The sequence below is a fragment of the Vanacampus margaritifer genome, chromosome 18, assembly GCF_051991255.1.
Source record: "Vanacampus margaritifer isolate UIUO_Vmar chromosome 18, RoL_Vmar_1.0, whole genome shotgun sequence".
Lineage (NCBI taxonomy): Eukaryota > Metazoa > Chordata > Actinopteri > Syngnathiformes > Syngnathidae > Vanacampus > Vanacampus margaritifer.
The window spans coordinates 2,463,247-2,749,570 of record NC_135449.1 but is presented as its reverse complement, the minus strand read 5'-3'; the positions used below and the strand labels follow the sequence as shown (position 1 = coordinate 2,749,570).

The window sequence follows — 286,324 nt, the reverse complement described above, 5'->3', positions numbered from 1 at the left end:
ATAACAATTAGCGATGATTGGTCAATCTTAGGTTAGCTTAGCCATTAGCATGGCTTTTCCCTCTTTTCCTGTTTACCTTCCAGAGAACGACACTTGTCAGAAAAGTGGCTTATTCGCCGCCACGAAAGCGACGGTTAGAACGTGTTTAGCTACACTAGCTAGTCAGCCGAAGCTCTTTTCTCGCTAGCTGCTGCGGCGTAAGTAGCGCCTAGCTTCCCTCAACCGTGACGTCCCGCCCGGTGAAGCTTTTTGCTACCGTCTCGACGGTTGATTCTCAGTTTTGAAGTCGGCCATTTTAGGCAGAACTCCTACACTTTGGAACTCAACCAAAATAAGACTTCTTAAGAGTTCTTTCCATGATACATTTAAACTGCGATGTAAAACTAAGATCATGAAAACGGGTCGCGAGGGCCTGTTGATCTTTTCGCGTCTTTAATAATGATTATTGTTATTATCAATGAGCCGTGCAGCTTTGAGGAGATCCCCTTCCAAGTAGCAAAGGTCGCGACGCGTTCAGGACTTTTTAATGAGATCACGCTAAGGCGCTGACATGACTTCCAATGATGACTGATTAAAAGTGCCTTACAAGAATGTTGATGCGTCACAAAATGGAGGCCTCGCCCTCGGGAAGTTTCTGCGGCGGCAGCCTTCTACCCCACCTGCAGGCGGACTGCGCTTTGTCCTGCGCTTTGCGGCTGGTTATTGAAACGGGACACCGCTTTGATTGGCGGGCCGCCGCACGGGCGACAGCCAGATGGCAACCGGAGCGCCCGTCGACAGCTCCCGTCCCCGAACAGCTCATTCCGACTCGGACCACGTCATCGCTGTTGACGAGCGCATTATCATAAAAGATGGGTAAGCACCCTTTTAAGACAGGTTCTGGTTCTGTTTAGTCGTAGGTTCTGCTTCTGTTTAGTCGTAGGTTTTGGGAATGGTTTTGTGTGTGGCTCTTGTTCTGTTTAGTGGAATGTTTTGGTTCTGTTTAAGGGGTGTTCTGGTTTTTGTTTGGACTGACATGTTCTTGTTCTGTTGAGCTTGTTTTAGTCTGTGTGTGGGAGTTTTTGTTTGATGAGTTCTGGTTCAGCTTGTGATGGGTATTTTTTTTTTAGTTTAGTGTGAGGTTCTTGCCCAGCTTAATACATTCTGGTTGGTTTTAGTTTGAGGTTCTAGAGATTTGAAAGGGGTTCTGGAGGTTTTTGTTTTGCTTAAGCAAGTTTTTGTTGCCCCAAAAAATTGGGTTGTTGTGAGTGTGAGGGTCTTTTCCTGTTTAGTCGGTTCTGGTTGTTTTTAGTGAGAGGTTCTTGTTCTGTTTGGTTGAATTTACTAGGAGGTTCTGTTTTGGGGGATTGCGGTTATTTTTAGCCTTAGGTTCTTCTTTTGCTTAGTAGGCCTATTTGTTTTTGTTGTATTTGTGGGAGTGAGGCGCAGGTCCTTGTCCTGTTCCCGGGAGTTTCTGTTTCCAGTGGAGTTTTGGTTCCGTTTATAAGGGTTCTGGTTGGTTTTAAGGGACAGAAGAAGTGACAGCGTCGGGGTACAGAGGGAGAAAATGCAGAGCTCTTTTGGGGGTTCTTGTTCCATCTGGAGGAGCTCCGGGTAGGTTTGCAGAGGTTTCTGGGTCAGTTTGCTTGTTTACGGGGGACCTGGTTGTTTATAGTTTGAGGTTCTTGTTCTGTTCTCTTCTGGCTCTGGTTTTGTTTCCTGGGGAGGTTCTTGTTCTGTTTAAGAGGGATTGTAGTTTGGTTTCGTTGGATGCTCTGGTTTTATTTAAGGGAGGGTCTTGTCCTGTGTAAGGTCGGTTTCTGGATCTGTTTAAGGGTGTTTCTGTTTACAGGAGGTTCTGGTTCTTCTTTGTAGGCGGTTCAGATTTTGTTTAAGACAGGTGCTGGTCTTGTTTTTTTTGTCAGGTTCTTGGTCTCTTTAGTATATTCTAGTCTCTTTACAAGTGGTTCGGATTTGTTTAGCGGGATGTTATGTTTGATGGAGATCTGGTTCTTTTTAGTGCAGCATTTTTTTAGTTCTGTTTTTGTGGGACGCTCTGGTTGTATTCAGGGGAGGTTTTTGTCCCATTCGTAGGAGCTTGGGTTCACTGGGACTTTTGGTTCTGTTTAAGGGGGTTCTTGGCATGTGTGTGAGTGATCTGGGTGCGCATCCAGTGAGCAGAGCGTGGAGGTCAGCAGTAAGGTTCCCCCCTTGGAGCCTCCTCTCACACACAGTGTCTTTTATGTGACAACAAAGAGGAAGAAGAACCACTGGACCTGCCACTGGAGGTTGAGTGGGGCGCAGAACGGGGACGCGGGGCCGGTCTCGGGCTCCCGTCCTGGATGTCCATGTGTCATGCGAGCAGCCTGCAGGTCTGTTTTCCATCACCGGCGTTGTCGCGTTATTGCGACAGCGTCAGAAATGTGCCGAGCTCAGCGTTGGGATTTTTTGGATGACGAGCTGGTCGCGAGGGGAATGTGACACGACGACGCTTTGATTGACGAGCGCGGGGGCCCGGGCCACGCGGTCTGCGGTCGGACGCCCGACAACACTGGAAGCGTGTTTCCCCGCTCCGGGCCAACGTGGCTGGAAGCCGCCCCGGCGGTTAAGGTCAAGAACGTCGCAGCCAAATGATGTCTCACGCACACACGCACGGCCTACGCTAGCCTACGGTTCTGTTTGCATCTGAGGGGGGCTGGCACAGGGGGAGGGTGTGATGGGGGGGGGGGGGGGTTGTCAATGAGGTCCCCTACTGGGCTGGTTTCTACGGTGACCTGAGAAAGGCCGTAAGTAGGTCCGGCCCTTTCTCAGGCCTAATCAGCGTATTAGCACAAAAGAGGACATGTGTTGACCCCCCCCCTTGGCCAGCCCCCCCCCGACCCACCACTCCCTCCAACAGCATGGCTGGACACAGGCAGCCAATAAAACCCGGATTAGGAGGCTATCAACACACACTGAGCTGTAGCCACAAACTTTGTGAACACGCCTAGGCCCCGCCCCCTCCGCTGCCATCTTTCCGCTTTATCCGTTGCCTTTTTTTTTTAGACCCCTTCGCTTCCTTTCAGGCCCGTAAGCTCCTCGCACAATGGACGCCAAGAAATGACTCATTTTGTCGGCAAACTTAGAATCGGGATCGGAATCGTCTTTATTGGCCAAGAATGTGAAAAACACACAAGGAATTTGTCACCGGTAGTTGGAGTCACGAAGACAAAATATACTTTTAGGACATGCAGCGGACCCTCATTTATCATGAAAGTCTGCCAAATAATGAAACCATATAAGGAACATTTTAAAAATACTAATTATTCTAAACTCTGTGAGTCCTTCATGTTTCCTTGTTGCCTTGATTCGGCAGTACAATTGCTGAGGTTTTTTTCTTTCTGGAAGGTTCTCTACATCTTCCCCCCGCTGCTGATTGGACGCAAGGCCAAAAACCGTTTTTATATGTCGCTCGTAAATCACATGACTTGAATATGAGTCATGTGATATCAGTGATGGCGCTCGCCAACATGGCCGCGATAGCACGTTGACTTCGAAGCTATTCAAAATATGTCATGTCAATAAAAACGGGAGAAAGTGGGTCCTCATTGGTCAGCCTACTTGAACGTAGTCACTGACCTCTTTATTAGGTACACATATCTTGCCTGTAGAGCTAACAAGGATCACATTTGAGATGCTCATTGGGCAGTGACGATGTTGACGTCAGAGGTGGCAAATCCAGGTTCAGAAAGTAAAATCCCTGCCACAGTTTGGCTTTAGCCACAGGTGCTAGCTCGCTAGCTAGCTCCCATGGTGCGTGTTTACCTTTTAGCTAGCTCCCATGGTGATGGTTTACCTTTTAGGGAGCTAGCTAGCTAGCTAGCATCAGGGGCTAAGGCCAAACTGTGACAGGGTTTCTACTTGCTCGAATAAGACACCTGGGTTACCCCTTTTATAACCCGAATGTTTGGTTATATAAACGCTATCGGGGTACCTCCTTTGAACGAAACTTTGGTTTGCGTTCTGCGCATGCAAAAAAAAAGAAAAGGAAATTAAAATATATTATTGAAAATAAGCTTACACAAGCTCACAGGCATATATTCTTTATCTTCTGTGAAGAACGTCTAATATTTCTGCGGCTTATTAAGGAGTTTTTTTTTTTTTTTTAAAGGAAGGTATTATTTTGGAGGCGGGGGGCTTTTTGTCGTGTTTCTGTGCAACACGTCCTGGAAGTGTTTGGGGGGGGGGGGGGGGGGGATCATATCTATGCCTTTTGTCAGGATTCCCTTTTAAGAGCGGGGACAAAGAGTGACAAGAACTCTTGGTCCAAAAGAAACCCTTTTCATGAGAGCGGCAAACACTCCATCCCAATGTGTGTGTGTCCCACAGGGATGGTGGGCCACTCTTGAGCCGGACACTGAGGCATCCTAATTAAAGGCCACTTAAGCCCCACAAAGTGCGGCGGTGCAGGTTGGTGTCATTGAGAGGGGGCGGGGGGGAGGACGGGGGCGGGAATTCATGTCACTCGTAAACAAGGGGGACCCAAGACAGTGGGACAGAAGGGGGCTACATGCCACAGACTTTGTTCACACAAGATGAAGAGTCAACAGCCCCCCCCCTCCCTCCTCATCAGCCATCCCCCCTAATAAGCAGCACCTACACAGGAGCAACGACCACAATGAGATCACCCACTCCCCTCCTCTTGCTCTCAATCACTGCTGGGACAATAAGGGGGAACCCCCTGACGTCCCTCCACCCCCTCCCCAACCACACCGTAACGCAGCACCCCCCCCCCCCCCTTTGCCACCCGAAACAGACACTTCTTTTATTGAAATTCTTTGCTGTTCTAATCCTCCGCTTCCTCCAGGCCCAATAATGGACTCCCTGCATCATCAGCCTTTTCCAGCCCAGGCCGCTGTCACTTCACAAGCCGGCCCGGGTCACAAGTCCACCCCCTCGCCCGCACCCTCGGCCCGCTGATAGGAGGGGCCACACGCTGTTGACCTTTTTATGGCTTGCCAGCAGGGCAGGTAACTTTCTGCATTTCATAACTTTTGGGCTGTTGCCATATACGGCAATATATTTTGGTTCATTTTGTGAAACACAAACAATGTTGTTAATTATGTCAAACATCTTACGTTACATCTAAAATCGTTTTTTTTTTATTATGTTTTTTTTTTTTTTTTTTTACATGAACAGCATTATTTTTGCAATTAAAAAAAAATCATGAGGATTTTTTAGAAACAAACATTAATTTTCTGAATTAAACACGTTTTATGTTTTTAGAAAAATGAAAGGTACAAACAAATAAAAAAAATTCTGGTTCAGACTTTTTGGGGTGAATTTTCTGAAACCTAGAAAAATTGCAAATATTTCTGAAATACACAAAACTACTCGTTGCAAATTTTCTGAAGTGTACAAAATACTTTTTCATTTTCTGGAACAAACATTTTTTGTTTACCTTCCTTCGTGCAAAAAAACAAACATTTTTAAAAAACTAAATACTGAATATTATCTGAATATTTTTTGTTGATTTTCTGAAAAACCAAAATATTTGTAATTATTCTGAAACATATGATTTATTTTATTTTTAGCGGGGAAAATTTTGGGCTAATTTTCAGACAAACACATTGCAAAGTTATTACCCCCCCCTGAAACGTATAAAGAAAAAAAATCTTAAAGTCAACAAACTGTTCATTTTCGAAATCTTAGATTAAAAAATATCAGAAACATACAAAATGTTAATTTTCAGAAAGGTACAAAAAATCTTTTGGGTACATTTTCAGAAGCAAAACTGAACGGTTTATTTTCAGATGATTTTCAGCGGCCGCTGCATCATTAATAATAGCTTGTTGGAAATTTTATTTCATGCCTTTGTGCATTTAAATGTTAAATTTGGTGCACGTGCTGGAGATTGAAATACTGCTTGAAAAACACTCATACAAAATGGAAACTATATTTGTGTGTGTAATTCATTTGCGCTGTTAAAAGTTGACTGCTGAAAGTGTGCCTATGGTGACATCTGCTGGTTAAATAGTAAAACATTAAACTAATCAATTAAAAAAATATATTAGATTGACAACCAGACACACAACAATTTGTGTACAAACATTTCAACCGTTAATTTTCTACATTGTCACATAATGATGATGTAAGCTCTCTGAATGTCCAAAACAAGTGTTGTCCCCTACCTACATATTGCCTGAAGAGGCGCTAGTGAATCATTGTAGTGTTAAAAACTAGAAAATTAAAAATAAATTAAAAAAATAACATAAAACAAACATTGTCCTGACTTGTGAGGAGTTGAATATTTCACCGCCGCACACACACAAACAGAGCTCAGATGTGCGACGTCCAACAACGGCGCTGTGCCGGAGGCTCCAACCTGTTTGCGGGTGTCACATGACATCACATGCCAGTAGAACACAGTCGACCTTTGGCCTCAGGCTTTCGCGGGCCTGAATATTAGTACGAGGGGGGGGCGGAGCTTATCTGGAACATGACACTGTTGATGTTTGATGTTAGAAGCAGACTATCAGCTGTCACTCATCTTTTTTTCTTGTTTTCTTTATTTTTGGCCGCCGGCAAGGTTGTACTAGGCCTCCTTTTGTGTTCTCGGATCAAGTGTGAACCTGAGAGCCAGCCATGAAAAAAAAAAAAAATAATTACAGTGCTACATAGGCAAACAATAGACTGCTCGTCAAACAATCGTAGGGCACATATTAATATACAAAAAATGTATTGATCAACAGCCAATGTTATAGGGGACATATGGACAAATACTGGATCAGTCGCTAGCCAATCACAGGGCACTAGGGGTACACGGAAACCAAAGCCAAGTGGACCTGCTAAATAACTAGTGTACCGTACACAAATTTGCTTTACTGAACATGTGATTCATATTTTTCACAAATGTATTAGTGTTTGTTTGTGTAAGTGCCATTGTACACTTTGCATTGTTGCTTTGTGAAGTTCAGTCCCTTTACCTGCATTAGTTTATTGGCAGATATACCACCTCCAACATGGCGTTCATACTAACGTAATGCCGTGACTGGTCAACCTGCTCAACGAGGCGCTTTCAGTGGATTTCTGCACGCATTGTGATTGGCCCGTATTGACCGCGTGACCCAAGTCAACCAATCATAGTCGAGAGCCATGTGGGTAGGCGGAAGCTTAAAGGGCGAACTCTGACCGCGACGCGGGGGCGAGTAGAGATGACGTCAGGCCTCTAAACACCGCCGTGTTGTCAGCTGCTGGAGAAAGACGACAGAAACGAAGTGTTCGCGTGTGTTCTCGGTTACTTAATTTGCGTTTTTAAAGCCTTCGCTCTGGCCGCCGCGAAGATGCTAGCGGTCGTTCCGTAAGCGAGAGCCTCGCTGACACCGACGCCGGGATAACGGACCGCTCGAACCTGCTCAGGTCTGTGTGAAGCCATTTTTTTGGTGATAAGCCAAAAAGCCGTGTAGCCATTTTAGCTAGCTGGTGACAAGTTAAGAAGCTCTAGTGTTTACGTCTGGTTTTATATCCAGGTCAGGGGTCGCTTGTTTGACTTTAGTATTATTACGTCAGCCTCCTCCAATGCTGCCTTCTGATTGGCTGGTGTGACTAATTACTACTTTGTCTTTAGTAACACGCCCACCGCAGTAGTCATAATCGTCCCAACTACCAAGGGTGGTATATAAATAATCCAGTTGGACACTAGTTTCATCATCCACCCTTTTTTCTGGGAGACTCCAAATCAACTGAGAGAGCTTACAACTCACCCGTGCCCCAAATGAGGACGAGCTGTATCCAAAATGGATGGCTGATGATTAATGTTTCACTACTTGTAGGTGGCCGCCATGAACGTGGGTACGGCACACAGCGAGGTGAACCCCAACACGCGCGTGATGAACAGCCGCGGCATGTGGCTGTCGTACATCCTGGGCATCGGCCTGCTGCACGTCATCCTGCTTAGCATCCCCTTCGCCAGCGTGCCCGTGGTGTGGACCCTCACCAACCTCATCCACAACCTGGTAGGTGCTCATCATCTTTCTCCCCGTAGTCCAAAAGGTCATCCTCGCTGACCTGCACTGCTTGCACTAACAACATGTTTACGAAGTTTTACAAAGGCGGAGTCAGTGTTTTTTTTTCTGACCGCTTTAGAGGGCTGGTCCTCAACTAACCAAAATCTGCATATTTGCCATTATGAATGCATTGGAAAAAATAATTTAATACCCCCAAAAATTCATTTAAAAATTGCTAATAAACTGTAGTATTTCTATGAAAAATGGAGGTTTGCTCCATTTTAAAACAACAAAACAACTGGGGGGGAGTGAATTGACGAATCCACGGGTGCAGAGCTGCGAGTATGTGGAGGTCATCTCAATTATTAAAAGAAAAAAGGCGACTGATGATTTTGTTTGTAGCTAAAAAAATAAAAAACCCAGATGACTAGAGTAAAATAATTTTCATTAGAGCAGAGCATTAACCTCACCATTTGATTCAATTCCAATTAAATTCTGCTCCAATTCTTTGGGATTTTATCGGGTTTTATCTTGATTTAAACGCTTAGACAATGGATTCAGTTAGAAGAAAAAATACACAAATATGAGTAAATTTGGACTAATTTCAAATATTTAACCCTGCCGTGTAAATGTGGCATGTCGCCTCACTTAAAATATATATAGATATTTTTTTTGCAATAAGGCACATGGAAATAAATATGGAATACAAAAGTAAAAAAAAAAAAAACTGTAAACTTAAACAATATACTCAATTATACTTTACAAAAGCAGTGATTTCCCAACACTTTTGATATGTGCTTCCAAGCAGCAAATACTTCACCCAGGACATTTGAATAATGTTGTTGTCATTTGCATTTTATGTATTGAAAATGCGATTTTTGTGAAAAAAAAAAATGCAGTGCATGTACCTGCTCCTGCACACCGTCAAAGGGACGCCCTTCGAGACCCCCGACCAGGGCAAGGCCCGCCTCCTTACGCACTGGGAGCAGATGGACTACGGCGTGCAGTTCACCGCCTCGCGCAAGTTCCTCACCATCACGCCCATCGTCCTGTAAGATATCAAACTTTTCAATTGTTACATTCTGTTTGACGTTATGGCGTATAATCCATCTGTGCGTCTTATACTGCCCCCTTGTGGCCAAAGCAGACAGCAGCATAACGGCCATTCAATTGACGCAATCAAATCTGTTTAATTATGTCACTATGTTTTTATAGTGTACGGCATTATGGAGTGCAATTTTCTGGGAATGCTCTATTGAAAACGGCAAGTTGGCTGTGTGTCGCGCAGGTACATCCTCACCAGCTTTTACACCAAATACGACCGCGTGCACTTCGTGGTCAACACGGTGTCGCTGCTCACCGTGCTCATTCCCAAGCTGCCACAGCTGCACGGCGTCCGCCTCTTCGGGATCAATAAGTACTGACCGGGATGCGGGGGGGGGGGGGGGCATGCCATGCCGGCGTTTTTTTCAGCCGCCAATGGAGGGGAGGGTGGGGGGGGATCAGACCCTGAAATGTACCCGCCCTAGAAGAGACGCCTCCATCGAGGACGAAGGGCGGGAATGTTTTTGACTTTCAGACTGGAAGCGTTCCCGACGGGGTTAGATGCTAGTTAGCATGTTAGCATACGTCTCTCATATGTTTCTCCGATGAGCCGGGAGAAGTTTGGGGGGGGTGGGGGCCCTCTCCGCCCGGTCGTGCCAGTAGAGGGAGCTTCCCAGCATGCATCGGCCGCTTTTGTAGCATTTCATGTCCAGGATTTCATATTTATTATTCTTATTATTGCTGTTGTTTGTTTCGGCGTACCTGCTGTCGCCATTAAAAGGGCTGAAATGGAAGAGTCGTTTGATTTTTTTTTTTTTAAGGGAAGTTGTTAGTTAGTGGTCATGTGATCTTGTGTATAAAAACCAATTATTTTTCAAACTCACAATTGTTAAGTGTCGTGTTTGTCCTCATGAGGTTCACGGACGATTTTGGGCGACAGGTAGAGTACACTCGTCACTGGCTGCTGGACAATCACAGGTAAAATTGGTCTTCTCATGACAATTGCTTACTCTTATGCTAACGTGATAGCAGCTTGTACGCTAATGCTAACATAGCACAATAGTATCCTGATTCCTGAGCAGGGATTTGATTGGAAAACCGGTAGTATTTGTTTAACGATGGGGGAAAAAAGGTCAGGGAAAATTGCAATTGATTTTGTGTAATTTTAAAGAAAAAATATCAGGTCATAAAAATGACATATACCAAAAGGATAGAAATTGTTATCATACAAGAAGAATCAGGGGAAAAATGTCTTGTAGAAGTATTGGCAACAATTGAAAAATTTACGGGGGAGGAAAATGTGAGAATTTGAAGATGAAATAAGTGCAGAATTTTCCAGGACGTCTTCACAACCGTGTGGGGAAGACACGAAGCCAAAATGTCCACCAGAGGGCAGCAAAGATTAATAAGTGACATTTGACCGTGTTTACCTCCAGGCAGACGTCAATATCTAATCTTTTCAGTCATTCATTTTCCTTTCATAACATTTTTTTTCTGTCTGGCATTTCACAAAGATAAGTGTAATAATATACGAACATCCTGCTTTTCACGTTTCATCATTCTTGGGGTAGTAAATTGTGAGGGCCAGTTTTATGTTTTTGTAACCATAGCAACCAGGCTGCAATGTCACTTTCAACATAAATCCTTTTTGTTTTTTTCTTGTGTGTTTGCTGTCAGCAACTTCATTAAAGAATTACATGACATTATTTTATTTTTTTCAAATAGCAAAAACTTTATTGACAATTAATTACTACACCTGTTTGCATTCCGCATTGGTGAAAGAACTTCCCCAAAGGATTCTTTGGATTCTTCGGTCAATAGGAAATCATAAATGCATACATCGTACATGTAAGTATTCACCTCTCGTCTCCATTCTTAATGGCTCGTGTCATTTGAATTATTCATCAGTGATGACGTGATAATGCGTGTGCACGGCTCATACAGAATCACAAGTGCTGAGCATTCCCAGGACACTTGAACACATCAATGACCCGAAATCGCCCCCAAAGAACAAGACCCTCCGTTGCATCCACAAACAATCCAAGCTAAACTTCGCCTCCTGATTTCGAAAGCTCATTCGAGATCATCACTTCAACGTACTTCCTTGACACCGATTACGGGAGTCGCCGTCCAGGTCACCTGACCTCCAATGAAGGTCACACGCCCTCAAATGCTCAACTTTTTGGCATGATTCCGTTCCATCAACAACCCCGACGCTCCTGATTCCTCCCAAACGGATCGATGCAACAAGATGGAGCGTCAGCAGGCCGCTGGCGGGCCTCGGCACTTTGCCCGGGGGGGAGGGCGAGGAGTCACTCCAATGAGCCGCTTATTGATCAGCGTGAGAGGAAGCTCTTTGGGCCGGTTGGCCGTTGATTGCGCGGCGAGGCCGTGCCAGGCAGTGGGATGACTTTTTTTTTTTTTTGTGTGTTATTTATTTGCCGTGATCACTCAAGTGTCCAAAAAAAAAGAAAAGAATGGATCTGCTTTCATTCTCTTCCAAAGCGCTTTCACGTTGCCAGAAAGAAAACTTGGCACGATTGGTAAAGAGAATTGTGTGTGTGAGCGAGGAAGTGTGCATTGACCAGTTTTTATTTTTCTGCAAATAAATGCACTAAATGAGTTATGTTCATTTTACTCAGAGGTGGCAAATCCAGGTCCAGAAAGTAAAAACCCTGCCACAGTTTGGTTTTAGCCGTTGATGCTAGCTAGCTTGCTCCCTAGCAGCCAATGAGCACCATGCTAGCTAGCTAGGGAGCTCGTTAGCTCCCTAGCTAGCTAGCAAGCACCTAGGGCAAAAGCCAAACTGGCAGTTTTTTTTTTTACTTTCTGGACCTGCTATAAGGAACCAAATTTGAAAAGCTGCGACTGTTGATGTTTTCCAGGGGACAAATATATTTAAAATTATAATTGATGACATGATGTGTACCACATAAACATGGACGAAAGGAGAGAGTTGTCTCAGGAGATAAGAAATAAAATTATAGACGATCTCCAAGCAACATGATGTTCCCCATGATTACAGTTGATATTTAGATCCACCCCGGCCGGGACTGTAGCCAAACTCCCTGGACGTGGCCACATGAGTAAAATTGATAGCAAAGTGACTAGGTGAATTTTACGAACCGTGAATATGCACAATATACCAATGATATACTCAGTGCCTCATAATTGGCCACCACATGTGATCCCCTTGCCAACTATTGCACCATGGACCCAACACACGAGCCATAAAAAAAAGTTGCGCTGCGAGAGAAACATGTTGAGGAACATGTTTCTAAAAATAGCTCATCAGATTTTGCATGGAGGCTCAAGAAGAGGCAGGAGACTCTTTGATGGGGTTTGCATTTTTTAACACCGCCGCAGCATGCGGAATGCACGCCAAAGCTTTTAGCATGCGGCTGTATAAATTTGCTTTTATGTCACGGAGGCTGCCTGCATATGCTACGTATGTGGACAAAAGTATTGGGACACACAGCTTCGAATTCTAATTATCATTGCAAGTCACTGTAACATTATGCATTAAAAAAAAGTCCCCCCCCCCCCCCCCCCTGCCAAGCTATCCTAAAAGTAACATTTAATTTTGACTTCCGGTGGTTGATATTTTCAACATGAAATCGTCTTGACACGCCAGCAGGGCCTCGTTCTCATCTCAAATCTTCTAATCTGTCGGCCTTCAACAGAAATGTCAGCTTTTGTGTTTTCTTGCGCTTGGAGAGGAGATTGGGTGAAGTTACTTACGACTGACTGGGGAGGCTTTGATAAATCTTTCTGCCGGCATCCTTCCTGATATCTCTTATAGCAACCAGACAACCTTTTATCACTCTTCACCTTTAAAGGAATATTAAGGAAACCTCAACCGTGATGCTGTTTTTATTGCGATAGCCACGCTAATGTGACTTAGCTTACTCTTCGAGGAGATAAAATGATTCCATGAGCGCACAACTTGGCTGATAAAAACTCAGTTTCATAAATTCCTGTATCTACTTTAGCTACAAATGTGACATACAAACTTACTAGCTTATTATAGAGCTATTGTGGCTAGCATTAGCTTGGGTTTAGCTTACTCACACGGTTTGACCCTAACTTTAGTCGAGCTAACGTGGCTAATGGATTTATTAGCACACAATTAGCTTTCTCGACGATGAATGTAGTGCTAATGTGGTTTAAGTTTGCATTTTAGAGAACGAACATCTGAAATGTCTCCTTATACTAAATAAATGAATCGAACGCCACATAAAAATGCTTGTAGTCGATTGTTCCAGTATTCCTTGGAGGAGAGCTTCTGAAGATGTCCACATACAAAAGGCCTTCGGGAACTCCATTGGGCATCGTTCCGGCTTTTAATTTGGCTCTGCTACAAAAAGAAAAATACCTCCAACCAGAAGGCGTTTTTATGCAAAACATTCCCTGGGTGTTGAATTAAAAATGTCCATCTGCTGAGTAAAACCCACACTCATTTTTTTTTTTACACATTTAATCTCAAACCATAGACAGACATGATTGTTTACGAGGAATGTGCCAAATTACTCAAATTAAAAATGTGTTCACATCTCATCTGTATTCTTGACATTTAAGGGCAATAAAAAAACTTAAATAGTCATTAAATTGTCAAAGAAGATTACTAGCTGTTAAGTAGGCTAATTTATTTTATTATTTTACATTTGAATATAGATGACTTATGTCAGAAACAAAGTTTCTCAGAAGAAATTCGATTTCTCTGTTTCATTATAATTTGCATTTAATGTTATTGTTTGTTATTCATCTGAGCCAGAGTCTATCAAGATGTAAGTACAAAATTGGACACATCACCAGTCACTCACAGAGAATATTCATGTCATTATGAATATATAATTAATTGTGTTTATTCGTGTTGTACCAGATACTACATATCCCAGAATGCGTTGCGCGGCCCGCCTCACTAATGGCAGCTGTGCCTGTGAATGACTGTCGCTGTTATGCGTTCACCTGGATACCGAGAAGTCGAGTCGCTAAAGGTAAATTTCATAACATGAAGAGTGTACTTTTTTTTTCCAGCGCAAAAACACCTAGCCTAAAAACACCTAGCCTATTTGTTGACTATCTAAACATTAGCTCAGGCAAGCTAGTTCAATGTGAAGCGTCACGAGATGCTCATGCTATACAATGTAGCTAATTGTTTCGACAAAATGGCGGTCTTGTACAATATGTGGCAAATGTCAACTTTTGTTGTTGTTGCTGCGGTTTCATTAAGTAGCCCTTAGGTTAAGCATGAAAACTGACATTACACTGCCTAAAGTCTGGAGATATTTTTAAGAAATGACATTTCAACATTATTGAAATACAATTTGGGGGGGAAAAAAATGCCTTCAATATGATTTCCAAAGGTTAGTGCGCTTTGCAGGATTCAAGTGAGCTTGACGCAATATCTCCACATTGCTGTCAATTCTATTGTGCCCAGTAATGTTGACAGGTGGTGAGCATGTCTGCCTCACAGTTCTGAGATTCTCGGTTTGAATCTCAGCTTCCTGCGTGGAGTTTGCTCACATTTGGGGTGGCTTTTTCCAGTTACCTCTGCTTCCTCACATCCACATTCTAAAAAAACAAAGACTTGTTTTGAATAATGTTGTCATTTTCTTTTTCTGTAAGCAACGATTGAAATTAGTTTTGTAAAAAAAATATATATTAAGGCTATATTGCCCAACCCTAGTCTAAATTATTCATTAAGAAGCTTCATTATGACTATTTAGATGGAAATATTATCATGTGTGAATAATGAAAGATATTGCCAGGGAGAAAAATAAAAATAAAAACTACAGTTACTAAAATAAATAAAATAGCTAAATGTTTAAGAGCATCATCTTCCAATCTTAATCACCCCCATTCCCGAAATGAATACATAAAAAATTCCTAACATCATTCCTTTACATTCATGTACTAATTACAAGCTTCTCATGTTGGCTCCTGCAGAACCCTCCGGAATAAAGCGGATGAGCGCCAGCACGGCTTGTCTTTCCAGCCAATCACGTCGGGTATGTGCACCGGCTCGTTACAACATGCCGCCTGCTCGCAAAGTGAATTCCGTTTGAAGGAGCTTTCATGTGGTTGGCGTTGGCGATGAAAGTCGAGGAAGGCGTGTGTCATACATGAATGACGTGCGCGAGGGATGAAGTGAACCGCTCAAGCTCGTTAGTCCACACCTCGCTCACTTCATTTGGCTTCAGCACATCCAAAGCGGCTTGAATTATTATAATATATATATATTTTTTTACAAATATTTGAATTTGTGCGCTACATTTGACACAAAGATGTCGTTTTCTGATCGCATAATCTAATGTATTTTACATGAATCATTTGATGAGATGTGACGATCAAGCTAGCTGGCCTTTGATGTTAGCTGCTAGCAGGCTAATGGCGCACGTGGCGGTGTTTTTCCCCACCTGCCGATGCCGCCCGATGAATAATGAATGAGCCCGGCAGCAGTGTGGCTCAATGAAGGAACACTTAACCCTTGGTGTCATGTAAGCCGGCAGAGGAAGAGATCAATCCTTGTCGGGTTAATGGAGGCCATGTAAACATTGTTGCTGATGGACCCTCCCTCACTCAGTCACTTGTCGGCTTCCTTCGCAGTCCGCACCAGGATGTTCATACAAACGGGGACCAACACCAGACTGGTGGAGAAGACGTCAATGCATTCAGGTACTTTGAAAATGTCCCCATAGATAGATGAGTCATCAGGTTTTTGACAGTTACAGTGAATCCTCGCAAAATCGGGGTACACGTCCTGTTGTCAACATTTGTTACGGCCCTGTCATGTCATTTGTGTTTGAACGCGTCCCTTGTGAAGTCGAGTTGTGATTTTTTTTTTAAATGTATTTTTCCTGACGGAGGACGCTTTGCGTGCGGGACTCGTCTCAACAGCATCCACATTCGTCCTCCAGCGTGTGCGGTTACTGCTAATATTCTAATAAGCGTCGGGATTAGTCAAGTGTCTTTAAAACATCCAGAGGCCGCCTCGTTGTCTGGTCGCCGCGCGGAGTGATGCATCACTGTACTCATTAGTCCCCAGCTATAATTGATGAATAACAAGTCGCTGGCTTCGCCTTAACGAGCGTGCAGATTGTAATTAAGTGCAAATCCTGCCGCCCTCCCACGCTGCGTTTGTCTCAATAACATCTCATGCACGGGAGTCACAAAAAGTACAGCCTGCAGTCGACTCGACTCACTTTACAAGCAGCAGAAAGTGAACAATTTTTTTCTTTATTGCCAACCCCCAGTTGAAGTTGACTGTGAAAACAGTCCTTGTTTGAATACTCAATAATACCGAATACCACATAAATTCTATTAAACGCAATGACCAAAAAAAGTTGTTGACAAACCCTTTCTTTCTGACGCAGATGACGATTCACCGGCGTATCAAACTGCAATATGGTGCCACCTACTGCAGAGGAGGACTTAATCGATGCCAGATTTTTAAGTATCTGTGTCTGGTATCGACAGCCTCCACAACACCCGAAACCCCCATCATCCATCAGGTAGGACATTTTGTTTTATTTACCGCCACTTCCTTGTTGGTCGGTCAAGCCGCTTCTTTGATTGGCTACATTTTGTTTACGACCTAATGATTAGGGATAGACCGATTATCGGCATTTTGATGAATATCAGTATCGGACTTTTTTTCTTTTCTTTTTTTTTTAATCTGACAGCCGATAATAGATCAATTTAAAACTGTGTTGACCTCAAGGAACTATTTATTTAATTTTTCAATCAACTTTCTGAGAGATGCTGCTGACCCTAGGAACTCTCTGCATCTTTTGTTTTTGTTTGAAAGTCAAACAAAGATACATGAAAGTTGAACATTTCAGTTATTTGAATTTTTTGTGAAAAATATTTTACGGTAGAAAACTATAGGGATCTATGACATTTATTTGTTTATGTTTTCATTTAGTTTTTAAGACCTACTTATGACCCTGGGAGCGCCCTGAAGTTTTTGTGAGATGACAATTGGCTAAGATTTAAAAAAAAAAAAAATCAACATTTTGCTAATTTGAAAAGTTGTTCAATAAACATATGTTTCAACAAAGAGTTGGAATTTGTATTTATTTTTAATTTTTCTACACCAATATTATTCCCTTCTACTGAAATTGAATATTGGCTCCAAATATCAGTTATCCTTGACTAGTGATAATCAGCATCGGCCTTGAAAAAAATCGGTCTATCTCTACTCATGATGAATGATGGATTTCGGATAATGACGTGCCTAATGAAGTGGCTGAGTGCTAATCATGGGAACAACCAATTAGGACCATGCAGCTGTGTCCATCCATGTGTGGGGTCTTGAACACGAGCGAGCCTGATGGTGGCCGTCGCTCGTCCTCACCGCGAGCGGACCAAAGATGAGAATAATCATATATGAGAATATTTGCCGGGATTATTTGCTGATGTTTTTATTGCTGGGAGCAACAATGGACCGTGACAGCCGCTAATCCAGACGGCTTCATCGGGCCTGGTTTTCCATCTTTCTCCGAGCTTTATGGTGTTTACGCACGCCGATGCAAAGCGAGAGAAGCGCCTGCCAAACTCCCACAATTCAACGAGCCGTCTGGGCTCTTGTTGTTACGCCAAGAAATCATTTCCTGATATTTTTTCTTTCCCCCTGCCAGAAGATTGCGGCCCGGCTCGCCGTTTCCGTGGCAACGTTGTTTGTGTTGGACACAATGCCCCGGTTCCTATTTGTCTTGATGCCCGCCTCGTTTTTTTCCTCAAGGCGCACATATTTGCACATCTACCTATCCTAGCCATCCGTCATACATGGAAAGGAGCAATATGGGCAAAAATCTAAATCTCAGTTTTTTTTTTTCAGATTTATTATTTGAACCAGTTAATCCGCTATTGCTTGTAAAAAAAAAAAAAAAAAAAAAAAAAAAAAGCAAATGACGATTACATTCCCAATGTTTTTTTAAGGGCATTACCAGCAACGTAAACAGAAATAAACCAGCATTTCTTTACATACAATTCAGAATTCCTCTTGTAAAAATGAAGACATTGATCCTGAACTGATTCATTGTTTGTTGCTATCTTTTTCTATTCTTTACTAATCCTCAGTAGAACATGCTTTGGTTTGACCAAAAACACCCGTTTCTGACCCAAAGGCAGAGGAAACAAGCTTTTTTTTGTGAAAATGAATATGCCAAGCGGGAAAAATTTGTCCTGTTTTTGTTATTTTATGTTTTGTGTTTTGAGTGCTTTTGATTGCAAAATGAATTATTTTTCCGATTCACCCTCTAATATTTATCTTCAATCAATTCCAAATCAATGTAATGCTTCCATCTACAGAGATTTGTTTGTCATTACAGTTGTTTGCAGACCTGAATTTCATAGTCAAGCCGGGTGAGACAAACGAATATATTTGTCAATGGCAGTAAAAGATTGGAATCCAAGTCGCGAATATACATTTCCACGGCGGTGATTTATTTAAAAAAAAAAAAAAGAAAGAAAAAAAGAATCCCGAATTGCTCAATAACTGCTCTACCGCATCAAATCAAACAGCAAATAAACTTCTGTCTCGCTATGAGGTACTTTGTGTGGCCTCACGTCCTTAACTCTTTGACTGCCAGACGTTTTCAGAAAAGGGATGCCGTGGGTGCCAGCCGATTTAAGCATTTTTGACTGATCTTTCACGGTCCATAGAAAATTATGTGTTTGGACTATGGAAACACACATGCTACCAAATGAAAGATTGGACTCTCATCTTTCATCAGAAAAAAAAGTTTGTTTCTACCTTATTCCGTTTTTCAGTAATCAACAATAGAAAATGGTTAGTTTCACCTCTGTTTCGAAACAAACGTCTTTTAACGTCTTTGGCACTCCTCCATAGGATTTTACTAAACGTTATTTAACGTTTTTGGCAGTCAAAGAGTTAATGGGCAAATGTCGGTCATGTACATATGCTAATGAGGAACATCTGGCACCTGCTCTCGACATCCGCGCATTAACAGGTAGCAGCGGTCGCGTACTCCTCTTCAATTTGGACTTCCTTCCTTTCTTGCATGAATACATGCGCGAGCTACTTTTAAGAGTTGCTGACTGAAATTAAATGAAATATTCATGTTGGTCAACACGTGACTTCCAGTCACCGCCCGCTTCTTTGGACCTTTGACCCCTCGCGCCCCTCTAATTTGTCCGCAAAGGTACTTTGACTTATGCTTGTGAATAATGAACGAGCCAGGGAGATCGTGCGGTCGCCTCTCTGCTTCCTCCCCACGCCGCGGGACGTCCACTTAAACTCGCCGACGGGAACGGACACTCGCCGGCAGATTGCAACTGACCTTCGCGCACCGACAAACTCAACTGCAACAACAAATGTGAACCCTTATCCTTATTGGGAAAAGTTTGAAGGCTGTTCTGTTCTTCTAAAAGAGCGTTTTTCATCTCGTGTGTTTCAAATTTGTCATCACGCCGCCTCCTTTGCAAATGACTGCAGGATGGAACTTGGGAGCCGCTGATGGCTTTTTGAGAGGCCGACGTCAATGATAGACCGCATGAGCGCCGACTTTCAAGCATCCAATTCCGGTGGCAGAAAGACTCTCCGGAACGCTTCGCTCGTTATACAAATATACGACGGTGCCTTGAGATTCGTTCCATGACCAAAATTATTCTTTATTAAACATATAGTAATTAAATCAAATGTAACAAATTCAACAATTTGTGCATCGTGATTTATTCATTGCGACTCCTTCTGATATGCGCAAGTTGGCCACCGGGGGCACTATGATACAGTCATGCAGACTGTAAACATAAAATATTACAACTACAGGACTTGAGTCAGTACACTGCAGTGATATTAGTCGTTTTTCCGCAGAGGATAAAGAATATATACCTGTTTGTATTAAATATCTGTTGTTGAAGCTTTTTTGCAAAGCTATGCAGTTGTTTTATTTACACAGAATTTTTTTTTTTGTCAGTGAACGTCAACTTTTATTATTTTAACTCATTTGCTCCCCAAAAATTATAAATACGTTATATTTTAAATGTTTTAAGTGTCCCAAATATGTATTTATACTTTATTATAATTTTTTTTTTTATGCTGGAGCATATACAGAAGGCTTTGATGCAATGCTTGAAGCAATGGTAGGTATTACAAAAACGGCCAGCAGGTGGCAGCAGAGTAAAAGAGATCAACCAGGGCTATGTTGCAACAAGCTCTTTCCCCCACTGTTTTAAACAGATTTGTGAATAATGATGAAACTTGCTGAAAAACGGGAACAGATAGAAATATACTTTTTTTCCCCATGAAAGAAGAGACTAATCTTTTTTTTGGTAGGATCCATGTTTTTATAGCAATAGAACACAATATTCTGTGGGCCTTGCAAAATCAAGTCAAAATCCAGTAAAACAACCAGGGAGCGAAGGGGGTTGCTTCGGTGAAAATGGCTGAAAGTGAATGAGTGATGGGCGGTGTTGTTTGACGCACTTGTTTAAATTAAATCGTATTGTACCTTTCTTGAAATGCTGCAATGAGGCCGCTTACTTTTTTGTGCCGTTTCACATCTAACGAAAAAGGAAATCTGAGCTTTTGCGTCCGATTGCAGCTGCCGCACGTCGTCGCTCCTCGCAGAGCCTCCAAAGCCAAAAGCTCTGTGAATATGAATGCGGCAGCCGCAGTGAGCGCCGGCCCGATGTTGATGGTTCCAATTAGCTCTGAGTTTGTTTGCTTTTACGGCATGCCCAGGCTTCCCTCCACCGCCCCACCCGATGCAAACAAGTGAGAGCTAATCTGACAAATGGCTGATAGTGGAGAGTCCGACTCCTGAATAATGCATCCCTCCGATTTGTGGCTCGCCGGTGCAGCTTCCCAATCTCGCCTTGATTTAAGTTGATTTGGAGCTAACGTGGCTGACATGGCAAAGGTTTACGCAGTCTCTATCGACGGCAGAGATGCGAAACCTGGTGTTTGCCTGGGGGGTCGGGGGGGGGGGGGGATTAGTTGCAGATTGAATTAGCTTTATTTCACTCTGCTGAAATGCTACATTAATTAGATCAGTCAATCCCAACTTTTATTGTGCCAAGGCGCATATTTGAAATTGTCAGAGATGGCAAAAAAAAAAAAAAAAAGGGCGTATACTGAAATACAGATGACATCGTTAACATTTACATGGGAAATCTTGGCCTGCTCACTTGTGTCTTCTGCCATCTAGTGAAAGAATATTTCATTGTTCTGCCTTCGCATGATTCTTTTTCATTATCAAGTCATCAATACCGCCAAAGAACTTTGGTTCTCATTCAGCATCAGTTCTTCGGAACACTTGTTGATCGCCTTTTTATAGAAGCTTCCGGCATGTGCAAATAAATCCTGTAAACATCGCACAGCTGCGGTCCCGCATCTTTAACTGCGTAGCTCCATACACTTGAAAACTCTCAACTCGACCTCATGTCCTGAAATAGGCAACAGGGGCTTGCTTTGCAGCAGCTGGCACATTTAGGGACAATTTGAAGAAACCCCAGTTGATTGGGACTTGGAGCTAATAAAAGGTCCGGGTGATGATTTCAAGCAAGAAGTCCGTCTTTCTTCCAAGATGAACATCAGTGTAGAATTGGTAGATAACACTTGATTGGGACCGGCTCATCTTTGTGTCACGCTCGCGTCCTATTGTGCCCGGGCCTCATCATCCCAGCAGGACATTTGCATTTCGGGCTCATTTCCATCAGATCCATTTCCCCTCATCAAAAGGAGAGACACTTTGACGTCTCAAATCTTATTACAGGCACTGCTCGGTGGCCCCGCAAGACTGATTTGCCCCGCTCGGGAAACGGCAACGGGGGGGGGGGATGATGAGGGCCCGCAAATCTCTGCTGATGGATGCGCAAAGTCTGAAGTCTCCAGTTAACAGCGGCGAGTGGCGGGCTGCAACACATTATCAACACTCAGCAGCGGCGTGAATCACAACGCGGCGGTAGCACGCCGGCCTTCGCATCCATCAGCAATCCGAGCGGGGGAAATTCGAGGCGAATAATGGCGGCCTCCAATTTGGCCCCTCGCCATCTAGCCGCGTGCGGATAAATGGGTAAGAGCCGCCCCGCCATTTGTCTTGAGTGAAGAAGACACTTTCGTGAGAAGCCTCCCGGGTCGGCAGCAAGTCGGCCACATGTCGTTGGGATCACAGCGCAGCGGGGAAAAGGTCGGCACAGCGGGAAGAAACGGCATCGATTTTCATCCAAAATGAAAAGAACCATTTAGTAAACCGACGTTATTTTCTAAAGTGGGCCACATTAATTGAGTTTGGTCGACGTTGTTGTGTGGCGAGCGCAAGTATCCAAATGATTTCTCTGCATAAATTGAGCAAGCTTGGCGAGGAACAATGAAAAAGCAACACGCAAGTGTGCATGCGCTGCGCATGTATGCTTGCTGTGTTTGCATCCACCCACTCAACACGCCGGGAGGCAAGCTGGGCTTCTGGCAGCCCTTGTCAGTTTGATTAGAATAAATTTAATTTTTTTTTTTTTTTTAAACAATTATTTTTTTTATTGCTTCATATGTGTTATGTGTGTCTATTAGAATCCCAATGAAGCTAAACAACATCATTTGTTGATTACAGCATCATTGTATCATTCCTGAAGAGACTGCAATACATTTTAGCAACTAAATCCCCCCCCGACACATACATATGAATCTCACGCACACAAAAGCGCGCTGGAAAAACAGCGACTTCTTGTGCTAATTCGCCGATTAGGGCGGGGCAAGCTGATAAATAATCAAGCTGAAAGCGATATTCAAGGCGTAGGATAATAAAAGTGAAACTACTAAGCCAAACATTGCATCACAACATCACAAAACGTTGTTGTATGATTGATTAAAGCCAATAATTACACTGGGTAACAATTTGAAGAAGAAAAAAAAAATCTGTCGGCCATACTGTAGGTGGCAAATCCAGGTCCAAAAAGTATAAACCCTTCCACAGTTTGGCTTTAGCCCCTGATGCTAGCTGGCTAGCTCCCAAAACAAGCACCATGGTAGCTAGCTTGGGAGCTAGCTAGCTAGCTAGCACCTGAGGCTAAAGCCAAACTGTGGCAAGGTTTTTACTTTCTGGAACTGAATTTGCCACCTCTGCTGTTGACTTTTTTTTTATTTTTTATTTTTTATAATCCTGATTAAAGCTAAAATTGACATGTTGATTCCAAAATTGCAGTTTTTTCCCCTAGTGTTGGCTTTTCTCTTACTCATCATTGGCAAACCATTCTAATTTTGACTTCATTTTATGCTGTTTTTGTTTTTTGTTTTAAAAGCTTGTAGCTATTCCATCTTAGTGTTTTATTATATACATACACATTTATTTATTTATTTATTTAAGGAAAAAGGGATCCTATATGATATAGAGTTGACTTTTGGATTCCGCACCCAAAAATGAGTTACCCCTGTGATAACAGATACTCCAGTAGATGAACATTTTCAGTTTGCTGAACCTAACTTTTACTTTTCGCTTGACTGGCAGAAACGCTGATTAGCTATGAGGAGGTTTCCAGTGTGACATTTATTTTCAAGCAGACTTTATGTTGACAACATCCAATGCGTCCATGCGAAAAAAAAATGGCGAAAGCGCTCGCCTCTGCATGGACCTCCAGTGGAGACCATGAATAATTAGTCAGCAGCCGTCTGTCTCCGGTGCGCCGTAGACGCCACCATTGCATGTGAGCGGCATGTGAAGCAGAAGAGGGTGGGGGTGTGTGTGTGTGTGTGGGGGGGGGGGGGGTGTCTCTTAAAATGGTCAAGCATAAATTGTGTTGAATGGGAAAAAAAAAAGTGAGATTTACAGTGAATTTGCGGCAGACGGGCCACGCCATAAATATGGAAGTTGATTTTTAATTACTACAAGATGGTGGCAAAGCCCTACTTTTGTCTAAAAGAAGTGCCTCAACTCACTTCAGATTGTTGCAAACGTCACAAATTGACACCACAACATATTTTTGTTACTTTAGTATCAGTACAAACATTGTATAAAAAATAAATAATAAATGAATAATGCCAATGCAATTTGCTCTTTCTATCAGCAATAGTAAAAAGCAAAAAAAAATGTAAGAAAAAAATGATTTTCCATTTAACGCCACATGCAACCCTACACTACGAAGCGACTAAACTCAAAACTCCAAAAGCAGAAAAACTGTTAGTTCAAGAAATCAAAGCGGTAGTCCGCTCTCTCGTTCTCTCTCTGGAGAACACAATTGGACAATTTCTTAATAAAGGCCGTCTTGTTGTCTTTTAATATCTCTTCTGTCATGACTCCGCTGAGGACAATGTCAAGAAACCCTCGCACAAGTCGGCTCGTATCGCACCGGACCCTTGGCACACATGCCGAGCTGGCTTTATTAGCTGCAATGTGTTCTATCTCTCCTTAATAACATCAGAGAGAGCGCGAGGGTTCAGAAGGCACACCTGTGCGCTCACTCCATGAAGTGGGGCGGGATCACCAATAATGGGGCGGCTAAAGCTAGCCACACGCCGAGTTGTTCCACATGAAACGTGATTTAATTTTATGATCAGGGAAATTCTCGCAGAAATTTGCGGGGCTGATTATGGAAAAATAAATAACCACGGTTATTTTTGATTGATATTGAAATCACGATTAATGAAGATTAATAATTGATTTAAAAAAGTAGTATTCATTCATATAGCAAAATTACACTAAGTGTAAACGGAAAGATAAATCTGAATTAGTAATAAAGTAAAATAATATATTAACTCACTCGCACCCTTTTTCATTGATTTTGCAAGGCCCACAGAATATTGTTCTATTGCTATAAAAAACATGGATCTTACCAAAAGAAACATTAGTCTTTTCTTTCATCGGGAAAAAAAAGTATATTTCTATCTGTTTCCGTTTTGCAGCAATTAGCATCATTCATCATCATTCACAAAACAGTGGGCAAAAGAGCTTGTTGCAACATGGCCCTGGTTGAGCTCTTATACTCTGCTGCCACCTGCTGGCCGTTTTTGTAATAACTACCTTTGCTTCAAGCATTTCTTTGCAGAGGCTGCATCAAAGCCTTTTCTGTATGCTCTAGCAAAAAAACAAAAAACAACAACAGAAAAACATATAAATACGTCTTTTGGAGCATGGTAATATTTAATATAGAACATATTAATATGTTTTTGGGAACAAAAATGAGTTAATAATTTTAATAGCATTCTCAATGTTTTCCAAAAATGCACTTTGGTATTTCTGTTAGGTCACGAGGTAACGTTAACTGACATGGCTACAAGTATTCAAAAGGCAATTCCAAAAAGACGTTAGTAAAATAATACTGATAGTAAATGCTGAAGAATTGGAGCTAAGCTTGTGTAATCCACTCATGTAAACACCTTGAATGGAATGTTTAAATCACGCTTTCAATGTGTATAACAAATGCCACTCAAAGAGTTGAACAAAGAGAAATTTGTTTAAAACAACCAAACAGCAATGCCTGAAGAATTGCCCCTGCTAGCTTAATGCTAACATAGTTAACAGATGAGCAGTCTCGTTTGGACAAATAATCAAATCTGATGTGTGACTGCCCTATCCTTTAAGTTTACATAGTTGCTAACACAGCATCACTAATAATTGAAGCAACAGCAAATGACACCAGAATAAATGGGTGACATTAAGATGGCAGCTGACTTGATTGCCGGTAATCTACAAAATGGAGTGGCCGAGCATTGGGAGTGCGTGTCACGTATGCATTATTCAAAGCGTCAAGTGTGTAACATGTTCTGTATGAAGTGCTCTAAAACCCAATAGTAACACATACTGTACATCCAACATTAGAGACACCGAGCGCTTAACCTCGTTCATACGGCGCATTTCATTGTGCTTCGCAGAGGAGCAAGCGTGCTTTTAAATTATGCACACGTTCCAGAAACTATCTATTTTTAAAGCCCACAACAGGAAAAAAAAAAAACGATTGCTAACGAGAGCGTATACGTCCTCCACCAAGGCTTTAACGTTTATCACGAGTTGAACATCTGTGATTTTAAACATAACGAGAGAGTGCACGATATGTTAACCTGATGTGTTGATTTTTCCAACAAGTGCCAATTGAGGTTCGAAAATGCTGCCAATCTGGTTGCCATCTATCTGAAACAAAGCAGTGTATATATATATATATATTTTTTTTTTTAGGATTCACGCATTATTTTTAATGGCTTCACATTATCGTATGAATTCTTACCAGAAAGCGAACCCATCATTAAAAAATATGTCCAGGTTATATAATGAAAAAAAAAAAAAATCAACAATTAACTGATAATAACTGTGCAGTGTGCCCATATTCAAGTAGGCCACATTTCAAAGCAATGCAAGTCTTCCGGCAAATTCGAGCGCGCCCACGTCCAATCGTTTTGCCGACAGCTGCGCCCCAAACGACCTGACTGTGGCTCTCAACCCCGGGTCCGTATTTCTCTGCAGCCCAGCGAGATTTACATAGCGCGGTTATTATCCATCTGGCCGTCCCGGCGACTCATCCAACCGTCCTCCAGGCCAGATGTCCTTTTTCTACGCAAGCGGCCCGGCCGGGCCTCGCGGGCACGTTAACGCCGTACGGCAAGATCCAAAATGGATGAACGACACACGAGACGTGTGCTCTGTAAAGCTGCTCGCTAAAGTAAATGTTGTACCCCGAAATCGGCGTTTGATCCCGATCGTTGCGGGAGAAACCGACACAGTCACCGATGACGACACGTGTCCGTCTTTTTCTGGACATTGCGTCCGATTTAGAAGCGAGAGCAGAAGCTCCGCCGGCGAGGTGGCCAATTACCAGTCGGCTCCCCGCCGCGTGTCTGCCGCATTATCGACGCTCACACCGGGGTCACGCTGAGTGCGAGGCCGGAGGCCGGCGGCTGCTTATGCAAGCGTGGATCATCAATGCTCCTCACACCTGATCTCACGGCGCACTGATATGCGGCGCCGCAGTGGTTGGCAATCACTGATCTACTGTAAGTTGCGCCAAGGAATATTTCTGTCTTTCCACAAATAACTCAAATGTCACCCGGACCTCCGCGAAAATCTTTCTGCCTGAAGTAAAATCTGAATTAACTTGATAGCGGTTGGCATGTCTTCCTCACAGTGGGTGTTTTGGGTTCAAATCTCTGCTCTGGCCTTCCTGTATGGAGTTTGCATGTTCTTATTGTGCTTTTGTGGTTTTTCTCCAGGCATTCCATCTTCCGCCCACATTCCAAAAATGTGTGTTTGTGTTCATTCCATTGTTTGTGTTCATATATCTGTTTTTAAAAAATGGTAACAAGATCGCTACGGATGCTAATTGTTAACCTTTTGTATGTTAGCATTCGGGTAGCGGACACTGTTGGGTCAATGCCTTCAATGCCTTCAATGCACATCTTGTAATACTTTGATTTAAATGTTATCTTTGTCCTTGGAATGCTTTTGCAAAAAAAAAAACTTCAGCAAGACCTATTCATAACCTGTATCGATTAGAAAAAAGCGTTTGATAAGTCAAGACAAGGATGTGGAAAGTCTCCAGACTTGTTCAACTTCTATGGTGAATTTATTCTCCGAAGTCTTGAGGACACCCGCGAAGATATTGTCGCCAATGGAACGCAAACGAACAATATCTGATACACAGATGAAGGTGCCCAAGGTGTCTTTGAAACTGCAGAAGCTTCTGGCGAACGCAAGGGATTGAGGCATCAACTGCAAAAAGACGACGTTTATGTTTATTTTGAGTTGTCGCCGGAACCCGAATTTATCCTGACCCCAGGCAACGAAATTACGGAGCAAGTTTCTTCGTTTACTTACCTCGGAACCACAATGACAGCAGGTGGCAGAAGCATTGGCAAGACAGAGATCAGAACGAATTAAATTCCTGGGACACAATATTTGAAAAGGAAAATTTGAAACATTGAGCCTGAGCGGAAGGCGGGCAAAGAAAAATCTTTTTGCAAAATTTACAGCAATTCAGATCAATGCTAGCTTTATGAGACGCTGTGCGAGACTAGAAAAATTAGCGTAAACGCATAAAATGTTAATAGTTTGTCTAAGACTTGACTTTTTTTTTTTACAGTTACCTTCATCTGAGAGTGGCTTGAAGCCTTTTTTTTTTTTTTTTTTTACACGTAACGAAGAATTTCAAGTTTGTGCTCGCAAGTCAAATACTAGTTTAAAACCACTATATATGTTTTTAAAAAAGTGCAGAGAAGTTTTTACTGTTGTGCCAAATTATCAATATTTCTACTGGGGGTAGGCCTATTGCTTATTTGGACTTTTCTACTTCAACACATTTCAGAGGCTGCACTTTTGGAGTTTGAGGCTCCTGTAGAGGGCGCTAGATAGTTTTACCCAGCACACGCACATGCAGGAGGGCGGAGCCATCCAGCGCGTACACGAACCCCTCGGTGTGCCCCTCACTGGCGTCGTAGGCAAGCCAGCGAGCTAAGCGGGGCGACAAGCCGGAAAAGCAGCAAAGTCCAGTAGCCCGCACGGGAGCTGTTTTTTCTTCTTCCCCCCTTTTCCTCCCCAAACCGCGTGGGCTCGAGGACGCGGACCGGACGGCGCCGAGCTGGGGGAGGGCGGGCGCGCACACGCAGCCTACCTACACTTGGACGTGGCCGAGCCGCGCAGGAGCCCAGCAAGCACCCGCGACGACTTGCCTCCCCCCTCCACTTCAGTACAGTGTCCCCCCCCCCCCCCCCCCCCCCCCCCCCGAGGGAGCGGAGGAGCACTCCCTCCCCGGCCGGCGTCCATGCAACGCGCGGTAAGTGGCGGCGTGCGTGTGCGTGAACGAGCGAGCGAGTGAGTGGCTTTGACAGATGAGTGGATCTCATCCCTCCTCCTCCCCCTCAGCCCCTAATGGCGCTTTTCTGCCGCCTCACGCTTAAAGCTTAGGCGCTCGCACGCACGCGCGCGGAGATCGATCCGGATCACTTTAGCGTAATGAAGCGCCGATGCCTCTCGATCGGTGTGATGAAATGTTATACTTTGTTTCGGCATTACGCGCGGGCTGGGGGAGGGGAGAGGGGGGTGGGTGCTCGCAATCGACTCGTATGTCAGTAATCGGGACAGCGCGACGCTTAACGCGCACTCGATACATCTTTATCCGTCACGTAAAACCCGCATTAGCGGCCCATCATCCGGCCACATATTGGGCCGTCTCAACATTCCTCCGCTGGAGGAGCCATCAGGGTGGTCAGCTGTACGGCAGAGCCACACGGAGCACAGCAGGAAAACAGAACGGTGTGGCGCGCACTGCGCATGCGCGAGGACCACACACCCCTTTTAGAGGCTCATCTGCATGCTCTTGAAGTGGAGAAGAAATGTTTACATGTTGCTAACAGACAGGCACGAGGATAAATGTTACAGCATCTGCTGCGAATGTTCATCGACAACTAGCCCACCATTAGCTATGAGCTTCGTATACACGTTCTTCCACTGAATTGATTATTAGCCTAGCATAAATCCTTCCAACTTGTGTTGTTAGCTTGCCGTCTGTCCATTGAGGAACCTTGCGTGACCTGACCTGCTTTCTCTCTCCTTCCGTCCGGGCCTCCTTCAGGGGCCCCGCCTGACCTTCACCGCTCTTTCCCAGCAGCCAGCACCCCAGCAGGGCCTCTTGCTTTTTTTTTCCTCCTCTATGTGCCTTTATCCTGGCTTCCTTTCCTTCTCTTTCTTGCACCCATCCCCCCTCCCCATCCCCGCCAGGTCCCCCTCGCCGGGGCAACAGCGCTCCAACCTTCCGAAACATGGAGCCTTCTATTATATAACCTTGACTTCTCGCTCTGGTCGGCTCTGTAATGATGTCAGAGGTGTCTCGGAGAGGCAACGGGGCATGCTGGGAAAAAGTGGGACATGGCCTTTTGACTCCCTCACCTGCCGGACTCGGCGCCTTAATCCGCCGTCGGTATTCGCCATTAGGACCTTGTCAAGCTCATTGAGACGTTCTCGGCAAAAAAACAAACACATTTGCACTGAAGACATGCATATACGCAACCAAATTTCCACTACATCCCCGTAGCTACTCACATCCATCCAGTGTAGTGGTTCACATAGCTGCCATTGTTGACGCCGTTAAGACTCTGGATATTTTGTGGTATGCAAAGCTTGCATATGTCGACCTATAAATCAGTTTGTTTACAATTACCTTTCCCCTAAGGAAATGGAGCATTTCTATTCTTTTCGCTCCGAACATCCTCACAAGTGGACGTCGGATTGCTGAGTAGTTCACACGGCTGCCTTTGTTGACCTCGTTTAGACCTTCTGGATGTTCTTTAGCTTGTTTACAGCCAGTGTGACCTGACTTGACTGCTGCTCGTCCCATAGGAGCCAGGCAGGCCCTGAGCGCTTTCCTACATTGCCCGTGTGTGTTTGTGTGTTTGTGTGTGTGTGTGTGTTGTGTTTGCCCCCGCCTAATTAGATTATAGCACCCATATGCTTGCTGGTTTGTGGGCGGTTTCATAAGATCCATTCAGTGCGGGAGAATGAAGCCGACAGTGAAATGTCATCTGATCATCACGGGTGTGTGCATCTGGGATAATAAATTGGCCGGGCTGTATCGCCAATGGTGGAAAGTAATAAAGTACTTTTGTTACTTACTGTATGGAGACTTTTCAGCTCTCTGTACTTGACTTTAGTTCAAACTTTTTTTTTTTTTTCACTTTTACTCCCTACATTTCAAATAGATTGTCTATACGTTCCACTCCTTTGTCAAAAATAGAACGGGTGTCAACATGATGTAAAAAAAAAAAAAAAAAGCCAAGTAGAGAGAGATAGTCAACTGCAGTTAAGATTTTGTGGTCTCATAAAATCGCCAAAAAAAGGGACAGCAGCATAAAAGTACAGTGTATATTTTTTTTCAGTTTCTATCATCAGCTTTTTTTTCTTTTTCTTTTTTTACTAGTCGCTTCACAATGTCAACAAAGCTATGGGAACATGTTGTTTTGATAGCTTAAAAGTTCAGCCATTGCCAGCTAGCGCTTATAAAACATGACATAAGTCGTTTTTTTCCCTCCATTCCAAGTATGAGCGCTATATAATTTCATAAAAGAGGGGAAACTATTTTTGTGTGCGGGGGAGATTTTTTCTTGCCATTGTATGTTTTGTACTTAGCATATTTCTGAGTCTGTACTTTTGAAAATGTCACCTGTTTACAGGAGTTGAGTCAGTACGTATTACTTTTTGGACATGAACTTGTCAAACCGCTAAGGGGAAAAATATGTTTTTACACGAGTATCTGTGCTTCTGATACTTTGTAGGCGGGGTCACGGGTGCATGTTTGCTAGCATGTTTTCCTTTGCGTGCGCCCCGTTGACAGCCACAGCCTGATCAAGTTTATTGACCGATTTCATCGTTTCGCCGCATCCTCCCGATGAGCCATGCCAACCGCTCTTCTTTGACAATTCAGCCCACGCAGCTGGTTTCGCTTAGCCACATGAAATAGTATAGCATGTCTATCACGAGCAGACCCACCAAAGACGTCGCAAGAAGCTATGCTCAAAAAAGACATAAGGGATCTTCCATTTTGTTTCTAAGCTTGGCCATTTTCCAGGGGGTCCTTTGGATATGTTTTTTTTTTTTTTTATTCAGCTCCTGAATCTAATTTCACTAAACAACCTAAATTCATAAGAGTGTTTGTCATATGTAGAGCCGTAAAGTGTCAAGAAACCATGCCTGAAAACACGTGGAGTCGGCCATTTTGCTGTGAAGTGGCCATTATAGACTATATTGGTGATTTGTGGGATCCCTTAGATTTTTAGGGGAGAAAATTCAACCCCCAAATCCAGTTTGTAGAACCACTGTGAAAATTGGTAGGCATATCTGTCATGATTAGACCCTCCAAATGGTCCCAAGAATCCATGCCTGGAAAGACACAGGAAGTCTGTCATTTTGTTACGAAGCGGCCATGAAAGACTCATCATGGTCATTTCTGTCGTTCCTTAGATTTTTTTTTTTTTTAAGCTTCAGTTTCCAACCCACCACAAAGTTGTGCCCAAAAAAAGACGTTTTGCTCCAAAATGGCCATTATAGGCTCCTTTTGCTCACTTGTTGGGGGTCCTTTGAATACAGTATTAAAAAATAAATAAATCAACTAGTGTTGTTATGATACCGTTTTTTGGCTACCGATTTCCATACCCAGCTTTGCAGAATCGGCCGATGCCGATACCATATCGATACCATACCGATACCGAAGTCTTTTTTTTTTTTCTCAACATGAAAAAGCTGTCATTCAAGAGCCAATCGGATATCTTAGCTCGGCATGCAGTGGACATGTCACACATCAGTTAATGTCATGCATGAGCGAGACACAAGATGGTGCATCCAAAGTCCTATATTAGACTTCTCCAGAAAAAAAAAAAAGAGTCCTATATTAGCGTCAGAATTATTGGTATCGGCATGTTACTTGTTAGTACTCACAGATATTGATACCACTGTTTCAATGCAGTTTCGGGTCTTCTGCCGATACCAGTATTGGTATCGTTAGCCACATGAAGATTGGTAGGCCTGTCTATCATTAGTAGACCCAACAAAAAGTCTCAAGAAACCATGTCTGGAAGAACACCGAGTCTGCCATTTTGCGTACATCCGAGTAGTACGCTACGTGTATTTCTCGTCATTTGCCACTTTATAAAGTCGCAATAAAGTGGCAAATTTTCAATTTTTTTTTTTCGGAATATTGCCCCCGCCCTCTAAAAAAACAAAAATTAGACATGGCCCTAATACGCCGCCGTAAAACTGTTAGCACCATTTAAAATAAATAAATAAAATAAATTCCACGTCGTTAAGCCATCCACTGTGTTTGTCCTTGATTGTGGTGAAGAATGAGGTCAACTTGCTGCTGTGGTTGCGTTCTGGGGCCGCCGTCTGATAAGCACGGCCTCATGCAGCGCGAGACAAGAGGTTATCAGTCCACGCGTCCTGCCGGCCCGGGAGATGCACCTTCTGTTCTTTTATTGTCGCGTTGAGGCGTTTACCGCCGCTCCAACAAAAACGGCCGCCGAGCTGTAACGTTGGCGAGAGAGGCAAGGCAGGTGCGCTTTCGCCGGCCGGGGCAGGCGGCTGAAGCGACGCTCTCGGCGAGGATCTCGAAGTGGAGTCGAGAGCTGCTCCGGCGGTTCCCAGGATCGTAAATTTGTCACATGTCATAAACACTTGGCGTCGTGGCAAAGCGAGGAATTCCCTTCATGTGGGCAGAGATTCAAGTGGGATCAGCAATTTGAGGCTCTGTGGAGCCCCCCAAACCCCCCCCCCCCACGTGACCCCCAACCACCCGAGGACTGTAATAATGACACTTGAATTAATAGTTATATGTGGGTAACCCATCGACAATAATATGCTGAAATTATATACATGCATTTTGAATCATCGTATTTCCTGTCGGTGATGTCATCGATGACCTTTTCGGTTGCTCTTTTAAGCCCCTCAAAGCTTTTTTCCCTTTCAATGAACATTAAAAGTGCAGACTCTTAGGGAGTGAAGGAGACCACTTCAGCCTTCAATTATCTTCTAAATGCAGCTGAGAGCCGCCACTTTATGGAAAATAACCTGAGTTGGCATCTCCATTGTGTCAAATTATCCACAAATTGTCTTTTTTTAAAAAAAAATTATGCTAAGGAGAATACAACTTTTGTGATAAGCATTAACTGCCATGATTGAGGCGCAAACCCGAGAAGCTTAGGGAGCCAGTGCAGTGCCCCCAAGGACCCCCCACATGAGTAGCCAGCGTCAGGGATGACACATTGTGATTTCCTAGGAATGTTGTGGAATTTTTGAATTGGCACAGACTTAAAGTGTTGCATATTGATATGTATGTTCACTAGTGATGTTCAATACCTTTTTTTTTTTTTCACGCCGATACCAATACGAGTATTCACTCTTGAGTACTCACCAATACTGAATACCAAATAAAATTAACACAATGACAAAAAAATTGTGAAACAAGACATCTGTTAGTCTGATGCTGATGATGGTTCGCCAATGTGTCAAACTGGCCGACTACTGCCGAGGACTTACTCAATGTCAGATATTTTTTTGCCTTTAGTATTGGTGGCTTGTATCGGCAGCCTCCACGAGCACCCAATACTCATTATTTTATTAATAAAAACATAATAACAGTCATAATTTGAGCAAATTTCTTATTTCAGAACTGTGTGTCAAACGGGTAGCGCTTTCCTCTCCGCTTCCAAAAGGTCGGTGACCCCTGTGCTAGGGTGTCCAAAAATCTTTAAAGAAGTCTGAAATTAGGTTTTCTGAAATGACGATTAAAAGTGACACTTAATCCTTAAATCTGCTGTTCGGAGTGTTAGATTAGATCTCTTAATGTTTGAATGAGCTAGGCTGACTTGTGTCGCTGTGACCAGTGGGTGGGCGGCCAAGACAGTTTAAGAGTAGAGACCATTTTGAATAGATTAGACCTTCTTCCGCGTTCCAGTAAATAGTTCAACTGAGGATATGCAGTCTCCTGGTTGTCATTATTAGTATAGCGAGCATTCAAGATAAAAGAACCGGTGAAAGTTCCCATCTGAACTTTACAACTGGTGCCGAAACCCGGGTTTTAGAAATGATCCAATGTTGTCTAATAGTCCAACCCGACCCCGTCTACCGGCTGTTTACTGCACTGCAATATTTACCGTTCGTAAGCCGTCAGCTCATTCATCCTTCAGCTTACAAACAAAGAAACAATAGGAAGTTAACGTTAATTGTTGAAGCGATAATTGCGATAAGTGATAGAATAACACAAAAAAGGTTGGCTGCGCGGCCCCACTTCTTGTCCTTTGAACACTCGCCTCCTTTTATTGCCAAAATAATTTGTTGCCGCCGCAATTACGCGCCGCCATCAAGACAGATAAGCAAGGTAATAATGCAGATTGCTTTTTCCCCCAATCATCCGCTAATAAGAAAAGCAAAGCGCAGTAATTCCACGCGTCGGCGCTTGTGGGGCGTCACGCTCCATTGTCATCTGAAAGGGGAATTTGTTAAGCTGGAGGTGTGAAACAAGCAAATAATCCAAATAAATACAACTCTCCTTGCTGCCACTTTCTCCCCCGAGAGAGGGAGAAAAAAAAGCAGCGATAATTAAATCCCGATTTTGTGCGCAGAGCCGCCACCTCGCAACAATTCCTTTGCTAATTAAGCCTTTCGGAGCCGCAAGTTGCACTTGGGAGAAATGTGGGTCATTTTGACAATAATTAACGCTCAGCGTACCGCCATCTTTCATCTCGACCTGCTCCATTCGCCGTCTGGGTCGGCCTCGCGCCGCCAAACTCCTTAACGCCAGGCTCGCCGCTCACGTGCCACCCGTGTGGAGAGATTTGCTAATCTGGCAGCTGCTCATATTTGTTGTTGTGATAACGCCGCCGAGGTGCTGTGCAAACTGAACGCTTAATTAAACGTGCCTTTTCTATACTGTGCGTGCAGGACTGTTGACTGTGTACAGCATGACTGATGTTTCCTCTCCACACACCGTGAAACTTGAGCACTGTAAAGCTGCACCCTGCCGGCGCCGGACTTTACCCCCGCAAGTTGTGTGTTGTCGTTTTCTTTGCATTATCTCGCTCCATTTTTCACCCCCCCCCCTCTCCATGCCGCCAGTATACTCAATAGCTGCTTTAGCAGCTCTTTTAAGTTGTCCTTTGAGCACCCACACACCCGACATGCTCATTTATTTTGTCGATTCACAAGGTTGAATGCAAGCTTGCGTGAAAATGAGGTGGCAAGTTCATTTCAACTTGTGAAGTACGGCAGTTTTTGCCACGAACACATTAAAGGTGTTTGTAGGGTTGATCAACTATTTAGTGAGTCTATTTATCGGCATTTTTTAAAAAAAATAATTTTTGGTGGGGTGGCTCATGTATTTTAAAGTGTGTTCTTGCTGAGGTTCACAACTTGACTACACAGAGGGAAGCTGGTACAGTAGATCCTCAGATCACAAACTTAATTTGTTCCGGTCTATGTGAACTGAATCAATTTCCCCCATTAACCCTTTGACTGCCAGACGTTTTCAGAAAAGGGATGCCGTGGGTGCCAGACGATTTTAAGCATTTTGACTGATATTTCAAGGTCCATAGAAAATTATGTGTTTGGACTATGAAAACACACATACTGCCAAAACAAGATTGGACTCTCATCTTCCATCAGAAAAAAAAAGTTTGTTTCTACCTTATTCCGTTTTTGAGTAATCAACAATAGAAAATGGTTAGTTTCACCTGTTTTGAAAAAAAACGTCTTTTAACGTCTTTGGCACTCCACCATAGGGTTTTACGAAACGTTATTTAACGTTTTTGGCAGTCAAAGAGTTAAATTGAATGGAAGTCGGATTACAGCGTTGTACCCCTGATGTTTGCTACAGAGAAAATCCGTAACAATATGAATTTGTGATGGATTAATTTAGCTAGTGTGAAACACCAGTTTGTGAATTTAGTTTCGTAACCTGATTTGTTCATGAGCAGGGGCCTTCGTGAACCGAGGTCCAGGTTGATGCTTAAGCAGTTAGCGGATGCTAAAGTTAGCAAATGTTAGCTTTCTGTACGCATCCAGTCGAGATAGTCCGATATGTTTTTTTTTTGGGGGGGGGGCCGATACTGATTATTAGTAGTAAAGGACGCCGATAACCGATATTTGGAGCCGATATTTTGCTAAAAGGAAAAAAAATTGGCACAAAAAAAAAAAATACAAACTCCAGCTCCAAATCTAACAAAAAGTTCAGGAATCTTCCAGGGGCAGTAGCTTGTCTTCAAAAGTTAAATAAAAACTGAAGTAAATAGCTCCCTATTGTTTGCTACAGTAAAAAGTTTTTTAAAATTTTACATATCTGAAGTATTGAAATTGTATCTAGTTTTAATTTCAAACAAAGACAGAAGGTGCAGAGAGTTCCCAAGGTCAGAAGCACCTCTGAAAACTTTAAATAATTAGTTCCCTGATTTTTATTTTTATTTTCCCTTGAACACGTTTGTAAATTGATCCATTATCTATGATGACCTATGATTCTTCAAACGCTTAATATCGTCCCAGCCAATAATCGGTCTATCACGAACATCCAGTTTTCATATCGTATACAGTCTAGTTTTTGATCTACTATCACGCATGCTAATCTTGCCGGCAATTTTTTTTTTAGCCGCTAGCCTACGAAAGGATTTATAGTCCCTCTTTTTTTTTTTTTTCTTCCTGCTGTGTAATGATTGTCAAAACAGAGTGTGTCGTCCCTCGCTAAAAAAAAACCAAATGATGTCACACGGGCGCAAGTCAAAGATTCTTCCAGCCGTCTGTTGTGATCTGGCGTGTCACGGTCCGGAACCAGCCTTGGTGTTTGTTTGTGCTCTATGCTTTCATGCTCCGCGCTCATTTAAAGCAAAGTGACTTCATGTGTCTGTTTGTGAGAGCACATTGTGTGCACTCCACTGCCCCCCCCCCTCCTTTTCCTCACTCATATATACTGTACGTTTATAAATATACACATGCTTGCTTGCGTGTGTGTGTGTTGTAGGCGTGCACATTCTTTATCTGGCAGGGGGGGGTTGGGGGTGATTAGTTGAGTTGACCAGAGGCGACCCCCCTGCTCCCCTTTAACCTTGCCTGCCGCCATCCTCTGCTCTACGCATTAGCGCTTAGCTGACCTGAAAAACCTTTGCGTTAGCTCATCTTACATTTGCCATATGTGTCCCTCGCCTCAGGAAGATGATTCAAGTTTTATCAGGATTTTTTTGGGTTTAGATTCTTTTCTTTTTTTTTTTTATTATATGGCTGCCAATATCGAGCATTTGTCGTTAAGTTAAGCAACTTTTTGTTACCCTTTTCCGAATCATTTCATACTGTATGTGTTATTGTGATTTTTATCCTCCACACTTATTTGCCGTGTCACAACTCCCAGGTAATACTTTCTGAGTTACACCGTTCAAATTTGAACTTGCTTAACTCTTTGACTGCCAGACGTTTTCAGAAAAGGGATGCCGTGGGTGCCAGCCTTAAGCATTTTTGACTGATCTTTCAAGGTCCACAGAAAATTATGTGTTTGGACTATGGAAACACACATACTAGCAAATGAAAGATTGGACTCTCATCTTTCATCAGAAAAAAAAGTTTGTTTCTACCTTATTCCGTTTTTCAGTAATCAACAATAGAAAATGGTTAGTTTCACCTCTGTTTTGAAAAAAAAAACGTCTTTTAACGTCTTTGGCACTCCTCCATAGGATTTTACTAAACGTTATTTAACGTTTTTGGCAGTCAAAGAGTTAAAAAATTCACGCCTCCCGGGGTTTATATCGTCTGATTCCACATTACATACAGTTTTCGCACAATTCAATGTTAATTCATCCCATTCATTTTCAATGGGACGGACATTGAACATTTTCAGCATCAGATGACACTTTTCAAAAACAAATACGCCGTTGAACCTGGGTTCAAACCCCACTTAGACAACATTTTAGTTCATTCGATGGTTCGAATACTAACTGACTATCGGATCAGGAAATGGATTATAATTTCTCTGAAATGATTAAATCCCATTTAAGACATATTGCAGTTAAACTTTTCTTTTTATTCATTTGTCAGTTAACTACAATTGAATTTTTTTTTTTTTATGAAAAATCACATAATTTATCTTTCAATTTACTTCATAACCACATACATTCAAATTTTAGCATTCATCTTTTCAGCATTCCCCGGCAATTTCTGCAGCAATTGCACTTTGCCTAGTTTTGTTTTGTGTTTGAAAATGTAATGCAGTGGAAAGCAATCACTGAGTTAATTGCTATTGAAAATTAAAATATCCAAAGTACTGTATGTGCTTTAATGACGTAAATATTGTAGGCGAGGTTTCCTTGCCTCGCCTTAAACTCTATAGGAGAAAATCATTTAGTCTTCAACAGTTACATAAAGACCATGCTCACTCAATGCGTTCCCATACATGTTTTGAAATCAATTAAAATCCTAAATTGGATTTTGGCATCTAAAATCGGAGATGGTATTTGAAAGTTATATGGCGCAGGTTCATAAATGTAAAAACGTGCGTGCAGAAAATTACATAAAAGCTTATAGCAGGCACTTGTTTGTCGCCAGCATGTTTGCGTCATAAAAACATTCAAATCAGTTTCAGATCATTAGTCGAATATAACTTGACTTTTTACACAGCAGATGCTTCACATGGGATCCATTTAGGCAAATGAACAATAAGATGAAATAAAACCCCAAAACGTTCTGTTCTGGTTCTGTTAGCAAGCTCAGGTTTCGTGTCTGCTAGCCACCCCCCCCCCCTAAATATTTGAGGTGAATTATGTTAAACGTTGCGGTGCTGGAGAATGAAGTCACTCAGCAGAGGAATACGTTTCAAATGTAAGTTAGCATTCACGGCTGCCACAGTCAAATGAAGTCACTCATCAGAGGAATATGTTTCGCATGAAGATGTCAATAGTGAAAAGCGCGTTTTGTGTGTGCCAGCTGGTTGTGTAATCAGCGCCAGCCAGGATGTGATTAATTAATCGGCTCCCATCGTGCATAATGATGAACACGCAGACAACATGCGAGAAACGAACGCCAACATGAGTCACCCCCTTTGGCGTCAAACGGGGTGGAGCTACTCTTAGATAGCAAAATAGTGTTTTAAAAAGCACTTTTTTTTTTAGAAAGCACATTCATATTTTTTTACTTAAATTGTGACAGTACAGTTTTAAAAATGACTTACGCAAACGCGCTAACGTTTGCTTAACGTAGCTGTTAGCTATCGTTAGCCTAAGTAATGTAGGCTAATGATGATTAATCGTGGTCGTTAACAAGCTAGCATATTTTTACTGACGTTTGTTAGCAAACTTCAGGGTCATGTCCAGTTAACAAAAACGATCAAAACCATCCATTTTCTGTACCGCTTGCCCCCCATTTGGGACGCGAGTGAGCTGGTGGTGCGAGGTGGCGAGCAGTGGGGTACACTGACGTACCCTGGAGTCGTCACCAGCTAATGACAGGGCGCACGTTAGCAACCAAGCATTCATCCATTTTGTCATGCGCTCATTGTCACGGTTGCGGTTGAAATGGGGATGACATGTCTGTTTAAGTTATACATTTCCAGTAAGGAGTCAGTGTAGTTTTTGGCATAGCCGCTGCACGTCAGCTGAGCTGGACTCGGTCTCCTGCCACGACCCGGCACAGGATGAGCGGTAAATTGATGATTTTGAATTTTGGGACGGATGTGCTAACCACTTGCTAACTAACTATTAAAATGTAATTCAGTCCTGTGGCCCTTTTTGTATTTTTGCTCCAAGATTAGAATTGAATAATGGAATTTAACAAAACTGCCGGAATGGCGAGTGCAGGTGGTGGTATGCATGGTGAGCAGGGATCAGAAGATAAGAGATTTTTGTGTTGGATTAAAAACAGGAATGACAAAACGATTTTGTGCGTGCTGCCGGTGAGCAGAAAGTGGGTCAGTCACGCGAGAGGTGGCCGTTATGTTTTCTGCGGTGAGCGCGAGGACAATCGCCGATGTAAAAAGGCGAGGCGTGGCGAGAGCCGTTGCGCTTGGCGAGCCCGCGGCGGAAAAGGCCTCAGCTTGGACGTGGCCCAGTTGATCAATCTCTGCGCTGGCTCGCTTACAGCGCCGCCAGAGAGTGAGTGAGTGAGTGAGTGAGTCCACATGCGAGAGCTGAGCTTTTCAACTATGCAAACAAGCAGATTGCTGCGAAAGAGAGCGAGACGGCAACACACGCCGGATTATTGCTGCGCTCAAACCAGATTTTCTTTCCAAGTTTGCAAGCGGGGCCGTAATGCAAATCCCGGCCGCTTTTATCCCGCATGAAAGTGTCGGGCTTCAGCGCACTAATGAACACGCTGGTTCATTAATAGAGATTTAAACGATACGCAGACGCGCCGACACTTGCGCCAAAGTGCTGATTAAAGTGTCAACAAGGCGAGCGCTTTGAAGCCTTCCTGAGGCTTCCACTCTTTTCTGTTTAAAAAAAAAAAAGACGTTCAACCATATTTACTGGAGACTATAGCTATCGATTAAAATTTTTAATCAGATTAATCACATTTTAGAATTTTGATTAATCATGATTAACTCCTTTGCGCACAAAAATGTATAAATATCTTCTATTTTAAATATTACCAGTGGAGTGAAGGGGTTTGCTGCGGAGAAAATGGCTGCGAGTGAATGAGTTAATTAAAAAGGCTTTTTTATTAACATTTTTTGCCCGCCAAATTTGAAGAGCACCTCTTATGTTAATTTTTTCTATATTTAATATTATGAGAATATCTTCAACAAAAAAAAAAAAAATTCACTCACTGCACACACTCATCTGTATCTTTTTCTAATCAGTTAATTACTTTGCAAAATTTAAAATAGAAAAAATTTATTAAAGAATTAGTTAACACTTGACAGCACTACTAGAAACGTAATGCAAAATAGGCCAAGAATCAATCAACGCAAATAATTCATGGCAGATGTTGCATCACCATCCATAACCTGTTTAAGTCACATAATCCTCCTTTTTTTTTTTTTTTTTTCATCCACGTGGTGTGCTGGCATTCGACTTGGCTGCGAACTTCTGTCAATGCAAAGCGGGGAAGTGTTTGTAATTTGAAACCTTTCAAGTCAAGTACTTTAACCACAAATGTTTTTTTTTTTCTCCCCTAGAATTCGCTCAAAGCCCGCTTTGTCGAGATCTTTCGCGGTAGCTGTCACACAAAATCAAAAAAGCGAGTAAGAGATCCTTTCCGCAGTGTAAACCTGGCAACTGAAAGGCGGCGGCGGCGGCAGGCGGCGGCGGCGGGATGCTGCTAGGCGTCTCGCAGGTTTTGACACTTGCGGTTTTGGAGAGCTACCAACCACCGCGTGCACTGAACTGAGGTGGCAGAAATACTCACAACACTCTCTACCAGCTCAGTGGCCTAGTGGTACAGTGTCCGCCCTGAGACTGGGAGGTCGTGGGTTCAATTCCCGGCCGGGTCATACCAAAGACTATAAAAATGGGACCCATTGCCGCTCTGCTTGACACTCAGCAATAAGGGTTGGAATTGGGAGGTTAGATCACCATATGATTCCCGAGCGCGGCTGCTGCTGCTGCTGCTGCTCACCGCTCCCTCAGGGGATGGGTCAAATTTCGAATTTCGCCCCACTTAGGTGGGTGTGACAATCAGTGGATCTTATCTTATCTTATCTTACTTAAATAGAAATACACATACTCGTGTAAAAAAAAAAAAAAGTTACTCTGCTCAGAGTGGAAGCACTGATTCAACCGTTGCTTCAAATCCCTGTAAAAGGAAAAGAAATGTCTTGTAAATTTGACACTTCACGGAGGTGTTGTAAACCACTCTGCCAAATTAAATTAAAATTAATTAAAATTGTCAAGTATAAATAACGAGGCTTCAACATGGTTAAAGATCAAGACGTTCTCTTTGCTCTTGGAACGCTGAGGGTGAAACCACGCCCCGCTCAACTGTAAACTGTCAATCAAATTCCGTACTGCAACCTGGAAAAATGTTATTCTACCCTCTCACGTCTTTCTTTCGCCTGCACGTAACTACTGACACGTTTGAACTGTAAAAAATAAGACACGCTAAAAGGCTGGTCCTGCAAGTTGTCACCCTTTTTCTCTTTGGTTTTCTTCCTACGTGCGAGCCGGCAGGACGTGTTGGGCATCAGAAGCAATGCATCATCTTTTGACTTCATTTCTGCTGTTTGCGCTGTCAAACGTTCGATTGTTTGGAGTCAGCCAAGCACCGCGCGAGCTCGTCCGTCACGCCGCGTTCGACGTTTGTTTACGCGGCGCCGCCTGTGGCGCTCAATGCGTCCTTTGTGTCCTCCACTGCCTGCGTTTGAGGCTGTTAAACGCACAAACGGAGGGTGAAACGGACACTGTTTGGAGGGCACTGATAGCTTTTTATTTTTATTTTTTTTATTTTGATCTAAGCAGACGTTGATGCCACGTTGAGTCCTGTCAGGTTGAGTGGTTGGCGTGTTTTGACGCATGAGTGTCTCAGTACCTCGAACCTTATTTGTCTTTAACTCTTTGACTACCAGACGTTTTCAGAAACGGGTTGTCGCCAGTGCCAGCCGATTTAAGCATTTTGACTTCTCTTTCAAGGTCCAAAGAAAATGTTGTGTTTGGACTATGGAAACACACATACTACCAAATGAAAGATTGAACTCTTATCTTTCATCAGAAAAAAAAAGTTTGTTTCTACCTTATTCCGTTCTTCAGTAATCAACAATAGAAAAGGTTAGTTTCACCGAAATGCTCTGTTTTGAAACAAAAAGCGGAGAAAAAGAGCTTTTTGTGAAACGATGTTATTTCATGCGCTCTAGTGAGTTCTACACTTCTTTTTGTCCATGAATGATGCCACAAACACCTAAATAGTGCTTTACTTCTGTAATACACTTACCACCAACAATGAAAAAGTGTCTTTAGATTGCAAAATACGTTTATTTCCATTCAACAGTGTAACAATTTGACAAAACAATTTTGCAAACTATTTACAAATGTGTGCAACTGTGGTACTATTTACAATTATGTGGATGTTTCAAATACAGTTTTTCTTTTTGTAACACTGCCCTGCGTGCAAGGAGAGGGAGCAGGATTTGCACAACAGATACGTTTCACTTCGATTGTCCGTTTCGCGTGCAGACGTTACACTTTCTTGACGGCCTTTTTTTTCCGGGGAATAGCAAGTAGCAGACTGTACCCACTCCTCCGATGAATATACATTGGACTCGGGGTACTCTTCGTCGTCCGATTGAACGTCCGCCTGAGCGTGCTCGGTTGTGCTCCGCGTTTTCCGGTGTTAGCATCGCTAGCCGGTGAACCTTTGTGACGTCGTCATAGCCGCCGCGTCAGCGCTTCCAACTTCGGCGTCAACCTCGGAGTCACCATCATCATCCTCGATGATGATCATCGTCGTCATCAATTTGCTCTTTAGCGTTGGTCGATGCCTTTCGTCTTTGAAAAAAATTCCCAAGTGTGAGCTGCTTGCAACTGGTCGCCATTGTTCGCTTCCTCAGCCATCTAGCTCCGCCTCACGTCTTCTACTGCCGCGTCAACGCTTCCAACCTCGGAGTCACCATCATCATCATCGATGATGATCATCGTCGTCATCAATGTGCTCTTTAGTGTTGGTCGATGCTTTTCGTCTTTGAAAAAAACTGCTCGAGCGTGAGCTGCTTGCAACCGGTCGCCATGTTCTCTTCCCTTCCCCAGCCATTGTCCCCTCTAGCTCCGCCTCACGTCTTCTACTGATGCCGACCCAATCTTGTCAAAAGGGAGTCATTGCTGCCATCTAAGGGCCAAAAATAGTCATTAGGCTAACTAGATCTGCTTGAAACTTTCACCACAGCTGGCCAAGGCTTTCCTCCACCCGTTTCCCCAAAAAAAAAAAAAAAAAAATTGGAGAACGTCTTTTAACGTCCTTGGCGGCCCTCCGTAGGTTTTTACTAAACGTCATTTAACGTTTTTGGCAGTCAAAGAGTTAAGAATCTCAAAGAATTTTCGTAACTTCCACTAAAATCGGGACTAAACTTGGCTCCTCCCTGACATACAAAAATCTTAGACTTGCAGTTGACATCTATGATTTCAATATACTTCCTTGACACCAATTTTGACATTAGCATTAGCATTTCATAAAGAACCAAAAACCCCAAAGGGGTGAGTTTTGAGTTAACTAAGGATAGGTTCCACAGTAAAAACGGTGAATGGTTAAATTCTTAAATAGAGAACTGCAAATGGGGCAAAGTTCACAGTATGTGTCATCTTTTTATGTTCAAATCTGCCAGGTGTTGTTTTTCTGTAAATGTTTCCATCATATCTGATAGGAATGTAACGATAACGGCAGTATCATGATATCGTGATATAACAAATTCAATATCGTCGTCGTCGTGTCATGATATTAAAAGCAGCATATCTGTTAAAAAAAGTCAGGTTGATTTCCATTTCTACAGTTCTAGCACCCTCTGGTGGCTAGTTTTTTAGTGCGGTTTAATTTTAAACAGGAATGTTTTGGCCCTTCTATGTTTAAAATCCACGCTAATGGTCAGATGAAGGAGAACGTTATATGTTTGTGAACCGAGTCAATATGTGGAGGAACGCAATGCATGTGCGCATTAGCAAATAAGTGCCTCAATATTAAGCGTTATTAGAGATTGCAGGTTGTTTATTTGCATTGCTGTTATGCACAAAAACACAATATTGTCTTTTTTTTCCCAGTATGAGCAATATTATGACCTTTTTTTTTTTTTTTACTTCGCCAATCTCCCTACAATGTCGTGATAATTATCGTATCGTGGCCTTCCTATCGTGATGTTTGCGGTTGCGTATTTTACGTCTCTATTGGTCATGTTAAGTACTGTATTCAATCCTAGATATGTTTCATGTCAATCTTCTAGCAGTCACAATTTTCAACTAGGATATCTCGAAGAAAAGACTGGTGGTCCCGCCAGGCCTATAAAGCACTTACGGGAAACCCTGGACACTTTTATTCCATAATCATAATTTTCAAACGAAAGCATTTTTTTGCCTCAACTGATCATCTTGAAATCACCGGTTGTAAAATTTTTTTTAAAAAAAAATCACATTGAATATGAATATTTGACCACTTCTTTTACAGTTAGAAATCTTCATGCGTAACGAGGATTTTTGTTCTGAGTTGATTTTGCCTGATATCTGATGGAAAATGGAGGAAGTGGGAGGTCTCATGTGACATTCAAGCCTGTCATATGTCATCTAACGGCTTTAATGTGTTCCACTGCTGCAGAGTTCCAGTAAAACAGAGCATCGCTTAATTCAATTGGTCGGCTTAGCTGTAAACTTATTGAATGTGACATTCAGGGAATGTTTATGCGCTTGTAAAGTCTTTGTGGGATCTCGAGTCAGTTTTCTTGAACCCGACATGACTTGTAGGACATTTATGTATGTTATCTTTTGACAGCTGCGGCCCGATGACTGACTGGCGCAGCTTGTTAACGTGTCAGTGCCGGTCGCACAGGTTTTTGACAAATCTGTGTCTGTCTTTGCCGAACAGGTGTGAGGTGTGCACGACTATTAAACCCCCCGTGATTCCCGTGGGCAGCCTAAGCCTCAGGTTAGACACTTCATTTGGCTAAAGGATTAGCCTGCTGAGCCTTTTAGTGCTAAGCTGGTCTCAGGGAAAATGGAGCATCGCTTTGCATAGACAAGAAAACCACGTGCCGTCGCCTAGAACAACCCCCCCTATCATAACCGAGCTTGGCGGCGGATTTCCCGCATCGTAGCGTTCCTGCTGGGATTTGGCTAACCGCTGTCGCTATCAGTATCCGCTGCCTCTAAGCCCCCCCTTTCACTCTCCCGTGCGCCGCAACACCAGGCCAATCAATCGCGCGTCGTCTCTTGTGATGCTATTCGGGTGGGCGGGATAAACCGATATAGTTGGGCTAAAAAGACGAAATCCGAGATACCAGCTGATATATGAAGAAAATTGATGGACACGGAATTTCCTCAAAATAAGTACAAATACTTCTAATACCAAATATATGATTCAAGACGAAGAAGCAGAGCATCACTAAGTTACAACTTCTAAACTCTCATTCAAATTGCTGTCAACAGACATTAGATAGATGAACAAACACATTATTTTTATAAATAAATAAATTGCATTTTGCCTTCTGTGGTTTTGCTTCACTCTAGTCGACACTCCCACTATTGAGTATGCGGACAAGCAAGTTTTTCATGCATGCATACGTTGTGTACATAAAGTATGCGGGACATGCAGATATCCATATTTATTTCATACGGGCAACGCCCGGTGACATTCAAGTGGAGAAGAAAAAAAAAAAGTGCGGGCACTTTTAATTATTATAATTACTGTCTGCGCTTTGTGACGCTGACATTTGAATGAGTGCCACTAATAAGATGCTTTGCTTTATCGGCATCGTGCGGAGAAGCAAAGCATGCTGGGAGTTGACATTTGCTGCTTTTGGGTAGCAGTAACATCAAGTACCCACGTGTGACGGTTCCTAGGGCCGTAACCGCAACATTTGCTTTCGGACCCAGAGGGGGGACTCTGGGTTCGATTTGTGTGGGTTTGGTTTGGCAAGCGGCGGGTTTCATTGATAGGCAGGAAGTGGTTTTTGTGTGTCTTTCTCAGGGGGAAAAAAAGCACTTCCTTTTTGTTGTTGTGATGTGTCAACGGTAAGACACGCAACGTTCTCGTCTGTCACTCGTAGAGGCTTTGATGTTAGACCACAATCGCGTCAAGCAGGAATCCTCTGTTGTGTAATGCTACAAATAGCTTACCCGCTCTTAAATGGGATGAGGATGTGAGCAGCTAGCATGAACGGCGCCTAGCTGCCGAGGGTCTTAAATGATAAGCTAAAAGCTTTGCTATATTGTGAAAATTTGTGGTTTATTGATGCCTTTTTAGGGTGTACTTACTGTAATGCCCTCATATGTAGGAAGCAACTGTAAAAAAAAAAAAGAAAATAAAAAAATTAACATAATAATTGAACGCAAACATCATGTTAACTCTTTGACTGCCAAAAACGTTAAATAACGTTTAGTAAAATCCTATGGAGGAGTGCCAAAGACGTTAAAAGACGTTTGTTCCAAAACAGAGGTGAAACTAACCATTTTCTATTGTGGATTACTGAAAAACGGAATAAGGTAGAAACAAACTTTTTTTTTTCTGATGAAAGATGAGAGTCCAATCTTTCATTTGGTACTATATGTGTTTCCATAGTCCAAACACATAATTTTCTATGGACCTTGAAAGATCAGTCAAAATGCTTAAAATCGGCTGGCACCCACGGCATCCCTTTTCTGAAAACGTCTGGCAGTCAAAGAGTTAAAGTTGACGTTTGAGTTCGTCTTGGGGCTGTGATGACCTAATCCGAGGTGCCTGCCTGCACCCGTGACGTCATGACAATAAAATTAACATGCAAACGGAATAAACGCTGGGCTTTTAGCATTGGCCTCGGGTGGCTCGTATCACTCGTCGCCTCCCTTTCGCGGTGGATGTCGGCATGCAAGGTGAGCCGCCAAGCAGGTGTCACTTCTTCCCGAGCAAATATGTCAAGGTAAAGTCCATTGTCTGCACTACGTGGGGGGAATTCAGACGTTTAACAGGATCATTTGGAAACTGGAATTCATTGACTTTTGGCACAAACGTACTTTTTTGACAGTGAAATGGATCTTGTGCTACTGGGCTGCCGTTAGCTCGTCGGCCAGCCGTTAGCTCGTCGGCCAGCCATTAGGTTTTGCTAAATTACTAACCCAACCAAACATCCATTTGGGGAAAAAAGGCGCACCAGAAAAACAAACCTACTAATCCAGTTACTCTCTCCACCTCAGCCTTGGGCCAATTAAAAGCTCTGATATGAAAAGTGAGATTTATGCCTGTTTGCAGCATTTGTAGTTCTGTCAGGCTCTTTTCTCATAAAGAGTTGTTCAGGTGTGGCAAGGCGATCTCCAAAAAAAAAAAAATTTGCTGCTTGGAAGCTCAATAGGGTACCTCGGGGCATTTCCAACACGTCGGATTGTATAAATGGGTGCTATTCGCAATGTTGAGCTTCGAGATTGCCTTCCAACAGCCTCTTTTCTTGGCATGCGGGAAAAACAACGTGAATAATTTCTCACATCGTTTTTTTTGTTTTTGTTTGCAGCCATGTTGTTAGTGGAAGCAGTGCGCGTCAGCAGGCGACCACGGATGCATATTTCATTGAATTCTTTTGAATTTGGTGTTTCTTTCATTTATATTATTCAGATCATGAAGTTGTTAGTTATTGTGATATCAAAGCAAAACTAATGGCCATCGGTTGGCTACTCAAACTAAGTTGTTTTCGGACACATGGCTTTGTATGTGGCTGGCCTGAGACGCTAACAGCTGTGTCGGGTTCACGTGATTGCATATCCTCTCGGAGCAAACATGCTGGAACATGCTGACAAATGCAGTGCCATTATAATGATGATGATAGTGGTGGTTAGGAGTGATGGAAAAGAGCATCTTATGGATCCCAATTTAGACCGCAATCACATTTTTCTGTGCCTTTTGGCCTTTGCGCAACACTAATATCCACCTTGTTGTCGTGCATCTTTCCTTCTATTCACCGTTGTTCTGGCAGTCGCTTTTTTTAAGGCCAAATTCGTCATGTTTGTGTCTTGTGGAGTAACATGTTCTTCATTAGTTGATGCAGGAGGTCCATTAAAGTGGTCCTGATAGAAACCAGGTGAATGCTCACTCACACTCCATACATCAGCCCCATTCACAAGCCGACTTTTTGTTCAGTGCTTGGACAGATTCCAGATCAGTGAACAGTATTTTGTGCCCCCCTTGTTAAGGAAGTTGGCGTGCCGTGACTCGTTAAAGCCCTTTTCGTCCGTCGTCGTTAGCCAATCCGTCTTTTTATTTTTGGAATAAGTCTGCCGGCAATAAAATTGCATCAGTCTACATGAAAACACTGTTGCTGGCTGTCAGGTGCTTGTCCAAGCAACAAGGGGTGCCATTAGTTGTAACATACAAGTCAGGCCACTGTAGCCAATCAGAAGCCTTACAAAGTCATTTCTGGAAAGTGCAATGGCCCAAAAAATACAGCCCCAAAAAGCCAGTTTCACCGAGCAACATGAAGCTTGGTAGGCATGTCTCATGAGTAGACCCACAAAAAAGTCTCAAGTAGCCATGTCTGAAAAGACACAGGGTCTCTGATGTTTTGGTTCAAAACAGCCATTTTTTCAGTCAGTTTAGTCATTTCCAGGGTCCTTAGAATATTTTTGAGAACTCAGCCCCCAAATCCAGTTTCGCCTAGCAACACAAGACATGGTCGGCATATCTCTCATGAGTAGACCCACAAAAAAAGTCTCAAAAAGCTATGCCTGAAAAGACACAGGGTCTCTGATGTTTTGGTTCGAAGCAGCCATTTTTCAGTCAGTTTAGTCATTTCCAGGGTCCTTAGAATATTTTTGAGAACTCAGCCCCCAAATCCAGTTTCGCCTAGCAACACAAGACATGGTCGGCATATCTCTCATGAGTAGACCCACAAAAAATCTCAAAAGGCTATGCCTGAAAAGACACAGGGTCTCTGATGTTTTGGTTCGAAGCAGCCATTTTTCAGTCAGTTTAGTCATTTCCAGGGTCCTTAGAATATTTTTGAGAACTCAGCCCCCAAATCCAGTTTCGCCTAGCAACACAAGACATGGTCGGCATATCTCTCATGAGTAGACCCACAAAAAAAGTCTCAAAAAGCTATGCCTGAAAAGACACAGGGTCTCTGATGTTTTGGTTCGAAGCAGCCATTTTTCAGTCAGTTTAGTCATTTCCAGGGTCCTTAGAATATTTTTGAGAACTCAGCCCCCAAATCCAGTTTCGCCTAGCAACACAAGACATGGTCGGCATATCTCTCATGAGTAGACCCACAAAAAAAGTCTCAAGAAGCCATGCCTGAAAAGACAGGGAGTTTACCATTTTGGTTTGAAGCAGCGTTTTTTTTTTGATTATTTCCAGTCTCAGTTGCAAACAAGCATTTGAGTTTTGGTCGTAGCGTGTGGACAAGCGCATGGTGGCCAAATTTGATGACTCACCATAAACCGCTCACCTCAAATCAGTCTTGCTTGCATCTTTAATGTCTGAGGCAAGCTAGTGCAACTGAGGTGATGCTGGTGCTGCGGGTGGCCACGCCCACACCCCTCCCCATATACGCTTGTGTGGAGGTTAAAGATTTCTGCACATTCATTTGCATGCTAGGACGTCTTGTGCGGACTTATCTTTTATTGCAGAGTCACTGTAAGCTTCGTCCTCGACCTCTGAACCTCCTGCCAAGGATTTGCATGCTTGTCTTAACGTGATTGATGTTGGGGGGGGGGCGGTGCTCGGAGCTCCGCAAAAAAAAAAAAAAAAAAAACGCTGACTGTGTACGCAGCGTTGCCTGTTTACCGAGCAGCGAAAGCGTGAGGCCTGTTGGGGTATGTGGTCAGGAGAGGCCCGTGTTGTGTGGAGCATACTGTACGCCACTGAGGCTGCTGCCGCTGCTGCAGTGGAGCAGCTATAAATAGCCTGGCGCTGATAACCAGGGAAGGGAAGAAGAAGAGAGAAAAGAAGCTGCTGCTGCAACGGGTTTGAAACGGACCCACCAGGCCGGTTGGCGTTTGAAGACGCTGCCGGGGGCTAACGGCTGCTTTTATCCCGGGCCACAGCGGGCTGAAGCTGCTGCGCTTTCAACAAGCACAACAGGCATGTGAAGAAACGAGATGTTTTCTGTTTCTGCAGCTTCTTGTACAGATCATAGTCGGACTGAGAGTCTTCTGATCCAGCCTGCCAAGGTGTCCGATATACTTTTTTGGTATTCAGTCCGTTATCGGCAGTTTTAAAGGCTTCATTGCCTCTACACATTGCTCAAGGCGTGAGAATCACCTAGAGCGATATAAACCCGCTGCTGCCAGTATAAATCATTTTTGCTCGCTTGATGGCTTACTCTTTTACTACATTATCACTTGACCAAGATGATTGGTTTGACGTTTACAGAGGCACAGGCGGATGCGTATGCTGAATGTTTAGATGAACTTGCTGTTTATGTGTTCACATTATGTTCACGTAGCTCTTAAATTAGATTTATAAAAAAAAAATTAACTTCCTTAAGGCTGTGGACAGCATACATAACGTAATCCTTCACACTTGAATCTAAACTCAACAAACAAAACCTGATGAGATGAGAGGGCAAAAAAAAAAAAAAAAGATGCCCAAAAAAGTCCCGCTGAAAAGATAAGCTTAGCAGAGTTGGTGTCGATATCTCCACATCTAAACGGGTTTGCGCTCCAGCTGGCATGGCGACAAACGCGCTCCAATGGCGGCGCGCCAAAGCCTTGTTGTGCCGCCGGACATCTGTTGTTAGCGCTGCACACGCGGGAAATCTAAACATACCACTTCCGGTTGTTCCTGTTAGACTAAATGACAACCAATTAAATGTCAACGTTTCTTTGTGTGGTATACTTTACTACAGTGGACCTTTAGTGCCCTAACTCAAGTTTTTCCAGTTACAAGCAGTTGCTTGGTCGTTTTTTTTTCTTTGTTGCAAGCCAACATTTTAATAACGAGCATTCTTACCACAACAGCGTGTCTACATACGCCAACACAAAGTGTATGCTAGCGAATTTGAATAAACAGATAAAAAGCACATTCATACACAAGTAACAATGGCCACGACACAACTCGTAGCAGCCAACTCCTTCCATTCGCTGGCTCCCACGTCACTCACCAGGGTCAGGTCCAACCTTTTAAAGCCACACACATTCAGTCACAGATTTTAAAGTGTGGAATGTGATGTAGGCGACCTCAAGTTTAACGATGAAAAATCCATGTTTATCTGATTACTTTCATGAAACAGCGTCCCATTAAAATCAGCCAGCCGATTTAATTGCAGACATGGGGTCTTTTAAAGAAGTCAAAAACTGTGTGTGCGCGTGTAAAATATATATATATATACACACACTCCCACACACACACACACAGATATATATATATATATATATACAGTATATATATATATATATATATAAATTTAAAAAAAAATATATATATATTTTTTTTTGATGTATTTTTTAAATTTAGATATATATATATATATATATATATATATAAATTTAAAAAAAAAACTAAAAATATTTTTTTAGATTTATTTTTTAAATTAATCTGCTGATTAATCGCTTTTTAAAATTTCATTTTGCCAAATATTGGAATCTGCATTGGCCTTTCAAGTTCAGCATGACCCTCGAAATGTTGTTTTGTGAAGCCAGTTTTCTCCTTATGTTTTTATTCAACACAGGGCCATTTATCTTTATTGAAAACATGTCAGACTTTTTGTTTCTGGAGTGGATTAATGAAATTCCGTTTCATGTCAATGGATGTTATTGATTTGCTATTAGTAAGCTGAGTTTTAAGTTTGGTCGCCGAACACATTAAACACCTAACTCAAGGTACCACTGTTGTGTATTACGTGTTGTACCCACACACTTTTCATTTTCTTTTCATCTCCTCCAATTCACCTGCTGGCTGTCAAACGTGGCCTCAATTTGCCCCCCCCCCCCCCCCTTGCACCTCTACTGTAATTCACTAACACCCCATCACACACACACATACATTTGTGCTTGGCTCCATGTGCACACAGCACTCCCAATGTTCCCATTTAGAATTCTACCAATCCCTCCCCCTCTCTCACATACGCGCTCACACACAGTCTTGTTTCACCATAGCAACCCAGTATGCGTGTTCTCACACACACACACACACATGCAGAGTAATTCCATATTTGCCACATTCCCTCTCTTTTCTCTTCTCTACACATCCCACTCGCGGCTCCCCCTCTTACAGCGCTCCTCCAGGAATGTTGGCGGCGGTTCAAGAATCCTAAATCAACTCCAGGCTGCCGTTGGGGGCGGGCGAGGCGGGTCGGACCGGGTCGGGTCCCCCTCGCTGCACGTCTGTCGGCCCCGCACGCCAGCGCAACACACACACACACCCCCCCCACCCGAGCGTTAGTGGCTCCCAGAAGGGACTGACAATCCCAACTCGGACCTCCTTTCCCATTTCTGCTTTCCTAAACGCCACCCCGCCCCCAAACATGACCACTCGCAAACAAAAGGCAGAATCCTCTCTGTCTTCTTTTCATTACCTGATAACTTGTCTAGCTTTCGCACCAGGTGTCCACAGCGACTGTGTGTGCTGCCAAATACAGTAGTGGTACCTTGACTTATGAGTGTAATTGTTACATGACCGTGCTCATAACTGGTTTAGCAAAACATTTTTAGATGGGCGGAATCTGTTACTGAATTATTGCTCTTGAAACTCAAAAAATCGATTCTCATTTAGTATGATTCAGAATCGATTTTGAATGTCCCAAAATCGATTTTATTTAAATTATTTTATACTTGCCCTTGTTTGTGTGTGCCTTTATTGGAAGCGTTGTTCATGTTGTACACGATTTGGCCACTTAGGGGCAGTGTGGTTCCACGTCTTCTGATACACTGTTGTTCAGTTGTAGCCACATTAGCGAGTAGAAGAAAAAAAGTCACGATCAAGTTATTTAAAAAATAAATAAATAAAATAATAATAAAATTCCAGCAAAGGAAGAGCGTATGCCTGTGAGTAATGTTAAGAAGCTTCTCTGTATACATTCCTGAAGCATTTTGTATGAATAGCCGTTGTTTTGAGTGATAAAATTGTCACGAGTAGCGCACTAATTAGCATCAGCAAGTCAGACTGGAGTAGATCATGATGATTCTTTGCACATCTATAAATTGAAGTTGAAGCCATTGTCAATCGAACAATTTTAAATCAAGAATTGATTCTGAATCGAATCGCAGACCCAAAAATCGGAATCGAATCGCGAGGCAGTCAGATTCCCACCCCTACTGAACAGTGCTTATATCAATTATAACAGTGTGGAAAACCACATTAAGACCTAAACTGGATTTCTTCTCAACATGACCACTTTTCTATTAAACACACTCCCAACCGCCAAAGATGGCCCATTCGGACTCGGCGAAAGGATTTAGTGGAGCCAGTTCTCCTGCTGCTTGTCAGCCCGCCAAGGTCTTGCAACGTTGCCGTGAGTCTGTGGCCTGCTAGGGAGCGAGCGAGCGAGCGAGCGAGGGAGGAAGAGGAGAGAGAGAGAGAGAGGAAGGTAGTAGGAGTTGGCCCAAAGACAAACTTGGCGCCAATCAGCTGGGAATATTTGGCTTGTCAGCCTTCATGAGCTTCTGGGTGACTCAGCGCGTCATGAAAGGAGCACATGTTTAGCTTTTGTTGACTACCATGTGCTTGTAATCACTCCCAATCCACTATGCAGGGTTCTACTGTGTATACTAGTCATCTTGACTTTTGAACCCATATGAAAATTCACATCCTCGTGGACTACCCTCAAACTAGGTCACATTTTGCTTTTTACTAGCAAATGTTTTGGTTTTGTTGGCTACGATGTCATCAAGGGGGAGTGCGTGTTTTTTGACTCGCGAGTAGAAAGTTGAGTTTGATTCCAAGTGGAGAGCTGCTGCTGCGAGCGTGAGAAAGCGTTTTGCTGTTTGCATCTCCAGTAATTTCCCGTGGTAATCATGTGACTTGGCCGTTTCTACAAGCTTTAGGTTTGGAACCTTTACGTCTCGTGATTTGTCCGTGGCGGACTGGAGGGATTTTAGATGACAAGAATGTTAATCAATGTGTGAATGTTAAATGTGTCTCCGGCTGAGCGACATTAAATATAATCTCCGATTTTAATTGATTTTTTTTCCCCTTCGCATTAGCTTCTAGAAAAAGCAAATGACACTGACATTGTTCAAAACTATTTTTTCCCCACTTTTGGGATTTAATATATTTCTCCGGGCATTAAACAAGATTCTGTGTGTGAAATACTGTAGCAAAGTGAATAAAGAGTTCTAAACAGGTGCACCAATCTTGTACAGTATATACTAGGGGTGTCAAAATTAGTGCGTTAATTCTGAGTTAATTAAGTTCATTTAACACCATTGTCTTAATGCAGAAACACATTTAATAATAATGCATATATTTGTGGAGACGGGTCAAATTGTATTTTATCATTTAAAAAATTACAAAAAAAAGATGGCTCTTAATATGAAATGAAAAATACACTGAGCTGTCACCAATGTCTTACAAATGCAATTATGCCATCTAGTGGCAGAAAAATGACCAACACAAATCAATGTCTCACTCGTTTTTTTGTTTTTTTTTTAAACTCAATTTTAGCTAGCACAGGGTCTTAGAATATTTTTTAATTTTTTTTTTATTGATAAATATGGACCAGTGAATTTGTCTGCGTGTGTGCATCGTTTAGTCACCCAGCTGTGCAAGGCTTTCCAAAAGTAACATATGATACAGAAAAAATCTCGGATCTGATCTCAGCCTTTGATGAGTACGTGTTGAATCCCGAAGGTCAAACAAGGTTCTGCTGTGTTAGCTGGTAATTGGTGGTAGCTCTGGTCTTGACCGCAAAAGGTGAGAGGCCACGTTTGCGTGTTGTTATAGTTGACGAGGGGCTCGCCGCCTTGACCTCATGCTCGCACACGCCCACCAGGCCGGGGGCCAGAGGTGTCGAACTGCAGGCGGTACAGGAAAGCTCCATCATTAGCGGGAAATAAGAGTAACCTCGGGGCGTCCCACCTGATCGACTTCCACGATTTATAACCCCGCATTGACCTCGGTGCCGGGAGGGATGAGAGGTCATGTGACTCCAGGCATGACAGGACCGCTCCTCCTGCTGCCTTGCGCACTTCTTGCGCAGCTCCACGTTTGGAGCCAGGAGGCAACAACATACCAGGATTGGGTAATTCATGGATTTGATCCAGCTAGTGCACAAAAGCCGTCAGTGTTGCCAAGTTAGCGAATCGGTTGCTATATGTCGGGACTTTTCCCAACGCCGCTGGCGACTATTTATTTAATTCTTGCTACAAAGAAGGCTATAAGCAGAATAATTTTCCCATTGTTCTCCATATGGTGAGATTTGAGCCAAGTGGAAGGCAGTCACGGAGTCAGTCGCGTGGAACGTTGCCAAAGACACTGTGTCCTTTATACGTTGCAAAAGCAGTGATTTGTCCACATGAGAAACTTTTGACTGTTCAGCGTTACATGAGAAAAGAGCATGAGAGAACTGCAAGCTCAGCCGCGTTTTATTCTTCTTTCCATGTAAAAATTGTGCTGACATGTTTTGACATTTACCGTCATGTGAAATCTGTAATTATTGTTAAATGCATGCAATTATTTCTGTTATGGCTGCTTGATTATGGAAAAAATTATAATCACGATTATTTTGCCAATAATTGAAATCACGATTATTTATTTTTTGGTACAAAACAAGAAAATGTTTAAGCATTAAAAAATATTAAGACCAATTTAAAAAAATATATAGAAACACTACAATTTTGTAAGTTCCTTTTGATCCAAACAGAATTTATAATATTGTATATTTATTTATTTATTAATGTTGGCAAAAACGTAACAAACAAACAAATAAAAAATGTTAAGACAAATAAAATGATTTGAAACACTATAATTATGCAAGTTCCTTTGGATGTAAAAAAAAAAAAATAGTTATTTTAAATTGTTTTTAAAAAGGTGCAAATGTATAAATTTAAACAACTCGAAAATTTTTATTATAATCTTTTTTTTTTGCGATTATGCTGATTTTGTAATTGTTGAGTGTAATAATTGATAGTGTAATTGAATTTCAATTAACTGCACAGCCCTAATTTCTGTGCAACTTGATACAGGTTAATGCTTGGGGGGGAATTTTTTTTAGAAGCTAGTTTGGTAATCAGGAGAACTAAAGCAAATCTCAGAGGGAGCAAAAAAACCCAAAGAGCAAAATCTGTTTTGAATTATTATTTGCTTTCCTATTAGCAAATGGGGGCTTTTTAATCAGAAATTTGATTTTAGTGGGGTAAAAATTAGGAGATTTTGTTTTAACTCTTTGACTGCCAGACGTTTTCAGAAACGGGATGTCGCCAGTGCCAGCCGATTTAAGCATTTTGACTGATCTTTCAAGGTCCACAGAAAATTATGTGTTTGGACTATGGAAACACACATACTACCAAATGAAAGATTGGACTCTCATCTTTCATCAGAAAAAAAAAGTTTGTTTCTACCTTATTACGTTTTTCAGTAATCAACAATAGAAAATGGTTAGTGTCACCTCTGTTTTGAAACAAACGTCTTTTAACGTCTTTGGCACTCCTCCATAGGATTTTACTAAACGTTATTTAACGTTTTTGGCAGTCAAAGAGTTAAGGACAAATTACCCTGCCCTCCAACATATGAAACCGTCACGTGTACACGTACAGGCTGTACATGATGTTATCTGATAGAACTGTGTTCGCTACATGAATGACTGCAAAAGGGGCCACTAGACAAATAAGAAGTGTTTCTGTGTTTATAACACGGGCTGTAAAATGGAGAGCCTTATCATAAGGCAAAGTCAACGAAACGCCATTTTTAACGTTTGCTGCTCAAAGTCAGCCGGGGTAGACTCCAGCTCACCCGTGACCCTAATTAGCATGAGGACTATAGATAATGGATGGATGGATCTATATGTACCCTGCGGTTGGCTGGCGACCAGTCCATTGTTTGTCTATATTTGCCCTGACATTGAGCGACATTCTGTGTGAAAAGAGAACGCCGGCTCTTCTTGTTATGCCTCAATGGTGCAAAAGCAGTGCCTAATAAGAAAGGGGCTAGTCTCAATCTAAAGGTATGCGTTATAAATGGTATTAACTCAGCAAATCCTGTAAGAAGTAGAAAATAATTGATCTTTTTAAATGTAGTCAAAGTCGTAATTAATGCACCGGTCGCACACTTATTTGCAGAGCGATAAAGCCGATAAGCTTATCTTTGATATTTGATCTTAACGGACTTCATTATGTCAACACAAGCAAACTAAACAGAGCGGCTTTCGTTTAAAGTGTGCTGGGATGGCGTCGTGTTCCGTGCGGGTCACGTCGCCGCCGCGGCGGAGATACAATATGGACATGAAAAATTCAATTTAAGTTGACTCTTAAAACCAACCTTCAATTTTGTCAATTTTCAGGTTTATTACAAATTATTCCCATGGGAAGTTTCCAACTCTATGCTTGTCACTTTGTCACTGGCAAAGATAGATGAACAAAAAAAAAAAATAGTTGAAGTATATAAGTCATTTCTGGACCAATGAACTACATTTGGGTTCTTTTGACATCGCGTCAGAAAAGTGTTACTGGCATGGTTGGTGTCTGTGTGTTTTTTGGCTCATGGTCTCAGATGCTCTGCATGATAAGCGTCTTATCAAAGGCCTCGATAAGAAGAGCAAATAGTCTTTTTAGCAGCAGTGGTTGTTTTAAAGTGCTCTATAAATAAAGTTTGAGTTGATCATTCCGCATGATCAGTCAAAATGCTCCAAAATGGCTGCCAGTGGCGGGCAACTGTTCTTTGAGAACGGCCGGCAGTGAATGAGTTAAGAAAGTCGAATGTCAGGCAGCCCTCCGCCAAGGTTGAACCATTAACAGAAACCATATATTTTCTTGAGGTATGTTAGCATTTGTCAGATGTAAGATGACACCGCACCAATTTTCGACTGGACTTTCCCATTTGTCAAACCCTGTTTCACTTTATGCGGACCTTTTCCTCCTGCTGCCAAGAAGTGGTGGTCTAATCCCGTTGATCGATTGTCACCTCCTCTAAGAAGGAAATAATAAAGGCAGATTATCAGTGGACGCTAATCAAGTTATCTTAGCAAGATGCTACCTTAGCTAGCTTCTTTGCCGGCCTCTTTACCTCTTGCCCGCATCATTCCTGTTGTCGCAACGTTGATATTTTCATGTACTGCACCAATCTTTGGCGCTTCTTGACAAAGAAACCTGATGCCAAACCTCTGATCCAGTTGGCCAAATAAACACACACTAGCAGACGCATGCTAACCCGGGCTGTCTTGCGCATCAGGTCACAAGTAGCCAACGGCGTTCATGCATGGCGTCACTCGCGGTTTCAAGGTAGAACATGTAACATGAAAGACGTTTCAACTTCTGGTTTGATTCTGAAGACGCCTAATTGGAAACATGTCAAGGCTTCTGGGAAGAAAAAAAAGAGCTTCAGAGGAGGTTCTGTTCTGCCTGAACCAGATGCTAATGTTTACCTCATGTCGGTAATGGCGGCATCATGAGGAGAAAGTCCACGATGTGTATGACGTCAATAATCTCATCGGGATGATTTATGCATGGGGTAGTGGAAACGGTTCAAACCTCATGTGACTTTGGACACCGTCCATCTATCCGTCCATTTTCTATAACGCATGTCCTCACGGGCAGACCTGGAACATACAATACATGCGCACGGAAAATGAACTGTAAGTAATGGTTAAATGAAATGAGATAATTTCCCCCGGCATGCCTTGTTGGTATCCCTGCTCGCCAACCTCTGATTGATGAATCGATTGCTTGTTGGTCCACTTTCCTCCATGTCCACACTCCTCCTACATAAAAGCAGCGTTGCGTTGGCGCCGAGCTAATTGCAGCCTGAGCAACGGCCCCCATTTTCTTTCTGCGTCTTTTTTCGCCTTGTTTGCCGCGGCCTCCTTGCACCCTCCCTTCACGTCTCCTTGAACCAGGCGCCCCATCAACAAGTCCTTTTGTCTCGCGCTGCCTTTCGGTCCTCGTCATCACCTCCCGGGTGTTGTGCGTCTGATGGCGTGCGCCGTGGCACAAAACACGCGCGCCCTTGCGACACTCAGCAGCAGATTGACACAAGGGGACAAGTCAAGGGCGTTTGGACTGAAGCTTGTGAAGAAGCGTCTCTCAGTCCGCGACTGGAGAATGGACAGTCTGTATCGGAATATTTCCAGGCCCGGTACTGAAAATTGGTTCTGAAACCGGTTTTGTTTTGAATGAATGCTACAAAACAACAAATGTAGTGCACATTGCTTCCAGATGTGCAGAGTGTTGTCATGCACGCTATATTGTTTTTGTCCTCTCGGGGGGTGTACGGCGCCGGGCACCCGCATGTTACCATATATGAACATGCCGTCATCGTGTCATGACATCACGTGGACTGAAGTATTGGGTCACATTCTAATGACAGGAAGTAAACAAAATGGAGTTGTTGTCACACGTTGAAGTTACTAACATAATATGGGAAGATTTTTTTACAAGATGTTTGAAGGAATTCTGTGGAAAGTATGCAAAACTTGGCACTTCAAACTTAGCAATATAGTAATGTGTTTTTCCCCCCCGAGTTGCTACTTTTACCCACTGTTTCAGTTTGGACCCCAGCCTAAAAAAAAGTCTTACAGGAAGTAACTGGACCAAGCTGTCTTCACTACCACTACAGTAGTAATAATGCACTGGACAAGGGAATCGCTACCTTTACTGGCTGTTTCAGGTTCTACCACAGCCCGTTGAGGCAGCAAGCTAGTTGGTAGGACAAAAGCTTCAACTGTGATATTTACATAAAATGACTGTCCCATGCGGTTGCCATGACAGCCTTAGAAACGGTCCAATTAGTTGGTCTAGTCTCCACTAGTCCAGACCAATCACTGGTTTTACCCGCGGGTTCAGTTCTTACCGCGGGCTGTTCAGGCAGAAAACTGATTTTAAAGACATACGCTTGCAACTTTTCTCGACCGCTTCGCTCTGAGCTTAAATGGAAGTATTTGAAAAGACATGTGAAAAGATGAAACCCGGTCTTACCTCGCCCCACTTTGAAGATGTCACTTTGCTCCTTCCGGAGGGGCGTGGGGTCTTTACCATATTTAGTCCTCCATTTTCAGAGGCTCATCAGCCCGCGGGCGGCTCTTTTTATCATAATTCCCCATCTTGACAGGCACGCAAAGACACCATCAAAGCCCTCCGCTCGCCGCCAGTGAAGCGGGCGCCGCGGCGGACTCTCGGGGACTGACTTGACCCCTCCCAACCCCCACCCTCCCCCTTTTTTTTTTTCAGGCGGACGTCCTCTCATGTGGCAAGTTGTCCTGCCGCCGCTTTGGGCCTGCAAATCCTCCGCAGGGGAACACTCGCCGGCGAGATCCAAGCGGCGGGAGGTGGGGGGGGGAGCAGGGAGGGCGCGCGCAGCGTGAGGAAAACAAGGGGGCGTCTCGCGTGACTTATCAAAGAACTCTTCAGGCGGAAGCGAGGCCGCGCGGCGCTGTAATCGGAACGCTTTTTCATCAAGAATAACAGCGTGTGATTTTTTTTTTTTAATTTTTAATTTTTCTTAGCATGCAGTAAGCGTCTCGGTGCTTGTTTGGACACAAGGCAGCAGAGCGAGTGCTCTTTTCCACTCCACAAGAACCCACAGCGACAACATAAATCATATTAAAAACGCAGACGGAAGTCAACTTGTGGGGATTTCTTTTCAGCGTCACACTTTTGAAAGGTCAAATTACGCATGGAGTATTTTTTCACCCGTCTGTTTGCGTAATAGTTTTGCGGTTCATAGCAACCGAAACCACTTCATTCATTCATATTTCTTCACACTTTCTGTAGCCTGCGTAACACAACGTCAAAGCCAAGCAGCACCTTTTTTGAGGTTTTCTAGTCACAAAATCACAAAGTCACGTTTGTTTCTGTGTAGCCATTTTGTGGTCTTTTAGTAATGCTCAAGATGGTGTCAAAGCCTGGGTCATGGGGTCATTGTGTTGCTATGTTCTTGTCTTGTGACCCTAATGATGGGGATGTGTTTGCCACTCGTACTGTATTTTGTCTAGTTACTCTTATTTTGTAGTTGCTATGCGGTTTCTCCGTCCCTTATGATGACGAAGTTGACAGTTTCTATACAGTTACTCCTGTAAATAGTCACTCGTATTTTGTCATATAGACCTTTATTCTGTTTTATAGAATTGTGCCTTACCCTAGCTGGAGTTTTTGAAGGACCCTTTTGTCAGCACGTCGACGTTCCTCAGCTGAAGTTTTGAATCTAGCCCAGCTCTCTGTTGTTTTTTGTAAATAAAGACTCAACTCCCAGTTCCACACTTCACGTAACAAGTAGTAGGAAAGTAGTAATCTGTGTCACGGAATTATGGTGAAGTGATGATACTTTTCAACTGTTCTAACTTAAGATCTGTTTTAAAAAAACAATCAACTAGTCTAGTTTATTTTAACCTCTGTGACTATAATGAAGACATAGAGGGAGAAAAAGTCAACCATGGTTGATCTTGATTTGCGAAAGACGGGAACAAGAGATTCCTCATCCATGCTCTTATTTAAGAGAATTCAATATTGCAAGTTTGGAATCCGAAGTTGTGGACTTGCACAAGGAGGGTTTGCAGCCAGTGCATCATGGGTAATGGGCTACACTTGAAAGCAAATAAAATGGCCACAGGCAGAATTCAGTTAGGCGGCGTGAAAGAATTTTAATTTACTTTCAATGTTTTTGATGTGTGCTATCATGCTAAAAAAAAACGAGTTTAATTTAAACCAATTGTGCCGACTTTCTAATTGGACGAACGCGACTCCCTCAGCGGCGCTCGCTCTACCTTTTCGCCGTGCGTCTTTGTTGGGCCACGGGGGTGCTAGCCTCCAGCTAATTAGAGGCCTGCATGTGGAATTTGCCGGCGACAAAGGGGTCTATTCATGCTGGCAGCGCTCAAAAGGTCGCATTGGCGACTGCGGGCAGCGAAAGGAAGGAGCATCTTGACGTTGAACCTCGTCTTCGTCCAGTGACACCCGAGCTGCTTCCCTACCGCGTGCAACTCGCCCGACCGACTGCTGGCCGTCCATCACGCTGCGTGCCGAAGGGGTGCAGGATCCGAGGCGGTTTTCTGTCACAAACTGTCAGCTCAGCTCACAAGCTGAACTTGACCCACTGTGGCATGTCGTCTTCACATAGCAACATCATAACCGACCAGTTTTGTACGCCAAATGGCTTCCGAGGATCCACATGACGAGCAAAGTCTTTACAGTATACTTCCTGTAATTCCCTTGAATGAGAAAAAGATGAATTTTTTTGAACGTCGGGAGAACGGGAAAGGACAACCAAAGCAGGTCCCTGCTGTTGTGCATCTTTTTTTTAATGACTTTTATAGAATACCAAATTCACGAGCTTGCATACTAATGTTTACAGGGAGTTATTTCCACTTGTGTTACTACTGTATGAATGTGTTGCTTTTTTGCCCTTTATTTCAGTTTGTAGTGCAGCCCGTTTAGGCGGCTGATAGGATGTGACCATGCAGCAAATATCAAGCCTGAGCTCTTTCCACTCATACTACTATAAGCGTTCTGCATTAATGAATCACTTCTATGACCCTTTATTTCAGTTTGTAATGCAGCCCGTTTAGGCGGCAAACTATCTGATAGACGCGAGCTTACATGCCAGCCTTTGACGCTTCCACTCCACCGTAGTCATACTGTGTGAGTACTGTAAATCTCTTTTTTGCCTTCTGTTTCACTTTGCACTGCAGCCCGTTTAGGCAGCAAAGCAGCTGATAGGATGCAAGCTTGCACTTTGTTTAGATCAGGCCTCCGCTTTTCCCACCATAGTACTGCAATCACGCTGATGACTTAATCGCTTCTTTTCCCCTGTTTCAGTTTCTACCGCAGCCCTTTTAGGCAGCAGACCAGCTGATATGACGTAAGCTGACGTTTTACTGAAAATAACCAACCCATGCTGTTTCCACCATATTACAGTCGTAATGCTCGGTATGAGTGAATCACACCTTTTGCCTTTCATTTTGTAGCGCAGCCCGTTTAGGCGGCAAAAGCTTGCATGGTGGTGTTTACAGGAAGGTGGCCCACACAGTTGCCAAGTTGGAACAGCTCAATTAGAAGCTATAAAAGTCAAAACAAAGGCTTAACTCGTCTATCAGATGACGACTACTGTAGTGCTAATGTAGCGAATGAGTGAGCCTCATACTCGTTGCGTCACGGGCAGCTTCCTCTTTAGCTTCCTATTATTTGCCTTCCTGTTGCAAAGCACTTTTAGTGTTGTCCTTTCTCTTTGTCCCTCACAGAATCTCGATCTATCTGCTTCCGCAAATGAGCTCATCAACGTCTTTATCCATTTGTCTTCCTTACTTCGCCTCGCATATGATTCACAAGCGTTACATGCTGCATGAGTGAAGATCTAATCGGCTGTTTGTGTATAAAACTGCCTAATGGACTACTTTATCATAATATCGAAATGATTAAATGTGGTTTGGTGTTGTAGAATTTCACTGTTGTTGCTAAGGCCAGTCAGTGAATCAAATTAGAACGTTGCGCCCAAAAACACATTCATTTCTCTGATGGTCAGTTATTCCCTCAGAAGCACCACAATATATTGTATATTAAATTAAAAACATACGGTGGTTGAATCAAATTCATTAAAATGAATGGAAATGCCGTCCATCTGTTCCAGACTTACCTCCACAACAAAAATGCTTGTAGTGTGTATTTTAATGTGAAAAAATAGGTCTCCTAAACAATTAAATATTTTTTGTCACACCATCAATTGAATAGCCCCTGTGCTGCTCCTTGTGATGGACCCACCTTGGCCACCTGGGGGCACTATAAGGCAGACAGACAGTTATGTTACTGTTCATTCAAGGGTTATTATGACTGCCACTCCCAATTTCTAGTCAGTCCTTCCTGGATGCTGCAGCCACTCGTATTGCAGTGGACGTGTCCTGCCCAGAACTGGGATTCATAATATTGATTCTTTAGACATCTCAATTCATCTCTCAGTTCATCAGCGCGGCACTAATATTAGTCCTTCTATGCAGAGGATAAATATTGACTGAGCACTGTTATGGTTGTCTCACATGTTGTTATTGTTGTTGTTGCAGTGTTTGTATCTAATCCATTGCTTGGTATGAAAGCACCACGATGTAGATGCTAAGTATTGTTAGCATTAGGTAGCGGACTGGAAGGCTAAGTAAGCTATGTAGGGTTTTTTTTCCATTTAGACAAGGATATGGCCTGACTAAATAAGCCTTTTTCCATTACTAGTCTTTTGGCCCTGAGATGGTGCCAAAGCAATATTTTTACATTTTCAACCAGTAACATAGAATAGTGTACCCCAAAAATCCACCAATAAGCAGGTCTCGCTATATCACGGATTTTCACGTATTCTGGTGGTTCCCTTTCTGTATCCCATGTAATAAACAGCTTCACTGTATAGCAACACTGTTAATCCGAAATGTAGCGGGGGATTACTGTAGTCCCTTAGCATGCGCGCTAGCTGCGTGAGTCCGTTTTGTGTCACAACGCCACCGTGATGCGAGCCTCTTTGGAACTGGTTGCATCTCCTGTCGTTCCAGCGAATTGGCCAAGGCTAGAGGAAATAAAAGCGGAAATGAAGCGGAGACGGTGATGAGTTGCTTGTTAGTTTTTCTATACACTAAGGAATCCCAAACCCCCACCCCCAATCCTCCACCCCTTTGTAACGCCCACCCGCCCTCACAATGCTGTTTTCATGTCCCGCAGGGTGGAGACGAGGCGGACCGTGCCACGCAGGAGGCCCGAGGAAATAATTAGCCGTGCAGGCAAACACACACAACATGACTGGTAGGTGGGCCGACGCATACGCCTCCCTTTTTACCACGCTTTATGCTTCCTCTTATGTAAATTGCACATGAAACGCCAAGCACTTATCCAATGCGTTGTGTTAAATTGAAGTGAAATAAGGTCTGTCTACGACGTGTATTGTATGACATACGATGCAAAAGAATATTTGCATTTACACATTTCTGACACCCTTGTTTTTTTGTTTAATTGGTCGATATAAGCTCTTAAAAAAAATAATTTTACATGATAAAATAGAATTTAGACATAACTTAAAGAATAAAATAGTTTTTGAGATTTTTTTTGTTATAGTTTAATGGGCGTCGTGATGCTCCTTCTGGTGAGCATGCCTTGGCCACTAGGGGGTGCTATAATGCACACATATGGGTATACTCGGCACTGGACAAAACTCCCCGGTAAGCCGCGGTAATATTAGCTGTTCTTCGCCAACGATAATGAGTTATGCCTGTGAGTAGTGTTCTACTGTCTGGTTCCTTTTTATATATTAGCATTAAGAAAGCACACTTTAAGGCAACTTTATGTGGTTGTTTTAAATACACAAGGTTTCATTCTCTTTAAGTCTCTTAAGTTTGATAGTAAACTTCAACTGGGAATTGAAATGACGGTACAAAGAATTGAAATGACATTTCTTAGTCAGGCGACTACTTCGTGGCTTTTTTTTTTGGGCTGCTTCAAGTATTTTACTATGAGTGTGTGTTGGCAGTTCGAGGTTTGTTTTGCTTAATCACGCTTTGATTGCAGTTAAAAAGGCCATCGCATTCTAGCCATGCAAAAAGTGGACTAGGTCAACAAATCAACAAAACAAAAAGCAGGACGTTTTTGAGCCGTTTGTTGCATCTCACACTTTTGTTCTCGCCAATGTTTTGCCCTCGGAGGCCGACGCAGAACTTCCGAGCTCGCGTTGGAGCGCGGCCCGGGACGGTGCTGCCAGGAGAAGGAAAAAAAAAACAAAAAACTGAAAAGTCCTCCCTGGGCGCTTGATGGCGAGCCAGCTGCCGTTACATAATGTCACTCGTACGCTTGTGGGAATAATGTGTGGACAGAGTGATTCATGAATGTGGATTTTGGTGCTTTCCGCAGAGCAGGGGAGGGAGCCAATAGTTTCTGTTTCATTATGTCGTCTGTTGTTATGAATAGAATCCAGTCAAGATGGCCGGGTCCCCCTGTAAGGTTGAAGCATACACTAACTATTTTTTTTTTCCCGTGGGGATTTTGTTGGAGCAGAGTAAGACCTGTTTTTTTTTTTGTGTGTGTGGAAATTATACGTTAAGTTGATAAAGTGATCAACTTTTTAACTTGTTTAGAGTAACGTGCTCAGTGATGGTATGACAGGTAGACTTAATGACATCGCTTGTCACAAGAGTGCAATCAGGAAATTGGAGGTCTTGGAATTGGAAGCCGTGTGTTTGTCTTCCTTGTTGAGACATCCTGTAGCTTGCGGGCAATTGTATACAAAACACGTTTCAACCGCAGCCAATCACAGCTCAGATCTGTCGGGATCCGTTTTTGAACTTTCCTCCGGTCAAACGTCGCGCCCGGCCAGCTCATCTTGCCGCACATCTGGAGGGCGTAATTGCGCTTTAATCCTGCTCTAAGTCCCCAAGCGGCGCTCCAGTAGCGACTAATGCGAGTCCGAGTCGACCGGACAGATGTTTAGGGACTCGCTGTGCTTGATTCTCGTGGAAAAAAAACGTGTCAACGCGGAGTCCAACGGATGAAAACAAACGCTCGCAAAGCTATTGATGAGCTGACTTCACTCGTCTCAGAAACCTTATTCACACAAAAAAAAGTGTTTTCATGACATTTGCAGCAGATTTGAATAGCGAGTGTTCGCGGTACCATCAAATTTGTTAGATAGTGAATTTATTTGTATTGAAACCCTACTGTAGTATTGACATCTTGCCAATGATGTTCATGGGTCAGTAGGGCTCATCCTATGTATAAGCGTCAAAAAACACACAATTATAACAACACACATTAACTCTTTGACTGCCAGACGTTTTCAGAAAAGGGATGCCATGGATGCCAGCCGATTTAAGCATTTTGACTGATCTTTCAAGGTCCACAGAAAATGTTGTGTTTGGACTATGGAAACACACATACTACCAAATGAAAGATTGAACTCTCATCTTTCATCAGAAGAAAAAGTTTTTTTCTACCTTATTCCGTTTTTCAGTAATCCACAATAGAAAATGGTTAGTTTCACCTCTGTTTTAAAAAAAAAAACGTCTTTTAACGTCTTTGGCAGTCCTCCATAGGATTTTACTAAACGTTATTTAACGTTTTTGGCAGTCAAAGAGTTAAACAGGTTTTTGTTGAAAGAAAAGCAAAGGAAGTTCAATCTTAATATTTTCAAACAGGTCAAATTGAAGGAAAACATAACAGGAAAACAAATCAACAGGCTTCTTCCTTTCGTGATTGTGAAGTGTGTGCGCGCTCGCGCACATGTTCGACCTCAATAGGGTTCTTGACTGTCCGTTATTAGAAATCATGCTGACGTCATTGTGCAGCGCTACCTTGACTTATTAGTTTAATTCGTTTCATGACCAAGATTGTAATTTAATGTACTTGCACATTAAGTTAATTTTCCACATTGAAATTACATTAGTCAGTTACAGCGCCCTTTGACCCCCACCCCTCTAAAAAACACTTCTTCTTCTTTTTTGGTTAATGTGGCAAAACAATGAATCAAATTCAAATCATCATGCTTCCACTCTACTTTTCAACGCTCACTTCTGAGTATAGGATTCAGTTAATGCAGTATGTACAACACCGGATGTACAAGTATAATGTACTTCATAGTTGGTGTGCGCGTGTGTGCGCGCGCAGATGTCAGCAGCGGTGGTACAGCACCAGGTGAGGTTTATGAGGTGTTAAGAGAGCTCGCCTGTAGCCCACTGCGAGGGGGTTTGGGGGGGGGGGCTGTGAGGTCGGCGCTCATGAGCACGCTGCGCCCCTTCAAAGGCGCCTCCACCCCCCGAAACCTTCAAATGTTCGCCTGATGTCTGCATGTACCCCCCCCACCCCCCACCCCCCTTCAAACGCACCTTCTCAAGTGTCCACCCGCTGCGCCAGCGGCATCCATTTTGCTTCCCCGCTTCCCGTCCAAGAGTTGTGTGCGGCCCTTTCGTCTTCCTGCAAAGGACCAATCAGCACCTCGGTAAATGCGGAGCTTGCTTGATTGCATATTTAGGGACTGGTAAATAGCCGATGAGTTATTTTTAAAGATGGTCAGTGGGTGGCGCACTGATTTCAACAAAACGCAACTGAAGTGGAGCATCATGAAAAAAATGACGTTTGCCGCCTCTTAGCTGCACACCAAGTGATTGAACATGTCAGCCGACGTGCTCCACTGACAATAACTGCACTGTTTGCGATTGTCAAGATGTAGACGGCCACAAACAAAAAGGAAACAAGTTCAAATAAAAAGAAGTGTGGATATTTTGAAAGTCTGCTGCTCCATTCAATGACTGCGCCCATTTGTTTCAGCAACAGAGACTCCCCACACTTTTACGGCTTTCTAGCCAGTTGACCCCCATTCGGCACCCGCAGATTCACATATTCTGATATCAGGGATGTGATTTTTCCGCTAATTCGCGGAATTCCGCTTTTTTTATCTCCCCCCCCCCCCCCCCCAAAAAAAAATTCCGAATTATTATTATTTTTTATTTTTATTTTTTTTTAGTAGTTCATTGTGTATGCACATGACTCCGACAGATAACATCTTCTGCTATAACAAAGACATTTGTGGTATGCTCTAATATGAGTTACTTTTCATTTGGTCATGATACAATTATTTGTTCATGAAATTTGAACTCTTCAACATTATTTATGTGTTAACTTAGTAATCACATTAGTTAGATATGATGATATTCTCTGTGATCGTTTTTAAAAGCAAAGGCAGTCCAATGTTTTTGAATGTGACTGATTTTGAGTTGACTAAAACTGCCATTTTATATGGGATAGTTCAATATACATTGAAAATTTATATTTACCCTGGACCTAGCTGGGTGCCAGCGGCCCCCAGACCCCCGGCTAAATTTTCAGATAATTTCACTTTGGTCAAATCACATCCCTGTGATATACATATATTATTTTTAATTTTTTTTTGTCGTTTTTTTTTTTACACCCATTTATTTATTTTTTTTTTAAGAATTTAGTAGGTTAAAAAAAACAACTTTTTTTTCTTTCCCCCAATGCATTGTTGTCAAATGATACATGGAGGTCTACAATTGTTGGTATCTTGATTACAGTAAAAACCTGGCAACCCATTTTATTTGGTGAAAGCTCAAGTGCCCTTTTGATTGGCCGTTGAATCAGTGACGTTGAATCCGTGACGGCATTCACCAGCGAGTCCCAATTTTCCCTTGCAATCAAACCAGCCGCCAGCAGTCTAGCATGTGTGCATTTTGGCCGCATTGAAGCGGCGTTCTACACGAAGTCATCTGTTGGAGCTCAACAAAATATTGAAAAAAAAACCACCTGAAAAGTCCTCACTAATTGCTCTTCTTGTGTCTCATGCCGTTGTGAAACAAGCAGAGCGTTTATGAGGAGTTACAGGACGTTCTGTACTCGTGTGGACTGTGTGGGTCCAGCGCTATGCGGAACACTCGTTGCCTCCAGCACATTTGACAGTGTACCTTAAACATGAGCTTGTTATTGTGCTTGCGCAACTCAGCCGCAGCATACCGAAGATCTGATGCTTTGATTTCATTTCAACGTTTTACGTGATCATGAAAACAAAACAATATAATGATGGCAGTTTTCGATTTTCGAAACGGAGTAGGAAGCTAAAGGTGTACGGTCTTCTTTCTGTTTTATTATTTTGACCGCGAGAAGGCTGAGTGAAGTGTGATCTAACAAGTGTCGAGCTGAGCATTCTTCAATCGTGGAGGTCATCACTTCATCAGCCTCCCAACTTTAATTAAGAGCTGCTATGCGAAACTGGCTAAAAGTGGAACGGAGGGGACAATAGCTGGGACTCATAAAGTCGACTTTATGAGTCGCGTGTGAGGAAAAGAGCAAGTCACAGAAACTTTATAATTCTACACTGCTGCTAAGTTTTTCGCAATAAAGTAAAAGTGGAAAGAAAATACTTGACATGTTGTTGTAGTGTTGTCGCTCATACATGTGCCTTTAAAGGGGAAGTCAACCCAAAATTAAATTTCTTGATATTAAAATGTTCAATGCAGCCCCAACTAGTCTTAAAAAGACATTCTGATGAATACTGCGTTACTGGAATATGAGTTAAGCAGCAAAAGTCGGCCATTTTGCCCACTTACTGCCCGAGTGAAAATGACATCACAGGTAACAACCAATCACAGCTCAGCTTCAGAAAAGAGGTGAGCTGTGATTGGTTGTTGCCTGAGCAACTGTGACGTCATCTTCAGTCGACAGAGAGTGGCAAAATGGCCGCCCCCCTGAGATAGATTTTGCTTCATAACTCCTATTCCACAAATGTAATATTAATCAAAATGTCATGTTTAGGCTAGTGAGGTCACTTATAACATATTTGTTGTCAAGAAATGTTTATGGTTGACTTCCACTTTAAGAGACGAGGCCTCGAGCGGTGACAATGACGAGTCTGCATGTGCTCATCTTGCATTAAATAAACAGCTAAGCAGTGCATCGGCAGCTGTGGCTCTCCTTTCCCACGTGCAAGGGCATTGCATGAAGAGAGTTCACTGTAAAAAGCCATAAAATGACATTGCCGTATTTATTGTGTTCTAGCCGTGACTTTTTTGTTTGATTGTGTGCCATGAGATTGCCGTCATGTCAAATGTGTGCCTTGGCTCAATCAAGCTTAGGAAACAATATGGAAAAGACACACACGATCTTTCCACCTGTTGGGTGTCCCGGGAAAAGAGATTTTCCCCACATTTTTCCCCCCACAAGTTGTGCTTTGTCAGAGAAAGCTGTTGACGGCTGCAGCTGCATTCTGACGTCTTGAAGAGTTTGAAGAACTACTCATGGACAGACAACCGGTATTAGAGCAAAATGAGGGTTTTTATGGTGGTGATGGTACTGATGAATGGAATTTCAATTCATTTTAATTAGGGAAAATTGATAGTTCGATGATGCCGTTCAGATTATACATCCCATTGGCAAATAGTGTGAAAGTGTGTTAAAAATTATACTCAATTTGGATTTATTTTCATTTTTTGCACATCTGACATCTTGACATCAGGGATGTGACTTTTCCGCTAATTCGCGGAATTCCGCTTTTTTTTTTATCTCCCCACCCCCCCCAAAAAAAATTTCCGATTTTTTATTTATTTATTTATTTATATTTTTTTTTATTTTTTTTAGTAGTTCATTGTGTATGCACATGACTCCGACAGATAACATCTTCTGCTATAACAAAGACATTTGTGGTATGCTCTAATATGAGTTACTTTTCATTTGGTCATGATACAATTATTTGTTCATGAAACTCTTCAACATTATTTATGTGTTAACTTAGTAATCACATTAGTTAGATATGATGATATTCTCAGTGATAGTTTTTAAAAGCAAAGGCAGTCCAATGTTTTTGAATGTGACTGATTTTGAGTTGACTAAAACTGCCATTTTATATGGGATAGTTCAATATACATTGAAAATTTATGCTGTTGTTTTGTCTATTTCTTTGTCATGTGAGTGCATTGAAAGTACTTAAAAACACGGAAAACCCGGAAAACCCTGGACCTAGCTGGGTGCCAGCTGCCCCCAGACCCCCGGCTAAATTTTCAGATAATTTCACTTTGGTCAAATCACATCCCTGTGACATCTGTGACTCTTCTGTTATGGAACCAAAACTGACAGAGGGATGTTTGCGTCCCCGTTCAAAAAGACTCCTGCAGAGTTCCAAAACAACATTCACATATCATGTCTATAGATGCCCTGATGCAAAAATATTTATTTTTTTATTTTCCTTCAGCTACGCACTTTGGATGTTTGTTGATGTGTGAGTGACGGCCAATCCGCTGCCGATCCGGCTAAAAGCTTGCTTGCCGCATTTTGAGTAAATATTGACATTCTTGTCACAATTTCTAACGCAAATATCGCAAAGTGCACCTGGCGACTCTAAAGCACTCTTAGATTTCAAGTTTGTGTTTGTAATATGTTTAAGTTGTAGTGTTTGTCAACGCTGGTGAATGACGAACACTGTCATCAACACAGATCTGACTTTTTTTGCTTTAATCATAACTGAACGGGGAAAATGTATGCAATGTGCTTAACTTATACCAACAATTTTTCTGTTTTTTTCCGTTTGGAAAGATTTATTAGCGGTTACACTGCTCCAACCAGATGAAACCACTGAACTCCTAGAGCAGGCATTCGTGCAAAGCCAAAGGCTTCCAGCGGCTTAAAGTGAAAGACTTGGATTCTAAACAACCTGAAGTCAGTACAGTTGAATGCTTGAGTTCGCCCTCAACCGCCCCCACTGAATTGAGCTTTTGTCTTTTGTTGTAGGATGCACGGATTAGCGTTAGCCTCTAACAGACCTGAGCGATTAAACACACTGCATAGCGTAATGTGCTAGCAAACAGAAGCATTAACTAGATCATGGACTTTAACGTGCGGACGGTTCATGTTCATGTATGTTCTTGCTCAGAAGGGCCTTGTTAGCGATGTCATATTGTTCCTAACCCCCCCCCCCCCCCCCCCCCCCCGGTGAGGGTCTGGCCCAAGCGTTATCATTTCAGCTAATAAGCTGCTGCTCCGCTGTCCACAGCTCATTGATCACCGCCGACCATTTGCTCGCCGCATCCACGGCGGGAGATCTCGCTCACCCCCCGACTCTGATGGGCAATCGTTTAAGTCGGGATTGAACGCATCATCCGCGAAATACACAGCATGTCGACCGTCGCAGCTGTTTATCGACGCTCTCGGGTATTTGCAGCTGTCACGCGCAAGGAGGCCTCCGCAATTTTGGCCGGTTAAAGAGAAGAGCGCTTGGACTGCACGGCGGTATTTCCGATTCGGCTTCCTCTGAGCTTCTCTAAGCTCCTTGAGGAGCATTTTGGCGTATGAGCAAAGTAGTCAGGCTCAAGAGCGCCCAACGTGTGCTTAATAACTTTATAATCCATTGTCATTTGGATTGTGCAGTTAACCTTCGTAATATTGCGGTTCATCGTCCCGCTTTTTAGTAAACGTTTTCCATTGTTTTTTAAACCGGCTAGTCCGAGTTAAGAGTTGCACTGTTATTTTCTTCTTCTTTTTTTTAACTAATTTGCTCCCAAAAACGTATTAAAAAATTATATTTTCAATAGTGCCATAGTCCCAAAAACATATTTATAGGTTTTTTTTTTTCATTTTTTATGCTAGAGCATACAGAAGGCTTTGATGCAGCCTCTGACCTGAAGAGGGCGTTTAAAGCAATGGTAGTTATTACAAAAAACAGCCAAGAGGTGGCAGCAGAATATAAGCGATCAACCAGGGCCATGTTGCAAAAAGCTCTTTCCCCTAGTGTTTTATAAACAGGTTTGTGAATAACGATGAAACTTAGCTATATTCTAATGCTAATTACTGCAAAATGGAAACAGACACAAATATACTTTTTTTTCCTGATAAAAGAAGAGACTAATATTTCATTTGGTAGGGTCCATGTTTTTATAACAATAGAACACAATATTGTGTGGGCCAAAATCCAGTAAAACTTGCCGGGTGTGAAGGGGGGTTGTTCCTTTAGTGAAAATGGCTGGGAGGGGATGAGTTACCGTGCCAAATGTTATTTTGAGTGTAAAATAGACCGGGGAGGGGGCGGGGCACACACAAATCTGGATTCTCCACATCTAAAACAACTTGGAAAAAAGCAACAGGAAACATAAAAACAAAGCATCATAAAAAGGGAATATCACATTGCAATGTGTCATGACAACAGTGTTTTTCCCATCAGGATTTGTTCCTTCGCTATGCGAACTTCTTGAAGAAGACTTAGTCATCATTCAAGCACTTCTCAGCGCTGCGTGACGTCCTGGCGAGCGTCTTTGCTGTGGTTTCCTTGCTGAGCTGGCTTAGATCGATTGCTTCACTTTCTTGCGTCACGTTGGAAGAAAGCGATGCGTTTTATTTGTACGCCATCGCTGGAAGCCGTTTGATCTCCCGAGGAGCCGGCGGGATGTTTTTGCGTCGCCGTGTGAGGTCTCGCCGCCGCTCGCCACTATCCGGCATGTTAATTTATTGTCCGATAATTATTTTTATTTCCCTCGTCCCGCAGCGACTTTCCATTGAGGTTAGAGACTCGGCCCGTCGTCGCAATTTCTCCTCGGGTCATTGCATCGCATGCCGTGACGGAGCTAATAATAAACTTCTACACTGCTTTAGCCTGGTCGGGTCTGATCATGACGACGACTTGGAAAAAGCAGGGCAATTAATATATAACAAAATATTGATTTGTTAGTCACTTTGTCGAGACTATAAGCAAAGTAGCCCCGTTCTACTTTTGATATCGCATGGCAGGAGAAGCAAGTGTTAAATTTCTCACCCGTCTCAGCTTTGAGCAATACCTAAACCTCGGAAAATAAATGACAAGGACTTCACCCCCGGCCCAGTCAAGATCGTTTTCCCACAAGAGCGCAATGTCCAACATAGACTGCTCAAAATGGCGCTCGCTTCTCCGTTGGCGTCCACTTCCTGAAGGCGGGCCATCAAGTGGACACACGCGTCTGCGCTTTCTCCCGTCCATCAGCTCGTAAATGTCATCGCGGGGACGGATGAAACGCTGCGAGAGGATTTTTATCCGGCCGGCCCTGCGGGATTCTTAGGGCTTGCACCAGTCTGCTTTCTTTCAGCGGTCCGAGCGCTTTCACAGATTGATGGATAACTAGAGCACAAACGTTCATTAGAAAATATCTGGAGTCAAATGTAATGATGTGGATTATTAGAGCCCACCCACAGCCTGAGCCTGCCGCCCGTATTTGTTTGAAGAGTTAATTACGTACGCACACGTACACAAACAGACCCCGCAGAATCGTTTATGAGGCAAGCTTGCGGGGCTTCCACTTCCTGCATTTTCTCCCCCCACCCATTTCCTCACAATCCGCTACATTTTTTCGTTCTTCCAAACCTCACCATTCCTGGCGCTGAAACAAAATGCATATGTGACATTTGGACCGACGGCCCGGAGACTGACGATAGGGAACAAGCAATTCGTGCAAATGTTTTCCCAGTTGTGTGGCAGCGATACCGCTTTTCCACTTTCCATGATTCAGCAGATGTAAAATTGGCGAAAATTTACTTTGTTGGGCCGACGCACACTTTTCATGACAGAGGCCTGGGCCATATGACCTAAAAATTTCAATTTTCTTTTTTTTTTTTTTTTTTACAAAAATCACATTTTTGATTTTAATAATTTTTTCCTATTGTTTATAGGAAAATGAAATGACTACTTTTGCTGTTTGGCTTTTCCCTTCATAAATTCGCTTTATTTTTTTCCTGATACAATTTAGTTTTTTATTTTTATTTTCTTGTTCTCACCAACGGGTTTTATCTTTCTTCAGCAAGCAAACCAATTTTTGGAACTGACTGAATGTCTGACAATGACTTTTTAATCTCATCCGCTACCTTGATTCAGCAGAAATGACGTGACAATCGCGGCTAAAGTTAGCATGTTTAGCAACCTTTTCCAAAGCAACCCTTTTGTCCCCCTCCTGCCTGAAAAAAAAAAACAAGCAAACACTTTAAATAGACACAAAAAAGCAAAACACCGCTTCGGGCTGTTTCACTAACGTGACTAAATGTAACGTGACGCCCTTTAATGTAGGCTAATGCGCTACGCTAGCAGGCCAGACTCTGCTAGCTCGCTTTTAGCATTTAACCGCTCTCTGACTGCATCTTTTGTTCTTTTTTTTTTTTTTTTAAATATATCTATATATAAGACAAGTGCATGTTTGTGACTTTTTCAACATAAGAGCAGAAAAAAAGATTTGTGTGTGGATTGTAGATTGACTTCAGTTTAAAGGCCTCTCAGTAGACTAAAAGGCTTCTGAGAGTAAATTAAAGCTGATATCATCAATGCCAATCAGTCCTCCTTTTCTCATGCTCTGTAAAAGCATCAACATTCATCACCATCTTTCACCTTCATGTGTCCTCTACAATGTTCATTATCATCATCGCTGCTGTCTGATGTGAATTTCGTGCTTGTTGGCTTCCATTCTTTGCTCTTTTATTGTGAAATATGACTCCCTCCATGTGTCTTTAATCACCCGCTGGCGTACGCTTGTTTGATTAGTTTCTCTCTTCTGGTGTCAGATCATTTGTTCTTCTTTTTGTTTTTCTTCTTCTGCCTGACTCTTGGGGGGGGGGGGGGGGTCAGGGTCTCAATTGCTTTTGTTCAACTTTAAGATTAATGTATGCACTCCGTACTTCACTACAAAAAATGGTCTTAACAAAACAATGAGGAATATCTTACTTTATTTAAGCACAATTATCTACCAATTTTTTTTTTTTTAAAGTTTTAATATTTAAAAATTGTGTGAAGTAGCTAGTAGTAGGGTGAGAAGCTCGGTCATCCGAGAGGGGCTCAGCGTCGAGTCGCTGCTCCTCCACGTTGAGAGGAACCAGTTGAGGTGGCTCGGGCATCTGGTTCGGATGCCTCCTGGACGCCTCCCTGGGGAGGTGTTCCGGGCATGTCCTACCGGCAGGAGGCCCCGGGGACGACCCAGGACACGCCGGAGAGACTATGTCTCTCGGTTGTCCTGGGAACGCCTTGGGGTCCCGTCGGATGAGCTGGCTGAAGTGGCTGGGGAGAGGGAAGTCTGGGCTTCCCTGCTAAAGCTGCTGCCCCTGCGACCCGACCCCGGATAAGCGGAAGAAGACGGACGGACGGACGGTGAAGTAGCTAGCAGGAAACTGTCTGTTTTGGTTTAAAGCGGCCATTTTGGGTGAACTCCAGGACTCAAACTGCAACTGGGGAAATTGCCCCAGTCAGAATTTTTGCAGGTGTTGAGGTTTTATTATGAAGAAGGTGTTCAAACTGCTACGACATTTTACTTTAAGATTTCAACATAATGTGAAATACATCTTGAGGCAGTTGAGGGAGGGAGCGTTAAAAAAAATCTTGTTCCTGTTCCTGTCCTCGCGTCGGGAGCAGAGGAGGTGTGAGAGGAAGGCTTTTTTTTTCCTTTTCCTTTTTCTTTTTCTTTTTTTTTTTTTAGCCATTAAAGCAATTTCCTATTCATTTGGATGGAGGCCACGACCCAGCGGGACCTGGGCTGGCACGGTGGCGCTCCTGGGAAAATTTACACAGCGAGTGGACACTATACATCCCTACCATGCCCCCGCTATACACTACATCATAGCAAGTCAATAAGTGTCCAACATCCAACGAGCCGCCTTCATTGAATTTACGAACGACGCATTACACGGTAGTTTTTCTTATCATCCTGTGCAAACGCTCGTACAACTGCAGCGTGTCTTATTCATTTTCCTTCCCTGTCCGCTGCCCACCAGCAGGGATTCAGACTTTCACGTTTTTTTATGTAAATGTAGCGTACTCCCGAAATGATAAGCATGCGTTGCTATTGATGTGGGATAGAAAGAAAGTGTGTATGAGTGCCTTTTTATTTTGTATTATTTGTACACCAGATGGTGCTGCTTTTTCCCCTTTCAAAGTGCGCTGCAACATTTCACACCTTTTAGCGCTTTCTTCATGGGTTGCCTCGCCGCGGAAATGATAAGCCACTATTCATGTTGGTTGGTGCGTGCGTGTATATGACTGGCTTAGCGGGAAAGTGTGTGTGTGTGTGTGTGACTGGCTTTTTAATTTTCAAAAGTAATACACCATCTGGTGCTACATTTTCCCCATTCGAAGCATGCATCCAAATGCTCACATCTGTGCCTTTTCTACAAAAATATTTAGCACGTGTGGTTGTTTTAATTTTTTGAAAAATGTATACACCAGGTGGCGCTATTTTTCCTCTCATTCAAAGCAGGCAGCAAAATGTCACCTTTTTACTATTTTGGGGACTTTCTACTAAAAATGATAAATATGTATGATATTGATATTCCAGTGTCTGCGTGTGTGTGCGACTTAAAATTGTTTTGTTGTTTTTTGATTAATTAATTGATATACCAGATGGTGCTACGCCCTAGCCCCCCCCCCCATCCCCATTTAAAGCATGCAGCAACATTTGACATCTCTTTCTGTTTCAATGCTTTTTTTCTACACAATAATAAACACGTATCAGTGATGTTTGACAGGGTGTGTGACTGGCTTTCAATTATCACAAATATTTATACAGCATGTGCCACAACTTTTTTCCATTCAAAGCATGCAACGAAATTTCACATCTTTTCGTACGTTTGCGACTTGTTCTACTAAAACGATAAACATGTATGATGTTTGATATTCCAGTATCTGCGTTTGTGTATGCCTTAATTAAAAAAAAAAAAAACATTTAAAGCATGCAGCAACATTTCACATCTTTTACTGTTTGCATTTCTACAAAATAATTATGTGTCAGTGATGTTTGAGAGGGTGTGTATGACTGGCATTTAATAAATACTTATATAGCAGATGGCACTATTTTTAAATCTAGTCAATGCATGTAACAAATGTTTTCATCTTTTGCATTTTTAATGCCTCTTTACGTAAATTATAAGCAGGTGTCAATGAGAGATAAAAAAAAAAAACTAAATCAGAGGCCACTTCCTCCTTACGGCACATTCGCCCTATTGAGCTTTGCCTGTTTATTTCAGTTCCCTCTCGTCAGCCGCAGCGCCACGTGTTTCAACTTCCTGCCGCCGCTGCAATCCCATTGGTCGACGGCGGTACATACCCCCAACACACCCACTCTTGCACTAACCTCCCAAAAAAAATTGCTCGCTGAGGTTGCTGGCACGAGCTGAGAGCTGGCCCGTCTGACTGGGCAATTAGAGGCTTGGATGTCTGTTGTGAGACTGTAAGGCCCCGCCTACGCACGCACACACACATTAGACATCACAGGCGAGTGTTGCCAGGCGCAAACGGCCATGTCAACCCGACTTGAATGATGAAACGAGATCAAACGGTATAAACGTTTCACAATTATAGTGACCAAAATGATCACAGTTGTCAGGATGTTTGTCGTTTGCAATGTGCCACATGCAGTGATTAGTTGACATTGGGGATGAAGTGCTGCCTCCATGGAGGAAAATACAATCCAACAACGCCGCACCGATTCATAGGGGAAAAAATCCATATTTATATTTTTGCTCTTTTTGTAATTCACATAGTTCTCATGGAAAATTTTCATTTTGTATTCCCCAAAAATCTCCAATTTTAATTCCCTTGTAGAATCCATTGAATATAAATATTTGCTTAACGTCCCTAGTGCCCTTTCACATTTGCTCTGGTAACCACAGACGAGACGATGCCCTGCGGGACGCTCGATTAAAGCCTCAGTCCCGCCTTTAGCTTTGACTCATGAGGCGGCTAACGAGATAGCTCGCACACAATGTGATTAGCAGGGGTCGTGCAGGGGACGCGTGCGTGCGTGCGGGACCACTCGGGCCCTTTCTCCAGAGTTGCCTTCGGGGTCCCGCTTGACGCTAATGTCTCCCGTCTTGACGCGGGCCGTCCGCGCCCGCTCACGTTAGCCGTCCGCTCGGTCTCGTCCCTGCGTTGTGCGTGTGACACAGATGAAGGCACGCTGGCCGCCATCCAGGTTACCTATTTGGCGCTCGTAAGAAGCCCGCGTCGCCGGCGGAGCGAGTCACGGAGCTGATGATGCGCTAGTGCATCGATTGGCCAGGCCCGCGTGAGATCGTGCCGCGCGCTTGCCACGGGCACTTTGACGGCACCGCAATGTGCATTCAGTCATGGCCGATATGACTTTGATAGATATGACTATGATTTGGCCCCATACGCCATTTTATATGGCCTGACAAAGTTTGCCACAATTTTCCTTTTAACTTTGGTTCAAAACTAGCAAGTTGAGGGAAGTAATCAAGTATGAATACTTGTTGTACTTTACACTTGATTATTTTATACAGTATTTACAGTATATCTGTTATGATATATTTAGGGGTGTCTCGCGATTAATCGTAATTAATCGCGTGACTTCAATAGTTAGCTCATGATTAATCGCAAATTTTATACCTGTTCTAAATGTACAAAAAAATTTTTTTTTAGTTTTCATACATTTCAAACATTGGCGACAGCTCAGTACATTTTTCTTTTCATGTTAATGCTAATCTTTAGCATGAAGTAACTTCTGCACATTTTTTAAAATTGTAAAATACAACTTGACCTCATTCTCCACAAATATATACATTATAAAATTGATGACTTTTAAATTTTGACGTGGTCGTGTCTGCTGCGCTGTAAGGGGCGGTTATTAAGCGCAGTAAAAAAAAAAAAAATCATTGGTGTTAAAGGAACTTTCAATTAACTCGAAATTAATTTTGACACCCCTAATTATACATATTTTTTTTGTTATTATTTCCTTTGATTCGATACATATATCAATATATTTCAAACTGGAATCATTTGGTTTGACTCTGCACTCACATCTTGTAAAAGAAAAAAATGATTTCCCAATTCAAACCCCTAATGTGTATATGTACATATATATGATACATATGCATTTATGTGCGTGTGTGTCGCTTGAGGACACAACGAGGCAGGGCTTGTCCTAACTTAACTTCTTCAGTCAGACTCCACTAATCCAGGGAATGTTCTAGCCTTTACATGGACTATGTGACCCTCCCCTCTTTACCATACGCACACACACACACACAGTGTACAGCAGGTGTGTGTGCGTGTGTGTGTGTGTGTGTGTGTGTGTGTGTGTGTGTTTGTGCATGTGCGCGTGTCTGTTTATGGACTGGATGACCCAGAATGTCTTGCTCCTGTTCTGTCAACACAGCGCTCACATGCGCTAATGCAGCGCGAGGGCACACACACACACACACACACAAACACACACACACACACACAAACACACACACACACACACACAGTGCTGGTGTTTATCGTGTGGGAGAGGCAGCCCATATAGAATTCCCCCTATATGCCCCCTCTCGCCTGCTATCTTCCTTCTCCGCCGCCAGCGTCTATCTTCCTCGTTTATCTCTGCCGACCGATTGGACGATTGCACTGGCGGCCTGTGATTGGACGAATCCACCGCCGAGTTGATGCCGCGGCTTTACTGCTCAAACTCATCAGGCCTTAAATGATCAACCTACTGAATTGGAAAAAAAAAAGAGAAAGATTTGGTCAATTGTTTTTGATACTTAGAAACAATAATGAATTAGCAGCCCCTAATTTCTCTTATGTGTTTTTTAACGTGGACTTATTTAATGTAATGTGGGAAAGGAGAGCTATTGGGAGCATATACGAGAGTATAAAGTGTGCGATTGGGACATAAAACTAGTCGGGCCTGGATTACATGCTGCGAAGATCTAAAGCTGGAACTTTGTGATTGCAGTCGCTTTGCCATCAGGGTTGCGTTCAACACCTTCGTAAAGCGTAAAATCCTGTTGACCAGCATGCCACCGCCGCACTTGGCGTTAAGTATTGATGTCAGCCCTAATGAATAATGACGCTCCTTTTGAACCCGATGAACACAGTGGTGGGTGTGGCCGTCATATCTGATGTCGCGCGCCCCAAAGTCCGTTTGCGCTCGTCAGTCGCTCGACTGTGTCGGCGGTGTCACGCCGTCTTTGTCTTAGCGCGGGTCGAGTTGCCCGACTTGCTAGGGAGGAGTCATTGTGACAACGGTGTATACCGGACATCAAGGAAGAAAAGCAGGAACGTTTTGCATGGGTAACTTAAATTGAATTTCGTATAACTAGGCCGATCAATATCGTTTAATTGTTCAATAAAGAAAATGGATGCAATTATTTCCGGACTCCGTGACTTGTCATTTACAATAGTGCTGTCACTATCGAATATTTTTAGAATTGATTAATCTAGCGATTATTCTATCGATTAATCAACTCATTTGATTCATTTTAATTTTACAGTAAAGTGTATTACAAAAGCATTTTTCCCCCTGATTACTGTTGGTGGTTATTTCATACTTCGTATTGTAATTTTTTTTTTTTTTAAAGGCGGGATTGATGTTGTACTGTTACTGGTTCGGTATTTGCTTTCCGAACTAAAAAACTGATGTTTGCAAATTTCTTATTTTGATTAAACGCAGAAGATAATCAGTCTTCTTTCATGAAGGACTACAGAAATCAGTAAACAATTACTGTTGATATGCTGAAATCAGAGGATTTGGACAACTTTAAATAAAAAAATGGCTGCAAACGATTACTCGATTATTAAAATAGTCGATTAATTTGATATTCGATGACTTCTCGATTAATTCTAACAGCTCTAATATACATGCATGTTTGGTTATGTACGTCATCAACATTCAGCTGTATCCTAAAATGTTCATCGTGATATAACTACAGTAAAAATTTTCCACATTAATGGAAATTAAAATAAATAAATTAAATGAATTACTTAATTATTGTTACAGTGCAGAGAGTTTGTGTGTGGAATTTTGAGGGGGGAAAATAAATTAAATGTAATAAGGGATTGTGAATCATTTCCGTGTTGACTGCAACTGTTATGCAAACCTTCCGTGGCCGAACCTCTTCACGTTTCTTTCCATCGACAGTGACGTCAGGTCTACGTAAAGTGCTTGATGCTGTATGTATGAATTTGTCATGCTAATGGAGGCTCTTTTTTTTTTTCCAATCCGCTGACTTTTTTATGAGGACTAGCCTCGGCGTGCGACCCTCCGGAGAAGCTTGGAACTTGTGGAAATGGACTGCGAGGCTGATGCAGAAAAGCCAAAGTGAGCACGTGCTTCCCACAAAAGCAACACAGATGGATGCCAAGCGGTGTTCTATATTCGCCGCCGTCGTAGATGTGCGCGTGCATAGTGTAGAGTGCACATGTAATGCGCGGGGGTCAAAGTCGTGGATAAATATTTAGCATTCCTCGGGTCCGGCAGAACCTCACGTGGCCTCAGAGAGCCGGCGGTGCAGCAGCGCCCCCCCCATACCCCCCCCCCCCCACCTTCCTGGGTGCGCGCATCACTACACCGCATGAAGTTCACGCCTGCATACTTCTATCAACGCTTGCGCCGATTATTTATATGACGCCATTTCATACACAAGGCAAATCTGTTTTGGTTTACATGGGAAAGCTTACAGTAGGTTGATTAAAGACAAGATTTAAGAGGGGGGGGGGGATGTCTTCCCACCCCTGTGCAAAGGCCAGCTTTTTGTGCAAAACAAACAAACAAACAAACTAATATGTTATTGTTTTCTAGCAGAAGGTTCAAGGGAAATATGAACCAAATGCTAGTCAGCAGAAGGTGGAGGGAATTAAGAACAGTTCCAACTATCAGTCAAAAGAAGATGCAGAGAAATATAAGCAATTCCAAAAACAAGCCGGTTACCTCAAAACCTTGCCATCCCAGAAGGGAAATTTGTCAAAGTCGCAATTTATATTTCATCTAAGCAAGAAGGGAAAACACAGAAGTTAGTAAAGTTATAAACATAGTCTAAGTGTGCTGCAAGATTTGTTGGAAGCATAAAACCGTGAATCTCCCGTTCAATTAGTCCAGTCAACTGAAAATCAGCACGCGAAGCAACTTCTCTGTCTCTTGTACGGACAAAACGTCTTCGATTCTGGAGATGTTCTTCAGGTTGTGATCAGCGGGAATGTTCAGCATCCATAAACTCAGCTCATGTTAGCGATAAACATTCCATACATTTCCTGAATTACCAGCCGGGTCATTCTTCTTCCCATGTCGCTCCCCTTCCCATCAACTTTTCTGGGTCAGTCGGAATGTTTTGCAAGTATTTGCAGCCATTCGGAAACATCATACAGACGATAATCCTGTCAGCGCCAACATGGCCGCCGTGACGGCTGGCTGACGGTCCAAACTGGCCGCATGGATAACGCCGCGTCATCCGCGGCCGAGCGTGCGGCTGCACGCTCGGCCGGCGTAATCACAGGGTCCGGTGTTGACCTTATGCAAAGTGTCCGGTTGTTGCCACGGTAACAGCACAGTCGATCCTATAAAAAAAAAAAAAGAGGGTGAAGTGGAAAAATGTGATGAATCTTCACAATGAACCTTTACGTTTAACTTCACCCCAAAACTCCACCGTAAACCTTAACTGTGAACCTTAACCTTTGAACCTTTACCGCCAACCTTGACTGTGAACGTTGGCCCCTGACATTAACTCTTTGACTGCCAAAAACGTTAAATAACGTTTAGTAAAATCCTATGGAGGAGTGCCAAAGACGTTAAAAGACGTTTGTTTCAAAACAGAGGTGAAACTAACCGTTTTCTATTGTTGATTACTCAAAAATGGAATAAGGTAGAAACAAACTTTCTTTTCTGATGAAAGATGAGAGTCCAATCTTTCATTTGGTAGTAGGTGCGTTTCCATAGTCCAAACGCATACTTTTCTGTGGACCTTGAAAGATCAGTCAAAATGCTTAAATCGGCTGGCACTGGCGACTTCCCGTTTCTGAAAACGTCTGGCAGTCAAAGAGTTAACCCTGAATCCTAACCTGGATCCTTAACCCTAAACCTCCGAGATGAACCCCCAACCTGGATCTTCCCCCAGAATCTTCACCCTGAATCTTATTCCTAAACCCTTCACCCTCGACCTATGAACCTTTAGCGTGAACCTTGACTCTGAACATTGGCTCCCAGACCTTAACCCTGAATCCTAACTCTAAATCTTCATCCTGGGCCCTCAATCGTCACGTCTTGGCACTGAATCACCCGGAACCACAATCCTCCATTTCCACTTAAGACTCGGACCATGAACCTTCACTCTGAACCATTCAAACCTGGAGCTTCACTTAACAGTTAACCCTGAATCTTCACAATGAACCTTTAAATTTAACTTCACTCCACTGTAAACCTTGACACTGGATTTTTACTGTGAACCTTTGAACCTTGACCCCGGTCATTAACCTTGAATCCTAAACCGGACCCTTAACCCTAAAACGTCATCATGAACCCTCAACATGAATCTTTCAACTTTCAACTCCACCCTCAATACTAACCCTGAACTTTAAACCTAGATATCCTCCCCCAGAACCTTCAGCCTCGACCTTTGAACCTTTAACGTGAACCTTGGCTCCGGACCTTAACCCTGCATCCTTACTCAAGTTACTCTGATTCTTCACCCTTCACCACTTCAAACCTTGACACTGAATCTTCACTCTGAAACTTTTAAACGTGGATCTTCAACCAACAGTTAAATCCGTAACCTGAACCTTCACCTCGGATCTTCACCCTAAACCTTGACCCTAAACCTCCATCTTGAATCTTTACTTCAAACCTCGACACTGAATTCACTCTGAAGCTTTGACCCCTCGTCCCGAACGTTGACCCTGAATCATCACCCTTAACCTTCAACCCTGGACATCCAAAATCCATCAGTCTTCAGCCTGAACCTTCACTCTGCACTTTAACCTTCAACTTGACCTTCATCTTTCCCATCTCTCTCCCCCGAGCGTCAAGTCATCCATACCGCGGTAGATCAGACGCGTTGCGTGATGTTGAATCGCGCCTGTGAGGATTCTGTCACGTGTGCGACCATGCGGAATGTGGAAATGACTTCTTCTTCTTCTTCTTCTTCTTCTTCTCATTTCGTCTCTTCTTCTTCTTCTTCTGCTGTTTCTTATCAGCGCTTTTTCTTAGTCCCCGGTCCAAAGACGGAAAACTTCTTGATGTGTTCTGACACAAGCGGGTCTCAGGGGGCCGACGACCGTGTTGTGCTCTTGGACACGCATGTGTAAGGCACATGTACTGTGTGTGTGTGTGTGTGTGTGTGTGTGTGTGTGTGTGTGTGCATATATATATATATATATGAGAGTGTGTGTGGGTGAGATGAAGACTAATCAGAACCAGGACCACACACGCTCGCAAGGCTCCGGCGGGAGGGGTGGAAGGAACGGTGGAACGGGGCCCCTGGCCGTTGGGTGCCCCAGCCCAAGTCTCTGAAAGAAAATCACCTTCCAGTCCGTTGCCTCCACCTTTCTGAACGCCTACACACACACACACACACACACACACACACACCCCTCCCACGCCACCTTCTCATCTTTCATAGATTTTTCTGGATCCGCTCAGGAAAAAGATTGGGATTATAGCGTGTGTGGCTGAGGGGGAGGGGGAGGGGGGGGGCACAGGGGCCTCACCAGGCTTTACCATACCCCTGGGTGTGTGGGAGTGTCGGGGGGGGGGCAACAAGTGGCCATGCTGGTGTGTGTTTGCGGTTTCTTTACAGTATTTTTTTTTATTGCTCATTACAGAGGTGGCTGAGATGTGGCGATAAATGGAAACACTTGAGGGGGGGGGTACGGCGAGGTGACGTGAGCTGTGTGTGCGTGCGTGCGTTTCCCGTGCGCGTCTGTCTTGACACGTGTAAAGGAACGGTTTTACGTTGACTTGAGTCTTTAAAATAGTGGCAACCTCAAAGCCCAAACGTGGGCTCGTACTTATGTTTGCTTTATTGTTTTGCTACTGAAGGCTGCGTTGGTTACCTTTGACCTAAAAACGTCATTTTTTTTGGGCGGACGTGATGACTCGCAAACAAAATGGCGCAAAAAAACACTTCTTCTTTTTTCTCGTGATGTCAAAGATTCGTCCAATCGTGCCGCACTTTGCGGCGGCTCAAGGTGCAACGTTAGCGCCCCGCGGTTCCATAACACAGGAGCGCGATGACAACACAGCATTGGCCCCGCCCCCCCTTGACGGCATGTTGACAGGTTTCTGCATCTGCTATTTGAAGGCCTGCCAGCTAAAGTTAGCTGCCTCTGGAAAGAACGCAGAGCAGTTTGTGGACAGCGCCTTCGCATTTTAGGGCCCGACAGAGAGAATTTCTGCTGCTTTTCCCATCGTAAGAGGATATATTTGTATTTTTTGGACAGTTTTTTATTTTTATTTGAGCTCCTTGTGTAAACTGTGAACTTACTGGTATGCAGACACGCAACTACAGTACACACTGCTAAGCCTTCAAGGTGCTAACATATTTAAATATAACATTTGTGTTGTGGATGTTAGCTCGTCGGCGAGCTACCTTGAGCTCATCGACTGAAGAAAGTTTGTGGCCGCAAACATGACCAGTCGGGCATCGTTGATTGACTGACGGCCGTCATGTGGGATTAAGCCAATCAACATGTTTAATGTTGTTTAACGTCATGTCAACAACCAAGTGTGGGCGCACTTGATTTTTGTGCTGCTTAAACGAACTGCCATAGAACTGAAAAGTAAACATGAGAGGATCCTGTTTTTCACGTTTAGACTTAACTCATTCCAACCCAAAAATGTATAAATACGTTTTTTTAATACTTTGTCCTGCACTCCCAAAAATGTATTCACACGTTTGGTTTTTTTATGCATGAACCTTCTGACCCGAAGAGGTCGCTTAAAGCAATCGTAGTTGTTACAAAAGACGTCCAGCAGGTGACAGCAGAGTGTAAGAGATCAGCCAGGGCCATGTTGCAAAAAAGCGCTTTTTGACAGTGTTTTCAACAGGTTTGTGAATAATCGTGAAACTTGGCTATTTTCTAATGCAAATTTCTGCAAAAGGGAAACAGATACAAATATACTTTTTTTTCTGATGAAAGAAGACTTTTTTTGGGGGGGGAGGAAAAAAAAGAAAGAAAGAAGAGACTCTAATCTTTCTTTTGGTAGGTTCTATGTTTTTCTAACAATAGAACCGAATATTCGATGGACCTTGCAAAATCAGTCGAAATCCAGTAAAACAACCGGGAGCGAAGGGGGTTGCTTCAGCGAAAATGGCTGTGAGTGAATGAGTTAAGCTTAGAAGCATCCCGCTGTAAAAATAGTTCAACTTGAAATTCGCTTGGTGGCGCCAACCCATTGAGAGTCTGAAAATATTCGCGCCCGCCACTAGTGTCTTCAGTTGACTCCACTGTACAGAAATCCTAATTTATTTATGCCCATTGTTTTTGTTTTCTTGCAGTCTTATGAAATGGATTTGGGTTCAAGCAGTTAATCAAATCCCAAAGAAGAACACAATGGCGTGGAACATCTGTTTGTTATGCATTTGAAAGTAATGAAAGGGCAAGGTTGTCTCACACACACAAGGAAAATGATTTCAACAAGATGGCACAAACAGCTGAGCGAGGACGGAAAAAGGAAGCTGGGCGGCGTACGCGTATGTACGTATGTGCATACGTAACCCCCAGCCGCGGCGGGCGCTCGGGCCTTCAAGGAGCAGGAAGTGAGGCCCGATTGGTTTCCCCCGGCGCGCTCGCCTCCTTGGCAGAACCTTGGCTCGGAACGGCGGCAGAGGGGGGAAAGCATTATACACTTTTCCATACGCTGTTGGGTGTGGAGCCGCAAAGCGGTCATTTAGGGACACGGACCCACCCTCCCGTTTTGTTTGCATTTCCCTAAGAAATATATGCATGGGAATGATGTGGTCCGGGGTTGCACTGTCGCTATAAACTCTACAGACGGTATTTAAAGCAACAGTTTTAACTGTCACGCGAGTGTAAAAACAAGTGACACGCAACAGTGAACCCAATATGTTTCGGGCCCACCCACAATCTGCCATACAGAGAAACTCAAAACTGTTTTAGTCAAAACATATTTAAGCTTTTTAACTCTTTGACTGCCAGACGTTTTCAGAAAAGGGATGCCGTGGGTGCCAGCCGATTTTAAGCATTTGACTCTTTCAAGGTCCACAGAAAATTATGTGTTTGGACTATGGAAACACACATACTACCAAATGAAAGATTGGACTCTCATCTTTCATCAGAAAAAAAAAGTTTGTTTCTACCTTATTCCGTTTTTGAGTAATCAACAATAGAAAATGGCTAGTTTCACCTCTGTTTTGAAACAAACGTCTTTTAACGTCTTTGGCACTCCTCCATAGGATTTTACTAAACGTTATTTAACGTTTTTGGCAGTCAAAGAGTTAAAAACAAACTTTTAAACCTTTTAAATCATGCCTTTTAAACTCGTAAACATTGTATTTGAGCAAGTAGGGCTTCTGCTGTTCAATTATTTTATTTGGAATCGAATATTCTACTGATTCTATTGATAATCAAGTAATTAGATAAAAAGGGATTTTGCGTTATTAAACAACATAACATTAGTGTTGTTCCGATACCGATACTGGTATCGGCAGAGGCCCCAATACTGCATTAAAACAGTGGTATCGGTGAGTACTGAACAAGTAACATGCCGATACCATTAATTCTGACACTAATATAGGACTTTGGATGCAGCATCTTGTGTCTTGCTCATGCAATGACATTCACTGATGTGTGACATGTTCACGGCACGCCGAGCTAAGATATCCTATTGGCCCTTGAATGCTCCTCTGAGCCAATGGCAGGACAGCTTTTTCATGTTGAGAAAAAAAATAAAAAACTTCGGTAACACTACATAACATGGGCTTGCGATGTGCGGGTATTATTTTTGTCCACTTGGATTCGCCATACTCACGTTCTAATGTGGTATCTGTGACTTTTGAGTGTATACGGCTTTAAAAGGCCCGGTGAGTGACGTGGGTGTCAGGGAATGAGAGGGTGGAGTTTGCTGGCTGTTCACGTCTGCATTTTGAGTTTGTGCTTGTTAGATGTTTATTTTGTTAATGTTTTGGACCATTTGTGTGGTGCATTAGCAATATTAGGCTATATTAAATTAGCTAACATAGATACGTCACCTTCTATTGATGGCAATTGGAGACATGCTGTTGAAATGCTCCCAGACTTTGGACATTGTGTCTTTTTATGGACTCTCCACCATCAGAGCAATTTGATTCTTCACTCCGTGGTGCGTGCGACTGCAGTAGCATTAGTCTGTCTGGAAAAATGAACCGAAAGCAAAAATTTGCTTTGACTTTATTTGTAATCCAATAATGAGTGTGTCGTACTTTTAGCCCTAAAAGTGGAACAAAATCACTGCTTTTGCTACATATAAATGGACGGCTTGTCTTTGGCAACATTCAGCACAATTTTGAGACTGATTACCTTCCACTGGGCTCCTTACTTGACATACACAAAATGTGAAAATGAATCCACTCAAGTTGTCTGTCTCTTAGCTGTTATTAAAATTAGTGCTTTTGGAAGGAAGGAGGCGCTTTGAGCTTTGGAAAATAAACCAACTTGAGCTCATCGGTAAAATCAATTATTTTCCCGTCCATACGTTGACACTATCTGAACTTGCGAGGCACACGTGTTTGAATCCGTGCAGGTTTGACGAAACGTCCTGCTGAAAAAGCAGCTTTCGTTTCTTGGAGTGTTTTGATGACGCAGCGCTCTTAAAACTGTCACCGGCGCTCCAACGCGGCTTTTCCTCCTTCTCTCTCTTCTGTGCGCCCGACCCGCTCGCTTTTGTCGACGGCGACCACTCCGGGACGCCGTCCAACTGTGAGCAAAGTTAAAGAGTCGCCTCGGGGCTTTTAAATTTATGAGTCGAGCACTTGCTGCGACTGACACAAGACGACAAACCGCTCAAAAGCAAATAACGTCTGCACCGACGGGACGCCAAGTGACCTCTTTTCTGCGCCCCGTATAGAATGTTCTACCCTGCACGCCCTCCGTGTCCTTGGCTGCCACGGGCCTCACTGTATACACACACGCATTGTACATGCAAACAGAACATGATACACGCTGGACCTGCAGGCACCAGGTAAAAGTTCACGTAGCTTCATGCATACACACTGCATAGGAAAAAAAAAAAAAAAAAAAAAAACTTGGGGCACCTGCAGGAAGTGAAAAGGGAAGAAAATGGACAAAAGTATTGACACGCCTGCAAGACGTTTGGGAAAGTGGGTGACCCTAACGTTGATTCATTGAGTGGTTTGTCCCAATACTTTTGTCCATGTCACTTAACCATCCTCGCCCCAAATCAAACATTTGACACTTGCAGTAGCCCTTGTGACCTATTAAAAAACTCCCATGACTGCCATTAGTCTGCCGAGACATGAAACTTGATCTTTTGGCCTTTTACTGTAGGGGGCGCGAACGTCACCCCCCCCCCCCCCCCCCCCCCCCCGACACACGTGCTCCTGGATACACCCCCCCCTTCCTCCACCATCACACTTCACATTCCCTCATCAACAAACCTGCTTCATTACTTGACCACCATTTTTTTTTTTTTTTTCTTGTCATGGCGGTTATGAGGGAGTGTCAATTATTTGCAGTCAGGCTCAATCTCTGCCCCCTGTGAACAGCAGGGGCCCACTATATATAATGATTTTGATTAACGTATTCAAACCCAAAAACGTATAAATCCATTATTTAATACTTTGTCCTTCACTTGCAAAAAACATATTTATACGTTTTTTTGGGAGGGGGGGGCATACAGAAGGCTTTGATGCATCGTCTGACATGAAGAGGTGGCTTAATGCAATGGTAGTATTACAAAAAAAATGGCCAGCAGGTGGCAGCAAAGTATAAGAGATCAACCATGGCCATGTTGCAACAAGCTCTTTTTGACGGTGTTTTCAACAGGTTTGTGAATAATGAAAGTTTCACTTTATAGCTATATTTTAATGTTAATTGCTGCATGCAAAAACGGAAACAGATACAAATATACTTTTTTCCTGATGAAAGAACAGACTCGTGTGTTTCTTTTGATAGGTTCCATGTTTTTATAGAAATACAACACAATATTCTGTGGGCCTTGCAAAGTCGGTCCAAATCCAGTAAAACGTCCGTGAGCGAAGGGGGTTTCAGTGAAAATGGCCGGGAGCGAATGAGTTAATTATTATATTTCATCACCCAATGAGAATTGATCAGGAATTTAATCTAAGCAGACTCAATAATGGAATAGAAACCGCAAAAAAACGGAAAACAATCAGAAAATGAATCTGCTCATGTTGTCTATTTTTTTTGCGGGAATCAAACTCGCTCATCGTCATTTTGAAAATTATCAGAGGAGCCGGAGAAGTTAGAGAAAATATGGCGGCAACACTGGCTCCCCGCTGTCCGTCCTCAGCAGGGGTCCGCTTTGAACTGCGAAAGCTGCTAAAACCATCAATTAAAAAAAAAAATATAAGTAATCCTGCCAAATTAGCTCCCAAAGAACCGATAAAATGTCCGAATGGTCCAGCCCTAATTTGAAACATGAAGCGAAGATGCCAAGTCGTGAAGTCGGGGGGGCTGCTTCTCACAATTAGCTCGCTCGCTCGTTCGTGCTAACTTTGAAGTATTTTGAGAATGTGTGTCAGCGTGCGCAATTAAAGGTGAAGCCTGCTGCGGGGAGATGCCTCCTTTTTGTGTAGGTCCAATTAAAAAAAAAAAACCTGAAGGGAAGAGAAGCCCCCGCAAGTGTGTGGAGAAATGAATGAAATTCCGTTTGGGTGCATCACAACACACTCACATTGTTTCCTTTCCTCTTTTTATTTATTTTTTTATTTAGGTCAAACGCAAGCATAAGATTAATTTGCGTCATAATGAGCCTGTCACTGCGCTGTAGTCTAATATTGTAAACAGATGTGGTCAACACATTTATCTTCATTAAATATGACGCCATGTGCTCACTCACACAAAGCGCAAATCCATAGCACACTTTCAAATGGAGATGAGCACAAAAACATCTGTATGCCTTAAATCTCCTCTCATTGATTTTTTATTTTTTTTTTTTGCTTTCATTCCAGAGTTTCCCTTTCAACTTTTCCTTTTATGCCCTCACCCACAACGGAGTTTTTAATCTTCATTTCACCTTCGCACGTGCGAGCCTTCGTCTGTTGTTCCTCGTTATCTCGCCGCTTTCTCGCTACCGTCTCGAGGCCAAACTCTCGTCTCCACGACCTTCGACCGGACGAGTATTATTGGTGACTTCCACTGCGGGGGGGGGGGGGGGGGGGGGGGGGGACGTTCAAGAACTCCGCTAGTCGTGGTGGAAAGAAAAAGTTCTTCCGAGAGTTGGGGGGGGGGGGGGGTTCCAGAAAAAATAGGCAGGCTTCTGCCAGCGTCCTGGTCCAGTATGTTTTGGATTCAAGTGAATAAATCAATAAATAATAATTAAAATAATAATAATAATAAACAAATAATAACTCTTTGACTGCCAAAAACGTTCAATAACGTTTAGTAAAATCCTATGGAGGAGTGCCAAAGACGTTAAAAGACGTTTTTTTCAAAACAGAGGTGAAACTAACCATTTTCTATTGTTGATTACTGAAAAACAGAATAAGGTAGAAACAAAATTTATTTTCTGATGAAAGATGAGAGTCCAATCTTTCATTTGGTAGTATGTGTGTTGCCATAGTCCAAACACATAATTTTCTGTGGACCTTGAAAGATCAGTCAAAAATGCTTAAATCGGCTGGCACCCACGGCATGCCTTTTCTGAAAACGTCTGGCAGTCAAAGAGTTAAAAATAAATAAATGGTAAAAAGTATAAAAATAATACAATTTCATAGGAACAAATATTAGAATTTAGGTTGTAAATGTAGGTCAATGCTACCGTGCATTTATAATAAAGGAGAATAAAAAAGTTGTTATCCCATTGAGAATGACACAAGGATGCTACCAGCTACCGTCTTAGCTTTATTTGTGGATATGTCCAAAATACATTCCATTCAAATGTAGATCTGCGCTGAAAAATGAAGGAAATGCTCAGCACGCCCGCTGTGCCCACGCCGCTCGGCTTCTTGTACATTTAGCCATGACGCTAGAAGAACATGAGCTCATCTATTCCGCGTGAATTTCTTTCACTCCAGCAGGAACAAAGACGCCATCTGTCCACCGTCCTCTCGCTCTCTCCCGCGCCGATAAGTGAACGATTGTTGCGGCGCGAACAAACACTAGCGCCCGAGTGTAAACGGCCGTTCATGCCGTGGAGAGAGGCTCTTTAATTTGGCGCCCCGTGAGTGGACAGCCGACATTGCTTGCTCCCCCCTCATTAAGCTCATCTCGTTTGTGGGCTGCCCGTCCGCGTAGATCTCGGAATTGACCCACCCTTGAGCTTTCTTTGTTTTTTTTCCTTCCTCACGTTGTTGTTGTTGTTGTCCAATCCAGTGCTCCCAACGGCTAAGTCACAGGCCTGCCTATATTGCTCAATAATAAAAGTCGCAGTGAGCCTGGGATATTTATTTAGTATAACCTAGAGTAGCAACATATTTAAATAGAGTTTGAAGAATTAAACACTTTGTGCGACTCAACTTCAACTTGGCCACCGAGCAGTCGTAATAGTACAGTTTCATTTGCGATTTGGATGATTAGTCCACTACATGTCAAGTTACATTTTATGGAGGACTAAAACTGCCAAAATTAAAAATAAATAAATGAAAAAAATAAATGAAAGTGAAAATAAAAATAAAAACAGATATAAAAAAAATCATTCAAAAATTAAATACAAAAAAATCTATATAAACAGTCTTTCACATCTACATTGGGGGATTTTTGCCACTCTTCCTTATATATTTATTTAGTATTTTATTTATTTTTAATGTTGGCAGTTTTGGTCCACCAGAGCATAGCGCTGTTATGTCATTTTGTGAGTACTCCAAGCTGAGCAAAGTTGACACCACAAAGTTGACACAATTTGATACCTACTGACGCAATGGTGTTCCACAGGGATCAATCATTGGTCCACTAATGTTTGTTTTGTAGTGCGACACAGCCATGTCGTGCAAATTTGAAACCAAATTTAACAAACCACATTCAAATCATTACAGAAAGCACACATCCACACCTCTTTAAGTAGTCAATAGTCATCATAATTGGTGATTACTATTTTTGTCTTGTAATATGTTGCTTCTTGTTTTTTTTTTTTTTATATTACTCTCCTGTATTGTATGCCTTGTTTTGAATTTCTTGAATTTACATTGATACAAATGCGTCCTGTCGTCTTCCAGGCTGGATCGCCCTTCCCCCTCCTCAACTTTGAGGCCGACCATCAACCCCTCTGCTACCTCCAAGGTCATTCGTCATTGCCCAAAGCCATTCATACCGCACGCTACGAGGGGTCCGGTCCCTCAGGAGACCACCGCCTCCCCCCGTCCCCCCCCCCCCTCCTCAACCCCACCCCCGCCTGACACCGCAGGGTCCGGACCCTGCCATCTTCCGGCGACCGACCCATCCCGAGCGTCGAATGACAAGCGTGCATCCGAGGGCGGGGCTTGCCTCAGTCTCTCGTGATTGGCTGCTGGATGGAATTGAGGTGAATGGAACACATGCCCAAGGAGCAAGAGCCTAACCCACTCGAGGGCGAAGAGAAACGGTAAGTCAACACGTGCTGTACCTGTACTGTACACGCAGATCCGCCACGTCTCGTGCGTCACGTCACATCTGGACCGGCCCATCCAGTCGGGCCGGTACAAACGCAAAGAGACACGGTGTACCGAAATAAATTAGAAAAGTCGTCATAAAATGACGTGAACCTGTTGCACGTGTATTCGGATCTGATCCGGATTTAACTTGAAAAATGAAAATTCTTTTTTAATATTCCTGTTGACACATAAACGTTGTCTAGCGGTATCAGGTCAGGTTGTCGGTCTTAGAGAAGACATGTAGCCGCGGCTGCTATGTTGGCAGCATGATTTATCTTACATGTTAGTGTTACTATCAAATGAAATGTTGTCGGTTTGACGTTTTGTTTTTTGGAACGTAAAATCAAAAAGAGGTCATGAATTTGCTCGTCGAACAAAAATCTTCCTAATTCCGCTTCGGTTAATCCTTGTTTTGTCTTAGATTCTGTCCAATACTTCTTTTTTTTAGCATTTGCTGCTAACAAGATTTGAATATTTTGCGATCATTTCAGCAAAGCTCATGAAGCGCAGCAAAACACCATAATAAAGTGAAGTTATTGGGGTTGCGAGTAGCAAATGTGCCCACGTGTGAGTGACACGTCATTCATGCTTTCTGTCACTGATTGGTTGTTTTTCCTCAGGCTTTGTGTGTTCTTAAAAAACCTGCCATAGAAAGCAGATTTTATTTTTTTTTTTACATTTTCTTAGCGTACTAATAAAAATGACAAGTGTTTTTTTTTTCTTCATATGACCAACTTCACCTTTTAAGATGCCGATCAAATAAATGTTGTGCTCGTCAAGCTCATTGACATTCTGTTGTGAGCTAACCGTGGATTTAATTCGAACCTGGTTAAAATAAAAAAATTCAATAGGAGAGAGCGACTTTGTTTTGCGTCTCATGCGCCTGAACCGACGCTTGCGTCGCGTTGCGTTAGCCGCGCTCGTCCGTCCCCCGGAACCTTTTGAGTTTCGACACCTGGGAGCCGCCAATCAAACAGAGACATGAATCGCATTTGTCTTGACTTTGTCACATTTGATGAAGTGAGATCAGGCCTCCCCGTCTTCCTGGTCCTGTTCAACTTGTGCAGATGTGTGCGCAAGTGTAAACAAGCTTGAGGTTTTCCTTCCCGCGCGGATGTCCTGTCACGGCGCGCTAACAAGCATTGTTGTGCGTCTCCTTGGCTGGGGATTGTGTGACTGATTACATCACGGGCGCTTTGTGCGCCGAGGGGCTTGAATATCCAGTCGGGCCGTGAGTGGCGTTCACTCGAGGCGGGCGCCTGTCAGCTATGAATAGAGGTGGCGTAATACAACGGGAAGGGAATCTGGAGATGCTCCCTTGGTGAAAATCTTTCTCTTCACTGTGATGTGATAGCAATTATGAGGGCAAAGAGGCAATTTTGACCTCAGGGGCCACCGTCCATTTGCCCTATTGACTCACTCAAGGCAATTTGCTTATGATTTTTCAGTATATTGCAAATAAGAATGGAGATATTATGCTAATCCGGTTTCCTCATTTTTGGAATGAAAGCCGGTTTACCCGATGAAAACCCACATAAGCACAGCTCGAACGTGCAAACACCACACAGAGAGGCCGCAGCCAAGATTCGGAGATGAGGCAGATGTGCGAACCACTAAGGCACAGTGCTGCCTTTGTATAAAACAGCACATCCAGTTACAGTAAATTAATTCCCATGACTCACTTTAATGTACGACTTGCATATCCGGACAGAGCTGGCACGCGCCCTTAATAATTAAAAAAAAGTTTATAGCCAATAAGGCGCCATGTTTAATCATGCCAACGTGATCTAGTGATGTAAACAAGTATATTGTATAGAGCAGTGATTCAGAAGAAGAAAAAAAAATATTGTTACAGATTAAAATCCAATTATCCAAATTTAATTAATTGATGAATTAATGGAATTAATTTCTCCTCTACTATTAGGGCTGTGCAATTAATCGAAATTCAATTATTATTATTGAATTAATTATTATTTAATGGTTTATATTATATATTTTCATATTATATTATTTATATAATGAACTAATTATTTATTTTTATTATTGACATAATTATTTCAATTATTACAGATTAAAATCCAATTATCCAAATTTAATTAATTGATGAATTAATGGAATTAATTTCTCCTCTACTATTAGGGCTGTGCAATTAATCGAAATTCAATTATTATTATTGAATTAATTATTATTTAATGGTTTATATTATATATTTTCATATTATATTATTTATATAATGAACTAATTATTTATTTTTATTATTGACATAATTATTTCAATTATTACAGATTAAAATCCAATTATCCAAATTTAATTAATTGATGAATTAATGGAATTAATTTCTCCTCTACTATTAGGGCTGTGCAATTAATCGAAATTCAATTATTATTATTGAATTAATTATTATTTAATGGTTTATATTATACATTTTCATATTATATTATTTATATAATGAACTAATTATTTATTTTTATTATTGACATAATTATTTCAATTATTACACTCAACAATTACAGAATGAGCATAATCAAATATATATATATATAAATATTAATGCTAATTTTAGAGTTTAGTTGTTTAAAGTTATACATTTGTACCTTTTTTTTTAAATTTTAAAATAACTAATTTAATACATTTTGTTTCAGCCAAAAGGAACTTGCATATATATATATTATTTCAAAGAATTGTATTTGTCTTAAAAGTTTGTATTAGTTTGTTACGATTTTCTTGTTTTGTACCAAAAAATAAATGATTGTTCTAATCGTGATTTTAATTATTACCGAAATAATCGTGATTAATATTTTATTCATAATGGAGCAGCCCTATTTACTATCCATGCCAATGATGTATAGTGACAGGGAAAACAATTGAAACAAATGACAGAAGGTACATTTCAAAATTTTCAATGAACCCGATATTCATACAACAGCAGCCACGTCACACTGACTGCGAAAATTGCGATTAAATTGAGGCCAGATCATCATTATCTCGGTATATAAACTTTGTTGGGTGTTGCTGCTAATAGGAAACATGTGCAGTAATTGTTGTACTGTATCAGGCCAGCATTATACTTTGAATGTCAGGCAACCCCGGGAGCATCAGTGATGGTCACATGTTGGGATCGTGATCTTGTTGATTTGCTTTACTTTGGGATGAATGAAAAAAGCATTGTACAACTGCATGATCGCTCCCGGGAATTCTCTAAATAATCAATACTCTGTTTCCCCATCACATGAGGGTTAAATAAATTATTATGATTTGGTATCAGATGTGGCATATTCTCACTTGTTATGGCTGAATGTGCAACATATGCCCTCCTCTAATGAAGTTGCTCCTCAGGCCAGGTGGAAGAGGCCGAGCGCGGGCCAATCGGGAAGCGGCAGGGGGCGGAGCTTAGTGGGAAGCTGCGCACGGGGTGCGTTTGATGAGTGAGTTAAACTTAGACCGGTCCTCACTGCTGCTGCGGGGAAGAGAGCTTCCAGCGCGCCGCTCGGACGTCGGATTGACTTGTTTTGGTTGTGCCGTGTCTTCGCCATGCATATCTTGTCGCCTTGCTGCGTCACCAGGTTAGAACTGCAACACTGCTTTCTTTTCAGCCACATCTGCTGTCACAGCAGCTGATTTGTGAGCGTGCGTGCGTGCGTGCGTGCGTGCGTGCATTCGTGTGTGTCTGTGTGTATTGAAGGAGTGCGCGTTTGCACTTTGAGCACACTTGTGCGAGTTTGGCTCAGGTTCCTGGGAGACGACATGTGAGAGATATAACACATTACAGCGCGCTGTTGCACGTGCAGCGCTTGACTTTTGGCGTGTGCGCGTGTTTGCCGAGCGCGGCCGTGATTCCACTTGCGACGACGCGCATTCCACTGGCAGCGCTTTTGCTAGTGGTGCAGGCCCACTCATGTTGGCCTTGAAGAAGAATTTGCTTTGCCCCCCAAACAAAGTTTTGACTTTCAAAAAGCCGCGCAGACGAAAACAAACAAAGCGGCAAAGAAAAATACAAGCTCAGCACACGGCAAACGAACCCGACTCCTGCCTTCGCCGCCGCCGTCGTCGTGTCACATGACCGCCGGTCGCCCAAGGACACTCCGGGGCTGTGGTTACCTCCCATCATCGCTCGCCGTCTCCTTTTTCCACGCGTTTAAGCACTTGTGGTTTCAGTGGGAGGGCCAAAGGGGGGAAAAACAGGTTTCCGCAGGTGTTTGGCTTTCTGGAAAACTTCAAAAGTCTGCATACAAAGTCACTGACGATGTCATGCTTCACTTGCCGCTTACTTGACAGCGTGAGTGTGAGTGCTTGTCGGTCTCTTCTACAGGGTGGCCAAAATTAGGTACACACTTTTTAGATTAACTTTTTTTTTTTTCAACATACTGGTGGATCATTTGAGTCAAGAACAAACAAAAAGTAGGATTCTAGTATTGGACGGGTACCGAAGGCGGAAAAGGAGATTTGAGCAAAGGGAAGAGAAAAAAAGGGTCTGAAGGGAGGAAGTGTGCAAGACGGAAGGAAGGATGATGTTCAGGAACCAAAGAAGAACAAGTATGCATGAATAAAAAAAAAATAGGTGTGAAGGAAGAAATTATAACTCTTTGACTGCCAAAAACGTTAAATAACGTTTAGTAAAATCCTATGGAGGAGTGCCAAAGACGTTAAAAGACGTTTGTTTCAAAACAGAGGTGAAACTAACCATTTTCTATTGTTGATTACTCAAAAACGGAATAAGGTAGAAACAAACTTTTTTTTCCGATGAAAGATGAGAGTCCAATCGTTCATTTGGTAGTATGTGTGTTTCCATAGTCCAAACACATAATTTTCTGTGGACATTGAAAGATCAGTCAAAAGATCAGTCAAAATGCTTAAATCGGCTGGCACCCACGGTATCCCTTTTCTGAAAACGTCTGGCAGTCAAAGAGTTAAGTAAAGTAAAAAAAAAAAACTGGTTTGAAGGAAGGCAGAAAAGTAGGTTCAACTGAAGGAAGGATGCTTTTTTTTTAAAAAAAAAAGTGGGTTTGAGGAAAGGAAAGAAAGAAGTGGGGGGGAGAGGAAGTCAGAAAAGCATTTGAAGCTAAGCGAAGAGCAGAAAGTTCAGAAAGGTCAGAGGAAGGACAGAAGACGATAAGGAAGGCAGAAAAGCAGGTTCAGGAGGTGGAAAGGAAGCAAGGATGTAAAGAGAGTTTAAAAAGAGAAAAAAGGAGGTGAAAAGTACAAAAAAAAAAAGTAAGTAAAAAGGCAGAAAAGCAAGTTTAAGCACAGCAAAGAAGGCTGTAATGATCGTTGAATGAAATGGATGTCAGAGGAGGGAGGAGGGAAGGAAGTAGGGATGGGCGATACCGGCCACCGATACTGGAGGCAAAAGAATAAAATAAAAAATAATCTGATGTCAAAATAGTCTTCCATGCCAGTAGATGGTGCTACACTGCGGCCGACACATCATGAATCTTTATGTGCATCAGAAAGACAGAAAAATATTTGCTCACAATTATCTGCCCTTACGTTAATTGCAATTTGAATTGCTATCAGTCTGAAAAATATATCAAACACCCCTAGAAGAAAAGAAGACCCTTTAAGGGAAAAAAAAACAGCTCTGAAAATAATTCTTGAAGGCAGAAAGGAGGAAAGAAGGTTTCCCAGAAGAAAATGTGATTGACTGGCGACCAGTCCAGGATGTACCCTGCCTTTGGCTGCCAGTCAGCTGGGATTGGCTCCAGCTCGTCCTGCGACCGATAATGAGGACAAGTGTCCAGAAAGCGGATGGGCGGATGCGCTTTTCCTGGCAAATTTGGTGTGTTTACGAATCCACACGCCTCTCAAAGTGGAAGAAGTTTGCGCCTTTTCATGTGAATGAAAAAGTTAAAGGTAAGGTTTGTTTTTCTCCTGCCGTGGGGCCCGTGCCAGCAATGCTAAGATCATGTTTGGCTAGCGAGCCGTGTTTATATTTCCATCGGCGCTATTTTGGGCTTGATGCTCTCGGAGGCTTTACGTCCTCGTAAAAAGGCGGCGTGTTTTTTCTGCTAAATACGGCGATGGCAAGTTTGGCCAACAGATGGCGTTTACGATAACTTTTCATTAAACTCATTCAACTTTGTTGACCAAAACAAACCAAAAAAAAAGAAAAAAAAACAAGTGACAGCGACATTATTCAAAACAAGCTTTGTTCTTTTTTTTCTTTTTCTTTTTGTCTTCACTTCTCGGATTTGCATAAACTTGCATCATCTTCCACAGAAGTGGAAATGAGAAAAAGCTTTTCCTTTTCAGATCATGTAAAAAATAAGTACAGTGGTACCTTGACTTGGGAGGGCAGGAGCTGCCACTTGGGAGTTTGACAACAAGGCACTCGAGACATAAAAAAAAAACGTCTTGGGTGTCATGTCGCTGTCACTCTGGAAATCAACACTCCAGCTTTTGGCGACAGATAAAATAGTTCTCCTCCTCGCAAAGTCACGGCAGAGCGGCGTCTTTACGGAACGTTGCTGCTTTTGCTGTACGACACTGTGGAGCCCAAGAAGCCTTTTTGCCATCCTGCCACATTGCCCGCGTGGCGAGCGGGAATATATATCGTAGCAGTGAGCTTGGCGACTGGATTCATGAAAAGATGCTAAATGCCTGCTGAAATGTCCTTAAAAGTGAGACATCATTTGATGGCTTTTGGCTCGAATCCAAACCCGTTTACCCTTAAAGCTCATCATGTCATTTCCCCGGCAGGATTGACAGACGTCTTTACGGCATCTTTAGCATAAAAACTGTGAGTTGTGTGTGACTGAACTGAAGGCAAATGACACAAATGATATGCCATGACTACGGGTGTCCAAATTAGCGCGTTATCACGTTAACTTAAAAGTGTCTTTAACGGCACAAATTTTTCAAACGCTCGATTAACGACCACCCCTTATTTGGAAAGCCTCTACTGGAGGGAATTCCAGGCACATCCACGTCAAAATTACCCAAATAGAAACAAAAAGCCCCTTGAACAACTAATGTTTAAGGGGCAGAATGTTGGCGTGGAGGAGCCATTTGGATTGTGTAGCACTTACCGCCGGTTTCCCTGCTTTGAAAGAACGCAGTCGGTTAGCCGTTAGCAGCGAGCTAGGTTGCTCCAGCAAGAGGTGTCCGTCCGTAGCACTCTCAAACCCTGTGAGAGCCAAGAGCCCAATGGACGCCGTCTTGTCAGTTGGAGTGACCCCAGGCCGCTTGATCTTTAGATGTGAGGCGTATTTTATTCAGCAACTCCAGAAAATAGCTCGTTATGTGTCACACGTCGTCTTACTCTGTCGCTTGCAGCGGAGCGGCTCTCTCTGGCTTGCAGTAAAGCGACGTCACTTAACAATCAATGTGCAGCCGAACTTACCAAAATAAAAGCGTTCAATGTCGGGAAAAGGAGTCACTATAACACAATTTAGCAGTAATAAATTAAATAATAATACATATATTTGTGGGGACTGGCGTCAAGTTGCATTTTACAATTTTAAAAATGGGCAGAAGTTCGCAAGTTACTTTGCAAGTTACTTTGCAAGTTACTTTGCAAGTTACTTTGCAAGTTACTTCATGTTAAAAATGAGAAAGCTCTTAATATGAAAAGAAAAATGCACGTCTTAGTAATGCAATTATGCCATCTAGTGGCAGAAAAATTACAAATAAATCAATGTCACACTTACAGTACAGGACCTATTTAAAAAAAAAAAATTATATTAATTAGGAATTGTTTTGAAATTACTGTATCAATGACTAAAAAATGCAACCATATTTCTATTAGATGGAACATTTCTTCACAAAAATATTGTACACTTTATTATAAATTTAGATATAAATTGAGTTATAAAATATGCGATTAATTTGCGATTCATTATTATTGAAGTCCTGCGATTAGCTGCGATTAAAAAAATGTAATCGACTGACACCTGTAGTTATGACACAACGGAAAACATGTTTTTCTATACTGTATCGTCAAAAGTGATTTATATTCCAGTTGTTTGAATAGAGCCAGCACGTGCGCTAAAGGCGAGTTAGCGTCTCAGCTGCAGCTAACGCGACTGGAGGCTGTTTTTCAAGCAGGACATTGAGAGTATGTATACGTTGGGGTTAGGTTATTTTGACAGGAAATTGCAAGCAAATGAGTTAACTGTGTTAACGTATAAAATAATATGATAAAATGGGGCGAAGTTTCCATCATGTGGATAACTTACTGCTTGCATTAATGGACACCATGTATTGGTAGTCACTTTTTGGAAAAATAGTCCATATAGGGTTTAGAAAAGTCGGTATGAATTGCAACACTTAACTGAAATTAGGTCTAATTGCAGCCATGTTATTAGTGGGGGGGGGGGGGGGTGATCATTCAATTAACTAATACAAAATATTCATTGGCCAACCCTAAAATACATCAATAGTGTAATAACGGCATTGGTTGAATAAGCTACGGAAATAAAAACCGGCAAGGCATCTCTCTTGGAGTGAGGTTTTGAAAATGGGAATCTCTTTCCTCTCCACCGAGCCGCCATTGAACGACCTTGATGTGACGGCAAGACGGCGGATTCCAAGAGCAGAGCGACTCGGGGGATTGGGAATCACTTCCATCTCTGACGCTCGCTCATCCTCCTCTGAGGCTTTTGTCACAAACGCCCCCCCACCCAGCCCCCCGCCCCCCCCACCACCACCATCATACACCCACCCACCCTTCTCCATCTGCGCTCGGCTTTCTTCTCTGCTGGAATTTACCTCTCAACTTGACGGGCGTCTTGTGTTCCTGCCTGTACGCTGGCTCTTCCTTGCAAGCGGGTCTGTTTGTTTTGACATGGCATGGAGGTGGTTCCCAAACAAAAGAAAAGAGACAAGAAAGTTTATGTTCCATCACTGGATATAAAAGCAGATTGAGATTGATGGAAAGTTGCTTTAATTCAGACTCTTGTGATTTATTCTTTTGGTATTTAACTCATTCACTCACATTTTCACTGACGCAACCCTCTTCGCTCCCGGCTGTTTTACTGGATTTTGACTGATTTTGCAAGGCCCACAGAATATTGTGTTCTATTGCTATAAAAACATGAAACCGACCAAACGAAAGATTAGAGTCTATTCTTTCATCAGGAGAAAAAGTATATTTGTTTCCGCTTTGCAGCAATTAGCATTAGAATATAGCTAAATGTGATCATTATTCACAAATCTATTTAGAATTGTGAGTAAATGAGCTTTTTTTCAACATGGCACTGGTTGATCTCTTTTGCTCTGCTGTCACTTGCCGGCCGTTTCTGTAATAACTACAATTTCTTCAACCATTTCAAAGCCTTCTGTATGCTCTAGCATTAAAAAAAAAAAAAAAAAACATAAATACGTCTTTGGGACACTTAAACAGAACATATTTATACGTTTTTGGGAGCAGATTAGTTAAATGGCTAATAAAGCAGCTGCTAAGGATGAAATTTGATGGTCAACATGTGGGCCAGATGGGTTTGACAAGACCAAAAACGTTCACAACGTTGTCATTTCTTGACTTTCTCTCTTTCTGTGTCTCTCACTCGCTCAGGTGGCTCAATGGCCCGAAGAGGAAGAGGAAGAACAGCCAATGTTCGATTAAGAGTATGACGGGTGAGTCAGCTGCATGACAAAAGTGTGCGCTCCACTGTCTCTAAATTTCACGAAGAATGATTTGAAAATTCAGCCTGAAAAGCCAGTTTCACTCAGCAATATGAAATCTGGTGGGAATGTCTATTATGAATAGACCCACCAAAAAAAAGTCCCAAGGAACCGTCTCCTACAAAACTGGAAAATGCGTTTAAAGGTCACTTGTGGCCGGTTTCCAAGGTTTGTTCAAAATCAAGCTTCCCAGAAATGAATTTCTTCAGGCTTTTGATTGGTTAAAATGACCTCACAGCAGAAAGTTAGGAACACCATCTTTTGCTTAGACATATACTTTTATAGCTATTTGGACTTTTTTTTTTTTTTTTTTTTTTTTATAAACGTCTTTGTGTGATTTCTGGAACCCAGCGTACCGATTTGCACTTCACCTCACAGGACCTCAAACTTCCATAATCACCGCTATCCACAAAGTTTCCTAAGTGGAGCACTCATAATCATGTTTTTCATATGGAATGATAATGATGTCAAAGTTTCCCTCTTGGAATGTTGTGTAACCAGCACAAACGTACACAGTACAGTATGTCCATACTTTCTCAAGACTCGCTTAATCCTACCTGGCAAATAGCCTCATGAATGACCTTTCTCGTACCAAAAAAAAAAAAAAAGAAAAAAAGTCTTTTGTCCTGTTTAAACCTCATCCGTAGCCATAGAGATCATAATGAAGGTGCCTCAAGGCATGCTGGGAAATGTTCTAACCTTGATTCACCCCTGATAGAAGCTGCTTCATCTCTGTCAAGGATGTAGTTGCTGGAAGTCTGCTAAGCTTCATCCGAGTCTTCCAGTTTTCCGAAAGCACACACTGGCGCCTTAGCTGGACTTTTTTTTTTTTCCTGCTGGGATGATGATTATCTTGAGGTCTTTGTTGTCTTTACTCTCGGTTCTTTCTCGTCCACTTCTCCTCGGCTTTATTTGTGATTATTATTATTTCACTGTTGTCCTTTCTCTCGCTCCCTGAGGGCTTTGACTGTAATTCTCTTTTCTCTGGTTTGTGTCAGCAATTTCCATATCAGTCATATCATGTTCACGTTCATTTGTTTGTCTTTTTTTTTTTTTTTTTTTCTGCCTCAACGCTCTTTTTGTGGCGCTTTATGGATTCTTCCTGTCAGCTTTCATTGTATATGGACGCCTTTCGTTTTTCCCACCGTTCCATGTTAAGTGTAGCAAATTGCATGAAAGTCTCTTGCCATCTGTGCTTTCTTACTCAGGGGGTCTCAAACTTTTTTTTTTTTTTTTTTCTGAGGACCCCCTGGTATTCCAAACGGCAACTAAACATAACTACCATTTTACTGCTAAAATCCCATATAAATGATTTGTTTCAACCAAAATATTTGTTTTTAGTTTGGACCCCACTTGATGAGGTTGACACATTTAAATCATTATTAGATTCAAAGTAGGAGAAAATGTTGTTATTCCCGTGGGACAATTCACAGTTTTTAAGTAGAGAAGCTAAGGTAGTGAAAATGAAAATGATAATGACGTTTGATTTATTTAATAATTTGGCTGACCCCATTTTGTGTCTCCTTGGATAACTTTTGTTTTTAAATGAAAAGCAACAAACAAATTATAAAAAAGTCTGTCAGCCAATGAGCGGCAAACGCAATCTCAAATTTAAATTAAATTTCACACTTTAGCCATTTAGTGTATAATGGTAGTAGTTCAGCTGCCCTCTAGGTACATTACTGCCACCTAGTGGACTGGAGTAAATCATGTTCAGTTTACTACCATGACATTTCACTGTCAATGCATAGAAAGGGGAGATTAAAGTTGTTGACGTTGTGTCTTTGTGTGCCAGGGTACATCCCCAGCTACCTGGAGAAGGATGAGCCATGCGTGGTGTGTGGCGACAAGGCCACAGGCTACCACTACCGTTGCATTACCTGTGAGGGCTGCAAGGTACACGCACGGGCCACAACTTTAGGGCTTTGCAGCAAGGAAAGTTAAAAAAAAAAAAAAAAAAAAAAAAAGACAGGCATTTTCAATCATGGGGGCAGCACTTCATACACTACACTCTATACACTTGTCAGTTTTTGTAGTTTCTCATAGTCCGGCCGCAAAAAAACTAAAGTGAGGAAGTTGTAGCCGGGCGCGAGATCAACACATCCGTTTGTCTGTTGTGCCACTGCAGGGTTTCTTCCGCAGAACCATCCAGAAGAACTTGCACCCCGCCTACTCGTGCAAGTATGAAGGCTGCTGCATCATCGACAAGATCACGCGCAACCAGTGTCAGCTGTGTCGCTTCAAGAAGTGCATCGCTGTGGGCATGGCCATGGACTGTCAGTCTCCATCATCCGTTATCATATACAGTGGTGCCTTGACTTGCCAGTTTTGACAGTTAGGAAAGTAGTAGTTGCATCCAAAGAAAGTGCTTTAAGTTGTTTTGAAGCTTGTAAGTTTAAGGTACCACTGTATTTTGCATGTTTGTGTACCTGCGTTTAAACACAAGAACGTCATGGTGGTCTTGTTCCCGGCAGTGGTGCTGGACGACTCCAAGCGGGTGGCCAAGCGGCGTCTGATTGAGGAAAACCGGGAGCGCCGCAAGAAGGAGGAGATGGTCAAGACGCTCCAGAACCGGCCCGAGCCCAGCGGCTCGGAGTGGGAGCTGATCCACATGGTGACGGAGGCCCACCGGCACACCAACGCTCAGGGCGCCCAGTGGAAGCAGAAGCGCAAATTCCTGGTAGGAAGACGTTTCTTTTTCCTGTCGCATGAATTCGGAGCGGAAGGACATTTTTTTGCAAATGTGCATTTTGGGGATTTTGAGCAGCTAGCTCCTACTAATTAACTTCCACCGCTTCCATTAACGATCGGGACCTTTCTTTGCATCATCTTGAGTAGTTTACCCACCTGCTTTTTCCGGCATCAAAAGGAGCCTGGCCTGCTGGAATCTTCCCCTTTGCTATATTTTGACTGATTTTGCAAGGCTCACAGAATATTGTGTTCTATTGCTATAAAAACATGGAAACTACCAAAAGAAAGACTAGAGAATCTTCGTTCGTCGGGATTTTTAAAAAAATATTTATATATGTTTCCGTTTTCTTCACTGTTCACAAACCTGTTAGAAACACTGGCAAAAAAAGAGCTTGTTGCAACATGGCCCTGGTTGATCTCTTATACTCTGCTGCCACCTGCTGGCCGCTTTTGTAACAACTGCCATTGCTTCAAGCAATCTCTTCAGTTCAGAGGCTGCATCAAAGCCTTCTGCATCCTCTAGCATAAAAAAAACCCATAAACTATAAATATGTCTTTGGGAGCATGTTAAAAATTTAAAATAGAACGTATTTATACGTTCTTGGAAGCAAATTGGTTAACTACTTTCCTTTAATGCTTGTAATTATGTTTATTGCTCAAACCTGTGCTACCTTTAACGTAACCATCCGCTGCCAAGCTAAAGGATCATCTTAATGCTTTAACTTTGTCACCACTAATCATTTCATGGGACGTCAACAGTGAAGAACTAAATGAAATGAATTTCACATTGGGGTGTTCTCACTTTTGTTGCACACAGTTTAAACATGAATGGGGGGGGGGTGTGTTGAGTTATTTTGAGCTGTCATTTCATCAGCGTAGTCACGCGGTGTCCCAATACTTTTGTCCACGTGTCGTAAAAGTGGGACGGGGAGCAGCCGTCTGCCTCAAGCTGTTTGGTTTAAAAAAATGGCAGCCAGCGAACGTTGGGAACGGCTGCTTCCCTGCAACGGGGACCTGCAATACGAGGCCCTCAAAGACGAGCACGCGAGCTCGTCTCGGCTCAGCGGGATCAACAAACGGCAGGAACAATACGTGCGAGCTGGCGTCCCATCTTGACTGCATCTCTCGCTATTCCCGCCTCAGTCTTCCGCGGCTTTATTCACCATAATCCTTCTGGGCTTCTAATTCCTCTCAGTTCTCCTCCTTTTGCTTTAATCTCTTCCCGCTCTCCTCTCTCGCTCTCTCTGCTCGCCGTCCCACAGCGACCTTCCCGTCTGTTTTTCCTCCCCCGTGCGGGGGTTCGCTCGGGAGTTTGTTGTTTCTCAGGTTAACTCGGGTTCGCGCCCCGACAGCATCCTCTGACATCACTCCACTTTTCCGAGCGCCTCACCCCGACATTCCGCAGCGGGATTCGGATTTTTGGGGACCGGCGGGAGGTGAAGGCGTGAGAAAAGGGATGGTGTGGTGTAGCAGCCGTTGTGCGGAGTGGTTGCTAGGCAACTAGAAGGATGGAGATGGGTGTGGTGGGAAGGAGGCCACGAGGAGTACTTGAGGAAGTGTGTGGAGTCTTACCGTTAGGGTTGGAAAATCCAAGGAATTTCCAGTTATTTGTTGATTGTCCAAATGTGAGTTTCAAACCAGCTTCAGATGTGCCACACTTGATTGAAGTGAGCAACTAAGGTAGCATAATGCCCTCGCATGTGGGCAAGGGGAGCTATATATTTTGCATGGATGTCTGTTAAAGGGATACTTGACTCATTGAGCTATTTTCCGCAGTAAAAAGTTGATATTTTGTCCAGAATGAATTTGATAACTTTATTATTTATTTTGTACTATTAATACCTTTAAAATCATTTTTTTCCACTTGGTAACAACAACCAATCATGGCTCACATGTTTTCTGGGATTGGTCGTTACCTACGTCCTCAGCACAGGTGATGTCATCTTCTGTCGACAGCAAGTGCAAAAATTCGTTTTTAATGGTATAAATTGTTCATGAAAAATAATGAAGTCATCACATTCATCCTGGACAAAATATTCATGTTTTACTGCTGAAAATGTCTCAATGAGTCAAGTATACCTTTAAGAGCAAAACAAAATGTTTATTTACTCTGTTTGAATATGATGCTTATTCATTCATCATTCCCGTCTAGAGTTTCCAATTAGGAATATTTTCACAATTCCCGTGGAAATTTAAAGGAAACTTTATGGAAAATTCCCATTGCTTTGCAACCCTATTTACAATGTTAGCACATTCCCTCACTAGCTAGCAACCCGCGTCGTACTGTAAAATGTTTGTCTTACAACAGGAAGGCGTAACAAAATTCACTGTTTTCTCCAATTAGCGCGTCCTCATTTGAAACAACCGGCATGATTGTCATCAAGCACTACTTCTTCTGTTTGAATAATTACCGTAATTATCATCAATTAGCGCCTCCTCATTTAGATTCCTTTTCCATTCCTCTCCAGTTGCTCTCTCCACTCCCCTTTGCCTTTCCTCCTCCTCCATTCTCAGCTCTGGAAATCCCGCTTTCAAGCGTGCCGTGATTAACGTCGCTCGTTTGTGCTTCCCGCGCAGCCGGACAAAATCGGCCAATCGCCGGTGGCGCCCACGTCGGACGGCGACAAGGTGGACCTGGAGGCCTTCAGCGAGTTCACCAAGATCATCACTCCCGCCATCACGCGAGTGGTCGACTTTGCCAAAAAACTACACATGTTCTCCGAGGTGAGAGCTCCCAGCCCGTAAAACAGCCAGCAATTGACGGCCTCCTGGAATAAACGGGTTCGAATTTCATCATATTAACAATTTAACAGAAGAGTTTCAGAATCAGCGCAAAAGCTGAAAAATAGAAATAGACCGATATGGGTTTTTTTCAGGGCCAGCATGGTTGCCGATTATTAGTAGTCAAGGGGGCCGATAACGATATTTGAAACCGATTTTCAATTTTCAGTAAAAAAATAAATAAAAAATAGTCAGCGGAAAATATTGGAGTAAAAAATGTTTTAAATACAAATGCCAATCTTGACTTTTTTTTCCCCCCAGACAATAGATTTTAGTTTAAACTTCTATTTAAAAAGAGGAGCGCCCAAGGTTTTAAGTGAGTTTAAACGAGTTAAATGGAAACTTAAACAAGTAAATACTATAGCTCTCTATAGCTTTCTGCAGTAAATATTTTTCCCCAAAAATACCTGAATCCTAAACTTTCACATTTCTTTGTTTAAATTCCGAACAAAAACAAAAGGTTCCCAGCAGCATCTCTTAAGTTAACTGGAAATTTTAATAAATCGCTCCCTGAGATTAAAATAGTTTTAGCTTGACCTTTTATTAGCCTTAAGATTTTGAAAAAAGCACAATACCAATCAATATTCATCAGAATGCCCAATATTGGCGCCAATAATCAATCTGGCTGATTATCGGTCTCTCCCTTTTGAAAAACGTCGAGCACTGGACTTCCTTGACATCAATTACTACTTCCCTATTAGCCAGGGCTTTGGCGCCATCTTGTGGCATTCTAGAAAGAGCACAACAATGTTATACATAGGCAAATAGTCTGTTTGCTCCTTGTATTATCTACTGTACATCATCATGACAACGTAAAATAGTTTTAAATAGAAGTTGAACAATATTGTATCTCCTTAAGTTGTATGTAAAGTGGTAGGACTTTGTGAAATAGATGCAATGGATATTATAATAGATGATTAATAATGATGAGCATTAGTATTCAAACGAGAGTGTAGATTTAAATGCCTGCCCTGTGTGAATGTTTTATTCATTTTGGGAGCGTGGCAGCAACATTTGGTGAAATATCTTTCCTTTGCACCGAATGACTTGGAAAAATACAAATGAATCGGCGCCGTGCGTGCGTTGAAGCTCGCGCAGCGGCAACAAATGTGCACGACACATCTGGCCGGCGGAATGAGAAATGTTCATTAAGGAGAATTAATTGCGCAGTCCCAAGATTAATATGAGGGTGCTTGGGTGTGCATCCATCACGGCACTTTTCATCTGCGGACGTCAGCGTTTTGCCTCGCTCAAATTGAGGCATAAGCGGCGTGAAATGTATTCTGATTACGTGGTGTGTGTGTGTGTTTTTTATTTTATTTTATTTTTATCTTGATCATGTAACATTGATACATGTACTCATTATGCCCCGCCCCCCTCAGCTGCCCTGCGAGGACCAGATCATCCTGCTGAAGGGCTGCTGCATGGAGATCATGTCGCTGCGGGCGGCCATGCGCTACGACCCCGAGAGCGAGACGCTGACGCTGAGCGGCGAGATGGCGGTGAAGCGCGAGCAGCTGAAGAACGGCGGGCTGGGCGTGGTGTCGGACGCCATCTTCGACCTGGGCAAGAGTCTGGCGCAGTTCAACCTGGACGACACGGAGGTGGCGCTGCTGCAGGCCGTCCTGCTCATGAGCTCAGGTTCGTCGGCGTGATCTGGTTGCTGGTGTTATTGCCATTTGTAGGGATATTTTTATTTGACTTGTGTAAAAGTATCTTTACATAATATTTGATATACATTATGTAGGGTCTGGCCGTTTAATTGGCTGGCCAATTTATGCTATTTTAATTATTTATTTATTATTAACACGTTACAACAATCACATTCAAACATTGCCTTATTTGTTGATTTTTCTCTCTTTGCTGTAAAATTTTAACAAATAAGACTAGGATTGTTTTGCATTAGTTGTTAGCACTAAGCTAGCAAACTTTTGTGTTCTGGTGAAATGCACAATGTGCTTTCTCTGGGTTTTATGTTTTAAAAAATAAAAAATAAATAAATAGTAAAAATTGAATAAATATATTTTTTTTAATTAACAATAAATTAATAATAATAATAATATGTTTTGCATTATTTGCTAGCACTGAGCTAGCAAACCTTTGTAACTTTTGTGTTCTGGTCAAATACACAATGTGCTTTCTCTTGGTTTTATGTTTAAAAAAATAAAAAATAAATAAATAGTAAAAATACCCCCCAAATTTTTTTAAATTAACAATAAATTAATAATAATAATAATAATATGTTTTGCATTATTTGTTAGCACTGAGCTAGCGAACCTTTGTAGCTTTTGTGTTCTGGTCAAATACACAATGTGCTTTCTCTTGGTTTTATGTTTAAAAAAATAAAAAATAAATAAATAGTAAAAATACCCCCCAAATTTTTTTAAATTAACAATAAATTAATAATAATAATAATAATATGTTTTGCATTATTTGTTAGCACTGAGCTAGCGAACCTTTGTAGCTTTTGTGTTCTGGTCAAATACACAATGTGCTTTCTCTTGGTTTTATGTTTAAAAAAATAAAAAATAAATAAATAGTAAAAATACCAAAAAAATAGTTTTTTAATTAACAATAAATTAATAATAATAATAATAATAATAATAATATGTTTCGCATTATTTGTTAGCACTGAGCTAGCGAACCTTTGGTCAAATACACAATATGGTTTCTCTTGTTTTTTGTTTAAAAAAATAAAATAAATGAAGAGTGAAAATAAAAGATACATAAAGAAATATATTATTATTAATCATTATATATATATATATATATATATATATTAATAATAATAATGACAAATATTAATAATTAGAAAATATTAATTTTAAAATATTACATTGATTTACCACTGGTATTCCTTCTCACCTCATTCACTGCCAGCCCAGCAAAAACGGATATTTGAAACAAGTTAACGCCCCAAAAAACTAATAATAAAATAACGGCCGAGTGATTGACGTTGCGCGCCTGCTCTCCTCAGACCGCTCGGGCCTGACGTCCGTGGACAAGATCGAGACGTGCCAGGAGACGTACCTGCTGGCGTTCGAGCACTACATCAACTACCGCAAGCACAACATTCCTCACTTCTGGCCCAAGCTGCTGATGAAGGTGACGGACCTGCGCATGATCGGCGCCTGCCACGCCAGCCGCTTCCTGCACATGAAGGTGGAGTGCCCCAACGAGCTCTTCCCGCCGCTCTTCCTGGAGGTCTTCGAGGACCAGGAGGTGTGACGGAAAGGCCGCAAACAAACAAACAAAAAAAAAAAAAAGCAAGCGGGAGATCCGCATCGGGGGGGAAAACGTTTGTCAAACTGGAATAAAAGGACTCACCAGCAGGGCGTGGAGGAGGAGAGGAGCAAAACAGGAAATACAGTCGTGGCGGCCCTTCTGTCTGAGCATGCTGTCTCATTTTACGCCAACACACACACCTCACGCAGAAACGGCAGCCATCGCTCCTCTCAGTATTACGCTCGCGGTTCTTGCGTGGGTTCCTCAAGTCAATCTGAGCCGTTGCAAGTCCATCCCAAGCGACACCGGTGCTAACCTTCTTCAGACTACTCCATTTTGTTGTCTTGACCATGGCTCCATATCTACCTTTTTGTTAAGTTTTTTTTTTTTTCAAGTCATCGGACCGGCGCCTGTGACACAAACACACAGCATCACCTCAGAGTAACGTGAATGCCTCATTGGCTGCCTTGCACGGTGGCTGTTTTTTTTTGTTGTTTCTCTTCTTTTGGGGTCCTAACCTGCGGGGCCTTTGCAGAGTCCTCCTACAGGCTTCCATACACATTTGCCTTTTGTTTGTTTTGGTTTGTTTTTTTTTGTTTTTTTTAAATCGTCTTAAAAAAAAAAAAAAAAAAACACGGACATCATTGAGTGCAGGCAAAACACGCCAAGAAAATGGCGACCATTTACCTCAAAAGTGGACACATACCCCCACTGGTTCCGGGCACTACCTCACCTCTATACACACACGCACACACCTCAGTGATATTGCTTGCAAAGACGTACCACTGAAGAAGACAGGAGGGCCCGCCATCTTTCTCTAAGATGGAAACCTTAGAATCACTTTTGGATTTTTTTGTTTTTTTACGGGGACCAAGAGTTGTCTTTTTGAGAATTGAAATCCACATGGAACACACACATGCACACACACACACCTCAAAGAAGCGGCCTAAAAGGAGAGCTTGGACGCCACGCGGAGAAAGGTGAACCGGGGAGCATCCCGTGTTTCATTCCCACTCCGGAAGCTCCAACAGGCCCAACTTGTGGCTCGGACGCTGGGAGACGAACAGGAGCGCCACCACCAACAGACCCAACCCTGACCCCCCCCCCGCAACCCGACCCCCGACCCCGCCCACCAATCCCCACTCAGCCAGGCTGTTGATGTGTTTGTTTTTGCGCTACTCCCAACTGGTGCAAGTAAAAAAAGAAAAAAGAAGAGCAGCCTCTGTGTGACAGAGGCGGCGGGCTCAGCCCAACACTCGCGACTGTCAGTATTAGCGGCCATGTCCATCCACCAATCGGGTGAGGAGGGGCGGGGCTTGAGCACCACCACCTTTTACCGAAAAGTGGGAAGGGACCCTCCTTGTGAGACAAGGCAGACGCCCTTGGGATGTTGGGTTTAAAAAATGAAAAGAAAAAAGAATGCCAATTCAGGTTTGGAATTCGACAAGAAGAGGGGAAAAGGCTGAGCGTGCGTGCGTGCGTGCGTGCGTGCGTGCGTGCGTGCGTGCGTGCGTGCGTGTACGACACAAAGGTTGCAAAGCTGCTTTAGTGCAGGGTTCTCAATCTTGTTGGGTCCAGGGTTCTCTTACAGCGGAGACATTTTTATCTTTTCTATTTCAGTTTTCCTGATTTTTTTCTCTCTTTTTTTTTCTTCTTCTTTTCTTTTATATATTATTATTATATATATATTTTCTGCGGTTCAAACAATATTTCAAACTAAATTTTACAATTTTCAAGCCTCATTTTATGTGCTAAAAAAATTATATTTCCACTTTTTTTATATGATTTAATAACATTGCTCTAAACTAATATTAGCTAATGAGTCTGGTTTATTATTTTGACCCCAAAAGCACTTTTTTTTTTTTTTTTTTTTTGGTCACAACAATATGACGTAATAATTTATTGCAATTGATTTTGCGGCCCCCAAGGTACAGTCTTTGGACCCCTGTCGAACCGGTGACCCCAGTTTGAGAACCACTGCTGAAGCAGGTTTGGCAAAAGCAAATATAAATCTTTATAAAACATTCAAAGAAAGAAAGAGATGACTTTTAAGATAACTCCTGAACAAAAACGGATTCATTTTTTGCTTTTCCTCCTTTTCTTGTTGCTTTTTTTTTGGGGGGGGGGGGGGGCAAGGAGCTGTCGTCACGTTCGGCCCACGCGCATGCAGTGTAACCGCCATATTGTCCGTGTGTGTGTATGCGTGTGTCCTCCGACCCCCCCCCCCCCTTTCCCCCCAGCCACCTCAGAATCCCCCTTTTATCAGGAGCAACTTACAACCAACAAAACAGGAAAATGACCCTCTTTTTTTGTTTGTTTTAAATATTGATGTTTTTTTATGATGAAATATGTCTTTGGAAAAAAGAAAATGACAACAACAAAAAAAAAAAACGGAACTGAAACACAATCTCGTCATACCTCACAAGAACAAGTCAAAAGGATGCGCGGGAGTCTTCTGTTTTGTTGCCGGCACATGTGAACGCTTGGAAAAGAAACAGAGAGAGGAGAGTTGTGCGCTTGTTGTGCGTTTTGACAAGTTACAAACCCACACCGCCCGCCGGGCCCTCCCACTCCGGCGCCCTCTACCGGCGCGCTTGTGAGGGGGTCCAGGGTGGTCTTGAGTTTTGTCAAAGGCTGAGTGTTTCTGGTATTGAATGTAGCTGACAGGAGCGGGGGGTGGCTGCACCCGAACCTCCCCCCTCCCCCCCAAAAAAAACTTCCACACACCAGCAGAGAGGACGGTGCGCACACACACACACACACACACACACACAACATACACACCTGCGCTGTTGTTTGTGTTTGTTTGACAAATGTCTGTTCAACACGTCCAAACCGTCCAACACATTAACTGACGTCACCTGACCTCCCCCACCCTCCCTCCCTGACCCCCCTCGAACCCCTACCTGTTGTCATGCAGGCTTTGTGTGTGTGCGCGCGCGCGCGTGACTCAATGACATGCGATTATTTTATTTTTATATAATTTTTTTTTGCCGACATGCTTCGATGTTGTTATGCAATTTCCCTTCAAAGTGAACTATCGCTTGTGCGGTTACCCAAAACACACGCACGCACGCACGCACGCACGACTCAATCTGCTGGAATGACAAAATTCAGCCGCTGAGGCTAGTTTCACTTAGCAAGAAATTTGGCACCAAAAAAAGACATCATGGTCAGAAAAGACATTTTAGTTACAAAGACATTTCGGGGTTCCTTTGATTTTTTATTTATTTATTTTTAATTCAGCCCCCCGAAGCCACTTTCACTTTTAGTACCAGGCTGATTTTGGTTTCCTTCACGGCAGTTTCGCTTAACATGAAATTTGGTAGACATCTACACTGTAAAAATTTTATTTTTTTTTTTAACTCTTTGACTGCCAAAAACGTTAAATAACGTTTAGTAAAATCCTAGGGAGGAGTGCCAAAGACGTTAAAAGACGTTTGTTTCAAAACAGAGGTGAAACTAACCATTTTCTATTGTTGATTACTGAAAAACGGAATAAGGTAGAAACAAAAAAAAAATTCTGATGAAAGATGAGAGTCCAATCTTTCATTTGGTAGTATGTGTGTTTCCATAGTCCAAACACATCATTTTCTGTGGACCTTGAAAGATCAGTCAAAATGCTTAAATCGGCCGGCACCCACGGCATCCCTTTTCTGAAAACGTCTGGCAGTCAAAGAGTTAAAAGTATTTTCTTGGAAAATAAATTGTAAAAAGTTATTTTACCAGTTTATTGGGGGGAAAAAAAGAAGGAACAGCCACTCTGCTGCCTGAGCCATGCCAATCTTGCTGTTTCATTGCTGGTTTGTCCAAAATAAGACCCCCAAAAAATGGTCTTTTGGAGGTACAAGGATTCCCGCCTGGCACCATAAAATACTAACACACAGCAGGAGCGGCGTGACTCGGGTGCTAGAGGCGCTGTCTCCTAACCTGAAGGTTGTGGGTTGGTTCCTCAACCCTTGAGTAGCTTTTCTTTCTTTTTCTCTTTTTAATAAACTGGTTAAATGTACTCAAAACTCTCCTTGTAAAATGTAGTTAGAACTTCTGAGGGAATTTTTTCTTTTTTCTTTTTTTTTTACAGTGCATGAAAAAGTCTCAAAGTCAAAACCAAAGAGACACAGGAAGTCATTTGTCCCTTCAAAGACGGCCTACTAAATTTCGTCCAGTAGCTCCCAAATATATTAAACCAAATTGACGATGAAGAATCTGTCGATTTTGTTGCGTTTGCCTTTTGGGTAACCTCACACCCCAAGTTGACCTTTAGCCTCGCTTCTAAACTGGATGGTGTTTTGGAAACTGTGTGTGCGTGTGCGTGCCTTTGTGTACTTGTTGCTCTCACCACTCTGTGGGCGGGTCCACAAAAAAAAAAAAAAAAAAGCCCTAGATTTAGATTTATTTCCCCTAAATTCTCCGCCTCTTTGAGAGACGTTCAAAGCTTTAAAGTTTTCTACCCGGCGACCAAGTTAATGTAAAGTGCGCGAACGGACGTGATTGGCCGTCACAGAAGTTCCATTTAGCGACACGTCACGAAAATCCCCAACGAAAAGCACTTAACTCACAAGCACTTTGGACGCGAGCGGGCGTCTCCACAAAGACGGTAAAAAAAAAAAAAAAAGAAAGTTGTGACGAGGCAAATGTGATTTGCATGTTTTTTGTGATTTTGACTTTGAAAGTTTACGATTTTAAAGGAGTGCAATAGGAAAGCCAGCCTTATTTTGTAAGAAGCACGTACGAATCACCCGCTTGAGGAATTGTGATCCGCCCACCCGCGAGCAGCTAGGCCACGCCCACACACACACGCACGCACGCGCGCAAACACACACACACAGACCATTTTTTTGTGACTGGGTAACAAAAGCTGTTGAAGGATTCTCTCAGGTAAAAAAAAAAAGACCATTTTTTAAAATAAATGATGATGAAACTTAGATGGACACAAACGTTTATTTTGTTTGTCTTCATTCAATGTGCCGCCGTCCGGCGTTTTCGTTGTCGCCATCGCCGGAACGTCAAACATGTCCGTCAAGTCGGTTGTTGATGAAATGTCCTGTTTTTGTTTGTGTGTTGTGTTCAATTTTGGTTCCCTGTGAACGTTAACGCTTCCCTTTTTCCCCACATTTTTTGGTTGCAGCCTTATTCTAAAATAGAATCTTTGTTTTCCCCTCAAACTTGTACATAACGACATTGAAACGTGTTTTTTTGTTTTTGTGTGTAGACTTTTGAGTCAAACTATTTTTATTCCGATTATGAAACAAGGTTGTTACTAAAATGTGGAGAAAGGGGCTGTTAATGCTTTGAAAAAAAAAATCACTACATGTCATCTTAAACACGTCAAATGAATCAAATAATTTGAGATTATGATTGTGATTTTCACGCGGGATTTTTGATCATCTTTTTCTTCTGTCAAGAATGAGATGTTGCAACACCCGCAAGTCATGAATCATATCTGGATTTTTTTTTTTTTTTATGTTACTCCAGCCTGCGTGTGTGTGTGTGTGTGTGCACGCCTGGCAACCTCGCCGCTCGCCCCTCCCCCTCCTCCTCGTCCCCCCTTCCAAGCCTCAAAGCACCTTCCGAGGCCCGTCTCAAGTGTGCCGCACTTTGGAGGAATGTACCTAATCATGTGTCCGCTGTGATTCAGGCCAGGCTAGTGAACCAATTCACAAATTTCGGAGGGTCGTATTTCATGTTTGAACTTGTCGCTGAGGAGATTAAAAGCGCGCGGGAGATTAAGCGACGTCTGGATGACGTCATCGGGTGCCAAATAATTATAACGTAGATTTATATGCCGTCTTTCGCGGAACTCAAGGAGGCTCATAAAAACAACTCAAGGGGGGTTGATTATACTGTTGAGTAGCCGTTAGCATGACGGGAGATTCTAGCAGGGGGGGGGGGGGGGGGGCTAAACCTCCTAAAATGATGCAGTGAAAGGCAGGCTGCATTCAGGAACTTCATATCTTAATGTCTTAAAATAATCCAAATTAATCTTAACATGTATTAGCAGTCGTAGTTAGATATAGCGGAGCGTTACCTTGTATGTTTCAATGAGCTAGCTAGCTACGCCTACATCCTTTTGCATGGATGCTATAGAGCGCCACATTGTTGGCCATGAGTGCACGCAAAAGCGGAGAGGGAGCTTTAGAGCGCCTCGTTTTTTTTTGTGGTTTAGAATCATTTTCATTTCATATATTTGATGATTTTTGTCAGAGTTGCGAACAACACATTTTATGGGGGGGGGGGGGGAAGTGAATAGCAACTTTAGTCCTGTCTAAGAAAGAGACAACATGAAGGAAATCATTTTGGAAGGCAGCGAGTGCACGGCAAGTTACATCACGCAAACCTTCCGGCCCAAAACTTTGAGAGCCGCTACATTTTCACATTGAGAAGGTTTTGAGCTACTACTTTTTTTTTTTTTTTCCTCCACCGGAGGATTTAAGGAGTGTGAAATGTAAGCCCAAGGCCGGCAAAAGCCAAGCGAGAGCACTTTCAGGAGCGGCTGGGAACGATCCTGCCTAGACAGCAAAGAATGTACGCAATCGAGAGGAAGAACTGGAGATGCTTTATAGTCTGCTTTACATATGCAAATGTTTGTCAGGTGGAAAAAATTATTTCACGGCTGCTCAGGTCAGAAAAGACGGGCCTCCGAGGGTCTTTTGACCCCCCCCCCCCGTCGTCCTCCCTGCACCTCTCTCTCTTTTCTGTCTCATTCATTCGTGTCCCGCCTCACGACGAACATCCGCCACACACGTCAGTCCTCTGTCGTATGCAAAGCCAGGAAACCCAAACGAAGGGATGACAAAAAAAAAAAAAAAAAAAGCAAACAAACACTCTGTAGCAGGTTCGAGCCGCCTCACACGACACCAGCAAAGTCCAAACACCTTCTCCAGACCTCACGTCCACCCGCGACGTTTTCTTCTTCTTCTTCTTCTTCTTCTTCTTCTTCTTCGCTTGCTCACGTGGTCCGTTTCCGCCACACGGGAAAAGACGACGGCGCTCGCGTGCCGGTCATCGATGTTTGTGTGTCGCACTGACGTTGTACTCAAATGTGTGTCCGCTGTTCGCATACGAGAAAAAAAGACGCCGACTCCGATGTGCGCTGTGCAATGTGAACGCTTTCAACAGATTTCAACGCGCTGAATTCCTCATTTTCAGATGTCAAAACTCTTTTTCTTCTTTGGGAAGTTCTCGCCCCTATTTTTTTTTTTTTTTTAGAAAAGAAAAAAAGACAAAAAAAACTGTTTCACACAAACCACCTCGCAGTTATGCTCTCCAATCCGTCCCAAAGGCCTCATGTGACCACGGCCTGGCCCTGCATGCACTCAGGGAGGTTAGATGGAAGGTGCCAAAGACCGTCAAGTTTGTCAGGATGGTAGGCAGACGTTCTCAGATGACAAAAATAACTAAAAGGATCCTAAAAAAAAAAAAACAAGAGTCTTCTCCTCTTGGATCCACTCCAAATAGAAGATCTACTGTGTAGTTGGCATCCCAGGCGAAATCTGCTGAACTGGCAGAAGCGGAATAGTTGACGAGTGACTACCTTTTACACAGAACCCAGCAAAAGGAGGATATTGCCATGTCTGCGTGCAAGTTCATCTGCTATGTGTGCTAAAAATGTAGTCGGCATCCTTGACAGAGAAAGACATCCTTCAAATTGGCCCATTGAGAGAGAACAATAGAAACGTTTTTTCCACATTCACCTTTCACGCAGAACCCAGCAAAAGCAGTGTCTGCGTGCAAGGTGGCATCCCAGCCTGCAATATAGATGCCTACGTCTGGCGTACGTGGCAAAAATAAAAAAGTTGGCATCCCAGGAGAAAAAAGTAGAAAGGTTTTTCACCTTTCACACAGATCCCAGCAAAATCAGGAAATACCATGTACAGTATGTGTGCAGGTTGACATTGAATCCTACAATCAGATATCTGTGTCTGGCTAAAAAAAAAAAAAAAAATTGTTCACATGGAACCCAGCAAAAGCAGGATTTTGCCATGTTTGTGTGTAAACACTGCATCCAGCAATCCAATGCAAACATCGAAACGTAGCAGAAAAGTCGTCCACCTTCACATTTCACACAGAACCCAGTGAAGCAGAACGTTGCTGTTACTTGTGTGCACATCTATCCAACAGTACAGCGATATCCCATAAATAAAAAATTCAATGTCAACGTTTGGTGCATTTTGAAATATCAAAATCAAAGCCGGGATTTTTTTTCACCTTGTCTTTCACACAGAACACAGCAAAGCAGACCATTGTTGTCAAGAGACACGGCAATATCCCGCAGTGGGATAATTCTAACCGCTGGCTGTGTGGGAAGTTTTCGCTTCAGGGCTCAGATTTGGTCATCTTTCTCACAGAATCCAGCAAATAAGGACATTGGCTTGACTTGTGTGCAATTTTTACGCAGCAACATGGCAAAATCCCACAATCAGACAACTCTGTGTCAATTACTGTGAGCAAAACTGGTGAATTACTCATGTCTTTCACACGGAACACAGCAAAGCAGCCTGTCCCGTGCTTTTCACACGGAACATGAAAAAATCTGCTTTTGTCTGGCAGTGTGTCTCGTCCCATGCTGGTCACACGGGTTCACCGGGTCCATGTGGACGCTATTTGTCTTTCAGGAATTGACAAGAAACCTTTGCAACTTTGGGCTTTTCTTTCACACGCAAGCTAGTTGGGTGCCAACATGCAAAATAATAATAATAAATAAATCAAAAATCAAAACACGATGATGCGTTGCGGCCAAAGCACAGGAGGAGCAAATAACAAAAACAAAACGCGCAGGAAAATGGCCGCCGATCTACTGTGATGTCCTCTCATGTAACAACAAAAACACGCTGGACTCTCGCCCACCACACACACACACACACACACACACACACCTCCCTCCCTTGTAGTGGGGGCGGTCAGGTCAGGTGTGCGTGTGTGTGTGTGGTGGTCCGCATATGACAATCAGCGTGTTTGTGTGTAAAATGTCCATGTGTTTGTTTGTTTGTTTTGTTTTTGTTTTTCAGAGCTTTTCTTTGTGGGTCAGGCTTTTCAAAGGAGAATATTTTTATGGTAATTGTCGCTGGTCTATTTTAATGAGATATTTATGTAATAAATATGTGACTTAAGTGACTTCTCACCGCCTCTGGTCTGTTTTTTTGTTTGTTTTCAATGATGCACTAATAAATCGGACCTCAAACATCACACCTTTGGCAATTTCTTTTTCGGGGCTTAAACCCAATAGAGAATGCATTTTTTCCTGTTATAGGAGTTTCACAATCTTTTCTATTTTTTATTTTTTTTTGCTCACACATGCTGCTAAAAAATTTACTTTGTACTCATCTGGTTTTATTTCCATCACATGCACTACTAAAATGCTCTCATATATACTGATTTTGTCTCCCACACCTCAATCGCATACAGTACACTACTGAAATGCTCTCACACGCTACTGATGTTTACCCACATACACAGCTAAAACACACACAACTGTAACCCTAAATACTCTCACACACTTTTGTCTCTAGCACACACTACTGATCTGCTCTCACACATACTTCGATTTTTTTTTCAATCACACACTACTAAAACACTCACACCCACTACTGATTATTTTCTTACTTACACTACTGATTTGCTCTCATGCTATACCTTTGATTTTTTTTTCAATCACATACTAAAAAGCTCTCTCACACAACTGAAACTTAACCATACTACTTTTTTCTCACTTGCACGCACTACTGATCTGCTCTCACACATACTTCAGTTTTTATTACACACTACTAAAACGCACACACACTAATGATTATTTTCTCACTTGCACACACTACTGATTTGCTCTCACATTTACTGAAATGCTCTCACTTGTCCCCACTTACAGCTCTACTGTCGTTAGGCTGGCGATACAGAAAATGGATGCATGGATGGGTGTGGAACTTTAAGTTGTGAGAATGTTGTTGTCAAGTGAAGTGGGCCATGTGGAGGGGGCGGCTGAGGTAGGGAGGGGTGCGAAGGATGGGTGGGGGCTGTCGTGGGGGACGTGAGCTCACTCGGGCAGCTTTCCTCTCAGCCAATCCCTGTGCAGGTAACTGCCGCTTGACCCCACCCTCTGGATACGCCCTCCTGTGAGCGCCCCCTCCCATCCTCCTCCCTTCTTTCCCCTCATACACATTTCACGCTCCCTACTCGGTCATTGCGGGAATTTTCCACTGGGCTGAGAGCGCGAAGGCCGCAGCCAGCTGCGCTTCCCATTCGCCACTCTTGTTGTTGTTTGTTTGTTTGTTGTGCTCATTTTCTTTGTGATGGCTCAAGTGTTGAAAACGATGAGAAGCCACGTGAGCCGCTCAACATCCTCGGTGTTCTTCTCCCAGCTCACTTTTTCCACTCCCTCGGTGTCCAATAATGCATGAGCACACCAGAGCACGGACGGACCATGTGCATGTAGCATGTGAGCCGTGTACATCCAGGCCTCCTCTTATGTAAGCCCCCGCCCCCTCCTGTCCCGGTGCACATACGTGGGCCCGCAAATCAGGTCAGGCGAGGACGACGTGCCGAGACAGCTGAACCGCGACATACACTACATACCATACAAAGTGTTTACTCGGTGCTCTCACACTTACTGCTGAAATGCTCTCACACATACTACTGAAATGTTCACATTGGAACTGCTAAAATGATCTCACACAAACTACTGAAATGCTCTCATAAATACTACTAAAATGCTCCCACACACTTCTGACTTTTTTCCCACTCACATACACCCCTCACACATACTGCTGTAAAACACTCACACTAATAAATTGTTTTGCTCACACATGCTACTGAAATGCTGTCACACTTACTACTGAAATGCTCTCACACATTCTATTGAAATGCTCTCATACATACTACTGAAATGCTCCCACACACTTCTGACTTTTTTCCCACTCACATACACCCCTCACACATACTGCTGTAAAACACTCACACTAATAAATTGTTTTGCTCACACATGCTACTGAAATGCTGTCACACTTACTACTGAAATGCTCTCACACATTCTATTGAAATGCTCTCAAACATACTACTGAAATTATCCCACACACTACTAACGCGCCCACACGTACTACTGTAAAACTCTCACACTAATACATGATTTTGCTCACACATACTATTGAAATTCTCAGATGCAAACAACGGATTTTTTTGCTCACGTGCAACCAGAACGTTTCCACACACAATTGAATTTTTTGCACACACCCGTGAAGCACTCTCTCACACACACTACTGAAATGCCATCATACCTACTTCTGAAACACTCTCACATGCACTACTGTATTTTTTTCACTCACACACTACTGAACTGCTCCCACACACTTCTGTTTTTTTCCACTTACAACATACACCACTAAAGCGCTCACACTCCTGAAAAACTCTCACACTAATAGATTATTTTGCTCACACATACTACTGAAACACATGGACACACATTGATGAACGTTTTTCACCCTTATACACTAGAGATGTTTGATACCCCTTTTTTTTCAGACTGATACCAGTATGATTATTTAATCAAATTGTTTTCCCCTCACATTCACTATTAAAACTCTCATGCGTACTACTAAAATACTCTCATGCACTACTGACATTTTCTTTCCTCACACTACTGAAATTGGCCAGGGTTTGGGACTTTTCCCTTTTTGCCCCCATGAAGGCCTTCCGTTCATCTGAAGAATAACAATTAGAGCAATAACACGCCGACCTCCAGACAGTGTGCTCGGGTTTGAGTAAATCACTTTTATTTTAGAGATTTTAGTGCGACCGGTAAACATCACCCGTTTGTGGACACAAACAGAATTGGATTCATTTCCTGCGGATGCCTGTATGTGCATTATTTACGAGGGGGGAAATGATTTTATTGATACAAAGACAAGATTGTTTTCAGTGCTGCTTAGTAAATAATTTTCACACAAGCGTCTGCACACACACACACACAAACAACAGCATGGATGTGTGTTTGTTGACAAGCTTTCAGATAGGCTATAAAGCACGTCTTACGCTGAGGGTACGACAATAAATTGCACGTAGAGTGTACAGCGGCGCAGGCAGGCATATTTGGGAAGGTGCCCTGTGTTTGAAGAGCTTATGTGAGATTTGTGCGTTTTTTGTGCTGGAAGCTTCTCAGGCAATAACACACGCAGGAAGGCATAAAAGTCGCGTTGGCAGCAACAACGGTATCGCTTTCAACCACTTCCTGATGCCTCTTTTTAAGCCGTTTGTGATTTCCTTTCACTCAGTCGGCATGTATTACTGGCCGCTGTGTGTCTTTGGTTTCTGATCAAGTCCCGCCTTCCTGCACGATCTGCTAAAAACCCTGCCACCGTTTGGCTTTAACCCCTGATGCTAGCTAGCTGCTTAAAAGGTAAACAAGCACCATGGGAGCTAGCTAGGGAGCTAGCTAGCTAGCTAGCACCTGGGGCTAAAGCTAAACTGTGGCAGGGGTTTCTACTTTCTGGACCTGGATTTGCCACCTCTGAAGATCTGACAGGAAGTCATTGGCGAGCTTTTCACTGCTTCTTGATAAATCATTTTTCTGATTTTGATTTTATATCACAGATTTGTCAATATATCACACGTTTTTGTGGTGATCATTATTCCACATGGACGACACGTTACTGCCGACTTACGTAGCAATTAAGCACCAGCCAGAAGGAAACTGACCCCCAACTGCTAACGGTTAGCAAGTTAGCAGCCTGCTAGACTATGATTGGCTGACTCCCACATCACTCACCAGGCTGGTGAATGGACTTCTTATTTAAAGCTACGGCACTATTAAAAAAAAAATAATAATAATTGATGTTTGATTGAGTCTAAAAGTTACGTAACTCAAAGAAAAGTTGACCTACTAAAAGGATTATCATTTGTCATGTGTTGCATTGGCATTGCTGTCTCGTTAAAAGCCAACAAAATATATGAACGTTATTAATGTGACATTTTGGAACTAACTTGTCCAACACGCCATAACAGTGTTCAATAAGTTGCACTACAGCAGTGGGAATGTAAGCATGAGTTTCACATCCACATGACAGAAGAGGGTGTAGCAAGTGTAATCTGAGGACAAACTAAAAGAGGATGGATGACCACCAAGGACACGCACAATCCATCACGCCACCGGCGCGGCGGCTGCATTTATTAGCCAAGTACAGAGCGCTGCATCATAGCGGTACGCTGTGACATTCTCTCGCTGTCTACAGATACAAAGAGAGATCACGTCAAGGAGCTCAAGATTGCACGGGTCCGATTCATCGCTCAGACGCGCACAGACTTGGATTGTTGTGTTTGATTGTTTCCCGCCAGCGCGCACACTTTTTTTTGCTTGGGCCTGAACTAAGCTACCTTTCATCTGTCAAAAATTTTGGGGGGGGGGGGGGGGGGGTCAGGGGGAGCAACCACTGTTTTTCATGAAAAGTCCTTATTGGAGTTTTCCATTTTTAAGATTGAAATATTTATATTTTTTTAATATACATATTCCGCATGAATAGCAGGGACTGATGTAACATGGTTAGGTAGCACTATAGGTCTGAGTTAACACTGCAGCTCTGCTTACCTTTTGTGTTGACGTGCTAGTGATTTAGCTTCCGTCTCAAAGTCGTTCTTTCACTTTGGAACTTCGGTCATTCACTGAAAAATTAATATGGTGTGGTTATTATGTTAATTATGCCCACTATGAAATAACATTTGGAGGAAAGTGCAGTGCTTGCTGCTTACACATAGTTTTTCAGAAATAGGCAGATAATGAAGGTAAATAAAGGTTATTTGGGTGTTTAATTTCACACTTGACGACCTTCCCGACATATAACTATTTGTACATATTTTATTTTTTATGTATTTTCCGTAAGTAGCATGTGACCTTAATATCAGAGTGGAAAAAGCAGGTGAACTGTATGTAATTATCTTTTTCACAAAATTGAGAGAACTATTAATTTAAATGTTTGCGCGTAGTGCGAAAGATACTGACAATTTGTATTTTGTATTCATTTTTTCCCCGAAGCTCTTCGTTTGGAAATAGTGAGGGCGCCACCTTGGGGATGAAACTAAAATCTATTTGACCACAAGATGACGCTCTTGCGTATTTCCGCCCACGCCGGAAGCGGAAGTAATTCTTTCGCAGACGTATGCTGTATGTACTAGCATGGATTGTTAGCTTCTGTTGTGAGCAAACGAGACACAAAAACCCGAGCAAGGATGGCAGACGCCGACGTCGACGAACTCTCCCAGCTCGAGTTTTTATCTTTGGTGTCTAAAGTGTGCACGGAGCTTGACAACCATCTTGGAATCAGCGACAAAGATTTAGGTTTGACCACCACGCCGAACAATCGCGCTAGCTCGCTAAAGCTAACGTAGTTCCAGCTAATGTTTACGTGTGTTGTATGATTGTATTACATGTTAAAGTTGCGATTTAGCATTGTTGTGTGCGACTTGTTTAGGATGGTGCATGTTTGCTTACTTGTATTACAGCTGAATTCGTCATTAGTCTCGCGGAAAAAGAACCTACCTTTGACGGTTTTAAAGCGCTCCTGCTAGAAAATGGAGCCGAGTTTACAGTAAGTTCTTATCAAAATATGTCGCACGACTTGACAAATCTGTTGATTGCTTATAAAGTGGGTGTTGTTGTCATGATAGGACTCCCTCATTGGCAACTTGCTCAGGCTCATTCAGACCATGAGACCCCCGTCAAAGTCATCCACAAGTAAAGGTGATTTATCATGTTTCCCCTCAACTTTACATACATTAGCTGGATTAGTGCTGGACCCAAACCTACTTTTGTCTATTAGATAAATTCACAGTGATATTTGATTGTATTATTTATAGATAACAATAAGCTTATTTTTTTTACTGTTATTCAGCATTGTCCAGATATTCATTGTGTTGTTCTGTGAGATTACACTAGTAAGAAAAATGAAAACTGAATCACTTATGGCGTCATCACAGCCTCTGAAGTTCAGAAGCCAACGTCCGAGAAGGACAAGCTAAAGGAGCTGTTCCCTGCGCTTTGCAGACCAAATGAAGCGCCACCGGTATGAGCTTGACAACGCGACCCACCCACTGATTACGTGACATGTCAACGTAGAGCACTAAGTGTTCGTGTCTTCCTCAGAAACTCATGGACGAAGAGGACGTGAAGGTCGCGGCCGATGCCATGAAGGAGTTGGAGATGTTCATGCCCAGTGTGAGCGGCACCGATTCCAAAAGCGACCGGAGCCGCGCTGAGAAGAGCAGACGCCGCAGTCGAAGCAGAAGTCGGGACCGACACAGACATCGGGACAGGGATAGGGATAGAGACCGCAGGAGGCGCCACCACTCTCGTTCGCGCTCCAGGTCCAGATCTCGCTCCAGAGACCGCGATCGACACCGAGACAGTGACCGATCCAGGCGTCGAGAGCGCTCTTCTCGCTGGGGCGAGCGCTCACCAAGCCCCCGTAAAGACCAAGACCGAGACTGGAAGGACAAACACGTGGACCGCCCGCCACCGGAGGAGCCCTCCGTGGGCGACATCTACAATGGAAAAGTCACCAGCATCATGCAGTTTGGATGCTTTGTCCAACTGGAGGGCCTCAGGTTTGTGCTGCAATCCCAATCTGTGTGCTTAGCAAGGAAGCGGTGGCAGTCTGTGTGTTTTAACACCAGGGTGCGTTGACCCGATCTCAATACAGACACTTTCACTTCCTTTTTGTGGAAACTATCAATAGTGTACAAAAGTTTAACATAACAGCACACAACTGTGCCATGTAGCCACCAGGATCATTTTGGACTCAATATTAGCTCATGACATGATAGAGAATTTAAATAAAATGTATGACATGCATCAGACTTTCTGATTTTTAAATGTATTACTGTGTACAGTCCTTTTGCTAGTAGGATGTGTTTATATCACGTTTTACTCTGACCAACCAATCAGCCAGCACGACTGATTCTGAAAACCCTGACTAGGCAGATTAGATTGACATAGCAACATAGGGGCTGAAATGTGATTGGACGGGAAAAAAAATCGAACATCCTCATGTATTGGAAGTCAAGGGAAAGGCTATAAAATGAAGCTATTGGACTGTTTGGCATAAATGTACACTCTTTAAACAGAACAAATATTGCCCCTTTTTGGTCATTTCTTTGATATGAAGTGTGTTGTAAATAAATGTTTTGCGCTCTGCAGGAAACGATGGGAAGGTTTGGTGCACATTTCCGAACTGCGACGAGAAGGCCGAGTTGCCAACGTGGCCGACGTGGTCAGCAAAGGGCAACGAGTCAAGATCAAAGTCTTGTCCTTCACTGGCTCGAAGACCAGCCTCAGCATGAAAGTGAGCACGGCAACATTGTCTTTACGCCTTCGCTGTCTCAACACTCCACGTCCCCGTCTGCCTTTCCAGGATGTGGATCAAGAGACGGGCGAGGACCTGAACCCCAACAGGAGGAGGAACGTGGGCCCCGACGGCAGCGAGGAGGTGAACATGAGGAACCCCGACGGGCCCAGTACCCTCAACCTCGGCCCCGCCCGAGAGCTGGAACAGGACGACACGCTGGAGAGGAAGAGGCTCACCAAGATATCCGATCCGGAAAAATGGGAGATCAAGCAGGTTGGTTGAAAGACATGAAATGCGTTTGACGTCAAATGCACAAATGCATTTCTGGTGCAAGGATGAGTTTACTTCTCTTTTTTTTTTTATTACAGTCACGGTTGCTGTCTCTAACAAAGGCTTATTATTCCCTCAGATGATCGCCGCCAACGTTTTGTCCAAGGAAGAATTCCCCGATTTCGACGACGAGACCGGGATCCTTCCCAAAGTGGACGACGAAGAAGGCAATGAAGAGTCTCACCGTCCAATCACAAACCGCCTAAAGACGTCGTACTCACGTCATCTTGTGTCGCGTTTTTTTTTTTTTTTTTTTTTCAGATGAAGACTTGGAAATCGAGTTGGTGGAGGAGGAGCCGCCGTTCCTGAGAGGACACACCAAACAGAGCATGGACATGAGCCCCGTCAAGATTGTCAAGGTGACGCATATCGGACAACATCACTCTTGCATGGAGACATGATATCAATCAGGATAGGAGGTTATATTAATGAAATGATTCGATTTCTTTGAGTTTGTAACACAAAGAAGAACACTAAAAATGAGAGACTTTTGAATTTTCAGTCCCCTCTAGTGACTATAAAAAAAAAAGGTGACTACTGTAATTCTTACATGACAGCCAAAGGGAGACTTTGGATGAACGTTTGTGTGTGATAACGCAGAATCCAGACGGCTCGCTGTCCCAGGCGGCCATGATGCAGAGCGCTCTGGCCAAAGAGCGGCGGGAGCTGAAGCAAGCGGCGCGCGAGGCCGAGATGGACTCCATCCCCATGGGACTCAACAAGCACTGGGTCGACCCGCTGCCCGACGGTAAGTGCTTCCAGGCGTATGTATAATAAACGAGAGCCGCTCCCTGCGAGGCGCTGTGCTGGAAATATGCTGATGTCAGCTCAGGGTTCCAGGACACGATAAGCCTGACACGGGGTTCGAATGATCGCATCTTGTCCGTCGTGAGACTTTGCTTCAGGCTTTTTTTGAAAGTACAGTCAAGTACGGGGCTGGTCGGAAATGGTTCCCCCATGACAGAAAATACTCTTACTACTGATTCTTATGTGGCTTCCTGCTGCTGTTCCAGAATAGTAAAAATTAGGGGTGTTGGGTGATTAAAAAAAAAAATAATCTGCAATTAATTGCATGACTTCAATAGTTAACTCATGATTAATTTCAAATTTTATATCCGTTCTAAATTTTTTCATTTTTTCATACTCTTAGCGTAAAAGTGGAAACAATCTTAAACTAATAGAAATATGTCCGCATCTTTTAGTCATTGCCAGTAATTTCATAAAAATTCATAAAATTGAGTTAAAATAACAAAAAATGTGTGATATTGATTTGTGTAGAGGTCATTTTTCTGCCACTAGATGGCATAATTGCATTTGTAAGACGTTGGTGACAGCCCAGTGCGTTTTTCTTTTCATATTAAGAGCCATCTCATCTTTAACACGAAGTCACTTGTGAAATTCTGCACATTTTTTAAATTGTAAAATACAACTTGACCTCAGTCTCCACAAATATTTGCATTATGATTCAATCTAGTAGAGTTCAATTTTGACGTGGACGTGTCTGCTGCGTTGCGACTGGAATTCCCCCAGTACAGGCTTTCCAAGTAAGGGGCGGTCATCAACCGTGCGTAAAAAAAAAATAAAAAATAGTGGCCTTAAAGGAACTTTAAATTAACTCAAAATGAACGCACCTCTAGTAATAATATAATTGATATCATATAATAACAATGTGCGTTGCGTTCCAGTTGACGGCAGGCAGATAGCGGCCAACATGCGCGGCATCGGCATGATGCCCAACGACATCCCCGAATGGAAGAAGCACGCCTTTGGCGGCAACAAGGCGTCGTACGGGAAAAAGACGCAACTCTCCATCCTGGAGCAGAGAGAGAGTTTGCCCATCTACAAGCTGAAGGAGCAACTCATTCAGGTTCCCTTTTCATCGCCTTCAAGCTGCGCCCTCGCTTGAACTCGCCTGCCGAGCTCTCCTTTTGTCGTCTTCTCGCCGCAGGCCGTCCACGACAACCAGATTTTGATCGTGATCGGCGAGACCGGCTCGGGGAAGACCACGCAGATCACGCAGTACCTGGCCGAGGCGGGCTACACCACGCGGGGGAAGATCGGCTGCACGCAGCCTCGCCGTGTGGCCGCCATGTCCGTCGCCAAGAGGGTCTCCGAGGAGTACGGGTGCTGTCTCGGACAGGAGGTCCGCGCCGTGCCGGCTGTTGCACCGCCTACTTCCTGGTTGGCTGTCCCTTGAAATATGTCGCCTCCCTTTGCATAGGTGGGCTACACCATCCGTTTTGAGGACTGCACCAGCCCCGAGACGGTGATCAAGTACATGACGGACGGCATGCTGTTGAGGGAGTGTCTGATTGACTCGGAGCTGGGCCAGTACGCCATCATCATGCTGGACGAAGCCCACGAGAGGACCATCCACACCGACGTCCTCTTTGGTCTGCTCAAGAAGGTTCGCGGCACATCTTTGTTGACCACATCACCCTCTATTGATTTCCTCTTTCTTCGTAGTATTAAAAAAATCTTTCCCGTAATTGTTATTTTGCCGGCAGACGGTGCAGAAGCGCACAGACATGAAGCTGATCGTGACGTCGGCCACGCTGGACGCCGTCAAATTCTCGCAATACTTCTACGAGGCGCCCATCTTCACCATCCCTGGCAGGACGTACCCGGTGGAGGTGCTCTACACCAAAGAACCCGAGACCGACTACCTGGACGCCAGCCTCATCACCGTCATGCAGATCCACCTGACCGAGCCCCCTGGTACGAAACCCTCCCGTCAACTCTGCTGTCCTCCAATCCCGAACGTCCGATCATGACATCCTCATCCTCGTCCAGGTGACATCCTCGTCTTTCTGACCGGACAAGAAGAGATCGACACCGCCTGCGAGATCCTCTACGAGCGCATGAAGTCACTCGGCCCCGACGTTCCGGAACTCATTATTCTGCCGGTTTACTCGGCTCTGCCAAGCGAGATGCAGACCAGGATCTTTGACCCAGCGCCACCAGGAAGCAGAAAAGTATTTTAGGAATCCATTTGAACATGCAGTACACTGGGTAGAGTTGCCCTCAAACATCAAAATAAACGTACTTGGTGTTTTTTCCCGCCAGGTTGTCATAGCAACCAACATCGCTGAGACATCTCTGACCATCGACGGCATCTACTACGTGGTGGACCCCGGTTTTGTCAAGCAGAAAGTCTACAACTCCAAAACGGGCATCGACCAGCTGGTGGTGACGCCCATCTCGCAGGTAGCTTTCAACGCCGCCGCCGCTGCGTCCTGTCAATCCATCTCGTCATGAAACCGTTTTTCAACCGTCACAGGCTCAAGCGAAGCAGAGGGCAGGCCGCGCCGGCAGAACGGGCCCCGGCAAGTGTTACCGCCTGTACACGGAGCGAGCGTACCGGGACGAGATGCTGACCACCAACGTGCCGGAGATCCAGAGGACCAACTTGGCCAGCACGGTGCTCTCGCTCAAGGTGCACGCCCGCCACACCTCGACATCACAGAGACATTATTAGGGCTAGGGGGAGTCGACCGCAAAAATTGGTCGGCGCAAAAATGCATGCGTCAAAGCTATTTTAATCATTTAAAAAAAACTGATTTGCGTGTGGTCGGTATGCAGTGTAATTCGAGTTTAATGCTAATCGCCATTGCTAACTGTTTAGCATAGGCTAATTTTGTTGGTGTTTGTGTAATATGTGCACAGAAGATGAGGAACAATGAGTATTCATATCCACTAAATTAAAAAAAAAAAGAAAGATATATATTGAAAATTAAAAACTTTTTTTTGGGGGGGGTAGCATCTATTAGTCAATGGAATCATCGACAGGCGAGTCCTTTTTTTTTTTTTTCCCTTTTTTTCTTTTTTAAGTCGTTGACAGCACGATCCGTTACACGCGTGTGCGTTAAACATGCTTGCGTGGTCTCCGGCAGGCCATGGGCATCAACGACCTGCTGTCCTTCGACTTCATGGACGCTCCTCCCATGGAGACGCTGATCACCGCCATGGAGCAGCTGTACACGCTGGGAGCGCTGGACGACGAGGGGCTGCTCACGCGGCTCGGGCGACGGGTGAGGAACACCGCCAGTGATTATTTGGGGTTCGGTTTTCTCGGGTTCCTGACGTGCGCCGCCGTCTCGTCCAGATGGCCGAATTCCCTCTGGAGCCGATGTTGTGCAAGATGTTGATCATGTCGGTGCACCTGGGCTGCAGTGAGGAGATGCTCACCATCGTGTCCATGTTGTCCGTGCAGAACGTCTTCTACAGGCCCAAGGTGAGACCTCGCCAAACCTTCTTCTTATGAGAGTTTGTCATCAACTTTCTTTTTTTTTTTTTTTTTTTGTGACGCAGGACAAGCAGGCTTTGGCCGACCAGAAGAAGGCCAAGTTCCATCAGCCCGAGGGCGACCATCTCACCCTGCTGGCCGTCTACAACTCGTGGAAGAACAACAAGTTCTCCAACCCGTGGTGCTACGAGAACTTCATCCAGGCTCGCTCGCTCAGGAGGGGGCAGGACATCCGCAAGCAGATGTTGGGCATCATGGACCGGTCGGTATCAAGATTGCATACGAAACGGAAAATGGAAAATGGATTCATCGCCCAGCCCTCATTCAGGAAATAATTCTCAGGCACAAGTTGGACGTGGTATCTTGCGGCAAAGCCACCGTGCGCGTCCAGAAGGCCATCTGCAGCGGTTTCTTCCGCAACGCCGCCAAGAAGGACCCTCAGGAGGGCTACAGGACCCTCATAGACCAGCAGGTGGTCTACATCCACCCGTCCAGTGCTTTGTTCAACCGACAGCCTGAATGGTGAGGGGGGGGCGAGTAAAATTATTGTTCAAGCATTTTTTTCCCCCTTAAAAAATGTTTTTAAGGTATTGTAATTTATTGGAAAAATATTTTGTTTGCAAGTTTTAACTACCTACATTTTCCAGTTTTTAGAATTTGCTTAATGACATTGTAGCATATATTCAGAAAATGAAGACAAATGATTGCATGATGAATTTATTTATTTACATTCTACTCGTCACATGGCTCTTTAAAAAAGAAAAAAAAAAGAATGATCAGATGTATTTTATTTCACATTTGCCTTGATTTGAGATTTATTTTTAAAATTATTATATATAATTTTTTAAAATATATATATTTTTTTGCAGCTTGACAGCTTTCTCTTTTCGTCCTCAGGGTCGTCTACCACGAGCTGGTGCTGACCACCAAGGAGTACATGCGCGAGGTGACCACCATCGACCCGCGCTGGCTGGTGGAATTCGCTCCCGCCTTCTTCAAAGTGTCGGACCCGACGCGCCTCAGCAAGCAGAAGAAGCAGCAGCGTCTGGAACCGCTCTACAACCGCTACGAGGAACCCAACGCCTGGAGGATCTCCAGAGCGTTCAGGCGACGCTGACGACTTTTAGCCAGCGTGGTCACTGTTCGGACTTTACATTTCGACTTTGTTTTCTTTGAATTTTACCTCCTTTTTTTTTTTTGACGGGTCCATGTTGTAATCGTGAAGTCACTCTTCTGTTTGCGATGAAATGCATAATTTGATCTGTCAGTAGTAAAAAAAAAAAAAACTTGAATACAATCCAAAAATAGCAATGTTTTTTTTCCCTTTGTTAATAGAAATGTGTTATACAGTATTTGCTCGTCACTGTACAAAATGTTTTTAATAAATCCCAAATAGTCTTGGATGTTTTTTGTTGAAACCAGCATACTTTTGGTACAGTAAGCATTATATTACACTGCATGTTTGGTCGTTTTCTTGAAATCATGCGAAATATGAATGCGTTTTTGATCATAAGCGTTCCGATAAGGTTGCTGTTATTTCATTTATAGTCAACAGTGGGCGACTTAAATTAAGCCGCTCGGTTTCAGCTGTGCGTAGAAGAAGAAGCACTTCCATGTCAACACAGACGACTGCGGCCAAAATGGCGGCGCTGGACGCGGTACAGCGTCTGGAGTATTTATCTTTGGTATCCAAAGTGTGCACCGAGTTGGAAAACCATCTTGGAATAAGCGAAAAAGATCTTGGTATGTCCGAATGTCTTTTGGCTTACAACTTACCAGCAAATGTATTTTTACATGAAGGGTTTCGCTAAAATGTTCTTGTTTTCGCTAGCTGAATTCATCATCAGCCTCGCAGACAAACATCCGACATTTGGAGAGTTTAAAGCTGCCTTGTCACAAAATGGAGCCGAATTCACAGTAGGTCGTGGCTAATTGATTGTTTTACATTTTTCAACGACCAATCATTGTGTTTTGTCTTTCAGGAAACGCTCACTACAAATTTGTTTAGAATTATTAAAACCATGCAAGCCTCCACGAGTCAAGGTAGACATTTTCTTTTTCCTATAGTGCGTTTTTTAACCATGAACATTAATGCTACATGTCATGAACATGTTTGTTTCTCTCTGGCTCACATCAGCGCGTCAGCAAAAACCCAAGAGTGAACAAGACAAGTTGAAAGAGAAATATCCTGCTCTATGTAAACCAGATGATCCCGTGTGGACGGTATTTACCTTCAGCTTATAAACTTTATCTTCTATACCAAAATTACAGTTAACAGTAGAAATCATGACATTAGACTCTTGTTGGAAAAATAATGTACAGTGTTGGTTGTGGTGGTGTTGTCATCGTTGTGACTTTCTGTCCATCAGCTTTCTTCACATCAACTCAGTAAAAACGATGAGCGAGTTGCCGCCGCAGCCATGAAGCAGCTGGAGATGCTCATGCCTCGTTGTGTTCCTGGGTGAGTTTAATATTATTAACAATAACCATAATTTGTGAAACTAGTTAGAGATTATATTAACAAAAATTGTCTACATTTATCTTGACTGAGGCTTCTAATGACAACATTTGAATTCCTTCAGGACAAACGACGCAGACAAGGACAGCACGCGGAAGCGCCATCGTTCCGGGTCGAGAGATCGCGATGGCGAGACGACCGGCAAGCGGCGACGGAAACGACCTTCCCGCTGGAGCGACCGACCGCCGAGCCCGCCCCGAGATCCGAATCCCGTCGAGCGACCTCTGTCCAACGTTCCCGTGGTGGGCGACATCTACTGCGGGAAAGTGTCCAGCGTGATGCAGTTTGGATGCTTTGTGCAGCTGGAAGGCCTTAGGTACGAGGTTCGATTTGACCACTTCAGCAACTTCAAACATGAGCAAAATCATTTCCATTCTTTTCCTTCATGTTTCAGCCAAAAACTGGAGAAATTAAGCAAACCCCAGACGGGGATCAAGTGTTGTATAATGTCATTCTACTTTTCTTTTTTTTTAACTCTTACTAAATAAATTTAAATGTACGCAGGAGACGCTGGGAAGGCCTCGTGCACGTATCGGAGCTGCGCAAGGAAGGCCGAATAGCGGACGTGTCGACTGTAGTCAGCAGGGGACAAAAGGTCAAGGTCAAAGCGCTGTCTGTGACCGGAACAAAGGCCAGCCTCAGCATGAAGGTCGGTCCCAGAAGGAGTAGGAAGGGAAGACGCAAAAGAACTTGTGACAAAGCTGGAAACATTTTTACAGGATGTGGACCAAGAAACTGGAGAGGACCTGAATCCCAACCGCAGAAGGAACTTTGAAAACGGCACGGGTGCCGGGGACGACGCCATGAGGAATCCCGACTTTCCCGTGGTCTGCGTGCTGGAGAGTGAGGAGAACCCGAGCCAGCAAAAAAAGATGGCCAGGATCACCGACCTGGAAAAGTGGGAGATCAAACAGGTCGGCAGTCATCACAGACAAAGACATTGATAGAATTAAGCGATCAAATCAACGATCGACGGATAGCAAGTCGATTCCTCAGAAACATTCCGACTTCCAAACTCGCCTTCTCCGTCCAGATGATTGCCGCCAACGTGCTCCCGAAGGAGGAGTACCCGGAGTTCGACAAAGAAACGGGAATCCTTCCCAACTTCAACGACGAGGAAGGTAAGCGCGTTGATGACTTTTTTTTCTTCTTCTTTTTTTGCTGTCATCGCGTTACCGTGTGATCACGTGACGATCATGTGACCAGACGTGGACATCGAAATCGACCTGGTGGAGGAGGAGCCGCCCTTTCTGCAAGGTCAGACTCGGTGGAGCACCAACTTGAGTCCCGTCAAGATCGTAAAGGTACATTATTATTATTATTATTATTATTGTTATTATTATTATCATTGGGATATTTAGATCTTTTTGTGTTTAGAATCCCGACGGCTCGCTGTCGCAGGCGGCCATGATGCAGAGCGCCCTGGCCAAAGAGCGCCGCGAGCTCAAGCACGCGGCCCGCGCGGACGAGATGGACCGCATCCCGACCGGCCTCCACAAGAACTGGATCGACCCCATGCCGGACTGTGCGCGCTCAAAACCTCTTAGCGCCGGACGTGTCTGCAATGCCGGCTCACCCTCTGCTCTCCCGCCGCAGATGACGGCCGGCAGATCGCCGCCAACCTGCGCGGCATCGGCGCCCCGCCGGCCGACGTTCCCATGTGGAAGCGTTACGCCTTCGGCGGGAATCAGGTGTCGTACGGCAAGAAAACGGAGCTGTCCATCATCCAGCAGCGGGAGAGTCTGCCCATCTTCAAGCTGAAGGAGGAGCTGGTTCAGGTCTGCCAGGCCACTCGCACCATCGGGAAGTCCATCCGCCCAGCGCTCATTTTCTGTCCCGCGCTTCCCGCAGGCCGTCCACGACAACCAAATCCTGATCGTGGTGGGCGAGACCGGCTCGGGGAAGACCACGCAGATCACGCAGTACCTGGCCGAGGCGGGGTACACGGCGCGAGGGAAGATCGGCTGCACGCAGCCTCGCCGCGTGGCCGCCATGTCCGTCGCCAAGAGGGTCTCGGAGGAGTTCGGATGTCGGCTGGGCCAGGAGGTGAGTGACAAGTTGCCTGACGTGTGCACGCTGTCCAACAGGTGGCAGCAGAGGAGCACTTGGATTGTTTAGGGGCACTTTTCGTTCAATTGCATTATTATTATTATTTTTATTTATTTTTTGTGCGTGTGTGTGCTGGGACAATTTAAAAAAAAAAAAAAGTGGGCCAGAGTAAGCTAACAGCTCATTTGCATCACAAAAGCAAGCAACCACACAATTACAAATACACACACATACATAAAACATAAGATAAAAGTTAATCTTTTTTGGGGGGCTTTTTTTTTTTTTTTTTTTTTTGAATGCCATGAATAAGTTCTGTTGACTAGAAATTTTATGCTTTTTTTATTTTTTATTTTTACGCAAGAGCAGGGGTGGCCAAGTTCGGTCCTCGAGAGCCACCATCCAGCCTGTTTTCCATGTTTCTCTCCACTAACACACCTGATTCCTGATCAGGATCGTTTTCAGGCTTCTGCAAAGCTTGCTGATGAGCTGACAGGGATGTGATTTTTCCGCTAATTCGCGGAATTCCGCTTTTTTTTTTTTTGCTCTTCAGCATTATTTATGTGTTAACTTAGTAATCACATTAGTTAGATATGATGATATTCTCAGTGATAGTTTTTAAAAGCAAAGGCAGTCCAATGTTTTTGAATGTGACTGATTTTGAGTTGACTAAAACTGCCATTTTATATGGGATAGTTCAATATACATTGAAAATTTATGCTGTTGTTTTGTCTATTTCTTTGTCATGTGAGTGCATTGAAAGTACTTAAAAACACGGAAAACCCATGAGCTCCTGGACCTAGCTGGGTGCCAGCGGCCCCCAGACCCCCGGCTAAATTTTCAGATAATTTCACTTTGGTCAAATCACATCCCTGAGCTGATCATTAGAATCAGCTGCGCTGAAGGAGGAAGACATGGAAAACAGGCCGGATAGGGCCGAACTTGGCCACCCCTGTGCTAGAGCATACAGAAGGCTTTGATGCAGCCCCTGAACTGAAGACAACAATTGAAGCAGTGGTAGTTATTACAAAACCGGCCAGCGGGTGGCAGCAGAGTATAAGACCCTAACTAACCGTGTAGCAAAAAGCTCTTTTCCCCACTGTTTGCTAACTAATGCTAATTGTTGCAAAACAGAAACAGATAGAAATAAACTTTTTGTCCTGGTTGAAAGAAGAGACTCTAATCTTTCTTTTGGTAGGTTTTGTGTTTTTATAGCAATAGAACACAATATTGTGTGGGCTGTGCAAAATCAGTCAAAATCCAGTGAAACAGCTGGGAGCGAAGGGGGTTGCTTCAGTGCAAATGGCTGCGAGCAAATGAGTTAACCATCCAATTAATCGGTTATCGGAATTTAATTCTGATTAACTCTTTGACTGCCAAAAACGTTAAATAACGTTTCGTAAAATCCTATGGAGGAGTGCCAAAGACGTTAAAAGACGTTTTTTTTTCAAAACAGGTGAAACTAACCATTTTCTATTGTTGATTACTCAAAAACGGAATAAGGTAGAAACAAACTTTTTTTTTTCTGATGGAAGATGAGAGTCCAATCTTGTTTTGGCAGTATGTGTGTTTCCATAGTCCAAACACATAATTTTCTATGGACCTTGAAAGATCAGTCAAAATGCTTAAAATCGGCTGGCACCCACGGCATCCCTTTTCTGAAAACGTCTGGCAGTCAAAGAGTTAATATGAGTCTGTATCAGCCTGAAAAAAAATCCATATCGGTCAGAAAATGAAAATCGTAAGAAGCTCTGGATTCAAGAATGTCCACCAGTGGCGAAAAATCATAAGAGAGCCCGTCTGCTTTGTAGGTGGGCTACACCATCCGTTTTGAGGACTGCACCAGCCCCGAGACGCAGATCAAGTACATGACTCACGGCATGCTGCAGCGGGAATGTCTGCTCGACCCCGACATGGGCCAGTATTCGCTGGTCATGCTGGACGAGGCCCACGAGAGGACCGTCCACACCGACGTCCTCTTCGGACTGCTCAAGAAGGTACGGCAGCGTCGCAAAATTGAAGAATTTGCGACGAGCATTGCCGGCGCGCTCTCTTGGCCAGACGGTGCAGAAGCGCAAAGACCTGAAGCTGATCGTGTCGTCGGCCACGTTGGACGCCGTCAAGTTCTCGCAGTATTTCTTCGAGGCGCCCATCTTCACCATCCCGGGGCGGACCTTCCCGGTGGAGGTGCTCTACGCCAGGGAGCCCGAGACGGACTACCTGGACGCCAGCCTCATCACCGTCATGCAGATCCACCTGACCGAGCCTCCCGGTACCGTCACAAATTCACCCCCTTCTTTTGGTATCTCCCGTTTCATGACGCGCTTCCCGCGGCCGGTCCAGGTGACGTCCTGGTGTTTCTGACCGGGCAGGAGGAGATCGACACGGCCTGCGAGATCCTCTTCGAGCGCATGCGGATGCTCGGCCCCGACCTTCCCCAGCTCATCATCCTTCCCGTTTATTCCGCACTGCCCAGTGAGATGCAGACCAGGATCTTTGAGCCGGCGCCGCTTGGCAGCAGGAAGGTCAAACTGCGAATTGATTCAGAAAAAAACACAAACAATTGGCATTTTATTTTGCAGATTACAAATAAATAAATGACTGAAAGTGAAAATAAAAACAAATAAAAAATCTAATTCAAAAATTAAATGCAAAAACATAGATATTAATGGAAATTAAAAAAATATATATATATACCATAAATGAATAAAAAAATATTAACTCTTTGACTGCCAGACGTTTTCAGAAACGGGATGTCGCCAGTGCCAGCCGATTTAAGCATTTTTGACTGATCTTTCAAGGTCCACAGAAAATTACGTGTTTGGACTATGGAAACACACATACTACCAAATGAAAGATTGGACTCTCATCTTTCATCAGAAAAAAAAGTTTGTTTCTACCTTATTCCGTTTTTCAGTAATCAACAATAGAAAATGGTTAGTTTCACCTGTTTTGAAAAAACGTCTTTTAACGTCTTTGGCACTCCTCCATAGGATTTTACTAAACGTTATTTAACGTTTTTGGCAGTCAAAGAGTTAAAAAACATTCAAAAATGTTTTAATAAATGTAAAAAAAAAAAATTTTTATAAATGGAATTAAATATCAGTCAATAAATAAAACCGCTCTGTTCTCACATTTATTTATTTCATGCTGCAGACGCTCTGCCAGGACGAAATGCTATTCAAATGAGGGGGGCGGTCCTAAGCGTGTCCTGGGTTGGACTCGCCGGCTTGCATGGAGAGCGCCATGCAAGCCGCACGACTTGAATTGCTCGACAAGTCATGATGGTTTTTATTTATTGATTAATATTTTATCTCTATTTAGATATTTATTTTTGTATTAATTTTGACCTATTATTTTAATTTTATTTTTTATTATGTATATATATATGTATATATGTTGTTTTTGTTTCCATTTATATTTATTTATTTTTATTTAAATTTTGAATTATATTTTTTACATCCATTTTTTGTCATTTATTTATGTTTTAATATAATTGAATTAATATAGCCTTGCACTGATCCACATTCCAGTTGAATCCAGCCCAGTAAAACCAATTGAAACCTTGCGACGTTTTGCCCGCGACCGGCAGGTGATCATCGCCACAAACATCGCCGAGACGTCGCTGACCATCGACGGCATCTACTACGTGGTGGACCCCGGCTTCGTCAAGCAGATTGTCTACAACTACAGGTCGGGCATCGACCAGCTGGTGGTGACGCCCATCTCGCAGGTGGCTTCCAACTTCCGTTTCGCATATTTCTTATCATTTGCTCTTTATTTGATTATTTTTGCTTTTGTTTATTTTACACATTTTATTCATATATTATACTGCCAATTTGGCATCTTGCTCGTCACGGCTATCGTTTTTCTGCGCGTCATTTTGACAGAAATTATTGTTAAAAAAAAAAAAAGTTACAATTTTCTTTTTAACTATTGGAAACAGTTGCTGCTCGGGCCCTGACTAGAGCTGCGAGCATGCGATTTTTGGCAATTACCCGAGTAACAAATAATAATAATAATAATAAAAATGCAAATATGCGCATTTTTTAAATTACCAGACAAAATGGTATGTGCCCCAAAAAAAACAACAACCTAATAGCAGCCCAAAACTGATTTTTTTCCTTGCACGTCGTCAAGCTCCTCACAGAATGTTTGTCCTAATTTGATCAAATAATGTGCTAGCGGGTGCTCATTAACTCATTAACTGCCATTGACGGCTATAGACGTCAAAAATTCATTTGAACTATTTCTATTAGTTTAAATTTTTTTTCCTCTTTTGTTAACAAGAGTATGAAAAGCTAGAATGTTTTTAATTGTTCATTTAGAACAGATATGAAATTTGTGATTAATCTTGAGTTAACGAGTGAAGTAATGCGATTAATTACGATTTAAATTTTAATCACCTGATGGCCCAAATTTTCAGTCATCTTTTCTTTTCTTTTTATTCATTCACTGCCATTGACGGCTAAAAACGTCAAAAATTAATTTGAACTATTTCTATTAGTTAAATTTTTTTTCCTCTTTTGTTAACAAGAGTATAAAAACCTAGATTTTTTTTCATTGTACATTTAGAACAGATATAAAATTTGCGATTAATCGTGAGTTAACCAATGAAGCCATACAATTAATTACAATTAAACATTTTAATTGCCTGTCGCCCCTAATTTTTAATCATCTTTTTTTTTTATTAATTTATGGCAGTGAATGAGTTAAAAAAAAAAGAAAGAAAGAAAAAAAACATATTTGCATTTTCTCTGGTTGAGCTTCTGGCCAAAATATTTTTTGATGGCGTCCAAATGTGTCTGAAACCACGTGTCATCCAGGCGCAGGCCAAGCAGCGCTCGGGCCGCGCCGGCAGAACGGGTCCCGGCAAGTGTTACCGCCTGTACACGGAGCGAGCGTACCGGGACGAGATGCTGACCACCAACGTGCCGGAGATCCAGAGGACCAACTTGGCCAGCACGGTGCTCTCGCTCAAGGTGCGCCAGTGATGTCACCGAGTTCTGTTTTATCATATGGATATGTGGGCTGAGTTTCTTTTCCAGGTTTATACTGTGCCCCCTTTTAAAACTGTCATAAAAAAGAACGTCCGGTACAAATGTGAAAATGATGTCATGCGGCCTCGCCCGGCAGGCCATGGGCATCAACGACCTTCTGGCCTTCGACTTCATGGACGCGCCTCCCATGGAGACGCTGATCACCGCCATGGAGCAGCTGTACGCTCTGGGGGCGCTGGACGACGAGGGGCTCCTCACCCGACTCGGGCGACGGGTGAGGACCGCCGCCGGCGGGTCGCTTTGATCCGGTTGGCTTTTCTGGGCTTCCTGACGTGCGCTTTGGTCCCGCCCAGATGGCCGAATTCCCTCTGGAGCCCACGTTGTGCAAGATGCTGATCATGTCGGTGCATCTGTGCTGCGGTGACGAGATGCTCACCATCGTGTCCATGTTGTCCGTGCAGAACGTCTTCTACAGGCCCAAGGTACGGTACATGCTAACTGGCGTGCTAGCTAACATGCTAAGAAGCTGCGGCGTGAACGTTCGCGGCAGGACAAGCAGATCCAGGCGGACCAGAGGAAGGCCAAGTTCTTCCAGCCCGAGGGCGACCACCTCACCCTGCTGGCCGTCTTCAACTCGTGGAAGAACAACAAGTTCTCCAACCCGTGGTGCTTCGAGAACTTCATCCAGGCTCGCTCGCTCAGGAGGGCGCAGGACATCCGCAAGCAGATGATGAGCATCATGGACAGGCGAGCGGCGGTCAGCCAATCGGACGTCTCCGTTGGGGCTAACATTTGACGGGGATGTCCGTCCCGGCAGGCACAAGCTGGACGTGGTGTCTTGCGGCGCGTCCACCGTGCGCGTCCAGAAGGCCATCTGCAGCGGTTTCTTCCGCAACGCCGCCAAGAAGCACCCACAAGACGGCTACCGTACCCTCATCGACCAGCAGGTGGTGTACCTGCACCCGTCCAGCACGCTCTTCAACCGACAGCCCGAATGGTGAGGCAGCATCACGGTTAGAATAGAATTCTTACTTTACTTTTTTGAATTCACTCAGTTTTAATTTGGTTTTAGAGCACATTTGTGGTGGATGCTTAGTTTTAGTAGTTGTAGTGTTAGTTTTTCTTTTTCTTTTTAATGCTTAGTTTTTTAAACATTTTCGTATTAGCTTTAGTTTTCTGGGAAAATGCTTAGTTCTAGTTTTTATTCATTTTAGTATTAGCTTTAGTTTTTAATGCTTAACTTTATTTTATTTTTTTAATGGAGTACTTTAAGTGCAAAAACAAAATTTCTCAAATGACCGTTTGACCTTCCGTCTTCTGTATGGACAGACAGCAGCTCATTTATGATGCTAATTAACCCCCCAAAAAAAGGCCATTTTTGCTGTATTGATGTTTTCAGTTAGTTTTTGTATCTTAACGCATTTTCATTTTTTTTTTTATAAATGTTAACAAAAATATTTTTTCAATTGTAGCTGTAGTTATTTTGTTAGTTTTTACTATCTGTGATGACGATGTTGGCGCTCTAATCTCCAGGCTGGTGTACCACGAGCTGGTGCTGACCACCAAGGAGTACATGCGCGAGGTGACCACCATCGACCCGCGCTGGCTGGTGGAATTCGCTCCCGCCTTCTTCAAAGTGTCGGACCCGACGCGCCTCAGCAAGCAGAAGAAGCAGCAGCGTCTGGAGCCGCTCTACAACCGCTACGAGGAACCCAACGCCTGGAGGATCTCCAGGGCGTTCCGGCGACGCTGACGACAACTACGTGGCATCGATAAAGTCAGGTATGATTTCATTTTTATGACGTATCATATGACTTCCATTTTTTATGACTTAAACTATTACTAAGGTGAAGTTTTTTTATTTAATTTAAAATGACATTATACATTCATGTCTGACCTTAAATTTCTAGATTTAAAATTCTCGTATTAATAATTAAGCCATGTCTTATGATCCATGTCATTAAAAATGAAGTCTTATCGTGCGTGTCAAAAAATACTACACTCTAAAAAGAGAATTGTTGATCATCTTAATAAAATTGCTTCAAGTGGTAAAACACAATTGAATTTAGTTAAACCTTAGTGAATATATTAAGTTTAATTATGAGTTCTTTAAAATGTATGTATAATTAATGAACTCATAATAACTTTAGTTTAACTAAATTCAATTGTGTTTTACCACTTGAAACAATTTTATTAAGATGATCAACAATTCTCTTTTTAGAGTGTATGAGATAATGTATATAGAGACTCAAAATAGCATTATAAATACTAGCTTTTAACAACCTTTATTTAATAGTAAAAAAAAAATAAAAATACAACGTATATAAATATGTAAAGAGTGTGGATGTTAAGAAGCAGTCGGGACGTGCGCTCGTGTATAATTTGGAGTAATTTATTAAGCAATCTCTTGATCCACGCTCGTATTTGGAGGCTTCGGAGGTGACAGGAAGCCTCGCAAAACAAAACTACCTCGTGAGATTAATTTCGAACAAAAACACCTTAGCTGTATATACAAGGGGGGGTTGGGGCTTGTGTGCAAGAGGTGCATGGGGTTCGGGGGGGGGGGGGTCATGTATGAAGAGGAAGATGCTTTGGGGCACAGCAAGGGGGAGGGATGCGGCTTTAGTACATGTATGCTTTGGAGTAGGGCTGGGCGGCGTGTGGGGGCTGCTCGGCGGCGTTGTAGGGAGCCCCCGCCTCGTCCAGGTGAGACAGCGGCACCGTGTCCTCCTCGTTGACGTAGCGCTCAAACTCCGCCTTCAGGCTGGGCCGCTGATTGTCGGGGAAGGCCAGCGAGATCAGCGCCTCGGGCTCGCACACGAACTTGTACACGTAGCGCTCGCCCGCCACCTGAACACGACGCGCGCGCTTAGACAAGATGGCTGACACGTAACGCACACAAAATTATTATTATTTTTTTTACTTGCCTTCTGCATGATTCCCTTCTCGTAGTAATAGCGCAGAGAGCGGCTCAGCTTGTCGTAGTTCATGGCGGGTCGATTCTTTTGCATCCCCCACAATCGGGCCACCTGAGGAGCACGTTAACAGACGGAGTGACGTGTTTATATAAAAAAAAATAATCCAATATTACTAATTTGTTTGTTTTTGCAGCTGTAATGAAACATGAATTAAAAAGTGTTTTATAATTTCATTTAAAGGGATATTTGACTCATTGAGCCATTTTCAGCAGTAAAATGTTAATATTTTGTCCATGATGTGATAACTTCATTATTTTTCATGTACAATTAGTACCTTTAAAAACAAATTTTATCCACTTGCTGTCGACTGAGGATGCCATGATTGGTCGTTGCACAGGTGATGTCATCTTCAGTCGACAGCAAGTGGATACAATTTGTTTTTAAAGGTATTGAGTGTACATGAAAAATAATGAAGTTATCACATCATGGACAAGATATTAACATTTTACTGCTGAAAATGGCTCAACGAGTCAAGCATCCCTTTAAAAAAAAAATCCATCCACATCATTTAAAAAGTGCCTTACTATGTATCTTGTCTTTTTTTTTTTTTAATGGATGCAATTGTTTTTCACATAGCTGCGACAATATACATAATTGCCTTTTAAACATCAAAATGATGTTACTTGACTTAGTCATAACATTACAACTTTGTTTTGATATTTTTTTGGTCTGTTTTCTTTGCAGTGTGGCGTCAGCACCGACAGTCCAAAAGAACCTGCCTTGGAAAAGTGCTATGCGCAGTGAATTTCAGAACGTTGCGACTCGTGCGCGTTTCCCCGCATGATGCAGCAAGCACGCGTAGCACGCGTAGCACGCGTCTCGCCTCTTGTTGCTTTTGATGGCTGAGTGCTCTCAGCCTCTAATTGCACTTGTGCATTTTTAATGCCTTGTGAAAACATAATGGAAGAGCGTTGCAATGTTTGGACGTACCCGCTCGTAACGACGTCGCTAATTGGGCAATTATGAGATCGCACTTCACTTTTTGGTGGGGGTGTTTTTTTTTTTGTTTTTTTTTAATAAATCAATCATTTGCTCTAAAAGGCTGTGAATGGATTCTATGTGTTGTTTTTTCCCCTCTTCCTGTGACGAGCCAAGTAACCTTGGGCATGATGGCAGCGTGTGATTTAAAATACATAGTAAGGCATTTTTCCCCCCCATGCGATTACTACACTTCCTTGACACCAATTACTACTTTGCCATAAGACAAGGTTTTGGCACCATCAAAAAAACTCTACCTCTTCCGGTTCGATGAGCTTGAACTCCATCCCGCGGCCGGTCCATGCGATAAAGTGGGCGTTCCCGGGGTCGTCCAGCAGAGCCACCAGGAACTGCCAGAGCTGCAGCGAGCCTCGCCGCTGGTAAGGCGTTCCCTCGCGGAACACGCTGCTGCTGCCGCCACCGCCAACTTCCTGCTTCACCTCACCTGTGAAGGAGAGGACACGGTTGCCATGACGATGAGGTGGCCACAGATCAAAAGGATGGAAGGCATCTTAAAATTGTGTATTTTAGACCATTGCGCGCCTCCGCTGCAGAAAATTTAAAAAAAAAAAACCTTGACATAAATTGTAATTTTTTAGTCATGCCATCTTAAAAAAAACGCCTTTCTACACATGTTGTTTTTTAGTCTTTAAAAAAATCTTGAAAAAAAAAAAAAAAAAAAACTTCAAAAAAATTATCCATTTTTAGTCATGCCATCTAAAAAAATGCCTTACTATACCATCATGTCAATTTTTAGTCAACAAAAAAAACTTAATATAAATTGTCATTTCTTAGTCATGCCATCTAAAAAAAAAACCTTACTATACATCATGTCATTTTTCAGTCTTAATTTTTTTTTTAAATAAACCTTAATATAAATTGTCATTTTTTAGTCATCAAGCCAAATAAAAAAAAAACTTACTATACACATGTTATTTTTTTGTCTTAAAAAAAAATTATTTTTTTTAAACTTCATAAAAATTATCTATTTTTAGTCGTCATGCCATCTAAAAAATGCCTTACTATATATACATCATGTAATTTTTTAGTCAAAAAAAAAAACTTAATATAGTCATTTCTTAGGCATGCCATCAAAAAAAAAAAACCTTACTATACACATGTCATTTTTTTGTCTTAAAAAAAAAACTTCAAAAAAATTATCCATTTTTAGTCATGCCATCTAAAAAAAAACCTTACTATACATCATGTCATTTTTTAGTCTTAAAAAAATATTTTTTAAAAAAAAATTAATAAATTGTACTTTTTTTAGTCATCATGCCATCTAAAAAAAAATCTTACTATACATCATGTCATTTTTTAGTCTTAAATTTTTTTTTTAAATAAACCTTAATATAAATTGTCCTTTTTTAGTCATCAAGCAATCTAAAAAAAAAACCTTACTATATATACATCATGTCATTTTTTAGTCAAAAAAAAAAAACTTAATATAAGTTGTAATTTCTTAGTCATGCCATCTAAAAAAAAAAACCTTACTATACATCATGTCATTTTTTGTCTTAAAAAATTTTTTTTTTAAAAAAATTAATAAATTGTACTTTTTTTAGTCATCATGCCATCTAAAAAAAACCTTACTATACATCATGTAATTTTTTTGTCTTAAAAAAACTTCAAAAAAATTATCCATTTTTAGTCATGCCATCTAAAAAAAAACCTTACTATACATCATGTCATTTTTTTAGTCTTAAAATTATTATTTTTTTAAATAAACCTTAATATAAATTGTCATTTTTTACATCAAGCCATCTAAAAAAAAAACCTTACTATATATACATCATGTCATTTTTTAGTCTTAAAAAAATATTTTTTAAAAAAAAATTAATAAATTGTACTTTTTTTAGTCATCATGCCATCTAAAAAAAATCTTACTATACATCATGTCATTTTTTAGTCTTAAATTTTTTTTTTTAAATAAACCTTAATATAAATTGTCATTTTTTAGTCATCAAGCCATCTAAAAAAAAACTTACTATACACGTTATTTCTTTGTCTTAAAAAAAAATTATTTTTTTTAAACTTCATAAAAATTATCTATTTTTAGTCGTCATGCCATCTAAAAAAATGCCTTACTATACCATCATGTCATTTTTTAGTCAAAAAAAAAAAAACTTAATATAGTCATTTCTTAGTCATGCCATCAAAAAAAAACAACCTTACTATACATCATGTAATTTTTATGTCTTAAAAAAAAACTTCAAAAAAATTATCCATTTTTAGTCATGCCATCTAAAAAAAAACCTTACTATACATCATGTCATTTTTTAGTCTTAATTTTTTTTTAAATAAACCTTAATATAAATTGTCATTTTTTAGTCATCAAGCCAAATAAAAAAAAAACTTACTATACACATGTTATTTCTTTGTCTGAAAAAAAAATCTTTTTTTTAAACTTTAGAAAAATTATCTATTTTTAGTCGTCATGCCATCTAAAAAAAAACCTTACTATACATCATGTCATTTTTTAGTCTTAAAATTTTTTTTTTAAATAAACCTTAATATAAATTGTCATTTTTTAGTCATCAAGCCATCTTAAAAAAAACTTACTATACACATGTTATTTTTTTGTCTTAAAAAAAAATTATTTTTTTTAAACTTCATAAAAATTATCTATTTTTAGTCGTCATGCCATCTAAAAAATGCCTTACTATATATACATCATGTAATTTTTAGTCAAAAAAAAAAAACTTAATATAGTCATTTCTTAGGCATGCCATCAAAAAAAAAAACCTTACTATACACATGTCATTTTTTTGTCTTAAAAAAAAACTTCAAAAAAATTATCCATTTTTAGTCATGCCATCTAAAAAAAAACCTTACTATACATCATGTCATTTTTTAGTCTTATTTTTTTTTTAAATAAACCTTAATATAAATTGTCATTTTTTAGTCATCAAGCAATCTAAAAAAAAAAACCTTACTATATATACATCATGTCATTTTTTAGTCAAAAAAAAAAAACCTTAATATAAGTTGTAATTTCTTAGTCATGCCATCTAAAAAAAAAAACCTTACTATACATCATGTCATTTTTTGTCTTAAAAATTTTTTTTTTTAAAAAAATTAATAAATTGTACTTTTTTTAGTCATCATGCCAGCTAAAAAAAACCTTACTATACACATCATGTCATTTTTTAGTTTTAAAAATTAATTTTTTTTAAATAAACCTTAATATAAATTGTCATTTTTTAGTCATCAAGCCATCTAAAAAAAAACTTACTATACACATGTTATTTTTTTGTCTTAAAAAAAATTGTTTTTTTTTTAACTTCATAAAAATTATCTATTTTTAGTCGTCATGCCATCTAAAAAATGCCTTACTATACATCATGTCATTTTTTAGTCAAAAAAAAAACGTAATAGTAATTTCTTAGTCATGCCATCAAAAAAAAAACCTTACTATACATCATGTAATTTTTTTGTCTTAAAAAAAAAAATTTCAAAAAAATTATCCATTTTTAGTCATGCCATCTAAAAAAACCTTACTATACATCATGTCATTTTTTGTCATAAAAAAATATTTTTAAAAAAAACTTAATAAATTGTACTTTTTTTAGTCATCATGCCATCTAAAAAAAAACCTTACTATACATCATGTAATTTTTTTTGTCTTAAAAAAAAAACTTCAAAAAAATTATCCATTTTTAGTCATGCCATCTAAAAAAACCTTACTATACATCATGTCATTTTTTAGTCTTAATTTTTTTTTAAATAAACCTTAATATAAATTGTCATTTCTTAGTCATGCCATCTAAAAAAAAAAACCTTACTATACATCATGTCATTTTTTGTCTTAAAAAAATATTTTTTAAAAAAAATTAATAAATTGTACTTTTTTTAGTCATCATGCCATCTAAAAAAAACCTTACTATACATCATGTAATTTTTTTGTCTTAAAAAAAAAAAATTCAAAAAAATTATCCATTTTTAGTCATGCATCTAAAAAAAACCTTACTATACATCATGTCATTTTTTGTCATAAAAAAATATTTTTAAAAAAAACTTAATAAATTGTACTTTTTTTAGTCATCATGCCATCTAAAAAAAAAACCTTACTATACATCATGTAATTTTTTTTGTCTTAAAAAAAAAAACTTCAAAAAAATTATCCATTTTTAGTCATGCCATCTAAAAAAACCTTACTATACATCATGTCATTTTTTAGTCTTAATTTTTTTTTAAATAAACCTTAATATAAATTGTCATTTCTTAGTCATGCCATCTAAAAAAAAAAACCTTACTATACATCATGTCATTTTTTGTCTTAAAAAAATATTTTTTAAAAAAAATTAATAAATTGTACTTTTTTTAGTCATCATGCCATCTAAAAAAAACCTTACTATACATCATGTAATTTTTTTGTCTTAAAAAAAAAAACTTCAAAAAAATTATCCATTTTTAGTCATGCATCTAAAAAAACCTTACTATACATCATGTCATTTTTTAGTCTTAATTTTTTTTTAAATAAACCTTAATATAAATTGTCATTTTTTAGTCATCAAGCCATCTAAAAAAAAAAACTTACTATGCACATGTTATTTTGTCTTAAAAAAAAAATTCTTTTTTTTAAACTTCATAAAAATTATCTATTTTTAGTCGTCATGCATCTAAAAAAATGCCTTACTATTATACATCATGTCATTTTTTAGTCAAAAAAAAAAAACTTAATATAAATTGTCATTTCTTAGTCATGCCATCAAAAAAAAACACCTTACTATACGTCATGTCATTTTTTAGTCTTAAATTTTTTTTTTAAATAAACCTTAATATAAATTGTCATTTTTTAGTCATCAAGCCATCTAAAAAAAAACCTTACTATATACATCATGTCATTTTTTAGTCAAAAAAAAAAACTTAATATAAATTGTCATTTCTTAGTCATGCCATCAAAAAAAAAACCTTACTCTTATCATCACTTATCATGTAATTTTTTTGTCTTAAAAAAAAAAACTTCAAAAAAATTATCCATTTTTAGTCATGCCATCTAAAAAAAAAACCTTACTATACATCATGTCATTTTTTAGTCTTAAATATATATTTTTTTAAATAAAGCTTAATATAAATTGACATTTTTTTAGTCATCAAGCCATCTAAAAAAAAACCTTACTATATACATCATGTTATTTTTTTGTCTTAAAAAAAATCTTTTTTTTAAACTTCATAAAAATTATAAATTTTTAGTCGTCATGCCATCTAAAAAAAAAAAAAAGCCTTACTATACATCATGTCATTTTCTTTTTATAGAGGTTGATTTTACGCCAAATAGAAGTGGAAATGCGAGACATGCAAGATATGAGAAGGGGCACACGTCAGCGCCCTGTGGCGCTCCACACCATCAGCGACTAGTTCTCACGCTGAAATAAGAGCTACCAAACTTCCAAGTTGGGCGTCTCACGTTCCCTCCTGAGAGACAACTCACCTTCAAACTTCTCCGGGACCACGCGGGAGTCGTTCTCGAAACCGTAACCTAGTCGACGACAAGCACATTTGCGTAAGCCTCGGTGTGTTTCAAAACAAACAGCAGCAGCAAGAATTTGTTTTCTTGCGGTCTGAAAGAGAACAGAAGAGCTCCCGACAGAAGAACCTTTGACGGTGCACTACAACCAAGTCATGAACAACTACAAACCAGCTAAGCAGAAATAGCAACAAACTAACATTTTCAGCCAACCAAAACACATCTAACTAATAATCTTACTACAGCGTACTTTTCACTATGGGACGGAAGAGGATTAGGGCCGGTGAAGCGAGAAAAAAATAAAGTTTGGCAGGATTCTCACTTTATTCTCAGAATTCTCACTTTAAAAGTATACACTTTAAAAAGTATACAAAAACAAAAAAGAAAAATTACTGCATTTTTTTCAGAAAAAGTTCACGCAAAAGTTGTTTTACAGGTAAAAAAAATAAAATAAAATGATATTACATAATAATATATAATAATAATATTTTCTAGAAAAAAAGTTGTAAGTGTGATAAAAGTAGGAAAGTTCTTTGGAGAAAAAAAACTTTCTATATAAAAAATAAAAAAAAGTTTCATTTATTCAGGTAAAAAAAAGCTTTATAGAAAAAAGGAAGATTTAAAAAAATTATTTTCTAGAAAAAAAAACATTTTTCTATGCTTCTAGAATAACTAGTACCATATTTTATTTTGCAGGAATATTTAAAATGTAAAAAGTACGGGGAGGAGGGGGGGGGGCAGTTAGGTTGACTAACTTGGCATTTAAGTTTGGCCAACGAGAGTAAATCTTTTCACTGTTAACATGCAAAACAAAAATAAAAATAAAAAATCTAATTGTGATTGTTGAAGTGTTTGAGGTTCAACCCTTACCTTCGGGGGTTGGCTGGGGGTTCGGGTAGGCTTCACTGTGGTGGTACATGGAAGAACATCCAGACACATCTAGCAAGAAAAACAAATAAGATGTATTGAAACGGACAAATGAGTGTGGGGACTGATAGCATCATAAGAGGAATACAAAAAATATGCAGGTAAACACTAGATATGTAAAGTGGTTGAAATGTCAACAATGTGTATGTGTGCGTGTGTTTGTGTGTCAGTCCCGGGAAGAAAAACAAGCGATCATAATAAGCACAAAAGGTGCAGCAGTGAGTCAGTGCGGCGGAATGCATCGCTCCCGATAACATGTCATTGAAAGCGTTGTGTGTGTGCGCGAGTGAGCGATGCGACGCCGTGACTGCCTTTGTTACATGTCAACAATTATTCATTGCAAATGTGTCCCATTAATTGTTTTATTTTCATATTTATGGTGCATCAAATTTGTATTATTTTTTTTAATTCAGAGCTGGCAACTACTCACACTGTACTTCAGTAGAAAAGATACAAAAACTACAAAAAACTCTGAAAAGTAAGACTGAAATGTACTTTAGTACAAAAGTTTTTTTTAACCCTTCAATTATATACTATTTTGATAACTGAAAAAAGGGGAGAAATGACATTTTGTTTTCTAAAACCAAAGCACATTTTTGTAGGTAAAAAGTTTCTCCCACCCCAAAAACAACCTACGATGTATTTATTTTTTAAATAATAATTTTAGAAAAGAAAAAAAAAACAGCTATTGTCTGACACACAAAAAAGCTAGATTTTTATTCTTTGGAAAATGTTTGAGGATTTTTTTTAACCCTGAAAAACAGATGTAGTTGAAAAATTAAGTAAATTAAAAAATAGACATTAAAGTTTCACATTTTTTTCTGAGAAAAAAATTATTTTCAAGAAGAAAGCGTTGACTTGTGGTCGTTGGGTTCATCCAAGTCTTACATTTCTTCTTTCTATTTTTTTTCTTTCTTTTTTTTGTGACAGAGAGCTAGTTTTGCATGGAAGAGCTGGTTTGCGCTTGCAGCTTGTTGTTGTTCAAAACTCCTTCACCCCCCCCCCCCACTCTCCCATCCCCCTCCTTGCGAGAGGTTCGGGTTACTGCGGCCACGCTCATTTTTCCATTATGAGTTGATGGTGCTGCAGCAAAAGGAAGCTGCCGGTGCAACGTGAAACCCTTCGGCCTCCGCCGGGGACTCTAGTCTTTCCTCTGCCCTCCATTTTCTCAATGAAATTCCTCTACCGCATCCAGGGAGGGGGAGAGTGGGGGGGGGGGGGGAGCATGGCGAGGAGGGAAGACTTTGGAAGGAAGGAAGGAGAAGGTGTGAATGCACCAGAAAAGAACATTTTTTTTCTCTTTTTTTCTTTCTGGAGTGTCCAAGGAGTGAAGTGGAGGGGAGGAGTCCACTTGGGTTCAGGGAGAAAAAGTTTGCTCCTTCTTGGACATTTTGTTCCGCAGCTCGTTGAGATGACCAAAAGCGGAAAAAAATAACTCATAAGTTTTGCCTCACTGGGATTTTTTTTATCCAGCCAATATAAATTTTGGGGTTGTTTTGTTTTGTCTTTGTTAAATATGGACCTGACCACAAAAAAAGGTCCTTAAGAAAAAAGAAACAAGAATTTTCCAAGATTTTTTTTTTTTGAGAGGAAGAAAGGTGATTTTGAAGAAAAGCAAAGGATTTTTTTAGAAACAAAAAAGGTCATTCTCATAAAATCATTTTATTTAAGTAAACTTATTTTAATCAGGTTAAAAAAAATGCTACTTTTGGCAACAAAAAAAAACTTCTTTTTTTTCTCATAAAAACTTTGTCTTTAAAACTAAACTTTTTTTTCTATAAAATTTGCATTTCTGTAATGGAACATATTTTCGTGTGTTTTCTTCTCTCTCAAAACTAAAACTTCTTTCTTGGACCTTTTTCTTTCTTCTGTTCTAAAAAAAAAAAAAAATTTCTAAAATGATAAGATATTTCTTTTCACTGTGGCCCCAATACCTTTTGCTCATGTTTGATCTTATTTTTGTCACAATTTTAATCAAAAATAATATATAATTATATATATTTTTCAATTTCATATTTTAAAAAAAAATTCTAGAAAAAGAATCCAACTTTTATATGACGTTTTTTTTTTTAATTACGTTTTTTTTAAGTATTAGACATTAAATATAACTATTTTACACACAAAGTCTGGAGATTTTTTTCTGAAAAAAAGGAAAAAAAATTAATGAAAAATGTACTCTTCAGAGTTTTTTAAAAACTTTTTTCAAATTTAATTGTCCTATAAATTAGACTCAAAATGTTTTCATAAATAAATATACTATTTAAATCTAGGATTTTTTCTCTCGAGATTGAACTTTCGTCTTCAGTTTTCGAACACTTTTTTTTGTTAGTTTTTTTGTATATATTTCCGTGTTTTTGCCCTCGGTGGGCCACCGTACGTGTGCTTGCTTCCCACCTGTGTCGTAGCTGAAGTCTGTGGGCTCCTGCTTGACCATCATATGTGCCGGCGGGAACCTGTGCGGGTGCATGTGCGAGTGCGGGTGTTGGGCTCCGTGGGGCGGCGCTGCGTTCCCGCGGCCATGCCCCGGTCCGGAGACGTGTCCCCCGACGTGACCCGCCCGCTCATAGAGGGGGTCCATATATTCTTGTTTGAAGCTCTGCTGCAGGTAGGGCATGCAGGGGTCCGAGTGCTGCCGGTGGTAGCCCCCGCCCCCTGGACCGCCCCCGCTGCCGTGTCCCGCCGGGGCGGAGGGCATTCGCTGGAAAGCCTGCGAGGATGCGGGGAACTGGGGGCACATGGGGTCTCCTGAGGGGCCCTGATACCTGCAAGCGAGTGACAAGTCTGACATTCACAACTTGGAAATCAATCGGCATGAGCAATCAAAAGGTTGGGGTCAATTAAGGGTCACCTGGCATTGAGGGGGTACGCGTTGCTAGGTAGAGGCTGCGAAGCGGCGGCGGGGTTCATGTAGCCGGCGCCGGGCCGGCCGGCCGTCGCAGGTTTGGGGGAGTAATGTTGCTGCATGGGCGACATGGGGGTGCCCGGGCAGGACCGCTTGGCACCCCCTGCGCTGGCTCTCTTTTGCTCATAGGCACTGCGGAAGACACACAAACAGGCGTCAGTTACAATTTGATTATGAAGAGAGAGACATTTCTGATTCTCAGGACTAGAACCTTCCCTTAAATCCAGAAACTTCTCTCTTGACTGTGACCTTCTTTTGGGACTTGAGTTTTCGATATTTTGATGCTTACCTGGCATAAAGGCACTGCTCGCCACTGGCGGCGTAGCCAAAGCTGGGCTTATGGCTGCACGACTGGCTGGGGTCCGAACCCGGGCTCTGTGGCTCCTTCTTGATGGTGACAGGCGGACTGTGAAAGGCCACCGCTATTGACACACAGAAGATACAAAAGACACACAGTTAGCACAAAGGGTTCAAAAGGAGTGCAACATTTTCTGTTCATTTTCAAAGACATCTTTGAGACTTTTCAACAGGAGATTTAAATATTAAAAGGCTTTTAAAAATATTTTAATTTTGGAAAGTCAATTTTGAAGACCCTGTTTAGTCAATTGAGACAGACATGGTTATTTTAGTGAATGAAAACTAATGACAAAAACTACAACTGAAATTCAAAAAACAATTTTGTTAACAAAATAAGATCAAAACAAAAATGCTTTTAAAAAAAACAAAAAACAACTGAAACTACATTTTATGTTTACAGAACTGAAAATGTCCTTTGTTTTAGTCTTTCATAATTAATTTAACACATGAGCCCTCTGGGATTATTTTAAATGTGATTTTGAAGTAGATTTATGATATAAAGATGTTTGAAAGTGTGTCACACAGAAGTGACTATCGAGCGGCAGCCAATAGAAAACCATCTTAAGATGACGTCGCTCTTAGGCGACAATTTTGCATGCTTGACTTTTGGCCTGCTTTTTCATTTAACCCAGCCGAAATGCAACGCAAGTAAAGAAATGCGTTACTTTTTTCATTTTACCACGGTGTTTTTTTAAATATTGCACACAAGTAATACACAAACTAATACTGAAACTAACTAAAATTAAGCATTTTTAAACAACTAAAGCTAATAAAAATGAACAGAACCACATTGAAAACTCATTAAAACTAACAGATTTTTATTTATTTTTAAACTCAACACAAAATAAAAACTTCCTAAACTATAATAACCCCATACATGTTTGAAGAGAATTGCTAAAAACGTCGAAATACGTTCGCTAGTTAGCAATAGCTAGACCCGAAAAATTTATATTCGCTAGTTGTCACAATTTACAGAACATCTTGGTGTTGTGATTTGAATTCCCAAACGAGGAGTTGACAAGCTGCCTTTCTCACGCCTGAGAGGAACCTCAGAAGTCTTAGCTAGCACGCTAGCTGCTTGCTAGCGCTACACATTGCAAGCTGTCCATCTTTTTGTCTCGGTTGTAGTAGCGAGTGTAATTAAATTTGAACTTTTGTAATCATTCAACAATGGCAGGCTTGTCAACGACACACTTCTCTGTGGCGTGCCACATTTACAAGACGCAAATTATTTGTACTTTGTGGGGACTTGAGGACTTCATTGTAATAACACGACAACACGTGAAGGCAGGATATTTACATTCAAGCACATCTTTCACATGCAACACAGCGCTTGCGTGTGTGCGTGCGTGCGTGCAAATAGCGAACAACATTCCAGGCCAAAGTCTCCTCGCCTGCTTTGCCTTGAGTCTTGCAGACACAACAGCCAACTTCCTCAAAGCTAAACAAGCCTGCCACGAAAGCAAACGTCACACCTGCGTGTCAACTATGCACACACACACGCTCACAAAATGGGCATTCTTTCCTATTTGCATCCAGATGTTGACCTCTAGCAGCCAATCGCACGTCAGCTGATATTGACACTATAGGGAAGCCTCAACATCTGCACACCCAAATCAAGCTGTCAATCAAAGGGAAAGCTGGAGTGGGATAATGGGGGGGTTCTTGGTGGAACTTTCTAACGCGCCCCCCCTCCCTCAAAGAAAAACATCCAAAGTGAAGCTTCAAGCTGTGCCGAGGGCTGGTGTTTATTATGCGAGGGGAGGCTTTGCGCCCGAGACGTGTACAGGATGTTTTGCTGGTCCCGGCAGGGTAAACAGCAGCAGCTGTGCACTTCCAGCTGGGGGAGGGGCGCGTTCATTCATGTGCACGTCTGGAATCTCTGTGGGTGTGTACCTGTGTGTGCGTGTGTATGTGGGGATAATTGCACACTGCGCTTCATTCACAAAAACGGCAAGCATGTGTGGCCCAAAAGTGAAAAAAGTTGATGATTTTTCAGGAGAGAAAATGAAACTCTGTTCATGAAAGAAGAGTAGATTAGCAACATTGTTTTTCAAAGGTTTTTTTTTTTTTGTTCTTGTTATGGATTTTTAAAGTATACTTACTTCCTGTAAGTCACATGAGCGAAGTCTATTTACTCTAAAGTATAAGTGATGTTTTAACAAGTGAATTTCAAAAACAACTTTATTCTCATGCCTCTTATCCTGAAAAAAATAGGACAATATAAAATATGCCATTTGGTACAGAATAATATAGGGACTTCATTACTATAAAAAAAATGGTGCTTTTAATCTGCCCAAAGCTAACATATTGTGTGCGCAAATGTAGGTAAGCACTTTTTAAAAAAGATGCAAGAAAATGATCCATTACAAATGATTTTGCGGACTACCAAGGTGACGGCTCGTGACGTGGACCGCGTCCAACCGCTCAATAAGAGGATGAATCCCCCAAAGACAAGAATAGAGGGCAGGCCTGTGACTGTCTACGTCGGTCGCTCTTGGCGACTTTCCTCAAATCCAACATGCACATCCAAAAATAATCCCTGAATGAAAACAAAGCCAGCGCTAGAGTAAATGATGGCGTCTCCATTTACAAGGCAGTGGCAGTCGTGTAAACGGAAGCAGAGTGAGAGCGATGTTCCTCAGCTCCTTTTCCTCCTTTTTTATTTGGGCCGATACCAGCTCCCTTTTCGACGCTTTGTTACTGAGGTGGAAGTTACAGTACATCCAGAATGTGCAAGTCATAAATTAGGCTCGAGTCGTTATTGTTATGCTTTAAAGCAAGTCCTCAAGTTAACGAAGCAGAAATCAAGCAAGTAATGTCGAGTCCAGTCAGGTCATTATTTGGGTTAAATAAGTCATAACATACATTAGCATTAGCCACTTAGCATACTGTATCTGTACAGGTACGTGCGCTAGCTAGCTAGCTGTACTACACATTTTACTAACACATTTACAAAGTGTTTTAATGGTTCCAAACCAGTCAGGGTCTTATTCGTGACTTTATTGTCTTCGAAATTAAAACACATAATAACCAACATGAAACTGAATTCATGTTTGACCAGTCATCCTGGAGCTCTTGTCAGGATATGCCAGATTGTAGTAGCGTACTGGTGAGTTGCTGGGTTTGCGAAGATGCAGATTTTCAAATGTAAACGAGAAAGACTAGACAAGTCAATGCCTAGTCAGATCTCACGATTACAAAGTCAAAAGTCAAGCCCAGACATTCATAAATTTTACCCAAGCAAATCCCAAATCCTATATTTGATGAGTCAAAGTCATGTAATCCGAGTCCGCTGGCTCATTGGCATTATGAGGAGAAGCGGGAAGTTTCCCCACTTATAACGATAAGGATGAAACAAAGCAGAAGTAGGGATTGAAGTATACCAGACATCAAGTCTCAAAGATTCCCGGCAGATCTTTTGAGTGATTCAATTCAAAAGGGCCTGGTCCTGCATTTGCTGGAATTTCATAGCAACTGTCGAGGGCTCCAACTGGGGACGACCCCCGACCGGCTGGCGGGGCGGGGAGGGGGCGTACTTTTACATATGTAAATGTCCACCCTGGTAAGGGGTGGAGGATGCTGGGAGTAAGATGATGGTCACGGCTGAGTGCTTTAGGAAGTGAAGGGATCATTACATCAGAAGGGGGGAGGCGGGATGCGGGAGGGGGCTTCCCATTCAACACACACACACCACAAACAAATCACAAGAGGCGGCCCGGGATGGGATGGGATGGGATGCCCCGTGAGCCCCTCCCTACTTCAACCCCACCCAATCCATCCAGCGCACAATGGGCCTCTCAGCTGAGGTGCCCCAGTGGGAATATATGTCTAGTGGATTCCTGTGGGATTCCTAAAACACACACGCATGGATGAGAGCGACTCACTAAAATAAGCTTCCGTGAAAGACAGCAGTCTGGAGAGACACATTGTAATTGTACTTTCCATTTTAATGCATTACTTCTTTTAAGAGCCGCTGTGATGCCAACTATGAATCATAACACTGAGAATAGGCGAATCTTTGATGCAAAGGCGCCAACAAATCTTTTTGGGGGGAAAATCTGTTACAATATGTTTTTTTGGATTCTGCAGCGCTATCAAAAGTCAATGTTAAAAAAAAATTGCATTTTTGTAGTGTTAGCCCCCAAATTAATCTATTTGCACTATTTCCATGCTCCTGAAGACGTATTTATACGTTTTTTTATGCTAGAGCGTACAGAAGACTTTGATGCAGCCTCTGAACTGAAGAGAATGCTTGAAGCAATGGTAGTTATTACAAAAACGGCCAGCAGGTGGCAACAGATTTGTGACTAATGATGAAACTTAGCTATATTGTAATGCTAATTACTGCAAACAGATAGAGAAAAGAAAAAGAGACTCTGCTCTTTCTTTTGGTAGGTTCCTTGTTTTTATAGCAATAGAACACAATAACCTGTGGGCCTTGCAAAATGGCTTCGAGTAAATGAGTTCAACTGCTCTTTCTACGGCCCAATTCTCAACCAAGTTAAGTCAAAATCGGTTGTTTATGCCGCCACATAAACCACCAATTAAACAGTAAATTCCCACCTTAACATCACATGAACCAATGATAAAAAATAAAAAAAAACTACAAATTTTTGCAATGTTTGCCATTAGTCCGCCAAATTGAATTGCTCCTTCTATGGTTCAATATGACGCCACTTAACTGACTTGGGTAGAAATCAGCAGTTTATGCTGCCAAACAATCAAACAACAGTCCATTATATACAGTAAATTGTCTGTTTTTCCTGGCATACTGTAAAACCTAACCCGACTGAAACCAATGGAAATAAAACGAAAAACACAATTCAAGATTGAATCGCTCCTCCCATGCCGCGTGCAAAACGCCTCTGCCAAGTTTGGTATAAATCGTCACTGTTTATCCAAGCCAATCAATTATGAAATCGCCCATGACAGGCATCGGAAGTATGTCAATATCGGGTCAACAAGTCCTTGCCATGATTTTCACATGTTAAGACAAAAGTTCAGCAGGCTGCACGGAAGCCCAACGTGAAGACAAAACTGGATCTGGACAGTCTTAAACGGGATGTTTATGCAAAACTTTGCCAAGTCTCGAGCCTCTGGAAGCCTGCAGCTCGCGACAGCCTCGCTGGCACTAACTCAGCGGACATCAGCCCGAGTGTCAAACACCAGCAGAACCCTGTGACGTCAAAGAAGAAAACAAAGGTACAAACAAGGCCCAAATTCTCACTTAACTCTATCTTGGGGGTTATCTGCTTCTCGTCGGCCGCCATTTGTCTTAACCCCCCACCCGCTCGCCAAATGCCGTCGATCAATGAAGCCACTGAAGACAATCCTAACACGCTGGTTTGAAAGGTTAAAAAGGAAGCTATTGATTGACAAGAATTGCTAATGACATTAGCCGCACAACAACACATCATTCAATATTTGACTGGATGTTTTTGACGCAGGGAAACGACAAGCCTCATTCACACTGCCTGGAAAAAAAACTAAATTGTTTTGGCAATTTAGGTAGATAAAGGCGCAGTTTTGCAGAATCTCTGCATAAAGCAGATTCCAGGATTATGCCACAAAAAACACACACACACACACAAAAGCAATTAAAAAGTCATCAATCTATTTCTGCTATCTGGCATTGTAAATCACAGAGAGACGGCGAGGCGGGAGAGGAAGCGAGGCAACAACGCCATCCAGGCCTTTGCCGGAGTGTGCAGCGCGTGGAAACATGTGCGGGACATGTGCGCTCCTCTCGGGTCGCCGCACAATCAGGAAGCCAGCCAGGACGAGCACGACCAGATCGTCGTCGTGTTCATCAGCCCGCCAATGGATCCATTAGTGCGCTTCTATCTCACGCATGAATTTTTAACTGCATTGACGGGAAACTCAGCCGGGTGACTCCAGCGTGCATTATGTGCAAATTATGGATTAGTAGCAGGAATATTATTATTATTATTAGGATTAAAACGACAGAAAAACACAAACAAAATGTAACAGCAAAATTCATCAAACAAAACAAAATTATATAAAAATAATGAAAAGCAATAATGGTTGCGCTAGCCAACAAGTAAACAGAACATTTTTAAGTTAAAAAAATAAATAGAATACGGGGATAAAAATAGGATATTTGTAGGTGTATTATTCCAGTCAGAGGGAGAGTTAAACGAAAAGATTTTTTTAGCAATGGACTGAAACAAACTGGTTGGCTAACAGGACGCGCGTGTGACTGACAGCCGTCATACGTTGCCGTGGTTTTCTGCAAATGTCACACTTTCACTTCCCTTGTGTGAAAACCGCACTTCTTGTCTGCCAGGGTGAGAACCGACTTGTCCGAGCGTGTCGCCACACATCAGTCAGCATTACAGATAGCGGTGGCAAGTATTTACGTAAATGGACTCAAGTCCACTTGTCTGATGTTCTTAAATTTCATTACTGTGGTAAAGCGCTCTTAAAACTGCTTGGTTCAAAGAACCCAAAAGTGGATGAAATGGCTACACCAGAGCTGGTTCTGAAAAAAAACAACAAGAAAAAATTGAGTGTAAATCAAAGAGAATTACACCTTGTGTCTTTAACTAAACCAACATCACACTCCCTTACGAATGTCCACTAGCTTAATGCTAACACACAAAGCAAAACACTATGGACGAGCTAACGAAACTAGCATCGACGTTGCCTATTTTCACACAAGTATCTGTACTTCTACTTAAGTGTGAGTACTTTTTCCACCTCTGATTACAGGAGATCATTACGTTGTAAATTATTGTTTCTCTTGTAGGCAAGAAGACGACTGTTATGGATGTGTCCCACGCTAAAGAGGGCGATAAAGCCCGCGAGGGCCTAAGAGCCTTGACGTGATGTGTCAACGTTCTGACATGTTCTCCCCGCTGTCCACTTCACTTCCAAATGTGCTGCGTTTGCGTTTCTGACAAATGGCCATCGAGCTGCTGTAAATCTGACGCTCACATCGCAGGACAATACATCCCTGTCCCGGGACGTGCGCCGCCAAAGGGACACCGCGCTATGGGCGAAGCGGGGATGTCATTAATCTGACACCATATTCTCCTCACTCTCATCCCCCGCTTAATGTTTAATGTAGCAATCGATGTATCCACACGTTACTGAGATGATATAATGAGCTCCCGCTGCTTGATGGGATTATAGTGCATACGCAGACTTTTGGGGTGGAAACGTTAGCTTAGCTATATGGGAAACAGTATGCCGTGTCATATACGACCACAATGTATAGTGGTACCTTGACTTGACTAGTTTAATTTGTTCTGTGACCATTTTTGTCACATTTTTTATTAAGAAAAACAGCCCATGTTTTGTATAAAAAGTTAGTTTACAAAATGTAATTTCAATACATACTATACAGTTACAGTAGAGAAGCTATGTTAACTTAATAGCTAGCTAACTAGCTGATGGCTGGCCAAACATGAATTAAGCTCAATGTCAGTTAAGTGTCAATAAAGAGAAGTCAATAAAGTTAAGGACAATATGGAGATTGGTTTGGGATTATTAACGATAAAAAAAAATGTGTTAAGAGTACAGTAACAAGTTAGCTAGCTAACAAACTACCAAACTGGCTCACGTGAGCGCGCGCTGCTCGCTCTTCTTTCCGCGGAGACGAGCTCCGTCTAAACTGTTTTCACACAGCCCACACAAATTCGCCACGTAATTCTACACTTTCACAAACTGCTCACCTGCCGCCTGGACTCATTCCTTTCCCCCGTTGTTGGTGCCGAGGGTGTGTACGCCAGACACGCACCGCAAACGCTCACCTGCATTCTGCGAGCTCGTTGGAAAATAAACACTGGACCAAGGCGAAGCACTTCCTGATTCCCACTTAAATAGCGCTTTTTGCCGCGCTTGAAGTGTCACATGATTATGGACTATACCACAAAAGTAGTTTGGTTTATTATTTAATGAGTTCGTTCTTTTTTTGAGAGATTAAGTTACAGATTGTGAATGGAGGATTTTTGTTATGGTTAATGTATGTTGCAGATATTATATATTTAGATGCTTTAGTTATTTTTGGTTACTTTTTGGTATTATACCCAATGATTGGCTAAAAGGTTTCCCCGGAGGGAGGGGCTGGGGGTATTTAAAGGGATCCAAAATAATTTGTAATTTTGTATGGAAGTGCTCAGCCAAGTGGAAATTGTAAATATTGTTGGGACTGTTTTTGCACTGTAAATATTGTTTCACTTTTTTTTTTAATGCTGTGTTGGTGTAAATAAAAACACCTGACTGAAGTTTTACCACAGCGCCATCATTTTGACCCCTTTCTGAAATCAACCCGTGAATGCTAAGTGGCTAATGTGAGACTGTGACTAAGCAAGATTGTATGACTTGATTTGCCACTTGCTTAACATAAGTTGTCTTGACTCAGAGAAAAGCACACATCATATAATGAATTTTAAATAAATAAATAAATAAACATTTAGATAAAATTATATAATGAAAAATTACATGAAAAGCTCTTCAATTTAGTTTACGAGTCCACTGGCTTGAAATTAGCAGCACACAATTCTTGCTCATCCTCTTAACAACTGCCCCCCTCCCCCACCCCCACCCCCTCCCTCTCAATATCATGATGGAGATCTCCAAATGCTTCACGACACGTTTGACCCGCAGTGTCTCAACTCTCTTTCTTCGAGCTGATTTATCTGCACTTTATCGCTATCAAGTCATCTATCAGTTGCTCCGCTGGAGGGAAGGGGGGCGGCTGAGGATCGATGCGCAACACTCTGCTACCCCCCTCCCCACCAGCACGCCTATCGGCTTGTGTCAGCAGGTCAAAACAATCACGTGCACTAAATGTGTGTGTGTGTGTGTAGAGACTGGACAGGAGTCAAACAGGAATGGTGGCCAAAATGGTCTCATCTTACTGTGTGGCAAACAAACAAACGAGGGCTGAAACTAAAGCAATGAGGCAATTTTCCCTTTAAGGCATCAGCCCATCTTGCACATGACAACTTCATCATCATCATGAGCCTTTTCTCAACGGTTCCAGAAAAAGAAAGAGAAGCCACACACGCAACCCCCCCCTACACACACACACACTTCTGTCCATTCACAAGTTATGCTGCTCCCACTTCAACCTTCTTGAACTGCTTAAGGGCAATAAAGAAACACGTCAGGCCTTCTTCTACAACTAATTCGTTACTGTACTAAAAGACTCGATAGATGCCTCAAGATGGCGGCACAGCACTACTTTTCAGTTAGACAGGACTATGGAATGACTAAATAAATCTCTTTTCCGTTCACTTCATGAGGTTTTTTTTTTTTCCACCAAGATCAGAAAAATCGACCTCAAGGTACCTCAAATTTACCAAATAATAGCAGTTTTTTTTAAATCTGGAAACATTGTAAAAAATACAAAAAATGACGTCAAAAGATGATGTACAGCCTAAAAAAAAGTGAGTCCAAAAACAAGCGTCTCTGAGGTGTCGTAAATGAGGGCTCGTCAACCTCAGCTGGCTTTTCACAAGCAGCCCATTCATAAAAGCGCCGATGTGTGTGCGTGCGTGCGCGCCGACTTGAGAGGGCTCGAGCGTGCCAGGGAGCGGCGTCGTGTTGGTGGCTTGCGCGCTTGTTTCTGGCAGGCACCTGGCTGTTTTCGCTGTTGCGTAGCGCCTCCATTTTGGAAAAAAAGAAAAGGGCCACCACGGAGCTGCATGTTCCCGAGGCCAGGACGAGGAGGAAGAGACGGGGGGGAGGCGTTCGACCCGTCCCGCCTCGGCCAGTCGTCCAACGACAAGAGGAGTACGTCCTTTTAAGCTCATTGTTAAAACGATGCTCAAACTGTGGTTCGCAAGCCGTAACTTGAAAATTGTCACATACATTTTGTAAGTACATATTAACAAATTACTCACTCAGCTTTGGGCCTACCTTGAGATACCACTAACCAGAATTTCAAGTCTTCCAAGATACGAGCCGTCGCTTATATTAAAGCTAGCAGGCTAACCAAATTGTAGGAGGACTAATATTACTGCGGCAAAAACATGTCAAAAACAATTACATTTATTTACATTCTATTTAATTATGTCAGAAGTTGAACTGTATGTTTTAAAATCATTGACTCACAGCCATTTTTACTGAAGCAACCCCCTTCGCGGCCGATTTTGCAAGGTCCACAGAATATTGTGTTCTATTGCTATAAAAACATGGAACCTACCACAAAAAAAAAAAAGATTAGAGTGTCTTCTTTCATCAGGAAAGTGTATTTCAATCTGTTTCGGTGTTGCAGATATTAGCAATAGTAATAATATAAGTTTCATAATTATTCCCAAATCTGTTTAAAACAGTGGGGAAAATAGCTTTTTGCAACATGGCCCTAGTTGATCTGCTTGGTAGCTTAGCAACCAGTGCCAAATATGGGCATGCTTGCACCTGGCCGCCATTATCTTTCTGTATGACAACCCTTCAATGAAAGAACCAGAATATCTTCAAAATGAACCAACTGGGGCACTAATAGCTGCCATGTAGTTCCTTTTCGATTGATTATTATTATTATTAGAAAGTGAAACTAAAAGTGCAAATAAATGCCTCCCCTCAGAGGTGTCTTATTAGGGGAGGGGGAAAAAAAAACACGGGCAAAAATTCCCGGGTTGTGAAAAGGAGCGTTGGGAGCTTCCGCTCGCCTTCTTCGCCATTCACTCCCGCGACTCCTTGCTCTCCCTGGTCCTCTCTCGCATTCTCTCGCTGAAAAGGAGTGCAGCGGCGCTCTATGGCCGCAACTTCCTACGTAATTACTGCAAGGCACAAAACCAAACAATCGTCCCATACAGCTCAAAAATCACTGGATTAGTTCACATCTTGGAACACTCAAAACTTTGTGTGTGTGTGTGTGTGTGTGTGTGTGTGTGTGTGTGTGTGTGTGTGTGTGTGTGTGTGTGTGTGTGTGTGTGTGTGTGTGTATAAAGGAGCAGAGAATTCAACACACACACACACACACACACACAGGAAGGGAGGGAGGGCTTTGGAGTATCCACTTGGAAAGAAGGATGAGGGCGGGAAAAGGGGGGCCTGTAGTTTTTTTTTTCTTCTTTTTTTTTTTTTATGAATGGAGAGCGAAGGAGCAAGCCGCCAGAGGCACACTTCCTCTTACGCAGGCGGGGAAGAAAATTTATGAATGGCTTGCGTCGAGTGTAAACAAAGACGAAGGAGCTCTCTGCGTTTTGGTGAATGCCGGCTTGTGACCTCCACACGCAGCAAAATTTGGAAAACACGGCATTTTCACAGCAGGAAAAACATTTGTTTTATTGTTTTCGCTAGTCAAAATTAGTGCATATTTTGAGTTCATTTAAACTTCCTTTAATGCCACTCTTTTTTTTTTCGCAATACAGTCCACGTCAAAATTTAGCAGTAACAAATGTATAATAATAATGCACATATATGTGGAGACTGGGGTCAAGTTGTATTTGATAATTTTACAAATGTGCAGAATTTCACAAGTGACTTCATGTTAAAGATTAGATAGCTCTTAATATGACAAGAAAAATGCACAAAGCTGTCACCAACGTCTTACAAATGCAATGATGCCATCTAGTGGCAGAAAAATGACCAAAATAAATCAATATCACACTCAGTACATCTTTTTAATTTTAACTTAATTTTATGAATTATTATGAAATTATTATATCAATGACTAAAAGATGCAGCCATATTTCTATTAAACATTTTGTTTCCACTTTTATGCTAACAAGTGCATGAAAACCTATTGTACATTTAATACAGATATAAAAGTTTATAAATAAAATAAAGATCAACAGAATAATTGCTTATTCAAATCACTTTTGCACCACAGCAACCCACAGACACTTGTTCGCTAGACGAGAGCGAGGCAGCAGACGAGATCAATTCGACACAAGTGCAGGTATTGCGCAATCCCCCAGTGTGACATTCCGCTGTGTTATTTAAGTGTTTTGTTTTTTTTAATTCCTGTTGGAGGCCACACCCTTGCAGGTAACAATCAGACACGGTAAACAAGCTCGCCGGGGCGCCGCATTCGTCCGCAGGCATCACTTATACTCCAGCCGGGCAGGATTAGAGTCTGGCTTCGTGCTTTCATACACAAACGCATGCTAGTTTCAATAACAGGTGAGTCACCTGCACAGATGTCTTTCGATCTCAATAATGGTTGAACTTTTAACTCCTGGCAGCGGATCAACACTGATCCCATTTTGAGCATTTAAGATTGCAAAGGCAACAATAGTAGCAAAGTTGTTTTGACTATAAAAGGAAACAAACAATCAGCATGCTTTGAGGAAGCAACAGCGACGACAAGCTTGTAAACAACACGTACCAAAGAACTGCAGGCGCAAGTTTTATCAGAAAAAAGTGTAATAAAAACAATTAGGGCCGGACCGATATGGATTTTTTTTTTTTTTAAGTTGATGACAATATCTGGCATGATAAAATTATGCTAAGATAAATAATAGGCAGAATGTTTGACTCTTTTACAAAACTTTGTTTGAGTATTTTTCAACTTTACAACAAAGAGAAAAATCTTTTTTTTAATATATACTGTATATATTTTGTTGAATGCCATTACCATTGATTTATGTTGTGGTCGTGTTAGTGTGTAATAAAAAAAATGTCATAAATCATCCAAAAAAAAATCTGTTGATTTTTGCCAATTTTAACGTGGAAGTCAACCTTAAACATTTCTTGACAATAATATGTTATATGTGACCTCACTAGTCTAAACATGACATTCTGATTAAAATGACATTTGTGGAATATGAGTTATGAAGCAAAATACAACAATTTTTAACCATATCAGAGGGCGGCCATTTTGCCACATGCTGTCGACTGAAGATGACATCACTCTGGTCGTTCGTCACCTGAGCAACTGTGATGTCATCTTCAGTCGACAGCAAGTGACAAAATGGCCGTCTCCTGAGATGGATAAAAATGGCTGGATTTTGCTGGATTATTCCACTAACGCAATATTAACCAGAATACCATATTTAGACCAATGAGGCTGCATAGACCATATTTTTGTCAAAATAAATTTGGGGGGTTGATTACCTTTTTAAAGTCTAAAATTTAAAGTTAAGGTTTAACACTTGATCAGTGGTGGACCTTTCAATGCCCAAACCCCAACCTGTCAAGTCACAAGTCGTCAAAACCATGAGAAGCTCTTCTCGGGCAAACCTCTGTGTTGGTGAGATTTAAGTCGCTGGTCAAAGTTGAATAATTGGAGTGAGTGAGCAGCAGGGACGCGGGCCTGTCAACACAAAGCGTCCCTTAGCTTTTCAATGAAGTGCCCGTCAACGCGGAGCCCCAGTGACCCCGCAAATCACGGCGAGGTCAGCAGTTAGCATTGGGCCGACAGACCATTGGCCGACCGGGCCGGAGGGGGTTAAGTAGACATGACCCCTGCGTGCCCTCGGGTTCATCTGCGCTTCCTCTGGCGCTTTGTGGCCTAATGGACGGCGACAACGTTGCGGGCGGGTAAGTGTCATGTTGGGACCCGTGACACATGCGGGTTTAAATGGCGCCGTGTTTACACACAAAAGACGTCGGCCAGGATGTCCCTGTGACCCCTGCCCAAGCCTGTCAATGCTTTCAAAGTTCCCACCGAGCCAAAAGTGGGACTTACATAAAATGTTTATCTAGTTACATAAAATATGTGCAAGAGTCTGTAAGGTTTCAAGCAAATTCCAAGCTACTGTCGAGTCCCCACTAAATGTCGAGGCATCAAATCTTGCCATACATTTGCAACATTAGCCACTTAGCACTCGGTGCCAGCACTTGTGTTAGCTCGCTAGCTAGCTTAGTTACTGTTGCTGTACTACCTCATTCACAATCACTTCATTTTCTAATGGTCCCAAATCAGTCTTCGTATTGTCAACAATTTCATTGTCCTCACCATTAAATGTTTGCTAATCTGTGAAGTTAACTTAGTTAGCGTACCTTCCTCAGCTAATTTAGTTCTTTTACCTGTCTTTGTGGGCTTTAAAATGGATACATTTAGTTGTTGCAGTTGCGGAGCTCAGAATGTGTCTGCCTACACATTGATTAAATCCACCAAAATTGCGCCACAATTTAGACCAGCTTTAATCTGGTCTAAAGATGAGTCTATTTTCGGTCAACAAGGTGCCAGGTGCGCCGGGGGGGGCACGGAAATAGAGCTTAAGTCTGACTTGAGTCAAGCCATGTGACTTGAGTCCCACACCTCTGTCAAATGTTTCATAAAGACATCAATGGATGTTTGCACGAGGGCGTACGACCCCGCCTGGATCCTGAAGCGGCATTGTTAACAAAAGGGAAGCACATTCAAATCGTTTGCTTTCACTTTTTTACATCTTCCCACCAGCACAAAGGCCCATCTTTAGACCTGAATCCGCTTTTTTACCGGTTTCCTGGGCCGGACCCGCTGGCCTTTTCAAGAGCACGCAAATGGCGGGCAGCGCGGCACAATACCGAGGCTTTTGGGTGTCCTGGCTTTTGTCTGCCGGAGAGAATACGGTGAACCGCTGGTCACCGCGCGCGATGCGTTCCAGAGCCTCTCGTGACAACTGAACATCCACAATCTCAACACAGCGTATCATTTTTTTTTTTCCATCATGGTTTTTATAGTCACGGAGCTCCCCTGCTGACCCGCGTTTGACCTCGCCTTCCCAACAGCGGGCCAGAAACAACACGAGCAAGTCCGGTGACACCAGATCACATGAGATCAACAATGAAATCTCCGGGGTAAAAGACCCGAAAAACGAATAAAATAAACTCTGAGAGGACAAAGCAAGTTAAAGTACTCACAGTTCTCCGAGTGGAAATCCGGGACAAACTGCTCGTCGCTGTCAGGAACCTGAGCTGCAAGAAGAAGAGAGGAAACGTCACATAATGAGCTTGTTAAACTTAAAAGAGTTCTTTTCAGAGAAGCAGATTTTCATGTGAAATTAACATTTTGGGAAAACCGTTTTTGTGGATTTTCAACAGTTTGGCCAATTTATATAACAACTCTCACCCACACTGGAGGTTTCTGTGCCCAGTTCAACTTTGAGGGAAAAAAACGTGGCTTGAAACGCTTCAACTTGCCTGAAACCCGAATGTGACATCCTAAACTAGAACCCTACTTTGAAACTAGAACCCATACTTTAAAGCGACATCCAAAAACCCAACTTTAAACCCTGAACCAATCTGATTTGTAACCCCAATCCTGGCCTTGAAACTTCAACCAACGCTTTAAACTCTTCCTTGAAGCCACAATTCTGGCCTGAATTCCAATTTTGAAAGCCGAAGACTTTAAACCCTAATTTGAAACGCAAGCTTTAAAGCATTACCCAGTCTTGAAAACATACTTTAAAACTCTAACCCAGGCTTTAAACTCAACTTTAAAGATGACGTGTGACCCTAACCCTGGGTTGAAACTATTTTTAAAGCCAAACCCTGAATTGGAACCACAACCCAGTCTTTTAACCCTAATTCCTAATCCAGGGTTTAAATCATGATCCAGTCTTAAAACTTCAAACTATCTTTAAAGCTGACCTCTACCTTTAACTCAGGCCTCAACCCATTTTAAAAGCTAAACCTGGCTTTGAAACCCTAACCTAGGCTTTACCCACTCATTTGAAACCCTAACCCAAGCTTCAAAGTATGATCAGGTGTTGAAACCCTACTGCTAATTTAAAAGACGTGTAACAACGACCAAGGCCCGAGACGCTTCATTGAAGCCAAAACCTGGCTTGAAACTTGATTCCGAAAGCTAAACCCTGACTTAAAACCACAACCCAGGCTTGAAACCTTATTTTGAACACGCCTCCACCTGGGCGCTGTGATGCAATGGAGAGTCACATGGAAAGCTTTCTGGCCATCGTTCTGCTCAGCGTTTAGCTCATTCATTCGAGAGCAGCAAACAACATGCCAGCGATCTTACGGCCCAGCGGGGGGTTCTGACCTCCGCACCCCCCGCAGCGGCGCACTGGCACTCATTCCCAACCTGCATGTGTGTGCGTGTGCACGTGTGTGCGACCCCCGCGTCCACGCAGCACAATGGTGAATGGACGGGGATTCCTAACGCCAGCCCACAGCACAATAGCGCCTGTCTGAGGCCGCTCGCACCTGCGCCGCCGGCGCTGACTGGACTCATTCACATCCAGCCGGGATGACTTTCATTCACTAATCGGACGCTTTTGAAAGGGCGACGCGCGGCGAGGAAGCCACACCGACAACTCCTCTTCTGAAGTCCCCCCCCAAAATCCACAGAAGCAAACATAGCTATTAAAAGTCTACACACCCCTATTAAGTGCCTTTTCCCCCTTCTTGGTCCATTATTTCATCCAGAGCTTCTTCGCGCATGACACGGACACAATCCAGACCGCCGCGACTCGGCTAAACAAAGTCAGCGCGACAGTGACAAGTGGCATCCGAGTCGCCGCTTTGTCACGGCGCCTGGCACGTTTCCTCGCTCGCTGAGCCAGAACAGCTTTGTTAAGTCGGTCTGGATTTCGGCAGTGGAGATAAACAGCTGCCCGTCCAATCGGATTTGATTAGAATTTGAACTCAATACAAGCAAATGTCAGGGTTAGGTTTTGTCACTATTTTGGCCTATCTATTGATTTTCTATTGTGCGCGTCCTTATTAAGAGTACCACGCTACTCATGAAAAATTTGAGATATTTTTAAGACCAAAAGTCTCAAATTTAAAAATAAATAAATTACTAAATAAATAAATAAATGTCTAAAAGTGAAAATAGGAAAATATAATTCAAAAATGTAATCCCCAAAAATAAATATAAATAGAAAAATATCGCTAAATAAATTAATAAAAGTAAAAAATAAATTCAAAAATAAAAACAGATTCAAAACATAAAAATAAATGTTTAAATACATACAAAAATATACATCTAAATATAAATACATATCAATCAAATAAAAAAGCTCTGCTCTCACAATTATTAATTGCTGCAGACGCTATTTTTTAATCTTGGCAGTTTTGGTCCTCCATATATTATTGACTGACTTGTGTCGTCTCAGTCCTGCTTGTGTCTACATTGAGAGTACAAGACGGTCAACAGGCCAGCACAAAAAAAAGAGGAAATCAGATATTTAATCAAATTATTCACTTTTTCTTGTCATCACACTGACTGTACGCAGAAAACCAGATGACCGGATGACACATTTTTTTTGTGGCAAGTTCAGACACACATCATCGATTTCTAATGTAACGTAGCATCCTGCGGCCTACTGCGACCAAATAATGACAACATTAGTCGCTAAATTGCCACTGTTTGGCCTCAGGCTTGGCTTGGATTGGATTGTGTGTGTTTTTGGGGGGGGAGAAAGGGGAGGAGGCTGACAACGCAGGGGCCCGACGTTTAGCTGCGCGATAGTTTGAATGCAAAGAGCTCATCATGAACCACATCCATCATGATGATGAGGTTGAGGTTCACTGCCAAAAGTAGAAAGACTAATTTGACTCGACTTCACTGACATCATACAGTGCAAGTTTAAGCTAAAAGAAAAAAAAGAAAAGGGAAAATCTGCATCCTCAAATCCGTTGTTGTCATGATAACTTAAAAATAGTAAAACACTCCTGAAAATGTAGTTGAGCACAGTAATGGACTACCTGTAATTTGCTACTTTCAATGCTCCCAGGAACTTTGAGATGCAAGTTAGCACAAGAAGGAAAGTGTGTTTTTAAGTCAACACACACTAAGGTGCACGCACACCCACGAGCCCCCCCCCCCTCCCTGGTGGGAGTTCCTGGGCGTCTAAACCTGAGGGCCAATAAGACAAGACGCAACAAGCTTCCCCGACATTCGCCATCCGACACTTCCGCTCTCCTCCTCATCATGGCCAAAAAGGGGGGAGGAAAAAAAAAAGGCCAAAATCCCCTGCTGGCGTTTACAATCGGGGCAAATCCCTCACGAATGCAATTGCTGGAGATAAAGTCTTTAATTAATGCGACAGGAAAAGGAGAAGGTCTGCGCTCAAGCCGCTATTTAAAGTTAAATAACATCTTTGCTGTGCTTCAGCTGGGATGTGATTACCAAAATAAGTCAATACGTCACATGACCTTACCCCCCCCCCCCCTCCGACATTTATGATCACAACTATGATTATAAGTCCATAGCAATTATTTCGATCATGTTTTTCATCAAAGAGACATTTTGCTACGGATTTGATGCTGTGTTTTTGTTTATTTTAGTTACATGACGTGAGCGGTTTTACAGGTTAGTGTGTGGTTGTTGTCTTTTTATTGAGGGTGGGTGCAGTACTTAGTCTTTTATAAGCCTCGTGTTATGTAGCAGGTCAAAAATGACCAGATTTAACGGTTTTCTCTTTATATATATATATATATATATATATATGGGGGAAAAAATACGCTAAAGCATTTTCCTTTTTAACTTAATTTTGAATTTACAACACAGCCCATAAGATCTAAAGCTAAAAAAAGACCCAGTATCTTTTTTTTTAATTAAAAAAAAGAAAGGTAAAAGAAAATTGACATAAAACGTATTGTGTTGCAAACCTTAAAAAATTTTTATTGTTGAATTTTGAAATCATTTTGGAATTTTGAAAAGCAAATTGCAAAGAAATTATTGTGAATATTGTAAATTATATGCATTGCTAACCTTCTGTTTTATTTATTTATTATTATACATAATAAAATATTTTTTGTATTGATCTGGCATTTCTATTATTTTCAAAATATCCAAACTTCTGACTTTAAGTGCGCTGGCCCCAGACGTCCCGGGAACTTTTTTTTTTTTTTTTTTTTTTTTAAACGGACTGACAATGACGTACCCGCGTCGGTGTTGGGCCTTTTCACATGCGGCGTCGAAAGCCACAAGTTCACTTCACACCAGCGTCCCGACACCCACAAAGACAAAAGACCAGAGGCAATAAAAGGGCAACAGTAGGTGACTGGCTTTGTAGTTTAAGGTCCTAGTTGTAGTCTCTCTCTCACACACACAAAACAGTCACCTCTCAAGGTTTGAAATTTTCTAAAAACATTAACTGAAATTCAGACTGAGAATTCATGACTCACTTTATTGCAGATAAGTAAAGGAGTGTAATACCATATAGAGACGAGTGTAAGGATTAAGGTTGCAATATGAGAACACAACAAGGTACAGAGAAAAATACTAACATGCATATATTATTTGTCCTCTGTGAAGACAATTACAAAAGCAGCTTACTGAGTCACAGCAGTTGTGAAACTCGTCTTTGCGTGTGTCTGCATGACTTGCTATTTATGAGCTCGCTAGTATTTTTTTGGAAACTAAACTAAGGCTTTTGAAACCAATTCCCATTGTTCTTCCATCGTTAAAAAAAAATGGAAAAAATGCTCTAATAGCTAATGATGACAACAGATAAAAGATTTTTATCTATTTTTTTTTTTTTTTGTTAGACATGGAATTTTAGAGTGGTAGAAGACTTGTCTTCTGAAAACCGCCACAAATTGTTCTTGGAGCTGACAACAGTATATATTATTTTTTTGTATGTCGCTTCTCTGAATCAGTTGCACCCTTACCATTAATTATGCAGCTTCTATTCCTGCTATTTTTGCGTCTTTTACGACTTCAAAATATCCCTCAAGAACAAATGAATCTACTTGAAGCGATGTAGTATTTGTGCTTGGAAAGCAAAGCAAAAAAGGGCAATGCATTCCTATTCCCACCACAGGGCAACATCCAGCTTTTATTTGGGCGCCCAGAGGGGAATAATGACTCCATTAGCGCTCACGTCATCACCATCATCAGCAGCAGCAGCCGCCGCCGCCGCCGCCGCATTCCGGGTCTTCATGTTGCTGGCATGAGTGATACATGCTAGCAGGGCCAAAATCAATAAGCCAACATGGCTGCTACCTTCCAATCTCATCCATACATGTATTTTCGTGACTACCACTGAGCTGAATTGAAAGAATGGCAAAAATGTGCATTTTCTCACGCAGAAAACATTTGGTTTGGTCATTTTTGAGTAATCAAGCAAAACAGAATAGCTAACCTACTAACTAATGTCAGCTCGATGACATGCTATCCATTTTAGCATCGAAATCTGGACTGGTCGCTCACATTCATTTCCAAATTTCAATGCTGTTAACAAACTTGTTTTTGGAATGGAAGCCCCGATTTGAACCCTGAACTTCACCACCCTGCTGCCCCATTGGCAGCCCTATATTTCGAGAAACTAACCAACCATCCAAGGCACATACAAGCATAAAAGAGCAAAACTGAAGTTGATTTATGACAACAAACGAGGCTTGATGGTCAATTAAACAGTTTTAATGTCTAATATTAAACAAGAAAGGCTCTTATGAGTCAGTTACAAGCTGATTAGGTCATCACCATTGCCAACAACAGCTACTTTTGTATTAAAAAAAAGAAAACACAGATAATTCCAACCTTCTAAATGAACATTTAACAACTTCCCAGAAGTAGATACAAATAAAACCTTACCTTCTGTGAGCCACGTCTCCTGGAGTTGGCTTAAATCCTGGAAGAGGTCTACACAGAAGCAGGAGGGGAGAAGACACGTATGGTTAAGTACAGATCCGGAGAGGAAAACAAGAATTGGGTTAAGGGGGTGGGGGGGGGGGAGCATTACTTTCAAATAAAGTGGACTTTACCTTCGGATTCCTGAGGGGGCAATTCTGTGTTCATGTATTTCCTTTTGGCGGCCATCAACAGTCTATTTGGGGGCCCATTTTCTTGAGACTTCTGCACAACACACATGTTGACAGATGAACACTTGGACACAAGCAAGTCACACATTTGACAGTAAAAAGTATTTCGTTTTGGGAACCTTAGTGGGTCGAGATGTTCGTTAAGCGAACACATGTTTTGGGAGGAAAAAAAGAAGAGGAGGAGGCGGAGGAGAAGTGACCATTTGGCGCACGCAACTAAAAAAAAACATGAAAGCTTTGGCGAGGTCGCGTTGTAAGTTTAACACCAAAAATTAAAAAAATAAAATAAAGCACGGACGCGAGCGTGAGTTCGGTTTCGAGTCGTCGTCGCCGTGCACGCGCGGCAAAGACAGCAACAACAAGCGCGCAAAAGGCATCGAAAGTCTGCGTCAAAAGTGCACGCCGACGCATACGTACGTTTGCTAAAGTAAAAGGCACTTGCTGGTCCAAGTATGCATCCATGTTCCGGTCCATCCGTCAGCCGTTTGCGCTCATTTGGGCCCAAGCGGAGCGGACAGCCGCGCAGACTGCAAAAGCCTGACGAGGGAGGAAGAAAAGTGAGGAAGAGGAGAGGGGGTGGGGTGGGGGTGCGTGTAGGATGCATGCATAATGAGCCCCATTCACAAAAAAAGGAAGAAAAAAACACCGAGGGGAAGCGATGGCGAGTGACTGCACAGAACGCTTATCTCTGCTTTTGATACGACTTTAACACTTTACGTTACACCTTACCTCAAGAAAATCTGTCATGAGCGATTAAATCCACTTTCAAAACATCGACTAACAATTTCTGAACACTTTTTCTTCCTTTTTTGCCAAAAGAGCTTCGTGATTGGCGCATTTCCTCTTTCAAGGGTTCCAGTTTCAATGCTGCGACTAGTGAATGAAGACTAAACCCCGCCCCTAAACCAATCAAAACGCTTCAGGGGGAAGAAAGAGGCGGTGCCGGACGCCCAGCAGCCAATCGGCGGCGCCGTAAAAGGAATCAAGGTCCGTGCAGGACTTTCCAGTTGTTTTTCATTCACAAAAAAAGAGAGGCGGCGAAGGGAAAAAAAAGTCCCATTCACAAAAAAACCTGCCCTGGCTTGTTATTCTTCTGGCTGTTTACCTCATCGCACTCCTCCGTGAGCTGGAAAAGTGGCGCTGAATGTGACGTAAATGGGCCCAGATCTGCACATTCTTGTGGTTTGGAAGTCCACAAACGCACGGCTAGCGACGACAGAAATGTTAGCACAGCATTAGTAGAAAAACACAAAGGCACAAATGTTCTCTGCAAGAACTTTTCACTACTGCACAACAAACGAGCGACTGACTTGACTTGAACTAGACGGAACTGGAAATCATTGCATTTTGAACCATGGGCATTTAATAAATCCACCACTGTCACAAAAACATTAATACTATACAGTCTGCAACTGTGCCATGCACATCACCTGGAGCAGATCAGAATAAATATTTATCTCAAGATTAAGAAATATTTTTGCTAGTTGTTAGCTATCTGTAACAAGTTTTGCTCTGACCAGCCAATCATGAAAAATGCTGACAAACTGGCCCTTGATGAAATCATCTTGAAATCTCATTGGTGAAAGAAAACAGTCACATTGTCAATATAGATGAAGTCACATGAGGCAATGGCGAATTCTGAAGGCCCTGTGCAGATTAGATTGACATGGGCAACAGAGGCTGAAATAGGATTGGACCAAAAAAACAAAAACAAAAAATCTACTCTTACATTTTCTCATTAAAGATTTGACCATTAAACCTTTTAAGGCTTAAAAAAAAAAAACTTTTCTGACATGTTTAGTAAGAAAAATAACATTGTTGGTACATCAGCTGTTTTTCGTAGATTTAAAAAAAAAAATGTGCCAGTGATTATTGTTGTATTATTTTTCTATATGTGTTACATCAATGTTCGTGTTTAAATATGCGTCGCTTTAAAACTGAAATTGAAAGTATAATTTTATGGGGGGAAAAACATGAGATTTTATTCCCCTAAGCAAATGTATATAAAATGTACTCAATCCATATTTCCTATATGAAAGCATTGTCACCCGTTCCCATTTCTAAACGTCAACTCTTGTGTCGGCATACCAGAAACGACAGAGTAATATTTACAGGGCACCATAAAATATTTACACCAAAATTGAAAGCCATCACATGTGGTGGTGGTGGAGGGGGGGGGGGGCAAACTTTGAGTCATGACACACGTCTTGGAAGCACACGTGTTCTTCATCACGTCTTTCAATCGAAAACAAATGAGGTGGAGGCGCGCAGTCGTGTCGCGCGTCCGCGCGTCCAGCTTGCTCAGCAGAGACGTAAGCGCTGACGAACGGACGGACGGGCAGACAGACAGACGGGAGACACTTTGGGCGCAGAGTGCTTATTGATTCAAGCGGGATGGATGGAGCGCCATCATGTCTGTCGATGGAGACAAATACGCCAAGCGGGAGTGACACAAGAAGACCAAGCGGCAACAGAAAGAGCAAAAATGTGACAAATGTGTCAAATCAACACACAATATGCAACATTTGTAAATACAAAGACTCGCTATGCAACAAACACAAGATGTGTTAACAGCGAGTGGAATTTACGTTGAATATCAAACTTTTTACACCAACGACCACTTCAAAAAAAATACATGGCTCTTGAAGTTTTGCCTCATACTTTGCCTTAACTCAGAAAAAGTCAACAGCAGCAGGAATGTCGGTGATAAGCTCAAAGAGCACCTTTTTTTGAATTGACGTTTCGAAATTCGGTTAAAAACCTTGAAAGAAAAAAATACTGCTAAAATACTAAAATGCACCTAAAGACTCTTAAAATTTACTAAATACTCCCTAAAAGTTACCTAAATCTGCTTAACTCTACTGTAATACTACTTAAAGTTACCAAATTACTTAAGTACCAGTACGCCCCCCCCCCCCCTCCCTTCTTTTTCTAGTAGAATGAATTTCCCTTCTTGGGCTCATTAAAGGATCCTCCCGTGTTCCCTTTTTGCCTGTCTGTGTGAAAGGGGCCTCGTTCCTGACGGCGTGGAAAACGTCATGACGTTTTGTTCTGACAACGCATCCTAGAATAACCACAAAGTGTCCAGCAGGACGGATTGGTTGAGTTGCTACTGACACATTTTTAAGCAAACACTCTCATGCGTTCGGGGGTAGGGGAGGGGGGATTTGTTTGGAGGACGAGCCGCGTCTCGACCGGAAAATAATCCGCCGTGCAAACAGCGGCTGTGTGAACGGCGGGGCGGGACCGCGCATGCCCGTTTGCGCCCGGATGCGCTCGACTTCCACTTTCTCCTCTGGTGGGGGTCACCCGAAATAACAACAGGTCCCTGCTAACTCTGAGCGTCGTGCCAAGGCCCGAGGAAGCCGACATGCGGCCAAGCAGTCAAACAATACGCACCTGAAAATAAGCACAAACACTTGTATGGAAATAGTGCTTTGGCGCTTCCTGGCAAGGTCAAACGCTGGTGAGCTGGTCTTGGCATGATGCTGCCGGACCCTCGGGCGCTTTAATAACAGAGAGCCTAATTAAAAATACTTATATGACTGACTCACTTCACGTCTTCGCACTCTTGCTGAGATCCGGTAGAGCGGCTGGATTGGAAATGAAAAAGGTACAAATGTTGCATGCCAAAAAATGGACACTTAAAAATGATTTGCGGCTCGTTGGCATCAAGGTGGCGGCGAACTACTACATGGAGCTCCTCAACTCACTTCGGTGTAGTCGGCGGCAAAGCACTGCATGACGCTCTAAAACTTACTTCAACATAGTTCCTTGGCACCAATATGTCACAAAATGGCGTCAAAATAACGCTTAACTTTGGCTTGAGTAAAAAAAAGAAGTGAATTGGTCTTGGTATTATTTGGTGCTGTGAAATTTTTAAGCATAAAATGTGTGTCTTGGCTAAAAGTGGAAGTCAACCTTAAACATTTCCTGACAATAATATGTTATGTGAGACATCACTAGTCTAAACATGACATTCTGATTAATATTACATGTGTGGAATAAGAGTTTTGAAGCCAAATCCAGACATTTTTATCCATCTCAGGGGGCGGCCATTTTGCCAGTTGCTGTCGACTGAAGATGACATCGATGTTAACCAGGGCTCAGGCAACGTCCGATCACAGCTCACCTTGTTTTCTGAAGCTGAACTGTGATTGGTTGTTACCTGAGACCTAAGCAACTGTGATGTCATCTTCAGTCGACAGCAAGTGGCAAAATGGCCGTCCCCTAAGATGGATAAAAATGGCTGAATTTTACTGCTTACCATACCATATTTAGACCAGTGGGGCTGCATATAGAACATATTATTGTCAACAATTTTTGGGGGGGGGGTTGACTTCCCCTTTAAAGGTTGGGAAAGACTGGCTTAGAGAGTGCAGGTGTACCTAATATTGTGTCCGATGCAGTCTTACATTGAATCGGGCTGGTCATTCCCCAAGCAGTGCCGGCGTTGCCGGGACGCCTCGATTGTGTGGAGGACAAGTCGGCGCTGGCACGCGATGAGGCTCGCTGTTCCCGGACGAGCCACCTGCAGCCCGGGTTCGTCCGCCGAGCACACTGGCCCGCTTGTTCCGGGGGCGCGGGCCTTCTCGTCGGCCCCGTCTGGCCCGGGGTCCGGCCCCTGCCGGAGATCAATCAGGTGAGCACAATAGCTTGGAGCTTTTACAGGCCTGCTTTGCACTCTAGAGACGCGGCCGCCGTGCAGCTGCACAGCTCAGCTGCCAATGGGAAGCGCACAAAGCGCGCACTGATTGAAACTCCCGTGACGTCACAATTCAGCAAATTCAGACAGGTTGGCTGTTTACAATTTTTTTTTTATTACTTAGTTGTTGATTTTAGTGGGCAGGCCCGACTTTTGTCAGTTAGTTGTGGTGCTCGTTTGTGGTTTGTGTTTTGATGACCACAATAACAGTGGAAGGCTTTGCACCCACCCACCTCTCGCTTGTTAATTGTGCAAATAGTCACAGTGACGCATATTTACGCTCTTAAAGTGGTTGTTAAAAAAAGGAAAAAAAGAGGGAGAGTCACTAAAGGCAACTGTTGTGGTGGTGGGGGGGGGACAGTCGCTCTCAACAAGGAGACAGAGAGAATCTTTGTTGATGTCGATGTGTTATGCCATGCCCCCCCCCACCCTCCCCCCCCCACACACACACCTCCTCCCGCCTCCATTGTCAGCCCACATGTCCATTTAGACCCCATTTAACACAACATGCTAATTCGGGTGTGGATACAAAATAAGCACGTTAATTATAGAATGGTCGTCATCTGCCTATTAGGGGTCCTCCCCACCCGGCGAGCAACATCAAATCCACTGTGGACGACCACAAAGATGTCATTCACAAGTCCGACACGATGTCACGCTGGATCACGATTTAAAAACACATTCATGGAAAGTTATTTTAGCCTCTTGGGAGATGGTCCATGCAAGTCCACCCCCACCCATCCCCCGGGGGCTTCATGCTGTTTTCTCAAGTCTGTCCAAACAAGAGGGGGGCTTGGACGTTTCATTAGGGACGTCACGCTTGGGCACATACTGTATCCTGATTTTAAGGTCACAGTTGGGACCACACTGGTGGAGTAAAACAAAATGGCCAGCAGTCAAATCTGCAAAGAACATTTCTCAAGAAACAAACATCATGTTTTTTTATCATCGTAAATGGTAAAGTGGCACATCAAAAGTTGATCTTGTTGTTTTCTAGGTCTTTAAACACTTTTAATTGATTACAAACATATTCAAACACATTTAATATATTGGAAGTAATAAAATATTGTGTAAACCTTGTGATAATGTACGATTCTTTTGTGTTTATAGTAAACAAATCTTGTTTGCCCTAAACTAACAAATTTACTGATTATCATCAGACAATATGCATCAATCATTAAATCCAAAGATGTCTGTTATAAAATCAACCTACCGCCGTTGCTTTCTGTAGGCGTAGAAATCAGGATTGAAAAGGATATGACAGACCTTCAGCAAAAACTAGGTGGAGCTTCAAATACTTCTTGTTTTCAGTCTTCTTTCAATTTTAACCATATCAAATTAAGTGTGGCGCCAACTAGCGGTCAGTAGTGGAATTACATTTGATATAGGCCAAAGCGCAAAAGAGCAGAAATAAATAAAGCCCGCGATGGAGGATTGTCTTGCCAAAACGCTTACTGCTAACAATGACACCTGCCAAAGGCAAGCTGCACTGTTATGTCTTTTTTTTTTTTTTTTTTACAGAGCTAGTGTGTGTGGAGCTTCAACTTCCTGTCCCTTACCTAAAATGTGTAACTTCATTTTGCGGTTCGGCAGGCCACAACGTTTTGATTCCCACCCCCCCCATGTTGTGTGATGTCATGCTAAGAATTCCTCTGAGAGGAAATCTGACCGCCGACTGAGCACTCCCCCTCTACAAATGTTGGGTCTCAGGTGAGGTCACGTGATGAGATGAGGTCAGCCTTGTTTGATGGGGTGAGGTCATGTGTTTCCGCCGAGTGCAGCAAGAACATGAAGAACTCCGCTAGCCGCTCCACTTGTTTGGCTTACTTGAACAGCAAAATAACTCTGAGTCTTCAACTGAGATTACAATAATGTTGCAGTCCAAAACATAATTTAGTGAATGTTTTTCGTAAATACTGTAAGTGTTGTGACTTTAAAAAACAACTTTTTTTTTTCATTTATGAGTTTTCATAATCCAACCGGTTGCTTCAAATTTTGTGAAGTTAAATGCTGTCGCTTTTAAAGTGCTCTATAAAGTTGAGTTGCATTGAAGAGCTGACAGCTGTCTGTCTGTGTGTGTTTGCTGCCATCTAGTGGCCCAGGTTAGAGTTACATTCCGGCGGCACCACGTTGCATTCCTTGTTTTCATCATTAGTGGGCCAGTAGGCCAAAATTAGACTACAGGTGCTTTAAAATAATATTACAAATACATTTTAAAAAGAAGGACTCCAAATTGTTAGTATGTAAGTAAAGTAAGTAGTGAGAACTTTAGGATTATTTCTGAATAGCAGGTGCTTTGGAAACAAAATTTGCACGTTGCTAAAAAACACATTTTCGGAATCATACAATTCCACACAAACATGAGGAGTCCCGGTGCTACCCAAAAATAGAAGGGGGGAAAAACCCATTCCAAAATGGCTTTTCACCCTGTGCCACTAGATGCCAGCAAACCTTCTTGCTGGCTGTGGTGCCAAACTTGCCACACATTGTAATATATCCCTTCTTTTTCTTTTGTGTCATCTAATTAAAGTGAGTTGTCATCTCGTATGTGTCACGAGGATGTTGCCAAGCATCTTGAATGTGTTTGTGGGAAATGTCACCAACACACAACAAGGCCATTTTATTAATGGCCTGTTTAGTCATTTTGGGGGAGGGTTCTAGGCAACGCATGTTTGACATTAAACACACTAACCGTAACCCTAATTAGAAACCTAAGTTATTGTTTGAAACCCTAACCCATACTTGTCACACATGTATAAAAAAATGAGTCTTGAAACTCAAATTTGAAAACTTAACCACTGTTTCAAAGACTAGTTTAATTAAAACAATAACCCAGTCTTGAAACCATTACCCAGATTTGCTTTGAAACCCTAACGGAGACTCGAAACGCAACTTTCACCTTTGTTTAAAAGCTAAACCTGGGAAACAAAGTTTAAATTGAAACACGTCATGAATCCATCCTTGCATTCTTCTTCTTCAATCTACTCATCCGCACATCCCAGTCCATCCATCCATCCGACTTTTCGCTCATTCATAGCAGCATCCTCAGTGTTCCCCCCTCCATCCTTCCTCCTCCGTCTCGCTGGCTGCCCCCGTCACGGGAAGACAGGAAGCGCACGTGCGAGGGTCCTCACGTGCGGCGACATGGCAGACAGACGCTCCACTCGCTCTAAAAATAGCATCGGCGGAGGAGGAGACTGCGCCGGCGTTAAATAGAAACCGCCGGGCTATTTTTAACTCGGCGTCCCTCTGCTGCAAACTTGGACGTGACTTCCCTCTTAAAAAAAAAAAAGTAAATCGCTCTTCTATTTTGGTCCGCATGTGCGTGTAAACTTTCTGCTTCTCTTGCGATGAATGAACGTGAGCAAAAAAAAAAGCAACAAGAAAGCTCCGTCACCATAACAACCGTGACTTGCCTTTCGGAGATGATTACTTGCACTCGGATGCTTTTTGGTTTTCGGAGTGCATCCGCGCACCGATTCTGCTGTTCTCATCTCTTCGTGCTCAGAAGCTCCTCGAAAGCTCACGTTTTCTGTAAATCAACAACTGCACACCAAGACAAAGTCTCATTTAGAACAACAATAGGAATCCCCTGAAAAAGATGCTACCCCAGCGCACAGTTTTGTCTGCTGCTTTTACTTGTCTAACAATACTACACAAGTGTCCGATGTTAATACAGGGATGTGATTTGACCAAAGTGAAATTATCGGAAAATTTAGCCGGGGGTCTGGGGGCCGCTGGCACCCAGCTAGGTACAGGGCAGTGCCCTGGTGGGGGGACAAGGCCCGGAGCTCATGGGTTTTCCGTGTTTTTAAGTACTTTCAATGCACTCACATGACAAAGAAATAGACAAAACAACAGCATAAATTTTCAATGTATATTGAACTATCCCATATAAAATGGCAGTTTTAGTCAACTCAAAATCAGTCACATTCAAAAACATTGGACTGCCTTTGCTTTTAAAAACTATCACTGAGAATATCATCATATCTAACTAATGTGATTACTAAGTTAACACACAAATAATGTTGAAGAGTTCAAATTTCATGAACAAATAATTGTATCATGACCAAATGAAAAGTAACTCATATTAGAGCATACCACAAATGTCTTTGTTATAGCAGAAGATGTTATCTGTCGGAGTCATGTGCATACACAATCAACTACTAAAAAAATATATATATATATATATATATATATATATATATATATATAATTTATTTTTTTGGGGGGGGGAGATAAAAAAAGCGGAATTCCGCGAATTAGCGGAAAAATCACATCCCTGTTAATAGCGGGCTGCCTATTTGTATGGATGTCTTGATTTACTGCTACCTGAGCGCACACTTTTGTCCAATCTCAGTAAGGTGCTACCCAAGCGTGCATTTTTATCTACTTGCTTAACAATAATGCTCGACGAGTGTGCAGTTGTCCAATCTTAAAAAGGTGCCGCTTGATCTTATGTTTTTGTCTACTGTAGACGCCTTAATATGCTGCTACCCAAGTGCCCCTTTTTTGTCCAGTCTTACTTGGGTGCTCCCCAAACACGTGTTTGAGTCCAGTTGTCTGGATATGCTGCTGCCCGAGCGCACATTTTTGCCTAGTTGTTTTAACAAATTGCTACCCCAAGTGCAGTTTTTTTTCTAGTTGTCTTAATTTGCTGCAAGCTCGTGTTTTTGTGCAGCTGTATTGATATGCCGCTACCCGAGCGCCTTTATTGGGCCCAATTGTCTTAATACGCTGCTACCCGAGTGTGCGTTTTTATCTACTTGTCTAACAATACTGCTATCCGAGTACACATTTGTCCTATCTTAATTAGGTCCTACCTACATTTTTTTTTTCTGGTTGTCTAAAAATGCTGCCGCCCAAGTGCACCTTTTTGTCGACTATATGAAATCTTGTCCTCCACTTGCTGACCGAGAGATGGATGGCGGAGATTTGAACACAGGCTCACACTGTGGGCAAGCAAAAAAAGAAAAGACAGGCACAGTTTGCTGTGAGATTTGTGAGACAGGCTTCAATCAGAGCAATTATTATCATGAAAGTGTTTGATTATAGCTTTCGCTCGCAGCAGCAGCAGCAGCATATTGATCACTGTCTTTTTTTCTTGGGTTTTTTAACATTTCCACTGCAATTTCAAATCCATCATCCATTTAGTTTTTTAAGGTATCGTCATGGGAGCAGTAATGGCTTGTCAAGAGAAAGAAGAAAACCTTTCAATTCCTCCAGTCTGCACGAACGTCCTGATGGAAAAGATTTGTCCACACACACGTCAGTCCAGGAGGACCTAGAATCCCCCCCCCCCCCCCCCCAAGGTATGTCATGTCCTACAGGGTCAGAAGTTCATCGCCAGTCCTTCTTGAAGAATTTGGCAACAGCACCCACCAAAACCCACTGTCCCCCCAGAGACCTTGTACCTCTATTTTCAGGAATATACCCTAGCGGTCCAATCTTTCCTGACTGGCTCCCTCTAGCCTGATGACCAGATGTATGAATGAGTCCTAGATTCTACCACAGAGTACAATTTTGGTCCACAGTTTCCTTTGTCAAAAACCTTCTGTTGGTGTACCAGCCTGGCGCTAGACTAACCTTACTCATAGTCGGTTGGTCAGAAGTTCTTCACTTGTGCCTATTAATGTTTTGCCAGAACCTCTGAGAGGCCACCCTTTATTTCTCCCTGATGAATTTGGCATCACTAAAACCACTGTCCTTCTAGACTTCATACTTTACTTTTAAGCTCAAATTCCACTCTTTTAGTCCACATTTTGTCAAAACCTCTGCTCGGGTAGCAACCATGATGGTAACGGTGTCTAAATGGTGGAGCTAATTCGTAGTCCTTTGTGGACGGAGAATTGTCACATCCACCTACAAAACCTCCCCAAGATTAGGATTTAACCTTCCAAAGCGTACCATGGCAAGTTGAACCAGATCGGACCACTTTGTGGAAATGTGATCATCCATGCCGCCACATTTCTCCGGCATTATTCTTTTCCCTGGCATGGTGGAGTTTGTTACCTTGTGACATTCATTCCTTGGGCTTTTATTGTCTCATTCTTTCTGAATCCCATTTTTTTTTATTTGTCTGTATTCTTCCTGCTTGCCTTACATTACATGTCCTTGTACCCAGCATCCTGTCATTTCTTTATATCTCCCAGCTTCGTCGCTCCAGATCATGTAGATTAAGTGTTCCTCGGATGTCCTTTAGACTTTTTTTTTTTTTTAAATGTCAAAATAAAAATAAGGGAGAAGCTCAGGGGAAAGAAGAGTTGCATTTGATGTCTCCATGTCGTATGCTGAGCCTTACAGTTGATAAGTCGTCAACACCGCGTTATTAAAAAATTCAGCAAAGTAAAGAAATGGGCTCCCACACCCTCTTTTTTTCACGGCAAATATTCAAAATCACCACAGAAGTCGCTATTCTTTAGCACGGCCCTGACGCACCATAGGCCGCCTGGATTCCATTACTGGTGTGACATTTATAGATATCTTCCCCTTCAGGCTTCCATCTACCATTTATTTCAGCTGACAAGCTGAATAATCCTCACCGCTATATGAGCTAGCGTGCTCGCCGCCGGATAAACGGCATCCGGCGTGTCTGCGGGAGGTGCTTACCGTATGTGGCACATGCCAGGCAGGTTGAAGTTGCTTTAGCGTTTCTAAAGGCACCCTATGATCGATAGATGGATCTGGTCATATTGTTAGAAACAGCTGTCAGTGCTATACAGAATTGAAGTCACCTACGTCTGAATATACGATTTTAAACCCTGACCCTGGTTTGGACATCATGTCATTATACATGGCACGAATGAAACTGTTCATATGTCAAGATTGCCGCAGAGTCGCGCTCGCCCCCTCCACCTGTCCATCAGCCTGGAATGTGTTTTATGAAGAGCCGCTTCTGCTTTTCAGCCTTCATCCTCTGACAATCACCGACACTCAAAACCTTTCTTGACTTGCCTTCTGCGTCTCTGTTGTGTTTATTTCTTCCTCCACCCACTTGTCTTTCCTTATTAATCCTATCAAAGATTGCATTAGCATTAGATTTGCATTTTTCCTCTCCCTTGAATTTGATTATAAATCCTCTTTCTCCATCTTAAAAGACAACAGGGATGCAAGAACACAGAAGAGGTTGGCAATATACAGTACAATCTCACTCTCTTTCAACTGTATATACTGTATACAGTATTAGTGGGTGGATTTGTCCCCCAAATCCGCATTTGCTTATTTGTTTACTATTTACAGGGATGTGATTTGACCAAAGTGAAATTATCCGAAAATTTAGCCGGGGGTCTGGGGGCCGCTGGCACCCAGCTAGGTACAGGGCAGTGCCCTGGTGGGGGGGACACGGGGGGCGAAGCCCCCCGGAGCTCATGGGTTTTCCGTGTCTTTAACTCTTTGACTGCCAAAAACGTTAAATAACGTTTAATAAAATCCTATGGAGGAGTGCCAAAGACGTTAAAAGACGTTTTTTTTCAAAACAGAGGTGAAACTAACCATTTTCTATTGTTGATTACTGAAAAACGGAATAAGGTAGAAACTAACTTTTTTTCTGATGAAAGATGAGAGTCCAATCTTTCATTTGGTAGTATGTGTGTTTCCATAGTCCAAACACAACATTTTTTGTAGACCTTGAAAGATCAGTCAAAAATGCTTAAACCGGCTGGCACCCACGGCATCCCTTTTCTGAAAACGTCTGGCAGTCAAAGAGTTAAGTACTTTCAATGCACTCACATGACAAAGAAATAGACAAAACAACAGCATAAATTTTCAATGTATATTGAACTATCCCATATAAAATGGCAGTTTTAGTCAACTCAAAATCCGTCACATTCAAAAACATTGGACTGCCTTTGCTTTTAAAAACTATCACTGAGAATATCATCATATCTAACTAATGTGATGACTAAGTTAACACATAAATAATGTTGAAGAGTTCAAATTTCATGAACAAATAATTGTATCATGACCAAATGAAAAGTAACTCATATTAGAGCATACCACAAATGTCTTTGTTATAGCAGAAGATGTTATCTGTCGGAGTCATGTGCATACACAATGAACTACAAAAAAATAATAATAATAATAAAAAAAAAAATCTGATTTTTTTTTTGGGGGGGGGGAGATAAAAAAAAGCGAAATTCCGCGAATTAGCGGAAAAATCACATCCCTGTATTTAACAACCAAATCCCAAACCAAATAGAATAGGTTATTATTTGTACTTTTGCCAAGAAACACAGCATAGTCCCAAAAATGAAAGAAATCCCAATTATGATCAGAATGCTAAATGGAGTGCACCATATTACGCAAATTCACTAAACGTATTGGCGTGTACCAAAGCTGTATGCGGCCGACACGCTACGGGCAGCCGTGTCAACCACAACTAAGGTTTTCCCTTTGAGTTTAAAATAACGAACTCTAACCTCAAGGATCCCTCTCCGTACACTGGCAAAACCCAGGGTGTTTTTTTTCACTTTTGGTAAAGCTTTAAATCTATCCGTGTCTTTATTTATTTTTTATGTCGTTTCTAGCTAGCACACGCTAAGACCATCATTTCTCCGGCCTAGCGACCAAGTCTGCAAACCCCGCTTCGTGCTAGGGTGGTGTCAGAGGCCAGCGGCCGAGTCACGACAAAGGTGATGACATATCGTCTGGATGGGCCTTATTGGCTGATTGCTTAACAGTTTAATGCAAAGCTCATTAGCCGGCTAAACAACAGATGTACATAAAGAGGGATTTGTAAAAGGCAGAATGCTGGATATGACTCAGCAGTCCTTCCTAATGTTGTGCCTGTAGATTGTATATTGAAAGTGCACACTTGAAATGAAAACCCTGCAGTGGCGTGGGCTTATGCCGGCGTTATTTGTTCAGTCCGTTATTTGTTCAGCACATTTGCACAAATGATCCCTTGTATACCTTTTGCCCCAGTTTGTAATCTGCTTTCTGTTATGCAACCCGCAACAAGGTCAGGCTCAGTGTGAATACAAAAGAAGTACAGTACCTGTTAACAAGGTGGAATATACAATGTGCCATCTCCAACTTGATTTTAGATGCCGTAAAAGTGATAAGCTTTTTAATATGACACATTTAGTGGGGCATTAAATTTCATAAAACGACACCACTTCTTCCATCCTTTGTAAAAGCAAAGCCGCATAATGAGGCACAGTATGCAGAAATTGGGAATTTTTATTAGGTCGTTGCATTATTATTATTTTTTGCCCGTTCCTTGCTACCCGGCACCTGCTCGAGCTTGGCGAGCTCAAGTGGCAACACCTGGCACGGTGGCCCATGCGTCAACATGACCTCCGCTGGAGAAGCAATCAGTTCATTCTCGCACTTCTTGGGCCAAATAAGCAATGGATTCTGCACTTTTATTGCCCTAATGATGAAGATTGTTATTATTTTTTTAATACAGTAGGCTATTGTCTACTTCGCTTTTCCAGGAATATCCCATTGATTTTTTTTCCGCTTGAAAAGTTATGTAACTTTCCTTTGAATGGAAATCTGAGGCGACTGTGGTGTGTTGTGTTTGTGCAATTAAAAAGGGAATTTTAACGCTGCCAGATGTATTTAATGGTTTGTCAATTGGATAACATATCTGGAACTAATTTTTAAAAAGTTTAAGGGTCTGCTAGAGGGTGATCAATTTGACCTCTGTACCCATGCAATGACAAAACTCAAATTTATTGTTGACCATCTTCCTAACAGCCATCGTTCAAATTAGTCAGAAATCAGATACAATCTCTAGGATGAATTTTTCTTTGAAGGACATCTGGAAAATGATGAGCCAGAGGGTTCTGGTTCGAATCCTACCGCGGACCTCTTCTGCTTTCTGGCTGCTGTCCCCCCCAAGCCCCCACCGCCGAGATCTAGTGTGTTTGCGCACGCCATTCACACTGACACCTTTGCTTGTATGCCTGCATTGTGTGCGCATGTGGTACACAACACAATATATAGCAGAGCGTAGAATGAATTTCCCCTTGAGGGATTATAATCAGCATGATAAATAAATAACACCTCTCCTTGCATGCATGCATGCACGTGTGATCTGGTTCTCTTGTGTTGCGCAACACAAAACATACAGCAGAATGTGAGATGAATTATAATGAGGATAAGAAAAAAATCAGTAAACATGATTCAATTTTGGTATCAATCGGATAAAATCTCTAGGACAAGTTCATCTTTGAAGGGCACGCGAGTAGCCGAAAGACCTAAAATGGCTTCTTTGATACAAAATGGTAGACTTCCGGTTTGGTTTGAGGTATGGCATGACACTGTAAGTGGTTCTACTTATCACACGCAGCCAAGCCAACTTATTAAACATGCGAAGACTGAAATGTTGAAATGGTCATGTCATGTCCTCAACATACAATCATAAATCAAAGACAATGAATGCCATCTGCGTTTGTGTGTGTGTGTGTGTAGGAGCATGTAGCAGGTTGGGCACAACACATCCAGATGGCAAAAAGCGAGAGAAGGCTAACAAGGGCTGAGACATGTGACACGGGGAGACGAAGAGTGGTTTCATCATCTGGGGATCAGGGGTTAAAGGGATTACCACCATTGGAGATGAACGAATTAATGAATGCTAATATGGGATTGAGTCCATGCCAATAATCCACAACATTAGCTATGCATGCACCATCTACTGACAGCCAAATAACAAAAAGTTCTGCCTTTATAAACCAAATCCATGAACCTAACTAATTGACAGACCAACACGCAACTAACTAGTCAACCAACTGACAAATTACTGACTGATTGACCAAGCCAACCTTCTAACCATTTTACCAAATGACTAACAAGCCACCCAATCAATCAACTAACCAACAACCGATGCAAGCAAATTTCTATCTATCTGACTGACTAAGTCACCACATGATCAAATAACTAACCGGATGATAGACTAATTACCAAACCAACCAATAAGACAATTAACAAACTAATAGGCTAAACAACTGGTCATCCAAGTAACTGATTATTTAGCTGGTTAGGTACCAAGTTGTACCCAAGCAGCTACGCAAAAAACTAAGTAATTCACCACCTAACCAACCGGGTGATTGATTGACTGACAAACCGATGAACCACCAAGTCAGCTAACTAATGTCCTTAACTAGCAATCCACTCAGGCAACTAAGTAACTAGCCAACTAACTGAAATTAACCAAGTTATCAACTACCCAACTAACTAATTTAAAAACTAAATAACTAATGGATGAACTAACTTATTTATTTGCCTAATTAACTAACATGCCTATACTGTATACCCAAGAAACTAAATAAGCAATTAGCCAAGTGACTGAACAACTGACCGACTAACTTCCAAACCAACACTCTCACAACGCAACTAACTAACTGACTGACTGACTAACTTACTACTCAACCAAGTGGCCAACTATCCCATCAACCAACAACTTAGGCAACCAATTACTTAACCAAATAATCAACTTCGAAACTAGCTAAATAACTAACCAACTAGTCAAGTGACTAACTAATAAAGACCTATCTGACTTCAACAACAACAAAAAACAACTTAACAAATAACAGCTAAACATATAGTACAATCAAAGCGCTTTGCCTGACGGAATTCATACTTAGCAGAGATGATAATAATCAGCTGTCAATCAAAAGTGATCATTATTCGGTTTGACTTTGTCATTAGCTCATGTGGCCATTTGTCACACCTTGTCAGTATTCACCTTCTATTTCATTAAATTGTCGGCTCCCGCATGCCTGCAGAGCAGAAGATGTTGTTAGCCGGAGAAACAAAGATAAGTCGTGTTGTTAACAAGCAAAGGAGAAGAAAAAAAAGGTCAAAGAAAAAAGATTTTTTTAAATGAGAGAGAGAAGACAGAGACGATAATGAAGCTGTGACATCATCAGTTGGAAAGCATAGCAAATCAGGCTCCTGTTGGTCACGGGGTTTGTGCACCCCTCAGGGGAGCATTTTGGCCGGAGAAACTTCACCAAACCAAGCTGATTGGGGTTAAGTATTTGGTTAGGTTAGGTTTTCATCTAAGATGTATCGTTACATGGCTCCGGTCTTGGTGGATGGGGTCATTTTTTGAAATGTTGATACAGTATATAACGGACGTTTATTAGGCTGGATGAACCCCCCCCTCATGCCCTGTCCAGGTGTGCTTCATCGTCTTGAAGGTTTGCTTGTTTGTTTTTTCACTTTGTCACTACATAATAATGCTGAGTTTTTCCATATGTTTCTTTATTACTTTAAATCTTTCTTTTGGACTTTTAACCCTACCTCTTCTTTTTAAAGGATCTTTGTGCAGTTTGTCACTTTTGCACTCACGACTGCCACCTCTGGTCCAAAGTGTAACTGCAGCATCAGTGTCAGGCTCGTTCATGGTGCGTGTGAGAGTACGTGCACGATCTTAAAGCGACAGCCACAGTTGACAAACGAAGACATGACTTCAAATGAGGTAAGAAAAACGCCGACCCTCCCCAAAGAAACTGTGGAGCGTGCGGGTCCGTACACTCTACTATAAAGGGAAGATAAAAGCAGATAGGTGCAGTCAGAGTAAAACAGTCAGGGCTCTTTGTACTCATCTGGGCATTGGTGGAGCATGCAGGATGTAGAAAAAGCTTTATTATTACCTTTTTAAACGGCACAATGCACCTTTAAACAATTACTTGTGATAAAAAGGGGGGCAGATTGAGGAAATCTCAATACATTTAAATTAGGAATATTGACTTCATGGTAGCAGAGGACTTATTTCACGCAACAATACGCGCACAGCATTTAATGTAGAGATTGTCTCCAGGTACTCTGGCCTCCTTTTGCATTCCATAAACACGGATGTTAGGTTCTGTAAAGACTCAAAATTGTACTTTTTACGCACATGTAATTGTGGATAGTTGTTTGTCTCTATGTGCCCCGCGATTGCCCGGCAACCCGTCCAGGTTCTACCCCACCTCTCAGCCAAAGTTAGCACCCTAATGAGTCCCTAATGAATCCATAACCATAAAACTTAAATAAATAAATAAAAACTTTATAAATTCAACAAGGGGGTCAAATAGTTGTACAACACCCGCCAACCTTCTGACAGTTGACCCCACTCTAAAGTGACATTATTTACAGTACGTGCACGACAAGAAGACAGGACTCACTGACATGCCACCTTGTTGTTCTCAAGTGTCTTTGCTTGTATTCACATGTTGGCCGCCTCTCATGCGGCACAAAGTTGCAGCAGGACAGACGGCGAAGAATGCCTTTCTCCGTGACCTCCACTTGACAACTGCATATCAAAGACATAAGGAGGTTATATTTAGTGTTGTTTGGGGACAGAGTGGCTTTTTCGTGTAATTACTGTGAAAGTTCTCAACACAAGTGTCCAATTGATTACGGTGTAATTCCCCAATTGGGGTTATCTAATGTGTGAAGTACACGATGACTGGATGCGTCTCATGACCACCAGCTGAATGAAGGCAAAAGTCACTGTTTTGACGCGGCATGCAATAAAGCAACAAATCCCCTTGTCGGCTTTTTTTTTGCTTTGTTGTGAATGGAGGTTGGTGGCTCCAAATGTCAGCATGTTATATCCACTTCTCTCCTCAGTGATGACAACAAAAATCAGGATTTTTGTCATTTTAACAATGACTGCAGCTCAAAAAACTCAAAATCCTGCACACGGTTTCATGCACCACTTTTTGTATGGAATTATTAATGTGTTTGTATTTATTATCTCTTTGACTGCCAGACGTTTTCAGAAAAGGGATGGCGTGGGTGCCAGCTGATTTAAGCATTTTGACTGATCTTTTGACTGATCTTTCAAGGTCCACAGAAAATGTTGTGTTTGGACTATGGAAACACACATACTACCAAATGAAAGATTGGACTCTCATCTTTCATCAGAAAAAAAAAGTTTGTTTCTACCTTATTCCGTTTTTGAGTAATCAACAATAGAATATGGTTAGTTTCACCTCTGTTTTGAAACAAACGTCTTTTAACGTCTTTGGCACTCCTCCATTGGATTTTACTAAACGTTATTTAACGTTTTTGGCAGTCAAAGAGTTATATATATTATTTATTTTCTATGACTTTTTCTATAAATGGTGAAACAATTATTTTTAAACAAATTCTGTTGGTTAGAATTTATTTTTTATTTAATGGAATAAATTAAATAAAAACATGAAAGGAATGGAAAAAAAACTCACTTACAAAGAGCTAAGAAAATTAAATAAAGCATATATTTAAAAAAGAAAGAAAATTAACTAAATTTTAGAAGATTCAAAAGGCATCACAAGTGTGAAATGTATCACGTCGTCCTAGTTCCCCTGGAAGCCGGCGAGCCGACATTAGCAGAAAGGACGCGGCTGTGCTAACGTTCCATCTCGACTGTAAAAGAAAGTGACTTGGCAGTCAGCTGAGTCGCCGCTCCGGGCCGCCGCCGCCGCCGCCACCACCAGTGTACGGAATTTACTCTGTTGTATTCACATGACATCAATGGCTTATTGACGAATGGAGGACCTCCTGAACTCGTCCAACCCAAAAGAAGTTCCACGCTTACAGTTTATTCCATCCATAAATGATAGAATGAGCACAGGAGACCTTTTAATAATATATATATATATATATATATATTATTCAGTGGGGTGGCTGACTTTAATTTACTGGATAATGTCTTCTTTCTTCTATGTCATGCACTTATTGGCTAGGTTTATCAGCCAATCAGCGTGAACAATTATCACCGACAACGGGTCATTCATTCAAATCATATCTAAGAAGAACACCACTCTCATAACTCTTCACAATTCTAAATGTTGCTTTATTCTTTGATTTTTTTCTGCTCGTGTTTTGAGTGTGTTGGAAAAGTTTGGTATAATTTATATTCAGTCTACTATAACTGCTACTTTAACGCGCTCATTTCCCTTGATGAAATACAGCTTGGAAACTCATTTAATGGCGTTGTTGCGGCACAAATTCCTGCTAAGTGATTTTTGCGCAACTCTACTTCCCCCTCATACCTACAGTCGGTGCCTAACCTCCCCGAGTGCAAATCTGGGCCTTAAAGGCGACCTATTTAACCAGAACGGGAGACGTGCTCATGTCACAATGACTGTTCTTTTTCCAACAGACTTTATCCTCTTAACGCCAACCACGGCGCGGCATCATGGGAGCAAAACTTGTATCCCAGGAAGTGTTGGCCAAATCTTTTTAGAAAGGCTACAGGAGTGATTGAAGGTGCTCCTCTGGGGGTGGGGGCGATGGATGCAAGCCGCGCAAAAGTCAAGGGGCCCAAGATCCCGGCTGTATTCCTGTGAGGGATGCGAGCGTTTTTCCCACAGCAAGGGAATTTGATCTCCGATCCCGTTTTCCCTCTCGTAGTGTCCCAGAGGCTCGCCAACGGGCAAGCTTGGGGGGTTAGCGTGCATTATGGAGAATTAGTCGGTATTTGGCAGCATTAGCCGCATATTATTGGTGGAAACTGAAAACTTAGGCAATGGCGTTGTGTAAACAGGAAAACGGGTTTTGCACGCAGTAAGCCACCAAAACCGATTTAAGTTTTGCTAATTTTTTTTCTGTTAATGTCGTTATTTAATAGCTCGCTTTGGATCTTGCAAAAAAAAAAAGTATTTTGCAAGGTTTTAGCTTCATGTAGTTATTGAACTTTAAAAAAACATTTTATTTCTTATTTTATTTTATTTTTTTATGTTTTAAATGCTTTATTTTATTTTTTTTATAAAATTTAATTTCCCCCATTTTTAAAAATTATTCAGACATATGGTCATCTCGTAATTAAAATTTTATTTGCCCTTTTTATGCATTAATCTTAGCATTTGTGTGTGTGTATATATGTTTGAATGTTTATGGTTTTAATTTTTTATCTTTAATGTGTTTACTATTTTTTTTTAAATCGTATGCATTTTTGGAAGCACTGTCTTTAAAAAAATTATGACATTTAATTTGTAATTAACATTTTATTTGTAAATTTTTAATCTTTGCATTTCTATTTTTTGCATTTAAGAATCTTAAAAAATATTTTAATCTTTATAGTTAAATTTTTGGGGGGATTTTTTATTTAATTAAATTTGTATTGGTTTTTTAAAATCTTTTATTGATATTTTATGTTTATAGATTAAGTTGAGCCGAGTTTAAATTCAGTCTAAAAAAATCTTTGAATCTTTATATTTTCAAGTACTATTATGAAATTATGTCCCTCTGTATTTTTATGTATTGTATTGTTTATACAAATATAGCATTATTAAAGATTTTGTTTATTCTGGTGCATCTCATAATAACAATATTGATTTTTTTCCCCATTACGACCACTCCCATTTGTGAAAATGGCCGACTCGGGAGTGTGGCGATACGTAAGCAGTAAAGTGGATGTCGGGGTCGAGGGGTTAAGTAGTCGTTTGTGGATGAGAATCCAGATTGATGGTGGAGGTCAGATGTGATAAAAGGACGACTGGCGATGAAGCACAGATGGAAGACGGTCCGCGGTTCCGATTCCTCTCATCCCTCTCGGGTTTTTGACACCGCGCCATTTTTCCCTATTTATGTTCCCACTGCCGGCAGCTTAGATGTCATCTTGAATCTGCCGAGAGTGAATGCGTTCTTGGCGCAAAACCGCCAAGCTGTGAAGACAAAGAGACCCTCTGCATTATGGGAAAGAATGCACCCACGGGCCACTTTATTAGGTACACCAGCACCAGCTCATGGAGAGAAGCAACAAATTCCGATATATTAGAGTGAAGCTGTTGGTATACGTTGTGTTTGGGGTAATAAGTCCTAACTCTGGATCTGGGGTCCAAAAGTTTTATTTGGCCAAAATAAAATTCTTCTTCTTTTTTTTAATCATTTATTTGAACTTTTTCTTAAAAGGGAAGTTACGTCTTTACAATAATATGTTTTATGCACCCCCACTACAGGTAGTCTAAATAGCATAGAACATATTTTTGTAAAGAATATGTTTGACTTAACTGATGAATTTTCCCACTATCGAGACTTTTGCGCCATCTACACCTTTAAAACTGCTGGGTTAAAAAATGACCCGATATGGGTAAAAAAAATTATGTGGCCAATGCACGTTAGTGGTAGTCTTACGACGACGTATCAGGGCCACGTATGAATGTATTTGTGGGCGGGGGCAATATTCCGAGAAAAAAACTTGCAAATTTGCCACTTTATAAAGTGGCAAATTTGGCAGAATTTTTTTTTTGTAAATTTGCCACTTTATAAAGTGTCAGATCTGCGAGAAAAAAAAGTTTGAAACTTGAGAGAAATACACTGTTCATAAAATGAAAAGGCAGGATGGAAACGGATTCATTCTTAATTTAAACGTTACCCGTCATACACGGCAGTTAGAGCGACAACACTTCCTGATCCCCCATCAGCTGACTAACACGAACCAATCAGAAGCTAGCATACTTTTGGTAAATGCAAGTGAATGACAGAGGGCAGCAGATTCGACACATCAACTTAGATACTTGTACAAAAAAAAATACCAAAATGTATGAATGTGTAAATAATAATTCTGGGTAGATATACATTTTAACAAATTAACTTTGATGCTTGATCTTCTGGGTGTGGACCTTCGCAAAGCGAGGCGTCTTTGTCGCTGGCCGTACCCAATGCTTCAAAGTGCGAATGCTTTACATGATAAAGGTTAAAGCCATTATTTATTTGAAAACGCAACCGAAAAGTATTGGCACAAACATCCGAGTAGTACGCTACGTGTATTTCTCGTAAGTTTCTCAGGTTTTTTTTTGCAAATCTGCCACTTTTATCGTCGCAAATTTGCCACTTCATAGTCGCAAAAAAAAATTCTCACAAATTCGTACAATCATGCAGCTCTAGTTATTGGCAGGGTGCTTATGTGAATGTGTGTGTGTGGGGTGGGAGTCAGTTTGGTTGTTGGGTTAGGTGTGCGGATCCGGGGCGTATTGGTGTATGCGTGGTAGAGATATGTGTGATGTGTGACAAGATGAAAAGTAGAAAGCAGTGTGGGGGGAAAAAAACAACAGCAGCAGACCTACTGACACACTACCGAGAAATCTGTGAATGTGGGATTGGCCACGGCACAGAGAGAGAGAGAGAGAGAGAGAGAGAGAAAAAACAGAAGCGCGCAAGACGCACAACTCACCCCCCGCCCCCCCTCTCACCCACCTCCCACCCCCAACATCAGCACATGCAGTCTCACTGACTCCACTCCCGCGCGCTCACTATGAACGCTTGCATCGGGGTTCTCTCAGCTGAGACTTTTACGCACATGCAGTGAGTGTGTAAGCAGAGGAATGGACTCCCGGCTGCTGATCGGACCCGGCATGCCCACGCCGGACCCTCCGTGGAACGTGAGCTCCATCGGTCCGCCGCACCGGCTCATGGAGCTGGTCCCGCTCGTCACAGCCGTGAGTAGAACAATCACGCACCGGGTGGATGAGCGGGGGGGGATTCATTCATACAATCACACTGGCAAGTAGGCGTGAATGAATGAATGACTAAATCCCTCCATCCATCCCTCCATCCATCCATCCTCCCTCGCTGGCATTCGCAAGCATCCTGAATGGACGCAGTGATTTGTTTATTTTCAAGTGGTACGAGGTGGTGTCAAAGCACAGCAAAACAGCCGTGGTGGGTGTTGGCATGTGGCAAAAAAAAAAAAAAAAGAAGCCCCTCAGGGTTTCAACATGCTTGTTTTACGACCCCAAACACCCCCCCCCCCCACACACACCTCCCTCCAAGCTTTAATGCGCCTCTTGCACTCAGCTCAACTCGCTTTATTTACGTGCTGCTGTGTCATAGAAAAGCAGACTTGAAAGTGCATTTAAGCAGTAGCAGGGCAGATGTTTTGCTTTGTGACTCCATAATCAGACCGTCCCCCACCACCACCACCACTCTGAGCCCCATCCCGGTCCCGCCTTCTCACCCTGGAGGAAAGTCCTCTTTTTTTTTTATCAGGAAGCAAGCTGCTTCTACATAATAGACTCAGTGAGTAAGTGCTGTCCTGGTGGAAAGTTGGGATACAAAAGTGGTGTCCCCGGGGAGAGTGGGAACATCACATGGGGTCCTCTCAGTGGGTTTTTATTTCAAGGTAACGTGAGGCACACCTGTGCAAGTTAATGGGAACCAATGTAAGAGCTGGGATAAATTTTTGGATTCTTTTATGACATTTTTTTTGTCTATTCTCTGGCTTTGCTGTCATGTGTAATTAAATCAAGTGATAGATGTTTTTTTGTTTTTTTTAAAGCCAATGCCGATACCGGTTATTAGAAGCCAAGGAGACCAATAACCAATATTTCAAGCCGATATTCATTTGCAGTAAAAGAGAATATATTAGCGGCAGAATTTTAAAACAACAACAGCAAAAAACAAGCCAATATTCATTTGCAGTAAAAGAGAAAATATTAGCGTCAGAATTAAAACAAATCTTTTAAATTTGAACATAGCCATAAATAATTAACGGATTTGTTTAAAAATTAGTAATTTAGTAAATACTATAAATAAAATAAATAGCTCACTAAAGCTTTCTATTGTAAAAAAAAAATATATATATATATATATATATATATATATATATATATATATATATATATATAAATTTTTATTTTTTTTTTATAAAGTTGTCCAAAATTTCATCATAATTTCTTAATCTTATTTTGTTTTTCTAATTTAAAAAAGTAAAAACTGTCTGAACGTCTCACAAATCCTGATGAAAACCCTAAATTTGCTTCGTTCACAAGCATTCAACGCTCAGTGAGATTCCAGCTTTATCGGCCATCAGATTCGTAAAAAAAAGGCAGATGCCGATATTTGGCATTTTAACAAACATCGGCACCGATATTCCTAATTGAATTCAATTTTTGCTTAGTAAAAAATGTTTTTACTTTTTCTTTTTTTACCTAAAGCTTTATTTTTTTTTCTCTCAAAATTGTTAATTAGCACATCACTGCTTTTATAGAGGCATACTTTACATGTCTTTGCTTCTTTATGGCCACCATAACTTCCCTTGTGTGTATTCAGCTTGGCTTACTGCCTTTTAATGATGCTAACATAACTGAATAATTTATGACATTTTGGACGAAACTGTAGTTCACCACGAGGTAGAAGGGGGAATACATTAAGGTGATCTAAAAATCACATTTTTCTTTTGTTTTGATTTATGCCATTCTTGGTTGAGCGTTTCAAGGATTTCTGAGTTTGTCATGCATTGACTAGATGTTGTCTATGCGATGCAAATCTTGGTTTAGCGCCTTCAATAAGGCGACAAATAAAACACCCTTTGGGTGATTTATGACATTTTTAAGACACTGAAGTGTGCTAGGATATGCGATTGTCGTCTAAAACCATTATTTGTTGTTTTTAATACTGAGAGATAAAGGTCTTAACTGGAGCTCTTGTTTTGATTTATGACTTTTGGTCAGGTAATTCATTGACTCGTATGCATTAACAAGATATGATCAGCTTAGTGCAGCTTTTGGTTTCGTGTATTTAATACAGCCACAAACAAGATAAAAACACCTTTTGAATGATTAATGACATTGACGATGAAGTTTGTTGTGATGTAACATTGCTGTGTAAAATCATGACGAGTGTCATTTTTTGATTGATTTGATTGACATTTTTGTCACAAGATTCAAGGATTTAATGACTTTTTGGGTCATCTGCATACATTTGAGACCAACTTCAGAGTAACCCTTTCAGGGACAGTGAACAGAAAAGTTGCGTTCACCCATATGCATGAATTTTTAAAAGAAATCCCTAAAAATCCTGAGTTATCATAATTCGTGCATGACCAGATTACAATAGCATTTTGTTTCTTTATGAATGATTTATGACATTTTAGATGAATGTGATGTCTGGTGGGATGATGAATTTGTGTACTTATAAATTTACATTTTTGGTTGGGCTATTCAAGGGTTAAACAACTTTTATTTTGGCTTATTTATGATCATTTGGTCAAGGCAATTTAATGGTTCAACTGCTGAATTTTTTTGTTGAGAGATTCAAGGATTCAATAGCCTAATGCTTTGTTTTATGACATTTTTGGTCAAACAATACAATGAATCAACAGTTTATTTTGATTTTTAAACATTTTAAAATCAAACAATTTAAAGATTCCAACGGCTTTATCGTCATGTGTAATATTTCTCATTTAAAAAAAAAACTTAGCTTGGCACATGCTAGCTCAAATTTCAATGATTTTTGTCAACAGCTTTTGTTTTGGTTTATGACATGTTTTCATCCAACGATGCAAGGATTTGACGGATTTTGGCGTTTTGCTTTTTTTCCTGGTCTAAAATCATGCATAGGTTATATGTGTGTGCGAGAGAGAGGGGGAGAGAGAGGAAGAGAGCGAGCGATGGAATGTGCGTTCAGGTGTGTGTACGTAGCGCTGTTGGCACCGCATGATTAGCATTGTGTGTGCGTGTTAGCCAGCAAACAAAAGACATCTGAGTAGCCGTTCAGAAGGCATCAATGTGATGAGCGCAACAAGCGGCTTGGCTAATAACGTGTGACACATAATCAACCATATAGGGTGAAAATTCTCTTTTCTCCACCTTTTGATTACTTAAAAAAAAAAACTTCTTACGCATGCAGTGGGCCAGATGTAAATGTTAATCAAGCCTTTGTTTGAACGAGATGGCCGTCCACTAGATGCTGACTGATTGTTGACGCAAAGCTAACAAGTAGCTTATTAGCATTGGCTACATTTGAACAGCATCACGGTTGCGCCGCATGGCCGCAATCAATATCTCATTAATCAGAAAGTAGAGATGGACTTATTACACTTTCCTTCCATTTTTTATGACTTCCTTCCCTTGGTAGCTGTCCAATACTGCGTTAATATCCACGTTCTCTGTTCTTGATGAAAATTATTTGCGGTCAGTCATGATACCTGTAAAAAAAAAAGTTTTCGGCCCACCTTGGATACACTTGCCCTCAAATGTTTTTTATAACCTCCATTTCCTCCAAAAGATGAGAACAACAAAGAAGCCAAGCTGTCATTTTATTCTAAAGTGGCCATCTATTGACAGTTTCACAAATCAAGTAGGCAAAACAAAAGGCCAATTTGAGGTGTGTTCATGCTTGTGGAAATGTCCGAAGGCAGTTGCGGGTTCACTTGAAAGAAATTCAGACCCTAAAGCCTGTTCCCCTAAGCAGCATGAAATTTGGTAGGCACGTCCATCATGAATAGAATAACAGAAAAAGTCTCAGAAAGCCATTGCTGGAAAAAACACATGAAGTCTGCCAGTTTGTTTTAAATCTGCAATTTTATGGTCATTTGAGCCCATTTACAGTTGTCCTTCAAAAACTAAGTACACAATAAAGAGTTGTTTTTGTTGTTGTTCTCATCTTTCAGCCTTTCTTTTAACCAAAGTACAAACCATATTAAAAAAAAAATTGGCTCATCATGACCAACATTAAATTACAGTAGTTTAGTAGAACAAGACAAAGTGCAATTTCTGCACAAATTGCGTGGAATGCTAAAAAGCTGAATGCTAACATTTGAATGCATGTGCTTATGAAGTAAATTGAAAGATAAATGATGTGAAAATTACAATTCAATTTAATTTTAGCTAAATGACAAATGAATAAAAAGAAAACTTGAACTGCAGTCGGTCTAAGGTGGGATTTAATCATTTCAGAGAAATTTTAATCCATTTCCTGATACGATAGTCAGTTGGAATCGAACCGGCGAATGTACTGAAATGTGGTCCAAGCGAGGTTTGAACACCACTTGGCATAGCGCCATGGATATATTTGTAATGTACAGTTGGAGGTAGGATTTGAACCTGCGACTTTCTGGTTACTTTCTGGACAATGCACTTTACCAACTGAGCAATATCAGACACCTGGCAATGATGATCAGTTGTATGTATGGAAGTGGGCGTGGAACTTAGAAAAAGTTCAATGTCAGTCCCATTGAAAATGAATGGGGAAATATTTATATAGTTTATATTCAAGGTTAAATTGTTTGAATACTGTAAGTAATGTGTAATCAGAGGGGAGGCGTGAATTTTTTAAGCAAGTTGAAATTTGAACGGTTTGATTCAGAACTATTATGTGAAGGTTGTTTCACGGCAAAAAAGTTTGGAGAATAAAAATCACAATAACATATGCTTCAGCATTCCCACAACTAAGCATTGGGTTTTATTCCTAAAAAGTGTATTTGATAATATTTTAAGCCACTGTAACATTTTGCATAGTTTTAGCACTATCACTCTAAATATATTTAAAAAATTAATAAATACTCAAGAAATTAGTCAATTAAAATGCAAACTAAATGATAAAAAAGTACCTATAGAGTCTTTCCAATAGGACGCTTTATTTGCTGAGGGGTGAACCGGTGGGAACTCTTCGGACACGTGCCGTTGCACCAAAAAACAAAAATCCCCAAAATGTTCGGTCGTGTGGTCAAAAACAATTGTATTTCCATAAAGTCCAATCCTTTTCCATTGATGTCAAAAGCACAACACGATCCTTTCCATATACAAAAACAACAACGTTTATACACACCTGACGCTGATTACCTTGGGCTTCATTTAATTATTTCCTGGGGGCCCACGTGCCACCATGCAGTCAAACCCAGGAGTCACACGGAGAAAAGGAAAAACAAAGAACACTGTACCTGAGTATATGTTTGAAAATAAGCAGTTCTTTGTAAATACAACTGAACTGAAATCAGGTCAGCGATTCTTTCGCATACCACTAGAGGGAGCTCTCATACACAGACGCACCGGTGCGGATGCTAAACTACAGCTGGGACCTGCTTGCTTTACGCAACATGTTTTGCAACAAGGTCGTTCGCATTTACATTGAAATGCTTTGGCGTCACGTAGTGCCATTTTGTGCACGTCATATCGTGCTTGACCTTTGGTTTGCAATTAGCTATACCATCTATACAACCACTCTGACTCATCACAGGGAAAGCATTTCACGGCCCGCGCTTGCATGGGTGGACTTTTCCCACTGGCGGAAACTCCTCTCGAAACAAGAGCTTTGTTACTTTTCTATATTTGCATACAGCGCTTGTAGCTCATTATTACGTTGCACAGCCGTATCTAATGTTGTGTATATAAATGATGTAGTGTTAAGTGGCTGGACTTCTCATCTGTTGAGTCATTTTCAGCGCGCTCATTTCCAAGAACAATCGGAAGCAAGTAAAGTAGCGCAGCACATCTCCCATACGAATGAGCATCTCGCCCGGGATCGTCCGACCTGCGTTTATTCGCTGTGTCCGATTTATTGTGAAAAATTCCAATGACTCTTTTTGAGACTTTCGGATTTTCAATGTCAAGCAAGGCCGGCGACGGTATATGTCCATTTGTTCAAGCGTTGTCATGACTGGGTGACTCCAGTAAAAAGTCTTCGCCATGGCAACGATCAAGTCAGACGAAGCCCTCGCCATCATTACAACTTCCCTTTAGTCATTTGTTGTTATATTGCATTATTGCTGCTAATGAAATTGGGCCAGTGAGTGTGCACTTTTTTATAAGGGACACAATAATAGAAAAGTGGATTTCTCTCCCATTAACTTGTGCCAATTACTGGTGTTAGTTTTTTAGGTTTATGTTTTGATTTTTTTGTTTTTATGCGTGTTTCTTTTATTTGCTGTTTTATTATATTGATCTGATTGTTGTGTTATGTATTTTTGTCATCAATTTAAAAAAAAAATATTCTCAATATTATATAAATCTGATATTGAGTAAATCCTCCTCAACAGTAGCAGTTTGACACATCAGTGAATCATTATCTGCTTCAGAAAGAACGGTCTTTGTTCACAATTTGTTGTCATTGTGTTAAATTGAATTTTGTACATCAAAAGTACTAGATGCATCGATACTCATTCTTTTCTCCAAGCGCTTTCGACTATCTCTTTCTGCGTGCACTCATGGGTGACAACGAGGCACTTGCTTAACCATCCACACTAAGTCCCAATCCACACCCTGGCAATCAAATAGGATTTAAAAAAAAAACTCTGCTGGTGCTTCCACCTTCTTCGCCATGATATGCATTCACTCGTGGTTCACAATGAGGCGCTCTAAAGCATTAAATGCATTTTTGGCGTGTACTCATTGCATTGTCACAATTACACTGGATAACCGACTGTAAGTGAACTTTCTCGCTCTCAGTCTTTGCACATTTTCAGCAAATCTTTAAACGTGTACAAAGTATTGGGAAACAAATTGTCTGAATTCACTCTACAGGGTCTTTAACCTTGGCAAGCTGTTTATGCTGTTTAGTAGGAAGCCATGAAAACAGCAGCCACATGTGGTTTAATGGCCTATAATGAGCACTGTAGCTCCTGTTTATGAGCGCAATTATACAGTATGTGACACTGAAGATGTTTATGTAATACTTAAACAGTTTGGGCAGTTTTGCTCCGCTCCCAGGCCAGCATTTTTTGATTGTAATTTGGATTTATGCTGTCGTAATACCACTTTTTTGTTGGTGTTTTTGTTGCCAGGGCGCCGTGGCTCCGAGCCATCCGTTTCCAACGGTGGACGTCCCTGATCACGCGCACTACACCATCGGGGTGGTCATCCTTGTCGTGGGCATCACGGGAATTCTGGGAAACTTTCTGGTCATATACGCATTCTGCAGGTACGCAACATTTCTTTCTTTTTTTTTGACACAAATATTTTTTTTAGATATTGTCCTCATTTTTAGTTGTACTTATCATGTCTATGTCATCATGTTTGTTTCTTTTTTAAATTAGCTTTTGTTTATAATTATTGTTTTACTTTAGTTTTGTTCTGATTTTATGTGAATGTTTTGGTTATTTTAGGTATGTATTTAATTTGTATTTTATTAGTCTATATTTATCTGTTATGTATTTTTATTTATTTATTTGCTTATTTTGATTATTTTCATCGTATTTATTTTTTGGTTTATATAAATTTTTTCTTCATTTTGTATGCAACATTTATAGTATGTTTTGTTTTATTAGTTTGTTTTCATTTATTTTTTATTTGATTTTATTGCTTTTATTTGTATCTAATATTTGTTGCAATTGTTTTGTTTTAATATATATTTTTGTTATATTTTTCTATATTTTATATATTTATTGCAAATTTTTGTTTGTATTTTTTTTCTTTAACTTTTTAAATTGTATTTATTCGTGTTTTGCTTTTGTCTGTTTTTATCTGTATTTGTTCATTTTGATTGTTTGCATTGTATTTATTTTGTTATTTTTTTTCATATTTATTTTATTGCTTTCTATATTTAAGTATTTGCTGTTTTTGTTGTTTATATGACCTTTTTTTAATGTAATTTTCATATTTTAGGGTTTGTTTAATTTCAGCTTTTCGTACAGTACATACCAAGTGTCGGTGGCGTATACATACAGTAGATATGCTGCATATGACTAAGTGGTGAAGGCCTAATATGCTCACAGAAGCCGAAGCCTGCGGACGCCGTCCAACATCTTCATCATCAACCTGGCCATCACCGACTTCTTCATGTGTGTGACGCAGGCGCCCGTCTTCTTCATCAGCAGCATGCACAAGAGGTGGATCTTCGGCCAAAGAGGTAACCTCGTCATGGGAAAATTCCTACGCACACGAGTGTGACCCGCCGTTATCATTCCGTCGGCATCACGCGCGTCGCCCTCATCCACTTACATAGTACGGCGACGCAGCGGCGAGGGCGTCTGCTTCTGTCTGATTCCATCATGCGCCGTCTTGGATGTGTGTGTGTGTCTCTTGTATGTATCTGTTAGTGCGTGTGTTTATGTATGTTGTGTGGCTCTTGTGTTTGTGTGTGTGTCTGTCCCATTGGGAGCGCAGGCGGAGAGGAAATGCTGATCAAACAGCGATAGTTGTCCCCGAGCGTGTTTTCCTTCAGGAGTTGACGTGACCTTCACGAAGGCAACCGATCCCTGCCACCGCCTCATTGATGTCGACTGGAGAGGAGAGAAGAAAAGAGAAAGAAAAATATATATTTTTTTCCCCAGTAGAAAACTGAAAAGCCTTGAATACTGTATAAAGCAACAAGAATCTCTGTTGTTGTGACGTGAACGCTATCATTTGGTGCTTCTTTCTCAAATTTTTTTGCTATTATAAGTTGTAGCAAAAAAATCATCCGAATGTCAGATCGTATCTTGAAAAACTCAGGTCACTCAGTCGGTTTGTTGGAACATACACCTTCATTTGATAATCCATTCTGCACAGTTTCATTGCCGGGTATTTTTTTTTCACGATTCATTTAATATAATTTTTGTGGGCCGCTTTTGTCCACTTTGCTGCCGCTGTCAAACTTCTCCCTACGGCGGGTGGCATAATGGCTCGTTCTGCTTTATGTTGTTATTTTTACGATAAAAATGGATCATAAAAGTAATGTTTGTTTGTTGTAGCTATCTGTGCGGGCCATCAAAGTGAGGACCAATCTCGGTTTTTATACTGCTGACTGTGAGGACCGTTTATTTGGACCTCACATTGGCTCACATCTTTTAGCAAACTCACCAATTTTGAAATTTAGCCTCGCAAGTCAACTTTGCTCAGCGAACTCGTCAATCGCGAGTGGAGCCAACAAAGTGTCGATTTGGACATTTTCAGGAATCCTTCAAAAATGCAGTTTTGTCCACTTGCCCCCAAATTTGAAGCAACAAACTAGACAGGTGGAAGATTCGAAATTGTCAGCAAGTTTGCCGAGTTGCCATTATACACGGGCCGATTTGTAACATCATTGATCTGTGGTCTGCCGGAGTTTAATTACATCTCTGCAGGGTTGATCTAACGCTAGGTGATCAACTCTAAAATAACACCGACTCTGGACACCATTTGACTCGAAATTGTGCAAATTTGACTTTGGGAGTTAAAATCAACTCCCAAACAAAAACTTTAACACTCCAACTTTTCCAACAACATTTGTTTTTGCACTGCAGGAAATCCTGTTTTTCAGTTCACTTCATCTCGTTTGTTTTGTCCTAGGCTGCGAGTTGTACGCCTTCTGCGGCGCCCTCTTCGGCATCTGCAGCATGATGACGCTGATGGTGATCGCGGTGGATCGCTACGTGGTGATCACGCGGCCGTTGGCCTCGCTGGGGGCCATGTCTCGCAAGAAGGCGCTGAGCATCGTGGCGGTGGCCTGGCTTTACTCCATGGGCTGGAGCTTGCCGCCCTTCTTCGGCTGGAGTGAGTGAAAACTTCATTCTTTTAATGCGTGCGTATCGCCAACGTGCCACGGCCGCCTCTACCGCGTGTCAACACGTCAGTCACAAGTGCAAAAGCAATTAGATGATATCACGGCCAGAGGGTTTACCTGACTTCACACTGCTGCCGTCTCCCCCCCCCCCCCCCCCGAGGTTGCTTAACACTACAGGCTGTCCAACGCACACACTGAGTTGGTGAAAATTGCTCACATTTTTTTCTGCAGATGGCAATTAAATGCATGCACAATAAAACGCGGTGAATAATTCCCGTAATTGCTGGTAATTGAGGCAATCACGCAGTTGGCCAAGTTGCGAGAGATGGCGAGCAAAAATAAAATCTGATCTAAAAAAAAAAAAGATAATTTGAACGTTGTAATTTCCTGTGTATTATGTGATAAAGCAGTACTATACAGATACAAAATAAAGCAAACAAAGACAGAGTCTTGGGCATCAGAAAACATTAACGTAGCCCATTGTGCTTTACAGAAAAAAAATGGCTAAAAAAAACTGAACCTAGTGGTTTCCTTTATACTATGTAAAATAGTGGTAATATAAAGACAGAAAATAAGGGAGCCAAGGAGAGAGCCTTTTGGATCACCAAATATTAATTTAGTCACAGTTAGACACACCCTGCAAAAAACTATGTAGCTATATTAGTTGTATGTCCTGTATGTTCCAGGCGCTTACGTCCCGGAGGGTCTGATGACGTCATGCTCGTGGGACTACATGACGTTCACGCCGACCGTGCGCTCCTACACCATGCTGCTCTTCACCTTCGTCTTCTTCATCCCGCTCTTCGTCATCATCTTCTGCTACTGCTGCATCTTCAGGGCCATCCGACACACCACCCGGTCAGTAAAAGTGATAAGAGTCGTGGCGAGTCACAAAGTAGCTGTGCTGAAGTACGGCTTGCGAGTACTTTTGCCGGCCCTGCTGCTAAAGCTAAACGCCGCCGACGCCGGGCAGGGCCTTTGAGAAGATCAACTGCGGGGGCACCAGGGAGTCGGCCAAGAGGTTCCACAAGATGAAGAGTGAGTGGAAGATGGCCAAAATCGCGCTGATCGTTATCCTGCTCTTCATAATCTCCTGGGCGCCCTACTCCTGCACCGCGCTCACCGCCTTCGCCGGGTAGGTGTGAGTGTCTCGCACAACACGATGCATAACGCTGTCTTGCAATTTTTATAAATAAATATTATTGTTTAATACCAGTTTAGTTTTTTTTTTTAAAACAATGTTATAAATTTGACATTCTATTAACGTTGACAACTGATCACCTTTTCCCTGTTGGGTCAGTGTTTTTCTGGTCACCTGTTGCTAGGCAGAATACAAGATTGCAATCTTTCTGGCATAGAAATATTTATAGTCAGTCATTTGCTGCATTTATTTAGCTATTTCCTACTAAAATTAGTTAATTAAAAGTGTTTTTTTTTATTTAACACATCAGCTCAAATGTGGCCCTTGAGCAAAAAACTGAACCAGAACATCAGAATCCATCTTCACGTCTATGTCAACACGCGTGTAATAGTTGCAGATTAATACTGAACCTCAAACGCAAAGATGGCTGCTCATGTCACATGACCGCGTGTCACTTTCTGCTCTCCCATATTTTCTCCTGTTAACATCTGCCTGTCTCCCCCTATTTTTTTCTGTTTAGGTATGCAGACCTGCTGACCCCATACATGAACTCTGTCCCGGCAGTGATCGCCAAAGCGTCGGCCATCCACAACCCCATCATCTACGCAATCACGCACCCCAAGTACAGGTAGGACGCACACCAAGAAACGTATGTATGTATGATATATTTCGCCAACAACGGGCCAAATTTGCTTATTTTTTGCCCAAAGATGTACTTTATAAAATGAATCTACAACTATGGGCAAAAAAAAAAAAGCAGGATGAGAAAGTTTTGAGATGCTCAAAATCTATAGCAAAAACTATGCTGAGCTTGAAATACTTCCTGTTTTCTCTCTTCTTTCAAATTTAGTTTCATACATTAGTGTGGCACCATCTAGTGGCCGACAGCGGTATTACACCAAAAATAAACAGGAAGCAGAAAATTTTACATTACCCCCCCCCCCCCCCCCCAAACTTTTTTTTTTTAATGGTATCGCAGTTTACACTTGACGTCAACTGTATTTTATTTTGATGAATGAGTATAATTTTCTAATCTTGTATAAATATATTTGAATTGTATTTTAAAAATTGAACTATGGTTTTGTAACAGAAAATGTAAGTCTGACTTAAAAAAATAGGGAGAATAATTATTAAGTATTGAAATACTCAGTTATATATTTGTTGGATATTTTTAAAGTACGAAGAATATTCCATCCATGGATTGACATGAGTGTCTGGTGTGGATGTGGCAGGTCTGCGATCAGCCGCTACATGCCCTACCTGGGCGCGCTGCTGTGCGTGCGCGTGCGCGACCGCTTCAGCAGCAGCAGCTTCCAGTCCACCCGCCGCTCCACGCTCACCAGCCAATCGGAGTGCCACCGCCACTGCAAGCCCGCCCACTCCTCGCAGTCCGACAGCGAATCAGTGAGTGTCGCTCGTGTCCCCTTATGGTATGTCCGCGTCGTACCCCCTTCGTCCCCGGCTCCCTCCCTCCACCACCTCCCGGTTAGCCGGCGCCTCAATGGCAGTCGCGTTTCCTCTTCAGGCCCGCATCTCCGACGTAGACGACGACAGTTCCTTCCGAGCGCCTGTCAACCATCAGGTGTTCTCTGATGCCAAACATGTGCGGCGTTCCAGCCAGAGGTTAAAGGTAAGGGGTTCGAAACCAACCGTTAAAAAAGATGCAAAAGTAGTCAGAGTTTTTGAAGGCAAAGTTGAACAAAAAAAACCAACAACCAGCAACTACTGTTGCCTCCAGGCCTCAATGAATTTTTGAATGTCAAAACTGTGATGCCGTGTTGGGTGTGGCTGAACGAATGAAAACCAGTCACATTGGTTGGCGGTTCCAAAAACAGAAAAGAGCTTCTGACTAAAGACAGAAAAGTCTTGTCATCGAGTAGGTCACATTGCGCTGTATCGCCATCACATGTCTGAAAGTTTGAATGTGTGCTTTGGGGCTTTGCAGGTCAGCTCGCCTTGCACTCGTTTTGAAGTTTGTATTATATGCTCCGTATATGATTAGACTGAATTGAATAGATTTTTCTTTTTTTTTACTTTCATTTTCATTTTCTATTTTTATTGCAATTGTTTTCAGTGGTTATATTTCAGCAAACAGTTTAATTTAGTTTAATTATATTTATATTATTTTATAGAATGTGTTTTTATTTTTTTGTTTCTCTGTTTTTACTTTTTTACATTTCATTTGTATTATACTTTTTATTGCTTGTAGTTGTATTTTTGTTTTATTTATTATTTGTTATTTTAACAATTAAATTCTGTTTGATTGGATTTATATCGTTTATTTGTTTTAATTTTCGATTTCACTGTTTTTATTCCATTCTTTTTCAATTTTATTTTATTTTTTTTTTAACTTATTAAATTTTGATTTGATTTGATTTAATTGTTTTATTTCATCAAATTGCAATTTGTTCAATGTAACTATTTTTATTAAATTTGCGTTTTGTTTTTACTTCTTTGTGTGACAGAAATTAAAATACAGGATGTTTTCACATTTTCCAGTATTCGTTGGATTGCAACTTTTTATTCTTTTAGGATTTACAAATAATTTAGTCATTTTGGAAACAAAGAAGCTTTTGGATCCTTTTCCTAGATGCTTCTGAAAAAGCAGAAATTTAAAATCCTGTAATTTGTGTTAGTGAAGTATTTTAGGACGGGTTTTTTTCTTTCCCCCATTCGAACATTTTGTACGGGATTTCCACATACAATGGCTGTGCCTTGGCAGAGGTCATTTCAGTTATTTCTTGGTTCGTAATCGAAGACCAGTCGGCGCCGTCACACGCTCCTTTCAATGTGGAACATCCGCTATATGGAGCATTTCCGTCTCTTCGCGTAATCATCTTAGCTGGCCCGTAACACACACACAAACACACACACACACACACACACACACACACACACACAGGCCAGGTTCTCTAAGGCCTCCATTACACCAGGTCCAAAGACTAATCCAGTAATCTGGGAGTTTCAGATATAATCCACAACTCGCATGACGCCTTTCCACCCAACGCACTTATTGAACCAAGGAGACGACGGCGACGTTTGATGATGTTTTCTGTCTGTCTGACCTCTCACCCACAAACCCCCCCCCCCCCCCCTCTACTCTACCATCTGTAATATTCCAGAATGTTCCGTAATCTCAATCGCTATTTTCGCTCTATGTGATAATCCTACCTCGCAACGGGATTAGTGGCACTTGCTCCAAGCCAAATCTTTTTCTTCTGTTTTTGAAAAATATATAACGTACTTTTAAATGTCATTTTATTTCATTAAGATGTTTGTTTGTTTTTTAATAGTTATTTCAATGTATCTATTTGGGTGGATGCTAATTTAAAATCATAGAAATATCTTGAAATATAAATTTAAATTTTGGCAGATTTTTTCCCTTTTTAAATATTTACATGAAAAATAAGACATCATGCCATTTTTTATTTTTTTTTACAATTTGTCAGAACAAAAAAATTCATCTTTTAAGATGCAAGTTTTATTTATTTATTTTATTTTAAAAAGTAACATGATACATCTTGTAACTTTTTTTTTTCATTTTTATTTCTTTTAATTAAAAAAGTGATGTCATTTTCATTTTAATTAAAGTTGTATAATGTGATGTCTGTTTGCCTTTGCATAGAGTATGACGGAACCCGAGGACATCTCAATGTCGGACCTGGGCCTCCTGCCAAAAATTCACCTTCCCGCCAGTGTAAGCTTCAAGTAACTTGCAATTTATTCTTACATTAAAAGAATAAGTGTCATCTTAAATGAGAAAATATTGCTACGTTTACATTTGTTAAACATGATGAACGTGAAAAGTAAAATGCTGTGACGTCTTGTAACTATTTTTTTAATTTAAAAAAATGAATTTCAATTTGAGAACAGTGTACAGAATTTTTATTTATCGAATTGCGTTATTTGTTGTTCAAATCTCTTTATTTCCTCTTTTATATCAATGATTGCTGTTTAACTATAGAAAAAATATACTTTATACAAATACACGGTTACTCTATAGAATTTTCATTAATAATAAAATAATAATTGAATACCTTTTTTTTTTAACCTGCTGCAACCCTACATTCAAACTGCCCTGTTATATTGTCTTATATTTATCGTTTAATAAAATCCTTGCTTCAGGTTCCTTGGAGTCACTGGCAAAATTTTAACATTGCTCCTCAATTGAAGTCATTGATTAGCACAACTGCTCATCATTGGGATTTTTTTTTTCTTTTTTACATTTTTTCTTCAATACAGTGCATTCTAACGTTTTCTCGTAATCTTCAAATGGAGAGTGTGTTCAGTTTCCTCAACAATGTGTGTCTGGCTGATAAACTCATCATAAAAAAAGCGCTCAGCAGGAAGCAAATGTCCCTTGGGCCCAACTTTGGACCCCTTGCATTAGCAGCCGGCCGCTGCTTTCTTTCCACATCCAAGCGACTTTGACCTTTCCAATGAATGAAATCTCAACCTTTTGTCCCAATAGTCCAATCAAAAGCACGCTCATTCCTCAAATGGAAAGGAGCCACTTTGATCGATGAGCAGCGGGCCTTCTGGGTCCGCTTGGTCCAAAAGGCACTCTGTTCGTCAGAACCAACAATCAATGCGGCAATCATCTGTGACCGCTTCCTTGTCTTTCCCTGACACCAACACACTGGCCAATTATCGATCCACGCAACAGAACTTCATTCTCACACACGCGGGGAAACAACCTTGGCAACTAAAGGAAAGTAGCACTTTATAATACTGTACTATGAAAACATAACCTAAATTTAATCGACGATAAGAATTAAACCGGGTTCGTGCGACATGATGAATGCATTACAGCTCCTTCCGATGTGCACAACTTAACCACTGGGGGCAGTATAGTATTGGCCGATATTATTACAATCTGTTGGTATGATAATCGTAGGCAAAAATATAACTAGCGAAATTACAGCTCTAAAATGTCCATTTTTGAAATATTTGGGTAAATAAAAACAGCATTTTTTCCCCGCATTGAACACAATCTGTTTTAAATAAATAATAAAATAAATAATAAATTAATAAATAAATTATTCTTTTTTCATTCTTAGTAAGTCACAGTGTCCCGTCACTGGTGTGACGCCCCCCCGCAAAAAAAGAGCACATTAGCGGTGACTTTGCTGCCATTTTGCCACAAAATTTTTGTGGCATCTCTTGGCAATTATTATGCACAATACAATTAATACTAAAGTCATTTTTGAGCATTGTAAGTAATACGTATTTGTTTTTTATTTACGTAAAAGATAATTTAAAAGTTGTTTAAATCATACTAAAAGTATTTTTACAAGAAATGATTTTGTTTTTTTCCCCAGCTCTGTCGAGCATTTGACGAGTTTGGCCCGCGGCTCGTCTGCAAGCCGACGCCCGCCGTCATCGTCACGTCCATATCCAGCCCGTCCATATCCAGCCCGTCCATACTGCACAGCCCCCCCGGTTTCCACGGCAACCACAGCAAAAGCCTCAGCCCCGTCGCCAAGGCGTCGCTCGACATCGCCCGGCTGGACGCGCCCTCTGCAACGGCGTGAGCGCCATCGGACCGACGGTCGTGTGTAAATGTGGATGTGTTCCTTTTTTTCAATCGCAGCATGCTAACTGCTAACAATGCTAATTTAAAGCTCCAGCATGAACTGGAGTCATCATCCAGCACATCCTGAATGAGTTGATGGCTTTAAAGGTGTCTTTTTTGCACAGAACCGATTTAATCGGCCGATATTAGCACTTTTAAAATTGACAAAAGAGATTTTTGTTTATTGTTGCTGTTGTTTTTACACATTACAACATGAGACAAAGATAATGACATTCGGACATTCCTACCTAAAAATTGGCCAAAAAATAAATAAAATTCGGCTGATTTTGCCCAATTTTTCTCTCTGATGTTAACTCTTTGACTGCCAGACGTTTTCAGAAAAGGGATGCCGTGGGTGCCAGCCGATTTAAGCATTTTGACTGATCTTTCAAGGTCCACAGAAAATTATGTGTTTGGACTACTAAACACACATACTACCAAATGAAAGATTGGACTCTCATCTTTCATCAGAAAAAAAAGTTTGTTTCTACCTTATTCCGTTTTTCAGTAATCAACAATAGAAAATGGTTAGTTTCACCTCAGTTTTGAAAAAACGTCTTTTAACGTCTTTGGCACTCCTCCATAGGATTTTACTAAACGTTATTTAACGTTTTTGGCAGTCAAAGAGTTAAGTTAAACAAATACTAAAGGACAAAGCCTTGTGAAACAGTCAAATGTCCTGCCTGTAATTTATATGCAAAGAAAAGTTATTTTATTCATGATATCTTTTAATTAACTCATTCACTGCCATTGACGGCTATAAACGTCAAAAATTCATTTGAACTATTTCTATTAGTTTAACTTTTTTATTTTTTAACTTTTGTTAACAAGAGTATGAAAACCTAGGGAAAAAATGATTGTACATTTAGAAGCGATATAAAACGTGATTAATCGTGAGTTAACTAGTAAAGTCATGCGATTAATTACAATTTTAAAAATAAATCGCTTGACGCTCCAAATTTTTTTATCCCGTCAGTTTTTAATTGTAATTAATCACATTACTTCAATAGTTAAGTCATGATTAATCACAAATTTTATATCTGTTTAAAATGTACAATATTATTTTTTTTCTAGGTTTTCATACTCTTGTAAACAAAAGTGGAAAAAATTTAAAAGTAATAGAAATAGTTCAAATGAATTTTTGACGTCTTTAGCCGTCAATGGCAGTGAATGAGTTAATAAGCCAATTGAATAGGTTATCAAAATTTTCAAAATCGGCATCTGCCTCCCCCCGAAAATTACATTGTTTTACAAGTGAACTGAACGGTTGAAGAAAAAAAAAATCCAGAGCAAGCACAGGTGCACACAGTGTACATGTCCCTGTGGTTGGTGTGTGAAAAATTGCATCAGTCATTCATGATTAATCGCCAGCTGCCACATTAGAAATAAACAACTAAAAATAATCTACAATCATAAAAAAAATGCACATGCACATTTAACATGCCTTACAGTGTATCCAATTGGTCCTCACGCCAGTTCCACATAACATAAGCACAATATTTGGATGAAATGACTTTTTTCTGGGTTTATTACATACAAAAAAAAATGTGGTTCTTCAAAGTGTTAGCGTAGCCGCAACTGCTGACTAAATCATCCGCTGCATAAAATACTTTCATATCGCAATTTTGCTTGATGTTATTCACAGATTTCAATGACATTCCCAAGCGTCATCAAAGATCCATGTTTCTGTGATTTCAATTAGATTCAATCGCGCCTCTTTGCTCTTTCCGCATTCTGGGCGGGAGTATATGAATTTATATTTTAAAAAAAAAGTGTGCGCAAAAAACAACAACGAATGTGCCAATGGGAGAAGATGGCCCAAAAGGAATATAAATTTTTCAGTTCATTAGTTGTCTTTAATTTAAATGTAATTAATTACTCAATTAATTTTTTTTTTTTTTTAATAGTACAGTACAGTAGAGTGTACTGGATGTAAAATTGTTTTTCAATTATTTAATGAGATGAATAAATAAACAATCAATACATTAAAGGAAAAAAATGCTACATTAATTCTTTTGTAAATACTGGGTAAATGGAATATGCCGTATTTTGCCCTCCTGTGCACTATACGGGCAAAAGTATTGTGATGCACAACATGCATTGTTTACATCAAGAGAGCTTCAGCCGCCATTGTTTCCCTCATTTTTAGCAGCCCCATATATTAGTCTGGCATATTCCTTGTCCTGAATGTACAGAAATTGAAAAACAAATGTAAATATGTTGTAAAGGATCATTCACGTGTACATTGTGCTCCCGTTTTGTTTATTCTTTGTACAAAATTGTCTCCGATGGTTGTTTTTATTTATTTTTCTAAATAAACTTGTTGCTACATTGTGTAAGAAGATGTCGCGGGGCAAAGTTCTGTTCTGTTTGCGAGTGTGTGCAAGACGTGACAAACATCTGCACAGCAAACTCAGCTGACCTATTTGACCTTCATGGATTGACTTTCACCGGGCAGCTTGTGGAACTGTGGCGCCCTCTAGAGGTAAAAGATCACATGACATGCCACTCCTAAACACCTGCATTCAAAGTTGTTTTTTAGATGTTTAAAGGATCCCCCCAAAGGTATGAAAAAGGTGATTTTTTTTTTTTAATGACAAAATTATATATTTTTTTTAATTTATCTCATTATTTTTTTTACTAAACAGTTGTATTATAATGTAATTTTATATTATTTTATTTTTAAAGTTGAGTGTTTTTCTCATAGAATTTGTTTTCAAACAAAAAGGTGGCGTTTTCTAAGAAAAATAAATTTTAAAAAATTGTTTTATAAATTAGGTAATAAGGGTTTTCTTCCCCAAAAATAAGTCCATACATGAGGAAGTTTTTTTTTTTTTTGTCGTGAAAGTTATTTATTTACTTACTCTTTTGCAACCCTGCCTAACTACGACGTGAAAATAAGTTTCACCCGTTTGCATTTGGCAAGAGGTTGCTCCATCCATCTGCCAGGCGGACGATATTCATTTGCATTCATGCAAATGAAAGCTAAAAATCATGTATTTGTGTGGCGCAATAGCAAGTCCGAGAATGTGTCGCAGTAAGACGGCGGGGTCTATATCGGCTGTGTGCTTGGGCACTGAAGCATTCTGGGGCTTCTGGTTACAAGCCTTATAAGGGGCCACAGGGGCCCCCCCATGCCCCTTGTTGCTATTCTTAGGCTTGTCGCTTACAGCTAACCTGAAGGCCACAAATTCATCCACATTGTTCATATGTGAACTATTTTTATAATCACCCCCAAAAAGTCTCAATTGTGTGTTTTTTCTTGGTGAAATTGACGTTAGGAGGCGAGTTTGGGGTGTGGCTTGCCTCTTGCTGTGTTTATTTGTGTGATGTGACAGCGCCTGAACCCACCCCCGGGCTGACCCCCACCCCCGCGCCGCCCCACCAGTGCTGGGGGGTCTGCGCGTCCAGGCCCTTGACGTGAGGAGCAGCGGCAGAGTCAGCAGAGGCGGGGGCACTGCACACAACACCAGCAGGATACCAGGGCCAGCGCGGAGAGCCAGGACTCCCAAAACAGGAGAGCGAGCGAGCGAGCGTTTCCACAAGCCGACATGAGCACGTACACGGTGACGCTGAACGGCCCGGCGCCGTGGGGCTTCCGGCTGCAGGGCGGGAAGGACTTCAACATGCCCCTCACCATCTCCAGGGTAAGAGTGGCGCCAAAAAAATATGATGACAACGAGTAGGATGGATTTTGTGCACTTTGACCCCTGAGGTCGTGTTGGATTTTGCAAAGCCTTTCAGTTTTTTCATGAAACGTGAGCCACTGAGAACTTGACTACGCCAACGCCACTCTTCTTACGTTGGGATTGGGTTAGAGACTCAATTTAAGTTTCACAAGCAATATCAACTCATTTTTAATTTGGTAAGTGATATAGCACTGATTATTTCTCTGGCATTTCTCAGATTTTTTGGGGGCGATTTTGGCATTTTGCCAAGTATGTAAATGTTGATATTGATGACACATGGCTCTTCAACTGAGGTCATCATCTTCAGTTTCAGAGGTTGGAGCAGATGGGATTAGAAAAAAAAATAGAATTTTGTGCAACGCTGCAATGTTCAAACATTCATCAGATTTATCGAACCTCATAATAATGTTATTGAAGGTTTTTTCTTGCTTTTTGATGTTGTGTTGTTTTTGCTAGTCTTGGCTTAAACCATAATTTTCAAAAAACAAACAAAAGTGATGAAATAATTCATAAATTATTCAAACTCATTCATTGCCACTGATGACTACAGATGTCAAAAATGCATTTTAACTGCCCTACCAGTGAATGAGTTGAATGAGGAAATGGGAGTTGGCCCATTTCTATTGATATTTGCACAATGCAACGAAATACAAATGCTTCCTTTACACAGTGAAAACAAACGGCGTATTGTATTGCATAAAAAGCAGGCAGATTGTTGACATTATATCACATTTTCAATCATTAAAATCATCGTCACAAATCAAATAACAAGGATCCAAAGTCCAATGCTATTAAATGAGCGGTGAGCTCCCTTTCACAGAGTTGACCGCCACCTTGACTTGTGACGTAACAGTACTGTACTGTACTGTACTGTACTTCGTTCTAAAACTGAGAGCGTTGTTCAAATATGCCCTTCTGTTGCTCAAAGTACCCCAAAAAGGATCCCAGTGTTTACAAAGAAAGAAAACAGTTCTAGCATAAGATGCTCAGAGGTTCCAATCGCTTTAGAGCATTAATTAATTAAATGGGCTGGTTTTAATGCAAGCCGCTTTTCTTTTTGCGGTAGTTTTAAATGGCTTACCTTAACAAGAAGTCTGCGCCGCATTGAAGCCAAATGTAGAATCCTGGTGGGTTACATTGCGCATCTTGCTGCTGTGAAATAGTAAATCCTTGTCTGAGCTAGCTACATGCTAACCGCTACACGTCCACACTACTGCGAACATCTCGGCTAATTTTTTTTTAAATTAATTTAAAAAAAAACGAAAAACCTCTCGGCTTGTACGTCTCCTTCTTCTACTACCTTTTGATGGTTGTCAAATACTTTTGGTGCATTAGCGCCCTCTTCTTTAGCATAGACACCTACGGCCACTGAAAAAGGCCACTGACGGTAATGCATGACTTCTTCTTCATCATCATCTTTGTTTTCGCGGTTGGCAGGTACTTTTAGTGCATTACCGCCATCTTGTTAATAGGTCATTTAAATAAATTACAACCACAGCAGGCTGTGTAAATAAAATGGCGAAAACACACTGGTAAATCGAATTCCAGTGGTTGCAAAACAAATAAAAGCAAATTTACTTGTATCATAAGAGGCACAGTCGTAGTACATAATTATGCATCCACATTTATTTTGTGCTTTTATGGACAATTCTTACCTTTTTTCTTTTGGGGGGCATTTGTGTTCAGTCTTTCGCTTTGTCTTTCAATTAATGTGAAAGTTTAATTACTGCAGCATGCGCATGTGCACTCCATTTGTTTGAATCAGGTCATGTTCAATGAAACTGCATTGGATTTAATTCTTAATGAAAATATTCAGATTTTTACTCAATTAGAGCAAGAAGTTTCTACTATTTGCAGAATTGGTATTTGGTTGTTTATTCATTTATGTATTTATTTATTTATTTGATCTTTACCTTGAACTCAACAAGCACTCCATTTTTTTTAATGAAAACAAATAATAAAACAAATAAAAACTCAACTAAAATGAAGCATTTTAAAAATAATAATAATAATAATAATAGAATTCAACAATCTAGCAAAAAAAAAGTAAAATTAACTTAATTTAAAAAACAAAAATCATAACTAAATGAAAACTGGTTATAATGAAAAATCCCAAACGATTATAAACCCTGGAGGCGCAAAAATTACTAGCAAGCTATGATACACATTATCTAAAGATGACCATTTTGGTTCCTTGTTGACATTGGCATTAATCCAGATTAGCGTGAAAATTTAAATCTCATGCCCTCTCTAGAACTATAACCCAATGATGTACAGTGTACAATATAGCCACATTATTATCATAATAATGGTGATTATTGTGTTTAACCAGGAAGTGACTCAATAGGAGGTTGCTTTCAAAAGGGCGGCCGTGGTTGAGAGGGGGGGTCTCGGGGGCCTTTGGTACCTGGCAGGCCCTTTGGTGTATTTACAGCTTTCCCTTTAAATAGCCCAGGCAGGGAAGATGAGGTGGCGAGGGGAGGGGGCGCTCACCTATCCCGGGGTCACCAACGAGGGTCTTTGGCTCCTCGATAAGTGGAAAAGTTTGCACCTAAATTCCTTGATTGACGGATACGTATTGTTCTCTGATCCCGGTCTCGCAGATGGCAGGCATTCTGATCCGAGTGTCTGCTATTTCGGGTTCCCGTCGCGGTGGGGATACAGAGGGGCCGCCGTTGCTTGTTGACGCAACACCGCCCCTGACCAAAGCAGCTCCCGTTTCGGAACAGTTTTGCCAACTTCTAAGAAAAGAAAACCGAGAGAGAGAGAGAGAGAATGCCTTGTTCGCATCTTGTTAGCCAACAGCAGGCCAAATGACACTCAACTCAACCACTTTTTATTTATAGAACACACGCTAATAAGCAGTGCAGTCAAATAGAAAAATACTTTAATTTGTCTTTTTGTTAACAAGATTACATTTTTTTTTCTGGAAGAAATAATAATTTCTCATGAGACTAAAAAATAATTCTTGAAAGTATAGCCACCCTTTATTAACAAAAAATAAATAAATTTGGTCATCAAATTTTACGCCTACATTCTGGACAAAATCCACTTTTCCCACTTTTCTACAAACAAACAAAAAAACTAGTGAAAAAATAGAAAAAAATATAACCTCTCAAACCTTAAAAGTGGACAGAATACACTTTTCTTCTTAAAAAAAAACAACTATATATATATATATATATATATATATATATATATATATATATATACAGAATGATAAACTGATGAGATTTGGAGGATTGGGAAGGTTCTTGAAAAAAAATCTACCTTTTTTTAAATTGAAAAATTTTAAGTTTTTATTATTTTCTCAAGAAAAAATATATAAAGATATTTTTCTTGAAATAAATCTAGAAAAAAAGACTACAGAAAGAAATAATCTCTAAAATGACCTCACACATTTTTTTTTTGATATGCTTACAAGTCAGGTATTGTTTAATTGCACTGGAAATAAAGAGGAAAATAATTCACAAATCTCCAGAAATGTCTTCTAAGACAAAGCAGTCCAGTTGCGATCATTTAATGCCCTGAAAAGGGAAAACAATCTCCAGAAGTTGTGTTCAGTTTAAACATAAACATAAACATGACCTTAGAGCAAAGTTGTGTGCGTGTTTATGTTTGTGTGTGCTTTCATGTGTTCATGCATGTGCACGTGTCTCTGAAGCTAAAAAAATCTTTTTGTGCATAAATTAGACAGTAAAAATAAACAATGTTGAATGAATAACGAAAAAAGGCGTTTTCAGCAAGGATCGTTCAAAATGTAGATTGAGAAATGTAGAAGTCAGATTTCTAAATGTAAACAAAAACTTCAGACAAGCGTGAATGTCAGTGGCAGGTGTGGAGGCGTGTGCGCGCGCGTGTGACTGTACAGAGGGTCACTTGCCCGCCGACATCAACAGCCTGGCATATTTTTAACTCTTTAACGAGTCGCCTGTAAATTTAGAACTGATATTGTATGTGGCGGGCTTGTCTTAAAGGGCCAGCAAAAAAAAAATCAAAACAATTCATGGAAGGGTACTGTAAAGCTATAAAACGCAGACAATTCCATTACAAATCGCTACTGCCACCTGTTGACAAAAAATGAAACTGCACACACCCTTCTTCACAGAGGGCGGGAAATTTAAAACCCGAATCTAGTTTGAAAACTATTGGCCAGACAAACATTTTAGTTGTTACTCTACTAATTAGTTGTTGGTCAGAATAAAATGCTATTGTAAAGATATTTTTGGCCAAGTTGTTACATAGAGCAGCTCGACGTTGTCGCAATTAAACAAATGACAGTTGTATGGAATTGTTTAGTATGTGCTTCGGTGTGTTTTGTCAGATAACGCCCGGTAGCAAAGCGTCGGGCGGAAACCTGACGCAGGGCGACATCATCTCGGCCATCGACGGCGCCAGCACCGACGGCCTGACGCACTTGGAGGCCCAGAACAAGATCAAGTTGGCCACCAGCAGACTCGTGCTCAGCATGCAGAAGTAAAAGGCGCCGCAAACATCCGCATTCAAAAATGTACAAATAAATAAACGCATCGTTGAAACGTCAGGTCGAGGCGTCCTGCGCCCGTACCCACAGCCACCCCCAGGATGGACTCACCCATGCCTATCATCCCCCACCAGAAGGTACAAACACACACAAGACAAATGTCAACATACCATTAATTATTATTAATATGTTTATTGTTATTATACAAATACAAACAAGCGTTATTCTACATACAGCTTTTATGTTGCGTTTGCTGCCCTCTTGTGGTATGTTTTAGAAGTGCAGCAAAATGGGGGTGGAAATGCAACATTGCACCTGAAAATTGTGTCGCGTAGCTAATTTAATGCGCTAAAAGAAACAACAAAAAATGTGACAGAAACAAATAAGTTTGGTTTGGTTACAACATCCTTTCAAACTTTTTTAAAAAAGGTTTTGGGAGCCATGCTGATGCAATAACTAAAACGATGAGCTGACTAAGCAATGTAAGCGACAGGTGGTTAAAAACATTTTTTTACGTATCCCAGACAAAATTCAATAAATTTCGGTTGTTCTCAAGCTATTTTTAACCATTTAAATTGGTTAATAGTACATTTAAATAATTAACGACGTGAGGATGCATGGATCAATAGTATCAAGCCGTTGACCATATTTGGACATAAGTTTTCTGCCTGTCATACGTTCAAAATTCAAAATTTGAATTGCAGCAAACTTGTGGCGAGGGTTCGTCTTAAAATAAGACTAGGGTTCGGAAACGGATGCTGCTTGCCATTTGGCGGTTGTCCGTTGCTACGGCAACCTTCGCAAGCATCCTCCAAAGGCTCCTCTATCCTAATCTGTCGGCACCTGCGCGCGGCGGCGCTGATAAGTCAGGTGTCGGCGGCACGTGCTCGCCTAGGACACCGCTATCGGACCTGACGCCGCCACCCGACTGGACCAGGCCGGGCCAGCTGTCCCACCCGCTGGCGGAATGTTCCGAGCCTGTCACGCATCATCAGCATGGTGGACTTGGGCCGCCGCAGATAGGGTGTCCCTGTGCGCGATAGGTGCACTCATGACATAAGCGGATCCGGTGGTGTGTGTTAGTGCAGGCATTTGAAGCGATTCCAGGCTATTTATGCCCCCCCCCCCCCACCCCTCTCTGTCCGTGTCATGTGATAAAGACCCCCCTGCTCTTGTCACTCACACTCAGGGATGTCGAGGGGGGGGGCGGTATGGCGACAATGATGATGATGGAGGATTACGGCGTATTGGATGGTTTCCTAGCAGCGTGCATTGTGCCGTTGTTGTCACAACATCACGTCACCAATGTCTCTCATTTCTCTTTCTTTTGTTTGTGTGTGTGCTGTAGGTCATCGCCAACACACCTGCAAAGTCAGTATTCGGTCGTAAACTTGCATCAAAACGCATGACGTGTGCAGTGCGAGTGACGACGAACGCGTTTGTTGCCTCGTTGTGAATGTAACAATAGTGCGTGTGTGTGTGTGTGTGTGTATTGTGTACATACAACACACACTCACATTGGTGAATGTTGTCTAATTGTTAGAGATTGAAACAAAAATCTTTTCTGGAAAAATAATATTTCCCAAAATAAATAAATAAATTCCCCCTCAGAAAAGGGCTTTTTTAAAAGCTCCCCCCCCCCCAAAAAAACAAACAAACAAACAGTTAACTCTTGAAAGAATGCATCTTTTTTTTTTAGAAAATGTTCTCCACTTCGCTTTGTGAAAGAAAAAAACAAGATTAACCGAATTTTTGGGGAATTGACTTGTTTGTAGGAAAAAACATCACATTTTGTCTCATAAACAGATTTTTTTTGCCCTTCAACTTAAAAGCTATAAAAATGTTTTAATATAAATAATGTAAATACATTTATTTTGAAGTGTTACATTTCTAGAACTAATCCAACTTTGTTTTGAAAAACCTTTTCTCAAAAAGCTACACATTTTCCCTAACAAAAAAATCTCAAAAGAAAGAAAAAATAAATAAATAAAATAAAACATACAACTCTTTTTTTTCTGGGGCAAAAAGTATGAAAAAATATTTAAAATATTTTTTGAAAAGACCCCCAAATTTTTTTTTTATAGAAGATGAAAAAAAATCTTTTTTTCCTTGAAATTGTGACAGTTAATTTAAAAAAATATATCTTTTTTTTTTCCTTTCGAGTTTTAATAACCTCTTTTCTGTAGAAAAGTTTTCCGTCTAAGATAAAACTTCAACTTGAGTCTTGAAAAATGTAATAAATTTTTTTGGGTGGGGGAAAGTCTTTATCCTTAAGAAAATATTAACTCGTTCCCATTAAATATTGCTTTTTTTTTTGTTGTCCTTTTTTAAAAATTCTTATTGGATGTTTGCGTTGTGGCCCTCAAACAAAAGACTCCTAAGTGCATGGGCAGTTGTGGAATTTCCTTTTGGAAGTGTTTAAGGACGCAACAGCACCCCCTATGTGCCACCCGTGTAACGCCCAGCCTTTGTCGTTTGCGGGCCAGCGTCGAGTACACCCCCAGCTTCAACCCCATCGCCCTGAAGGACTCGGCGCTGTCCACCCACAAGCCCATCGAGGTGCGCGGGCCCGGCGGCAAGGCCACCATCGTGCACGCGCAGTACAATACGCCCATCAGCATGTACTCGCAGGACGCCATCATGGACGCCATCGCCGGGCAGTCACAGGCCAAAGGTCACGACGGGTGAGATCTAGCCACATCCTGAAACCCACCCGTCCGCCACAGCTGTACATTATGTGTCGTATCACCCACTTTGCTCTTGCTCATTCCATGCCTCCCTCCCTCCATAACTTGTCATCCTTATCCTCCCCCTGCCACTGCCTGGTTATGACCTTAGTGAGGAGGCGGGATCCCCCCTGGCGTGAGTACCATCCTGCACCATCACAACACTTAAAGGGGACATCTTATGCAAAATAAATAAATGCATAAAAACAAATACAAAAGGCTATTTTAATTAATGGCATTGATACAAGTGGTGGTTGTTTGAATGTCCAACCGTCAAGTGGGAAATTTCAACAAATAAGGTCAAGCTTAAGTTTTTTGCAGTTCTGAAAAATTGTCCTTTCTGCAATTTTCTTTAAAAATAATAATAATAATATATATATATATATATATATATATGTATATATATATATATATATATATATATATATGTTTGTTTGTTTTTTTAAGAAAATGTTATTCTACAAATAAATAAATGCCACTGTTTTTAACACCACATTTTTCTCAGAATTCTTTAAAAAAAAAAAAAAAGCTACTTTTTTTTTCTTGAAAAACATAATTATTTTGGGAAATCTTCCTATTTTTTATACCAGAAAAAAAATCAGCTTTTTATCTACCAACATATTTTGTTTTTCTGGTAAAATTGTTTTATTTCCTCCCAAAAATATTACAAAATAAAAAAAGACTCTTTGAAAAAAAGTTTAAAAAAAAATTAAAAAAGTATGTTTGTCAATTGTCTTTTTTGATTGAACAAAAATACAAAAGAAAGAGAAAGAAAAAGTGAAAAAAACAAAAAAAATTAAAGAAATGTGACTGTTTTTAAAAGCTATAACATTTATTCAGAATTTGGATTAATTTTTTTCAACTTTAGGCCTAAAAATGTAAGACTTATTTCCTCATATGATTCCAATAACTCGTAAAAAAGTAAAATGTTCTACTCAAAACACGTTTTTCTGATAATATTGAAAAAAAAAACTGAGTATCCTGACGAGACTACTTTTTTCCTAAAAAAAAAACCCAACATTTTCTTTCCTAGAAAAAAAAAGCCTAACATGTCTCCTTTAAGACAACTCCATACATTGCTGTTTGTTTCCCGCTCCTGCTTCTCTTACAAGTACTAAATACTTATTGTGTCTGTGTGTGTGTGTGACATACGTGGGGGGGGGGGGGGGGGATGATGTCAGCGGGGTGCTGCCCATGAAGGACCCGGTGGTGGACTGCGCCTCGCCCGTGTACCAGGCGGTCATCAGACCCAGCGAAAACTCCCTGGACTTGTCCGAGTGGGCTCGCCGCGCCGCCAACCTGCAGTCCAAAAGCTTCAAGATGCTGGCGCACATCACCGGAACCGAATACAGTCAGTCACACCTTCACAAAAAAAAAAAATCTAATCAAATCAATTTCAAGTCTTAAATTAGGACAGTTAAGTAAAAAAAAAAATAATTGAATTTTTTTTGGGGGAGAAGTTGAAATTGTATGATAAAAACAGAAAAGCTAATTTCAAGGAGAAAAAAGTTATATAAAATATAGTTTTTTCCTCAAAAGCAGGATATTTTTTTCTAAAATGCATTTAAAACATTTTCTTTTAATACAACTTGGGGGAAAAAAAACTTAAAAAAAAAAAAAGAGAACAAAGGAACTCACCCTAAATTCATAAATTTAGTTACTTAGTAGCTAGTTACTAACTACAGTGCCTTGCAAAAGTATCAGCCCCCTAAAACATTTGGACCTTTTGTCATATTTCAGGCTTCAAACAATAAAAATAGATTGGCTAATTAAATAAATAAATGAATAAATAATATAAAACTGCATGTTTTGTGTGACGGATCTACACCAAAGGGCAACACGATCGTGAAGTGAAACAAAATTTGTATGATATAAACTGTTAAAAAAATGAATGAGAGCATCACTGCCACCTACTGTAGTGGATGTGCAATGACCCATTTTTTTTTTTATGGCAAATAAAACTGCTTTATAAAGAATCCAACTGTACTGAAAAGCTAACTTGATTGAAACTGCATTACATGCGTGTCTATGCACAATTTTAACGAATCCTTTCGTCTGTCCATAAAGTGCAAGACCCGGATGAGGAAGCTCTGCAGAAATCAAGGTAAGGAATCCGCGGCGAGCCCCATTTTGAGAACCCTCCACCTGTTCCGGGTCTCGCGTGACCCCTCGGCCCTGTCGCGCCTCCCGCAGAGAGAAGTTCCTGTCGGAGATGAAAGGGCCTCGCTTCGCCAAGCTGAGGAAATGGCACCACGGATTGTCTGCACAGATCCTCAACGTCCAGAACTAAAGTCAACGAGGAGATGGGAAGCAGGGGAGGACGCAAGGAAGGAAGGAAAGGTCGGAAGGAAGGAAGGAACGGGGACATGGAGCAATACAAAAACACAGCAAATCGATGAATAAGCGAGCAGGAGGAATGTGAGATAGCGTCGCCGTTAGTGTGAGAATGCCTCCATATTTATATACTGTACACTGTATATACTGTACGCAGTATATATAGAGTAGGTAGAGTATATGTACATGTATGTGTTATGCGTGTCATGTGTCCACTGCTGAGATCTGCATATTGTGTTTCCTCCATGCTCAAGTATACAAAAATAACACGTTCAAGTCCTCATTTGCAAACACACACACACACACACACACACACACACGAGATGTTTGGACATGCACACAAAGGCAGTTCTGTAAAAATGTACTCCAAATACACTAATGTCAATGTGAATAAATGTTTTCCTAAAATGATACCCGGAATGTGATTTGCAATAATATTGTGGGGTGGTGTGCTTTTTAGTTACTTTACTGTAGTTAAGTTTCTAACTAAATGTGAAAGAACCGATTCAAACTTGTTGTTTTTCTACTACGGAGGCAAACAAAAACACTCATACATGTGAATACTCATTAGCTACATACAATTTGAAGTCAAAATATGACTGCATCAACTTAACAGCTGCGGTGGCCACAAAGTGTAAAAATAATAATAATAATCGGATCGGGACCTAACCATGCCACAATGAGCCAAAAAAAAAAAAAAAACACAATCGACACCTCAAAAAACCCAACTTCAAAACTCAAGCCAAGATCAAATTTGAAACCCTAACCACAGATAAAACCCTAGATTGTAAACTAACCCTTAATTTTACAAACCCTACTTTGAAACCCCAACCCAACTTGAAACCCTCATTTAAAGCCCCGTCACAAGTTTCTAACCCTACTTTGAAACCCTAATTTGAAACCCTACCCCTAGTTTAAAACCCAACTTTAAAATTTAAGCCAAGTTCAAATTTGAAAGCCTAACCATAGATAAAACCCTAGATTGAAACCCTAAGACTACTTTGGAACCCTACTTGGAAATTTAAGACAAGGTTAAAAAACCCTAATTTGAAACCCCAACCACAGTTAAAACCCTAGAACCTAACCTTAATTTTCAAACCCTACTTGAAACCCTCATTTAAAGCCCCAGCATGTTCAAACCCTACTTTGAAATCCTAACTCTAGTTTAAAACACCTACGTTGAAGACCTAACCTGTTTAAAATCCAAATCCTAGTTTCAAACCCTAATTTGAACCCCGTGCAGCCCCTCAATCCCAGCCAAATGTCCCTCCAACATGGCCGTCGTTAAATACATACTCGTTGACAAACATGAGCATGACACATCTTGTCAACGAGGATGAGGTGGAAAGGATAGGGGGCGGGGGGGCTGTGCTGTCGAAGTCGCACCCCCACCCCCCAATCACCCACTTGGCCCCACCCTCCTAGTGAGGGCTTTCATCTTACCATGACTCAGCATTTTTGTTCCTCTCATTGAACTGGACGCAGGAGAGGATTCGATCAAATCATGAGTGACAAAAACATGACACGGTAAACAATGACATCATCGCCCTGGGCCAGATGAGAAGCTTCCTTGAAGCTGCTCGTTACGTAACCGTCAGCTCAGCATCCTCGGGAGGTGTTTCCACGCACGACAAGGGTGGTGGGGGGGGGTTTATAATGAGGCACCGATGACGTGAAAAATGCTGCAGCATCTCTCCGCCTCGTGCGTACACCGCCGGCTATTGCTTCCCTCCTCCTCCTCCTCCTCTTTTTCCCAGCTGGAGCAGCCGAGGGAGGCGGAGTCGAGCCACACACACACACACCACACACGCACACACGCTGGCATCTCGCATCCCGCACTCAGCGCACGCTCACCGTCAAGCAGCCAGCCCGAGCCCGAGCCCGAGCCCAGCCGAGCCGACCGTCCGCATCAGCCGTGTCGTCGCCCCAGGATGGACGCACTCATGAAGGGCTTCTCCATGGCCAAGGAGGGGGTGGTGGCGGCCGCCGAGAAGACCAAAGCCGGCATGGAGGAGGCTGCGGCCAAGACCAAGGAAGGGGTGATGTATGTCGGTAAGCGATCAGCGAGCGTGAAGGAAGAATTATTTTTTTTGGGGGGGGGGGGGGGGGGCAGGCTATCTAGCTTGCAGGACTGGGAGGAAAAAAGAACATTTTCCAATCCATTTGAATCTTGCGAGACCGTCCTGGGACGACTGCGTCACCTCTCAAGGTTAATCGGAGGCTTCCTGGGCCTTGTGTTTGGGGGGGCAGCAGCACAAAAGTGGGGGTGAGAGCATTAATTATATAAGGGGGTGACGGAGACGGGCACTGCGTCACCTCATCCTCGTGTCGCTTGCGTGCTGCCCGGATGACTTAACACCTTCCTCTCGGCCCCCCTTCCACCCTGAAAAGATGAGGATGGCAGGGGCAAGGTGGTGGTGGGGGGGGGGTTATATGCACAACGCACCAATAATATGATTAGAATATTCAATCTGACTAGACATGGGGGGGGGGGGGGGAGACCCTACCGCTAACCCAACCGTGGAGGATAGAGAAGCTGTGTCATTGCAACGATGCAGTGTGTGTGTTTGTGTGAGTGTACGATGCAGCAGTGTGAGTCCGCAGCCGGCGGTGCATGTGCAAGGGGGTGGGGGGCAAAATGGCCAGAAGGGCCGCAAATGCGCCAAAAAGAGTCCGCGATGCTGTTGTTCACTTCCATCTTTCGCACGACAAATTCATCCCTCGCTGTGGTAGATTATATAATAAAAGCGTTCTTAATCTGCTTGGAACGAGCGCAACTACGTTTCAATGTTGCCCTCCGGTCGGGATGTTTTGGTGAGGCAGGCTGGAAGCGAATCATCGGACCGGACAGGCGAGAAAAGAATCCAGTATGAGGATCAAGAAGCTGATTGGCTAACAGTAAAAAAGCAGCAGGGAAGCTACAGAGCTGATTGGCTAGCGAAGGACAGCTAAGGTGCTCATTAGTTAGCAAAACAAAAAGGATAGGAAAGCAGCTGACTGGCTAGCAAACAGATTGATTGGCTGAGAGATCCAGGATGAGGATCAAGCAGCTGATTGGCTAACAGAGAAAAAGCAGCAGGGAAGCTACAGAGCTGATTGGCTAGCGAGGAAGGATAGCTAAGGAGCTCATTAGCTAGCAAAACAAAAAGCAGGATAGGAAAGTAGCTGACTGGCTAGCAAAAAAACAGATTGATTGGCTGAGAGATCTAGTATGAGGATTGAGCAACTGATTGTCTGACAGTAAAAAAAACAACAACAGGGAAGCTACAGAGCTGATTGGCTAGCGAAGGACAGTTGAGGCGCTCATTAGCTAGCAAAAAAAAAAAGCAGGATAGGAAAGCAGCTGACTGGCTAGCAAACAAGAGATTGATTGGCTGGGGAAAAAAAGGAGCAGGGCAGATGAGGAACTCAAACAGCAACAAGAAGGGAAGTTAGTGAAGGAAGGAGCAAGGTCAGAAAGCAACTAAGCTAGTAGGCTAACAAAGAAGAAGGAGGCCATGACAGGCTTACAAAGAAAATATGTAATTGGTTGACTAAAAGAGCATATAAGGAGCTGATTGGCTTACCCAGGCTTAGCGTAGCCAATGGGCTAGCAAAGCTAAGGAGCTGATTGGTTGTCACAGGAGGAGGCGGGCAAGAAGTTCTCACTTCCTGAAACGTTTTCTTTGCTTCTCTTGGCCAGGTAACAAAACAAAAGAAGGCGTTGTGTCATCAGTAAACACTGGTACGTAAGTCGAACCGCACACAAATGAGTGGGACAGAAAATGTTAAGACCTCGCCTCAAATAAGGTCTCCCTCCTCGACCCCTAGTGGCCAACAGGACCGTGGACCAGGCCAACATCGTGGCGGACACGGCCGTCAGCGGCGCCAACGAGGTGTCGCAGGCCACCACGGAGGGCGTGGAGAACGTCGCCGCGTCCACCGGGCTCCTCAACCAGGTCCGTCACCACGGCGACCACCTCCCGCTGCTCACTTCGGGAGTGTTAATCTTACCCCTGTTATTGTTTGTGTCTGTGTCCCCCATGATAGGAGGAGCCTGTAAACGAGGTGTCTACATCTTGCATGCTACTAATATCGGACTCATTTTTAAATGTCATTTTAGCAGGTTCTGTAATTCAAAGCGCACCTCTGCTGATGTGCATTGCCTGCACTAACAACGACACCGTAAACAGAGGAGTTTGTTTCAAAAATGGTGTTGTCAACGTAATTTGGTCGCTATCAGACATTTTCTTGACCCCTCTAGCAGCTATTAGTCAAAATAGCGACTCGCGACTTTAATTCCTCCATCCTTTCTAAAATATTTAGAACGCTTTCCTGTAAACATATTTTTATTCTAAATCTAGCAGTTTGAAGTATACGTTAGCATGTGAGCTGGGTGACTTTCAAGTCAACGCTAACGAACACTAACATCTCCAGCATGACGCCAGAAAGCGATTGGATGACAAAACTGCAGCATGTTCCAACAGCTTTCATTTCTGAACTGCAGGACAACTTAAAAAAAAAAAAATTGTCGCAAGAATCCTGATGTATTTATTGTTATTTTTTTCTTGTCCCCCCCCCCCCACCCTCAGGGAGAATATGGAGGGATGGAGCAAGGCGGCCAAGGGGGAGAGGTAAGACCAAATATGAGAAATGGGAAAATCCATCATCATTTGTTGTCGCTTTCTGATCAATATGTGAATTTATTGTAAAGCAGTCACCACAATCTATGTTTTGAATATTATACATAAAGGAAAAGAATGCAAGGACTTCTGGGAAATTGCCAATATATATGTGATATGAAACCGGATAAAAGACGCGCAAATAGGATTTAAAAACAACAGCTTTTTTATTTGAAGCTTTTTTTTTTTTTGCAAATTCTAATTATGACTTCTTGAACAAATTGACTATTGTATTAAAAAATATATATGCAAAAACATTTATTTTTACAAATTTGTTTTGTGTGATTGTTTTAAAATTTTCATCTTGAAAAAATTCTCAATGTATTTTTTTCACTAATATTTTTTTCTCAATATTGATATTGGCCCTGTCATTATATTTCTAACAATTTGAGTACCGGAATATAATATTTCATTAATTTTATTTCAAAGATTCACATAAACTTACTCTCGTACTTTGACTTTATTCTAGTGCAATTTGGCAAATACTTTTCTCATAAAATATGTCATAAAAATATTGTAACTTTTCATATTCCAACTTTATTCTAGTGAATTTTTGACATAGATATTTTTAGGAGAAAACTTCACGTAAATATTTTGTGTGCTTGACTGTGCATAATCTCACCTCTATCAGGGTTATTAGTTCCTGTCAAGACCTGCTCTCCAGCAGCCCCTCGCTCCCCTTCGCCTCGCTCTACAGGAGTCCAGGTGTTTTGTTTTTATTTTGTTATATTTATTTCCTTTTTTTTTTTGTGGTGACTTTTACCGGAACAAAACCCACCTGGGTGGAACTCTTCCGGATGCAGCAACCCCTCGCCACCCATGTGTCAAATGTCGTCCCGATTACGCACCCCTGACCCTGGTAAAACAAACAACAAAAAGACGCACATGCATGAAACAAACACACAATACTGTAATTGGCAATAGTAAATACAAATTGAATTGGCAAGAACGGCAATAAAGAATACTTCACCATAATACGTAATGTCTATATGAATCCATGAGTTTTTTGCGTCCTTACCTGGCTGCATGACATCATCAAATCATCACGGAGAAAACTTTGACGATGGATCAAGGCGTGTGCTCGGATGGAATTCTGGGAAATGAAGTTGTTCAGCAGCATTTTACGGGATGACATCGGCAAAGTGTGCGTGTGTGCGCGTGCGCAGAACAAGTGTGTGTTCTTCCGAGGCCATTAAACATGAGATGACTGCATGTTGCCTTACTAAGCAATTTGACACACACGTGCACATGCACACGAATACACACTTTTTTAAGTTGGCGTCATTGCTGATTTTATAAATGTGTACAAGTGAAATAAAATAATTTTTTTGTTGTGTTGGAAACCTTTGTATTCATTGAAATTTATTACACTACACAACAAATGGTTATTAATCAGAGGTGGCAAAATCCAGGTCCAGAAAGTATAAATCCTGCCAGTTTGGCTTTAGCCTCTGGTGCTAGCTAGTAGATAGCTAGCTCCCATGGTGCTCGTTTACTTGTTAGGGAGCTAGCTAGCTAGCACCAGGGGGCTAAAGCCATAACTTCTTGCTATTGCTTTTTTTAAAATATTATTGACACAAATTTCCCCATTAAAAAGTAATGTTGAAATTCCATAATTTTGTATCAGTTGAATATATATATATATATATATTTATTTTTTTAAATCATTCTAACCACAATATATAGTGTAACTAACTTGTAGGTTCATCTCTTTATAGTAGTTAAATATATTAGCACATATTTCTTGGATTTGGTTTTTATAACTTCATGACAATTCTTCTAATTAAAAAAATAAAATGCAGTATTTTTGAATGACAAAAATTATAATTTAAAAAAATTATATTTTGCTTTTATTTGAATGACAATTCCTCCAGTTAAAAATAAACATTTCCTCTAAGTAATTCTAATATTGTGTAAGATATTTCACTAACGTGTATTTAATTTTTATCAAACTATTACGTTACTATGAATTTTAAAATTGTAATAAATACATTTTATTAGCTACTATTATAGTTACTTAATTTGTTTAAAAATAAAGGTTAAAAAAAAAAAGAAGAACAGTCAGAAATAGAGGATTTAACATTTTATTGTTTCCCCCGAAAAATGAAAAAACAACAACACAATTACCTCTAAAATAACTTGAAAATGAGCAAGTGGACGGTTATAGGAGCATGGCAGGGCCAGCAAACAGGGTTCTGCGTAGACGCCCCGTTTTCTTGCCCTGGAGGAAAAGCTGCTTTACAGAACTTGATCAGGGGAAACAAAAACCTTCAACTGAACCGTTGGGGGAAAAACAACAAATCACTATTTGGGAAAACTTTGCCAATGACTCTTCATAAGATTTGATTTATTGTGATTATACTAAATCCCTTTTTTCCAGCATTAAGGCATCTGCAGTGCTCATCACAGCCAGCAGGGGGCGCACGCGAGGTGGCTATTAAACTACAGTGAACAAATGGACCTCCAAAATAGTTTGTTCTGTGGAGACGTCTAACTTTGTCTGCTTTTTCGGACGCGTGAAGGCAGGTCAACGACAACAATGTACGCAAAGACGCTGATATGTTCTCAAGGCTGTTTAAAAGTTTGACGGGAGAGGGGAGGGAAAGACGACAGCAGGGGGGGGTGGGCCGGCTTATGTGAAGGTGAGGCCGGCCTCGTTGTACACCTTGAACACCTTCTCGATGGCGTTGACGTAGGCGGCCGTCCGCAGGTCCAGGCCCAGGTTGTACTTGCTCGCCGTGCGCATGATTTGCTGGGGGGAGGGAAGGAGCCATGTGACACTTCAACATCAGCAAATGAAGTGACCTTATGATTTTATTAACATTTTAGTTAAATTTTACCGAAATAAATGCAAAATATTGTAATACAAGTTAAATCAGGGATGTGATTTGACCAAAGTGAAATTATCTGAAAATTTAGCCGGGGGTCTTGGGGCCGCTGGCACCCAGCTAGGTCCAGGGCAGTGCCCTGGTGGGGGGACACGGGGGGCAAAGCCCCCCGGAGCTCATGGGTTTTCCGTGTTTTTAAGTACTTTCAATGCACTCACATGACAAAGAAATAGACAAAACAACAGCATAAATTTTCAATGTCTATTGAACTATCCCATATAAAATGGCAGTTTTAGTCAACTCAAAATCAGTCACATTCAAAAACATTGGACTGCCTTTGCTTTTAAAAACTATCACTGAGAATATCATCATATCTAACTAATGTGATTCCTAAGTTAACACATAAATAATGTTGAAGAGTTCAAATTTCATGAACAAATAATTGTATCATGACCAAATGAAAAGTAACTCATATTAGAGCATACCACAAATGTCTTTGTTATAGCAGAAGATGTTATCTGTCGGAGTCATGTGCATACACAATCAACTACTATATTAAAAAAAAAAAAAAAAAAAAAATCTGATTTTTTTTTTTGGGGGGGGGGGGGGTAGTTAAAAAAAAAAATTCCGCGAATTAGCGGAAAAATCACATCCCTGTTAAATACAGTACTTTGTTAGAAAACAGCCTTTACATTTTTTCTGATTAATTTGAACACATTTTGGCATTTATTTTAATTTTTTTACACAAGACTCCTTACCTTAATATGTCTGACAAATTTAATAAAGTAAATCCTATTTCTCATTTACTTCTCATTTATTTCTCATTTTGAACTCAATGACTTACCCTGGCAGATCTCTCCATGGTGTAGGCCAAGCCGGAGTGAACGATGTCCTTTTCGGAGGCACCCTGCAACCCAAAGCACTCGCATGGAAACCTCGGCATTGGTGGAGCCAACAACCATTGTGACGCTGGACCCAAAATGTGGCGCTTTCCCCTTCCAAAGCATATTTTACATCCGACACGTCAATCTACTCACGGCAACTCTGGCCTGGAAGTCGGCGGTGGGCACGATGGGGATGGGTCCGCCCTGCTTGCCAAATTTCCTCTCCAGGCTCTCCTGCACGGACACTGCACGGCGACAAAAACAATTTTGGTTGACTTGGCCACAGCGGCAAAAGAGGATTGGATTCATTAGCGTCTTGTCCTTACTGAGCAGGTGGTAGTTGGAGTCCCGCTCGTATTTGAAGGTCAGGCGTCCGTAGCTGACGTGGTTGAGATTCTTCAGCCACTCGAAATAGGACACCGTCACACCGCCGGCGTTCAGGTACATGTCCTGCAGGGGGAGGGAGACGCCGTCAAAGTCTTCCTCCACATCAGATTTTTCCCAATCAATATTTTTTTTTTTTTTCAGTGGAGGACTCACTGGGATCACCATGACGTTGTTGGCCAGGAAGACCTTGTCGGCATCGGGGGTGGTGGGACCGTTGGCGCCCTCGGCGATGATCTGCAGCGGCGCAAAAACATTGAAATAATCTTTCGTATTTTAGGGGGAAAAAAATGCATATTGGTGCAAGCTGTGCAGAGTTCTGACATCTTCAGAGTCACATTAACTTGCAAAAAAAAAATAATAATTCTCATCACACCGTCATTAATCAAAGTGGTGTAAAAACATCACAGCCATCAGCCGTCCACGTCAAAGTCTATGCTCACAAAATGGCTTTTAATTCATTCCCTCCCGGCTGTTTTACTGGATTTTGACTGGTTTTGCAAAACCCACAGAATATTGTGTTCTAATGCTATGAAAACTAAAAAAAAAAAAAGTACATTTGTATCCGTTTCTGTTTTGCAGCAATTAGCATATAGCTAAGTTTCATCAACATTCACATTCCTAGTGAAAACACTGTCAAAAAGAGCTTGTTGCAACATGGCCCTGGCTGATCTCTTATACTCTGCTGCCACCTGCTGGCCGTATTTTTGTCATAATTACCATTACTTTAAGCCACGTCTTCATGTCAGAAGCTGCATCAAAAGCTTTCTGTATGCTCTTGCATAAAAAAAAAAAAATAATAATAATGTTTACAAGTATTAAAAAACATATTTACGCATTTTTGGGTTTGAATGAGTTAAAACGTCACAAAAGCTAATGACTAGTAACCTCATCGCCCCCAAAAATCTTTTTTTTTTAAAGATTTAAGAGCCATGACTTAATAATAATAATAATAACAATAAATAAAACTAATTGAGCTGAATAAGAAGTTTTAAATGGCAGAAAAGAATCTGCCTGCTCTTTAACTCTGCACCAAAGCAAAGCACGGGTCTCGCAGAGGCAGTTTTACAACATTTCTTATTTGTTTTCAACATTTTAAAAAATAATGCATTAACTTAACGAGACCAATCGTACCAATTGTTAAGTTGACCATATTTGGACATGCTGCATTTCCACCCGACAGCAACAGTATAAAAGACAATTTAGCATTTCAGTCACGAGTCATTCTTGCAAAACGAACTTTGCAAAGTGCACCCTACTTCTGACGTCAATTAACGTTACTCGTTGGGATTTCCGTTAATTGACTATCTTGGCAGCAAAAGAGTTCATTGCTAGCAAAATGGAGGGAGGGATGGCGGCGGCGTTCACCTTGGCCTTGATCTTGGGGGCATTGTGACGCGTCAGCTGCTTCTCGCCGGCGGCCGGGATCAGGATGTGGCAGTCGGCTTCCAGAATGTTCCCCTCGTAGGGTTTGGCGCCCGGGAAGCCCACGATGCTTCCGTGTTGCTGTCGGGGAAAGACACCCCAAAAAAAAGAAGAAGTTTGAAGCAGAGGTCATGTTGTCATGGCGACAGCGCGACATGCGGTGTATTTTTGGGGAAGTGAAAACAAAGACGGGAGAGAAGTGAGAGCAGAGCAAGCCGCACCAGCTTGTAGTCTTCCAGCTGCTTGGGGTCGATGCCGTCGGGGTTGTAGATGGCGCCGTCGATCTCGCCGATGCCCACGCACTTGGCGCCGTACCTGTGCAGGTACCTCATGGAGTGGAGACCCACGTTGCCAAAGCCCTGGCAGACACAGACACAACAATACAAAGGAAAGCGATGTCAGTTTCTGACTCGGCAGCCCAAAATTACCCACCATTAAAAACTCATTTTTGGCTAGTGAATTTCAAAAAATAAATATATTAGGGGTGTCAAAATATAGCATATATTTGTGGCGACTGCGGTCAAGGTGTGTTTTACAATTCTAAAAATGTGCAGGATTTCACAAAAGACTTCCTTCATGTTAAAGATTAGGTAGCTCTTAACTCATTCACTGCCATTGACGGCTATAGACGTCAAAAATGTATTTGAACTATTTCTAGTTTAACATTTTTTCCCACTTTTGTTAACAAAAGTATGAAAACCTAGAATTATATATATTTTTGTATTAGAACAGATATAAAATTTTTGATTAATCGTGAGTTAACTCATGAAGTCATGCCATTAATTACGAAAAAATTTAGTCGCCTGACGCCCCTAATTTTTTAATAATCTTTTCTGTTTTTTAATTATTTTTTAAAACATTTTAAATATTTTTTTCTTAAAAAAAAAAGATTATTAAAAATTAGGGGCGTCAGGGGATTATTTTTTAAAATCATAATTAATCGCATGACTTCACTAGTTAACTCACAATTAATCAAAAATTTTATATCTGTTCAAAATGTACAATATTTTTTTTTCTAGGTTTTCATACTCTTGTTAACAAAAGTGGGGGGGAATGTTACGTTAAAATAAATAATTCCATAGAATTTGACGTCTATAGCCGTTAATGGCAGTGAATGAGTTAATATGAAAAGCAAATTTGCACTGAGCTCTCACCACCGTCTTACAAATGCAGTTATGCCATCTAGCGGCAGAAAAATGACCACTTGTTTTTTACAGTACAGTACGGAGGCTGCCTCTGGTTGCCTTTTTAATTTTAACTCAATTTTAGGAATTATTATTAAATTACTGTATCAATGACTAAAAAAATGCAGCCATATTTCTATTGGTTAATTTTTTTTGCCACTTATGTTAAGAGTATGAATTTTATATATTTTATTAATTTATTTTATTCCATTTATATTGATTTATTTTTCATTTAGAACAGATATAACATTTGTGATTAATCGTGCATTAACTATTGAATTCATGCAATAAAAAAAAAAAAAAAAAATCATCATCATCATCATCATCTGACAACCGTAAAAGAAATAAAGAAATAAATCCCTCCAGATTAATGGTGTTAGAAATATAAGGTATAAAGTAGTACAAGGAGTGGACATTGTTTCAGATGAGTGAAAACAGCGAAGCTTAATTCTCTGCCGGCTAAATCTCCAAGAAGATGTAATCGGCGTCTGCCGCAATCCTCACACAAACACTCCAAGCGGGATTACCGCCTTTTGATCCTGCCAACACTTGCCCTCATCTTTATCTTGCCTCAAAAATCACTTGAGGGAAAACTTGCTGCCCGATAGGGGAGACCTTCTTCCTCTTTCACACCAATCACTTCTCGTTTTTTCGGACGCCGACAAGTCGACGACATCACAGCGAGGCTCTAAGAGATGGCGCAGCCCTGATTGCGGAGCCCGTCTAAAGCCTTCATCCTCATCATCATCATCATCATCCTCCTCCCGAGTGGTCACCTGCACGATGAAGGTCTTGTCCTTGAAGCCGGGCGTGAGTCCCAGCATGCTCATGTAAGACGCCTCGTTGATGAAGTTCTCGATGCCGTGGAAGACTCCGCGACCGGTGGCCGAGATGCGGCCGTGGATGCCGCCCTGGCTGATGGGCTTGCCCGTCACGCAGGCGTGCGCGTTGATGTCCTGCCGAGACAACATTCAAAAAGAAAAAAATATATATATCAGGAGGCTGCCTCTAGTTGTCAGTTAGCGGTACTGCGCCCTGCTCGGGTTTTTTTTTTTTTGCTTTGCTGGCTGCACATCTCTTCACACTACCCAGAATGCTTTGCTCTCAAGATAAGAGCAGGAATGTGTGAGGCCTTCGGGAGTCTGGGCAAGTAATCTGGATCACGTCTCCATGATAGGATGACGCCAACCACAACCTTACAGAAGGCAATTCATTAGGTACACTGGCACATACGTCATTAATTCTGCCTTCACAATTGATCATTTCACTTTTTACATCAACTCATGTGCTCCCCAAAACATTTAAATGTGTTCTATTTGAAATGTTTTACGTGTTCCAAAGACGTAGTTATAGGTTTTTTTTTATGCTAGAGCATACAGAGGCTTTGATGCAGCCTGTCAACTGCAAAGAACGGTTGAAGAAATGGTAGTTATTACAAAAACGGCCAGCAGGTGGCAGCAGAGCAAAAATAGATCAACCAGGGCAATGTTGGGGAAAAAAAAAAAAAAAAAAGCTAATTTACTCACAGTTCTCAATAGATTTGTGAATACTGATTAAATGTAGCTATATTCTAATTGCTGCAAAACGGAAACAGATAGAATTATTATTTTTTCCCTGATGAAAGAAGAGACTTATCTTTCTTTTGGTAGGTTCCATGTTTTTATAGCAATAGAACGCAATATTCTGTGGTCTTTGCAACATCAGTCAAAAAAATGCAGTAAAGCAGCCGGCATTGCTTCAGTGAATGAGTTAACATCATTTAGATAACAATTAAGTCAGCATTATTATTAGCACAGAATTATGGTTCAAAGCCCTATTTTGAAACCCTAATCTGCTTCTCAACCCTCCCTTTGAAACCCAAACCTTGTCCTTTTCACGCAGGTGTACCTAATGTGTGCATCTTGAGCTTTTAACGTTTTAGCCAACTTTTTTTTATTTATTTTTTTTAACAGTTACCTTTGACGTCTATGCCCGTCAACGGCAGCAAATGAGTTCAATATGACAGCTGTGGTCCAAACGTTTTGTTCTTGCACAGCAGCCGATTAACTCTTTGACTGCCAAAAACGTTAAATAACGTTTAGTAAAATCCTATGGAGGAGTGCCAAAGACGTTAAAAGACGTTTGTTTCAAAACAGAGGTGAAACTAACCATTTTCTATTGCTGATTACTGAAAAACGGAATAAGGTAGAAACAAACTTTTTTTTCTGATGAAAGATGAGAGTCCAATCTTTCATTTGGTAGTATGTGTGTTTCCATAGTCCAAACACATCATTTTCTGTGGACCTTGAAAGATCAGTCAAAATGCTTAAAATCGGCTGGCACTGGGGACAACCAGTTTCTGAAAACGTCTGGCAGTCAAAGAGTTAAGTGAACTATTTACCGCCACCTCAAGTACTTTTTGCATTGTAAATGCAGCCTCATTGATTCATTATTGACACATCATACATCATTAAGTTAACAAACAAGAGGGCCTCTCTGTCTGGAAGGCTGCGCTCGTTTTCTTTCAGTGGGGAGAGAGCGAGACCGAGAGCGAGAGCGAGAGAGAGAAGAGGAATGTTTGCTCTGGCGAGAAGGGAGAGGCAGGAAGCCGCTGGCTCCGAGTGACTCACTCCTTCCACTTTGTTCTTGTTTACCAAAAAAAAAAAAGGAGGGAAAAAGGGAAGGCGTGCCAAAAGCAGGGCCGAGTCTGATGCAGGCTTTCGAACTGACCGTGTGCGCGATGGTGTTGGCGTAGGTGTCGGCGATCCAGGACATTTCCCGCTCGCCCGTGCTCATGTCGGGAGCTGGTACATCGATGCCAGGTCCTGGTTGGGAGAAAGATGAGGGCACTTTTAATGAGGCTCAAAACATGTTTTTTTAATTATTTTTTCCCCCCCTAAGTAATCATGGATACTGAGTGGAATACTGTAAACACAAGTTTCAGCTTTCAGAGTTCAAACCTCAACTGATGTATAAAATTTTCCAGAACAAGATCCAAAAACTGGAGAAGGCGGGGTTGCAAAAATAAAAAAAAAGGGGGGAGGGGTTCCGTCTGAGCTGGGATGTGTGTGGGGAGTTTTTAGAAATGCCCACCATGGAAACAGTCAAACGCAAAACGGCTTCATTTTTCATCCAGATGTGGTCGACTCCCGCGAATGACAACGACTGCATTGGGCAAAATGTGCACAACTCACCGATGAAGCCCTTCTTGGCAAGCTCGATGGTGAATCTCCTGGTGATCTTCTCCAGCTCGTTGTCCTGCACAGCCAAAAGTCAAACAATGACATCATTGTTTACCCAAGAATCTTAGGAGGTGTCGTTTTCTCATAAGACTCAATTTAAAAAAAAAAACATTTTTTTCTTAAAAACAGTTTGTGTGTGGTGAATTGGGGGCGGTGGCGTGTATGACTCACAGAGTAATTCCTGGGGTTGATCTTGACTCCAGCTTTGGCCCCTCCGAACGGCACATCTGGCAAAGGGGAACAACTTCACTTAGTTTATGCGTTACAGCAAAGAGGATACGGGCGTGAGTATTGGGACACTTCATTTGAAATCGTGTGCAGTTCATCTGAAAAGGGACTTTAAAAAAAAAAAAATGTGGGAAAAGTGAAGCACTGTGAAAACCTTCGCAGCACTTCAACTTTTTGAATGTAAACACATTCTGGTGAAAAGTGAGCAAAAGTATGCGTGCCAAGCTAGTGGCATCATATCCAACTTGAGCAAACTTACCCACAACGGCGCATTTGTACGTCATCAAGGAGGCCAGAGCTTTCACCTCGTCCACCGACACCTCAGTGCTGTAACGGATACCTAAAAAAAACAAAAACGACCTGTTACCATGGTGACGAGGCCGTCACAACCAAATTAAAGCAAAAACTGCCAACTGTAAATGTCAACAAAACGTACAAGATAACGCCAGACATTCAGGATTTAGAGATGAAAGCACAGATAGCGGAGCGCTACCTAACTCTTTGACTGCCAAAAACGTTAAATAACGTTTAGTAAAATCCTATGGAGGAGTGCCAAAGACGTTAAAAGACGTTAGTTTCAAAACAGAGGCGAAACTAACCATTTTCTATTGTTGATTACTGAAAAACGGAATAAGGTAGAAACAAACTTTTTTTTTCTGATGAAAGATGAGAGTCCAATCTTTCATTTGGTAGTATGTTTGTTTTCATAGTCCAAACACATAATTTTCTGTGGACCTTGAAAGATCAGTCAAAATGCTTAAAATCGGCTGGCACCCACGGCATCCCTTTTCTGAAAACGTCTGGCAGTCAAAGAGCTAGTGGTGAAGTTGGAAAATGGTAGCTTAAGTTGTTTTGATTCCATTTGTGGCCGAATAACGCAGCATGGTTTTCCACATCAGTTTCAGGTCAACAGACGCCATCTATGAGCATCCAAAGGAGCCAATCACGCGCTTCCGAGCATTCATTCACCGACCGCAGCTGCCGGAAGTTTTACGGCGGCTGTAAAACACTCGCATCTGGCGCATGGGGAGGATTGTCTCCAGCAGACAGGAAAACAATTAGGCAGCTACCAATAGGTCTTATTACCGTCAGCACTTTCCCGCCATGTGAGTCACACACAATTGAATTAAACCATGATAAAATAAAAAATGTTTTACAGCGCAGATGTTTTTCCAAACATCAGCTGAGCCACCACGAGTAAGGGCGGGAGGACAATCCCGAGCTTGTGATCAAATTATAAGACGGGACAACAAGCCGCGGGGAAACCATCCCCCTCCTGGTGCTCTTTCATTTATCCACCGCGACACTGACGTCATCCTAGCAACCGCCGCAAACCAAAGAGCGGATTCAGTCCAAATACAAGCGGCACTGGTTTGCTTCCATTGTACTTTGGACTACACCAGTTGATCTTTTACCATCTTGAAAGGTTTTTCCATTGAAAGATTACTCTTGTTTTTGTAATCTTTTGCGTGTTCAAATAAATCCAAGATGAGATTCTTGTGAAGAGGGTCCTTGCAATGTTAATTTATTACAGAGATCTCTGGTCACACAATTGCATATCACCCAAGCAGTGTCATCCAATATGTGTGTGTGCTCTTTTGTGCTCACACAGCCTTTTTATTCAAAACAACAGGAAACGCCTCCGTCCTCCCGTGAGGTACAAAATCAGATTACATTCTCCCAGTATACTCGATCGTCCTTGAACTTTTGAAAAACGGATTTCTGACGAACAGGAACTAGACTTCTTAGATAAACAAACGAAACATATTAACTTTCTCATGTCTGGGAAAAAAAAGAGTAGAAAAGATAGCAAAAATGTCAAAAGCATTACTCATCAGGTTATCATAATAACACCTACATCAACACATCTATAATGAAATGCAAAACAGGTAAAATGAAAAATAAAACGGTAAAAATGTTAATGTCAACACCATTTTCAACGTTAACGCTGCAAAATTATGGGAATTTTAAAAGTTGCACATTTTACTTACAACTTAGTTTTGTGTTCTTTGTGAAATAGGATGCAATAAGATAGCAACAAAGTCCTGGCTGGCAAATAGGAAAGTAGTAATTGATGTCATGGAAGAATCATTTTTGTATAAGCAAATAGACATTTTTAGGGGGTGACCATGGTTGACTGTACTCCGGGGTAACTACTCGCACAATGACGATGACGGCAGCCTTGAAAAGTGGGGCGTACCCAAAAACACCCCTTTGAACTTTGTCAAGCAAAGTCAAGGGTCTTGGCCCCATGTCAATCATTAAACCCACTCAGCTTTCTTGCTGACTCCAGTGTGGATTTTACTCGCAGTCCGTGACATCATCACCACGTCTTGCTCTCAGTCGCCTTTAGGGAGACACCAGCCGAGCGAGGAAGAAATACAGGCTGCCCCAGAATAGTTCCCTGTTCCCTGTGTTAACAGCAAGAACAGCCGACGGCCGCCATGATGGCATTCGTCTTACTACGGCGCCCTCCCCCACTCGTCACGGGCAAATAGGAATGCCTGGAAAAACAGCCGCCCTCCCTCCCGCAGTCCGTCGACACTCCCACACCCTTTCGCCATACATCACATCTCGCTACTGTCAAACTACCCACAATGCACTGCATGGGGGAGGAGTAGGCACCATACACCTACACAGATGAGGCCTTGAACTTTACAGTGTTAAAGGTGGATATATACACACACACACACACACACACACGGGTGTCCAAAGTCAGCTTGGGGGCCATTTTGTGGCACTGCTGCTTGGCTGGTTTAGTTTTGGCCCACAAAGTATTCAAATGAAAATATATGTGAAAAGGAATCATTAGTTAAGTCACCTATAGCACAAAGTGTAGCCTTTAATCTGTACATATATGAGTAACGGACAAGAAGATGGTAGAAAATAATTCTTTTAGTGTCAATGAAGCTCCTCAACTCACTTTAGGGTTCATTCATTGGCACCAGGATGCCACTAGAAACAGCCACAAAATACTTTTGGTTTAACATGTAGAAGCAAATATGTAGCGCTTCTCTGTACTTTAACAGCAGAGTGATGTGGGATCCCCTGAATTGGCTGTCCAAAAAAAAAAAAAAATTACTGCCCACATCATATCCTAAACTTAAAAAAGCGGCCATTCTGTGACAACCCCACAAGCAAGAGATGCCCTCAAAAAAGGTTAATGAATGCTACAAGATGGCGGCATGGCACTACATGAAGGTCCTCAAATCACTTCAACTGAGTTCATTGGCACCATGATGCCACAAGAAGGGACTAAAACAATACTTTTATACAAGACTGGTTAGGTTGAGTACAGTAAGAGCAATTTTTTTTTTCTTCCAGCAAATAAGTGAAGCCGGTGAATCCACAAAGGTAAACCTTTAAAAATAATAATAATTTGAAACTCGAATTAATTACTTTGGTTTTAACATGTTAAATTAAGATTTACTTGATTGTGATTTACTTAAATTTCTAGAAAGACCTTCTAACTATCCTATATATATATAACAATTAAAGGTTTGTTCATGAAATGATTGTTCATTTTGTATTACGTGCCAACCACTGAGGCCAAGTTGGTCAACCATAACCAGGTGTGAGCTACTAGCTTAAAAACCTCGCAACTACAGGTGAGCTAAAATGTCACTTAAACGCGAATTTAAGTTCAAAGTGATATTAACGGAATAATTAAATGTCATTACCAAGTTGTAGAGTAAAAGGGAAGCAGAGATACCGTTGGGTAGCTAGCTCGAAAACCGCTAAGTAATGCTAACAGGATGTTAGGCTAACCGCTAGCTGTCAGCGGGGCGGTCCTCCACCTCCAGCCTCCCTCCGACACTCACCTCCCTTGCATGGCGTCCGGTGCTGGCTGTGCTGAGCTCGGTATCCCTCCACCACCTCCCACTCGCCGTTGTCCCGCTTGATGGGGAACGACACGCTGAGGACGTGATTGCACGGCTTGATGATGCGCAGGATGCCCCGCACGCGATGCCGCTTCTGCTCGGGGGTCTCGCGGGTCCGCAGGTCCTCCACCAGCTTGTCCTCCACGATGGCGGCGCCGCGGTCGAAGAAGCCCTCCACCATGCGGAAGAAGTTGGGGTCGTCCGGCTGCTGCTCGCTCGCCGCGTCGGCGTAGCGACGTACCCGCAGCATTGAGACGGACGCCGGCAGAGCAGAGTCCACGCAGCCCGAGGCCAGCGCGCTGCCCGCCGAGCGGCTCAGCAGCTCCCCGAAGTAGCGATACATGACCGCGGCGAGAGTCGAGTGGAAGGCGACGAAGGCGAGCGGACTACAAACGGCGACAAGGGGGCGAGAAAGACACAGAGACCGAAGGGATCCTCACCGTGTCGGGACCTCCGAGCGAGTGGGAAGTGACATACTGGGCGGGTTTGCTTTAAAAGGCAGCGGAGGGTCAGCCGAGCTCCGAGTAGGCACGCGGAAGGAGGAGGAGGAGGACCCTGGCAGCCGCGCGCGCGCCAACTTTCGCCGCAGTTGAACGTGCGCGCTCCCGACTCTGCGTCGCAAATCGAACGGGACGCAAACGCTAAATCCGTATTTCTCAACCTCTATTCAGCCAAAGCACGTTTTATACTTATATTTTTGTTGTAGCGGTGAGGCCAAACACTTCCCAGCATGATTTGCGGCGCTCCTTTTAAGTAGTTGCTTTGTTGAGAGTGTGCCTGTGATGACAAAGGACCAAAGAACAAAAAAAATGTTTTTGTTACTTTTCAATTAAAAGCTCTCATAGTGTTGTTATAGATGCTACAAGATGGCAGCAAAGCACTTTTTTTCCCCATTAGACCACACTATGGCTTTGCTAAATGAAGCTCCACCGCTTACGTGAATTGAGTTCCTTGGCCACAAGATGGCGCCAAAGCAATATTTTTACATTAGACATGCCTTTAGCCTGAGCACAAAAAACTGTGAATGTTTCAGCTAATGACAAAAGATTACCACACTAGCGAATGCTAAATATATAGGAGTTTACTGTATTTATAGTTTAAACTATTAATATATATGCATTATATATGAATATTTTTGAAGGAAGCAACAATGCATTTTTTTCCTTATTTGCGGCAGAACGAGGTCCCAATCCCCGCAAAAAGCGAGTGTTTTCTGTGTTCTGAATGGCAACAGTTGGATCCACACGCTTATCGTACCTTCTGCCATCTAGTGGAAGAGCACTGAATTGTTTGCCTTGTCATTAAACGTCACTAGCATAGATAGACGAACAAAGATACAATATTTCTAGCAACCAAATACTTTTCAAACTAAGTTAAATTGGATAACCAACCGGTGGTTGGGGAAATCACTTTTTTTGTGTATTATTACTTATGTAGTGTAATATTAACCAGATAATGTATTAATGCATCTCATTCAAATGTTCTTTTTTTCGCATAATATCCATACAAACATAATGGGATTATGGCAAGACGGGAAACGTGTGCAATTGAGCGAGTGAGTGAGAGGTCAACAGGTCAGGAGCGCTATTTGAGTGGTGGTGGGTGGGGTCTTGGAAGTGTGTGACAGCTGGATGAAGTGGAAGATGGCTAGCGAGGGCGGTGGGGGACGGGTGGATGTGGGGAAGCGGCAGTCGCTGTTCTCTGCCGACGCTGGCGGCCTGTTCAACTGGGCTGCCGACGGGACTTTGGCAAGGCATTGTGGGTAACCAGTCCCAATGTTCATGCAGGCCACAAAGTACAGACTTTCAACTATGTATTTTTCTATCTATCTATGAAGCTAGCTAGCTATCAAGGTAGCAGTTTATCTATCTATCTAAGATAGCTAGCATGCTAGCTAGCTAGCTAGCATGCTAGCTAGCTATCATGAGGCTAGTGTTGACTTCAGAAACAGTCTGAAATCTCAGTTTTCCCTCCGAAAACAACCACCTGATTATCTATCTTTGTGCTTTGGTAGCAGTACCAAAAAAGGCAAAGCTAGAACCATTTTCCAGCATCAATTGGCCAACAGAAATTCGTCATAACGAGGACTGGATGACCCAAAAAAATAAAGATTGATTTGATGTGGACGTGACTGCTGCGCTCGCCCAGTCTAGGCGGCCTTATGTAAGAGCACATCGATGGCGTGTTCCTTCACACATACGTGCCGGTCGGCCTCATATGGCACGCAGAAACGAAATGAAAATCGTACGTCGAGGTCACGTGTAATGAACTGGACTTAAACCCCGTGGACTCTGCACGGCAGATAAGCACTCGCCGCTGCGACAAACAAACACAATCACAGACAGCGAGTCAGTGCAAAAACAGGAACTCAGCAACATGTATTATACCAAATGCAAAGAAAAAAATCAACAAAACACACATGCATGCTTTTGTTTTGATTTTTGCCGAAATTTGTTAAAAAATGGTTCGGAACAAACTCACCCGGCTGCCTTCACATTTTCCTGAAATTGTTGCGCCATCACGTGTAACTTTATTGTTTTTTTGTTTGTTTGTTTGTCTAAAGCTTTTTTTGACCTAATTTATTGAGAGTGACTGTTCAATAAACTGTCCAAGTGATAAAGAATATGAAACGCGGCGTAGAATGGTTTAATATTCATTTAAACATTTTATGTTTATTTCATTTTGTTTCCTGCGAGTTAAACAATAGTTCTGCTCTAGAAAGCTTTTTATTGTTCTGATTTTTGGATGTTTGGAGCGGATTAATCGGATTGGGAAATATTGCTTCAGTTTTTATACAGTTCAGTTTTGTGTATTTCCTGGAAACAACTATCTTTAGAAGACCCTTTTTTTCCCCCTTAAACAAAATGGGGAAAAAAAACATTGTCATACATTTTTAGGCTCCCTAAAGGCCACAACATGTAAGCTAACAGCTAAATGAAATGACCACATTAGAATCCAAAAGGAAAACAAACTTGTCATACCTGGCTTTTTTTTTTTTTTTTTAATTTTATGACATGTGCATTCTGTTAAAATCATAAAACGATCATAGAGATAACTTGTTGCTTCTGTCCAATCACCTCAACCCACATCTTGCTTTACCGCGTCATTGGCTGAGAGTTCGACAACACCCTCCGGAGGGGCAGACCATGGGGGTGTGATGATCATGATGACAGTTGTGCGTAGTCACATGCTGCTTTGACGTGAAATGGCAGGAGAGCTACAAGGGGGTGAAAATGGACGCCCCCCCCCCCCTCCCCAGAGGACAAAAAAACAAAAAAAAATGGCAGCTCACGGTACTGACAGAATGCACTCTACACACGCACACGCACACGCACACGCACACACAGCAGTGACGAGGCAGTGGACAACTGCCAGGGTCACCTTGAAATCCTGCTTGCAAGTCACATGGAGGACACTTTATTTATGTATTTATTTTTGGGGTGGAAACTGTTGTGATTTTTGTCATGTTGAAACGTACGTTAAATGTGCAAAAAACATTTCATTTGAAATATTTGCTTTTTTTTTTTTTACTATTCTTTAATGCTAAAATATTTTTTTTCTCAGAAAGACATCAATCCATGTTAAATATTATATATTACCACAACAGTGCATCGAAAATATAATTATTTCAATATTGTAATAGATTCTAATAATATATTTCTATGGCAACTCCTTTTAAAAGGGACCCTTTTTAAATGGTAAAAAGTCGACATGTTGCCTAGCAACTGTTCTGAACCAGCAGCCACACAGATTGGGTGAAACGAATTCTAAATCACTTTATAGAATCGAATTAAACGCGGAAAAGTTGTGACATTAAATAACGAACATAAAATCCTAAAATTGTTGCAACGTGTGTACATTACAGCAGTGATCAGGTGTGCAAATTGAAAACTATGATTTTTATTACAAATAATTCATCTTTGTTCATCCATCTCTGCCAGCCAGAAAAAAAAGTAATTCTATTAAATGGCGGGATGTCCATAATTGATGTGTATATTCACTTTTTTTGTGACATTAAGTTTTAGATTTTTCTAATGTAAAATAAGAGCCTTGACTAAAAAAAAATCATAATTGAGAAGCGCTGCAGTACATTTCTTTTTACTGATACAAAACAAACACTAGAGGGCGCCAGTGTCTTACCAAACTACATTACAGTACTGCATCAGCGTGAGGCCCTCGATGCAAAGCCACATACGTAGCATCAACTTGATGTCGAAATGACAGGTTAAGAAAAAACATATTGAAGAAATATGTATTTGAATAAGGGCTGCATGGTTCCCTAGTGGTTAGCATGTTTGTCTCGCAGAGATTTGGTGTTCGAATCCAGGCTGCTTGCATTGGTTTTGGTTTGTTCCCCCAAATTCCCCTCCACAATGCATGAGGCGAAATGTTAATTAGCCAGAGAAAATGAATGGCGATTTTAATTAGAAAATGAAAAAAAAAATAAAAATCCAGCTGCACTTCAACGACATATCCTGGACCCGAGAGCGTCTTTTCTAGTCATTGTTGTAAAGTCAGTTGAATCGAAACTCTGTGTGTGTGTGTGTGTGTGTGTGTGTGTGTGTGTGTGTGTGTGTGTGTGTGTGTGTGTGTGTGTGTGTGTGAAGGCAAAGAGGTAAAAAGTTGAAAAGGTTCCCACGAGAACTCTCCTCCCAAGCGTCTCGATTCAGGAAGTTGCGGCTTTGCCTCGCGTCTGCTCACATCTCCCCATCGACCCACGTTACACACACTCGACGTGTGCGTGCGTGTGGCCAACGTCTGACGCCTTTGCTGTCGCCCCACGTGTCAGGTGACCCAGAAGGAAACCCCAAAGGAAGTCGAGAGAGAGGTCAAGAGCAAGTCAGTCGCTTTCGACACTCTCGCTCACCGCAGCCAGATAATTGTCTGACGACCACAATCGACAATCAGTCTTGCCTTTTCGTTAAACACAAATGGAAGCCTGGAAATGTCAGCTTCAAATTAAAATAGCTGACTTGCTGTTTGTCTTACAGCATGGGTTCTTGAGACTTTTTTTTTGTAGGTGTCCTCAAGATAGATTTGTCTACCAAAGTACACGCGGATAAGTGAAACTGGCTTCAGGGGCTGAATTTGATAAATGTCCAAAATGGCTGCTTCAAAACAAAATGGCAGATTTCCTATGACTTTTCAGAGTATGGCTTCTTGAGAATTTTTTTGTGTGTCTGCTCATAACAGACATGTCTACCAAATGTCATGTTGCTAAAGTCAAACTGGCTTTGTGGGCTGAATTTTACAAACGTCCAAAATGGCTGCTTCAAAACAAAATGGCAGACTTCCTGTCTTTACTGGTATGACTTCTTGAGAATTTTTTTGTGGGTCTGTTCATAACAGAAATACCTCCCAGGTATCATGTTGCTAAGTAAGACAAATGTCCAAAATGGCTGCTTCCAAACAAAATGGCAGCTTTCCTGTGTCTTTTCAAGTAATGCTTCTTGAGAATGTTTTGTGGCTCCGCTTGACCAAATGTCACGTCGCGAAGTGAAACCGGGATTCCTGCAGCTGAATATTTTCAAAACAGTTGCAGCTTGAATCGAAAATAACTACAAAACGCAATGATGGACTCCAATCGAAAGCCACCATTTTAAGTCCTGGATCCATTTTTCAGCGAACCAGCTCACCTTCCGACGCATTCATTGGTTCAAGGAGAGCTGCAGGAAAGGCTCCTCCACGCCGCTGCCGAATATGCAAACACGCATTTGTGCAGGCCTGATTGTGATATTGCAAGCTCACAACATCAACGCTACCTCAGCACGTAGGTGACACAGAGGATCAAGAGGGGCTGCAGGCCCCCGGTTCTCGACTTGGACGCTCGGGCCCCTGGTATGACGGCGCTGTGGCTCTCCACCCACACGTACCCGCCGCCCCTCACTAGCATCCTGTAGCGACCGCTGACCGACTGGCTCTTGGAGTACACTGGAAAACAACAGCAAAAGGAAAAAAAATAATAAAAAACTTGGATTTTGAGTCACATGCTGCTTCACCTTCACGACTCACAGTTGATGTGATGTTTGGTCAAGCAGATTGTGTCCAGTGTGTGACAAAGCTCGTATATGGAGCGGCCCACCAGCTCGTGGGGGGTGTACCCTAAAATTGACAACACTCTTCACAAACGCACAAAAAAAAAAGACAAAAGATTTTCAACTATAACCTGCAAAACTCATTTGAAAAAAACGAAACAATTCTGGCAGTTTGGGGTTACCTGTGGTCGCAGTGCGTGAACCTCATGTCCATGCTGTGCTGGCTGCTGAATGTGCGAGCGCAGAGGAGCGTGTGAGACACGGGCAGGGGACGGCAGGTGAGCAGCAGGTAGGGGGGCACGGAGGGGCCGGCGCAAGGCCTCGCTCGGCCTTGGCACTGCAACACCTACAAATTGATCGCAAATCACCATGGATGAAGAAAACAAAATAAAATAAATAAATACAAAACAAAAAAACAATTGTAAAAAAACACTTATATAATATAATAAAGTAAATAAAGTAAAATATATAATAAAGTTAATAAAAAAAAATACTAGAAAGTAGACAAAATATTAAAATATAAAGAAAAAAATATAAAAACAGAAAAATACAAATGTATAGTTAATTATTTTTTATATACAAAAAATAGTAAAATAGAAAAATACATATGAATAAAGGTAATCAAAAAAATACTAAAAATTGTAAAAGAAAAAAGAAAGACACTGAAAAATTTAATATCATGAAAATATATTAAAAAAAATAATACAAATAGAAAAATACAAACAAATGAATAAATAAAAAACATCAAAAAAATATATAAATCAACCCCCCCAAAAAATAGTCAATACATTTTTTAAATGTTTAAATGAAAATCAAAACAAATTGCAAAAATATAATCTACATTTTTAGAGTAAAAATAAACCAAAAATTATTTTAAATACAAAGAAAAAAAAAACTAAAACAGCTTTAAAACTAAGTAAAACAATCATAATTCAACAACACAAACAAAAATATTCTTAAATAAAATCAAATAATTTAATTTAAAAAAAAAAGAAAATAATAACCAATCTAATTTAAAAAAAGATGTCCATTTGTGAGCAACCTTCCACGTGGCCGACTTGAGGTTGGTGCTTCGTCCTCGCAGGCTTAGGGTGCTTTTAATCCTCACCACAAAGTCACGCTTTGCGTCGCTCCAAAACTCCTCTTAAAACAAAAAAAAAAGAACATCTAAAATAAATAACATGCTTGACTCACATACAAACGCTCACATACTCACAAACCTTCAGAAAGGCGGAGGTTGCTTCTGATTTCTTCGTGGTCACACGGGTGAGTAAATTCAAAAAGGTTGTGGCCCATCAACTCAGTCTGAGGAGGAAATCCTCAATAAGCATTTACACTTTTGTCTTGTGCGAAGCAATGAAAGAGAATATTTAATTTACAAGAAACGAGGCCAACGGGAAGGAGACAGATGATAAAAAGCAGGGGACCCGGGATGGAGCCCTGGGGCACCCCTCCAAGATCCGGGAAGCGGTCTGATGAGGATTTCAACTGGATGAACCGAGTGCGGGTCACTGTAGTATCTGCGCATACCTGCGTGAGGCCCAGGTAGCGGCTGACGTTGTCGGACAGGAACATCATGTCCCCATCGGAGGAAAGCACCATCATGAATCCCTCCAGGACCGTCAGGTAAAAGTCCGTCTCCTCCGGGGCCGCCATCGCGTCGACTCTTCCCATGAAAAACTTTGACACGTACATCTCGTCTGTGGATTACCATGCATCCATGAATCCCACAAAATATATTAAATATGCTGTTTTAGAATCTCGATTCGATATCAATTGAAAAAAAACGATCTAAGTAAAAAAAAAAAAAAAAAAAAAAAAGTATAGATCCACCTTGTAGCAGCGCTTTGAGTCGGATGTAGCAGAGAGCCAGGCGGATGACGGACGGCTTGTCCAGGTGATCTCTGACGGACGCCCGCAGCGGCAGCAGGCGGCATAAATCCGCAAACACGTCCGCTTCCACTCGCCGCCGCTTCCTGGCTGCCTCGCGACTGATCGCCCTGCCAGAGACAAACGCTGCCGTGTCATATGAAAAAAAAAATATATATATATATATATATATATGCTCATCATGACCCAGCATAGAACCACAGATGGGAATAAGTCGCAAACAATGTATATGAAAAGTCTACACACCCCTGTTCAAATCCGAGATGTTTATATTTGGGAAAAAAAACACACACACACCAAGTTAAATCAGTCCAAAACATTTTTTATCATTACATCATTAATTAAGATTAAGAAGTGAGATTGCACCCGTTGCTATTTGCAACCGTTTAAAATTCCCTTTTATGTTTCTATTTAATGTTTTAGCCATTAGTTAACTCATTCACTGCCATTGAAGGCTATAGACGTCAATAATTCATTTGAACTTTTTCTATTAGTTTAAATTTTTTTTCCCCACTTTTGTTAACAAGAGTATGAAAACCTAGAAAAAAAATCTTGTACATTTAGAACAGATATAAAATTTGTGATTAATCGTGAGTTACCTAGAGAAGTCTTTTCTTAAAAAAAAATTGTGTCAGGCGATTACAATTTTTAATTGTAATTAATCGCATGACTTCAACAGTTAACGATTAATCACAAATGTAATATCTGTTCTAAATGTACAATAAAAAAAATTCTAGCTTTGCATACTCTTGCTAACAAAAGTGGAAAATATGTTAAACTAATAGAAATAGTTCAAATGAATTTTTGACGCCGATAGCCGTCAATGGCAGTGAATGAATTAACCATAATACATGACATCCCATTTTGCTTTTCTTTTCTTAATTTTGATTGTGCATATTTCATGAACTGTGAAATGAACATGACTAGTTACTCTTCAAGGAATTTAAAGTGACACAAAGGTAGAAGTTACATTTAAAATATCTTTCAAAGAGGAACTATTGTTTTTTTTAAATTAAAAATTCAGGAAAGTTAAGAAGCCAATTATTAGAGAAAATAAAAAAATAAAAAATAAATACCCATTTTTGGATATACATTCTTTTCATTGACCACCAGCAACAACAAAAAACTGCACAAGAATCAAAGACTGAAATAAAAATACATTTAATTAGACAAGAAAACATGGGGGGAATCTTGTTTTTTAGGGTTAAGACAAAAAAAATGTGACAAGAAAGAAAGATCACTCACAATAACTTTTTCTGGGAAAAAAAAAAGGAACTAAAGCGATTTTTAATTTTCTTTAAAAAAAATAAAAGAATAGAGTTAAAAAGAACATATGACGAGGAGAAATTGTCTTCTAAGACTTCAAATATGGGAGCTGTAAGTTCTAGTAAAATTTGCAGTAGTATGTCGGGCACTAAAATGGTCATTTGCATATAACTAGTCGAAATGTTCAATTTAGTTCATTTTCATGACAGAACCTTCTTTATTGCATTTCTAAACTGTGCAAATTCATCTTTACAAGTCGAGCCAAACAGGATCAATAATGCAATAAAAAGAAAAGATTTCATAAAAGTCCATTTACCTTCTCCTCTCCTTGTCAACTCTCATCCCGATGAATGTCGGCCCGTCTCGTTCGTCCGTCCGTCATCAATTAGAATAAACTGCAGTTCAAAGGTCATCCAGGGGAGAAAGCGCATCCCCCCCCCCTGCCCCTCCCCTCCTCTGTATGCATCAGCCGCTGCCTCAAAAGCGTGAAAAAAAGAGGAAGGAAGGAAGGACGCGGGAGGCGCGCTGTCACCAGCTCGGGTGTTTTGTTTTCGTCTTTTCATTTTTATTGGGAGTCAGAGCAGACAGACGGACAGCAGACAGACGGCAGGGCCCGGCTGCCGTCGCACTACATTGCTTTCTTTTCTAGTTTGTCTTTTTTTTTTTGGCACAAAGTAAGATAGTGTGACCGGGATCAGGCTAACCCCTGGATTGCGCGAAGCTTCACACCACACACGCGCACGCCCCCTCCCTGTGTAAACCCCCATCCTTGATTACGGCGCACGCAACCACAGTCCTTGTGTATGCATGTGTTTGCGTGCGTATGTGTGCAGTGGCCATTTTTTGGCACGTGCATTGCGTGCGCTACTGTAAAATTTCCAATGATTTCTATGTGAAATGGTTTTAATTAGGGGTGTCAGGCAATTTTGTTTTTTACTGTAATTAATCATATGACTTCAATAGTTAACTCACGATTAATTGCAAATTTTATAATTTAATAATTAACTCTTTGACTGCCAAAAACGTTAAATAACGTTAAGTAAAATCCTATGGAGGAGTGCCAAAGACGTTAAAAGACGTTTTTTTCCAAAACAGAGGTGAAACTAACCATTTTCTATTGTTGATTACTGAAAAACGGAATAAGGTAGAAACAAACTTTTTTTTTCTGATGAAAGATGAGAGTCCAATCTTTCATTTGGTAGTATGTGTGTTTCCATAGTCCAAACACATAATTTTCTGTGGACCTTGAAAGATCAGTCTAAAATGCTTAAATCGGCTGGCACCCACGGCATCCCTTTTCTGAAAACGTTTGGCAGTCAAAGAGTTAATTTAAACATAAAAGTGGTAGTCATTAGTACAGTCATTTCATAATAATTCATAACATTTAGTTAAAATTAAAAAGATGTACTGTACTGTAAAAAATGAGTGTGATATTGATTTCTGTTGAGGTCATTTTTCTGCCACTAGATGGCATAATTGCATTTGTAAGGCATTTTTCTTTTCATATTAAGAGCGATCTAATCTTTAACATGAAGTAACGTGTGAAATTCTGCATTTTTAAAATTGTAAAATACAACTTGACCGCAGTCTCACTCTCCACAAATATACGCATTTTAATTTAAAAAATATATATATTTTTTAATAATAATTTAATTCAATTTTAAATGGACTCAAAATTAACGCAATCATTTTGACACCCTTAGTTTTTTAATCAATGGCTAGACAGGCGCGTTTGCATGGGAAATTGCACCCCCTTGTGGTGTACAATATATTATTTCATAGGGTTGTGTATGTTTGTGGTCGGGGTGCCATTCAAGTTTGGGCTGCCACTGTGCGTGCGTGTGCGTGTGTGTGCGTGCGTGTGTGTGTGTTGGAAATGTGAGGTAATTCAACTGCTGGTCCTCTCACTCAGGCTGTAACAGACCTACGATAGTATAGTTAAGAGTAATATACACAAACATGTCGCTCGGATAATACACTTTACAATAATAATAATAATAATAATAATAATAATTAGAATTAAAAAAGAAAAGAAAATGTAAAGCAAGCGGTTTGGCTGCAGGGGGAGGAGGGGGGGGGGAGGGAAACACTGCTGGTAACCGTGGAAACGCTTGCACACGCACACACGAGCCAAAATGTACATTCAGGACAAAAACGGCGGCCCGTCGTAATTAGTTCAATAGCCTGTGAGTAAGCTGCACATTCATTGGGTGGACAAGAGCGTCGTTCAGACCAATCAAGAACCAGTTACAAAAAAAAAAAAAGCCATAAAATATATAATATAGAGAGATATGATTGGGGGGGTATATTGCACAAAACGGGGGGAGGGTGGGGGGATTCGGGGCCCTAACTGGTCCACAACAAGGGCCGTTAAGAGACAACGGGGCTCATTTTTTGGGGGGGGGGGGGGGGGGGTTGCTTGTCCATGCGGCACAAGCTTGCGGACGACAGCGACACAATACAGCCACGCGACACAGGCTAATATGCGTTTATATGTACAGTATACAGGCTGGGAGGAAGAAGCCCTGTGTGTGTGTGTGTGTGTGTGTGTGTGTGTGTGTGTGTGTGTGTGTCTGTGTGTGTGTGTGTACTGTGCATCTGGAAAGTATTCAAAGCACTTCTTTTTTTTCCACATTTTGTTATGTTACAGTCTTATTCGTACTGACTTTTTGTCTTGTGTTGTGAGCAAAAAAGTTTGGCAGCTTGCGAATAATAATAATAAAAAAAAAAAAGAGGCTTGAAGCGGTTTAATGCCACTCCTTGTTAACTGTCAAACAAACAAAAAAAATCATACACCCACAGAAATATTTCAAGCCTAATTTAATTTATGTAATTTTTTTTTACATAACAAATTCCCATTTACTTTTTTTTTTATATATATTTTTTTAGATCATTTTAACACTAACCTACCAAATAAAACTAAATTAGTCTAATAAAGCCTATTTATTTGAAATGTATAATTTTCAGGTTTATGTATTTAGCATTAATAAAGTATAACTACTTTAAAAATAAAAAAAAAATAAAAAAACTTTTTGGTACGTCGGCATTAAATTTCATCCCGAAAACATAAAAATGTTTTTCACATAACAGTGTATACGTACCCTGATTATTATGCAATTCAAACAATATACTTTATGTATTTTAAATAAATACTCTCATTATTACTAATTTAGCGTAGTTACACTTTATTAATACTAAATACATAAACATGTGGATTATGCATTTCAAATAAAAGGGCTTTATCATATAGTATCATATAAGGTTTATTTGGTATGTTTGTGTTATAATTATCTAAAATAAAGTTCATGGGAATTTGTCATGTAAAAAAAAATTACATAAATCTTAAGTTAGGATTGAAATGTTTTTGTGAGTGAAAAGAAAATTCCGCATTTAAACAAAACACGAACACCCCGCTAGCTTAATGCTAACGCACAATGCAAAACATAATAGACGGGCTAACAAATGTAGCATCGATGTTGAGTGTTGGACAGAGACTGAGCCCAATCACGAAAACCTGGGAATTATTGATACGCCGTTATAAGTGGCATTAAAAAAAAAAATTGCCGTGAATAAGCGACGAATAGGGTGTAAAAATTGTTATTATTATTATTATTATTATTTTTAATTGGCGCTCCCATGGCTAACGGGACAGTTTCCCCGGAACAGGTGACATCTCAAACACAACTTTTTTCATCCTAAAATTTATTTAACTTATGAAATAAAGCTGCCACGTAACAAAATGTGGAAAAAGCAAACGACTCGGAATGCTTTCGTGACTCACCGTACGTGCGTCAAAGTGTATTCAAGCGGATGTGCATATTCATCATCAAATCCAGGCAACGACAAGAAGAACGACGACGACGACGACGGCGACGACTACGCGCGTAAAGTAACAATAGCGTCAAAAAGAGTGCGGGTGTGTGCGAGTGCGTGTGTGTGTGTGTTAGGTGTGCGTCTCCTCGGGGGCGCAATAGGAAAAGTCCTTGAACTCCTCCTGGTTGATCTGCCGGATGATGGCCTCGTCGGTGGGCGTGAGCACGGGGTCCTCCTTGGTGAAGTCTTGGTCGAAGTTGTTCACGTCGCGCTTGGTTTTCTGTCGGAGCGATCGCATGTTAGGGCGCTGCCTGAGAATAATCGTCATGGAAACCAAACTGCATAAACACAACAAATATGTAACTTCTGCCACCTAGTGGAAGAGCAAGAAATTGTTTGGTTTTTCTTCAGGTGTCAGAAGAAAGTGACATGGTTGACGCTGGTCAACAGAACTATTACATTTTAATCAGAGACGGCTTTATGCATCCCTAAACACATTTTTGATAATCAATCAAAAAGCAATTAATCTCAAAAAGGTTCACTTGCAAAATTTAGTAAAAGTTTGTTGACCAGTGTAATTTTCACAATAAAAGTAAAATTGGAAAAGGGGCTCCGTAAAAGGACATTCTAAATATATGGGGGGAAAAAAACATGCAACAACATTCATTGACAAATAAAATAAAATATATGTTCATGTTTCATTCAATATAAAATAAACTTTTTTTAAAGAAAAATATGCAAATAATAATAACCTTAACAAAAGTTTAAATAATGTAGAACAATCATAAAAAAAAGGAAAAATTATAACAGTTTTTAAGATTTAGGAAAAGAAAAATGATACTTAAAAAAAAAAGAAAATAGAGCTGCTTTGTCTGCAGAAAGTGGATTCAAGACAAAAACACCTTTTAAAAAATGTTGACAAGATAAAATACAATTTAAAAAATGCAACAAAAAGTACAATATTTTCACTTTTTGTTAAAAACTTTTCAAAAACTAAATTTGAAGATGAAAATAGTAACTATTTTTTTTTAAATAAAAAATGTACAAAAGGAAAGCAATTGAAAATCCAAATTGAAAAAAGTGAAAATGAGCTGTTAACTGAAACTCAAAAAACGACATCGCCCCCTTTTGAGCACTGTCAGCCATTGCATGCCACTGCACACTACCTGAGCCGCCACTAGGGGTCCTCGTTTCATTATTAAAAAATCGCTTGAATTGAGCTCATCTTCTTTTAGAGAATATGTTTAGCCTGTCAATTTGGATGCAGATTTTTTTGTTGTGTTTGCTGTTGTTGGCGGCGGCTGCTGCTTGCTTACAATGCGTGGCTTGAAGGGGGGTCGCACTTTCCTCTGCTCCAGCAGCAGCCAGTCGATCTCGCGGAAGAAGGCATGCGTCTTGATGGCCTCCTCGCAGCCTTGGCTCACCACGCAGCCCAGACGCTTGGCCGAGTTCTTGGTCATGAACTACACACACAAATAATAATAATAATAATAATAATAAATGTCTTGATTTTAGTATGAGTTGGTTCCGATATGACCACTGGAAATGGTACAGAATCTCACAATATGGCTCATAAATCAGATCAGCCCTTTTTCTATTTACACGAATATATGAATGATCTCCATCTCAGCGGGTTCCTGAAATTTCCGAGGAGGAGCGCGTCAGTCCACGCATCCGAATCACCTCTTTATCTCTCCCATCCGGTAAATGGCGGGGACAGAACGGGCCGGCGTTAATCGCCACGTTTGCGGCAATAATGGCGCAAAGAGGCGTCTAATGTAGCGGGTCAGCCGGGGGCCGCCGGTTTCCCGCCGCTGAAAGCGCCAGTTGCTTTTGTCCCGCCGTCCGTCAAGTACAGCAACAGCAATTTGCGGCTCTATGATCACGTTGTTAGTGTTGGGAACCTCTGACTGACTCTTTTTTTTTTTTTTTTTTTTTGCGAATTCTAACACCTCGTCGCTAAATGGCGTCAAGTGCACTTCTGTGGGCTGGAGTGGGTGGAAATGTCAATGGAACGTTTGTGCCAGTGTGGAAGTGGCGTCATTGCCAATGAAAAGACAATAACGGAGACAAGATTAAAGACAGGGTGGATCGAGCCAAATATTGAAGTCAAAGGCGCAACGTTAGTGAAATTCAACAATTACAAAAGAGAAACAAAATTGGAATATATATATATATATTTTTTTAAATTGCAAAAAAGTATTTAATTTTTTTTTTAAATGTTTGAAGGGAAAATATAAAAAAAACACACAAAAAACGTTAAGTTACACAAATGAAAAAACAAAGTTTTTATAAAAAAGAAAATGAAATAAATGCAGCGATTTTTAAAAACTAAACTATGTAAAATGTCAACAAGAAATTGAACTAAATGTCATAATTAAAAAAATAATTATAATTAAAAAAAAAACATTTAATTATACATTTATAAATATTAGTAATTTAAATTAGAATATTTTAATTAAATTATAATAATCAAAAATATAACCAAACTTAAATGCAATCAATAAATAACATTAAAAAATAAGTTTCACAAAGAGAAAAAAATATTATTAGTGATGGAAAAAGTTTCCAAAAATTAAATATAAAAAAAAAAGAGTTCAAAAGTGTTAAAAAGAAAAAAGTATTCTTCCTAATAAAGACAACTTTACATTAAAAAAAAGACAAATTTACACAACATAAAAACATAAAAAAAAGAAATGAAAATAAATGGAACTTGACTATTGAAAAAAAATTTTTTTTTGAATCAATACTATCTTATGGATATTAAACTTTCTCTCCTGCATGCAGGAAGAAAAGCAGGCGTACCTAAAAAAGTGACCAGCGAGTGCAGGAAACAGTTTGCTGATCTCACGAGAAATGTAAAAACTCCCAAGGAAAGACAATGTGGTCGTGCGTACCGCTCGCAGGATGGACACGGCCTCCTTGCTGAGCCACACGGGGTAGAGGACGTCGTCGTGCAGGATGGACTCAAACAGATCGTCTTCATTGTCGGCTTCAAACGGCGGCTGGCCCGCCATCATCTCGTACATCAGGACCCCCAGCGCCCACCAGTCCACCGAGGCGCCGTACTCCAGCTCCTGCAGGATCTGAAAAAAAAAAAAAAAAACCCGCACCTTTTAACCACAACTGCCGACGTTTTGGTGTTTCGCGGCCAATCGTCCGATTTGTGGGCGTGGCCCGCGCTCACCTCAGGGGCGATGTAGTCGGGCGTGCCGCAGAAGGTGGTGGTGGTCACGCCGTTCATGATGCCCTCTTTGCACATGCCGAAGTCGGCCAGCTTGCAGTGGCCTTCGGCGTCCAGCAGGATGTTGTCCAGCTTCAGGTCCCTGATGGAATTGACAATTTAAAAAAAATAAAAATTTAAGTATTGGAAATGGGGGGGGAAAAATAATAATAATCACAAATTTCTTTGACAAAGAAAAAAATTCCAGTCTTAAGTGTAATTGCACATCCACTACACTAGGTGGCACTGGCGAGCTAATTTTAGGCAAATTTACTTTGCTGCTACAGACTATAAAAACAACAGTAAGAAAATTCAGGAAAAAAAACACAAAAAAAAATACCTGTAGATGACGCCGTTGCGGTGCAGGAACATGAGCGCCGACGTGACTTCGGCGGCGTAGAAGCGCGAGCGCGGCTCGTCGAATTTGCGCGAGCGCTGAATCTGGAACATCAGGTCGCCGCCGTTGACGTACTCCATAACGAAGAACAGCCGGTCCTGCCAGGGAAGAGCAAACGAATGCAAATAGAACGGATTCAACTTCAAAGTTAAATACGTACACCGGTACTGTACTTAGGGAAGGACTCTCAAGGACGCAAAAAAAAAAAAAACGTTTGGAATGTTGCAGTCAAGAACCTTAAGTTTTTGATGTTTGTGTCAATCAAATGTGTGTTTCGCGATTAAGTGTCTTTGATGTTTATGACAGTCAAATATCTCCAGATGGGGTGTCTTTGATGTTTGAGTCAATCCCATGTGTCTAGATAGGTGAGTGTTTCTAGACAAAGTCTCTTGACAGGTGGTGCAATCAAGATGAAGACTCTTTGATACTTGTGTCAATCAAGTGCCTCTAGATGAGTTAGGTGTTTCAAGCTTGTCTCTTTGATATTTCAATCACTCAAATGAAGATGAAGTCTCTTTGATGCTTGTGTCAATCAAGTGTTTCTATGTTACTTAAGTGTTTCAAGATTAAATGTCTTTGATAGTTAGGGCAGTGTTTTGATTGAGTGTCTTTGATGTTTACAAACAAAGACAAAATCTCTTTGATATTTGTGTCAATCAAGTGCCTCTAGATGAGTTAGGCGTTTCAAGCTTGTCTCTTTGATATTTCAATCACTCAAATGAAGATGAAGTCTCTTTGATGCTTGTGTCAATCAAAGTGCTTCTATGTTACTTAAGTGTTTCAAGATTAAATGTATTTGATAGTTAGGGCAGTGTTTTGATTGAGTGTCTTTGATGTTTACAAACAAAGACAAAATCTCTTTGATATTTGTGTCAATCAAGTGCCTCTAGATTAGTTTAGGTGTTTCAAGATTGTGTTGGTCAAACGAAGACGAAGTCTCTTTGATGCTTGAGTCAATCAAAGTGCTTTTTTGTTACTTAAGTGTTTCAAGATTAAATGTCTTTGATAGTTAGGGCAGTGTTTTGATTGAGTGTCTTTGATGTTTACAAACCAAGACAAAATCTCTTTGATATTTGTGTCAATCAAGTGCCTCTAGATTAGTTTAGGTGTTTCAAGATTGTGTTGGTCAAACGAAGACGAAGTCTCTTTGATGCTTGTGTCAATCAAAGTGCTTCTATGCTACTTAAGTGTTTCAAGATTAAATGTCTTTGATAGTTAGGACAGTCAAATATCTCTAAACGGAGTGTCTTTGACGTTTTTGTGACTCGGGTGCTTCTAGATTACTCAATTGTTTTGAGATTAAATGTCTTTGATGTTTATAACAGTCAAATATCTCTAGATGGAGTGTCTTTGATGCTTGTGTCAATCAAATGGTTCTAGATTCAAGATTGTTTTTGATGTTCATGTTTCTAGATTGCCATGGATGTTTTTATCGGTTTTCAATTGGTTCTCAATAATATTATTGGCATTTGATTTTGCTATTAAAAAAAGATTTAAAAAATTTATTACACTCAAAAATTGGATTTTTGTGAATTTTTTGTGGGGGAGATTTGAATCCAAGGCCATACAGCCTGGTCCTAATTGGAGGTGTGTCCTACTCGGGTCTGGAAGCAGCAGTAGAGCTGGGTGAGGTAGGGGTGTCGGCGGGCCAGAGCCAGGATGCGCTTCTCCGTCATGGTGCAGTCCACGTCGTCGTCCTGCAGGATCACGTCCTTCTTCAGGACCTTGACGGCATAAACTTCCTCTGTCCCCTTCAGCTCGGCCAGCATCACCTGCAACCAGGACAAAAAAACTGATAAGGCTCGACAACAAGACTTGACTATTCTTTGCTATTTGAGTTTTCAGAAGATGAAGTGTCTTGGATGCGTTTTTCGGAACCCGAAGGGGAAGAACGAACCTTGCCGAAGCTGCCTTTGCCGAGAACCTTGATCAAGTTGAAGTCTTTGAGTGTCCTCCTCTGGCTCTGTCCGTTCTCGCGGCAGCCCGACGACGAGGCGGTGGACAACGAGGTGGTGGAGGTGGCAGAGGAGGACGAGGACGAGGACGACGAGTGCTGGGGCCCCTGCTGGTCCAGTGACAGTGCGTCCTGCAGGCGATCCAGCGCTGCCAAGTCTGCGGCAAGCATTTCAACCCGTCATCCATTCCGTTGCCAATGGAAAACGTGCATTGGCAAAACTACTTAAATACTTTAATGAGTTTCCTTGATGGCACCAACGAGGCACTTTGGAGAACAAAACAAGTAAGTGAACTTTTCTGCCCGGGCTTGTGCGAGGAAACGTGTGAGGTGATGATGACTAACCGCGACGAGCAAATGGCTGTGGGCGTCGTGTTAGAATTCCTCAGGTTCACTCCCCAGTGGGCCACTCACACTTCTTCCAAAAGAGGCCGCAACATTGTTCACATTGATTGCCGAATCATTGGACTTTTTTGGACAACTAACACGAATGCAAATCATGTTTTGAACTTTTTTTTATATATGTATATATAGTGTCTTTGATGTTTATGCCCAGCCAGTCTTAGTGTTGGGTGTTTTCACATGAAGTGTCTGGGAAGAGACTGCCGATCAATTGGTTTCTAGATTTGTAGTGTTTTTATATTAAGTGTCTTTGATGACGTGTGTTTGATGCTTGAGTTAGTCAAGTGTTACTAGATTTGTCAACGTTTCTATATTAACTCTTTGACTGCCAGACGTTTTCAGAAAAGGGATGTCGTGGGTGCCAGCTGATTTAAGCATTTTTGACTGATCTTTCAAGGTCCACAGAAAATTATGTGTTTGGACTATGGAAACACACATACTACCAAATGAAAGATTGGACTCTCATCTTTCATCAGAAAAAAAAGTTTGTTTCTACCTTATTCCGTTTTTGAGTAATCAACAATAGAAAATGGTTAGTTTCACCTCTGTTTTGAAAAAAAAACGTCTTTTAACGTCTTTGGCACTCCTCCATAGGATTTTACTAAACGTTATTTAACGTTTTTGGCAGTCAAAGAGTTAAGTGTCTTTGATGAAGCTCCTGGGCATTTGTCAATTGAGAGGGTCTAAGTGTCTTTGATGTTTGTGTCAGTCTCATGTTTCTCAATTAGGCATCTTTGATGTTTGACAGGCTAGTGTTTTTTTGTGTCTGGGTCAAGTGTTTTTTCTAAATGAAGTGTCTTTGCACACCAATTCTATTTGTCGGTGAAGTGTTTCTAGGTCAGTCAAGTGCTTCTAAATGAAACATATTTGACGATGTTTGTGTCAGTTAAGCGTCTCTAGATGAAGTGTTTTTTTGGGTGTTTTTACATGAAGTGTCTGGAAAGAGACTGTCGATCAAGTGGTTCCTAGATTTGTAGTGTTTCTATCTTAAGTGTCTTTGATGACGTGTGTTTGATGTTTGAGTCACTCAAGTGTTTCCAGTCACTCAAGTGCTTCTAGATTTGTCAATGTTTCTATAGTAAATGTCTGATGAAGCTCCTTGGCATTTAGCAATGAAGAGGGTCTAAGTGTCTTTGATGTTTGTGTCTGTCAAACAGGCATCTTATAATGTTTGACAGGCTCGTGTTTTTTTTTTATGTCTGGGTGCTTCTAAATGAAAAATATTTGATGATGTTTGTGTCAGTTGAGCATTTCTAGATGAGGTGTCTTTGATGTTTGTGTCAGTCACGTCTTTCTAGTTGAAGCACCTTTGACCGTTATGTCAATCAAGTGCTTCTAGACTTGTCAACAGTTGCAAGATTCTTTGATGACTGATGAAGTGAACTTGATGTTTGTCAATCAAGTGTTTCTAGATAGTGTCTTTGACCTTTGTCTTTGTTTTTCAGATGAGGTGTCTGATGTTTTGTCAGTCAAGTATCTCAATATTAGTTAAGTGTTTTTACATTGAGTATCTTTGTTGTTTTAATGAATCAAGTGTTTTAGATGACGTGTTTTTGATGTTTTGGTCAATCCATTGTTTTCCTTCCTGAAATAACGCGCAGTCGTTGCCCAAAAGAAGGAGTTCAACTTTTTGGATGAAAATAGCCATTCTTTGGCTATTTACCTTGCTGGGAGGGCGAGGTGGGGACAGCTGGCTGGCTGAAGCTGTTCTCCGTCTGCGAGAGCTCCGGAGGAGATTGGGGAGCGTCTTGCCCGGGCGTCAACTACAAAAACAATGTCAGAATTCATATGAAATGTTTCTTGTGCGTTTGAACTTTTTGTCGACAAGCAACTGCATTTTTAGCTCCCTCAACAATTTCCCTGAAGTTTCTGAATGGCTAAAAAGTGCCTTTTCATTTTCGTTTTACCTTCCTGCGACGCTGCGCCGTGTTGGAAATCTTGTCGGGCGTGACCCCCAGGTCGGACAGGACCTTGGCGATGCCTCGGGCGTCCACGCCGCAGTTGGGGGCCACGTTTTTCTCGCAGCGCCTGTGCACGTTCATCTTACACACTGGAAAATAACAGAGCCAATGTGATTGTATGCCGAAATATCGCTGAAAAAGTGTGTGAAGAGGCATGTCCAGAATATGCGCTGAGATTTCCACGCAGCGCCTGAACTCACCCTTGCACTGCAGGCCCTGCCTTAAGAGGCCCCACAGCAGCGAGCCGCAGTGGTCGCAGAAGGTGGGCACCTTGTAGTTATGGATGCTGAACTTGTGCGGCATGTTGACGCTGAAGCGCTGCGAGCCCACCTGCAGGGGGCGACAGACAGGAAGTGAGAGGTCAGCCTTACTATTTGGAGGACAAATAGGCTGGCTTACCTCCTCCGGGGTGTCCTCCTGCTTCTTCATGCCGGCACACTTGGTGATGATGAGCTCGTGGCAGCGCTTGTGGACCACGCACGTGCACACTGACAGAAAACACATTTTAAAGTCACTTGTCACTCATTTTGTCCGATTGCTGTCAAATTCGAACCCTGCATGCTTAACAGATGGACAGCAATAAATTGTCAGGTTTTTCAGGTGTTTTTGTCATTTTATTCATGTTTTGATTCGAGATTGGCCTTAGAAAGCGCTCACCTTGACACTGGTAGCCTTGCTTCCCCAGGACGCCCCTGTAAGGTCACATAGAGACGTTAATGGTACCGTGATGTCATTAAAGCACACAACACGATGTGTGTGTGTGTGTGTGTGTGTGTGTGTATACCAGATAAAGTCTCTGCAGTGCGAGCAGTAGGTGGGCTGCCGCAGGTAGGTAGCCATGAACTTGTGTCCGTTGACTTGATGGACTCGCCGGCGCACCGCCCCCTGGCGCCGGCGCGGGCCGATCCTCTCCCTGAAGACGCGCTCCTCATTGTCGTTGGCTCCCGAGGCTGCGCGGAGAACGGGGCCGCAAAAACAATAAAGTCAGGCAAAGAAAAGCCAAAAGCATCAGGAAGTTCTTCTCGCCTACATCTGCTAGATACATTCTTTTATTTCTATTATATGATATATATTTTTATTATATTTCTATACATCGTTGATGACATATTGACACTGAGCTCTCAAAGAGAAAAAAAACTTTAAATTAACTCAAGATTAACACACTAATTTTGAAACCCCTAATATAAATATATATTATTATTATTATTATGATGATTTTTATATTTGCAACGTGATAGTGGTGGTATTAAGAGCTGGATTAATTCCCCACCTAAGAGGCCCAGGTACCAAATGGCCTCAAATGTAAAGGGGGGTTGCTGGTTCCCGCATGGCCGCCGCTATTTATACCTGGACGTGTGGGCGCCGGCGCAAGCGAGGATGGCGTGTTCAAATAAAAATACTCCTCCTCTACGAGCTCGGCGGCTGCTTGGCTTCCCCGGAAGAGACGAGCGCTTTCGGAGGGCAACGAGGAAGACAAGGGAAGTGCCTCCGCGCGCACTCCGCCCACACACGCTCAGCACTTGCCGGCGTCCTACTTCGCCTCCCTCATGCAAGAACCTCTCTCCCGGGTGAGGCGGAGATGTGCTTACTCCTCCTGAGCTCAATTACAGGCGAGCTATCCAGGGACACACACACACACACGTAATGTAAGTGTGTGTGAAAAATCCTCATGAATTTTGCTTTACTTTTTGGGTACAGTAGAGAATTTTGCCAAGGGCCGCCATTCCATTTATCCCTAATTACAATTAAACATAACTAGCAGGTGTGCAGTAGTCCTCCACATATTCCCGGGTCGGTATTCACGACTACCCCTATTGGAATTTTTGGGAACATCACGTCCGTTATTCCTGGAAAAACTCGCCTATTTGCGATTTTTTTTGTAACGTGGTAAAAAATGTCATAATTATCATATAGTTTATACAGTAGCCTGCTCGCGAGATGGGAGGAGAAAGATGGCCGCCCTGTGACTTCAACGGCTAGCACGTGCGTGTATGGGCTATCGGCTATCCTGATTCGGTTTGGTTTTATTGAACATATAAACATAAAGAAAACACAAATCACATTACAAGTATAAAATATAAGTTCAAGTAAAAAAGAAAAACAAGAAGAAGAAGAAAGAAAAGAGTTTATATGTTCAAAAGTCTGTATATTCAGATCAGTGCTTTAGCCCCTTGTGCTAGCTAGCTCCCTAGCAGGTAACCGAGCACTCGGGAAGCTAGCTAGGGAGCTAGCTAGCTAGCACCTGGGGCTAAAGCCAAACTGTGGCAGGGTTTTTACTTTCTGGACCTAAATTTGCCACCTCTGCGTAGCTAGCTAGCTAGCTAACTATCTATCTAACTGTACGTCACAATTGTGTTGGATAATCACTGATGCGAACGAAAGCGCCCAAATTCTTATACTGTACATTCCGGACGCCAACATTTAGCCACGCCCCCAAAACAATCGAAAACTAATCTTTGAATTCACTTTACAGTCTGTAAAAAATGGATCCAGTAGAATTGAGGCAAGATTATATTGCGCAGTGGATAAGAAGCACACAGTCGGAGTGGAAATGTGTGTGCGTGTGTATTTTTGTAGTACGTGTGAGATGCTGGCGAGCGGGTGGAGACAGCTAAACAAGCTAAACAGGCCATCAGCGGGATCACTTTTGTTTTACATAATACATCATCCATCTGTCCAGAGAAGACAAAAAAGGTTGATGAGGCTTAACAACGGCAGAGAGCGATCGTCGTGGCGACAGACACACTCTGGCAGCAATCCATCCAGTCATGAGTGAGCAGACGTAACACAATAATCATTTGGGATTAAAATAAAATACTTGGAATCAGCATGGCTGACACATGAATTGCACGCTGTCTTATTATTATTATTATTATTATTATTATTGGATAGAGGGCAGAACGAAATCATGGCAGTTAAGAACAAAGATGGAGGAAGACGGAGCGAGGGGGTGCAGATGGTCAGATTAGGCCAGATTATTTGCCTCCTGCGAGAAAATGATGAAGACGAGAGTGACACACACACACACGCGCACGCACACGCACACAGACACGTCACTTGTGTACATGTGCACCCACTCCAGCCAGATGAACTCCGGCAGGAAGTTCAGGAGCGGGCGTGGCCGCGCAACAGTGAGGTCACGGCCGGAGCGTCCAATGGCGGCCGAGATGCCGCCGTCTCTTAGACGTGCGTGTGCGTAATCCTTAGCTCAATCTCACCTGCTATTTTAAGAGCCTCCTCCCTCCCTGTCCCGTCGCCACGGAGAACCTCCACCCCCCCCCCCCCCCCCCCCCACACTCACATCCATACACATGCACACACTCCCACTGGAAGGCAGCGCGTCTATTTATAGGCGCGTGGTTGGGGGGGGCACAGGTGCAAACGCCTCTTTTATCAGGAGGGGAAATAAAACAGCCGAGCGGGAGAAAGTTGCTTGTCCTTTGAGGAAACAAGATGGCCGCCGGCTCCTGTGACGCGCGTGTGTTGGCTGATGCATGGGAGTGGGATCGTTAGGGAACGACATGAAGCGACACTCCCGTCTACTTATTTTTTCATGCTGTAAATTCAATTATATATACGTTCGTCTATCGTGCCAATTCTAAGGTGCGCAGCTTTGGTTTTTTTCGGGCTTTTTATTACGGATGTTTGATACACGTTTTTTTTTTTTTTTCTTCATGCTGATACCACTACAAGAATTCACCGATTATCGTCCGGGCCGACATTTGGCATTCAAAAAAATATCGGCATCTGCCTTTCTTTTTTTTTACAAATCTGAAGGTTGATACCAGCTGGCACAAAACAAAGCAAATTTTAAGAATAGCTGACATAAGCAGAGAAATGCTGCAAAACTAATATGTAAGGGAAAATCTTTTTCGTCCTCTGTGCATGTGTGTGTGTGTGTGTGTGTGTGTGTGTGTGTGTGTGTGTGTGTGTGTGTGTGTGTGTGTTACCCTCAGTGGAAGATCCAGACAGATCAATGACCACGTAAACCTTCCCCTCTGGCTCCAAGTCGATCTGGACAAAAGAAGGGGGAAAAAAAAGATACAAAAGTAAATAGATGTTGAGTTCTCTGCAGGCACATCTCGGGACAGCTTTTATTTAGGAAACTTGGAAAAGGGACGAACACACGACAACAGTTTGAGGAAAATTTCAATTGGCTTTGGTGAAAATGTAGTTCATGGGAAAGCTCGGAAAAAAAAAAAAAAAAGCCCCAACACCAGTTTCACTGATCAATCATCTGAAGGACACGTTACCAAAACAGGAAGCCATTTTGGTTTGAAGGCTCCTCCTCCTGGCTGACGTAGGCGCTAACGTCCTGATTCGGTGGTTAGCTATTCTACTGTACATCTCGCTTTAGCTTAGCAGTTAGCAAGCCTTCAGCTCTTCTGTCTTTTTTCTCTCGGTGCGTCAAGTCCCCGTCTTCTTTTAGCGATAACGACACTTGTCAAAAGTGTATCTTCGCGAAGGAGGAGAGAATTAGTGACACGGCAGGACAATGTTTAGCCGCAAAAGTTGATGTTTAGCACGTGCAGAGCAACCTAGCTTAGCAATGACGTCATCAATAAGCATTATGATTGGTCGAGAGAAGAGGTGGCAAATCCAGGTCCGGATAGTAAAAACCCTGTCGCAGTTTGGCCTTAGCCCCTGATGCTAGCTAGCTCCCTAGCAGATAAACGAGCACCATGGGAGCTAGCTATAGCATCTGGGGCGAGCTAGCACCTGGGGCTAAAGCCAAAACACAGAAGATAAGTCAACAATTACTGTCGATATGCTGAAATCAGAGGATTTGGACCATTTTAAAAGAAAAAAACTCTCATAAACTACTTTGATAAATAATCACAGCTCTATTTTTTGCATTAAAAAAAAAAATAAATCATCAATTATGGACATTTTTAGCATTCCGGACACAAAGTGTGTCTTTAAAACCCATAGAATCATGCCCATGTGCTTGAGTAAGCGATTAGGAGGAGAGATTAAGACCCCAAACGTTATAAAAGACATCATCCAAACAAATTATTCAAGACCTGATGACATCACCCTTTTACAATACACACGCAATTACACAGATTAGAGTTGGGGGGTGGTGGGGGGGGCTGCGGGTTGGGGGACAGTTGGCATGAGGAAAGAGAGCGTCAATTAAAAAAAAAAAAGTGGGTGGTGGTGGTGGTGGGGTGGACAGGGGCTTTAAATCTATGGCTAAGCTCCGGGACAGCCGCAGATCCTCTTACGCAAGCGGCCCGACTCGCACATCAGCACCGCGTGAAAGACACAACACCGCGCGGGACTGGCAAATAAATATGACGCAGCCCAAAAAAAAAGAAGAAGTGCATTTTCATGCGCATCCTAACCCGTTCACCAGCAAACATCCCGATTTGTCGAGGGCAATAAATCAGCACAATGACAATCACGTTGCCCAAAGTGGGCATTTTCGCTTCCATTTTTTCGGACGGCCTCTCAGGCCTTCCCATTATCCTGATTGCGATTCTTCGCGTCCGCTACCCTTGAAAACCAGCCGCTAATCCTCAAATGCGGCCTCTTGCGTAACTCGGCAGGATTTTAACGCCAGCGAGATGCACTCGGACGCTATTTGGGAAGCGAAGATTGGCGTGATGCCTTCAGGTTCCCTTTTAGCTCTGTAAATTTCACTTCTTGTGAGGATGAGGAAAGCTTTGAAGACAGACTCGGCGACTTCCCACAGGAATTCATGTCAATAAACACGGAAGTTTCTCTTAATACAGATCTGTACAGTTACAAATGCTATGCTAGGCGGCCACATGCTAACATTGCTAACATAACGTTTTTACAAGACAATTACAATACAAAGTGCTTCAAATTATAATTTTTTTTAAGACTGGTGCTATTGTGAAACATAATGGATATGTCATCTAACAACACAACGAAAAAAGAAAAGAAAGACAAAAACAGCGCTAACTCTGCTAGCATGTTGAGGTCCAAAATGGAGGTCAATGTAAACGTAGTGGAGCCCTTAACTGACGACACGTTCTTCTTTAACCTCAGCCTCGCTACAAACGATGGGGTGAGAAGGCTGGAGAATCGAGTTGGCCTCATTAATCTCGTTAGTCCAATTAGGAAGCGCATAGCAGCAGGAGGAGACGGACAACTTCACAAACACATTCGCGCGCGCGCGTGTGTGTGTGAGGATTATAAAATGGACTTGAGGGGGAGGTTAACATTCATCCAGAATGCTCCCTTGAATTGGATGTGCCCCAACTTATGAGTCGATATTTGTTGCCGGCCAAACTTGACTTATGAGTGAGCTATTGATATATAAAATATATATAATATATAAATATAAAATGACAACACGCGCAAGGAACACAGATTGACTCCTGCTGATGTCACTTACTAGGCCACGCCCCCTTCAAGGCACAGTCACAAACAATTGTATTTAATCAGTTTATGAAACCACTTGATTTTTTTTCCCCCAATTCATGTTGTTATGTTTTATTAATGTTGATATTATGCTATTTTGTATTCATTTTTTAAAATAGTATTTCAATTCATTTTAATGGAGAAATTTGATTGTAGAAGACTTGGGGCGATCCTAAAAGTTTGGGTACCACTGCACAAACTTGACACACACACACACACACACACACACACACACCATATGCGGCGCAGACAAGCCAGTCAAAGCACGCATTGTATAAATACTGTGCTAGTGGCTCGCTCATACACCCCTCCCCCCCCCACCCACCCACCCCCCTGACGGCGGCCCTCGACGCAGCATTTATTCTCGTTGACAGGCCGCCGCCCACATCCATCTGTCACATGACACGTTTCGCCATGGCCGCACACACACACTATGACTTGCCTGCGTGTGTGTGTGTGTGAGTTAGTTCTTCACAATGCCTGCCAACAAGCACGACAACACACAAACACACACACACACACACACACACACGAAATATCCATACACACGCGGGAAAACTGATGCCTAGATTTTTTTCCCGATTCGATTGGATTCACTTGGTTCAATTCGATATTGATTAATTAGGGAACTTCAATTCTTCTTAAACAACAAGGGCACGATAAAAAAAAAAAAAAACTTCACAAACATGAAATATGAATTAAAAAGATTCTGAGTTATTATAAGGTGCAATGAGTCACGTTTTTCATGAATATAAGAAAATACTTTTAAATACACGTAAACAGTAAATTTCAAGAAAACAGTAAGATACAAAAAAAAAATTGGCCTTTAAAATTCTATTTTGTTATTCTATTTCTATTCTATGACTTGATATCAAGCTCAAAAAGAGAAATCCCAACCAGAGGTGGCAAATCCAGGTCCACAGAGTAAATACCCTGTCACAGTTTGTCTTTAGCCACTGATGCTAGCTAGCTAGCTAACCAGCTCCCTAGCAGGTAAACAAGAACCATGGGAGCTAGCTAGGGAGCTCGCAAGCTAGCGCCTGAGGCTAAAGCTTTACTTTCTGGTCCTGGATTTGCCACCTCTGAACCTAACCTTAACGTATACACACACGCCCAATAAAATACACACAAAAAACAGAATTTAAATATAAATACACACACAAAGACACTAATATGAATCCATGTCAACACCTTCCGATGTGGTCACATTGGACTTTTCGTTTTCCTGACTGCTCTCGTGATTCCGTCATTTTGACCTCGGGGTTCACTTTTTTTTTTTCCCACCCTCCCCAAGGCGCAACTGTGAACACTGAAACGGTGTTTTGAGTAAAAACATGAAAACACATCATTGTCTGTTTGTGTGCTTTGAGTCCAAGCAGACTGTGCTGGTGCATTGTATCACATTTGATGCAAAAATGCGGCCCTTTGCAACACACACACACACACACACACACACACACGTGCCGAGTGAAGCAGCATGCGCCTCATGCATGTTTAATGCAACATCATAGCCGGCTAATAATGTAAGATGAGCTGCGCGGTGCGAGCTAGCGAGCGAGGCCCCCCGATCGAGTGACAGCCATGGAAGGAAAAGGACTCGGTTCACCTCAACAGCATTGACAATATTTTCCCATCGTTAGCCGATCCTAGGTGGCTACATGTTAGCGTCGCCGCAATACTTGGGTGCAGACTGTCCTACCTAAAAACACACTTCCTGATTGTGAAGGTCAAAGAGGACGATACAGAGACTACGATTGCCAGAGATGGCAAATCCAGGTCCAGAAAGTAAATACCCTCCCACAGAGCTAGCTAGCTCGCCAGCAGGTAAACAAGCACCTGGGGAGCTAGCTAGGGAGCTAGCTAGTTAGCACCCAGGGCTAAAGCCAAACTGTGGCATGTTTTTTACTTTTTGGACCTGGATTTGCCACCTCTGACAATTGCCATTTGCGACAGTTTGAACTTTTAAGGGCAAGTGTTTGAAACACGGCCATTACCAGCATATTTGTTTATTTATTTTCAATTCAGGACGTGAAATGGCTGCATTTCATTGGTTGATCCTGGCCAGTGTGTGTGTGTGTGTGTGTGTGTGTGTGTGTGTGTGATGTGTGCGTGAGGTCAAGGTTGAACAGACACTGTGATGGAAACAGCCGGTGTGTCGACGTGATGACACCAAAGGGGAAGAAGAAACGACCGGAAGCGATGTCAACGCACACGTGCGGAGAATGACGATAAAGTCAGCAGAAAAAGAAAAAAAAAAGATAAGAAAGTCAGCATGTAACACCTTGGCAGTACCGTCTAGCGCTACTTCTTCATTTTTTTATCATCCATCAACGACGTTTGTGTTGTGATGGACTTGCGGTCTGCATAACGAGCTCATCGCGTTCAAGCAAACCCGGGACGAGATGCCACATCGACCGGCGAGATGCGGGAAAAGACGACCGGACGAGACGAGAGCGCAAAGCGACGCCGAAGCCGCAACAAAATTCCCCGTTTTGACCATATTAAGATGATCTTCTTTTAACCTCACACACACACACACACACACACACACACACACACACGTTTGAGTGCTACCGTGTCATCCCGATGACAGCGAACACACCACAAGATGTGGTGGGCGCGCATCGTTGCCACGGGGAAAACTAACAAGAAATAAAAGTAGACGGTTTTGGTATTACAGCTTCAAGTAGCTGGTTTTAATGGTGCCAGTTTTTGGTTGTATGTGCTTCACTATCTGGTTTTGGTAGTGCCGCATTCGGGACCTGGTTTCCGATGCCTGGATTTGATAGTGCCTGGTTAGCGCTACCGGATTTGATATCAGACTTTGGTTGTACCTTATTTTGGTATGACCTAATTCGGGACCTGGCTTTGGTAGTACTTGGTTTTGGTCTTACCTAGTTTGGGACCGGGTTTTCGTAGTAACCGTTTCAGTTCATGGTTTTAGTGCTACCTGATTTAGTTTTTTTTGTAGTACCAGGTTTAGTAAATGGCTTTTGGAGTACCAAGTGTCGTGCTGTACCTGGTTTTGGTATTACCTAATACGAGACCTGGTTTTGGTAATGACTGAGTTTTGGTAGTGTCTGGTTTGGCACATGGTTTAGGTAGTGAATAGCGTTAAGTCTGGCATGATGCCTGGTTTAGGTAGTACTTGATGATTTTGCTTGCACTTGGTCTGGGACCCAGTTTTGGTAGTAGCTAGCATAGTGGTTTTGGTCATGCGCAAATTGCTACCTAGTTTGGGTAGTACTAAATCAGGTCTGTTTCTTGTAGAACCTGTTTTAGTGCCTAGTTCAGTAGTACCTAGTTTGGTACCGGGTTTTGGTATTACCTAATATGGGACCTGGTTTTGGTAATGACTGAGTTTTGTTAGTGTCTGGTTTGGCACATGGTTTAGGTAGTAAATAGCGTTAAGTCTGGCATGGTGCCTGGTTTAGGTAGTACTGTTTTGTTACACGATTTTGCTTCCGACTGGTTTGGCACCCAGTTTTGGTAATAGCTAGCTTTTTGGTAGTTCCAGATTTTGGTCACATTTAGATTTGTATTTGGTTTTGGTCATGCGCAAATTGCTACCTAGCTTGGGTAGTACTAAATCAGGTCTGTTTCTTGTAGAACCTGTTTTAGTGCCTAGTTTAGCCAGTACATCGTTTGGTAGCAGGTTTTGGTATTACCTGAGATTTGCTTGCACCTAATTTGCTAGCTGGTTTTCCTAGTACGTGATTTGGTGTTTTCGCAGATTAACAAGGAATCTCGTCAACGAGCGTCTTTGAAGGCCTCCTTGGGAAATGCTTGATGTGTACTTTTGGTGTCCTTCCTCCTCTCGGTCTGCAGGTGAGAGGCTGTCACCGAGGGGACGGCCTGTCAGCGTCGCCATAGGGACGCTCTTCACAGAGCATCTCAATTACGGGAGAGGGAGAACATGGAAGGTGGGGGGGGGGGGCAATTAATAAGCATCAAAGCCTGGTTAATATTTCACCCATGCGAGGACGCCGGCGGCTGGTGGGGAGTTTGGCGCTCGAGGATGGACGGATAAAACGGGAGTGATTTTTATTTGAACTTTGCCGGCTTTTTATCATAAAAACTCATTTGTCAGCATTCATTATTTTTTAGCTAGCGAAGGTCAAATTGTGTTTTTTGGTGTGACGTCAAGGGTTGGTTTTCGGTTTTAAAATTGTAAACATCGGAAGAGCATGCGAGTCGCCGAGGAGTGAGCGCTGCGTGGCTGTGATGTAACGATCGTGCGGCGAGCTAATCGATACGAGGGCGGTCAATCAACCGAGTAATCCATGCGGTCTGACCTTAGCTTGGACGGCCGAGGGTGCGAGCGTGGCGGCTCCCTATTTATAGGCTAACGTATGTAGCCAAAGGTTACGCAAGCATCGTGTCGATAACCGACTCGCCGACGCAGGTAAACATTTTCGCCGGCCGGCTTCCGTATGAATCGTTTCGCACGGCGAGCAACGTAACGATTCAGAAAGCAATCAATGTGTTTTGGAGCGTTAGTAACAGGATTAGTGGGGCCACTTGAAAAACCGTACGGCGCGGTAAACTGCGAAAAGCAACGCCCCATTGAACCAATCGGCGGGAAATGACTCACATGGTTTGTATTGTGTTGCTAATTATGTAAACAGGGTTTTGGTAGTTGCTGCTTGGATTTTTAGGTACACGATTTTCCATCTGGGTACTTTTTTTTTTTACATTCCTGGAATCGGTATTGCCTGATTTGGCACCTGGTTTTGATAGTAAGTAGATCGACACGTGTGTTTTTTTCTTGTTAAGAAGTTGGTTTACATGTTTTTGATCATATCTAGTAGTAGTTCCTGATTTTTGTAGTATCTGATTGAGTAGCTAATTTGAACCTGGTTTGTAAAGTGGGTTTAGGTAATACCTGGTTGTGGTCATTCCTGGTCTACCTGGTTTTGGCAATACTGCATATGATTTTGCTAGCACCTGGTTTAGCATTTGAGCTATGGTAGTACCTTATGTGGGATCTGGTTTTGGTAGTACCTGGTGGTCTGAGGACTGCTTTTGGTAGGTCTGGTATGAACAGTAAATAATTGGTTTGACACCTGGTTTTGCTGGATTTGATCGTACCGTTAAATGATTTGGCACCTGGTTTTGATAGTACCTAGTTTACCGCTTGGTTTTGGTACTAAAAAAGTTGACGGTTCGAGGCTGGTTTACATGTTTGGTAATATCTGATTGTAGTAGTCCCTGTTTTTTGTAGTACTGTATCTGGTTTAGTACCTAATTTGGAACTGGTTTGTAAAGTGGGTTTTGGTAATACTGTACCTGGTTGTGGTCATTCCTAGTCTGCCTTGTTTTGGCAATACTGCATAAGATTTTAGTAGCACCTGGTAGAGATGGTTTTGGTACTACCTGGTGGTCCGATGACTGTTTTTGGTAGCTCTGGAATTAGCAGTAAATAATTGATTGGTCACCTGGTTTTGGTTTTGCCTGATTTGGTAGTAGCTGATGTACCATCTAATTTGGTCATAAATAATTTGGCACTACCTGATGTGTCATCTAAATTTGGTCAAACGTGGGCATCTTCTTCAGTGCTAGATTCCAGACAGCACGTGCGGCTAATTGAACCCAGAGTCTCCGGCAGAATTCCCCTTTTGTTGGAAGATGAAGTGAGACCAGATAAAACAAAAGTGCTCGAGAGCGGGGGGGCCGCGGGAGGAGGAGGCAGGGGGGGTTGTAGACGAGATCACATGCTGTCGCTGAGGACAAACTCTCAGGCCCCCTGAACAAACGGGCCCTTTTATACGTGGCGGCGTACAGATGCGCCGTTCCGACATCACGGTACCGAGTCAAATGTGATTACATGACAAGAAAGCAGAAGCCATGAAAAGAGCTTCAGTTGCGGGTGGGGGTGCGGGGGGGGGGGGGGGGGGAGATTCGCAACCTGGACGCTCGGGAACAAAACTTACTGTTCCTTCCAGCCTCGGGAGGAATGCGAAGAATTGCGGAGGGAGGACCGGCACCGGGGTCGACCTGGCTGGGATGCGGTGAATTTGAATTGGGGGGTTGGGGGGGCGATTTTAAATTTTTAATAACATCAGGATGACTTCTATAGGTTTGACACCTGCCTGTGGTAGTACCTTAATTGGTAGTACCTGATCTGGCACCTGGTTTTGAACGAAGCGTATATAGTTTGGTACCTTTTTTTTAGTAGCACCTGGTCTGATAACTGGTCTTTGTAGGACCTGGTTTGGTACTTGGCTTTCTTTTGACGTCAGGTTTGGTTATACCTTGGCTGGACTAACACACACACACACGAAAAATCAGCCCTGGCATTTTGACTTCATCTGGCCCGGCCCAACCCGACCCCCGCTAAACATGTACTTCTGTCACTGATGTTTACCGACGATTTTTCCGTTTGCGATCTAAATTCGAAATGGATTACCGGACTTGGCCCTCTAAATTGTGGGCCAGTCTCTTGGGGTAAAATGAAGGAAAGTAATAATTAAAAAGCACCGCATCGACCACGTAAGAGGCCAGCCCACCGGGCATCTGACCTGTATGCCAGATGGCCAGTCCAGCCCTGGTCATACCTGGTTCGGTACTTTGTTTTGGTACACAAGTACCAGGATAGCAGCTGATTTGGCACTTGTTTTTTTGGTAGTAGCTGGTTTTGTACCATCTTTTAGTTTTCGCCCTTCTGTCAACACAAGAACTCCTGACTATGAAGCCCAAACATTAATAACACTTTGAAAACTACTGAAGCGCCGAAGGCCAAAACCGCATTCTCCGCGGTCACAAGACCGGAGAAGCCACAGTCAAGCCCACCTACCCAGTCCTCGTAGTGCCTCGTCCCGTTCTGCAGCAGGTCCTCCAGCTGGATGGTGCAGTTGGCCACAAAGTCATCGTAGCCGATGGGCGCGTCGTGGAACACGGACAGCTCCAGGCTCCGGCCCTCGCGCACCTCGGTGCAGAACTCCTGGTGCCAGGCGGGGCTGTTGGTCTTGGTGCGCGTGACCGTCTGGCCCAGGCGAGTCTGATCGAGGTTGAGCGCCAGGTAAGGGTCCAGCAGGAAGGAGCCGCTCTTGCCCACGGCGTGACGCAGCGCCCATGGGGTGGGCTTGAGGTCCACCGCCTCGCACACTCGCACCTTCAGCAGGCCGCTGAACACCGGCATGGCTGAGCCTTCCTTCCTTCCTTGTGCTTGCTGTTTGGGGGTCGTCTGCCTTTTCCGAGCGGTTTCCTTCCAGTGAGTGGAGTGGGGAAATGGGGGGGGGGGGGGTGGAGGAGGGGGGGGGGGGCTGTCACTCCACAGTGGGGCTACATCCCATAATGCCGCCTGGACTCTGCAGACACATCAGCCGTGTGCACATACTCAGTTCTGAGGATGAAGACTCCCGGTTTGTTTGTTTATGCTCAAGCGGAAACCAGGCCGGGGATCTCAAACCCCGGACGCCGACTAACGCGGTCTTCTTCTTCTTCTACGGCCCCCCCCCGCCACCCCAACACACACGCATACGAACCACACACGTCCGCGGTGTGCCTCGCTCGGGTTCGGGCTCAGGGCTCAGGGTGGGGGAGAGCGGGAGCAGCCGCGCCTAGCCATCCGGGATTGGCGCTCCAGTCTCCGGCTCCCAGTCCGTGGGCTGTCTCTCCCCCCCTGCGCCTCGAAGGATTAATCTCCCGCCGCCGCCGCCGCTTAAACGCTCAATTCACGGTGGCACGTTCCCGCGTCCGAACGACGGCTCCGAGTCGTCCGCTTCTCTCCCGTGCGCGTGTTCGGTTTCTCGGCGTTCACGAGTGCATCATTCACGTTCGCTTCTTCGCCAGCGTTCGATTTTTCTCGGAAGAGTGTGTATGGGTGTGTGCGCGTGTGTCTGTGCGCGCGCGCCCCCGCCTGCCTCTGCTTCCCGTCCGCGCGCGTGTCCGCAGGAAATGCGCAAAACGCGTCACTTGCGCGCGCCCCCGAGGTGAGGGAGGCAGAGGAGGGGCGCGTGCACGCGGTCGTGTCTCAGTGGCGCCAGCGTTGATGCCAACTTTTAGCACTTTTGCTACTATGTATATTTAAGCAGAAGTGGCTAAACTACTCACACTCTGTACTTGAGTCAAAGTACAGATAGTAAAGTAATATATCAACTGTAAAAGTAAAGATACTAAAGAAATGTGTCAACTGCTCTACATGATTAATTAATAGTAAAAACTATGACGTTATGTACTTAAGTACAAAAGTAGCTAGCATTAGCCTATGGCTAACTGTTAAAATAGCTCATCAGAACCAAAATCTTCTTTATTTGCCAAGTTTGTTTAGAAAAAACACATGCACACATTAGTTACTTTTTAAAAAAATAAATAAATGAAATTAGTCAAAACAACCTCAGAAGCTAGTTTTTTTTTTTATCGAACAATTATACACAAACAAACAAGGCACTC

General features: G+C 41.8%; 12 protein-coding genes and 1 long non-coding RNA gene across 30 annotated transcripts in view; 8 read left to right on the top strand and 5 right to left on the bottom strand.

Annotated features, from left to right (window-relative positions):
• LOC144038003 (vesicle-fusing ATPase-like) overlaps positions 1-4,963 on the top strand; it is a 47,308-nt gene extending 42,345 nt beyond the window's left edge. Inside the window, exon 23 of the mRNA XM_077550022.1 lies at positions 4,826-4,963. The gene's annotated coding sequence lies outside the window, so the exon portion shown is untranslated. The remainder of the gene's footprint in view (positions 1-4,825) is intronic.
• LOC144038005 (ORM1-like protein 3) lies at positions 4,843-9,894 on the top strand. 2 transcript variants are annotated; one of them, XM_077550030.1, is made up of 4 exons: positions 4,843-4,988; positions 7,791-7,973; positions 8,864-9,015; positions 9,253-9,894. In XM_077550030.1, the coding sequence occupies exons 2-4, from the start codon at positions 7,800-7,802 to the stop codon at positions 9,386-9,388; spliced, it is 462 nt and encodes a 153-aa protein (XP_077406156.1). In that variant the 5' UTR covers positions 4,843-4,988; positions 7,791-7,799; the 3' UTR covers positions 9,389-9,894. The 2 variants fall into 2 exon arrangements, with proteins under 2 accessions (XP_077406156.1, XP_077406154.1); XM_077550028.1 differs by lacking the exon at positions 4,843-4,988 and adding an exon at positions 7,147-7,377.
• A 4,008-nt stretch (positions 9,895-13,902) lies between these two features.
• Positions 13,903-119,360, top strand: LOC144038083 (thyroid hormone receptor alpha-B). Of its 4 annotated transcripts, none has more exons than XM_077550212.1 (13): positions 13,903-14,005; positions 14,958-15,019; positions 15,618-15,686; positions 16,385-16,522; positions 65,824-65,904; positions 95,704-96,068; positions 105,629-105,690; positions 107,534-107,634; positions 107,867-108,014; positions 108,213-108,418; positions 111,007-111,153; positions 112,593-112,851; positions 114,188-119,360. In XM_077550212.1, exons 6-13 carry the CDS (start codon positions 96,013-96,015, stop codon positions 114,436-114,438), a joined length of 1,230 nt encoding a protein of 409 aa, XP_077406338.1. In that variant the 5' UTR covers positions 13,903-14,005; positions 14,958-15,019; positions 15,618-15,686; positions 16,385-16,522; positions 65,824-65,904; positions 95,704-96,012; the 3' UTR covers positions 114,439-119,360. The 4 variants fall into 4 exon arrangements, with proteins under 4 accessions (XP_077406338.1, XP_077406339.1, XP_077406340.1 ...); XM_077550213.1 differs by having other exon boundaries at positions 65,824-65,908; XM_077550214.1 differs by lacking the exons at positions 13,903-14,005; positions 14,958-15,019; positions 15,618-15,686; positions 16,385-16,522 and adding an exon at positions 28,258-28,724.
• Positions 119,361-128,542: 9,182 nt separating this feature from the next.
• LOC144038000 (ATP-dependent RNA helicase DHX8) lies at positions 128,543-136,733 on the top strand. The gene is made up of 22 exons (XM_077550011.1): positions 128,543-128,749; positions 128,914-128,999; positions 129,079-129,151; positions 129,388-129,473; positions 129,554-130,014; positions 130,607-130,751; positions 130,821-131,027; positions 131,164-131,251; positions 131,346-131,443; positions 131,685-131,832; positions 132,770-132,951; positions 133,033-133,227; positions 133,306-133,491; positions 133,592-133,802; positions 133,878-134,059; positions 134,151-134,291; positions 134,365-134,520; positions 134,978-135,115; positions 135,190-135,318; positions 135,396-135,592; positions 135,673-135,852; positions 136,228-136,733. Exons 1-22 carry the CDS (start codon positions 128,641-128,643, stop codon positions 136,445-136,447), a joined length of 3,618 nt encoding a protein of 1,205 aa, XP_077406137.1. The 5' UTR covers positions 128,543-128,640; the 3' UTR covers positions 136,448-136,733.
• A 77-nt stretch (positions 136,734-136,810) lies between these two features.
• On the top strand, positions 136,811-149,296 carry LOC144038001 (ATP-dependent RNA helicase DHX8-like). Its single transcript, XM_077550012.1, has 24 exons — positions 136,811-137,073; positions 137,162-137,247; positions 137,313-137,373; positions 137,468-137,553; positions 137,700-137,791; positions 137,913-138,164; positions 138,353-138,497; positions 138,568-138,762; positions 138,882-138,969; positions 139,055-139,152; positions 139,226-139,373; positions 139,445-139,626; positions 139,700-139,894; positions 141,706-141,891; positions 141,956-142,166; positions 142,238-142,419; positions 143,487-143,627; positions 144,721-144,876; positions 145,031-145,168; positions 145,248-145,376; positions 145,445-145,641; positions 145,712-145,891; positions 146,428-146,676; positions 148,557-149,296. Exons 1-23 carry the CDS (start codon positions 136,944-136,946, stop codon positions 146,645-146,647), a joined length of 3,498 nt encoding a protein of 1,165 aa, XP_077406138.1. The 5' UTR covers positions 136,811-136,943; the 3' UTR covers positions 146,648-146,676; positions 148,557-149,296.
• etv4 (ETS variant transcription factor 4) lies at positions 147,271-185,267 on the bottom strand. 7 transcript variants are annotated; one of them, XM_077550013.1, is made up of 14 exons: positions 185,065-185,267; positions 183,535-183,770; positions 180,252-180,352; positions 179,090-179,180; positions 178,920-178,967; positions 173,276-173,329; positions 158,439-158,571; positions 158,096-158,281; positions 157,642-158,009; positions 155,191-155,259; positions 154,285-154,332; positions 149,108-149,295; positions 147,822-147,923; positions 147,271-147,744 (listed from the first exon to the last, which is right to left on the bottom strand). In XM_077550013.1, the coding sequence occupies exons 2-14, from the start codon at positions 183,578-183,580 to the stop codon at positions 147,517-147,519; spliced, it is 1,662 nt and encodes a 553-aa protein (XP_077406139.1). In that variant the 5' UTR covers positions 183,581-183,770; positions 185,065-185,267; the 3' UTR covers positions 147,271-147,516. The 7 variants fall into 7 exon arrangements, with proteins under 7 accessions (XP_077406139.1, XP_077406140.1, XP_077406142.1 ...); XM_077550014.1 differs by having other exon boundaries at positions 183,562-183,770; positions 185,065-185,266; XM_077550016.1 differs by lacking the exon at positions 185,065-185,267 and adding an exon at positions 179,564-179,683 and having other exon boundaries at positions 183,562-183,577.
• A 789-nt stretch (positions 185,268-186,056) lies between these two features.
• Positions 186,057-223,627, bottom strand: LOC144038278 (uncharacterized). 2 transcript variants are annotated; one of them, XR_013289196.1, is made up of 6 exons: positions 223,439-223,627; positions 210,431-210,711; positions 210,203-210,361; positions 196,970-197,097; positions 188,724-188,803; positions 186,057-187,397 (listed from the first exon to the last, which is right to left on the bottom strand). It is a non-coding gene; the product is annotated as an uncharacterized LOC144038278 (long non-coding RNA). The 2 variants fall into 2 exon arrangements; XR_013289197.1 differs by lacking the exon at positions 188,724-188,803.
• On the top strand, positions 201,987-221,010 carry LOC144038275 (melanopsin-A-like). 2 transcript variants are annotated; one of them, XM_077550638.1, is made up of 11 exons: positions 201,987-202,213; positions 209,275-209,411; positions 210,205-210,338; positions 211,739-211,942; positions 212,639-212,810; positions 212,926-213,087; positions 213,614-213,721; positions 214,326-214,497; positions 214,619-214,723; positions 216,719-216,790; positions 218,415-221,010. In XM_077550638.1, the coding sequence occupies exons 1-11, from the start codon at positions 202,100-202,102 to the stop codon at positions 218,625-218,627; spliced, it is 1,593 nt and encodes a 530-aa protein (XP_077406764.1). In that variant the 5' UTR covers positions 201,987-202,099; the 3' UTR covers positions 218,628-221,010. The 2 variants fall into 2 exon arrangements, 1 of the variants encoding a protein (XP_077406764.1); XR_013289195.1 differs by lacking the exon at positions 218,415-221,010 and having other exon boundaries at positions 214,326-214,523.
• Positions 222,105-232,311, top strand: ldb3b (LIM domain binding 3b). Its single transcript, XM_077550639.1, has 9 exons — positions 222,105-222,315; positions 226,682-226,833; positions 226,902-226,977; positions 228,189-228,211; positions 229,327-229,524; positions 229,679-229,702; positions 230,748-230,917; positions 231,634-231,670; positions 231,760-232,311. The coding sequence occupies exons 1-9, from the start codon at positions 222,220-222,222 to the stop codon at positions 231,854-231,856; spliced, it is 873 nt and encodes a 290-aa protein (XP_077406765.1). The 5' UTR covers positions 222,105-222,219; the 3' UTR covers positions 231,857-232,311.
• A 1,309-nt stretch (positions 232,312-233,620) lies between these two features.
• On the top strand, positions 233,621-237,904 carry sncgb (synuclein, gamma b (breast cancer-specific protein 1)). Of its 2 annotated transcripts, XM_077551565.1 has the most exons (6): positions 233,621-233,952; positions 235,583-235,624; positions 235,711-235,838; positions 235,930-235,947; positions 236,472-236,513; positions 237,193-237,904. In XM_077551565.1, exons 1-6 carry the CDS (start codon positions 233,832-233,834, stop codon positions 237,199-237,201), a joined length of 360 nt encoding a protein of 119 aa, XP_077407691.1. In that variant the 5' UTR covers positions 233,621-233,831; the 3' UTR covers positions 237,202-237,904. The 2 variants fall into 2 exon arrangements, with proteins under 2 accessions (XP_077407691.1, XP_077407692.1); XM_077551566.1 differs by lacking the exon at positions 235,930-235,947 and having other exon boundaries at positions 233,636-233,952.
• A 725-nt stretch (positions 237,905-238,629) lies between these two features.
• On the bottom strand, positions 238,630-251,222 carry glud1b (glutamate dehydrogenase 1b). Its single transcript, XM_077551146.1, has 13 exons — positions 250,537-251,222; positions 246,975-247,055; positions 246,659-246,714; positions 246,440-246,503; positions 245,976-246,070; positions 244,043-244,222; positions 242,304-242,441; positions 242,026-242,163; positions 240,814-240,894; positions 240,600-240,723; positions 240,427-240,518; positions 240,234-240,296; positions 238,630-239,313 (listed from the first exon to the last, which is right to left on the bottom strand). The coding sequence occupies exons 1-13, from the start codon at positions 250,937-250,939 to the stop codon at positions 239,194-239,196; spliced, it is 1,635 nt and encodes a 544-aa protein (XP_077407272.1). The 5' UTR covers positions 250,940-251,222; the 3' UTR covers positions 238,630-239,193.
• Positions 251,223-251,360: 138 nt separating this feature from the next.
• epas1a (endothelial PAS domain protein 1a) lies at positions 251,361-260,216 on the bottom strand. Of its 4 annotated transcripts, none has more exons than XM_077551150.1 (9): positions 258,465-260,209; positions 258,162-258,331; positions 257,852-257,936; positions 257,674-257,774; positions 256,814-256,977; positions 256,609-256,715; positions 256,359-256,527; positions 256,233-256,287; positions 251,361-251,373 (listed from the first exon to the last, which is right to left on the bottom strand). In XM_077551150.1, exons 1-8 carry the CDS (start codon positions 258,712-258,714, stop codon positions 256,245-256,247), a joined length of 1,089 nt encoding a protein of 362 aa, XP_077407276.1. In that variant the 5' UTR covers positions 258,715-260,209; the 3' UTR covers positions 251,361-251,373; positions 256,233-256,244. The 4 variants fall into 4 exon arrangements, with proteins under 4 accessions (XP_077407276.1, XP_077407277.1, XP_077407274.1 ...); XM_077551151.1 differs by lacking the exon at positions 251,361-251,373 and having other exon boundaries at positions 252,540-256,287; positions 258,465-258,631; positions 260,104-260,216; XM_077551148.1 differs by lacking the exon at positions 251,361-251,373 and adding an exon at positions 252,540-252,912.
• A 114-nt stretch (positions 260,217-260,330) lies between these two features.
• prkcea (protein kinase C, epsilon a) lies at positions 260,331-285,810 on the bottom strand. 2 transcript variants are annotated; one of them, XM_077551144.1, is made up of 15 exons: positions 284,727-285,810; positions 275,488-275,551; positions 272,322-272,487; positions 272,195-272,229; positions 271,937-272,025; positions 271,738-271,867; positions 271,484-271,626; positions 271,240-271,339; positions 269,118-269,332; positions 268,819-268,992; positions 267,164-267,318; positions 266,788-266,926; positions 266,498-266,686; positions 264,917-265,063; positions 260,331-263,880 (listed from the first exon to the last, which is right to left on the bottom strand). In XM_077551144.1, the coding sequence occupies exons 1-15, from the start codon at positions 285,069-285,071 to the stop codon at positions 263,731-263,733; spliced, it is 2,241 nt and encodes a 746-aa protein (XP_077407270.1). In that variant the 5' UTR covers positions 285,072-285,810; the 3' UTR covers positions 260,331-263,730. The 2 variants fall into 2 exon arrangements, with proteins under 2 accessions (XP_077407270.1, XP_077407271.1); XM_077551145.1 differs by lacking the exon at positions 284,727-285,810 and adding an exon at positions 276,886-277,784.
• Between the last annotated feature and the right edge of the window lie 514 nt (positions 285,811-286,324).

What these genes read in the sequence shown, in the direction of transcription:
- LOC144038005 (XM_077550030.1), top strand. Translation starts at nt 7,800, where the DNA reads ATGAACGTGGGTACGGCACACAGCGAGGTGAACCCCAACACGCGCGTG. An exon ending in CCAACCTCATCCACAACCTG is followed by an intron (nt 7,974 to 8,863) that starts GTAGGTGCTCAT and finishes AAAAAAATGCAG; the next exon opens with TGCATGTACCTGCTCCTGCA. An exon ending in ACCATCACGCCCATCGTCCT is followed by an intron (nt 9,016 to 9,252) that starts GTAAGATATCAA and finishes TGTGTCGCGCAG; the next exon opens with GTACATCCTCACCAGCTTTT.
- LOC144038083 (XM_077550212.1), top strand. Translation starts at nt 96,013, where the DNA reads ATGGAACACATGCCCAAGGAGCAAGAGCCTAACCCACTCGAGGGCGAA. An exon ending in CTCGAGGGCGAAGAGAAACG is followed by an intron (nt 96,069 to 105,628) that starts GTAAGTCAACAC and finishes TCACTCGCTCAG; the next exon opens with GTGGCTCAATGGCCCGAAGA. An exon ending in TTCGATTAAGAGTATGACGG is followed by an intron (nt 105,691 to 107,533) that starts GTGAGTCAGCTG and finishes TTTGTGTGCCAG; the next exon opens with GGTACATCCCCAGCTACCTG.
- LOC144038000 (XM_077550011.1), top strand. Translation starts at nt 128,641, where the DNA reads ATGGCAGACGCCGACGTCGACGAACTCTCCCAGCTCGAGTTTTTATCT. An exon ending in TCACGCGGCTCGGGCGACGG is followed by an intron (nt 135,116 to 135,189) that starts GTGAGGAACACC and finishes CGTCTCGTCCAG; the next exon opens with ATGGCCGAATTCCCTCTGGA. An exon ending in TTCAACCGACAGCCTGAATG is followed by an intron (nt 135,853 to 136,227) that starts GTGAGGGGGGGG and finishes TTTCGTCCTCAG; the next exon opens with GGTCGTCTACCACGAGCTGG.
- LOC144038001 (XM_077550012.1), top strand. Translation starts at nt 136,944, where the DNA reads ATGTCAACACAGACGACTGCGGCCAAAATGGCGGCGCTGGACGCGGTA. An exon ending in AGGCCAGCCTCAGCATGAAG is followed by an intron (nt 138,498 to 138,567) that starts GTCGGTCCCAGA and finishes ACATTTTTACAG; the next exon opens with GATGTGGACCAAGAAACTGG. An exon ending in AAAAGTGGGAGATCAAACAG is followed by an intron (nt 138,763 to 138,881) that starts GTCGGCAGTCAT and finishes TTCTCCGTCCAG; the next exon opens with ATGATTGCCGCCAACGTGCT.
- etv4 (XM_077550013.1), bottom strand. Translation starts at nt 183,580, where the DNA reads ATGACCAGCCCGATTCAATGTAAGACTGCATCGGACACAATATTAG. An exon ending in AGACTTCAGCTACGACACAG is followed by an intron (nt 155,260 to 157,641) that starts GTGGGAAGCAAG and finishes TTTTCTTGCTAG; the next exon opens with ATGTGTCTGGATGTTCTTCC. An exon ending in GGTCCCGGAGAAGTTTGAAG is followed by an intron (nt 149,296 to 154,284) that starts GTGAGTTGTCTC and finishes TCTCCTTCACAG; the next exon opens with GTGAGGTGAAGCAGGAAGTT.
- LOC144038275 (XM_077550638.1), top strand. Translation starts at nt 202,100, where the DNA reads ATGGACTCCCGGCTGCTGATCGGACCCGGCATGCCCACGCCGGACCCT. An exon ending in GCGCTCACCGCCTTCGCCGG is followed by an intron (nt 213,088 to 213,613) that starts GTAGGTGTGAGT and finishes TTTTCTGTTTAG; the next exon opens with GTATGCAGACCTGCTGACCC. An exon ending in CGCAGTCCGACAGCGAATCA is followed by an intron (nt 214,498 to 214,618) that starts GTGAGTGTCGCT and finishes TTTCCTCTTCAG; the next exon opens with GCCCGCATCTCCGACGTAGA.
- ldb3b (XM_077550639.1), top strand. Translation starts at nt 222,220, where the DNA reads ATGAGCACGTACACGGTGACGCTGAACGGCCCGGCGCCGTGGGGCTTC. An exon ending in CTCGTGCTCAGCATGCAGAA is followed by an intron (nt 226,834 to 226,901) that starts GTAAAAGGCGCC and finishes TTGAAACGTCAG; the next exon opens with GTCGAGGCGTCCTGCGCCCG. An exon ending in CAGGCCAAAGGTCACGACGG is followed by an intron (nt 229,525 to 229,678) that starts GTGAGATCTAGC and finishes TTATGACCTTAG; the next exon opens with TGAGGAGGCGGGATCCCCCC.
- sncgb (XM_077551565.1), top strand. Translation starts at nt 233,832, where the DNA reads ATGGACGCACTCATGAAGGGCTTCTCCATGGCCAAGGAGGGGGTGGTG. An exon ending in GGAAGGGGTGATGTATGTCG is followed by an intron (nt 233,953 to 235,582) that starts GTAAGCGATCAG and finishes TCTCTTGGCCAG; the next exon opens with GTAACAAAACAAAAGAAGGC. An exon ending in TGTGTCATCAGTAAACACTG is followed by an intron (nt 235,625 to 235,710) that starts GTACGTAAGTCG and finishes CTCGACCCCTAG; the next exon opens with TGGCCAACAGGACCGTGGAC.
- glud1b (XM_077551146.1), bottom strand. Translation starts at nt 250,939, where the DNA reads ATGTATCGCTACTTCGGGGAGCTGCTGAGCCGCTCGGCGGGCAGCGCG. An exon ending in TGCCAAGAAGGGCTTCATCG is followed by an intron (nt 246,071 to 246,439) that starts GTGAGTTGTGCA and finishes TCTCCCAACCAG; the next exon opens with GACCTGGCATCGATGTACCA. An exon ending in CCAACACCATCGCGCACACG is followed by an intron (nt 244,223 to 245,975) that starts GTCAGTTCGAAA and finishes TTGTCTCGGCAG; the next exon opens with GACATCAACGCGCACGCCTG.
- epas1a (XM_077551150.1), bottom strand. Translation starts at nt 258,714, where the DNA reads ATGCTGGGTCATGATGAGCATATATATATATATATATATATATTTTTT. An exon ending in TCAAGTCGGCCACGTGGAAG is followed by an intron (nt 256,978 to 257,673) that starts GTTGCTCACAAA and finishes ATCAATTTGTAG; the next exon opens with GTGTTGCAGTGCCAAGGCCG. An exon ending in TTCACGCACTGCGACCACAG is followed by an intron (nt 256,716 to 256,813) that starts GTAACCCCAAAC and finishes GCGTTTGTGAAG; the next exon opens with AGTGTTGTCAATTTTAGGGT.
- prkcea (XM_077551144.1), bottom strand. Translation starts at nt 285,071, where the DNA reads ATGCCGGTGTTCAGCGGCCTGCTGAAGGTGCGAGTGTGCGAGGCGGTG. An exon ending in CACTGCAGAGACTTTATCTG is followed by an intron (nt 272,230 to 272,321) that starts GTATACACACAC and finishes GTGACCTTACAG; the next exon opens with GGGCGTCCTGGGGAAGCAAG. An exon ending in ACTGCTGCTTCCAGACCCGA is followed by an intron (nt 267,319 to 268,818) that starts GTAGGACACACC and finishes CTTCCCTGGCAG; the next exon opens with GACCGGCTGTTCTTCGTTAT.